The sequence below is a fragment of the Opisthocomus hoazin genome, chromosome 21 (genome assembly GCF_030867145.1).
Source record: "Opisthocomus hoazin isolate bOpiHoa1 chromosome 21, bOpiHoa1.hap1, whole genome shotgun sequence".
NCBI classification, from domain to species: Eukaryota; Metazoa; Chordata; class Aves; order Opisthocomiformes; family Opisthocomidae; genus Opisthocomus; species Opisthocomus hoazin.
The window spans coordinates 12,786,955-13,064,794 of NC_134434.1; the positions used below are offsets into that span (position 1 = coordinate 12,786,955).

At 47.1% G+C, this 277,840-nt stretch overlaps 8 protein-coding genes and 4 non-coding genes across 27 annotated transcripts; 5 read left to right on the forward strand and 7 right to left on the reverse strand.

Moving 5' to 3' along the window:
* Nucleotides 1-2,212: 2,212 nt before the first annotated feature.
* OGFOD3 (2-oxoglutarate and iron dependent oxygenase domain containing 3) lies at nucleotides 2,213-48,860 on the reverse strand. 2 transcript variants are annotated; one of them, XM_075440755.1, is made up of 9 exons: nucleotides 48,722-48,860; nucleotides 48,231-48,448; nucleotides 40,843-40,918; nucleotides 39,901-39,943; nucleotides 34,482-34,546; nucleotides 33,877-33,933; nucleotides 25,948-26,101; nucleotides 17,921-18,044; nucleotides 2,213-4,859 (listed from the first exon to the last, which is right to left on the reverse strand). In XM_075440755.1, the coding sequence occupies exons 1-9, from the start codon at nucleotides 48,781-48,783 to the stop codon at nucleotides 4,723-4,725; spliced, it is 936 nt and encodes a 311-aa protein (XP_075296870.1). In that variant the 5' UTR covers nucleotides 48,784-48,860; the 3' UTR covers nucleotides 2,213-4,722. The 2 variants fall into 2 exon arrangements, with proteins under 2 accessions (XP_075296870.1, XP_075296871.1); XM_075440756.1 differs by lacking the exons at nucleotides 33,877-33,933; nucleotides 34,482-34,546; nucleotides 39,901-39,943.
* A 112-nt stretch (nucleotides 48,861-48,972) lies between these two features.
* Nucleotides 48,973-58,688, forward strand: HEXD (hexosaminidase D). 4 transcript variants are annotated; one of them, XM_075440752.1, is made up of 12 exons: nucleotides 48,973-49,194; nucleotides 49,263-49,372; nucleotides 49,442-49,529; nucleotides 49,897-50,061; nucleotides 51,225-51,408; nucleotides 52,804-52,875; nucleotides 53,691-53,886; nucleotides 54,570-54,652; nucleotides 55,416-55,494; nucleotides 55,572-55,673; nucleotides 56,115-56,301; nucleotides 57,942-58,688. In XM_075440752.1, exons 1-12 carry the CDS (start codon nucleotides 49,111-49,113, stop codon nucleotides 58,041-58,043), a joined length of 1,452 nt encoding a protein of 483 aa, XP_075296867.1. In that variant the 5' UTR covers nucleotides 48,973-49,110; the 3' UTR covers nucleotides 58,044-58,688. The 4 variants fall into 4 exon arrangements, with proteins under 4 accessions (XP_075296867.1, XP_075296869.1, XP_075296866.1 ...); XM_075440754.1 differs by having other exon boundaries at nucleotides 56,212-56,301; nucleotides 57,942-58,686; XM_075440751.1 differs by having other exon boundaries at nucleotides 57,094-58,035.
* Nucleotides 58,689-58,983: 295 nt separating this feature from the next.
* Nucleotides 58,984-70,948, reverse strand: CYBC1 (cytochrome b-245 chaperone 1). 2 transcript variants are annotated; one of them, XM_075440757.1, is made up of 7 exons: nucleotides 70,863-70,948; nucleotides 68,559-68,685; nucleotides 67,385-67,426; nucleotides 66,044-66,117; nucleotides 64,960-65,056; nucleotides 63,599-63,743; nucleotides 58,984-63,023 (listed from the first exon to the last, which is right to left on the reverse strand). In XM_075440757.1, the coding sequence occupies exons 2-7, from the start codon at nucleotides 68,641-68,643 to the stop codon at nucleotides 62,894-62,896; spliced, it is 573 nt and encodes a 190-aa protein (XP_075296872.1). In that variant the 5' UTR covers nucleotides 68,644-68,685; nucleotides 70,863-70,948; the 3' UTR covers nucleotides 58,984-62,893. The 2 variants fall into 2 exon arrangements, with proteins under 2 accessions (XP_075296872.1, XP_075296874.1); XM_075440759.1 differs by lacking the exon at nucleotides 70,863-70,948 and adding an exon at nucleotides 69,510-70,578.
* A 138-nt stretch (nucleotides 70,949-71,086) lies between these two features.
* Nucleotides 71,087-97,880, forward strand: NARF (nuclear prelamin A recognition factor). Of its 6 annotated transcripts, none has more exons than XM_075441257.1 (12): nucleotides 71,087-75,980; nucleotides 76,856-76,944; nucleotides 77,183-77,263; nucleotides 78,365-78,508; nucleotides 80,197-80,329; nucleotides 81,501-81,635; nucleotides 87,328-87,446; nucleotides 88,350-88,479; nucleotides 89,159-89,231; nucleotides 91,826-91,963; nucleotides 93,437-93,594; nucleotides 94,177-97,880. In XM_075441257.1, the coding sequence occupies exons 2-12, from the start codon at nucleotides 76,918-76,920 to the stop codon at nucleotides 94,416-94,418; spliced, it is 1,380 nt and encodes a 459-aa protein (XP_075297372.1). In that variant the 5' UTR covers nucleotides 71,087-75,980; nucleotides 76,856-76,917; the 3' UTR covers nucleotides 94,419-97,880. The 6 variants fall into 6 exon arrangements, with proteins under 6 accessions (XP_075297372.1, XP_075297374.1, XP_075297375.1 ...); XM_075441259.1 differs by having other exon boundaries at nucleotides 71,100-71,178; XM_075441260.1 differs by lacking the exon at nucleotides 71,087-75,980 and adding an exon at nucleotides 76,382-76,400.
* Nucleotides 97,881-99,147: 1,267 nt separating this feature from the next.
* On the reverse strand, nucleotides 99,148-99,219 carry TRNAQ-UUG (transfer RNA glutamine (anticodon UUG)). The gene has a single exon. It is a non-coding gene; the product is annotated as a tRNA-Gln (tRNA).
* A 641-nt stretch (nucleotides 99,220-99,860) lies between these two features.
* On the reverse strand, nucleotides 99,861-99,932 carry TRNAQ-CUG (transfer RNA glutamine (anticodon CUG)). The gene has a single exon. It is a non-coding gene; the product is annotated as a tRNA-Gln (tRNA).
* A 1,226-nt stretch (nucleotides 99,933-101,158) lies between these two features.
* TRNAM-CAU (transfer RNA methionine (anticodon CAU)) lies at nucleotides 101,159-101,230 on the reverse strand. Its single transcript has one exon. It is a non-coding gene; the product is annotated as a tRNA-Met (tRNA).
* An 894-nt stretch (nucleotides 101,231-102,124) lies between these two features.
* Nucleotides 102,125-102,231, forward strand: LOC142363907 (U6 spliceosomal RNA). The gene has a single exon (XR_012766034.1). It is a non-coding gene; the product is annotated as a U6 spliceosomal RNA (small nuclear RNA).
* Nucleotides 102,232-108,305: 6,074 nt separating this feature from the next.
* LOC142363837 (zinc finger protein 692-like) lies at nucleotides 108,306-126,057 on the forward strand. Of its 6 annotated transcripts, XR_012765997.1 has the most exons (7): nucleotides 108,306-108,621; nucleotides 108,710-108,835; nucleotides 109,120-109,245; nucleotides 109,332-109,599; nucleotides 109,705-109,812; nucleotides 109,939-110,010; nucleotides 110,103-110,120. XR_012765997.1 is itself a non-coding variant. In XM_075440867.1 (4 exons), the coding sequence occupies exons 1-4, from the start codon at nucleotides 108,425-108,427 to the stop codon at nucleotides 124,534-124,536; spliced, it is 528 nt and encodes a 175-aa protein (XP_075296982.1). In that variant the 5' UTR covers nucleotides 108,306-108,424; the 3' UTR covers nucleotides 124,537-126,057. The 6 variants fall into 6 exon arrangements, 1 of the variants encoding a protein (XP_075296982.1); XR_012765999.1 differs by lacking the exons at nucleotides 109,332-109,599; nucleotides 109,705-109,812 and adding an exon at nucleotides 113,080-113,295 and having other exon boundaries at nucleotides 110,103-110,301; XR_012766000.1 differs by lacking the exons at nucleotides 109,332-109,599; nucleotides 109,705-109,812 and adding an exon at nucleotides 113,080-113,295 and having other exon boundaries at nucleotides 110,106-110,301.
* Nucleotides 126,058-127,422: 1,365 nt separating this feature from the next.
* Nucleotides 127,423-175,818, forward strand: FOXK2 (forkhead box K2). Its single transcript, XM_075440865.1, has 9 exons — nucleotides 127,423-127,957; nucleotides 161,047-161,241; nucleotides 164,001-164,148; nucleotides 164,584-164,730; nucleotides 167,675-167,868; nucleotides 168,690-168,865; nucleotides 169,890-170,186; nucleotides 170,423-170,632; nucleotides 173,627-175,818. The coding sequence occupies exons 1-9, from the start codon at nucleotides 127,605-127,607 to the stop codon at nucleotides 173,821-173,823; spliced, it is 1,917 nt and encodes a 638-aa protein (XP_075296980.1). The 5' UTR covers nucleotides 127,423-127,604; the 3' UTR covers nucleotides 173,824-175,818.
* Nucleotides 175,819-180,408: 4,590 nt separating this feature from the next.
* On the reverse strand, nucleotides 180,409-196,282 carry WDR45B (WD repeat domain 45B). Its single transcript, XM_075440866.1, has 10 exons — nucleotides 196,135-196,282; nucleotides 192,159-192,233; nucleotides 189,215-189,316; nucleotides 188,501-188,588; nucleotides 187,841-187,935; nucleotides 185,918-186,108; nucleotides 183,859-183,944; nucleotides 182,950-183,051; nucleotides 182,305-182,426; nucleotides 180,409-181,997 (listed from the first exon to the last, which is right to left on the reverse strand). Exons 1-10 carry the CDS (start codon nucleotides 196,199-196,201, stop codon nucleotides 181,891-181,893), a joined length of 1,035 nt encoding a protein of 344 aa, XP_075296981.1. The 5' UTR covers nucleotides 196,202-196,282; the 3' UTR covers nucleotides 180,409-181,890.
* Nucleotides 196,283-197,656: 1,374 nt separating this feature from the next.
* On the reverse strand, nucleotides 197,657-224,925 carry RAB40B (RAB40B, member RAS oncogene family). The gene is made up of 6 exons (XM_075441079.1): nucleotides 224,688-224,925; nucleotides 202,833-202,893; nucleotides 200,852-200,912; nucleotides 199,892-199,969; nucleotides 199,182-199,404; nucleotides 197,657-198,768 (listed from the first exon to the last, which is right to left on the reverse strand). Exons 1-6 carry the CDS (start codon nucleotides 224,827-224,829, stop codon nucleotides 198,497-198,499), a joined length of 837 nt encoding a protein of 278 aa, XP_075297194.1. The 5' UTR covers nucleotides 224,830-224,925; the 3' UTR covers nucleotides 197,657-198,496.
* Between the last annotated feature and the right edge of the window lie 52,915 nt (nucleotides 224,926-277,840).

Sequence of the window (277,840 nt, forward strand, 5' to 3'; positions counted from 1 at the left end):
TACTACAAGCCACCAACACTCATATGGAAGATAAAAAGTGCCTACACAGACACTTCAGAGATAAATGGATGATCATTAAAAGAGAGCTGACTGGCAGGTTTCAGCAAACATGATGGAAAATTAGCTTTCAGCTTCCTAAGAAGGTTTGCAAAAACAGAGGTAAGGCAGAGTATGCTACAGCTCTTCACGCTATTTTACAAAGCGCAGTAGACACTCACTAGAGAATTACCCACCACTTTACGATGGCTGTCTTTGCTGGATTTCCTGAGCAGACTGCCTTTCTGACCGAGGCCTCGAGGATCGATGCATGCCAGAGCCATCTGCGGTTCGGGAAGGAAATAACTCTTCTGCTGTTCTTGGACTGTTGGGGTGGATTTCCGCACAAGAGACTCAGAGAGGAGAGACAGGAGTGGGGATTCTTTTTTTGTTTTTCTTTCTTTCGTGGGGGAGGGAAGAGGAGAAGGGTAGTTGGGGTTCCCCCCTCCAAAGAGCCCTAACCTTCAGCAACAATTTCTAGGTTTATTCCTAGAATTTAGACGAGACAAATATTGCAGAAAGCCACACCTGGGCACATTAGAGAGATCCAGTTCCTGTGTAAACACTGTGTAAGGATATCTGGGTGTAGAAGAAATGTGAGGAGCTCTATATTAAAAACAAAGCCATCTTTATTTACTGGGGAAAGGAAAGCTACAAAGGAGAAATTCAACTGTACTAAGAATTGGAACTGAAGAAGAAACAAAAACAGGTTTTCTTGACAGCACAGTTGCTGTGCATCCCATTTCAGCTACACTTTTATTTCAGTGTGCCCATCACTATGTCCTACAGCCTCAGAAAGTACCCCATTGAGACGCTGACCATATAAATACAAACAAATGAGCCCTGAAGCTAAATTTCTGCTGTAAATCCACATTAAAATCTTTTTTGTAAATAGAGTATCCCGGTAAACATTTCTGGAACTGAAATTAATTAAAATGAAGCTTAGAATGTTTCAGCTGGACAATACATATTTGGGAGAGTCTCAACACAAGTGTACCTTTGCACAGGTCCTTTCCTCTACACATGAGAAATGCCAAGAAATCCACTCCGAGTACCTAGAATCACGTTAGATGGGATAAAAAATTAAAATGAAATGCATGCCACAGGATGGAAAGCTAGGTTTACACTAAAAACCTAATCTGATCGTATACCTGCTAATTTTACAAAAGTTCCTGATGCTACCCAAAACCTTGGCAGGGAAAGAGAGTTTTAACAGGAGGCCAACTGCACCGGAGTGCTCGGGAAGCTTCACTCGAGCTCATAGAAGGGATTCAGGCTCTGGCTTGCTCTCCTGCCTTATTTTCTCTTTCACCCTGGAACTTATCACACAAGCAGGCTTTAACTTTCCTTACAAACATTGTTCTTTCATAATACAAATCAACATTCCCAAGTACTTGTTACAAGCCTGCTTTCAGGTACAAGGCTTTAAATTTAACGTTGGGGCTTGGCCCCAGTTCACGCTGAACATGCACTGACCTTTCTTCACTTTGTTTGAACCACGAGGGCTCTTCACAAAGGTTCTCATGCAACTGGGAAACATCAAACCAAATTCTGCTGTCACCGCGTGTTCAGCTAAGAGCACTTGTCTGCAGCAGCTGGCATCAGATTTATGCTACTTTAACAGAACAAATCCTGTCCTCGGTGCAATCAGAGTTCTAAGAAACAGAGCACTGGATTTCCCAGTAGCCACAGGCCAGCTGAACCTGAAAGAGGACAGACAGTAATTAAAGTGCTTCAAATTCATAAGTCAAGAACTGGGAAGAGATACCCTTAATAAATACACTGAATAACTTTTTAAGTGGACTAAAATAAATTAAGCCAAGTTTATTTCTAATGATCAGTGAATTCTGCAAATTCCCCTCAGCCTCAGGAACATCAGCCCTCCTGCAATTACTGTTTTCCTGCTGGAGGCTACGTTCAGAATCTTTTAGATGGCTCTGTACCTCCTCATTTGCCATTTAACTTCTTTGTAGATCTAGATATTGCTTTGAGTCATCCGCATATCGAAGCTTCAAACAGAAAAATCTTGGCTGGTACTGAAACATACAGCATATTGAATTATTATACTTCTCGCAAAAGATGAATTCTTTTACCAGGTACAGCGCACATGTTTTTCCACAAATTATAGTTCACAGGTTTGGTCACCGTATTGAACACATTACTGAAGCTTAAGAACTCCAGAAGACAAATATCAACTCGATTTTATTTCTGAATGACATTCAGTTCATAGCATGAGACACACCATGCTCAGGAGGAACTACAATACAGAGGATCTTCAAAAGATGAAAATCCGAGAGGAGATGAGCTGAGGTTTCCCCCAAAGTCTAACACGGTCTCGTTGAGCAGTATTTTATAGAGGGCAGCTCTGCAAGTGCCCTTTTCATTCAGTGCAACTCAAAGACCCCATGACAGATGCAAGTAACTAGCAAACACTCTTAAAAAGTGGCAAAGCAATTTATATGACAGGGATGCAGAGCAGTAACAGGACTTCTGGTGAAGCTCAGAATTTTGGAACAACGGACATCAACCTGGAGAATCCCAACCCAAACCCACACAGGTCCATTCAGATTTAGATTCCACTGCTATCAGGTATGTTTATGGAAAAGGCCCTGCATTTAAATCTCAAGGTGACATTAGGAATCAAGTTTTACGCCAGGAAGGCAGTTGCTGGTGATCTTGGTCTGCCCTCATAGACTTACTACTTGGGTGTAATGCAAATTTCTTGGAATTAAACAGGCTTTGAGACAAGTATTTAGGTATGGAACCCAACTGACTTTATTATTTCCTAACAATTCTTCCTTGTTAGCATAGAGAAGGAAGCCTTTTTCAGGTTTGAGAACAAAGAAATGAAATTATGGGAGACTAATTTTGCTGGTGTGCCAAACAAGAACACTCACAGTAGAACAAGTTCAAGTGTCCTGTTGTCATTCCTCTTTATATTGATCTCCAGTATAATCCCACCACCACTTATTATTTACATAAAAGGGCAGATTAAAACAAATATGAAAACTGTAGGCATAAAATAAAAAATTTTTTAAAAAAATCAAAGCACATTTTCAGATTTTCAAAGTGTTTCACAGAAATTGTATTGACTATTAATAAAACAAATCAACATCTTTGCTTCAGAATTTGATTAAGAATTAGGTTTTCCTACCATTTACTTAATGCACTGAACCATAAAAATCTGATTGTAATAAGAAAGCCAAGTTGGCAAGATTACGCATTTGTTTGTTACTTTATCTGTACTGCAGTGCAATCACCCCCTCTTCTCTGAAGTCCTTGCAATTTATTATTCAAGGAACACCACAGACTAATTGTCCTAGTTAACAGGAAAAAAAAAGTCTTCATACTGAACTGAAAAAGAGAAATCCAAAAACAGATATTAAGAAACTTTCTGAAACAGATAAAACATTGTTTTGGACAAGACAAAACACAGTATTTCACACCACAAGATTTGTAGTTGTGTTAACAATTAAAAAAACAAGCTTCCTTCAACTTGGTCTTAAGATTACATTGAAAGCACATATTCACTGGGCCTAAAAGTGTTTTATTATCAAGCTCCAGCTCAAGACCATGCCATTTCAAAATGCAGGTGCACACCAGTTTCCCTCAGACCCCACATACCACAGTCCCCTGGTCCATGCGGTTTTGTTAGCCCCCCTTCCAGCAGCAGGCCAAGATTTACAGGATGCAGCATAAGGAGGCCAGAACTGACAAACTGAAACCCACAACAAAACTAGCTTTTTTCTCAGCTGTTCCCCTCCCAAATCACATATCGATGAGTGCTCAGATGAATCCAGAGCACTGTCCAATTACCTCTGCCCAGCTCTCCTTCTTAGTATTTACTTAACATACAGGGTTACATGGCCAAGCCCTCTGCGTAAGGAGCTCTTGCTAACCTTACCCCTGGGCTTCCAAGAGGAAGCCTGATCATTGGCTTTACGACTCAGAAGAAATGAGAAGAGCTGGGAATGCTGCATGCTGATCAGAGGGATCTCATGCCATGACATCTTCTAGCACAGCAAAGCATTTGGAATCCAAAAGTGCTGTTTTCTGGCTAACCAGAGAATTGTATTTCTGACTTTGTATTAACTAGTCCCAGTTTGTAGCAGAAAATATCTGTAGTAATTCAATAAAAAGAAGTTCAAGTAAGTCCCAATAGTCAAACCACAGGTGTGTTGCCCACTGATGCCCATGCTAAGGAGAATACATTCCTCTCAGCAGAAGGTATGTTCAAAAGAGTAACACTCATCTTGCTCCATTAACTTATGTCAAGCTTTCTACATCCCATTAGTAACCAAAGAGACTAATTACACAACAGGTCACAGCAGCATGAGGAGTCATATGAAGACATGGTCCCAAAGATTGTTTGTCTATTTTAAACTGGAGAATTGAAAAAAATAATTAAGAGCCCACTCCAGGACTCTTCCTTTAGGAAGAAGAATCCCTTTAGGACAAGAAGACAAACCATTTTCAGAATGCACCAAATTTAAGATGGTCTTTAAGGCACTGTTCGCAACATTTATGGAAAAGGACATGTGAAAACAAAATGTAATTACAAAATATTAATACAGCTGGGAAATTGTAACTGAGTGTGAGGTTACAAGAGATGTCATGTCCCTCTTTCCTCTCCTCTTGCAGGGCTTCTCTCATTCCATTTGACCTCATGTTTCATCCCTGGAGGAATTACGTCAAGACTGGATCCCCAATGCCATGGTCTGGGTTGCAAGTGAAGGAGATGGTAATGGCATAGCGAGTGCCCCAGTGAACCTTTTCCACGTGGTGAAGGTTCTCTGATCCAGAGGTGAAAAAGGAAACCCGGCCTGTAAAGACAAAGTATTTAATCAGTGACACGGAGTTTGCCACTCAGCTGTCAGCTCTCTACCCAGTTCTGCGTTGTCTCAGCCCAGCCGTTCCCTAGCTACCCGAGAGCCCATAGGTCATCACTGACAAACTGTTTATGAGCTTAGGCTGCGCTCTGACAGCTTTATGTACTGTTTAAAACATATGTTAATCCTTTGTGCTACAAAGCTGGAGAAGTAATTCCACCATATCTCTTAGTTTATAAAAGGCAGGAGGCAGCCAAAATCATCTGCAGCCAACTCTTAGTTGCCTCAAAAAAAAAAAGAATTAAAAAAAGCAAGCAACTGGTGACTGTCAGCAAAGTGTATTGATTTCCTCCCTGCTCCCCTTTTAGCCTGGGCTCTAATTTTAGACCAAAGAAGGTGGAAGTACTACAAAGGTGGCAAAAAATCTTCAGTGAAAAATTGTTCAGCAGGTTCACAAGCAGCTGCAGCAGCTTCTCAGCATTGTACCAAGTATTTGCTATAGCTTTTTGTGCACAGTCTGATCACTTGCTGTTCTGCCAGCTTGAAAAGTTATGTATCAGTCACATACAAATTAATTTTCCTTAGAAAGAGCCACTCCCTGAGTGCATTGGCTTAGAAATTGGTTTATAGATGCAAGTGCTTACTCCTATCGTTCATCCTGTCCAAGCTTCAACCACCACCTTGGGGTTCTCCAGGCCTGAAGCGGCATCAAGGTGAATTGATAACGACAGCAGAGGTATATTAGCATCCCACTTCACAAAACAGCAGAATGGAGCCCTCTGCACTTGGACATTATTAAATCGTTCTGAGGACACAAAAGTTTGATGTTTAGCAAGCGACTCAGAACTGACCACTCTGTAGGACAGCTCAAGTTCTCCTGAAAAAGCTAGTAATACTCCCGTGCAATATCCCAACAGCATGTGGTTTTCCTGCTCTGGCTTTTTTTCCACTGTTCAAATTAAAGTTTGTTAAAAAGCTTATCATAGGGAACTCACATTGACAATCTAACTCTACCTAGGACTCATTCACAATCAGGCAAAATGAAACACTTCCATGCCTACTTAAAATTTGCAGAAGATTAACTATTCCAACCATTATACAATCTCCACTGCAGAAATGGGCACCAGACAACATCGCTGGTTTTCTCTTCTAACTGGAAGTAATCCAAGAGATCCAGAAGTTATTTTGCTTGCATACTCCTAAACAGCACACATGGGAGATTTGAACAAAACTGGACTGGCCTCATGGAACTCTGTTTACCCGCTAATATCTGAAGGTTGAGTAGCCCCTGTGTCCCTCACATATTCAGTTGCAGTTCACATTTAATCTTTTATAGTTCACAGTCTTTCATAACTGCCAGGCAGAAGCCTAATCATACTCTTCTCGGCCTGTGGCTGCACATCAATAATTGGTAAAGCTATAAATATATATATGAAATACTCATTCATATGCACAGCTCATTTACACCTCATTTACACCTCGGTGTCCTGCTTTTCTGGATGAAAGACTAAATGCAGGCAATGCACTCCTGTGAGTGTTGCACTAAGCAGTGCTACCCGCAAGGATTTCATACAAAGTCCCTGTGTCATTTTCTTTTAAATTTTATTTCAACATCATTCATGTACTTTATTATCGGTCCTTCACCTACTTACCCAAAGCTTTGCCTTAAACTGATTTTCAAGCTTTTTTATTTGATTTCTTATTAGAAGTAGTAGTAATTCCGAGTTAGACAAGTTTCTGTGTATTGTTTAAGCCAGTTAAACTGGATTTTTTTGTTACACATAATGTCTTTTGATTTCTTTCTTTAATAAATATGTCTTCGTATATATGGTATCATATAGCTCCTTGTGCATCTGGTCCCATATCTGTCAACTGAGGTCTCAGTCACTGAACAATCTTACAGTCAGTTTTCAAAGATACTTTTTCCTCACCTGAGAAGAATTTCTTTTAAGCTAGCTGCCATTGCAAAATTTTGAAGCAAAACCCACGCTCTCCCCATAGTACACTATTTCTAGTAGTATAAACGTTCAAGAAGAGGGTAAAAACTGTCAATTCCCATCCCATCTGACACAGCCTCCAAGGAATGCATGGCCCAGAGAAGCTGTGGCTGCCCCCTCCCTGGCAGTGCTCAAGGCCAGGCTGGACGAGGCTTTCAGCAGCCGGGTCTAGTGGAAGGAGTCCCTGCCCGTGGCAGGGGGGTTGGACCTGCATGATCTGCTAGGTCCTTTCCAACCCAAATGATTCTGAGATTCTATAAATATATGGCAATATCATTATCCAGAGACTCCCGGGGAAAGACAAAAGATAAAAATAAAGCTGTACCATTACCGGATAGAATAACTTCTAGGACTTTCAAGCACACTGAGACTGGACCTTTCATAATCTTCCTTCAATACACCATACACGGAAACCACTTCAAAAATTAAATCACTACACGAAAGCAGGCTGGGACTAAGCAACTTCCTTAAAGTGTGAACCTACTCCTAGGTTATAAGCTGTCCTTGTTCTAGATATTTTTTTTATCAATTTTGAGTTAAGATTTTAAACCTCAAAGTTCCAGACTAGGAACCACATTAGCAAGTTAGTAGGATCCCATGCCATACAGGTCTGTTTTTAGCTGTAACGCTGCATTCAAAGTGTTTGAAGTGCACTCTTTTTTTTTGTCTCCAGGCTATGCAATATTGATAGAGCAAACGCTGAGCTTCATAAGAGATTAATGTTGTACTACAAACGCTAAAGAATAGTTATGCAACTATTCATTGCAGATAAAAGTACTTAAAATTTCCCGACAAAACATTTTTTGAGTGACAAAAGCTCAGGAGAAAGTGTGTAAAATTCTAATCCCATTTCCTTTGTCCTTTTCTTTCAGTATTTCACAATGGCCTCAAGTCGCTCTTTTCATTTTTTTCTCCCCTCTGACCTGCTTGCGCAGATTTCTTTCCAACATGCTTTTCTGCTCCAATAAAGAAATCTTGACTACTACCTTCTGGCACATAACTTCAGTTTAATTTATGAACACTTACTGTTAAAAGTGAAAGCTTTTGAGATCACAAGCTACTACTCAATACAATTTTATAGTATATTATCTAACCGAAAAAGAGAAAGTGTTTAATCCCTGGTCCTTAAGGGATGAACTTTTGTAGGGGAAGAAACAGCAAACGGATCATCTCTTGTTTTGAGGTCCATGCTTCTAAGCTTTCAGAAAGAGGCCAGTCTCTGAGCTATGTTCTGAAGAATGAAGATTGGAATGGAGGTGTCCTGGACTTAGAAGTGATGCCAAGGATAAAAGCCAAAGGACTTTTTTTTTTTCCACCGAGATAAATCTCTAGTTTGAAAAGTATTTAATCCTGACTGTGAACATTGGATTCATTTTCCCCAATCACTGCAAGATGCCAAAAACGTCATTGCTTCTTTAGTTTCATGGTGCTTTGACCAGTACCTCAACCTCAAGCAAGCATTTTAGATCCCCAAGTTAGGAGCCGTGGGCTGCCCTCTCACATCTACTATCTATCATCTACTCACCTCCACTTTCCATTCCACCAGAAGTCAATCAGGCAGAGCATACCACAGCAATTAGTGCAGCACACCAGAACATTTAGTGCTTTTAACACTTGGACATACAGCCCCCCCCGTATTAGATAAAAACACATTTTGTAGGCACTTCTGTCCATGCTCTTTCTTCTTTTCTGCCCACAAACACCTACAATTTCTTCATAGCTGCTCCCGAAAGGCTTCAAGATTTCCATCAGGCTGTCTAATAATAGAGGAGTGAGCTGTACTCCAGCCTAGTTCCCATGGAAGAGTCTAACAATGGACTGGAGGAAGTTCCTCCCATACAAACGCACTTGTTCTCACCCTTATTAGAAGGGCAAAAACCCAAAGAATTGGAAAGATTTGTGGTAACCTCCAAGACCTGCTGGAGCCTGTTTCTAAACGATTAGCTTGCCTGCATATGTCTACAGGAACAGAAATAATCAATCCTTGCCTTTGATCTCTATTTGACAACAACACCTGAACCTACAGCTTGTTTTCTCTTTCTTTCCATGCTTTGTCTAAGTGCCAGAAAGTGTGTTTCAAGATGGAATTTGGTCCAATAAACGCTTAGCTGATGAACTTCTGTTCCTTGCAAATTGCAGAAAGTTTTATTGTGATGCAGTCGCTCCCCTTCTTCGTTCACAGATCTGCCTCCAGCTCCGCTTCTGCACCAAGATTAGTCAAGAGTTTCACCCATGGGTGGAGCTGCTTCTCAGTCGCTTCTCTCTGTGGTGCTTAAGCATCCACACAAGTTTTAAAAACTTAAAAGAGTAAGCGAAAGGTAGATTGTATTGGGGATGAAAGAACTAATGTCATGCAAAACTCAGGTGCAGACTCATTTAAATACACCACTCACACTTTGGACAAGGAACTGCTAACAAGCTCAGCACCACAGCATCCATCAAAACTGAGCCTGGTCTTTGGTGTCACTCACACAAGTCAAGCTCTTAAATGCTGTCAGGCTGAGAAAAGCTTGTGATGCTAAAAAAAGGAAAGGTCTTGCTCCCTGTAAGAGGAGCAAGACCTTGATCGTACTAGAGGCAAGCACTTACTGTCCTGAATTTCTGAGAATTAATTTTCGCCCTGATCCACAGGAATCATTATTTATGAAGGCATACAAGTGTCAGTCACAAGCTCCACTGCTATGACTTCTATGTGATCCTAATTTAGATGAAGCAACACTTATTTTCAGGAATACTTAACAAGCAGCAAAAGCAATGAATATTTCACCATGTAGCAATTCTGTCCCATTTAATTACTCAAACAAAACCACTAGAAGAATATATGTATTTACTACGAGCTTTTGCTTTTCCCCTGCCTTTGCTTTTCCAGGTTTTAATCACGTTCATAATTGCCCCTTAGCAATAAATTCTTTAGATGTACTCAGAAAATCTAGCCACTGCAAACAGCAGCATACAGGTCAGAAAGAATTATGTATTCAGCTATGTATCACAGTAAAAACTAAGTATTCCCATTAGGCTTGCTCTCAGATTTTATCCATGTTCAATTTTAACATTCGGTTGCACTTCCATAAACAAGAGCTGCCTACAATGTGCTGCCTAACCTCTCTACAGTGAGGTAATACAGGTTGGAGGAATATATAAAGGAAACAATTTTCCATGACAACTATGCCCTTGACATGTAAGTGACTTCAATCAGACCACTTACTCTCTCATTTGTTTCCTTGTCTCTAAAATGAAACCAGTACTGGCCTATTTTAACAGGGTTACTGTGAAAATTAATTAGTAAGCACCATTACAATACTTCGCAGTTAACATATGTTCTGCTTTACAAGTATTCTAAAAAAAATAAAATCCTCTGTTCTTCTGGCAAGAGAAAAAGTAGTAAGGCATGGCAGATTAAATTATAACAAGATGTAGGGAATGTATCAAAAGTCTCCGAGAACCATACAAATATTAACATACCACAATGCTCGTAAGAAAAAATGCTACACGATTATTATGCCTTTAGTATTATAAATTCATTGCATAACTTAGGTTGGAAGAGACTTTGGGAGGTCATCTGGTCCAATTCCCTCTCCAAAATCAAGGCCAACTTCTAAATTATATCCAAATTCTGAGTTACATCAGGCTGCTCAGGTTCACATCATTAGCACGTGCCAGTGCAGGACTCTGATACCGATAGTTCCCAGCTATGTCTCAGGCACACATATTTTGCTGGCCCCATGGCTTCCAGCTTGATTTGGGAGCAGGAGGCATAGAGTAGATGCTCTCCAGAGGTCCCTTCCAAGCTCAATTATTCTGATTACACATGGGACAAGCCATTCACATTAACATCAGCTTTGGCAATCACTTTCTATCTGCAGCATGCCTGTTTTGCCTCGGGATTCCAAGCCCCTTCATGCACCCAGTCCTTCACATGGGACTACCACTTCTGCTTTCTTAGCAGCATCCTTCTGGCCCTTCTAGTTTCATTCCCTGACAAATTTCCTTGTAAACTCCTTGGGTCATGAAAACATCAAGGATAAACTGCAAATTACATGATAGATTGTCTCAGCCAACACTCAGTCAAGCAAGTAAGGGAATGATGACTGTCCCCTCACTCTCCTCCTTGGTCTGCTTAAGCCAGGGCTGGAGGCCAGGGAAGGGCAGAGGCTGTCCCTGCCTAGTGCCAGGGACAGGGTAGGGATGCAGAGCAGGGCTGGGGGAACATGAGAGGTCTCACCTCCATCCACAGCAGCTGGTTGGGGGCACTGGAAAGACCGAGCTGCTGCTCAGAAGGAAATGAAGCATCTGCCTGATTAAAGGGAAGCAGGAACAGTTTATTTGGCACTACAGATCTATTCAGCATCTTTCATCTCATGCACTGACAGCTTTGACTGCCTGCTTAACATTTACCAGCTCTAAATGTTACTAGGGAAAGAAGGAAAAACTGCATCTCATCTGCTGAATGACACCAAGACGGAAGCACTGCCAGGGAAACTGCACAAACACAATTATGTTCTTATCCTTGTCATCTGTTTAGGATTAATTGCTAATTTAGTCTCATGTAAAGTGTCCAAGAAAAAACACCGTATCATTAGGCAAATAACCTGATAGTAATATCTTCTGTAATCACACAACAAAACTTATTTAACTGATATACTTATTTAATTACTTATAAATGTTGAATGCAGAGGGCTTTAAGCAAGTCCTTACCTGAACTCCACAAAAGTAACATAGAATGACAGCATCTGCGAGTGCCCTGATCTGGGGTGAAGACAGGACGCCAGCAGAGAGGCCATCAGCTTTTCTAAACAATTTCGCTATATATATATGCCAAGCACAGAAGTATAAAGAAGCCTATGGCCCCAAGAAAAACCCACTGTGCAACAGGTATCTAATGAAGCCTAGTTACAAACCTGTCCCAAATTTATTTACTAGACAGAAATTACTTGCTGTTATAAATTAAATCACTGATTCACACAGCAAACTCCCACAGCCAGCTTGTAATTTGTACAAGTATTATTAAAGCCTTTTAAAGTACTTGCTTCTATTTTAAATTCAGAAGCACCTGGACAGAAAGCTTCCAAATTACAGTTTTTAAAGAATATAAGTGAACTTAATTATTTCCTACTAAAAGTACCTGAGCATTTTTAGACTTCAACAGAATCCCTGCCTGCTTCTCTCCGATCAGCACAGCTGGTCGCTCAAAGTAACAGGAGTTTCCGCTCTGTACATTACGTCTGAGGGTGTGACAAACTAGTGAAGTATTTAGAAGTGAAAACTGCATAACTGTGCGCTCTCCAAATCAGTTGCCGAGTCTCACCAAGGCCTCTTGGCTCCATTTCTTCTCCCTACAGCCACGAGAAGGACAGGGATGTCACCTCTGCTCTGCCTTCCAGTTCTCAACCCGACCCAGCTCATCCACACTGCCCAGGCTGCTCTGTGCTCCCGTGTCAGAGCACTCTGGGCAGCTGCAGGAGGTTTCTAAATGGGACTCTTACCAAGAGAAGCCTCTAAGAACAAAGTGTTGCAATTTCAATCACATTAAATACCTCCAGATCATCTATTTTACTTTTCTTGACTTTGCCAAACATTGCATGTTTAGTAGAGCTGTGGTCAAATCACATGGATGCTAGAGTTCTAGGTTTTGGATTTCTGATAGAGAAAGAATTCATCCTTACATTTAGTAAATCACTAAAACATAAACACAAGGGTAACTTGTGCTGCTTATTTCTTAGGAAAAAAAAAAAGTGGCCTTTAAACAAAAAGAATTCATGACAGCACCTATGGTGTGTGATATCACAAAGCTTCGGAACCCAGAAATGGAATATCATTACTGAACTGTATGGTGTAACATAGCTGACCCTGCAGTTCATTTGGTATTTTGTTTTACTTTGTTACATTACCTGAATTTCATCAAGTAATTCGTTGAAGCTGATTTCCTCTGTTCCCTCTTTGTGCCTTTGGCTTTGCTGCGTATTTGTCTAGCAGAATCAAATCAATTTCATGAAGTATTGCCTTGCATATACATTATATAAAAAGAGTCCTGTGCAGCAAGCAATGGAAACCACATAAGGTGCATGCTACATGTGTTCATTTATAGCCAAGGATTTTAAACCAAGGAAAAAAAGCTTTGGAGACCAGATGTCAATACTGACAGTGCTTGGTGAGGCTCTGTGGAGCACTGCAACACAAGCCACCTGCTTAGCTCCCCCTGGCCCCAAGACTCCTCAGTCCTTTCAGTGGTCCAGCTAGTGCAGAGTGATCATCACTATCCTCAATAACAGAGGCCAAGACAATAACAAGACAGTGTGTTTTATAGGGAGTAATTCATATAAGCGCCATGTTAAGTGCAGGTCTGACCTGCACCTCCCAGGTACCTATTGCTTTATGGGCACAATAAAAAGATTATTTCATTTAATGCCGTCATAAGCCTATTATCAAGCACCACTGGAATGCAAAACCAGAGTCTGGAAGAGAGTTATCCTTCTCCATAGAAAACAAAACAGAAAGCAAAAGAAAATCTTCAGAGTTTTACAAAGAAATGAAGAGCTATTGAGCTATTGTCCACATGTTTCTGTCACAATTGCCACAGGTCCTCCTCTTTCTACCATTTCTCTCTGCAATCATCTTACCAGTCCCAGATGCAACTTGTGATTAATCACTAAGAACTGCTCTCCTACAACCCACCAACTCTGCAGAGCTGGCTATTACTGCAGCTGCTACTGCCGGCTCCATTTCTTCTCTAGGACTGATTTTCAAAAAACCCACAGAAGTAGCTGTCATTCTCAGCTTCAAGTTGTTACTCATTTAACATCAAGATGTGCTCCAGTTTTACTGATTGGAGCAAAACTAAAGCTAGGAATGCTAGAAGATCATCATGAGCTAGACTGAATCTGGATGATGCAGAACGAATGTAGAGAAAGATCAGACTACCTACACTCAGTGGGGAAAAATAAATAATCCGCTATTCCATAATATAAGATGGATTGTTAAATATGCACTTTAAACACAGTTTTCACACCTCGTCTTAATGTTGTTGTGGGACTTCTGAATCGGGAAATCTTACTTTTCATGTCATTGCACTTTGTCACTCTGCTGCATTCCCTCAGCCTTTAGCAGTGAATTCCTCCAAACTGATTTTTTTTTTAAGAGCACAATAAAACAAAGATATGAGACATTCCACCACTTAACTTGGAGTACTGCACTTATTCTCATGACTACAGGATCTGACAGTCATGCAATACCTAACCACTGCAATAAAGCTACACTTACCTCAGTGAAAGCACACCCAGAGACACCCTGAAGCCCACCCCTGCCCTGTGAGAAACCTGCATACACGTTCTTAAGCATATGCTTTTCCTTACCCGAGCAGAAAAAAATAACGGCTCAGGCTTTGAGCATACACTTTTTTCCATTCTAAATGAAGAATAATCCAACTTCAAACTCCCAAATAGCTCATACTTTCATCTCAAATATTTTCATACTTTCAGAAACACACTTCTAGAAGCTATGAAAATATGCTAAGTTTGATATTCAAGGAAGAGTCACATTTCACTCTCCAATGCACAGAATTCATTTTGCACCATAGATTTTCTTCCAAACACACAGAAGTGATGGCAACCCTTCCTTCTATCCCTATATAATAAACAACTTGCATGAAGAACAAACTCCCTTGTGAGCTGAAAATAAGTGCAAAGCTGACCTTAAAACCAAGAAATGTACATGCAAATAAGGAACACATAATTAGTACTGAGACTTCAATCCAGCTGCAGGGTTTCATCTACACTTTATCCTCAAGTGAAGTCTGTGACCTGCCTAATATTGCCAGTCCCCAAATTCACCCAAGACTCTCCAAAATTATGAAATTTTAAATACGCTTTATGCTGCTAAATTGAGCAGCAGCAGAAAATATACAACCTTTACCATTAAAAAAGGAATGCCTTGATGTCTGCCATTTATTCTTAATCCTCCTGTATCTATTGAGGATTACTGAAACAGGTCTCAGGCCAGCAAAGGAAAGTTAATGTTGAAAAGGCTGTAGACTTTGTTTTGAAAACCCTCATTCTAGCTGTTGCTCTGTTTCATTTCATCTCTTGGACAGAGCTACACCTGGTACAAAGGATGAAAACAAAATGCTAATACCTCAACTTTGGAAATACAATTAATGTAGCCATTTAAAAGCAACAGATACTACTTTAGTACTGTTTCTTTGCCAAAAAAACACAAACCCTATTTTCCTTTCAAAGGATTTTACTTGGCACCAAGAATTCTTACTCATGGTACAGTGAGTTTCTTGCAGCAGACAGAGGTCCTGACTTAAGACACATATATACTTCTGAAGGCCATCAGGACACATTCCTTAATGCCACAAGTGGTTATGAATTAGCCAGAGGTCTCTACGTGTGAAGTGGCACCACAGTGGTGACTTGTTCATGTCCATCAAAAAAAAAAAAATCTCAAGAGCCTCTAGGTCAATAAATTATAATTCCTTCTTAAAGCTAGAGATGTTTGCTCATAATTAGACCAGATAATATTATAGACCATGCTACAAATTATATTGAGAGTCCTTCATTCAAATAGGTGAGAATCAGGCTTACAGACTTCTTATACAATCTGCCAGTGATACATACTTAGAGAAGTGACAAATGTTTTAAAATTAGGCTCTACTTATAACAGTTTTCCCTGTCCCTAACTGCCTGGCTAAGACTGATCCATAAATGGTAAGTGCTGTGAAAGCATTTGCAGCAGCAGCGGGACTTGCCTAGGCAGCACTCCAGAATAGAGGAAATCCCAGTGTTTTAATTGTCTTTTTTTGTATTTCCAATTACTGCTTTTCTTCTCTGCTGCATCAGTAACAACGCCCTTCTGTCCCCTACTGCAAAGCCTGACGCTAACAAATTGCTGCTCACAGAAAAAGGAATGTGCTCATTTTGGCACACAGCACCAGGTTCCAAGAATGCAGCCTAACTTTGAGACAACAAGAAGTGCCAGGTTTTGGAACTGAAATGGCATTAGCAATACAGAGAGGGTAAATTAGCTGCCATGCACTAAGACCGAACCAGCAATTATGACAGTCACCTCAAAAAAAAGCCCGAATCTCCCAAATGAGAAGCATAAAAGATTACCAACACATGGTTTTAAAAGTGGGATTGAAGTGACAGGAGAAGCACTAAGGATCAAAAGAAGCATAAAACAAACGAAAAAAAAAACAAACCAAAAAGCAAAGAGAAAAAACACCACAAAAGAACATTCTGACCACAAAAAATACATCAACTGGTACCAGCAACAGCAATACCCTGGGGTCATCCTCTCTGCATTTGCTCACAAACTGCATTTTATCAGCAAAAGGAAAACTAAGCGCAGTTGCCTTCACCTTGTGCTTCCCCCCTCTGAAGCTTTTCTCCCTTTCCTCACTGGATGTTGGCAGTTACCTCGACTGCATCATAGGTAGCGACACAATCACGGGACCCCCGACAACTGTGTTTCGACAGATGAGTGTGTTAGAAAGGTGCAACTGGCATTAAATTTAATTTTCTGTTGTGTACATGTAGCACACCTGATATTTCAGGAAAGGCCATTCCCTCCAAGCTTTGCCTTGCTTTGTTTCAGAAAGGCGTGCCTGACCAGGTCTGGGGCACACACACTGCCAAGACAAGAGCCTGTGAAAGGGAATGCCCAAAGCCAGGGGCTGTTCGCAATCTTTCTGTACTTCATCTGCCCCCCCTTCCTCCCCAAAAACGACATAAAGAGCAAACACCTTGCAGCAGAGCCTGAAAATTAACCGGATGGGGCTGAATGGAAGCAATTTCACAGCTGCAGACGTTTTGAAATGAAGTCAGGGGCACGTTGCATGCAGCAACTGGACTGAGTGCCCCTGTACTGCGCCAGGAGACAGCTGGCCTCCCAGCTACCTAGAATTCAGCTATGATTTCTACAGCTATAAAAACGTGTTAATCTTAAAATTGCATCTGGAAATGAAATAGTTTACTATGTTCCCGTTCAAAATACTGGTGGCAGCATTTTGCAAGAGATCAAACATACAGTTCTTGATACCAAACCCAGAATGCAGATAATCTCAGAGTTCATCCAAGCCAGCATTACTGTTAGTGAGTGAATCGCCAGGATCCATAAGTCAAAAAAACCCTACAGCCATCCCCATTTGCAGGCAGTGATAGTCAGAAGTCAGTTCTGCTTGGGGTAATGCCTGTCAGCAGACAATTACTGAGGCTGTCTTTAAATGAGTAAATTTCCATCTTTTCTCTCAAAAAAAAAAAAAACCAGACAGAACACAGCAGGAATATTAAGGTGTCCTTGATTTTTTTTTTTTCCTGCAAAAGTGTGACTGGTCTTGCATCATAAAAGGTTACATTGCTGTAAGCTCAGTACTCACCTGCCAGACAGACGAGTTGAAGTTGAGCTCTTTCTTCCTAGGCATATTGCCCCAAAGTAATTCCAATTTCAAGTGATGCACTTAGAAAAATCTTAAACCAGCCTTAAAAAAAGGCTTTTTCTTTTTAAATATATAACTGACACCCATCAGAACGCTCATCCCTGTCAGATCTACTGAAAGCAGGTATGGACTTATAACCAAGTTATCATGGTTCATCATGTTACCACAGGTTAGCAGAGCTGTGGTAATCCATCATCTTCTTACCCAGCCCACGGAAATTACAGGGTATTAAGCCCTATCTTTAACAGCAAAGGAATTTCAGGTCAGACAGTCTGAAATAAATTGCTTTATTCTGGATTTGCTGTAGTCACAGTTATCTTTGCACTTGACGCACGGTGACCTGCTAAGCTCTCGTAACTGGACTGCAGTTCTAAGCCCTACAGCTTTCAAGGAAGTCACTTGGTGCATCTTAACTCCAGACGTTTCAAACTGTGGCCACATTTTAACCTTTTTTAATCTTTACTTTTTATGTAATCAATCTGAAGACAAAATGCTACGTTATTCCACAGTTACTACTAACACAAATTGTTTATTTGTTAATAAACAATTAATTACTGTTAATTAACAGTTAATAAAATGGCACAGTCTGGCCTGCGTCATTGCAGGCAAAGCAAGACTCTTACCTGCTCGGGGCTCTATTGTCTTGTTAGAACCTGCATCCATAAACACAAACCGTCCACCACCGAAGTCTTCAGCGTAGTTGGAGAGATAGAGCAGTGAAGTATAGTCAAAAGAGCCGTAAGTTACCTAGGAGTAAGTCAACATTACCAAAAATTACCAAATTCTACTCTCATCTCTGCAGAGCAGAAATTAAGCAGATGGATCTAATGGGTTTTTTTAATTTTCCATTTTTCACATATTTAATAAAGGGGTCTCCAAAAGCTGAGAACATTCTTTTCTAGAAGCAATATATATTTATTAGTCTATTCTATTCTGTTTACACACACACTACATACAAGACTGGCACGTTATGTTTATTATTTCTATTATTACTGTTTCCATAATTAAAGAAGTGCTCTTATTGATTTCTATCATCCTAAGTCTAAACAGACAGCAAAAAACATAGTGTCAGAAATTACACTTCTGCACTGTAACAAAAATACAGAAGAGCTCAGACCTTTTTATACCACTTCAAGATAAAATTTCGTCATAAGGTTAATGAGACCCAAGAACAGCCTCTGACTAGTTAATTCCACCCATTATCTAATCATGGTTCTAGGTTTCTGGAAACTGGACCTTTTACTCTTTTACCAGCTACCATGCAGGAGCTTCATGGTAATGGTGGATCAGACCTTCCAAGGCAACACACATTTGTTGGAGGAACTTCTACCCTTCCGTACAGTTTTAGTTTCAAAATCTTCAAACGTGACTTTCAAAGCCTCTGCTTCTTCTCAGCCTACAGACCAAACACTCCATTTTTAAGTATAACAAGGTGATTTCCCTTCCTTTTAAAGTATTATTTTTGCTTGATATGTACGTTGAAGATAGAGAAAAGAAATACCATGTATTAATGCTCAGAGTAAAGCTATCTAAATATTTAACACTAAGTTTAGCTGATTCTGAAAATATTTCTTTTTTGTACCTACATTTCACCAACAATTAAAATATACTTAAGATCAATCACTGTATTCTCCAATTTCTTTACAGTACATAACAGCTCAATCAAGTTCTGCTTTACACTGCCGAACAGTGAAATGTGCAGCACAGTAGCACTGTATAAATACACAGCACTCGCAGAGTGTTTTGGCTGACCTGGTGACTGTTAGAGGTAGGTGCTACTTCCAAACTTAGAAGTTTCCCAAATATTTTCAATTTTGTTTTAAGTTACATTCATTAGTGCCAGTTAAATTTTGGCTCAACAGTAGTTGTACATATTATTCTGTAAGGGCAATGACTAAAGAGAACACAGCAGCAGATGGAATAGGAAGACATTTTCATTCTTACTCATTTCATTATTTTGACCATAAGGGCTTAAAGGAAAAAAGCCAGATCTGGGGATATGCTGCACTATGCAGTCTGAATCACAAGAATGAGAAAAATGGTTTAGTGATCCCCTTCTTCCCATATTCGCCCTAACCTTAGTAGCAATGCAAGGCAATAAATGTGAATTAATGAGCACGAGGTGCTACAGTACCACAAGAGAGCCATTCTACAGCGCTCCTCATGCAGTCAGCTTTGCAAAGCTGTTTTCACTGTCATTGATTTGATAAGGCTTCCAGTCACTTTAAGGAAGTCTTCTGGCCACTGAAGGCATTAGCATAGTAAGAAGTTCAAAGAGAAGTTCAACTCATACTTCCAAGTCTGATGCATTAAAATTGTTTTTATGAACTCTTCAGTGGTGCAGCAATCTGTGCTCCATCAGTGCACTCTCCATCCTCTCCAAGGTGGCTCTACCAATTCTGAACTTCTAAGAGCTGGCTACAAACCATTTTAGCCTAATCAAACACATCTGATTTCTATAAATGATTAATCTGTATGCAATGGAATATGGCTTTTTCTGTTACTATTCTTGTTCATTACTAAGTCTCAGAAGTGAGTCAGGCCTGAGAAATGCAACACTATGGAAAGGAGACACTCAATTATACTCAGTTATTTTGGATGCTAGAAGTCCCCCGTGTATATCAAACGTATTCATTCCCCAGGTAATAATTTCCAATACTAGAAAGATTAGCAACTGAACCAGAAGTTCAAACTAAGTGAGAAAAGCTGTCATTAAAACCCAGCGATAAGCCACACAGGCCCACTGCAGCAAGTCAAATTTCTACAGCTCCTTATAAACACTTCAATAGAAAAGATGCAGGCATTCCCATTCAGCCTGGTACTTCATACAGTCAGTGTGCTCTTTTTGAGTACCCTTTACCCAAATAGGTCACAGAATCCCAGCATGGCAGGGGTTGGAAGGGACCTCTGGGGATCATCCAGTCCAACCCCCCTGCCCAAGCAGGGTCACCCAGAGCAGGCTGCACAGGACCACGTCCAGGCAGGTCTTGAATATCTCCAGAGAAGGAGACTCCACAACCTCCCTGGGCAGCCTGGGCCAGGGCGCCATCAACCTCAGAGGGAAGAAGTTCTTCCTCACGTTCAGACGGAACTTCCTCTGCTTCAGTTTGTGCCCGTTGCCCCTTGTCCTGTCGCTGGGCACCACTGAACAGAGTCTGGTCCCGTCCTCCTGACACCCACCCTGCAGATATTTGTAAGTATATATTAGGTCCCCTCGCAGCCTTCTCTTCTTCAGGCTGAACAAGCCCAGCAAACATAAGCCAGGTCAAACACAGCTAATATGTGATAGAATCATAGAAAGTTTTGGGTTGGAAGGGACCCCTAGAGGTCATCTAGTCTGACCCCCCTGCAGCGAGCAGGGACACCACTAACTAGAACAGGTTGCTCAGAGCCCTGCCCAACCTGGTCTGGAATGTTTCCAGGGATGGGGCCTCCACTACCTCTCTGGGCAACCCGTTCCAGTGTTGACAACCTGTTTGTATTTAACGGTAGATTATCATAATGATATTTATATGATACACCTTTAAAGGCTATTATTATAAATACAACTAATTGTCAGAATTAGCCAGCCACATTTGGCAGTGTGGCACCCTTGGGTTTGAGGGACACACATTTATATGCAACTAAACAGCTGTGGGAACATGCAATAGGCCTGCAGTTACTACGGAAGATACACAGAACAGCATCCTCTGCTTTCCACTGCAGAAGAAAATACATATTCACTTTCCAATCAGCATACGTCTAGCATGGTATCTTGCAGAAATAAGAGTCAAACCCACTCTTTTCTTGTAAGCCTCTACCTATCTCTTCGTGCAGATAATCAGAAGTGGCCTTGACAGCTATTTCCAATGCTTTCTATATTGCTAGTATCTATTTAGTAGACAATGTAAGACACCAAATAGCACGTCTCTGAGTTACAACAGGCTATAGGCGAGCTGAGGCAACAGGTTTGAACAGACACAAGAATAAACTTCCTCGGATTTCAAAGACAATGCTGTCCTAAGTCAGAAGTAAGGTCTTTTGATATATTTCATTAAATGTCTAACACTATGAGGGGAAGAAAAAGAAGAGTGAAAAGTCTGCTAGAACAGATAGTAGCTGCTATCAGTGACAGCTTCAACAGCCACGAGAGGGCTGCTAGGAGGGTTCGGAAGATAGAGAGCATATCGTGGGTAAGGAGACCTGAAGGTTTGGCTTCTTCAGCTTACAGAAAGGCAGGCTGAAAAGGGATATGATTGCTGCCTATAAATACATGGGGGGGGGAATATCTATCAACTGATCATGAACAAGTTCAGTGCAAACTTTCCTGATTTTTTTTTTGTAGCCAGAAGTCCTAGAATAGCTCCAACAGAAGAAATTCAAGGAAAACAAACCAAAACTAATCTTATGGCAGAGCCTGACAATTCTGTGAAAGATGACAGGATCCTCACCCAGGCAGGGGACTGCAGAAATCTTCAAGTCCCACACCGCTTCTATTAGAAAACACTGTAAGACTATTCTGCTGTCAGAGTTGAGCAGGCAACAGTAATTCCACTGTAAATCAGACATTTGATGTTTGAAAGGCTTAGCTCCAAACAAATTCCATCCAAGATGAAACTCCACATCTTCAGCCAACACTCTCTTTATTTGATTTAGCTGCTTATAAATTCAACAAGATTAAATGAGTCATTTGGGTGATTTCAGGGTTTCCATTCCTGTGTAACTAGACACCAAATAAGTTTTTAAAAAAACGACAAAGCCTCATACAGACACAATAGATCTGTGCTACTCCATTATGCAGTTAAAATCCTCCAAACCAAGGGTATTCAGACTGAGAAATATAACTGCAATAGACTCAGCAGTATAGGGGAAAAGGCAAGAGGGGTATTTGTGTGCTCCAGGAAGCCTACATCTTTGACCCAACAGTGTCAGACTTTGAAAAAAAAAAAAAAAAAAGAAAGTGTGTCAGATTCATTTTTCAAAGGCTTGATTTTGCTTTTCTTTTGGAAAGAGGCAGGGAAAAAAAAACCTAAAGTCTTCTAGGAGCAACCTTCACCATTTAATTACTATGCAGAAATACTTCAAGTGATTTGTCCTATTCCAAAGGGAAAGCATAATGATACAACACAAAAGCATCCAACAAACTGGCATAGTTTAACATGCTGAGTTTTATTGATCTTTCTTCAACTCCCTAGTATTCACACTTATTTGAAGCCACACAACTTGTCTAGCCTATTTAGCCTACTCTGAAATATCTTCTGACCTACTGACCTTCTTAACTCAGTCTCCTGCACAGTCTGATCACCTATAAACATTTTTTTACTTCTTTCTAAACACATAACAGATACATATACACATACTGTACACCTATAATAGGCGAAAATCATATGCAGACGTATCTTCTACACATACTGTAACGTTTTCTGTAAGCTGTGATCTGGCAAACACATATATGAATGCTACATCCACACAGGCAGCTCTGTTCCAGTTGCACTTAAGGGGAAAATAATACCAGACATTTGGACACAAACAGAAGTATGAGAGGAAAGAGGAATTAGAGGCTTGTTTGTGCAGCAAGGAAAGGATTCAAATTAATCTTTTAATGCCAATTCAAGTGAATGATGTACCAGAAGTGAAGGTGGCCAGTGTCCAGAAGCAATGATACATGATGATATAATTTGGACTTTCACAATGGACATGAAATGAACAGGATCAAGGCTGTATCTCTACCGGACCCTATTTAAGGCATCATTAGCCTAGTTCAAACTCTGAATTTTCAACCAGGCAATGCAAACTGCTATTATTTAAACCACAGAAGTAACTGTATTATCTGGCAATAGTTGGAGTCCTTTATCCTAGAGAAGGGACGAACCACTGAGCTGCGCCAGCTTCCACAAGCATGACTGCAGCCCATAGTGGCTTGTCCATCTCTCCAACACCCTCTGCACTGGCAACACCATTTGCTCCACGAGAAGCCCATGGATTGAGAAATGGACTTACAAGAAGTCTGCTCTAGGTCTCTATTCCACACCAGCCATGAAGCCCCTTCACTCTGGCTGGGGGCCAGGGAAGTTCTGTTCCCTTGTGCTCCCCCCAGAAATGGAAGCAAGGCTCCCAGCTCCGTATGCAGTGCTGCCGTCACGACAGCACAGACAGTGGCCCAACTTTGGCCTATTCACATGCAATCCTTAGCGTGAGAATGCTCTTGAACAAGAATGAAAATAACCACATTAAAATATACTTGATCAAACCTGGAACATAAGCTAAAGGCACACATAAAAAGCAATTCTACAGTCTGAATGCTTTAGCTTTCTCAATACAGCCTCCTTACTGCAGAAGTCAGCTGCTACAGAAGCGAAAAATGTTCAAACTGCTTATATAGAGTTAACAGGACAAGCTACAGTGTTAACTGCCAGTGTTATCCAAACAATACTTCTCTCAGAAAATACCTTGAAATTCAGCATAAGTCACATTTTCATATTTTACAGCAGGTATGCTACTGGCAGGGGGAGGCAAAGTGTAGAGGATTATGAACAAGGTGTTCGGTAACTGCCCCAGCTGGGATGATCAGCTCTGCACTGCTGTCAGATCAGACTACTCAATTATTCAGTATAGAAACTATTAAAGTTGAGGTTATGTATAGCAAGTTGAAGAGACCCCATTTTGTGTTTGCTTTGTTTTTTTGAAGCTAGGGTTAGGTTAGAAAATGCCAAGGCCTATCAGCTGGTGTATCCGCTCCCTGAACAGCCAGCCTGCGAGATAATAAACAAAATGTGGACAAGACAGATGGATAAAAACAGCAAAACATCTAGCCTGTTGTCCATCACGTACAGGTACTGTCAGGATGCCATAACAGAGAAGCAGCTTCCACAAAGGAAATAAATTCTCTTCATGGAAACAGATTTGCTTCTAAATGACAAATAACTTGTACGTTATAGGAGAGATTTAGGTAGAAAGACTTGTAAGGTTATCCAACCACCTTATTCATTTACCAATGCAAAACACATGCAGAAATGACTAAATAGAATACTGGCAAGTCTAATGCTTGTGCAGACACAAATCTCATTATAGTAATAAATCAAAGTCTGAAATTGTAAAATACACTTTTTTGGGCTGAAAGAAAAAAGTAGAGAAAATAGCCATCAGCTATTAATATTTACTCATTTCTCTTCCCTTGTGGCAGTCAAATATGATTCTGTGAAAGTGTGGTAAAACTATGAAGAACCTATGAATCTACTGCTCTTCACACAACCAGAATCTCTAGTTTATTTGGTGTCTCTTGGAAATGAGTGCAACATAGAATGGATTCTCATGAACCCCACCAGCACAATTTGCTCCCTAGAGCCAGTTCCTATCAGCACTGGTCAAAATAATCACCTCCCAGTCATCCCTACCACCTCTGATCCTAGGGCCACTCCTGTTCAATGGTCACATCACCGCTTTTTGAACGAGAAGCATCCAAAAGCTGATCTCGTCTTTGTTATATCAGTGACTGCAAATTCCACCCTACATTACTTCCTTCTTTTGAACCACGGCTGTACCAGGTATCATCACTGCCACCACGTTTTCTAAATTCGAGCTGCTTCTGCCTACATGACAAGAAAGGGCACAGGAGCTCACGCTAATGCTGTGAGCAGCAACAGACAGCATGCTTCCCTCAGACTGACTTTTTCCAGGAAATATTTTTGAGGCAATGAATATTTCTGTTTGATTTTTCATCTTAGATGTTTTAGTTCATAGACTTCAAGGTACACTGCCCACAGACTTCAGCACTGAGGCATAACTTATATTGTGATGGGATAAGTTTTATTTGGTTCCATCTTCAGTGATCACTGACTCCAATTTTTAAATCCTGAAGACATGAAATGTGGGTATTCTAGTAGAGGGGTTATTTGTTTGGGTTTGGTGTTTTAGTGGGGGTTTTTTTTTTGTATTCTTCCATTGTCAAGTTTGTTTGTATGCGACTCAGAACCTTCGAACTCAGTTAAATCCAGAAACAAACTCAATACTCAGAACCTTTGAACTCCGTTAAATCCAGAAATAAACTCAATACCAATCCCAAATCATTTAAGCCCACTGAAAAATGCTGAGTATTAAGCTATGAGCTTACAGATGGAACACTATGCAGTTAAAAGAAAGTCACAATATTCCCATTCTAAAAACAACAAAACATTGAATTACTGAAAGAGAGTACCATATCCCCACAGAATAACATGCAGTAAAAAAAGCCCCAATTCACCCGAAATATGTGTTAACCATTTATCAAGAGGCTCAGATTGACTAACAACAGTGACCGGTTGACCACTTTGAAATAGCTCCTGCCAGACCTGGCTGAAAGAGTGATACCCTAACTGGAAACGCAAGTTTGATGAAATGGAAACACTTTGTAGGTGCAGGTCCAGTTAATCAATGTTTCTGACAAGAGAGATTCCCGAGTAGTCATTCACACAATTTATTAATTCTAGAAGAAGTAGAGAAAATGAAAGAAAAAGGAATGTAATCGCTTATGTTTCTAAAACTCACTTATCCTTTCCATTAGGTTCATCCCCTGCAGGATTTCTACAAGCACCAGTTTTCAAACATGTCTGACTGACTGTTTAACGCAAAATGACTTCAAAGTGATTTAATAATAACAGGAAACATTCACATCCTATCTCAGCCTCCTACTCACCTTGTCAACGTGTGGGTGCCAGTATTCATCGTGTGTTGTCTTGGCTTCCGTGTTGTTTATTCTCGAGAAGAACGTTGGCTTAGTCAGGTACATGGAAGCAGAGCTGATACCAAACGCCTGAGCAATCCTTTGTTGAATTCTCTGTCTCACATCACTGCAAAGAACACAACACAGCATGCTAAGCGACACGCTTCTCTCCCGCTGCTTCTGTTTTCTCCATCGTTCATTATTATTGCTTCTTTAGGGCTAAGCTTCTTCCTCAGCTGATAAATCACAGGGAACATACACCCATACTTTTTACTTATTTTGCCTTAAAGGGGATCTACTGCATGAAAAAAGAGACACTCCCCTAGTGTTTTGGGGTGGGGTTTATTGTTTTGTTTATTTTTTTTCAGAATATCAAGAAAAAGAAACTATTTGTCTCCTGTGGCCTAGGTTAAGGTTTATGTAAGCAGTCTGTTTTCCTGAAAAATTCCATCTATATCTCACTGCTTATTAACTACTGAAAAGATTAAAGTCTTTCACATATATTTTTAATCCAAAGCAGATAAATAGAAAGTTGTATCTTCATAAAGGGTTGCCTCTGAAGAACCTTCAACTATTTTTACACTAATTTTAAACCAACCGATGAAGTCCCCTGCAGCATGAAACTCAGGGCTCTCACTCAGCCTATGTATTGGCGTCTTAACCAGATTTTCCTTCATAATGAATGCAAGATGTCTTTCCCAAGTATTTTCAAAGATTCAAACAAACTATTCCTACCATGGCTACTCCTGTGTTTCTTGGGAGACAGGAAGAATAGAACAGGATTCTTATTTTTGTTTTTAAGGTTATGAAAATACAAGACAATCTCACACGCATTACTATACAGAACTGCTTGTACAGCAGCACCCGTCTTTCAGGACGGGCATCGCTGCATGCAGGGCTAGAACAGGGACATCTAGAATGGCCAGCCTTAGTTCACTCAAGAGCACTTTTAAAGAGAAGAGATCTGTGATAAATGAGGAATACCACTGGCACATTCCACCAGTGAGCACGTACAGCCAATATGTATTTAACTTTGAGGTAATTTAAAAACCAGCAACGAATGCAATAACACAATGAGATTAAATGAAAACATCAGGATTTGTTAAAGATGTAATCCTCTATGCTTCTTAAAATCCTTATCTTGTTTTCCCCCAATTGTAACACATTCTTAGCCATTGTATTAGTCTTCCTCTTCTTAAGTGCTTCAAAAGCAGCATACAAACAAGATACTCTGAGTAAACACACTTCTGAAGTTGTGCATGGAATTACATTAGTTGTTTTGCATCTTTTCTCCATCAGACATTTCTCTGCTGGGTAGTACTGAATTTCAGCATAATTTTCCAGAAAGTTTTTCCCCAAGTATTTCTCCAGGGAGTTTAAACAGTGACTAGAAAGAAGTGACAGAACTAAAACCAGACCTACAGTGTTAGTTTTTAAGAGGTGACTTTCACAGCCTATACCCACAAGTACTAAAAAATCCTAAATATCCATTCTGTTCATGTCTTGTCCCTCAAAAATAAACACACAGATTTTATTTTTAATGGGTCTCACTTTAAATTTTTAGGGGTCTAAGCTGTAACGGTCACTTCAAGCTACTGTAGATGTGAAATATCAAAACCATTAAATGAAGTCAGAGCTGAGATTTTCAGGTTTTTACATGGCTGCATGAACTGAGGTTTCAAGTTGAGAGGTATACAGTGGCAGAGTTTGTAAAACTGACATCCGGAAAGGATCTACAGGTCCCTCCTCTCCTGCCTGTGGAAGCCTCATCTTTCTGTCCGTTCTCTTTCCAAGAAGTAAGACTACAGCAGAGGCTGCCTTGCGTTTCCCAAAAAGCATTAAATGTAATTACTCATTTCACTTCATCATGAATTGAGGACAGCTGGCACTTTGAACTACCCAACACAAGAATTAATAGCCTAAGCCACAAATCCTAAAGCAGCTTATTGCCTGGCTCTGGCACCAGGTGGCCGGTTGCAGCAGCCAGCTGGACTAGATCTGCTCTGAAGGAGTTCGGCCTGAGTCTTGACATAACCTTAAATCTCCAGTAACTGTATTGCTCTCTAAGCAGTACCGCTTCCTCTTTCAGGCTGATTCCTTCTCCACTTTTAAAAGTTTTCTATTAAGATTTGCCGTCTGGTGTTTGTTTATAAGGCTCTGTTAAAGCTTCACTCCTGAGATTTACGTGCCACGGCCCTAGGCAAGACTGCATGTTTACAAACCGAGCAGGAAACAAAGCTCTACTCAACTCCTCCTGATGGACAAAATCAGCAACCAAAAGTCTGCCTGGTTTGGACCAGCCAATGGGTTGTCAAAAGAAAAGGAAAATAAACTCAACAGTTTAAGTATGCTGTAAAGAGAAACTAAGCATATTTTTCAGAAGATAAGTTTGGTTTTTCCCTGTTTACAAATCCAGTAGGTAGGGGAAGCAGTGAAACGGAAGACAGAGTAATGAAGCAGCTGAGGTGACAGGTCTGAAAGTGACTTTAGGTGCCATCTTGGTCTCACGGAAGCAGCTGCCTTTGGCTGACCCAGGTAGCTGGCTTTTGGGTGTGGAAGCATACTGCTGGCCTCTTATTTCCCTGTGTGCATTGACTTCAGGTAATACTTTTAATCACAGTAGCTGCTTCAAGTGCACAAGATGACAAGAGGTGCCAGTCTTGCACTTCTTCAGTTGACTTGTGTGCTCCTGCCTTTTGCTCCCCTGTGAGCTGTCATCCTACATATCACAGCATCACTCAAATGACTACTCAAGACAATCATGGCATATATAGCAGACTAACATGAATTTTACACACATCAGTAATTTGCCATTCAACAAAAGTTACGAACTATCAAAAAGTCCCACTGATTGTAATTTATCTTGGACTAGGCTTCAAAGAAACAGGTATTTACCCTTGGCACTTAGAGCTGTTCTACACGTAACATACACACCATGATTCCGCATGGCCAGGGAGCAAGTTTCTCACGTCAACAGCCTTCCCTCAAGCAAGAGGTCAACAGGCAAAAGAACACCGACTACTCACATCAGAGCTCAATGAGCAAAAGGGGTTAACTTGCCTAAAATAAAAAGTTAAGAATAACAGAAGTACCTTTGCTTCATGTGCAGACTGCAAAGTCATAAAAAAATAAAATCTCATGGGAGAGGACACTTAATCTTCTAGTTTGCCTTTTGCCTTCAGTGCTCTTAGCCATATTTGTGAGAACTGGGGAACTAGCAATTTACGTTTTTTAGGGCCTAATCCAGGCCCTGCTGAAGTCAGTAGAAAGGCATTCATTAATTTCAATGCACTCCAAACCTAACATTGGAAAAAACAAGCAAAAGCAACCCAAGCTAATGTAGTGACCACTGGAAGCAAGACCCCTTTAGAGTAAGCTGCTCATAAGAAAAGCCCTTCACAGGATGATCTTTCTAAAGAGAAGTGGTAGGCACAGAAAGGAATATTCAAGACTGGATTTCTTCCTTCTCCGGTGTACAGAAAAAGTGACAAAAAAATACGCTTACATGTAATCTACATTGCTGTAAACTGGGCATTACCAAAATTCAGGCTTGAATTCAAGAGGTACAACACAGAACTGTGTAACACATGATGGAGCAGAGTGACAGGCCATCTCAGCCTCCCTATTTCTTCACACCCTGTGGATGATGCTCTGAAATTTTTCAGCATGAAATGCTATCATGCTACACAAAGTGTCATCAGATACACCTCCAACAAATGCCCAAGCAATTTATATTTAATACAAACTATTACACTGGAAAAACTGTGCCTACAAATGTGCACAACATTTAATGCGCTGTAATGCAGTCCAATAAATCTCAATTATAGAGAATCAACAAGAAAAAAAAGCACAGTCATGAATAAACTGCAGATTTCCACTGATGTTTGAACAAATAACCCATATGGCAAAGATCTGCTGCAAATAAGCTCTAAAGAACAATACCTTTGAGTGCCTAAATGCTTTTCCTTACTTGAGTATGTACCACACTGCTCAAAACCTACAGAAATTCCTAGCTGAGTCAGCACGTAGATACTATTTCTACACACAGACAGTGGTCAATACTTTCTAATAATGTGGCATCAGTCAAGTCAAACATGGAGGCACTGTAACCTAGAGAAGAAACTGGAAAATATGCAAGGGAAGACTGTTTCTCAATGCATGTGAATAACAACCAGGACCTCTCACTTTGTCATATGTAAGTGGCTGCAGTTCAAAACACGTTTAAGCAAGGCACAGAAAGTATAAAAGAACTTAATGCTTAATGTAGCAGGTGGGGCAGACTTCAATGCAGAATACTGATCTTACTAGAAAACATTACATTGCACTATTTTAACTAACGACAAGGAGATCTTAGCTTGTAGCTGATGTAGAATGTGTAAAAAACCACCCATTTACAAGTTCGGTGCCAAAGGCAAAGATAACTGTGCGCTGCAGGGGGGTGCTTAGTGATGACCTTGGTTGCCCTTCCTTCCACATAGTCACCTTTACCCCACTGCAGGAGTCAGCAGGTTGGCAAACTTGTCAGTGCAAACATGAACCCTGCTTCAAACTCTAAGGTATTTCATGCCCCTCTTTGCAATAGCAAATTAAACACTATACATGGGAATCAAATGTTTACCTTGCAGTAGCAGCAAAGGCATGACTTCTTTCACAGATCAAAGTGTTCCCTGGAATCCTACAGAGCACAGATCTGAACACATGCATCTGTCTAATTCAGTTCATTCTGTGCCCAGCATATGCCAAATACAGCACGTACCTGCTTTCAAAAATAGTATAAAGTCACTTTTTAGCTTCTAAAAGCTCCTCTGTACAGCCTGCTTTCCACTGACCTGGCCATTTCAACATTTATCAATATCATGACGAAGTTTTTCTTTCCATTCCCTTCCCTGCTATTCCAGGCAGCGTATTAGTCTGTTGGTAAAATACTTAATGACAAATGCATTGTACTTGTGTAAATCACATGACAAGATAAGCCAAATTTCAGCTTCGAAAGTGCTATCAAGGAAGCAATGAATGAGCCCAGAAGTTCTGGGTACCTTGGATGCAGTACAGTAAGAGCCACGTTGTTCCGTCAGCCACGTCTCATACGCACCCAGAAGAAGCAGGATCCTCCCCTCCCTTCTTGATCCTGGCCCACTCATTCTTCATACTTTTTACTCCATGTCCCTCATATATCAAAAACTGTTGGGAGAGCTCTGGTGTGCTACAGCTACAAAGAAAATACTTCTTCATGCTGTAGAATGTAAGCATTCATTTTCATGAACACAGCAACTGTTCTATCATTCAGACTGTTTGGGGTGTACCCTGGCTCTGACCAGATGCACTAAGCAGAGCTCTGCTACAGCAATAAATATACACAAGTGCAGCACCCAGTCAACAACAGAAGTAACAAATGAATCCCTCCCAGAATTTGTCAGCAGCAGTCCTTGCACCTTTGCACTGAGCCACTTGCACTGAGCCACTGGACTATCAAAATGCACAGGCCAGACTCAGGGAAAGGCAGAACAGAGCATAGGACCTTCTATAAAACGAGTTACTGAAATGTTAGTCAGGGCAATAAGGAAGAAAAAAAAGCCAGTAAAGTAGCTAGAAGTCTAAGGAACATACAACTTAGGAGAAAGGATGTTCACTAGATTGTAAAGGTGCCAGCTGAATGTATCAGCAGCAGCATTAAGGACTTGTCAAAGAACTAAAAGTGCCACAGAAAAGTTTCTCTAAGATACAAGCTCTGCCAGATCAGCACAGAAATGCACTGTTAGGAGTCACTGCAAAGCATGATTCAGGCACGGTGACAGGAACACTCAAAGCTTTGCAAACTACACAACTCCTCCAGCCCCCATGCCAGCATCTCTGCTCTGTTCCCAGGGAAAAGCAGCGAAGGCAGCAGCAGACAAAGCAATGCTCCTCTGCAGCCAGAAAGCTTGTGCAGAAATCACACGTGCAGAATGAAAAAAGGAGGAAAGCACACTATGAGCTCTCCCTCTGCTCGTTCTTTGTCTCTACCTTAAGTTGCAAGATTTTTGGAACAAATCTCTGATGGTGCCATTTTCAGCTGAAGTTGCAACCCTTTAAACCAAGCATCCAGATCTAAAGGTCTCTTCTGGATAAAGATGCATCTATTATGTGAAACGAGGAATTGCTGTAATATGCTTGGCAGGCAGTGGTTAAAGCATCAGCCTTAACCATAATCGATTCTGAAGCAACATAATTTTGACAGAGACAGTTTAGAAACCAGCCTCCTGGCTCAGAATGCCTACTCAGATTTGTTATTGTTGCAATCAGTAATACTTAGATGTGAATTACATTTAGTTATTTCTCTCAAGAGTGTCTTTTTAAACTGACCTTGGTAGGTAACTGAAAGTAATGAAAATAAATGCTCCCAAGAACAGCATAAGATCACTCATTAAGGACATAAGGTACTACAGTTCATGTTAAAGCACTGCCATTAATACGAACAGAAGCATTTAATAATTTTATATTAGATTTGTATCCAGCAGACTGAAACATCCTCTACATTGGCATGAAATACCAATAGAGTATTGATAATCCCTAGCAGCTGTCTCGGCTCAGTGTAAGGATCAGAAATTAATAAAAATTATTGAAAACCTGAATGTTTCTGTTCGTGTAAAGCCAGTATTCTTTACTTGGACATCCCCTCCATACACTCATGTTATTTCTACAGATCCTTTGCTCTACTAAAGAATGGAAGGCAAAACAAAGACTATTTTCAGAATATTCTCCACTATCTTGGTGAGGTAGAGACTATACATCATCTTTATACAGTCAAAGTTCAGTAATAATCAAGGAAGTGTCTCATTTTTGTGATTTTGGGGCAGCAGTAAACACCTTTTAAAAGAAGTTCATCTATGAAGACAACAGTATCTAAAAACAGTTGTTGAATAGAAATAAGCTTTAAGTGCTTAATATTTTAAGACAAATAAAATTACTATAATAATAAAACTAATAAACTTATTTGGCTATTTAACACTACTTCCACCACTAGAGGGAGGTCATATTCCTCCACAAAGGCAAAAGAAAAGACAGAGTTAAAAGTATTCAAGCCACGTACATTTTAAATTATGAGAAAGCAACTGAAACGCATAACTAAAGATTTATTGTGTCTAGTCAACAAAGAATGCTTGTTCCTAAGCTTTGGCCACACACACCTTCACAGACACATGGAACTCGTTACGTTTGTTGTCTTCGTTAAGTATATGAGCAGGTCTACAGGAAAGCTAGAATCATCAGATGCCAAAACTATTACATTTTAGCACTATTTCATATTCTGGCTTCTTAAGGGGAAAGTATGCTCTGCTTCTCTAGCCAGAACATTACTAATTTGAAGTTCTTCCACTTCCTGCTTTACCATTTTCAATATTTTGCTACACTTCACCCAAAAAACCTCGTTCGTAATGTAATAATACGATAGGATCATCTTCATCATCTAACACAATCCCTCTTGGATAACATGTTAGGTAGGAGTTAACGCTAAAGGATTTTACATTCCAGCTACAGTGTTCTGGAAAATAACCACAAAATCCAGGCAAAGCAGCTCTCCTTGCTCGCAGGTCTGTAGCGCTGGCATCAACCCCCTATGCAGAAAGGGAAGCGTGTGGTGCTGCCATCATCCCAATCACACTTACACCATCAATGCTGCCTTGACATCGGTAACGCAGGTAAGTTCAAAGCAGCAGATGTTATTTATCAGGTAGTCACCAAAAAGTCCTTTTACTTATTTTCCTCCAGGCATCTTAATTCTCACAGAGATTACCATTTTGAGTTGCAAATTCAATTGTGTGTCTGAATCCAAAATGACAATTCCCTCCCAACCTGCACTGTATAAAAAAAAACCCCAAAAAGTCATGTTCTGTGGTTCATTCAGCAGTTACTGAAAATCTTTACCGATATAATGCAAAATCCTCTTCCGTAAAGATGTCTTGAACTTTGTCCCCAAAGTACCTGAAAAATTAAACAACAGTCTAAGAGGAGTTGCTGAATCTGACTGCCATCTGTGTTTTACCCACAATCTCCAAGTGAAAACACTACACAAAGAAATCCTACAAATGCTTTTGAGCATGATGTTACCAAAGCATTGCTCAAGGATTAAGTGTTAAAAGATTAAAGGATCAAGACGCAGCAACTGATACTGGAATTCCCCAGGCATCAAAAGAGTACCCTCCCACATCATGAAATAAGCACATGGATTAAAGTTTAAGAGTTCAGACTACTTGATTTCTTACACTGCTGACAAACTAGACTATAACTGAAAAAGTACTACTATTTACTGGTGCAAGAACTCTGAAAATAAGGGTAACAGCAGCTTTCAAAGAGCCCAGTTCAACAAAAGATCGGTTTTCATGCTGCGGAAGCTTTTTTAACTGGTCATGGAAGCTGTGGTGAATCTAACCAACTTCTACAGTTTGTCATCACTAACCCCAGACCAGAGGGCTTGCGAAGTTTGAAAAGGCAGTGAGCACTGAAGCGTAGGATAACAAGTCCCATTTTACCTGTACAGATTTACAAAATGCTTCCCCAGTGAAAGAGCTCCAGAGTGCAAGTCCAAAATTGATGCCTGGGAAAGGAAACAAAAGAGTAGGAAAGTAAGCATGAAAAGGTTTTATCATTATTTAACTATGACCATTAATAACAGTCCCAAGTTGGCTCCTACTTTCCACAGCCTCCCAAGTGAAAATGGGAGTTTCTAGCATCCAGGTTCACAATACTAATGCTTACTTTACAGCTACAAGCTTCCCTCAGTTGGCTGTATAGATGCACAAAAGATTAAGGTACTATGAATAAAGCACAACACCGCTGTTCCCCAGATTCCAATCTGACGCACAGAACTGCCAGTCTTCCTCCATGGGCTAGGGGTAAGACACTGCGTTCCTGGATCCCTTCTTGAAGACGTTTCCCTTCCACACACAGATGACTAATTTTCCAATATTTGTGAAGCTCTCAAATAGCAGCACTAATATTTATCTTGCCCAACATTTGTTATTAAAACTTCTCCTTCACTATGAGTCCCTGTGTACTTCTCATATTTAATACGGCCATAAAAAGTCTGTTTTAGACAATTATAATTCTAAGGCTTACTAGAGCCAAACTTTCTTTTCCCTAATTTCTAAACCACTGTAAGAGAAAACCAAAGACTGAAAAGTTTTTACATATGAAAATTCAATCCATTTCTTCATCCGATTCAAGCCAAACACTTCTGCTGAGCTCCAGACCAAGCTAAAAAGATTAGCATTCAGATTTGCCAGGATAAAGAGCTACCTCTCAGGACTCTAAATTATTTCTCTAAATTGAATAAAGTACACTTTTGTATGTCCCTTGCTGTCCACAAAATACATGTTTGTTTTACATCAGTTAGAGTATTTAAAAATATGACTAAACTGGAAATATCAAGTAGCAACAGTTAATTAACCTGACTGGCACCCAAGTAATGACATCTTTGATATACAACATCCAGGCAAAAGAACTCATCTTGCAGTCTGGCGTTTCCTGATGCACCACATACCATCCACATTATTCTAAAAAAATCCAAACAATAATAATACCACTAGGTGAGCTGCCTGGAAAGAATGATAGCTTCCGTCTCACCGGCACCAAGAATTTCTGGGCATGGTTGGAAGAGAACTGTTTGAAGCCACTTTACCCAGATGCAGACAGGCTGGTGAATGCACAGCGCAAACCATCAGCACACAGACGTGGCAGAGCTGCAGTGCCAGGCTAGCAATACAGCTTCACCTTCAGCCCTGGTCTCAAAGCCCTTTTCTCCCTCCTCCTCCGGATCGTGTTGGAGGAAGGCACCCACGACAATCTCTCAGCAAAAGAAAACTGCTGCAGGCTGAACTGCTCTGAGCTTCAGAGCTGAATCAGGGGAACGCCAATGAAGTCTCCTTTTAAAAGGGATAGTAACAACCTTCTTTTACAAACCTACCCAAGTCATTTCATTTACCCCTGAACAAAGCTTTAAAAACATATAAAGTAATGAGCTTTCAAGTGGACATAGCATGAGCTTTTCAGACCTCCTGCTCCCACAGAAGTTCTCCAAAAGCTTCAGAGGACTGTTACGGAAACAAGTAATCTCACATGCATGCAAGAGCAGCTCTCATAACAAGCTTTACTCAAGCTTCAGAAGGAAAATATTTTCATTTATTGGTTTCTGGTTCTCTACAGTAATCTAAGCTACAGCTAGAAGCAGTAAAACAGCTCCTGTGTAACTTTAGCATGACACAAGCATATTTCTGAAGTAGTTTATAAGGAGAAGTAGCAGGACACATCTGAAAAGATGAATTTGATTTAAAAACAAATTGTCTTTCAAATACTTTCAACATGCTTTCCAAACATACACACTTCTCACTCCTCAAGCTCCAGATGATTACAGTTGGGAAGATCCTAAATGACCAAATGAACCAACAAAAGTCACCCCAAGAACTGTAGGTATTCATAGTTGAAAAGGTAATGGCTACGATATAAAGCCTAGAAAAGCCAGCTGCAGAAGTCTTGAAATGGGAATCTGAAAAAGAAAGAATATTCTTCAGGGTTGTTTCAGACAGAGGAAGGCAACTTAATGCCAAACATAGACAGGGACTTGATTACACATGAGCACAGAACTATTTGTTTAACAGCTACCTTGGAAAGAAACTGAAACACGTTTATTTTGGCCTCTGCCATTTCAGAACATTAAACAGTTTCAGCATCATTTCCTACACTGAGAACATCACCTTGGTGGAAGCTTGTGTCAACACCATGACTTCAAGTTCAGCCATCTGATCAAGGGTCTGTCTGCAATTCAGGCCAGTGTTCCCAGGCTGAAAGCTCTACAAAGTTTATCTAAAGATGGCAGGAACACTGCAGACACACACACTCACACACCTATTTCCGAGAGATTGTTTAAGAGAACTACCTCAATATCCTGGTGTACAGAACTTCTACAGAAAGGAAACTGCACTTCCTTTAAAAAAAAATTAAAGCACAAATACATGTTCTTTTAGACCTTCAGTATTATTAGTCCCACATTCTCCACCCTCTCACTGCCAAAAAGATTCAAAAAGAACATGCAAGTAAACCTCCATTTCTCAGCACACGGGCTCAGTTTCCCCCTCTTGCAAAGCACGACAGGCCCTGCCTTTGATCCCGACAGCTGCCTGGCTGCCTGCACCAAGGGATTTGTTTTCTGGGGCTTCTAAATAAATGCCAGGAGATCTGATAGTAAATGAGTCCTTTCATTTACACTAGAGAGATGTTATGACGACAGCACCTACAAAGACGTGAATGAATGAGTCATGACTAAAGCAGTAACGCAAGCAGGGATAGCGTGCAAGAAAATATTAGTTAGGGAAGAAAGGGAAACGTCATTATCTTTATAAAGAAGAAAAACCTAAGCTGAGGCAAACATCAAGAAAACTAATGCAATTCACATTCTGTGAATAAGGAACAGAGTATAAAACCATTTTATAGAGGCGTACAAAGGAAAGCAGCACACTGGTGGAAAAGATCCTCCTGTTCAGATTCTGTTGGAAGTTACACTAGAAGATTACAGTGGCATCTTCTAGCCTTACGCTGTGTGTGTAAACAAACATAAACCTAGAAAAAATTACAAAAGAAGCTAAGAAAGAAAGCTCAGCATGACAACTGGGGCATGACTCCTGAGAGATTCCAATAATTCGGATGCTTGCCAGGACTTTCAACAGAAAAGGATGGAAAGGGAAACAAGTTTTTGTGCTCTGCTTCAGCGTGCCAAGGAAGCAGAAAGGGGAGCAAACAAAGGAAGGAGAGAATTGACAGAGTCACAAACTTGAAGTTTGAGTCTTTAAATTACCGAGTTATACCCAGACACAGACACAAATCCACTTCTGTGAATTCAAAATATAAGAAGTATGACAGACACAGACAAAAAAAAAAATCTAGAGATGTTGCTTAAAAAGGGTTTAAGAGGAAATCAGAGAGAATGAAAATGTAGTCTGCATCCCAGTAGAAATCTGAAGAAGTTTTATTTGGAGTAGTGGAGAGATCAAAATGGCTAAAGAATTAAAAAAGCTAAACAGAAACAAGGAGTCATTTAAGGAATTTTAAAGGTAAAAGTTAGTCTTAGAACCACAGACATAATTGGACAGAATTATCCAGACACTCTAAATCCTAAGAAATTTAAAGAAACAAGCCAGACCTAACCGAACAGCTTGACGCCCGAGAGCCATACAGGAGAAGGAGCTAGATGAAGTAAGACTTGAAACATTTTGTATGCTATCTAGATAAGAGATTTAAAAAGAGGATAAAAGGCTCAAATTAAGAAAGACAGTTTTATCTATACATCATCACCACACATCCCATCAGTATTTAATAATATCTGGGAGCCACGGTAGCACAATTGGGAAAAGATTCACTCCCTGACATGGAATACAAGCATGCACATCGAAAAGGAGGAAAATGACAGAACAGGGGAGAAAGAGGCGTAAAAAACTCGGTAAAGAGACTGTATTTAAAGGCTTCTCCTAAACACAATCTCCCAGAAACACTGGTCAGCTCTTGGTTTTAGCATCTTTCAGGGTTTATGCACTCTTTTGGATAAGGCCTCAACGCAGTACTACAAAACTTGCTTCCTGCACCTTTCCCTAAGGAGTAGCAGCACGCAGTAACTTTCTCACATTTACAGATTATGATATGTGAGAAGGCTTGCATCAGAGCCCAGAATTCTCAAAGGACATCAGATTTCTTAATAGACTTATTTTATTGCAACAGTAGAATCTTCCCCCCTCCTCTTCCCCCCCTTTAAAAAAAACACCTCACAGTCACGCTTCCAAAATGATGTGATGATGGATTTATATTGTCTGATGCTCTGGCTTGCTGTCCAAGCCAGCCAGCTCAGGACCCCTGCCCAGCTCTCCACATCAGGCAGCAGGTTCACCTCCCCTCATGTCTCTTCCAAGCTTTCCCTGTCCCAGTTTCTCCAGTTCCCTGACCCCCAGCTCGACATTAGCATTCTGCAGTCCAAATCCATGAATCCATCTGTGTTATACATTGCCCTTCTAATCCCTCTTTGTGGGAGTCCAATTAAAAAAAAAAAAAAAATCACACATAGGTGCCAGAAGAACAGGACAGGAAGAAACCCACTTGACAGCACTAATGGCAGGAGCTAAGCTGTAGGTCCCAACAGGCAGGCAGAGCAATCTATGCAAAGTGGCAAATTATGCAGCCACAGAACTGAAACAAATCCAAGGGATCCTGACAGAACTGAACAGAGAATGATAAATCTTATATATGTTGTTTCAGATGGGCAGCACTGCTGAAATTTCTTGGGTTATACTTTTTGCAGGTCTTTCTCAGCAATGACAAGGACAGTAAGGTCTTATTTGTTCATTGAAACCTTTCTCTCTTTCTGCCAATATATACCCTAATTCAGCAGAGGCCTAAGTGGTTGTGTTTACAAATACTCCAGAAGCAGTCTGTTAGACAAAACCATCCTGAGAACAAAGATGGGGGGGGGGGGTCAAAATAAACAAGCGTGTTAGAGAGAAGTGGTTTTGTTTTAATTTTTAAGGAATATTATTCAAAGGTCTATGTTGTCACTACACAAACCCAGTCTTTACATGATGCTGTGAACCACTGTGATTTTGTTTCAGAAGTCAAACTTGTGCAGCTCTGCTCTAGTAGCAGAGAAGACACAATCAGTTCAAGATGGAGAAGACACAATCAGCTCAAGAGAGGCACTAGAAATAACTAAACCAAAAAATATCAACTGTATTGCAGAAGTCACAAATTATACTGCTAGTAGAAATACTAATGGGAGATAAAATAACTTTCCAAGCAATTTTTTTCCAAGTCTGTATGGAAGGAAAAATTCTCCACCTCCTCTCGCCCCAGCAATGCATTTATAATCTTGCCTTGGCAGTAAAAGAACGTGAAAAGTAACAGGACACTGCTCACCCCTCCATCAGATCCTCCCAAGGACAGTCCCCTCTCTGCTATTCTGCAGGCAAAACAATAACCTCAGATGAGAACTGAAGTCTGATTACTTTCTGCTTTAATGTCATTATTTATAACATATAACTTTTCAGTAAGTGTTATTTGATGCATCAGATTAACTCAGTTGCGTTGAGAAGCTGCCAATTAGTTGAAACGATCTTGCAGCTTGTCATGAAAATAAGTATCTGTGGTGCAGAACATTTCTGAGCTTGTAGGCCCCTTCCATAAATCCCAAAATACTCCCAAAAAACACTGTCTTTTAAATACATTCTAGTCAAGTAATATCAAACAAAAAACAGATCTTGATTCCTAGGGGCAGTACAAATAAATCTGTGCAATGCAGAAACGCAGTATCAAAATCAGGAGCCCAACGGAGTGTGAAATCACAGACTGAGTGGCCCAACTAGCGAACAAAGCGCGCAAGCTGCGCATCGCTTTGAGCATTACCGTGATGTTCCCCACTCACATGATTATCAAATGCAAATGGCACTCAAAGAGGCTGATAACTTCTAACTGGTAAGTTGACAGTGCCCCCCACTTAGTGTGCAGCACAAGCTCATAGTTACCCAGAAAGAGACTCTGCTGAAAGGCGGCTTATGTTGTTTTGTCCGAGTTTTAAAGGCCAAATGGAGCAGAAGGCCAAGTGAAAATCCTTTAAAACTTAATTAACTCATTTTCCTTTCTCTGCAACGCTCACGCCCCACAGAGCTAGGCAGACTCTGTATGAAAGAGAGCTGCCTCCACTGCAGCAAAAATGGAAAGTGGCTTTTAAAGAAGGTTTAATATTTTAACCAGTTTAGCGCATTCTCCTTCAGCTAAGGAGCTTTGTGCTACACCTTAAACACTGGCACACTGTCATTACAGTAAGTCCTCACAAAAGCTTAGAGCTAAAAGAAACATTACCTACGGATTCTTTCAGCTTCCTCCTTTGTGATCACTGCATCTGTCACACCTCTTCCACACTTTCTAGGAGTGCATCCTGGAACAGAACGAGGAAGAGAAAAAAAAAGATCACCTTTCAAAAAAGGTTCAAAATAAGTCTCTATTCATGTTCTCCTACTCTCCTTGCCAATATCCTTTCTGAATGATGTGAATCTCAGAATATTTTAGATCACTTAAACTACAGGAAAGTTATGCCTCCATTTTGATGTGTTTTGCATCACAGTCAGAGAAGACAAGCCAGCCAATGTCACCGGCGCTTCTGCACCACTTCGAGTCCCAGGGCTCATCTACGCTACGTTACTTTCCCCGATACGTCGGGTTGGTGTAATTCAGGGGAATCTGAGTCTTCAGCTCAAAGGTCCAGTACACACCACCCGTGGGTACAACACGCAGCATGAAGAGTTCTGTCCCAAAACCAAACAGTCTCAACAGGATAAAGAAACTCAATTGTCCCAGCGAAAAATGAGACGCAGAAGACAAGTTGGATGCAGACTGCAGTGGATGTACCACCAGAGCACCACCCTGCTAATAACAGAAAAGAGAGAATGGCACTCAGACAGGAGCGAAATCACCACTACACAGAAGAAAAACTAAAAAAATTGGTTAGAACACAAACAGCTCAAGCCATGAAGATGATACTACTAACAAGGGTTCCTGAACAGATATAGGATCTTCATGTAGTATCAATACACGCTAGTTTATGTATTAACACAAAGAACTGAATTTAACTTCAGTTATATTTTGGTATTCGACCCTAAATCATGCAGTTTGTTAACAGATTCCTGTAGTCAGGCACTGAGAACCGTTGCATTTGTCCACTGGAAAAGCAATGGTAACGTAAAAAAGCAGTGAATTTGCACACTCCAACTGTGCTGCCAGGAAAATAAAAGCAGCATATTTTGGATTTTCTCAACCTCCTCCCCACCCAACAGAAGTCGTCAAATGGAATAACATTCTGTATGGAGTGTCTATAGGAACATACCTTGAAAGGCAGCTTTTTGTATAAAACTTCGCACAAAAGTGTCTTGAAGCACACAGCTTGGACGTGTATGATAAAAAAAGTCTTTTAACATTCACTGTTAAGAAATCAAACATTAAATTTTAGAAGCTAATGGAAAGAAGCCAGCAGTAAGAGTTCCAGGTGAAGAATATATGAAAGTTCTTATGAAATTACAAGTCTGGTCCACAATGGTCTTCAGGCAAGAAGAACAAATTACATCAATTCTGAGCCACCAGAGGCCTTGGGATGTCACACTTGGCACTTTACTGGGCGAGATCCATATGTAGATGTCCAGCCACAGAAAAGTTGGGATGAGTGTGTTTTCTGACATCTGCCAATACACTTAATGTTGGTGAACTGAGCTCCTCTTCAAGGATTATTTGCTCATCAGAACATGAGGTGGGGGGAAACAACAACCCCTGGAAAGAAATCAATCAACCCACCCCTGCAAGTCGAAAGCATCCATCAGGTCTGATCAAAAGCAACTAATGACAAGGGTGACCACAGACTGACAGGAAGAAATTTTGCCACAGCACAAGTGCATTGTAGGAATTTCCACCCCATCTTACTGGATATGCCCTGGCTACGTCTCAGGTGCGCTGCAAAGCCCTCCAATTACACCAGCATTTCAAGAAGAGAACGACACAATGAGAAAGAGATGCGGGGGTGAACAGGCTGACAACAACACACCAAGTTAGACACGCTGTTTCCTTGCTTGGGAAAAGAAAAGTCCCTTGTTTAACGTGTGTTTAAATTGAAGTCAAAGGCACCCACACCAAGCAGACTGTATAGACACAGATCAAGGTCAGGAAACCAGCTGGAGTACAACCCAGATAATTCATTGCATTTTCTGTCTACCCAGCAACAATTCACTGAACTCGCCTCAAGATTCAGATTCCAGGAAGCGCACACTAAGTTAATTGAAGATGACCTCGGAAACTACCAGTCTAAAATAACGCTAGAGATTACATTTTTAAGCATCCATTTATCAATGCCACCACAGAACTCAGCACTAGCAAGAATGAACCAGAACCACTGCTCCCCCAGATCACTTCTCTCCTCTTGACCTGTGAGCTAAAGAAATGCGCAGAATCAAAACATACCACTCATCAGAAATCGTAGAGCCATGACATAAAAGGCACCAAAAAATTTAAAAATTCTGGCAGCAACCCAAAGGCACTTTGCTTATCAAAGAAAGCACTCTGCAATACAGTACCAGCCCCAAAGGTACAGAATTCAAACCCACAAGGGCTTTATAGGTGGAAAGTTGTTCCAAATTACAAATTTGGGAGGGGAGGGAATGGAGGAAGGGGGAGCTTCTGTGCCATGTTTCAAGCACATTGTAAATACCCCCTCAGCAACGAAAAAGGCTAGGCACAGTTATTGTGCAAATTCTTGCATTTTTCCATCTCAATTCTAGAAGCCAACAATTTACAAGTTAAACACCACAGATTTCAGAATAAAAAATGCAAGCATTGCAAATGCTGCATTCCTTTGTAGCACATAACCTAGCAGTTCTGAAGAGCAACAAGTAGTAGACAACAAATGCTGCAAACTTTCTTGTCTGCCCTAACAAAAATGTACACATTTGATGTTGCTGTGCCTTAAAGGCTCCATCGCACATTCAGCAGTGGCAGACTAAGATCAGTTACTCACTTCTGAATGCCAGGCTGAAGAGCAGCTTGGAAGCCAACTGACAGAGATGAGACATCTCTGCCTCCAAGCTAGCAGATACCCAAGGAGTGAGACAGATGGCTGAGGCAGTAACAGCTTCTAGCACCCAATTTTAAACTCAGATGCATGTAAAAAAGACAGCCAAAGAGGAATGGATTTGGGTTCCCAGAACTGAAAAAGACTTACCAAACATTTACTTAGTAACCATAAGATCCACTGAAAGATTTGCAGAATAATCATCAATTACAAATCATATAGAATATATTCTACACAGTACCCAACATTCTGTTGGGTCTAAAGACGTCAACAATTTTATGAAGCATAAGTTTGGATATTGGCAGTACGCTTTTTTATAGACCTGTTGCAAAACAAGGCAGAAAGACTGAGGTAACAGGCTGATAAAAAAAGCAATTTTAAGGGGCTGGGGACAAAACTGAACACAAAAAAACCAATGAAGCTCTCCTGGCTAATAGAGACAAGAAAAGAGGAACAACTTTCCTTCTGCTATTGAAAAGGTCTCTTCAATGCCTGAAAGGCAAAGAAAATTGTCTTAGAGATGAAGGAAAGCTGATGTTCAGGGAAAGAAGAGGTGGGAAAGAGTAAATTCAAAGGAGAATTTCAATACTCCAGGACAAACCTGTGTAAGTAGAATTTTCGTTGTACCACATTCTGCAGAAAGGACACTAGCAAAGACTTCTGAAATCAGAAGAGATTCGTGCTCTCTATTTCCAGTTGCAAACAGCAGCACAGATCTTACCCTTCTGGAAAGGCTGGTACTGGACAGTCCAGATTTTGCAAAACTACAATTGTTACATGTCCAGGGCTTCTGACAGAGAACTGGCAAAGACAGCACTGGAAGCAGGAGGCAACAGCAGCAGCTTTTCCAGACTGAGAAGAAAAACAAGCAAAAGATAGTCCAGAGTAAAGTCAGTCAGGTACCAACAGTAAGGCACAAACACAAGATGAAAGCTAAGGAAAAATCAGAACAGTCTGTCTGAAAACAATTTTAGTATTAAGAAATGTGTCATCTTTGTCTAAAAGACCATGGTACTCCCAGAGCACTGAAGCATTAAAAGAACACTTTGAGAACCTGCACTCAGGAGAAATTCAGTTTAGTATTACAAAGCACCCACTAGCTTCCACAAATTTGTGCCTACTAGACACAAAATCGTTCACCTATTAGACGAGGCACTCAGCGTTGGATCCAAGAGTTGTATTTTTTCAGTCAAGGTAAAAGAGGAACACACCAAAACATGCAAAGCCACACCTACTCCCTATAGCCCCATTTCAGTGCACAGAAAAGAGAATGTAACATAGGGGTCCAAGTGCCTAAACTGCAGCTTTGTGTTCTACTTAGACTGGTAATTGGCCAACAATCACACGCTGCCGAGACCGGGATGATTCTCAAGAGAAAAAAGCCCCATCACGGTGCTCCCCTAATGCAATCCATCTCAAAGCAGGAAAAGAGGAGGCAGAGATTTATCAGATGCCATGCCCATAACCACACCATCAGTCTAGGTGCTGGACCTCTTCCTCCACTGCTTACAGACTTCTCTGCTTTCCACATCCACTGATCTAGTCTCTGCAAAAGAATCTTAAAGCTGTCTCCTGGGCAGCGATCATGGATGCTTTGTACACTGACACAGTATGTCAACACGCCTAAGAGACTATACAGGAGTTTCGTCAGACACAGTAGCAGCCACAGCAGTTTTAAGTAGCTAACCATGTCTCAAGACAGTAGAAAAAGCCAAGGTCTGGCCGCAGGGTTCAGAACGCAGCTGAGACTGTGCTCACAGAACACCCCATCTTCAGCAAATAAGCTAAGTGCTTAGCCTCTGCAAAATAATGCATTTTATTTCTGTATAAAGCAGGTTTACTGGCAGGCAGTGCTATGGAAATAAAGCTCCTGCTCTGTGACACCAACTACCATATCACTTGAAGCAAACTAGCAGCTCAGTTGCACTAGTTCAGTTTGAAGCAGCGACAGGTGCGCAAACAAAAAGCTCCTCTTCGCTGTGGAAACCTCGCGGCTGAGCATCAGACACCAAGAGACGACAGGAATGTGCTTCCTTCTGACAGAGCCGGCAGCTGTGGATGTCAAGCCAGAGTAAAGACAGAGAATGAACAGCTATGCAGAGACAGAAAGCTGTTTCCTGAAGCTCCGGAGCTGAATCCTGTCTGACTGGGAACCGTACCCGCACTTACAGCCTCGCTCAGCGCCCAGTGCCGCCCAGGGGGAGCCAGGAGCTCGGCTCTGCCGGGAGCAGGCGGCTCGGCAGCTCACCACCGCCCTCTGGCGGGCACCGAGCAGGACACACGGGACAAAGAGCGGGAGCAAAGCGCATTGTCCCAGCACGGCTTCATCGACCACTTCACAGAACAGATGTTCACACATTCTTAATGCCACTGATCTCTTCCTGAAAGCAGAAGAGAGGGGCACGCATGTGAAAACATCTGCTGAAACCCCAAATCAATGGCATAAGAATCGGCAGCAAGCAAACACCCGGTTAGACAGCCGGAACTCACACTCACACAGGATGAGTCCCCATTGCTCCTCCCGGGTTGATGCCAGCCACGTCAATCATTCCCGTACAAAGCCACGCGAGGTGCAGGAGACTGCAGAGCTCGCTCCCCACAACACCACAAGAACAGAGAACACATTCATTCCTCTTCCCGGGCAGAGATAGCCTTGTAGCTCCTGCCTTGCTTATGATGGAAAGAATAACTGATGGGCACCAAGACCACAAGTCCACAGCTCAGAAGCTTTCTCCTGCAAACCAGGGAAGGCAAAATAAGGTGGTGTTGGCTTGGGGGACTTCTTTTGATAAGCAAAAGCCCTAGTAGCAGAACGCAGACAGTTTTAGCCTTAGTTTGGTCACAACTGCCAAATCTGTGGCAACACTGGCTGCACAATTTTCTCCGACCTCAACACTACACAAATAAAGCCAGAAGCAGTTTCTCCTTGTAGTAACTACAAAAAGTTTAAACAGAACATACGTTTTCATGTGCTCAGCCAAAAAATCCCCCTACTGAGGAAGTTCGCTTGCTGGTAGCAGTTTTCTTGGCCTCAGTAACACTTGGGATGAATCCTCCAAACCAGATGATTCAGTAGCAGCACTGAGGAAAAACCATCTGACCACAGACTACACAAAGTTTCGGGTTTTGTTAGAAGCCTTTCAACCAACAGCATCGGAACCAGCCACCTGAAGAGGGCAGAGGAAATTAATTCCACAGCTTTGGGGCACCATATCCAGGCTGCAGTCTCATTAACACTTTCTACCAGGATTGGCACCAGAAGAAAGTTAGAAATCATAGAATCGTGGAACAGCCCAGGTTGGAAGGGATCTCAGATCACCCGGTCCAACCTTTCATGGGAAAGGGAGCCTAGGTGAGATTAGTCAACCCCCATCCCCATCCAATCGCATCTCGAAAACCTCCAGTCATAGAGGCTCCACTACATCCCTGGGGAGGTTGTTCCAGTCATTGAATGTTCTCTCTAAAAAAAAATTCTTTCTCCTGCCAAGACGAAACCTTGCCCAGTACAACTTGTATCCACTGGCCCTTGTCTTCTTGTGAAGGCAGAGCCTCCACCCTCTCCACAGTCACCCTTTATGTACTGGAATACTGTGATGTGGTCCTCCCTGAGCCTTCTCCCAGAAAAATGGACCCAACTCCTTCAGTCTTTCCTCCCAGGGCAGGTTCTCCAGCCCTTTGATGGTCTTTGGTCTTTCTCAGCTCCAAGCAACTTCTTCCAGCCTCCACACTGCCTCCAGCTTTGTGTCAGCAAGTGTTTTGTCAGCCACATAAACCAGATAAGACAGCTGAAAACTAATTTTTTTACTAAAAACATAATTGGTTTTTTTTAGATGCAATAGCTTGTCAGCCAACACACAGCTAGACATACAGGTAGGCTGACAAAACGCAAGAGCAGAGCTGCTCTCCAGCAGCAGTACCAGCTCAAAACATTCATCCACACAAACTCTGCAGATCTGAAAAGGGAGACCAGTACAGCTCATCCACATAAACCGCAAGTTAGACTCTCACTGCTCTTCATCAAGAGAAGATGAAAATCTTCCGTTTCTCTAAAAGCATCAACACTCCAAAGAAATAAGCGCTAGGGAAGACAAATGCCAATTTGACAGAAAACAGACTCAGCTTACAGACATAAAAGACAGAAGAGAAGTGCTTTGCGGCCTGCATCAAAAGCTGCCAGCAATCCCCCCCCACCCCCAAAACAAGTCTATGGGAAGCTGGCATTTGTGCCATTACTGCATGCTAGTGGCACAGACAATATCCTAAACCAGTTACATTCTACACTGTCTGTGGTATTTACCAGTAACAAACTCCACCACGAGCCTGTTACAAGAATCATCAGAGTATGAAAAGACACTAGACACGGATTTAGCAGAAGGTTTATTTCACGCAGCCCTAAGCAAAGCTGTTTCAGAAGAGAACTCTGGAGGAATGCCAGAAAAATCTCTCACAAGCAACAACTTCTGGGCTGGCCCAAGAGACGTGCAGGTTTGGGTATGTAAGCAATGCAGGCAGTGACCAGGTGCTTGCTGGGAGCGCAGGGGTTTCGCAGCACACCTCTGGTTTAACAGACTGAGCAGGCGGCCTGCTGTGCTCCGCTGAAGTCTGCTCCCCCCCACTCCGGACAACCCCCCCCAAATACCTTCAAATCTTCTGTGGCTGTTGTAGTCCTCGGAGCAGGGGACCTCAAAGAACTTGTCCGGCAGGCTCTCGCGGTGATGAGCCAGCACCTCGGTGACCCCATCCTCGGCGCTGAGGAGGCTCCAGCTCAGGAGGCCACCGGCGGCGGCTGAGGAGAGGAGGAAGGCCGCCTGCAGCCACCTCCACCGCGGCTCTCGCTGCCCTCTGCTCTTCCTCGCGCTACGAAGGGAGCACAGCGACAGCCCCGCGCGCTGCGAGCCGGGGGGCACCGCTCCGGCCGCCGCCCCGGCCGACCCCTCGTCCCCCGCACAGACTGATCACCCAACGCCGGTTTCATCCCCGCTTCGCGCCCGGGGCCTGCAGGCCACCTCCCCCCCCTCGCAGCTCCCACCGGCGCCGCCGCTGGCCGCTCCCCTCAGCCCGCCGGGCCTGGCCACCGCCACCCCAGGGGGCAGCGGCCGCCGCAGCTGCTGAGCCCGGCCCCGCCGGTACCTGCTGTGGCGGCGGCCCCCGCGCTCCGGCCCGCCCGCCGCCGCCCGCCGCTGCGCAGCCATCCCGCCCGCCGCCACGGAGCGACGCGCTCGGCCCGCCGCGCCCGCCTGTCAGGGGAAAGCAATCGGCGGCCGAGCATAAAGGCGACAGACAAGGGGGCGGAAGGCCGTTACAGCGGCGGGGCCTGACGGGAGCGGGGAAACGGCGGCCGGACAGCACCGAGACGCGGGAACCAGAGTGGAAGGACGGGGTCAAGCGCTTCATGCCGGTGTAAGGCGGCGGCGGCAGCGGCAGGCAGAAGCAATCGACGCGGACCGGCGGCGCCGCGTCCTGCCCCGAGGGCGCGCAGTCGTGAGCAATCGAGGGCGGAGCGGCGGCATGCGGCCGGCATGGAGGCGGCGGGCGGGCCGCGGCGGCGCCTCGTGCACCTGGACCTGAAGGGCGCCCCGCCGCGCGCGCGCTACCTGGCTGAGGTAAGGGGGGGAGGGGGGGAGCGATCCCGTCCCGCCCCGGTCCCAGCCGCCCCCTCCTTGCCCCGCAGGTGCTGCCGCTGCTCCGCGCCCTGGGCGCCACCGGGCTGCTGCTGGAGTACGAGGATGCCTTCCCGTACGCGGGGCCGCTGGAGCTGGTGCGGGCCCCGCACGCCTACAGGTACCGCTCGGGGTGGGGGGGGTGCCGCGCCGCCGGGACGGGCCCTGACGACTCGCTCTGCCCCCGCAGCGCCGGGGAGGTGAGGGCGGTGCTGAGGCAAGCCCGGGCGCAGGGCCTGGAGGTGGTGCCGCTGGTGCAGAGCTTCGGGCACATGGAGGTGAGCGGGGGGAGGGGCGGGGGGGGGCTCTGCTGGGAAATCCCCGTCAGAACTCCCGGTGCTCCCGCTGTCAGCTCCCGTCAGCTGCGCGCCCCGGACCCGGGAGCTGCGGCCGTGCTCCTCCTGCCACCGCCCCCAGCACCGGGCAGCTGCGGCCGTGCCCCTCCTGCCACCCCCCCCCAGCACCGGGCAGCTGCGGCCGTGCCCCTCCTCCCCGCGCCACCCCTGGCAGGAGGCCTCATACTGTCCCCTGTCCCCACACAGCCAAAATTGCGGGATGACTGTCCGCAGAGCCCTGGTGACACAGGAGGACACTGCTGTCCCCCTCGGTTGGCGGCTGTTCCCCCAGCTCTCCCTTCTCTTGCAGTTCGTGCTGAAGCACAAGGAGTTTGCTCATCTCCGGGAGGTGAAGGTGTTTCCCAACGCCCTCAACCCACACAAGGAGGAGTCGCGGGCACTGGTCAAAGCCATGATTGACCAGGTCATGGCACTGCATGAAGACGTAACATGGTTTCACATCGGATGTGACGAGGTGGGACTTCTCTTGACCTAGGAATATTTTTTTTGTGAGGAGTGAAGGTAAGGGCTGAGGTTTCTGCATTTCAGTGGTACCCAGGCCACATCTGGGTAGGATTTTGCAGACCAAATCCAACGATTCAAGCCAGTGCAGAACAGTCATTTTGACAATAAATTATTCCAGTAGCATGGGGTGGCATTTCTATTGATCGGAGCGTAATATCAAAAGTACTGAAAGCAGTTTCTTAAAGCTAACTCAGCATTTGGGTTTAAGTCAAATGAGTTTAAAGTGAGATATCAATTGGAGGTATTCATTAAGAATCACATGAGTTTGGATGTGAGATGTTGGCTCATTGTTCTGGCCACCTTGTTCAAAGTAAGCCCTTTTGTGGTGGGAAGTGCTGGGGTTTTTTTCCCTTGGTAGTTTGTCTCCTTGAGGTGGAGAACCTGAAGTTTTCTTCTTTCTCAGAGTTTCTTAAAACCATCCCTATGGCACGCAGATCCCTGAAATTCGTTGTGACCACCTTAATTGTATTGATATCAGTTTCGCCTTTTGTATCCTGTTGTATGGGAACAAAGGGCAAAGTTAGATAGGGACCTGCAAGCTTTTATAAAGCAAAATACTATTTATGTAGAATAAACAAGTTTTTGATAAAACTTGCTCTAAAACAGCAAAGAGTTTAAATGCATGTCCAGCTGAACAGGCACAAATCCACTCTCTGCATAGAACCGAGCATGCTGGGGCCACCCTTGGACATGCTTCCAGGTCACTTCTAGATTCATGTACAAATGATCTCCTTCCCCAAGACAGGAGACTCATTTTAGATAATTCAGGACCTGATGGGTTGCTGGGCTTGAACTGGGTAAAACCGGTGAGAGCTGCTTCCAGGGACAAACCTCCCAAAGACAAATACAGCGTGCTTAAATTACTCTTCAGATTTTTCAGTTTCTGTAGGAAAATTCCCTTACGTGATACATTTGGTCATGGTGACAGCCTCCCACAGACTGATAGAAATGCTTACAGTGTATTCAGCACTGAGAGCTGCTTTTAAATATGTCCACTCAGTGTGTCAGGTCTGTGCAATAGGTGTTGAATATTGTATGATTTCATGACACTGCGTCAAACTCGCTCCCCCGTTCCTATAAAAGATGTTCAGGGTTATTGGTTTGATGTCCCAGGTCTACTACCTCGGCGAAGGAGAGGAGTCAAAGCAGTGGCTGCAGCAACAAGACAACACTCTGGAGAAGCTGTGCTTATCCCACATAAAAGCGGTTGCAAGTTGTGTGGTCTCGTCCTACCCGACGGTGACGCCCATCGTGTGGGATGACATGCTCCGAGGGATAAGTGAGGAGACGTTGGCAGGTGTGTGACCAGTGATGGGGTGAGTCTTGTTTTTTACCATACAAAAAAGTTTACGTAACCAGTTAAAACAGATTTGTTGGCAGATGAAAATAATGAAAACAAGAAATCTAAGAATAGTGGAGATACGGACCATGAGAGTAGACACACTGAGTCCTTGGGTGTGCCACAGACTTTCTGTGTGACTGTGGGCAGGTCTCAACACCCACACACTTCAGTTTTCCAGCTGGTAATACACAATGACAAGCAAAACAGTCATCATGCAGTGGTTGCCATGAATTCTACTTTCTTTATGCATTACAAAAAAAGCCTATTAGCATTTGTGGTCTCGGCCTAAATTTCTATGCCCTTCACCACCTTTTAATGTCAGTTGTTGCTCTGTGCAGCATCTGGTTCCAGTGGTGCAGATGCACATGGAGAAGCTGCGACTCTGTGAGCATCTTTGATGGTGTAGGTGATCACAGTGCACATCAAGAGGAACTCTGAGACTGACTTGTGGAATAGCACCGAGACCTTGATGTCACGAGTCTTGTTTGTTGAAAAGTGTGAAGCCACTGCTACAATGTGAGTAGTCCTGGCATAGACGGAGTTCTGGCATTTTCAGAGCCACCTTAACCTGTCTGCTCTGAACAGATTTAGACAATACCATGAAGAGCTCCTCAGCAGTGACTGACCTAGTTGTGGCTTTAATAATGGGAAATCATCAAAAAAAAACCCCCGATAGGACCCATGCAGTTTCCACACAAGCAGCACAGCATCTAGCTAAGTGCAGTGTACTGCCACAGGGAATCACAGACTGAACAAATTAGAATGGGATGCAGTTAAAATACTGAACTTCTGTATAATTTACTGCAGTTTCTCTAGGGGTTGGTTTCTCAGGTCTAAAACTAGTCAGGGAGTTGATTATAAAGGGATTTGAAACCAAACCTATATCTTTATTTGTACTTTAAAGGCATCTTGAAAAGTGGAGTTCTACACAAACACAGCTCAGACAACCTCTAACTTACAGGGTGAATATTTCCATTGAATTTAGCTGAAATCTTGTTGTGTACAGTTTGCAGCTTCACCAGTTCAACCCAGCAGGTATACTGATGGATTCAAGGGACTAAGAATGAGATGGGCTTGGGATGAGCAGAATCTCTGGTATCAGAGTTGTCACTGCTGATCCACATGAGTGGTTTCAAGATGTCTGAGGACTTCGTGGCCCCTGGCGTGTGAACCCGCCTGTCCAAAGCCATGGCCAGGCTGAAAATGCCCCTGGGCGCTTCAGCTGGAAGTGAAGACTTCTAGGGACAAGCCGTAGTTAGTTCTGGTCACGTGTTACTGCACCAATAAAACGTACTTAGTTCTCACTAACTGGCTGTTCTCCATTACTTAGAAGAGCTCTATTCTTTCCAGAGTCTGGGGTCCCGCAGCTGGTGCAGCCAATGATCTGGGACTATGCAGCAGACCTCGACGTGGAGGGCAAAGGTTTGTACTTCTCTGATGAGCTGCGCAGAAGCAAAGAGCTCTATTACCTTTAAGCAAAATAGCCAAACCAAAATAGTGTGACTAAGACATAACCTTAGTTAGACACCGAAAAAATTCCATTTTTGTTAAATTGCTTTTTATTGCTTTAATAGCATAAACATAGCCCTTGTTTGATCTCACGTAATAGTTGCTATTGCGTATTTTCTTTTCCTATTTATGCTTCTCCTAGTAAGGACTTGCATTGTCTGCTGCTTAATTCTTTTCAGTAGGGCTATGGAATCACTGACAGGAGATTGAAACGTTTTTCGCAAGCACTGTTGCATTTACTCTCCTTGCTTTAACACCAGTGGGAGCAGATAGCTCTGTATTGAACAGCTCTGCAAAAGAACCTTCAAGGCTTCATAGATCTGTATAATTCAAAGGAAAAACTCCTAAAGGCTCCCATAGGGGGATCGATCAGGCATCGAACATGCGTACAGACAATTTCTTTGTTGAAAGAAGAATCAGTTGTCAGATGTTGCGCATGCTCATTTCATTTCATATCCTCAGTTCTCAGCACTGAAGCACGTTAGCAATGCAAGGGAATGGAACAGAGTAACTGGGCACATGAGAACAGGAGGGCAGTCAAATGCTGCAACAGGTTGCTTGGAGAGCGTGTCAGATCTCCCGTCCTTGCTGATGCTCGAGGCTTGACAAGACAAGGCTCAACAGCCTGTTGTAATTGGACCTGGGTTCCTGTTAATCGGAGCACTACAGTCAAGGCTAAAATTGGAGAAAAACTTGTCCTATAAATGTTCTTCTCTGTCTTATTTCAGTTCATCTCATAGAGAAGTATCGTAGATGTGGCTTCTCCAAGGTGTGGTTTGCTAGTGCTTTTAAAGGAGCTACAGGAGTGAATCAGTCTCTAACGCTTATTGGACACCATTTAAAAAACCATCTTCGATGGCTGCAAGTGGCAAGCAGCAGCCCCGCTGATGTCCTTGAAGGTATCGCGCTGACCGGCTGGCAGAGGTAAGGAACATCTTTTTAAATGGTTCCAAGGGTCACATGGAAGGCAGCTTCCACCCAAAAGCTCCCTAAGAGGTATGAGGAGCTGGGGAGTTAGAAGGAAACTTTGCAACCCCGCAGTCCTTCCTGCTGGTTACTGCTGGACCTCGCCCAGCTGACTGTGAAGGGTGGGTTTCGGAGCTCCAGTCAACGGCTATAGCGTTAATCAGCAGCAGCAATTCTTCTGGCAGACACCAGCAGCAGCAGATTGGATTTGAAGGTTTTGAATGTTACATTGTGCCACCTCAGACTGCTTATAGACCACGTAGTTAACAGAATGCGTGGTGTGTATGTGAATGTCTGATGTGAATTCAAAGAGAATGAAGTTGCACAAGATAGAAGAGTTTGTTAGTGTAATAATGAGGGAGTAAAAGGTTTTTGTGCAACAGTCAGGAGGTCTAAGGGAATACCAGAGAGCTGAATTCCAATTTCTGACCCTACTTGGCTGGAGCAAGTCATTTGATTGGTTATCTGTTCTCTTCAGTAAAACAGGAATACTTAGCATTTCAGAGATAGAAGGTCCCTTCTCTGAGACAGAAACTGGAGTTTCTGAAGCTCTTTGATTTGTAGTGATTGAAACATTAACACTCCCCACTGTTCTGGTATGTTCTGACACTAAAATGTCTGATGCCTATTTTCTTATTTAGGTATGATCACTTCTCTGTTTTGTGTGAGCTTCTCCCTGTGGCAATTCCATCGTTGGCTGTATGTCTGCAGGCACTAAAGAATGGTACAATGACAGCTTTATTCTCTCTCAGCTAATGCCTAGCACAAGAGTGACGTGACCTTGCCCTAAGGTTGGCACAGGCTTATTATATTCTGAGGTGGTTTGGCTATCTGATCGTGGTCTGAATTACGAGCAATAAATTATACATAGCGCATGTTTGTGATAGGAACAGAGAGGCTTCTTGGCCTATGTATTTAAAAATCGCCATAGTATACTAATAAATTATTACCTTTTAACCTGCAAATGGTCCCAAGCTTCTTCATGCTTATACTAAAAAAAAATGAAGAAGCTGAATTGCTTTTGAAACTGATTTGAAACACTATGGGTATATAAGTGAGACTAATTTCGTTTAGATTTAGATCTTGTTTACATGTAAATGTTGTTTTAACTGATCAACTGGGAAGTACACTGTTCTTCCTGTAGTTTCTGGTTTCTTTACAGGCATTTGGCAACAGAATTTTTCTTTTTGTCTTTCTGCTTTTCGTATTTTCAAAATAAAAACCCCACAACCTACTTGTTTTTAACTAAGGCGCTAAAAGTACTCAGCACGCTGAATGGAAAGCCCATAGCTACGAAGTGCTTTACCTAGCACAAGACAATCGTGTGAAGGACAATGTACTCCTGCCACCCCCGAGTTTTTTTCCTCCTTCTATTTCCATTTCACCTTTTAAAAAAATCTTCATCCCAGAACTAGTAAGCCAATGCAGAGTACTCCAGGAAAACCCTCTTTTATGAACTTTGACTTACTTCCACTGTCTTCTGCCAGGTGGCTATTCTGAAAAGATTAAAGAAAATGTGGAAAAGCTCCTGGGAATGTCCAACCTGGAAACCGATACTTTCATGAGGTAAAATTCCAGCTGTGGGATCCCGATGTTTCTCACTGCGTGGTAAGTTCAGAAGCTAACGGACCCTCTTTGGACAGCACGAGTCTGGGGACCTTTCCCGGGAGCAATATCCTTACGCTTGTGACGCAAGTTAGTTTCTACCTCAAGTCATCAGTGGATGAACTTCTTGAAAGGAACAGGTAACGAGGTTTGCGTTGATCCTCGGGCTGTCTGCAGGAGCGCAGGAGCTGTGTCAGCTCAAAATGGGGCACCGCTCCAGCAAAGCGATTTAAACGTCAAGCTCCGCATTCCAGGCATCGCATCCCTGTATGTTGACACCTCAGCAGAATCTAATACTTAGCTGCAAATTTAAAGTATTTCAGCAGAATTCCTAATAAACACTATGAACTGCCTTATTTCAAGAATCAAGTTCTTGCCTGAATTAAATCTTTCTGCTATTTAAAGTTAAAATGGATTTGTTTAATGGGATGGTTACTAAAAGAAAAGGAGCTTGAAATGAAATTTAAATCGCAACAGATGATCAGTTATTCTCATTTGCCAGGAACAGTCTTCTACAAGTTAGTTCCAAAGATAGGTAGACTTAAATTTACTTACTCCTTAAGCGTTGTCTATTTGTGCAGGAGAAGCTCAGCTGAAGCCCTATCGCCTCCCTGTCAGCCTACAACCACACATGTCACTGCTGTTTCAAAAACTGCTCGTGCTAACATTCATTTTCAGATATGTCACAGGCTGGTTCAGCCCCTACCACAGAAAAAGGAAGATTCTTCATCCTATAATCGTGCATCACTTCCAGCCAGATGCACTCAGGTAACACCACTTAGTTTGCATTGCAGGGAAATAGAGTCTGTCGTGTTTGGGGCACTCGAGTACATACAGTTTTGAGTCCTTGCCTCTTTCTAAAATTATTTCAGAAGCGTCAGTGGAAATCAAACAATATGAATTATTCATAGTACGGTTTTAAACAGAAAAGCATGTTTATCTTTGTCTGCCTTCTGTTCAAGTTCTTTGAATACAAGCAGAAAATTGGTCTCCGGAAAACTCTTCCTTCTGTATGGAGTTACTCCGCTGTAGACCTGCTGCATCTTACGGCAGCTGTTAGCCTCGGGTCGGAGCTCCCCGGGGCCAGGTTCCAGGCAGGCCCTGGAATAAAACCAGACCCCTTTCGCCCGCTCCCTGGGTGTTCTTTTCAGAGCTTGTCCTGAAGAGGATGCTGGTTCATGCTAAATGGCTAATTTATACTTTTTCTGCTGTGATGAGGTGAATATCCAACTGCATCTACACTTCCTGACAAAAACCAGAATTAAATTCCCAACAGGTCTCGCAGTGGGTTTCAGTTACACTTAAAATGCATGTAGTGGTTTTTTTGAGCTCACATTTTGATACTTTAAAAGTCATTGCATAAGAAAAGTGCTAAGATTAATGGTACTTAAACACAAACAGCATCAGCCTTTTCCATCTGCGCAAAATCAAGTCCTTTGAGCTCTTGTAATAAACTCTTCTTTTCCTGTAAAGTCGTTTTAAGGCCCAGTGAGCTCACCTTCCCCTGAGGCAGAGCTCAGCTGCAAATGTGATTGTTTCTTCCTTCTGATTTCTGCTTAGTCTTCTCGCCAAGTGGAATGCTGTGGTGCAGGACCTCCAGGCAGCCATGGAGCAAGTTTTCCACGAGTGTACTGTAGAGGAGTGGATGGAGGAAAACGTCCACCCCAGCCTACAGAAGCTGCAGCAAGTGGTGGATGATTTAGATAAAGCAATAAAAGCACAAAATTAGGGGCATTTCAATTAGGCTGTCTTATTCTATGGGAAAACGTGGCTAGTGGAAATCTGCAACTAGTCATGAAGTTTGCCATCTTGAGAGCTGAAGCAACAACTGTTCTTAAATAAAAGTGACCTGAAGGCATAAAGGAATTTATTAGCTAATAGGTTTCAACTCCATTTCAATTTTCCTGTCCTAACACATTACTAAGCCTTAAATCACCTGCCCTCTTAAGTCAGATTTGCTCCCCTTGAGTAACAGAAGGCAGGAGTGAGTCACAACTCAGCTGTATTACAAGGCAGGAGAAAAAAAACTCTTTCTTCCAAGTTTGGTATTTGTAGTAATAGACTTTCATACAAAACAATGACTTGGAAAAGTTCCACAAGTTCTACTCCAGTCAGTAGCCAACCTGTCCTCCCTTGCCAATTTCCGTAAGGTGACAGCTTTAGGGTACTTCAGACACGCTTGAGGTGCTTTTGGGCTGTACTGTGACTCATTCCTCTTTCGGGTACATTGAGAGGTGTGTCCTACCATTCCATCCTGACGAGTGCTTTCACAGCACACAGCAGCTGATGTGTTCCAGATACTGTTTTGGACTTTTTCAGTCTTTGAAATACATAAAACCTTTGGTCTTAAATCCAGCTTTGATTAGCTGGAGATCAGGAATTAACACCCGGCTTTTTGCTCGTGTCAGAACAAGGAACTGCTGTCGAGATGCTGGCTGGGTTACAGCAGATGCGTGGGAGAACGCGAACCACCGCAGCATGGAGCAGGGGAACTTCAGAGAAGGAGCTGAGTGCCAAGAGCAAAGGTGGCTTTTGGACTTTGAGGGAAAACTGCCTTAACGTATTGGGCTTCTTGACTTTTTGCTAGGGCTTCATCTAAGCTAAGCAGTTTCATCCCCCCAGGAAAGCACCATCCCAGTCACTTTAAAGCATCTACTTAGCTATGTAAAACCTGACTCAGACTGCAGGTTCGTCCAAAGTTGAAGCATGACTCAAGTCTACTGAATAGGAGGGAAAAATGCTAAGTTTTACTCTGCTTTGATGTTGAACTTTTAACAATGTATAGCAATATATTTTGTGGATTTAAATGGAGCATTAAGATAATCACAAGGGAAAATAATTCAAAAGTCTGGTAATTAAGTACACTACCATGAATATTCTTGTTTGCTTCATTCATTGCTTTCTCAGAAATCTTATTTTGGAAGCACAGGTATTGAAGTTTTCTTGGAACAATTTATTATAAAGATTACAGCTCTAGATACAGGAAGTACAAGAAGTACAGCGTAGGACAATTCTAACAGACTTCATGCGAGCTACAGGAGTTAGGCCCGCATGTTTGATTTTTGCCTGTAAAGAATCAATTGCTATGTATACCTTAATTACAAAAGTCACATACCATGAGCTAAACAAGATCTTAATTTATTTTACTTTAATAAATCCTTTGATACTCAAAAAGTTTATAGAAGCTTGCCTTTGTTTTGCATGTTGGTTTGGTTTAAAGGGGGGCGAATGGAGAGTTGGTTCTGTCAGCCAGTATGAAATGGAAAGCTGGAGTGCAGGAAAAGAACGAAAGCAGGGTCAGTAAGGAGCCAGGTATTTGGGCTTCCTCTGCCCTGTCCTCCCCCCATTAACTCCTTCAGTCAGTCTCTTGTCAAGTGGCAATTCAGACAGCCAGTAGTATTTTAATACATTTTAATTAAAGCAAATAAAAAAGACTACAATGACACAAAACAAGTTATCAAAGTTGACTTTATCAATGGACTTTTTAAAAAAAAAGACAATATACAAGGCCTTGCTGAAATTCTACTTGCAATTTTAAAGTAGAAAAGCAATTTCTAAACATTCTCCAGAAGTATTTTTGCCTCTCGGTAACCTACTTCAGTGTCAGAACTAGCACTCCATTTCCTGTGTAAGCCAGCTTAGTTTTTCTTATCTGTGTAACTTCATAAATACAGCACAGGAGTCACTGTCTCAGCTATACAGTAGAAATACGGGGATTTTCTTTGAGACTTGCACAATGGATCCTAGTTACTGGAATATCTCATTTTGTGAAATAGCAGTGTTAGATTACATCTTCGATTACGCGGCTTTCTCCCTCTGTACAACGTGCAGGGTGGCTCTCGTTCAGTGCGACAGCTGAGGCCACGATCCCATCCAACCTCACACAAGTAACTTCACATACGTGGCTCCAGTGGCAGCTGAAGGATCTCCCCAGTGGCCCTTCCGACACGGTTCTGTTAAAGGACGTACTAGAGAGCGTTGGCTTTACGGAGCAGGGGGTACCTCTAACTCAAGAGCTTTTATGCAGGTTTTCAAATCATTTGTAAGTCAAACTACAGCTGTCTAGTCTCAAGTTACTAGACAGCCCGAGATGCAAAAACCTGAACAAATGCATCTGTAATACTCCCCTGGGAGTACCTGATCTCCGAACCGAGTCTTTCACGCCATGCCTCTTAGTACAAGCCACTTGACACAGGGCACACGAGGCTACGTGTGCTGGCCCTGTCACTGCGCTCGGCCCAAGAGAAGCGAGGAAAACCATCCAAAACCTTCAGCAAAATGGTGAAAAGTGGCAAGAAAAAGAGGATCGGAGAAAGGACTAATGGAAAGAGAAGAGCAGAACCCGCCCTGAGCTAGCACCTGCTGCTCTAAACACATCCTCCGAGCTGCATCCCGCTGCCAAGGAGCCCACAGACGCTGCCATAACCAGATCCATGTCAACAGCAGTTTGCAAGTTAATTTTCCAACGTGAGACAACAAGCCCCCAGCTGTGTGCACCAGCCAGCAGTGCCCAATGCATGGCCTGCGGGCAGCACCCACCACATCCGGAGAAGTTACTCAGTCCCCCTTCACATCAGCTCCATGTACGGAACTCAGGTTCTCATCTGAGACTTGACTAGTTCCTGTGGTGATAGAGCTGCCAAATGCGCAAGGGCACGGTACCAGAGAGGATTGCAGCAGCTCATCAAAAGGCTGAGGAGTCACAACGCTCCTCCTACACACACAGCAGTCAGTCCTCTCCAGCCTACCACCAGTAGGAAACCGAGGGGCGAGGGGCACGCTGCAGAACATCGTTGAAGAGACGATCATTGGACATCAACTCAAAATGCAACTTAATCCGCAGAACATATTTCAAGCTATGTTCTATCTTCCTAAAGGTCATTCCCCTTTCTAGGGATTCTGAGTTTCCCTTCCTTTGTTTCAGGCTTTGCACAATGATATTGCATACTCCATAACTATATACATTACCAACACCAACAGCGTGCAGCAAGCTAGACGCACAAAAGAGCTCAGCAGATGCAGGGCACAGGATGCAGCGCAGGGTTAGATCAAGAGACCTACCTTTCTCAAGCTGATTTTTAACTGGAAAACCACAGCGTGGTTTGTATCTTCCATGGTGTGTGACCTCTCATGGAAAGACAGAAGAAACCCAATATAGCTAAGATTAAAAGCAGGCAGGTTGGTCTGTTTCATCCATGGTCAAATCTGTGGGCTCAGAATATTCAGTGCAATGCACATCCACGTCGCGTACTCCCTCGGAATATCCCTGCTACAAAGCAGCAGTTACCTGCAGGTTGAGCTCTTTTGCTTACATTATACCATTAAATACACTAATTTCTTCAGTATTTCTTACTGGCAGTCCTCAGAACACTTGACAATCTCATTTTACGTGGGGGGGGGACACACCAGAAAACAAACAGCCTTCTCCAAATTCCCAATCTCACTCTCCCCAACATGAGCATTACCTAGCATATATATTAGAGTGGATTTAAATGAAGATCTTTCCATAGTGTTACATCCTGCAGTATTTGTTTTTCTTTCAACAGGCTTGATAATTATTTAGCTTACAGCTGTGCTTCAGAATAAAGATCAAATTTAGCTAATTGCCTGCAACCTAATTTTCCCACATTGATAGCCAGGAACTTCCCAAACCCAGCGATGTGGGGTGGAGACTGAAAGCCACACAACTATCCCACCAGCTCAGAGGACTTCACACACATGCCTACTGGCAGAGGTCTGCTTTGGTACCTGATGTGATCACAAGTTTCTTTTCTTATTTAACAGAAACAGATGCACTTCTGTGCTGCAGTCCAGCTGCACCGACAGCTATCTCCCTGTTAGAGCTGGAGCACCCTCCCAAACCGACAGCAGGAGCCTCGCTGTCTCACAGCTCACGTACCAGGTCCTAATGAAGTGAAATCCTGGTACAGCCTGCGCTGTGGTCAGATAAGCAGGTGCCTAATTTCAGATATAGCTGGAACTCACAACAGGATGCAGCTTCTGCTGGCATCCGTTCCTGGCTTTCTCTTCTGTAGAGGTAGAGTGTTTTGAAACAAGAACACAGGTTCTTTCAAGTCCTGAAGAAACTGCTGCCAGAAGACATTTGCTGCTGGCCAAATGTGAGCGCAGACCACAGTCACCTGGTACCCTGTTCAGATCTCCTAGACGTTAACTGTGCAAGTATTTTCTAATGCAGGTCTTAACACCACACAATTCCTACGTAAAACCTAGTGAGCTTTAATACAAGCACTTTTAGCATGTTGAAGGAACTTTCAGCTCTTTACAACATTTTTCTTGGACTGACATGTTGATATAGGCACGACAAAGTTTTAGTTCTAGACAGAACTTGTTGACTAACAGAGGTAGCTTTCATACACCTTGGAGTAAAACACGGGTGCAAGTCAAACATTGGATCTATCCCAGCTATCTTAAAAATAAAATTATTATTTAGCACTTCGGTATCATTTCAAGTGAGGAAATACTAAACAAATCTAGGCTACCATGTTGTGTGACACCAGTTTTCTCTTCCTTTCTAAATACACAGTTAAAATAGTAAACGTTGAGATCTAGAAAAATGCTATTCTATCTTGGGGTAGTCTACGCCCAGAAGTTAAGCAGAATAGGATTAAGCTAGAACATCCCAAAGATGCTGAATCATCAACATGATCATTTTCTTGCTTACTATTTATGGCTCCTTGGCAAGTCCAAGAGAAGCAAGACAATGTAGCAAGTTGATCAACCTGATGTGTCTAATTCCAAGACAGTCATTCAAACTTTAATTTCCACTGGTACCTAATGAAAAGTCAGTAGTAGAGAATAAAAAAGCGCCACTATCCTAATCGCATATATTAAGCTGCTTCAAAACAATTTAGCAATATATTCAGTCATTTACAACATTTCAAGAAAAACCTCAAAGCACTGTGTTACGAGTTACAAGTTCAGCTCTTCTGCATTTCACATACTGTACCTGCAGCAGATGTTTGCAGTAAGTGGAAGTTCACATCCGTATCTCCACTTCATTAATGGGCAAGCAATAACTGATTTCAAACCAATTCATTAATAAATATCTAACAAGTTTGATGAGCTGACAAAGTTCAAAAGCCAGCAGTGTCCACATGCAGGAACTAAGGCAAGGGAGCAAATAAAACAATTTGCTTTGGACATGACAACGGCAATACTGGGAGTATGGGTCCTGAAGCCGTTTAGCACTAAAAAAGGTGCCCTAGGACAGATTCCTCCCTTTGTAAATGCACGTGTAGAGAAATGCCCAGGTCAAGGCTGTGAGGGATTTCTTTTTCTGAAGAACAATCAGTTTTCCAGATGTTGGAAAGCCTCTGCTTTCTTCAGCTCATGATGACTATTAATATTTATCCTGTGGTTCATCTGCATCACTAGCCTCTGTTTCGCTGCTCTGAGAGAGATCTTCTTGGCTCTCTACTCTGTCCAGTTCCAGAAAACTTGTAATGAGTTTGGCAACTGCTTCCACATCACTGGAAAGGAAAAAACAAGGTAAGAGTCAGCGGAACTGTGGTGTTGACAAGACAAGAACAGGCTCACTAATTCTAGAGACCTGTCTGAAGAGCCAGTCAACACACGGCACAGAGTATCCCCGACAGCATCTCACTCATGCAGGCGTATCAAGCCAAGCCATCAATTCCACATCAGAACAAATCAATCCTTTTCCCACAGTCCCCGCTGCAAGATTCCTTATGATCGATGCTTAAAACAAATCTGCTGTTAACTGATAAATACGCTGAATGTTTGCAAAATAAAATGAAACCCCTCTGCCACTGCACCGCTGAGCTAGCGAAGGTAACTACAGCAGACAGGCAGCACTAAAGGGATCTTGGGTATCTAAATACAATGAGTACTCTAATGAGAGATGCCCTAACGCTTTCAGTTGCAGATATTTAAGGGTTTAAAAAAGTTAAACTGAATAACACAAGGTCATATCAGCAAGTATGAAAATGGAGCTAAGATGAGTCTCAATAGTTGGCAATTACTGACCCATGTGATTGGTATTTCCCACCTCATACATTCCAATTAAAAAACGTCCACACTGCACCTTCTACAGCCCAACACTGCACTCTGAGTCAGCGGGTGTGAAAATCCAGTGACGAATCGCAGCACGACCAGGTAACCCTTCCCGAAATACCGCACCGTCTCCCCCTCCACGTTCACGTCTCGGATCTCATTGAGCAGAGCCACTACTGTGAACAGACGTGGAAAGCAAAGCAGTCTGTTAGCGTTACAGCAAGCTCTCGGCACTGCCGCTAGTGACTGCCAGGCCCGGGGCTCTCTGCTTGTGAGTACTATTGCTCTGATCCCGTACAACCCAGGCACTCCTTCCTGCAAGAGCAAACAGTCGCTGAGCTGAACAGGCAAAACAACCGAGGAGATCTTACCACACCCCTATTAGCGGTACAGACCCTGAGGAACAAGATACACTGCCTCCCAGGAACTGAGCACCACTCGTTTATTACTTGTGTTTCCCACTTTAGTGACAGTTTTAACTACTTATCTGTACAGAGCAGGTAAACAGGTGTTAAGGTTACTGAGAAGGAACAAACACTGAAAGATTTCACTATTCCAAGCATCTGCTGATCTCTGCATCCCCACGCTAATGGTACTTGAAACATATTACCAAATAACCTCTCGGGAAGAGATGTGCTCAGCTCCTCAACATACAAACATAACCTAAAGAAAAGATCAGAAACATTAAAAGTCCTTCTCTCCACATCTCTTATCTTCCATCTCCAAAACGAGCTGTTTAAAAACCAACTCAGCCGAAGGGCATTCCAAATTTTTTCAGTTTTCTAAGCACACTGAGAGTTGGTTTGATTTTGACTAGCAAGCAGAATAAAAATTCTGACATTAAAGAGGATCCTACTTCAGTTTGTGATGGAGCTCCTGCCTCGCAGTGACTGAGCCAAGTCACGTACCATACTTCAACTACAGAATACGCTGGTTTAAATGCATATTATATATCTGCAGGATACAACATGCCTGCTTGTGTATCATATCTAAAGATTTGCCTGCCACCAAAACCAGATTAGATTACAGAAATCTCCACTCCTGGATCCAAAATTCAAGTTTTTCACCAGTCCCACCCGCAAAGCAGGCTAGCCAAGGGCAATACAAACCGTTAACATCCCAAAGGAACAGCTAGGACTATAATGGAAAAAACCACGTACGCCTAGCTATCTTGGATGAAAACAACTAAGCAGATGCATTCAGCTCCCTGACCTGAAAAAGCATTTGGGTCCTGAGAGGCAGATTATTGCATCTGCTGCTTGGGAACAAAGCACATCTGAAAGCAGATGTGACTAATCTGAGCACAGAACTCCAGAGAGGTTTATTAAATGGGTATGCATGCATTTCTTCCGTCTGCTCACTCACACTCACTAACAGACACTGCTTTCTCACCTTGTTCATTGCCTCCTTTTGAGAAGGTCAGTATTTTTTTGTAAAGATTGAATGTTTTTAGGCAGACTGTTCCCTTGTTCTTATCAAATACAGCTTCCTGTAAAATTGAAAAATAAAAATCAAGATTTTCTTAAAAGCACCATCAGTAGCTATGCTTCAAAGTAAAATAGTTACTTTGGGAAAATGGGAAAATAATCTGGGTAACACAGAAAAATACACAGCTATTTTAAAGACATTCCTCTATTATTAGACTGAAAATCACAAACTTGCTCTTGGCTTTAACAGAGACTCTACCACGTCTCCCGTGTTACTTCCAGAAGGAAGTCAAAGCTGATTTCACTCCCTCTCTTGCCACATTCCTTATGTAATAAAAACTTTGCCTGGAATCAGATTTGAACACTAACTTGGAGCTCCTGCAATTTTCACTTTTGGTGTATGCATTTGGCCTGCAGTGAACGTAAGTTCTCGTTACACATTTCACTAACACAGTCACTAACTCCACCAAAATTCCAGTGTTGGGCTATACAGGCCAGGCTTACACCAGACTTAAAATACCCCTGAGAGCTGATGAAAAGAGGATGTCTCTTACGTCGCAAGGTGACACACCTACATAATGGGTTATTGCTCTCAGTCCGACTCCCAGCAAACCAACGCCCACAGGATTATAAAAACACCACTCCCTTCCCAGTGGGAAATGGCCAAGTAGCCTGGAAGGTGAGAGCTACCCTATTTAATGGTCATTCCGTCATTAGCTGGGACGGTAAGTAAGAAATCATGTTGCAGCAGCTGGACGTGCTATTCTTTCTCCCTCTTATACATACAAGGAAGAAAGGCCACAGAACAGTCTGGGGTAAGTCTCCCCTTAAAAAACACTCTTATGTTTAGCTTCACATATTCATGCTTGTGTAGTGAAAGAATTACTCCCCTAATTCTAGTCGTAGTCTACCAACCCCGCAGGGTTTCCCCAAAGCCAGCAGCCTAACCTGTCTGTTGCGACCGAGCAAGTGCGTGGGGCTGCTGGAATTCACATCTGCTGACTGCTTCTAAGCCAGCACGACCTCATTTCCCGAGTTCAGCATCTTACCTCCCACTGCTCCAGATTCTGAGCTGCCACAAAGAAACACCCGGCCATATAGAAAAGCTTCCATGCCAAGCTGTCTGAACAATGCAAAAAATCCACAAAGTTAGGCGTTTTTTCCTTCTTCAGTAATCAAACAGTTTTAAAAGCAACACGCTCCCTTTAAAGGCAACAAAAGCAAAAAAGGTTTCTCTGATGCAACACTTTCGCCTTTAGTTGTAATGCAAGCTACTGTACAGCTCCCTCCCAGCATAAAAACACAGAAACTCTTCACATATTTTTCAAAGACTCCATGCACACCAGGCTCCAAACCATGCAGGATTGTAAGTGTATGCGTTATTGGCAAGGCTGTAACGTCACTACACATCTTTCTCTTCTCTAAGAGCAAAGGCATTCACAAAACTCTCAACCTGCTGTCAACCACCAAGTATCTATGCTGCAGAGGACAGGGGTAAGCGACAACAGAAATCACCGCAGCCATCACGCTTCTTCACAAAAGGAAGCAGTTGGCCCTCTTGGCAAACACACACTTGCATTTTGTCTCCTGGAGATGTTTACATCTAGCAGCCTAAGCAATTTGCTTGCTCAGGCTGTTACTGAGGGCAGAGCAGAACAGTGCTCAGTATCATTTCAGAAAACTTTGTTGCAATGTCTTAAGAAAAAAGGCTGATATAGCTGGTGTCTCAGGCAGCTTTCACTGGACTTTGCCCTTAAAATAAAAATACGTTAATTATATTGGTAGCATATTCCTACACACTATTAACTTTTAAAATTTCATGTTAAGAAGATGCAGCAAGAGAATCACCAGACAGCCTGCAGGATAAATTCCAGCGACAGAAGGATGGCTGGCATTTGGTGCAGCCAGCTCTGTTGCAGCGGGCAGGAAGCAGCAGCAGCTGTCTGCTCTCTAAAGGGGTTTATAAGAGTAATCTCTGCTAGTGATGATTTAACAGCTTCCAGAGAAGCAGAGCACTTCCATCAAAGGCAAGGTAATCATTTCATTACGGTGGCAAACAATCACTCTGTGTCTTCCCAGGAGAGCTGTGAGGACCAGCTAATCACATTTATAAAACACACTGAAAGTACAAAATGCCAAAGTACTAAACATCATGATTAAAAATACTCTTGCAAATGGAAAGGGAGGCTGAGTAAGAAATAGAGCATTAAAGCACAGTACGTCACACACGGGCAACGATTATTATTGGATTTTAATGTTCAGGCCCCAAAGCGTGGTAAGTACCTACACGGCCTCTGTGAGGCCAGCCAGGAGCTGCAGAGAGGAGCCATCAGCACGAGAAACCGATCAACAGCAAATAAACAATTCTTCAAAAAAAGATAGGCCATTACCTGCGCTATAATAAGCGGCGGCCAAACCTATGGAGGCTATTCCTAGGATGAGAGAGCAGAGAATTAGGACAAACACAGGAAATATTCACAAGTTCATCACTTCTCAAACAAGGGACAAATGTGATTGCAACACTGATCACCATATGAAACAGTCGGTTATTTTTTCGCTGAACTCAGCATAAAAAAACCCTCTCGTTCTGCAAAGACACCAAAAGCACAGGGGCCGAGGTCAGAAACAAAAGGTCGTGAGAGAATCGGGAACAGAACGTCAACCTAACCGTGAGGCCACGCTTCCCCTCGAGCACAGCACGACGCTGAGTGCGTGACACAAACAGGAGAACAGCTCTTCTCCCCTCCAAGCGCTCTGTGGAGCCAGAAGCAAGCTCCTGTAACAAAGCTGGGTCAGAAGCTGCCAGCTCCTTTCTCCCACCGAGGAGGAAGCAGCAGGAGAGGGCCCCAAGCCCCGCCGGGCTGCTGCAACCCCAACGCTCTCGTCTCAGCGAGAGCCTGAGCAGACGACGTCGCTGAAAGCAATGACCACGTTGCAGCGTCACTGCCATGGGATCTGCTCAGCTGCAAAGCAGGACACACCACATTTTTCCCCACCAGCTCTCTCAGTGTGGTCCCGAGTACCACCACTCCATTTTTCTCTGCATATTTAGTGTTTAAAAAGAGCTGCCTTTCAGAACATCCTGTGTGACTTCCTATTTCACACACAAAGTGCCGTTAAGTGTTCACAGTCAATCACACGCAAGATCTAACCCCAGCATTGCTCCACAGTGGATTTTTCCGTTTCTGCAAACCTAGATGTTTGTCAGTGTAAGTACGCATCCCCTTCACAAGTTTCACGTTTATACTGCCACATGGCATATAATAAACTTTCTTCTCTTGATCTTTCAGGACTCCCTTAAAATTCTGTCCAGGAGCCTCCGAGGTTCTGCAAGTCACAGACTGAAAAGTTATCAGTCTCCTGGTGAAACTACCACACTGAGGAGACTTCGGACTCATTTAGTGGCTATGCGAAAGAAGTTCAAAGCATGACGATTCCTTTCCCTGAAAGAAAAATGCCTGAAAGACAGGCATGTCTTGTTAGAGGCTCTTTCAGAAATTTATTCTGTGACCCCCTTCCCCTAAAGCAAGCTCTGAAATAAACTGAGGAATATTATGGTCTTACCGACAAAGACAGACCACGCTCGGATGCCAGGTGACCTCTTCAGATGAAGATGGGAGCTTGTGCGGTCTTCAACCAACATGTACATCTTCAGCAGAAACTCCCAACAGCCCAGCCTGACTCATGAAACCTCATCGGGAAAAAAAAAAAAATATAAGGAAGAATTTAAAATCATTGCCGACTCCAGCTTCTAGCATTTGCTAGAATTGCTGACCATGCTTCCTAGCATTTGCCAGGACTTATCAAGTCTTAATCTAGACTACAAAAGATGTCCAGGGGAAGAACACCGCCTTCTTCTCATACGAAGAGCAAAATACACACTTGAAAAAACTGCAGCGAAAAACTGTCATGGGGAGACTTGCATAACAACAACAGGAATCTACACTCTGAGGAACTTCTCATTTTGGGGTAAAAGTCCCTTCCTTTCTGTCACAACCAGGTTCCAGAAGAAAATGTGCAAAGAACAATGTGGAACAACGTAGCTGCTAATTCACACGGCCCTTCTTCAAACAGAAACAAGAGCAAGAGCAACGCGAAGTGCTTTGACAGCGTTTCTCCCGCTAGCGGCAAAGGCTGCCGGGAGGACCAGCCTGGCAGCCGCAGCAGGACAACGCAGCCTCCTGCGGCACGGACGCCGTCCCCCGTCCCATAACCCTGGCAGAGCAGCCCGGCAGCGCCAGCCTCGCACAGCGCAGCGCACGGCGTTCCCGTCTTGCAAGCCAGCTCCAGAATAAAGCCAGGAGTTTCCAGTACGTACGCTTGCTCTCACCAGCAGGACCACACCTTCAACTCAGACCGCAACTAACAGCAGAGAATACAAAGACAGGCACTAACCAAAAACAGTGAGAGCTGGGCGATCCCGTGCAGCATTTTCAGGAAGATTTTACTATTTGCAGTATGAAATTGTTTGGATTCTGGCACGATTTTGAGCTCCAGCGCAAAACCCAATCTTACCCTTGCACGATCAGCACCAGCACAAAGACCGACTCGCCCGAGATGCAAGAGCCACGCGAGGACCCAGCCGACCCGTTCGGGACCGTCCCAGAGCAAGGCCGGGCTGCTCACTGCTCCTCTGGCGCAACCCGGCAGAGATGCCGGTTACTGTCGCGAAGACCACGCTCCGGTGAACGTACATAGGAAATGAAAGCACGTGCTCGGCGTTGTATTGTAACATTAGCAGGGCATGCGCTGGCCTTAATCACGGATTTCTTCTGCTTTGCTCTTCCGCGTTACAACCTTCAGACCAGTTCAGGGAGCGGGTTTTAAGCAGACCGCCTCAGGAGGGGTTTCTAAACAGGCTATCCACGTTTCCCATCGGTGCGATGAAGCTCGCTGCCTGCGGAGCATCCTGGGGACTGCAGAGGCATCGCACAGCTCCTGCACTGGTGCGGGCGGTGGACACCAACTCCTTCCGCCGACGCGGGGCTGTCACCGCTCCGTAGCCGACTCCTCTGCCCACAGAACCAGTTCGCGGGAGGCTGGCACTCAGCTGTCAACAGCCACCCAGGATAACGGGCTTCCAGCGTTCAACGGGTTTTTGAATAACCGTGAAAAGCACTTCAGAGAGCAGGCCCGCGCACGTCCAGGCTCTCACAGCAGGAAAGCGTGGGATTTTTAGTCACCTTGCTGTTCTTCGATGCTACACTGCACCCCCGCAACCCTGCACCGACTGGCTAGCTCAGACAGCAGGCGCCCGGGGATTTGTTTGTTCCATTCAATAACACAGGTATAGCCAAGCCTTTCCAGTTAAATAAAAGGCACAAACGGTTTTGATTTTAATCTCTTGGCAACACACCAGAGAGAACCTGAAACTGGAAGAGACAAAACCACTCCCGCGTCAGGCACGCGGCGTCTCCGCCGGACGCCAAGCGTCAAAACTTCGGTTTTCAGAGGACTCCTGCGAGCTGCTCTCCATCCACCAGAGCGCCTTTCCGCGGGCACCAGCTCTGCTCCCGCCCGCGACCCGGCAGACAGCAGCCAGGCGCGCGGGAGGTCCCGCAGCAAACACCCGCCAAGTCGGGACCGCCGGGCCGGGCCGGGCCTCCCCCTCCCCCCCGAGACCAGGCACCGGGCCGCTCCCCCCCGAGACCAGGCACCGGGCCGCTCCCCCCCTCCCCGAGCACCCGGCCAGAGCGAGGAACCGCAGCGCGCTGCCAGCGCCGGAGCAAACCCCGGTGGGGAACACCAGGCCTCCGGCGGCGACTCGCCCGCGGCGGCCCCCGCCGCTCCCCTCCCGCCACATCCCCCCGGCAGACGGAGCGGCTCCGCTCCCCTCAGCGCCCCGCCAGCCGCCCCCCGCGGCGGTACCTGCCCGGCGCGCTCCGCCCCGCCGCACGGCCGCGCTCTGAATGGGACGCCCGGGCGCCTCCGCTTCCTGCGGCCCCTCCGCCCCCAACCATAGAGCGCGGCCAGAGCGGCCGCTGGGACGCGCCGGCGCCACGCCCGGCTGAAGGAGGCTCGGACGCGCCGGCGGCCATTTTGAGTGAGGGCAAAGAAGCGGGTGAATAAAGCTGCCCGCCCCGCAGCCCCTGCGGCTTTGTGAGGGGAAAGGGAGAGCGTCGCTCAAGATGGCGGCTTCCTGCCCGCCTTCAAGATGGATGGTGGCTAGGCCTGCGCTGCCTGAGTAAGAGTGTTGATGTTTCCTTAGGCTGCGTGGCTTTAAATGTGTTAGAAAAAGAGGAGAAAAGCTTATGTGTTGGTAGAGGAGGGAGGTGAAACGCTGTAGGGGAGGCTGGGTGTGGGGAAGAGCTTTACTGGGCACAGTTGGTGGCTTGCTAGACCCGCTGTGGGTGAGGTGGACGCGGCCCCTTGCCCGAGGCCTGTGGGGCCGACTGCTGCTCCGGGCTGGGGGGCGAGGGAGGGCGGGGAGAGCCCCTCTCTGTGACGGGGAGCCCCTCCCGGCTGTCCCCTGTGCCTGGGCAGCCCCAGTGCCTGTGGCTGCCATGGAGGGCAATGTGCGTCTGGGCCCTCGATGGCAGCCGGTGTGAGCCTGGCCCTTGGGGTGGCAGCTGGTGCACGGGTTCGTAAGGGCTTTCTCAGCATCGCAGACCACTCTCGGGACGGCTGCCCAGGGAGGACGCGCTGCGGGGACCTCGATTCCCAGCAGCAGCTAAAAGTCCTCGGCTTTCCGTGCAGGGGTGTCTCTGTTGGTGTGTACCCCTGGGAGTGACTGCACGCATGTAAGCGGAGAGCTGACTGCTTCGTTTTAAGTTTTCCATTCTTCCAGATGTGACTTCTGATACTTGCGAGGGGTTTGGCTGCTGTTGGGGGTTTTTTTGCCAATAGTAAATTAGATCAGCATTGCCAGTTGATGTTGTTTTATCACAAGTTTTGAATACTTGGTATTTTTTAAGCTTCAGCTTTCAGTATCGATAGCTACAGTGGTTATAATAATTGAATGCAATGTATTTGTGGATAGCTGTTACAACTGTAAACAAAATCCTGAAAAAAAATTAATGCCATTGTTCAAAAACTGGGAGTGGGAATTGCGAAAGTGAAATAAGTGATAATCTTATGGGTTTAACACTGATGTCATGACTTCTTGTGAATCTTACTCAGCTGAAGGCTTGGATTTGGAAAGTCTGTTGTTTGGGAAGGAGAGTTCTTATTGGCTTGAAATACTGGGTGACGTTGCTGTTGTGGACAGTAGGCTACGTCTGAAAAATCCTTTGTGTTTCTAGTTCAGTTAAACATTCACCCATGAAAGCTGTTGCCATTCAACGCATTAGAGCGACTGCTCATGTCAGCTTTGGGACAGAATGGGTAAAGCTCGGACATCTGCAGTTTAGCTTAACTTCTTAAATTCCCTTTATGTAACCTGATGTATAACTTCATCTATAAACAATATTTGGTCCTCTCTCAGTTGCACAGGATTGTGGTCCTTCCTGAATGACATACTCAGTTTTTGGCTTTTTTCCTAATATGAATCCCAATACTGCAGAGAGTTTGCTCAAGGTCATGACATGGTAGAAGTTTGTTCAGCTGTTCCTGAACATCGCTGTTGGTGAACAGTAACTGAGTTTTTGATCAGACAGCGTTTTTCGTAACAGTCCAGCATAAACTATTTGAAGAGGGGGGGAAAAAAACCTCAAGAGTCCATGGTATAAACTTAACTAACTGTATGCAGTAGAAAATACAAACTGATCTGCAATTTTTGGGTGGAACTGTCTTAATGGGAGAAGGCCATGAGAAACTGCAAGGATGAACTGGCATGCTTGTGAGTCATGAGGTACCAGCTGCTGGATTTGGATGAAAAATAGGAAGTAATAAGTATCACGTGTTCTCAACCCAAACAAGCAGCTGACTGAGTCTTCTGGGAAGAAATTTATGTATAAGCGGTTGTCAGTCAGCTTTTATAAGCAACCAGTTTCTCTGGAAACCAAATCTTAAGCCATTTTGAGTGATACAAGACAAAAGAATTCTTGTGTCTAGAGTAAAGTGAAAGAAGAAACTGTCCCCTCCACTCAACATGAACCACACAGCATATTGCTCTGTTTTATTCTTATAGTGCTATCTGCAAAAATATTAGCAACTGTATGCTACTTCAGTTCTGCCAAGAGCACAGTAGGATAACCTGATAGGACTTAATTTAATTGTGAAGTTAAAGAGAAATTATTTCAACTACGGGAAGTACCAGACACACACTCAAGCACTTGTCCAAACTGGAATATGGCAAGGATCCTTGTAAGCTTCTAGTATTAATTAACGATTCTTACAACATTTTTTTCTCCAATCATCTGGGGATTTTACACCAGCACTTTGAAGTAGGTAAGTGGCGTTACGCCTACCAATAAAGAAAGGAAGAAGAGACACATTTTTAAAAGCCGGATCTTGGACTTAAAGAGCAGCATGAATTCCAAAACATGTTGCTGCAGAAACAAAAGCTATTTGGCAGAAGAAACATTCAGAAATATCTAATTGATTGTCATAGACTCCTTGCTGGATAATACAAAAATAGATTAGTGAATACGCTTGTAACTTTCAAGTCATTCATCTGAAACCAAGAACATGCAGATATAACAGCACTGGCCTGCATTTTGCATTAGTTTGACACTAGCTCTACTTCAGTTCCCTTTTCCTAATTTCAGACCATTTTCCTAAATAGTCTTTTCTAGCTCCTTATAGCCCTCCCCCCCAGCCCGAGGTCTTAAACATACAAATTCAGCTATGCAATAAGCATGTGATCCTACTAGGAATTTTATCCTGGCATGTTAGTGTGCTTGATTTTAAACAGCTGGTTGGGAACAGTTGCCAAAGCAGTGGTATTTTGTGGCTGGGCAGGAAGCCCCCGTTACAATAAATGAGATCAACTCTATGGGTACTTTGGGTGTGAAGCCTGGGGAGTAGGAATTTCATGGAATACATGTTTTCCAGCTGTAACAAAGATGCATTGCCACATTCTGACAGCTGCTGAGTGGCATGGGCTGTCACTAACTTGAGGAGGCATTTGCAGCGCCGCGTGGGACTGATGCAGAACCTTTAAAGCTTCCTGAAGTTGTTTGCAGTATGCTGTTTTCACAGAGAAATGTTTAGTTTTCTGTTTCATTCTTGGTGTAAATGCTTTAGGCGCAGGTATAAATGTTAAATGTAGCAATGGAGGCCAAATACATCCAAAGAGGCCATAAAAGCAAGTAACGCTGGTAAGTGCTGCCTACTGTTGACATGGGAAAGCTTTTACATTGGGAGGTGTTTTGGAAGCAGCCTTTGCGGCGTTGCTGAGGTGGGAACTGTTACCTCCCCCGGGGCAGATTGTGACAGGATGGGGCTTTCTTTTCTCAGGTTGTCAGGCACGGGGCTGGTGGTAATGGATCTGCTGGTCTGGGGGAAAAGGGCCTAAACAGCAAACGGAAAGCAGAAATTGCTCTTGGTGATAAAATAAATGGGACATCTAAGTATCTGATGATTACACAAGTATAATCTGATACTGTGCATTGAAACATTGTTTCCTGCACGCTCTTCAGTTTGTTCGAGTTTTTGCTCTTTTTTTTTGTTTTCTTAAATTGAAATTAATTCTGTCTGGGTATTCCTAAACCAGAGGATGAAGTAGGTAAACATAAGATGCATACCAAAGATGTCCTTAATGTTTCAGTGTTTCTGCAAATGTTTCAATTTTCATGTAGTTATCTGTTTTTCATGGTGAATATAAAGAAATATGGGGGGAAATAGAAAATATTTTAAATGTGATCTGTGCAGAGTTACAGAAATATCCAAAACTGTCATGTCTGTTGAAGAATCACTGCATCAAATTTGGATAATAAATGTAAGCATAATCATCAAAGTGTGAAACAGAAGGATTTTAGCTCTGCCTTGAAGTGCAAATCTCAACACGTTCCTAATTTAGAGCTTTCATCTGTGCTATCGCTGTATTTGTCAATGCGACTGTGGCCGTTGTATCCCTGTGGAATAACCCGTGAGACTGGCACAGCTTTCCAGCGGGAAATACTGATCCCAAGGAGCAGGGAACAGGATGTCAGCTAACGCTGCATCCCGGCAGTTCTGTGGGAGATGCAAATTCTGAAGTTGCATAGACATTGCTCTGGAGTGATCGTAGTGCTTTTAAAGAAATTGTGTTAATATGAAATGTGAAAGTGTTTTGAATGAAGATAGCATAGGAAATGATTCCCAAAGCTATTACAATTTTTACCTCAAGCTACCATTAGTGGTGTTTTTTCAGGGTGTGTGTAAAGCCGGATCAGCTTATTTTTGTTTAAATGGGCAGTAAGAAAGTGTTTGTTTGCTGTCATGACGGTAAAGCTAAGGAATTCCTGATTTCCTTTACCCCAGTGATAACTCACCTATAGTCTATAAACTGAAAAATGGAAAAACAGGCATTATTTTTACATTCTGCTCTGGGATTATCCCTAAAACACTAATTAATTTGATTGTGAAATCTTTAACAGCCTAACCCACAAACATTTGCTTCCCTGGACACAAGCCTGCGGAGTCCTGTCCTCGGGGGACAGAGCCGCACCGGCCGTGCTGGGGACTGAAGCGTGGCACCGTGCTGGTGGCAGCGGGGGATTCGCCCGGCGCGCTCGGTGAAGGAAAGCTGCGGTTTGGGCAGGCGGCCGCATCTTTGTTGGAAGTTCTGCGGTCTGATTTCCCAAACGTCATTTTTCTGCTTGCCAAACTTCTCTGCGCCGCCGTGGGCGTGTGCTGACAGGTCTGGTCAAACGGGCGGCGGGCTGAGAGAGGAGCGGGGCGCCGATTCAGCCGCTCCGCTTCGACGCTGCAGCCCGGGGTTGGGAGAGACAGCCGCTCCGGCCCGAGCTGCCGGCGGCTTGGGGCCTGCGGAGCTGCGGGAGGCCGGCGCCGGTGTGCGGGAGGGCCGGGGGTACCCCCTGGGGACGGGGTCACCCGCGCTTGGGTGCTGTGACAGCGGGAGGTCGCGGCACGTCGGTTCAGCAGAACGGCAGTGATGCGCAGGTAGTGCCTTCCACGGGGTCGTTTCACTTAAGAAGGGACTGGCAGAGAGCAAAAACGAGGGGGGAAAAATCATGCCGTGCTGTAACCGCAGAGCGCGCGTTATAAGACGGGCGAAGGCGCTCGAGGGAACCGGGAAAGGCGGGGAGGCGAGGGGGCACGACTCGGGGGCCGCCGAGCACCGCCCGTTCTCCTGCCCCGGTCGGGTTTAACGGCCCGGGGGCGGGGACGCGGGCCCGCCCCTCGCCCCGCCCCGCGGCGGCGCGCTGCCGGCGGCGGCTACGTGCGGGCGCTCAGGTCCGCAATGAGCCCCGCCGCGCGGGGGGCGGGGTCCTGCCGGCGGGGGCTGAGGCGCTGCCCGGCCCCGCCCCCCGCTGCTGCCCGCCCCCAGGCGCCGGGGAGGCAGCTGACGGCGGCGGCGAGGTGCGGTGGCGCGCCCCGCGTCCTCCCGCCCCTCCGCTTTGGGTTGTTTTCCGTGTTTTTTTCCTTTTAATGTGGGTTTTTTTTTTATCTCTCGCTCCGTGGAGCTGCTGAGCTGCAGCTCGTGGGCACCCGCGCTCCCGCCGCCCCTGTCTCCCGGCCGGTTCCCCCCCCCCCCCCCCCCCCCGCCCCGGGTCTGTCCCCAGGCAGCGCGCGGTGCCCCCTCGCGCCGAATAACGGGCCGGGCGGCGCCCGCCGGTTAATTACAGCCCGGTAAATTGCGGAGCACGTGAGGGGCGCGGCGGGGCCGCCCCCGCCCCAGGGACCGCGTTGGCGGCGGGGGCGACGAGCGGGGCGGGAGGCGGGCAGGGTAACAAAGGGCGGGCGGGAGGCCGGGGAGGCGGGCTGGCGGCGGGGGGGGGCTCACCGGCCCGCCCCGCTCTCCCCCTGTGCTGCAGCCCCGGCGGCGAGGAGCGCTCGGCAGCCGCGCCAGGGCCGGGGTGCGCCGGCGGGACCGCAAATGAAGTGCGAGAACTGCACCAAAAAGGTGAGTGCGGCGGCGGGGCCCTGCCCCCCCCCATCCCTCCCCGAGGCGTCACCTCCAAGCTGACCGGCCCCGGGAGCGCGGCCCCTGCCCCTCACCGCGGGGCGTTGGAAACAAAGCGCTGCCTGGCGAGGCGGAGCAGCCGGGTTGGTGGGTGCCGACCCCGGCAGCGGGGTGAAGGGGGTCTCACGGGGCGGCCAGCGGGTTCCGCGTCACGCCTGGGGCTTGTGCTTTGTTTCAGGAATGCAGTAAGAAACAGAAAAACGATGATGCGCAGAGTACGTCTGTTGGTGCGCTGAGTTCGGGTGATGGCTTTGAAGAGGTACCGTTCCTTCTGAAAATTGTAGCGTCTCTTACTTGTGTGCTGGTTTGGTTGCGTCCCCCGAAGGAGGTTGTAAGTGGAGAACTTCCAAGTACTAGATAGGACACTAACCAACAAGGAGTTGTAAGCAATTATGTGAGCGCTTCCAGACATCTCATAACATGAGAATCAAGAATTTTTGAAAAAGATAAATATAAATATAAAAATAAAATATGTATTTTATACCTATAATATAAATATATAAATATAAATATAAATAAATAAATAAAATTTGAAAAAACCCTGACTATGGAAACACAAAACAGAAGTGGAAGTTCTAAAAAAATTCATTCTGAGTGTCAAAAATCTTGCATCAAGTCTTCAAAACAGAGACAGAGCTTGTAAGGAGAAAATAGAGGTTTTGACATTACAAGTGCGCAAAATGTCTTTGTAATTTTTGTATCAGACAAGCTTAGAGATGCTGTGCTCTTCTTCAACAGAAGACTCTTTCCCTGGGAGTGGCTTCTTCATTGAGGGATTTTTGTTTGATTTTTTTTCCAAGTAGTCTGGTTGTGTTGCACTGCTATCCAAGTATTCCTTCTTCCCGCAGATGAGCTGCCAACAGTATTGTAAGGAGAAGCATGAAACTCTTGATCTTACATATATGTTCAGTGTAATTGTGCGACTGCGTTCTGTTTGCTTTACCTCGTGGTAAAAAGCCAAAGCCATCTTGCTGCTAGAGAGGCACCTGGCTGTTATAAGAGGTTTGGTAGTTCAAGTAAAAGTTTTCTTAGTTGCTTGGTAAGTTGATGGGGATTGCCAGCTCTGAAATGCAATGTAAATCAAGTTACTAGAGCATGGACTACAGGACTAAATTTAGATCTATGTTTATGCTTAAGCATTTTGCAGTTTCACAGTAATAATAGGAGCAGAGCCATGAAGAATGATGGAACAAAGTATTTTAATTACTTCTAAACAATCTTGCATGTTGTGCAGGTGTCACGGGTTGCCTTGTTCTAAACAAAACAGCGAGAGCATGTTTGCTCTTCAGCTGGGTCATTGCAGAGGTCTTAAAAGTTGATTGATCATTACTAAGTACTTGTTTACCTGTTTTCCCCCTAGAAAAATGAGTTTCATACATTGGCTAGTGCTAAAGTACTCCTTAGCGACTGCCTAGCTTGTGACAATTGCATGACATCAGAAGAAGGAGCCAGAGTTTTCCAGCAGAATCAGAAGGAGCTCTTTCGTATTCTTAACCTTAATAAGGTAAGGTGACAAAAATCATAACACACTGTTTTCTGTGAGGAGGAGGAGAGGACAGAATGACTAAGCAGCTTGGTTTCCCAAGGCAGATAACGTGAAGATTTGTCAGGATATACTTTGTCCAAAGGGGAAGTGAAAACTTCAGGCAAGACTGAACACTGAAGTACTGAAAATAATTTTGCGCTAGAGGTGCAAGATCACAACACTTAACCTAAATGCTATAGGAAAGTTACTGCACCTGTGAAAGTAACATTTTTGGAAAACGTAACTACCTCATAACTGTAATAACAAAGTAGTCCGTGGTTTGGTGTTTGTAGATACTCATATCTTCATTACTAGGGCTGTTCTAGGTGTTTCTGGTGCCAATGCATCCACGTAATACAAAGTTAGCAAGGTAAGGTTTTGCAAGTAGAATTTTTTTAATATTTATTTGATCTGACTATAGTTGGAACAGAATTTTTTGTCCAAATTCTTATTAAAACTTAAAAAGTCATTCCTTTGCCATTGTATTTTCTGTTGAGATCTGGATTTCCTGGAAGCTGGTTGCTATGTGTGGTGCTCAGATCTTCGGATCTTGCTACTTAATTAGTTATTTTAGTTCTGCTCTGGACTTCTATGTCCTTCCTTGGTATGCAAAAGCTGCCAGAACTGATGCTTTTTCTTAATCTGCATGTATGTGTCATAAGTAAGAGGATTCATTACATAGTGATTCAGTTTTCTTAGAACTAGTTTAACTCTCCATACAGTATGATATTGTTGTACAGGAGAAAAAGAGAAGGGGAAAAAAATATTTTGGGTCACACGGGTCCTATTAAGAGAGCCTGAAGGCTGCAGTAGAGGCAGGTAGGTCGCTTGATCAGAACTTCAAGGGTCCAAAAGAGGACGGTGAGCAAGGGAGATGCTTTCCAGGCAGTCACGAGCTCTACTTGAAGGGTCATTGTACAGCATTCAGGGTGTCTGAGTACAAACCATGGTCTCCAGCCTTTTGGGATGAGACTTGTCTGTGGCATAGACCTGGTTTGGCTTCCAGAGGTTCCACGGGTGTGGAAAAGGTCCCAGCTAAAACACAAGATTCATCTTCTTGTGAATGTCAGTCGTCAGAGCTTCACAATCGTTCACCACCGTGGGTATTTTCAAAGGGTTCTTCAGTGCCTACAAACACTGGTTTGTTGAGGGTCCTGTCTTGCTGGTTTCCCTCAACAAGTTCAGTAATAGAGACACAGGAGCCTTAACAGAGGATCAGATCTGTGATTTGCTGGGTTGGATTTGTAGCTTCAAATGCCCATGCTCTTGTAAAGGTTAGTTTATCTATTTATTAATGTTTAAACGTACAGCTTTTTTAATATTTGCTGGAATGTTTCATATTGCTAGAACGTATAGGTGCTGGATGTCTCTTAACTCTTCTTATGCCGTTGTGAGACCAACCAGAGAACTGCCCTGGGAGGGATGGATTTCCCTCAGTTAGATCAAAGAAACATCTACAAGTGATGAGTGATGAACACTGGCAGGATCAGGGAAAGATGCTGTCCTGCCCTCAGGAAACTTAGTAGCTGTCTCGTAGGGGTGTTAATGATATGGCCCGCTGAAGCATCGGACACTGTGGAACAACGTGGAAAAGGGAGGGAAAGTAGGGACCCTCACCCTGTTGTAATTACTTACCTTACTTCCTGTGTTTTTGTTTTGTTCACCAGAAATGTGATACCTCAAAACACAAGGTGTTGGCAGTATCTATATGCCCTCAGTCATTGCCTTATTTTGCTGCTAAATTCAATCTCTCTGTGAATGATGCAGCCAAGAGACTCTGTGGTTTCCTCAAAAGTCTTGGTAAGTTTGTCTTTGTTATGATGGTGGAGCAGAAAGGGGAGATTAATTTAGGTTTTTGCTTCCTCAGCAGAATTGTGGGTTATACAGTCATAAAGTGCCATTGCACAATCTAGTTTAGAGTTCGAAACACGCACTCTGTGATACTAATGACAGTGCACCAGTATGACGTACACCAGTTTCAGAAATGGATTTGAGGCCCTACCATGTTGATAGTAAAGGTCACGGAATAGAAGGACATTATGGAGCTGTCTTTGAAACCTTCACTACCAAGAAATCATGGAGGATTTGGTCATGAGTTTCAAGAAGATTTCGCCTTATTTTGTAACTTGAGGGAGGAAGGAATTCTTACCCTAAATGCCTTCCAGTCTTTTTGACACGTTATATCTCTAAAAGATACTCAGTTCTGGGGTTTTTTTTCTGTAGTTAGAAATTACATGCAAAAACGGTTGTATATGCATATTTTATGTTAAAGCAGTATTTTATTTGCTCTTTATACTATATATACAAAGTTTTATTTTAAAAAAACAATTTGCCTATAGGTTTGGAGTTTATGTGCTTGAGGAAGACGGTAATAAACCTGTACCCAGTATATTTTCTTAATCTAAAAGGAATGCTAAATTCTAGTGAGCCCACTTTTCTTAGAATGCGTGAGTTATCTGTGCCTCACTTGCTGCTGAACAGGCAGGCAGGAGGTCTCTGCTGTGTTGGTGATATGCTCGCGTACCTTTGCAGCAGCGTCAGCACTGGAAGATACACCTCTTCGCTGGACGTAGGTTTTGTGAATGATGATACGTGACTTCAGCATGTCTTGAAAAGAATACTCCTTTTCAAGAGTCACAGCATATAGCCCAGAAGTCACGAAATGCCATTCAATTAAACAAAACGCAAATATGTGCTGAGCAGCAAGCTTCTTGTAAGGAAGCAGACAACTGTTTGAAGTGTTGCTAGTCAGCGTTAGCAAGTTGTTGGTCCTTTTAAATCCATGGCATAGAAGATAGCTTTTCAGTGTATTGCTTTTATTTTTGACCCTACTATTTGTGACATTTTGGAGAGGGGAAGGAATATACCTGTTTATCCTCCAAGTTTTTCTGTAGACCTGGAACTTGGAAAGAAGCCTGTGAGATGGAAAACGTTCTAATAATTCACATTTCCTTACTGCTTTCTTTCGTAGGGGTGCATTATGTATTTGACACCACTATAGCTGCTGATTTCAGTATCCTGGAGAGCCAGAGGGAGTTTGTGCAGCGGTATCAGCGGAGGAACCAGGAGGAGCATGCCTTACCGATGTTTGCCTCTGCTTGCCCTGGTGAGAACTGATGTCTCCAACCTTCCCATGCTTCAGCCTAGTGTCACTGGAGCTACCAAGGAGCGAAGGAGAGGGAGGTTTCGTTTGGGAGTCTTACAGAACTTACAGCATTTTAGCTTGGCTTTTGAGAGATACCAGATATCACATGTGGTACTTGATACCAGTAGTGCTGGTTGTCCTCAGTGCATTGCTGGATGGGCCTGGTTCCCATGGGCTGTTGGGAGGGCAGAATTTGTTTCCAACAAGCATCATCAGCTTTCCCCTACATAAGCGAGGTACCACAGCCATAGATGTGAACCGTGCAAAGCACAGCGTGGTCGTGCTGGATACGGCTCATTCTACAACTACCTGAAAGGAGGTTGTGGTGAGGCAGGTGTTGGTCTCCCAGGTAGCCAGCGATAGGACAAGAGGCAATGGCCTCAAGTTGCATCAGGGGAGGTTGAGATTAGATATTAGGAAAAGTTTCTTCACTGAAAGAGTGGTCAGGCATTGGAGCAGGCTGCCCAAGGAGGTGGTGGAGTCACCATCCCTGGAGGTGTTTAAAAAACATGTAGATGTGGCACTTCGGGATATGGTTTAGTAGGAATGGTGGTGTTGGGTGGATGGTTGGACTTGATGGTCTGAGAGGTCTTTTCCAGCCTATGATTCATTCAGTGTAGGGTCTTACGCAGTCAGGTGCAAAGGTTGCAATAAATTCCCTGTCTGCATCTTGCAGTTGTCTTCTGTTGGAGCTCTGTAAAAGGTGAGGAGTGTAAATTCTGTTGTTGCTCTTCAAAAGAACCTTGCTGTAGTCCACAGCCTCTGGCAATACGGAGAACCTGAACTACTGATTTCCTGTGCTAGTGTTTGTATGTGGTGTTTATTAGTCAGATGTATTTCCCGTCATTTCTGTAACAGAAGCATATATTGCACATGAATCTGTGGATAATGAAACTGAGGTACCGAAGCACCGAGGTTTTTAGTGCTTTGTGTAAGACTTTAGGAGAAATTAATTGGAACTGGAATTGAGGAGTTAGTGGCTGCTGCTCGTGTGTCCAGACCACAAAGTTTCACGTGGCATTTCCTTATTGAAAAGAACCTTCAAGGAACTTTACTAACTGGTGTAATTAAACCACAACCTCTGTTATCTTAAGCAAAGTTTTGAACTTGCCACTTAAGCCTAGGGGAAAGTAGCAAGTGACATTAATCTTAATGACTGTGAGATGGTTTTGTGTAACACTGAACAAAAAATTCCCACTTGAAATGTCACAGACTTGACTCACTACATGTCCCGTTTCTAAGAATTTTGCACCTGAGAACTTGTTTTGTTATGAACATAATCTGCACTCATCACAACTGAAAAGATGTAGCACATTCAGTCATTGTTGACTTTCTGCATTTGTTATCAGACCATCATTTCAAGTATGGTAAGTCAGTTTCCTAAGAAATATCAACAAGGGGGTAAGCGTAATCCCTTCACCTAACTCCCCCCACTGAACTCCACCCTATTAAATTCGTGGTGTTGCTTTTCAAAAACCTGATAAAGATACAGAAATATTTCTTTCTAGCTTTGAAAGGGCTTGCAGTCTTTAAAGAACTGTTACAGTTACAAGAGAGTGAATTAGAGTGTGAGTTTGGTGATCACCAGAATCTGTTGTTGTCATCGATTTAAAGTTTCAATACTGCAATTTAAGTTGTACTTTTGTTGGTTCTGTGCATTCTGTAGTGGAAGTATCTGGGTTATGCTTTAGGAGCTATATATATGTATCAAGAGGAAAAGTCTCTTCTTCTGTTACTGTTATCTTAGTGTTACCTTCTATCTTCAGGGGCAGACGTACTATACATTGCTTTTTTTTAATGTAAAACCTGTGAAGTTGAAACAACCCCCTATTACTTAGCTTTGTTTTGTTGTACATAGTTTATTTAAATTTCAAACCTTGAGGATTTCTTTTAGAACTTCGTCTGAGATAATTTAATTTTTCTTCTTCTAGAAACAGAGCTCAGATTATCTGCTGCTCTTGTTGGAAATATTTTAAAATAGTTAACAGAGCACTTCTTGTCTATTCTGCAAAAGATTGTGTCTGTGTTCAGTGCTAGTTATGGTCCTAACATCTACACCACAGCAGATAGCTAGCAGAAGCACGGGTGGTTTCTGTTTCTGGAAAACTGAACTGAAATACCACTGTAAACCCATTCTGAAAGCATATGGTATTTCATTCCTGTTGACAGTAATTACAGTAAAAAAAAAAATCATGATCACTCATCTTTAAAGTCAGGTTGTTCACTGTTTTGTGACTTTAGTTGTCTGGGTGCATTTTCTGTTCCTCGTTCTCCTTCCTCTCTCTCTGCTCCCAGATTACAGAAATTTGTCCCAGAAATGTTGTTTACTGGGTCTGTTTATTGCCAAATGTTTTTTATGTAGCTCTGTAGATATAAGGTCAATGTGAACTCAAGTACAACTGCTTTAACCTCACTTATCTTTGGGTGTAACTTCCCACAGAAATGCCACCCTCTGCAGGAGTGGTCTGTGGTGTAAAATCTACCATGAGGAGAAGAGCATAGCCCCTGTGGTCCCAGAACCTGATAAAACAGAGACAACAAAAGGCCCTTTTAATTGTTCTTATGTCCTCCCGCTGCTCTCTTAAAAGAAAGTGAGACAATTTTTTTAGCTTTTGTTTCCTGTTGAAAGTACAGCAATGTAACTACTGACTGTACATGTACTATCTCCGAAGGAGTCACTTCGCTTCCTTAATTTACCAGACTGGTAAGCAATGTGAAACATGTGCTCTGGAAAGCGATCAGCATTTTTAATGCATCGCCAGCCTCTGTGACTGCTAGCACAGGGCAGTGGGGCAGGCTTACAGTGTAAGTAGGAAGCGCATGACTTGAGGATTCAAATGCTTTTGTCCCTGTCAACTAAACTAATTTCCTTTTACAGGAATGGGGTTCTAAAGTAGCGAAAGTTTTCTTAGTTCTGCGCTTCATACTGATGCCTAGATATTTGTAGCACGCGTCTTTGTGATCTACTCACAATAAACCACTGAAAATAACATGTTCTGAAGTACACCTGCAGGAATTCATGCAGTGATTTGTAGGGGTTTCTTGGTGTTCTTTGCGGCTGACACAAGCCATCGAAAGGCCAAGGGTCTGAATGAGTTCGTGCAGGGTGTGGGTCTGTATGGGCACAGATGTACAGTGATAGGAGAGCTGGGTATCTGAGCCTTCCTGTAACTGCGGCTCTGGAATTCAGCCCCGTTGATAAGGAGGCAGAAACAGCTAGTGGGGATGTGAAGTGCAGATAAATGCCGCGTTGTTGCTCATTCACCGAGGCTGCTTGTATAATTAAGCAGTGACTAATGGTCGTTGTGGAGCTGGAACTACTAGACACTTGTTCCGTCTACTGCAAGGGAAGAAACAATTTAAGAAATTGCTTTGGGCGATACCTGCCAGAAGCCTCTTGGGATTTAGTGAAATTTCCGTACAGTTTGTGACTATGGTATCTAAAATATTCCAGTTCTGAAAACTAACCTCAGAGCAGCAGTGCTGTGGTAACAGTAATCATAGTTGCAGTAGAATGGAAGGACCTTCCAGAAATGCTGCTAAAGTGTGAGGCAGAATGTTTTTAAATACTGTCCATATTTTGTTTGAAGCAGGTTTTTTTCTGTTTTGACAGCACTTGAGACCAAAGCCCTGTAAGAAATAGGATATACCTATTATGCAGAATATGCTAATACAGCCTTTGTATCAAGCACTAATAAATTAAGTCCTTTGTTGCAGATAATATCGCGAAGTCGTGGATGAGGTTGGCTATTAAGCAAACTTCCTGTTCAGAGTCTAGCAGTCCAGCACAGTCCTGACCTGTAAATCTGTAGTCCCTAGCTTTTTCTACAACAGAAACGAATGCTTCTTGAAAACAATGTACACCTTTGATGAGATTTTCCATGGAGACCAGTATCTGTTAATCTTGAAGTCTGTACTTTAAGAAGAATTGGGAATGTTAAACAGCTGGAGCATCCTCATGTTTCCCTGATACTTGAGCTTTCTCATTTTCATCAATAAAATTTTACTACGCTGGGACAGCCACTTCTCTGCCATAGAGAGACAAACCGTCTGAACACCTCCTGGATTCCAGTTTTGTGCTGCTGTTAACCTGTGTGGCAGCATTCTGACATGTATAAACACCTGGTAGTGTTTGAATTTCAAGCTTAAGGATTAACCTACAGGTTTTACCTTTCCTGGGCAGCATGTACTTCACAGAAATCTTCGTCTTTTATGTAAACACTAATCTGTTTGAAGATAAAAGACTTCAGAGTGGTATTTTTCACTATTTCTTAGCACCAAAGGCAATACACTTCCCTAGAAGGCTGAGCCTAGCACTTGTGCACAGTTTAGGTGTCTGGTTCTTGGTTCAGGTAGCTGAAGCAAAAAGTTCTGAATTCTTGCTGAGAAAGATGCTGGGCTGTGGTTTTCTGTAAGAGTTACTGTGCCTAAGAAAGAATTGCACACCCTTGATGTCTTAATCTGCTCATTCGTCAGTTCCTGTTCTGGAAGGTGGGGAATAACAGAACTGCTCTGGGTAATGGGGCTGGTGTGAATGTACACAGCCTGTCACAGCCGAAATGCTGAAGGGGTCTGGTGAGAGGGAGGGGGACTCTAGAGTAACTCAGAATGTTGTATACAGAGAGATTTCAGCTAATTATTCTGTGTGTGGTTGTGTGTGTGTAGGGGGTTGTTTCTAAAGAAGGTATGGCTACTCCAACAATAGTAAAAGAAACCATTTTTTTCCAGGCTTAATCCGTGTGCATCTTGTGATAATGCTTTCATGTGACTCTTCTGTTGCAGAGGAGGCAAGCTGGGTGCGTGATGTTAAATCTCGGGAAACAGAAGGTTACAGTTAAGCAGCTGAACAGAGTGCATTTGTTGTATCTGGTGATCCGAGGGCTGAGGTCTAGAAAGTCAACTTACTCTTTGTTAGCTGGGGGTCCCGTTCTTTCTGCTTTGTTAAATCTGTGCATTAGAAAGGGTGTAATAGGTCATGATGTTCACAGTCGCTTATAGGTCTGGAATCAGTGGCACACTGAATTATTGATAGCCAGCTGTAAAGTGTTATTAACAGAGCCTTGAGGTTTCCTACCGTTACAGAATCATAGAATGGTTTGGGTTGGAAGGGACCCTAGTTCCAACCCCCTTGCCATGAGCAGGGACATCTTCCACCAGCCCAGGGTGCTCGGAGCTCCATCCAACCTGGCCTTGAACCCTGCCAGGGAGGGGGCAGCCACAGCTTCTCTGGGCAGCCTGGGCCAGGGCCTCACCACCCTCATGGTGAAGAATTTCTTCCTAATATCTAATCTAACTCTGCCCTCTTTTAGCTTAGAGCCGTTCCCCCTTGTCCTATCACTACACACCCTTGTGAAAAGCCCCTCTCCAGCCTTCCTGTTGGCCCCTCCAGGCACTGGAAAGCTGCTCTAAGGTCACCCCGGAGCCTTCTCTTCTCCAGGCTGAACAGCCCCAGCTCCCTCAGCTTGTCCTCATAGGAGAGGTGCTCCAGTCCTGGGATCATCTTCGTGGCCTCCTCTGGGGCTTCCAGCCTACACAGCGAGGTCCCACCTACTGTGGTGGTATCTTCATTTTTAGGAGCTGTTCTACAACTGCTGCGACTGCCATGCTTATGTGCCACTTCGCTGTCTAACTGTGGTTTTCTGTGGTGTTCTAGGTTGGATCCGGTACGCGGAAAGGGTACTGACCAATCTTGTGACCTCTCACATTTGCACTGCAAAGTCTCCACAGCAGATCATGGGCTCCCTGGTGAAGGGCTACTTTGCCAGGCAGCAAGTAAGTAATTCTGATTTATTTTTACCATTATACTCTTCTAAAAAGATGGGCTAGTAAGTTTTAATACCAAAATATAGATCTTGGCATATTACAGAGTGATAAAGTGTATTCCAGAGTTGTTTGTCCTTTACTTGAAGAATAAATGTTGCTCTGCTGCTATACAGGTGCCCATGGTAAGAAGGATGTCCAAAGAACCTTATTTCATGTAGTGCAGTGTGAGCTGGGAGCAATCCTTGCGCTCCCAGTGCAACATGGATTTAGATACTTATGGATAAAATTAAATTCAGGGTAGCTAAAGAGATTCTTGTTAAAAGCTGGCTGTGCAGTTCTATAGCACAGCCAAAACAGGAGCCAAGGGGAATAATGTAGAAATTGCCCCGTTATTTGGGATCAATAAAAGCACTATATCCTAGAAACTAACCTTTCTATCTTCTCAGTTTTGCGTATTGAGAAAGTTGCTGTTCTTTCTATGTATCATACTTAAATTTAGCTGCATCCACATGATACAGGAAAGTATTGCTATCTCCACATAGATGGAGAAGTATTGATGGACTTGCTGGGGATCAAAGTGCGTGAGTGCGCGAGTGACAGCTAGAAAACAGAATTCTGAAGTCCTGACTTGCATTCACTGTCTGAGGCAACCAGAAACTGCACAAAATGTGGTCTGAGGGAGTAAGTTAAAGTTTCAGCCAGAAGACTTGACTTTTTATATTTATTGCTGATGTTTTCCGACTTCTGGTGAATCACTTCATCTGTGTGCAGCAGTCTTTAAATGTAACTGCTAGGGGTTGATTACTGGTGTTGCCTGCACAGAGTTTATGATGCTGTCTGTGTCCTTGTCATCCTTCAAGCTGTCTTTTGCTCATCATGGAGTTCTTGTGTGCTCTCTTCTGTGTTCCACAGAATTTGTCTCCTGACAAAATTTTCCACGTGATTGTGGCGCCTTGTTATGACAAAAAGCTGGAAGCCTTGCGGGAAGATTTCTACACTGCCTTGTACAATTCGCAAGAAGTTGATTGTGTTCTGACGTCAGGTTAAATCTTCTTTAAACTTACTATTTATAAAGATACAAGTGAATCACCATTGTCAGAATAGCCTTTATGCCAGGCTTCGCTTTTTTCAAGTCTGCTCTAGTTGTAAGGTTGGCTTTTTTTCTGCTTTAAAAATAAGTACAGGTTTTCGTGCTACTGGTAGTACAGGTATTGCATAGGGAAGGCAAAGCAAAAAGTACTTTCCATCCATGTTGGTACTCATCTGATAACAAAATCCAGGTATTTGTTTTTTGCCAGCCTCTTGAGAAGGGTAAGTGTTGTGCAAGTCCATGCTAAAAACCTTTGCCTTGTTTGTCTGTGGTCATTATTTAATCGCCACTGGCAATTCCGTAACATTCCAAATGCGTGGCACCAGTGGCTTTTTGGTGTGGCTCTGCTCTTTAGGCTTAATGGCCAAACTACGCATCCTGCTTTTTCCCCTGCAGCATTGAAATGTCTTCAAAACTTTATCTAACAGAAAGGCTAAGGACAGCATTATGCAAAGTTTGGAGGGAGCTGAAGGCTGTCAGGCTTCTCAGTTACTGGAGGGAAGTGACTCTAGTAAGAGCTGGCGGTGTGACTGTAAGCACAGTAGGCGTTGGGATGGTGGTCTCTTGAACGAAGCACAGCATGCGCATTTTGCTTTGTGTTGAAAGTAAAATGTCGTACATTTTCCTACAGGTGAAATTGTCCAAATAATGGAACAGAAAAATGTGTCTATGAAAGATGTGACTGAAGTAGCTGTAGATAGTTTGTAAGTAGGTTTTTTTTTTGTGTGTGTGGATCACTTCCTTATTTTGATGACAAATGACAAAACCTTTGAGCACATTCAACATAAATGTAAAACTTCTCAAAATAATGTTTTTTCTTTTTAAAGAAAAAAAAAAAAAGTTGTATCAAAAGCCGAGTGGCTAAAAACCCCAGAAGTATTCTCTTAGATGTTCATTGCTATATATAAAATGCTTGCAAAAGAGATAACATAAAACTGTGTATACTGTCTAGATACAAAGCTGGTAATTTGCGGTAGTGACTCCTGTCTGGCGACTCCTTTAAATTTTAGGATTTTTAAGATGTGTAGCTCCTTACGTATATTTTAATGCAATAATACGAGTAATATCGACTATAGCAAGTTCCCAACTTGCTAGTCAGTGTGATTGTCTCAGGGTGTTGACCCGCTTCCGAGCTCTCCTATGCTTAAGCTTTTATATCGCTGAAGAGTCTGATCTGTGCCCCCCTGGCGCTCTGGCCTCACACAGAGATGCCGGGCGGCAGTCCTGGGGCTGACCATCTGTGCTGTGCTCCCCCGCATTCAGAGCAGCGTCTTGATGGTACATGTGCGCCTCCCCTAACGTGTTCATGGAGAATTGCTAGAAGTAGCACCCTTTCAAGAAATGCTAATTAACTTTTTTACCCTGAACAGAGCAGTTTTCAAGATTAGGTAGAACTGAAACACGCCTTAGGTGAAGTGTAGTGGATGCAAATCACACAAAGCATTGAAGGGATTTTGTTTACTCGCCGTGTGACTGGCTCAGAAAGCAGCACGCATGTTGTTTTCATTCAGGGCTTAGTTACAAAGGCTGCGCTCGCTGCTCGCTGATCTTTGTTCAGGAGTGACAGATGTTAGTTGGTAGCTTTCCAAAGTGGCGGTGGTGGAGCGATAAACATGCTTTCTTGCACAAAATAGAAAGCTCTGGTAATTTTTAAAAATCCTTTTCGCTCTCAGTTAGTATCCTGCTTGGACCTTCTCTAGGCTGGAGAAATTTAAGTGGTACAGTGGTAACAGTTTCAGAGCTGGTTTTCTAGTGTAGCTTCTATGATTACTTCTACCAGAGATAGCTACGCAGAATGAGAATTGCATAAATACAGCTCTTAGACGTCTTCACATAAAGATGGTAATTTATTTCTAAATCAGCCTGTCCAATGAAAGAATAAGCCCTTTTTCAGAATATACCTGTTTTATTGGATCAATTTATGTCAGAAAATGTTAATTTTTAAAAGGACTAATCTGATAATACTGGTTCAAGCTGTGAGACCTGATAATGTAATTTTTTCCTCTTCTGGGGTCCTAAAACTAGTTTTTGCAGATAATTTATATAACTTGAAGTCATTCTTTTAAAACAAGTCCCAGCATGGCCACAGTTTGTGGTAAAGTGGTTGGTATTAACGTAGCATGAACAAAGTAACTCACATTTGAGTTCTCAACTCGCTTTTGTAGCTAGAAATGCTAACAAATAGAAGTTGGCTAAAATTAGGAGACATAATGAAACAAAATCATCCAAGGTTATTAAAAAACCCACAAAAGGTGCAGTAGTTCTTAAGTAGATGCAATGGCACGGCATAGAGGGGACAGACACACTAAATTTGTAAATGACAGCTCTTTGGTGATTAAAATATTTCTGTCATCCTTACAACTTCAGCGATTTTTTTAGGAAGGTGTTTGCTGTAGTAATTTTCACTTTGGTTTTGTGGTTGAGTGCTCTGCTTGGGCTGCTGCTCAGGCGAGAGCTAGCGGTATAGGCCAGGAAAGGTCACGTCTGGGTGTTCTGGGAAGACGGTAACGAGAGTGTATCTTACGTGTAAGAACAAAGGACATAACCTGTCTGTTTGCTCATCTGGAGACAAACACCTCTTCCTGAAAGTAGCATAACTGCACCTCCCTATCGATTTCTCCTTGGCTGGAAAGGAACATGAGCTCGATGAGCCTGTGGAGCTGCAGGCTTCGGTGCCCACCAGCACAGCTCGCACTGCAGCCCTGCGTGCCCGTCAGTGCTCTGCTCTTAGCTGGGCACAGGTGAACCAAGGGGTGAATGCCGTGCCCTTTGGGTACCATCTCACTAATTCTCCTGCCTGAACTGTAGCGTAGCACTCACCTTAAAGCTACAGCATTCCAGCCTGACGCGGTGTTACTTTGGTGGCACGGTGTTACAGATTCCGCAAACAGTTACTGGAGCAGGAGAATTGTGAGCAAAGGCTGGTAACTTCTGAAGTACTTCTACATTCTCACTTGCTAAAAATGATTTTTTTTTTTTCTCCAAAAAATGTCTCCTGAGCAGTGAATGGCTGTTAACTAAGTCTTTAAGCTGTGCTGAATATGAATTCTTATAAATTCCTGTTGCTCGAGGTTTCTGAACATGGAAAGCCCTGCATCTTTTTTTTTTTTGCCCCACCTGTCATCTTACTGCTGTCCTGAACAGGTGTTTTTTTGAAGTTGTAATAAATAAAAATGTTTAATATGTTCTTACTGCTATAAAACTTTTTGGTGGGGGAGACACAGAGGAGGAAAAATGTACTACCTTACTGAGATGGAGTGAAATTTTGGAGTTGATCCTTCGTTCTGTTTTTTCTAAGGTTTGATGAAATAAAGGAGGGAGATGTAGTAAGGCATGATGGGAAGCGATCCGATGGTTACCTGGAGCACATTTTTAAACATGCTGCAAAGGAGCTTTTTGGCATGGATGTCAAGGAAATCACCTACAAAGCATTAAAGTAAGTTAGAGTTTTGTATCCTTGTTGTGTAGGATGGACTAGTTGGAATAAAGTGTTTTCAGCTGGAAGGGACCTTCAATGATCATCTCATCCAACTGCCTGACCACTTCGGGGCTGACCGAGTTCCAGTGGGTTGTTAAAGTCATTGTCCAAATGCCTCTTAAACACTGACAGGCTCGGGGCATTGATCCCCTTTCTAGGAAGCCTCTGCCGGTGTTTGACCACCCTCTCGGTAGAGAAATGGTTCCCAACGACCTGTCGAAAGCTCCCCTGGTTTAGTTGGTGCTACAGTGAACCCTGATGCAGCTACTGCTAACCTGGCTCTTCCACTGATAGGCAGTTGCATGTTACAAACCTGTAAATTTGTTGCTGTAAAGTGGCTCCTGCTAGCTTTAATTTTATTAATAATCATAGAATGGGTTGGGAGGGACCTGAAAGATCATCCAGTTCCAACCCCTCCGCCACGGGCAGGGACCCCTTCCACTACACCCAGCTGCTCAAAGCCTCGTCCAGCCTGGCTTTGAGCACTGCCAGGGAGGGGGCAGCCACAGCTTCTCTGGGCAGCCTGGGCCAGGGCCTCACCACCCTCAGAATAAAGAATTTCTTTCTTATATCTAGTCTAAATCTCCCCTCTTTCAGTCTGAAGCCATTACCCCTTGTCCTATACCTACATGCCCTTGTAAAAAGCCCTTTTCCAGCTCTCTTGTTGGCCCATTCAGGTACTGGAAGGCTGCAGTGAGGTCTCCCCGCAGCCTTCTCTTCTCCAGGCTGACCAGCCCCAGCTCTTCCAGCAGAGGGGTTCCAGCCCCCGGATCATTGCTGGGGCCTCCTCTGGCCCCGCTCCCACAGCTCCAGCTCTGTCCTGTGCTGAGGGCTCCAGAGCTGGACGCAGGACTCCCGGGGAGGGTCTCAGCAGAGAGGGGCAGAGGGGCAGAATCCCCTCCCTCACCCTGTGCCCACGCTGCTGGGGATGCAGCCCAGGGCACGCTGGCCTTATGGGCTGCCAGCGCATGCTGCCACGTGTCCAGCTTTTCATTCACCAGCACCCCCAGGTCCTTCTTGGCAGGGCTGCGCTCAAGCCGTTCTCTACCCAGCCTGGATTTGTGCTTGGCATTGCTCCGACCCATGCGCAGGACCTTGCCCTTGTTGAACCTCACGAGATTCCACAGGCCCACCTCTCAAGCCTACCCAGGTCCCTCTGGACGGCATCCCTTCCCTCCAGCGTGTCAACCACACCACACAGCTCGCTGTTGTCGACAAACTTGCCCTCCCTTAAAACTGAAGCATAATTCTGTCCTGAAAATTAAACCCCAGCTTCTTCTTAACTCCCATTTAGAAACTGGAAGAGTTCACCTTAGTCTCACTGTTACGCTTGTGCTGTTCTCTTCCAGACTATCGGAATACAAACTGGCACAGTGGGATCATCCCTGTGGTAATGCAGGGGTTTAAAATGTTCTCTGTGTATCTTTACAGGAACAAGGACTTTCAGGAAGTTACCCTTGAAAAGGATGGTGAGACAGTGCTGCGTTTTGCAGCAGCTTATGGCTTTAGAAATATCCAAAACCTGGTTCTGAAGTTGAAAAAAGGAAAGTTTTTGTACCATTTTGTAGAAGTCCTTGCCTGCCCAGGAGGTAAGAATAACTGCGGGTCCACAGTCGTTCTGCACGCACATCTTGTGTCTCAAAGGGAAGTTGTCTTACAGGCAGCGCTTCATTTAATTCCCTCTTAATTCTTTTCTTAATAATCTAAAATGCTTACTATTTAATGAACGGTCCAGAACACCAATTACATGTGCAGGGTTGGCTCAGAAATTGATTAGGTTTTCTAAAATTAATGACAATGTTATTGGCTCTCTTCTGACCTATAAGTGAGAGCGTGCCTCAGGGTTATTTCAGACCTCAGAGGAAATGCACTGAAGTGGTGGTTGTCAAGGGCAAGAAAAGATGAGGAACGTAGTTAAGATCATAAAACCATGGAGAAGGCAGAGAAAGATTGTTGATATGGAAACCTCATTTACATGAAGATGATGTTGATACTGGAGTCGCTTTAAGTAAATAGAAATGCTAACAGCAGGGGGGGGGTGAAGCGTGTGTAAAAAGTCAATTCTTTTCTTTAGACAAGTAAGAAAAAAGAGTTCCAAGTGAACATAAACTTTCTCTTCATATCAAATCTCCATCACCCTTGCAGCTTTTGTCTTTTTTTGTTCTCCTAAGGGTGCCTAAATGGAAAAGGGCAGGCACAAACTGAAGATGGAAAACCGGACAAAGCACTGCTCAGCCAGATGGAAGAAGTGTACGCTGCGATACCTGTGAGACTGCCAGAAACCAACGTGCTCGTACAGAAGATGTACCAGGACTGGCTGGATGGCGTGGACTCTAAGAAGGTCCAGGAAACCCTGCACACCAAATACAGTGCAGTAAATCAAACAGCAAGCAATCTGGATATCAAATGGTAATAAATCAAACCTGTAAAAGATTTGCTTAGGTTAGGTACAGATTCATCACTGGAAACATTCTATGCAATCGCAGATGCTATGCACTAGCCGAGCGTGTGGGTGAGACGCTTCCTAACTCTGGATTAGTATTTGTGAGGAACCATTGCTTTGTAAAAACAGAAAGAGAAGTCTCCACGAGCCCTGGTTCCTGCCACTGTCATTTAACTTCTGCTGTGTGTAATCTCCTGTGTGTAATGGATTTCTGGATTCAAAAACGTGATCTTGCAAGGTATGTAAGCACTTTCTGCCAGAGGCAGGGAGTGTCATTCTGGGTGAAGTTACTCCCTGAAGTGAAGGGCTCCCTTCGCTTCACCAGATGGGCTCCCCACAGGCGCCCAGGTTGTTTCACTCCTGCTCCTAGGTACGCAGTCCCTTGCATCGGGGAAGCAGTCATGATGAATTTCAGTATTGTTGCAGTTGTTGTGAAGTAGCTTGGGATTTACTTGCCTTGTTAACAAAAAACCCCTTTACAGGGACAAGTGTGTATATGGAGAAGCGTAATGAATTTATGTATGTTTTCTATCCATATTTTAACAAAAACTACTCAGTTCCAAACTAGTCACTGTTCCTTACTGGTGTAATACTTTTTGAGGAACAAGATGCTTCATATAAACTGGGAAAACTTGGGTAACTGATGCTAAGTGGTTCTAATGCAATCCTTCCTTAAAAACACTTCCAGATAGGCTGGTTGGTACAAAAAGAGAACGCTTCTTTCCTTGTAAGCTTTCTTAGAAACTTGCAGCTTGGAAGAGTGGTGCTGCTTACTTTGTCTGGCTTCTTGAGGAGACCGAAACATGCACATGTGCTGTCACGTGAGCCCGTGCATGCTACAGCTGCGCTAGGTTTGCTGAGCCAGACTTAACAGCGCTCTTATTCTCTCATGTTTTGGTACGCAGAATACCAGGTGGTTCTTTATCTCCATGTTGACAGACTTCTGTAAAAATAACTTTATGGAGTGCCTCTGAAAAAAATACTTAGCAATGCTTGTGAGCTCATCAAAGTCACTACACATTGGCATCATGAATTTTGGTGCACTTACGTTACGGATGCTGTAGAGGTTTCATTGAACAGACATCTGAAAGGGGTATTTGCATGCAGGCTTTTCTGCAACTTCATGGGTTGCCAGAGGGCTATTCAAGAATACAATGGACAAAAAATGAAACTACTGCCAAATGTCTTCAGATTTTCCTATTAACATCAAATTAGTTCATGACTGATGGCTGTTTGAAGCTAGCAAAGTTTCAGCTTTCCTTTTCCAGTCTGGAAGTGTGGGTGGGCTTTTTTTAATCACCTCGGGCAGTATGAATGAATCTGCTTGTAGATTCCTTAATGTTAAAACCGCTGGTAGGGGTAAGATCTAAAACTGCAAAAACCTGTGCGTATTTGAAAGTCGCATTGAACTTGAACGCAGTGGACGGGATAAAGGCAGCAGTGAAGTCAGTGCAAGCTCCTGCACTGGGCAAACAACAGAGGCTCAGGAGAGGGACAGACTGGCGTGTGTTACCCTGATGACAGGAGATAGTTCTCATAACGTGGAGCTGTGAATACAGTTACAGCTTTCAACTGGACCTCCACCTGAATCACAAAACACTGCGCTTTGAGGGATGTTTTCTTCAGAGTGCAAGTGAATTTGGTTACTGTGCTACCTGAGTGCACACAATGAGATTATACCCATAAATTAGCCTTTGCAAGTTGTTCCTTGCTGTAGTAAACCCATTATACTTACATGGTGCAATATCAGAACACCTACAGCAATCTACCTCTGTACAGGGAGTCCGGAAATTGTGGGAAGACCTGTGTATAGCCGAAACTTTAATAGATACCTGCTAAAGAAAAGTGGTGGTTTTGCATGGAATTTCTGAACAGATGACTTCTAGAAGCAACATCCAGCTCCTGTGGTCTGATTTTTCTTTCTCTGCCATGATTTCCTCCAAAAACTTCAACAGAATTAGCTTGTAATAAAGTGGTCTTGTTCTGTTTGTATAGGCATATGTTTCTCTGTATATATGGTTTATAGCTCGGTGGCATGTTTAAATTATATTGCTGCAGTTCTTTGTACAGTACGCCTGTTTTTTTTTAATGTGCATATACTGGATGAAATGGTATGAAGAAGTTGTTTGCTTTTCTGATGAAATCTTCACTAAACTACACACCCGCTGCCTTGCTGTTCTGAAAGGGTACCCCTGAACTGTTTGTACAGCTTGAAAAACACTCGTCTGGCGTAGGTGGCCCTGCCGCACGCACCTTCTGCCTGGGGCACTGCAGAGCCTCCCTGCCCGTGCTGCTGGGAGACCCGGGGAGTGGGCCGGGAGGTGAGGCAGAACGTGTCTACAGCGCACCGTGCTGTGCTCCCACGGCCAGGGAGCGGGGTGGCTCAGTGCAGAAAACACGCTTTTTCAGTTGAATCCACCATTTCTTCCATCTGCTCCAGTGTGTTAACCTGTGGAGACAGTCGCAGTGTAAACATCTCGTAGATTATTTATCCCACGGTGTTCTTTGTAAAGACGAGGAAGGCATCAACCTGGGCAGCTTTTAGTGGGTACGTAGTGGAATGTATGTATCATAACTAGTGACTGATACTTGTCTTTTTTTTGGTCAGCTTTGGTTTTATAACACTTTTTAGAGTAAAACTGATTTCATGTTTTTAAAACCCTTTTCTTTAAAGTGCCAGTTCGAAAGAAAAAAGTTTTCCCTTAACTGTAATAATTCTTTCCCCCTCCACCTTCTTTCACTGAAAATTTATCATATATCAGAAAACCTTGTTGCATCTTCATATATAGTGAAATACTTGCCCAAGATTTGAGTCTGGCTTTTAAGTCTACAGCTGGGAATTCTGTTGTTGTTGGCAGTACGTCTTCCTAGCCACACTTTCTGAAGCTCCAGCATTATTTAGTTCCCTGATACCATTTTGGCAACTAATAATTTTCATTGCTACTGCCTTTTCAGCAACGGAAGAGTTCCTAGTGTGGTCACAGCCGTAGTGCTTTACTTCTCAGCTGAATGTTGTGCTGAGACAACCTTGTCTCTAGACGCTTTCTAGGAAAGACTAGATGGGAGGGATTGCGGGAAGGTGACTGGAAATGTTCAATCAATTTGGAACTTGTCTCGGGGTGTGACCACCATGTGCATATCAAGTGGTCGATGCCTTGGGTGTAGTACTTCATTCTGAGACCGCTGCAGCAAGGGGTGCGCGCTGTCAGGTACTGTTGCTGTGCCCTCTCCAGTGGGTCTGCCTGCGCCACAGCACCTTCTGTCCGTCAGCGGGGCAGGCATGGCTGTGCTTTCACCGGAGCAGCAGCTGTATCTGTACGCAGCGGTCTCAGCTGGGTTTATTTGGATGCTGTTCAGTTGCCCAAGTTTTGGTGCTTTGTGTTCAAATGGAGCATGACCATGAATTGTCCTAAATAAATCTTGATACTGAAATACGTACTGGTTCTGTCTCGTTCCATGTAAAAGCTTGCAGTCTCACCTGTACTTTGTTGTAACGTGTGTGCTGGTCTGGTGAGTTTAGCTTGAACGCTTGGTGAGCCTCTAACAGTAATGCTCCCTCAGCTATTTATGCGTATTCCGGATTACAGCCACCCTGCAGCCTGTGAGAAGGGGAGAGCTGCTGGGTAGCAGCAGGGAGCGGTCGTTTGCTCTCTAGAATTGTAAAATAGTCCATTGAATCGTTGCAAGGCAGAGAAGCACCTTGTGGCTCTAAAGTTCTCTTATCTGGGAAGAATGACGTTGCTGGATGAAGCCAGTCACTAGCTGGGCTGAAGTTGGCTATAGATGGTTAATTAAAAATGGTGCACGAGGAAGAGGTAAGACAGGTGTCTGTGTGTAGCCCGATACTTAAAAGCAGAGTTGGAGGAAAGGATGAAAATGAGCCCCGACATAGACGAGGGCGACACTTGTTCAGCAATAGGTTGCACAAAAATCTGCTTGATGAGTTTCGCAAACATTTCCGTAGACTCCCTTGAGCAGTTGGGACCCTGCCTCCCCAGAGCAGTACCCAGGCCTGCGCTTCGTCCAGGGGCGGGGAGGGGGAGGAGGAGGAGCGCATCCTCGCCTTGGCCCTGAGCAGAGGTGTTCCAGTGCTGTGCGGAGAAATGACTCGAAGGACGGGCTTTGGCGAGGGGAGCCCAGATGTTAGGATGGCCGTAGCTACTCTTGAGATGAAAAATAAATACTGAGGATTTGTGTCAGCAACGCAGAGGTAATACCCCCTGAAACTGCAGAGCTGGATCTGTGAGATCCCACCCACCCTGAAATTGCCACGTTTCTGTCCCTGGCTTCCAAGGGAGCAGCTGGGTGCGCCTGAAGAGTCAGGTCCAAATCCTGCACGTTTATCTGCTGAAAACTGTGATTTTCCTCAGTGTGAATCACTTATTTTTTTCTCACAAAAAAGATAACATGTAAGACAACGGTAAAGTATAATGAAGGATGTAATTAAACCGTAGTAAAAACTATTTGAGGTTATATTTGATCTCCTTGCTACATGTGTAGCTGTCCATTCGGCTGAAGGAAACCAGGAGCAGCGCAACACGGTCCCGGCCCAGGCAAACCCTGGGCGGTCCGGCTCCTCGGGCCTTGCCCGGGCCGGGCCGCGCCGTTGCGGACCGGTTTCTGCCCGCCGGGCCGGGCCGGGCCGCTCTCCCGGGGCCTCGTTGCGCGGGGCTAAAACAAAATCCGTGTGTCGCGGTGTAGGTTCTACCGAGATTTGAACTCGGATCGCTGGATTCAAAGTCCAGAGTGCTAACCATTACACCATAGAACCGCGCGGTGGCACGCGCCGCCGCCGGGCCCCACAGCGAGCCCAACCCGGCCGGGGCCGGGGCCGGGGCCGGGGCCGGGGCCGGGGCCGGGGCCGGGGCCGGGGCCGCGGCCCGCCCGCGGCGGCCGCTGCCCTGGCGGTGCGCCGGGCGGTACAACGTGACCCCCCCGCGAAGCTGCAGCGGCAGAGGGAGCCGGGCGGGGCCCGGTGCCGCCGTCCCGGCCGGGCTCCGGCGGTGCCTCCGCACCGCAGCCATCCCGGGGCCGCGCTGCGGGCCGCTTCCGGAGAGGCACCCCGAGCCCTCCGGCTCGGCCGCCCGACGCGGGGCTGGCTCCGCACGGGGTGTCCGCGGGGCAGACACACAAGGAGTTCCTGGCGCTTCGGCGTCCTACGGCACGTCTGAGATTTTTCAGGCGGTTTGTGTAGGAATGCACTAACCTCGCCGCAATGAATAATAAATGCAGAGGGGGGGAAATCCTACGGTTTCTTTCTCCTTCTCTCTTACTTGAATGCCGTTTCGCACGTAGCCCAGCGTCTCGGTAGGTTACGGCATTCCAACAGCCCGTGAAATGCACCCAGTCTCCCCCAAACTGGTTTTCCGTGACGGTGGGCAGTAAAGAAACCTGTCCGCGGGCAAAACTGTCAGGTTCCACCGAGATTTGAACTCGGATCGCTGGATTCAGAGTCCAGAGTGCTAACCATTACACCATGGAACCGCCTATTGGTTATCCCGAGCTGCTGCTGTTGAGGGAATCCCACAGAAAAAAAGGACAAAGCCGCCGTCTCCATCAGCTCGTACGCCAGGCTTTCGGTGTGCTGCTCTCCCGCGCACTCGGCGCGTCTCACAGCTCCGCTGGTCGCTAATCGCCACGTTTTACAGCACTGAAAATAACGCACGCTTCGCAGCACCTCAGCACCAAACCGGATTGCCGAGCCCTTTCCCAGATCACGCCGGTTACAGCCGGAGTGTGACTGTCAGCACCGTGGGCGCTGGCTTGCGCGTCACGTTTGGATGCTCGTTTTGCTTCCGTGCACTTCGGGCTGAGTGTTCACTTGCTACACGTGCGAAGCAGCAGGGACCACTGTCCCAACTACTGTCTGAGTTTGCCCAGGCCTTTTCTTCACCCGGCGCTGACTGACTGGGGCACAGGGAGCGGAACGTTTCATCTCCACGGGCCAGACAGGGAAAAGCTACAAACGTATGCAACGAGCTTTTTGTGCGTGGCTAAAGACCTGGAGCTGCTGGAGCGGGGCCAGAGGAGGCCACGACCACGGTCTGAGGGCTGGAACCCCTCTGCTGGGGGGACCGGCTGGGAGAGCTGGGGCTGGTCAGCCTGGGGAAGAGACAGCTGCGGGGAGATCTCCTTGCGGCATTTCAGTGCTTCAAGGGGGCGTACAGGAAGTGTGGGGACGGGCTTTTTAGCAGGGCCTGTTGCGTTAGGACAAGGGGGAATGGTTTCAAACTGAAAGAGGGGACATTTAGACTGGGTAAAAGGAAGAAATTTGTTATGATGAGGGTGGTGAGGCCCTGGCATAGGTTGCCCAGAGAGGTGGTCGATGCCCCATCCCTGGAAACACTCAAGGCCAGGTTGGACGGGGCTCAGAGCAACCTGATCCGGTTGGAGATGTCCCTGCGTGTGGCAGGGGGTTGGGCTGGATGGCATTAAAGGTCCCTCCCAGCCGAAACCCTTCTGTGACCTGTGATACCATCAAATTGCACTGCAAGCAGAGGCTGCAGGCATCACACCGCGGCATTGTCTGTCTGTCTGTCTTTTACTCGCTCCCACCGCACTACACCTTGTCAAGATGGTTTAGGAAAAAAAACTGTGCGCTGTGACCACCCCCCGGCCCCACGCCCGCAACCTGACCCCGGTGCAGGGGCCGATGCCCGTAGCGGTGCCGCGTGACACGCGACCGCCCGGGACCCGAAGAAAACTGGAGCTAGCAGAGGATGGTTTCGATCCATCGACCTCTGGGTTATGGGCCCAGCACGCTTCCGCTGCGCCACTCTGCTATTGCTGTCAAGTGCTTCTCCGGCCTGGCCTTAGAATGTACTGCGCCCCCTGCCGCCGCCCCGCCGCCGCCGTGCGGGGAGCGACGCGACCGCTCCCCGCGTCCCCTGCGGCTAACGGGGTCCCGTGGGCTCAACGGACGCTCGAAACAGCAGCGAACGATTTAACCTACCAGCACGGTGCCACCGATAGCCGACATTAAACTCACCCGGGGAAAGACTACCGACATGGGGCCAGACTCTTTCCAGTGGTGCCCAGCGACAGGACAAGGGGCAATGGGCACAAACTGAAGCAGAGGAAGTTCCGTCTGAACATGAGGAAGAACTTCTTCCCTCTGAGGGTGACGGAGCCCTGGCCCAGGCTGCCCAGGGAGGCTGTGGAGTCTCCTTCTCTGGAGATATTCCAGCCCCGCCTGGACGCGGTGCTGTGCAGCCTGCTCTGGGTGACCCTGCTTCGGCAGGGCGTTGGGCTGGGTGACCCGCAGAGGTGCCTGCCAACCCCGACCATGCTGGGATTCTGTGATTCTGTGATTCTGTGACACGCTACCCCGGAACACAGCAACGGAACCGCCTGCGAGGGGCCCCCCCCACCGTCAGGCCCTGGAACCGAACCCCTGGCCCTGCCACGCACCCCCGCGCCAGCGCAAGTGAGCGCCGGGAGCCGCCCCCGCCCCACAGTGCTTTGCGCGTATTTGCATAGAGCCGGGACGTGTGATGCGGCGTTCGCAACCCCCCTTCCCCGTTCCCCGCCGCCCCCCGGCACCGGCGGCACGGCGGGAAGCACCGTGAGGGTCCCGCGCGAACGGGGAGCCGCGCTGCCCGTACCGCGGGGTCACCCTGTGCTGAGAGATCCCGCAACACCGGGCCACAAATACCCAAGGAGCGGCAGTAGTGTTCGTGCTCGCTTCGGCAGCACATATACTAAAATTGGAACGATACAGAGAAGATTAGCATGGCCCCTGCGCAAGGATGACACGCAAATTCGTGAAGCGTTCCATATTTTTTCTTTTCCCCCTCCCCTCTCCGCAGAGAGGAAGGCCCCCACGCAAGGTCTCAGCCCTTCCACGCTCCAAGCCCGTCCCGGTGCCCCCCGGCCCCGAAGTGACCGGGACGGGGAGCCCCTGGCTCAGCCTCTCCCGCGCTCCCTCCCGAGGGTCAGGGTCACAGCGTCACAGAGCCGTTACGGTTGGTAAAGACCTCCAAGCTCCTCCAGTCCAGCCGCCACCCCAACATCACCCCGCCTGCTGAACCCTGTCCCCAGTGCCGCACCCACACGTTTTTCAAACACGGCAGCTGGCTCCAGAAACTTCCCTCAGCACGTGCGCTGACCGCAGCACGACTTCTCAGATTTACTATGGCTGCAGCGGAGAAACAACTCACAAAGCCAATCTGTCGCCAGCTTTTCGGCTCGCCAGGGACTGGCCTCAGGACTCAGCTCAGCGCTGCCCCTGGCCAGTAACTTTTTGTGTTTTCTCAAGCTCCCCACACTTCATCTGCTCCCCTCGCTCTCGCTTTCCCTGGATGCGGTGTGGTGCGGGTTCTGGTGCTGCAGGGGCTCTCCTCACCCTCGCATGTCACGCGTTGAAGTGACGAGCGTTCTCTGTTTCCCACTCCCTCCGTCATTTCGGTCCGCCGGATTCGGTTCTGACTCGGCTCATGCTGTCAAGGAGAAAAACCGCGGCACTCTCCGCGTCAAGCTTGGGCGCGTGCTCTGCTGTATTTCTCGTATTGCTCTTTGTAAGTGACTGCAGGCCCCTTCCCACCTGCCTCCCGAGCGAACTCGGACACGGAGCAGGCGCACAGCGCTGCGCCCTCGGAGAGTGGGGCCCTGCGGGACCGATCCGCCCCGGGGACGGACCCCGCTGCCCACCGGGCACCGAGCAGCCCCCGGGGCAGGGCCCGTCCCGGGACCTGCGCCCACCTCGGCTCCCTCCGGCGAGCGGCCCCTCGCGCCTCAGACAGCGGCTGCGCGGGAGCAGCTTTGTGGGGTCGTCAGCCTCGCGCCTGCTCCCAGGCCACGTGGCGGGGCGGCCTTTCCCCGGGACGGAGGGAAGCGCTGCGCTGCCGCCGTCCCGTCCCATCAGGTCCCTTCGGTAGGAGGCTCGGGGCTCCCCTCGCCGGGCTGCGGGTGGGGGCCGCAGGGCCTGGGCAGCGGGGCTGCGGCCTGCAGGGCCTGGGGGGCTCGAGCGGCGGAGCTGCGGCCTCCTGCGGCCCCGCTGAGCGGCCTTGTGGGGTTTTCTCCCCGAACCGCTTTTTTTTCCGCACAGGTCTTCTGCAGCAAAGCCTTCCTGCCTCCAGTTTTTCACCAGAAGTGGTGGCTCGGTGACACGTGGGGTAGATTTCTGGCTAACGTTACCCGCAGAGCTAACCAAGTCACCTCTGCTCGTGTGCTGACATCAGCGGGATTCTGCTCTGTCGAACTCGCCGTGTGTCGGCATTAAAACGTGGAAGTGTTGTGCTGGTGCAGCGATCAGTGCTTTTACATTTAGTCAGAACTGTCAGAAAAGCAGCAAAAAAGCGTGCTTGGGCTGCGTGCGGAGAGGAGAGCTGAGGGCGCTCGCCCACGCTGAGGATTCCTTGGACCCCGGCTGCCCCCATGGCCAGGGCCCTGGCAGCTCCTGGTCGTCGTGACAGAGCTGCTTCAGAGGCTGCTGTGCTGCTGGGTCAGCAGCGCCCGTCAGCTGCAGCCTCCCAGGGAGGGTGCGCAGCCGCGAAGAGCGGTGCCGCGGGTGCTGCTGGCTCCCGGGGGGCTCCTGGAGCCAGGGTTTTCCTAGAGAAACACTGATCCATCTGAGCATTGCTAAGGTGGCTTCCATGACTGGACGGAGTAGTGCTTTCTCTTGCTGAAGAACTCTGAAAGCGGCTGAAATTCTTGTGTGTTGTGCTCTTTCTCCACGCTGCGGTATCCCACTTGGGGGACTCTTTTGGCTACCAAAAGAACAGAGGAAGATTTGGCAAAAATGGCAGCACGGAAGGCAGAGGGACAATCCAGAGGTACTGACGGCCAAAAATCTCAGCTTCCTTTGTAAAGACCACATGTGTAGCAAAGCACTGAGTCAATATGGACTGCTGCTCTCAGAGATCTAAAATTATTGTACGAAAAATCAGAGTTATTTTTAGAAGGCCTCTTATGAATAGGTAGTACTTTTTTTTTTTTTTGCTTTGGCATTGGGAATTTTGCTTCTATTCAGTCTGAATTCTGTGATGTGGTGAGTGAAGCTAAGCGAGGTGGATGCTTTTTGGAAGAAAAACCAGAACAGAAGCAGATGGTGAGGGGGAGAAAGTAAAAATAGGAAACATGAAGCAAATGTATTGTTTGAGATGCTGTTTTTCTCCAGTGAAAATGTGCTAGCTTATTGGTTTGATTACTCTGCTTGTTGTTTCAGCTTTTTTTACTTCATGTTTTCTGCATGAAAGTTTTCACTGCATGTTAGGTACTACACAGCATAATTTAATTGCTTTTTAATACAAAAAATTAGTTATTAACTCTTTGCAGACATGACAGTGGTAACTTAGCTGCAGGACTGACAATACGAAGCTCATGAAAGAGTTGAAATGCGATGAATCACCCTCAGCAGTGATCGGTAAAACGTAAGAAATTCTACTTTTGTATTACTTAGTTTACACGGATCAAGATGCAATGAGACTGCAGATATTGCTAGACTTCTGTACAGCTAATTTTTAAAAATCTCTTAGAATACAGTAGTTCCTGTTTTGTATCATGAAGGCCCAAATGACTGGGAGCTCGATTCTGAAAATGAGCACGCTTTCTGAAAGCCTGCGCCTTAAACCTTTGTGTCGATCTGTCTTTTGTGGCCTGTTCTTAATAAATTGGGTTGTTCTGACAGCATTAACGATTGTAACACAAGCAAAGACTCTTGCTGGAGTGAAGTGTGGGGTGATAATCCCTGTGGTTTTCAACTTTATTCTTAGTTCTCTTTATTATATCAAACAGTTGCCACTGATTCTGTTTCAGGTTAGAAACGAAACAGACTGGTCAAGTTGTTGATGAGAGAGTTGGTCTTTGAGGGGGGGGCTAATTAATATCACTGCTGTGCTGTATTTTTTAATGGGGTATCAGTATTGCACTGCAACATGGAAGTATGACTTTGTGCTAGTGTGATAAGTCACTTTTTGTCTAGGAATAACACTTTTGTAAGAAATGGCTCAAAAAGCAAAGTGATTAATCCCTGCAGTAGGATATGACGAAGGCCCAAATATTAAGTAGTGTCTGAAAGGGATTCCGTTCCTGGAGCGTAGGTCTTTCCATGCCTGCTTAACGTAACGGTTCGGATTCACCCGCTTGCCTCCAAAGTCCTTAAATCGCTGATAGCTGGAAACTGGGAGAATACACCAGGCGAAGGATCAGGCATCCCCGTGCATTCTGGAAACAGGCTACTTAGCTAGATTACCTTGGTCTCTGCATGGTTTTTATTCTATTACGTAGATGAATTACTTACTATATTAAGAAGTTTGCATTAGCATTTCCAGGGAGCAGTTTCTCAATCCTGTCTCACAAGTATGTATAAAACAGTAAATAAACAGGGTATTTAAACATATTGCTGAGTTTACCGATTGCTCTTGTAGCAACGTAGGGCATTTTATGTTGAAAATTACACGCTTCAGGAGACAGCGGGCTTCATAGGTTTGTAAAGTACATTAGAGCTGTATTTCTGTGCTTACATTTGGAAGCTAAATATGCAGGAGCTCAAAGAGAAGACGTTTGCTCTGGAAACTAATCAAGCATAGTGAAATATTTATCAGCAGAAAGGTGATAGTCTGGCCAGGATTTTCAGTGAGAGGTTGATGGTAAGAGGAGAGAGTGAGTTGAAGTAACGTAGCGGAGAGACTGCTATGAGCTATATAAACCTCTGACATTCTTTCCTGCGCGGCTGCGGTTGCGGTTCAGGAGGCGGCAGTGTGCTGCACCTGGTGCGTCAGATACATTTCTCTGCATTGCTGCGGAGGAAAGTGAACCTTAACCTTTGCTGAGCCTGGGGTATTGCCTTTGAAATTTCATTCCGAAGTGGCAGCTGCTGCTGCTCTGCAGCATACACTTCATTGTACTAGGAATGCACGCTCAGTAAAGGACTTGGGTGAAACAGCTCAGGGGCAAAATAGTAAGCTTACTGACGTGGACATCCAAGTGGTAAAATCAACATTAATATAAATATTGGTGGGATTAAAAGCATTCCTTTGCAGTGTCTGTCACACAGCCACAATCAGCTGAAGCATGAGAAACTAATGCTGGCTAGCAGACTGCCGTAACGAGAGAAACAGAAAAAAACCACAAATATTGCAAGCTACATTTACCTAAAAGCTTTGATTTTTTTCTTACCTATTAATTCCTTATTGAGAACACAGACACGCACCTTTATTTTGAAATGCTGTTTTTAACTTTACCAGCATGCATAACAGCTGTAGCTTGTTTAACTTACTAACAGCATACAAGGTGAGTTGCTGCGTGTTTGTTTGCTTTTGTTTCCAAACCACTTGGTAGCAGTAAATGTTGTCGGTACCCCCTTGCTTCCCCCGGCAGCTTTGTAGATAAAGGTAAGCGGGAACTCATACGCACACAACGGCTTTTAGTGGTTACCACACTGCCATTATTTGCAATGTGAATCTGTTTATACAGACCAGACAGTAACTGTATTTCTGAAGGTGATCAGAAGAAAGAAGTATGAAAAGCCTCTTAAATCGTCAGATGTACTTGGAAACAGTATCACCAAGTATGTATTTTACAGAAGGAATAACAACAGAGGAGGAATTACCTCATACTTTATATGAAAAGGGTAAAGTACAAGGGCTTATCTGTATATACATGTATCACTGAGACTTTGTGCTACTTTGAGAGAACCTGTTATTATGCTATGATAATTTTTTAAAAACTTGCTATTAACTCGCACACTCGCTCACATACTGTTGCTGTAAATGATAAAAGGCAGTGAAATATATTTCAGGATGTGGTGGCTTTTTTTTCTTAAGTTCTTTACTTTGAAGTTATGTAAATGATGGACAAAAAACAAAAGATTTTGTTTCGGTCAAGTTATTCAGCTGCTTCAGCAGGTGCAAATAAATGTTTCTGTAAGTCATCTACTAGTTCTGGAGCTAACTTGTTTGACTTGTTACTGTGAGTCTACCAAAACTGACAGAAATAATAAAAAAAAAATTGGCAGGTATGGTTGTCCCTCTCGCTGTTTAGGCAAAATTGCCCATCAGTATTGCTACCTGACTTGGTCTGCCTTTGCGGTGATTTATTTGAGCAAGCAGCGTGTGCGGGCCGCAGCGCGTGGCAGCTGGTGGCACGCAGGCTGTGCGCGGTGCCGTCGTCACAGCGCGGAGTGACAGCGCGGGTTCCAAACCCGCGGTTCGTTTTCTCTGTCCTCGTGCCCCTGATTTAGTATCTCCCTCCCAACAGGCAACCCGAATTTCAAACGGCTCCTGCCCTGCAGGGGAAGGTTCTCGTTTTGTCTCTGAGCCTGGCCTTTTGGGGGGTAAAATGGTAAAGGCTGATAAACCAAACGGTGAAATCGCTATTTCTGCAGTTCATACTGGGAGTTGTTGTGGGAAAAGTGTATTTTTTATTGTTTGTATCACGTTTACTTCCGCTGTTAAATGAGTATTAAAAATATCTACCGCGTTACCTGCGTCCGCTGGGCCTCAGCACCGCGCGGAGCGCAGAGTTACCTCAGAGTCCCTAGCGCCCTTCCGGCAGGCGCCACCGGCGCGGGCGAACCGCCTGTTCTACCGCTCAGAAAGCGCTTTCCAGCGGGTTCCTCAGCAGCTGTAACGCCCCGGGACGGGGCCGCGCTCCGCGCCCCGGGGAGGACCCGGCGGGACGGTGCCTCCCGGCGCTGGCGACGTGAGATGTACGTCATCAGCGCGCGCCGGTCACGTGCGCCGTGTTTACCTCAGCCGCTGCCGGTGGCGGCGGGGCCGCGGCGACCGCCTGCCCGCCCCGGGGAGCGAGGGTGCGGCGGGGCGCTGCCGCGGCGGGGGCCCGGGGCCTGTCGCCCGACCGGGGCCTGTCGCCCGACCGGGGCCTGTCGCCGGCCCGGGGCCGGCCGCGCTCCCAGGCGCCGCGCTGCTGCGGGCCGCTGCCGTTGGCTGAGGGCCTTGCCCCCCTCCCCCGGGAGCAGGCGGCCGGCCGCCGGCTCCTGCCGAGGCGCAGCCCGGCCCGTGCTTTGCAGGCTCGCGATGTCGCCGCCGCCGAAGAGGTGCGGGAGGCCCCCGGTGCTGTCCTTCCTGGAAAAGAAGAAGAGGAAGCAAAGCCTGGACAGAAGGAGGGGGAAAACGAGGATTTACGTGGGAAGCCACATCGACCGGTGGCTGACGCTTAAGGAGAAGCTGGATTTCAGGAACGATGCGGAAGTCGCAGGGTTTCTACTGGACTTGTGAGTAGACCGTCGCAACGCTCCTCTGTTTCCTCATGCCGAGTAAATAATTGTTGGCGTTAATACCGGCTGTGTGTTTCCTTTCGAGGTATGACAGCTGCGACCCAGTGTCCCAAGCTCCGGTCCGCTCCCTCCCCGAGGGCGTGAGAAGAATTACTGTGAGAGAAGAGCGGGCGTTGGCAGGCAGCACCTCTTTGATCGCAGCGGATGGAACGTGAGGAGCATGCTCTCTTTGTTGGTGAAGGGCGGATGGAATGCTATTCTGGATAGCACTTAAAAGACCATAGCTGACACTTAAAAAAAAATGGAGTGGAAGTTGTATAAGAAAGAGGAAAGTACACGGCTAATTTTATTAAAATGGGAGATTTTTGGATATCCTTTGTAGAATAACTTGTGTGCTTGTATTGTTGAGTACGTAGTACTAGCCTAGACGAAACAGAAACAAAGCTTTTCTGCAGAAAAAAATGTTTCACTGACCAGTTTGGGTTGTACTTGCAGGTATGACACTGGTGACCAGTTGTCTAAAGAATCTGCCTGTCCTGAGCTTGGAGATGTGAGAATTGTAACTGTGAAAGAAGAGAGAGAGATGCCGCATGACTGCTTGTTGACAGACACAGATGAGACGTTAGTGATACTATGATTTTTTGCACGTTTCACACTTGAAAGTATTTTGCATTGATTTTATTATCACTTTTAATTTTGTTTATTAGAAACTCATGCCATTCATACTCTGATTCATTATCTAAATACATCTTGGTGCATAATGGTTGGTCCAGTCCTTCTGAGACGAGAGTCTGAGAGACATTTTGGAAGAGTTGCGAGACCCTTAGAGTACACACAGCAAACCGACTTGTTCAGCGACTGCCTTCCGTAATTGTGTACGAGGTTCACAAGTGGAACAAGGAAATAGCTAGTACCTTACATGTACCCTAGTCACTTCAGCAAGCAGTTAGATTTTTACAGTAGTACAGTCTCCAGGCAAGTGGAATTGCATGTACTTTAACTTTTCTCAAAAGAAAAATGTTTCGTTGTTGACCAAGTGATGTTACATACAAAGTGATATGTTAACCTATCTAAAAATAGTGCCGTGCTCAACGAGGCAACCACACCATCAGTCGACTGCTGATTTCTGTTACTGCAGTATCATCAGTAGCTGAGGCATTCACAGTTGATCAGAGGAGCCTCCAATAGGTACGCTTGTCCATTACTCTTTGTTTAGGCTTCAGTTATCCGCAACAGTGTTACTGAATAATTGTAATTTCTTCCCTGTTGTAGTTCTATGGCTTTTTAAAAAAATGTATCTTTTAATGTGTGCAGGGGGACACAGAGAACCTAGGACAGTACACTGGCATTGCATGGTGTGTCCAAACCCCGCGCTAATACGGTGAAGTACGTAACGCATGCAGCACGTTTGTCTGAATCTCATTTTCCACTGTGGTTTTGCTTGTGACTTTCCTAATTCTTCTTACTTCTGATTTTAGTAGGTGAACAAGTTGGGGTTCTGAAAGCAATTCTGTGGCACAGAAGAATTCTTGGAAGCTAGGTCAGGAGAAAATAAATACCAGTGCTGATGAAGCTGACAAATGCCAGTGCATTCTTCAAAATCACATTTTTCTCTGGCAATATAATTTTAGTTTGGAGTGCAGCAATAATTGAATTCCTGGGATTGATGTGATGCAGGTGAGACAGAGGGTTTGTTCTGAATTGATTGCTTATTTCAGTCCTCTGAGATGTGAGAAATATTGTGAAAAGTTGATTGGTATGAGAACAACTTTCTGTTACCTTAAAAGGTAAGGCGTATCATGCTTTGTTACAGTCTCAGGATATCTCTGTGAAGGTGCTGGACAAAGGATCAGCATCTATGTGGTGGTAATTGTACAAAGCTAAGAAATGGCAGCTGTCTTAAGAATACAGAGATTAAAAAATACGAGGTGTTTTGTGGGACAGACATCCTAGGGCATACTGTGTTATTCTAGGGAATATTTACCTACCGGGAGTACTTGTGTAGCCTCTCTGTGAGGAAGATAACGGCACACCACATCGCTGGTAATGCTTTCGGGTTTGGTTTTCTTTCCCAGTATAGCAGTGAGGTAGAGGGATGGTGTTACTGAGGGATGCTCACTGGCTGTGGGATATCCGTACAGTGGTCAAGTGATTTGCCCAAAGTCATGTTGGTAGGTGAACTTGGGTCTGAAAAGTATGACTAAACTCAATTACTAACTCAATGTTTTCAGATGGGTGGGCAAAATTCTTAATAGTTGTAGAAAATGGTGGTTTTCCTTTGAAAGAGAATGGTGGTTCTGTTAATGTATACTTTTTTTTTTTTTCTTCTTGTTTTTAAAGGTGTGGTACTGCACTTCCTATTGAAGGGTGGAGGTGAAGGCAGGTATTTCCTGCTTTCCAGGCATTTGGGTGTCGTGTTTTCCTGTTGCTGTTATTGTTTTGGGCTTTACGGAGTATGTCTTTTCATTCTATGCTGCTGTATAAGGGCCAGGAAAAGAACAAGGTAGTGGAAGGGGCTTTATTAACAAATTCTGAGTGAATAGTTATAGAGCAGCTGTTGTGTTCTAGGCCTTTTACTATCTAGTCTAGTTTTAGGTTGGCTAAATGCTAACTGTTAAGGAACTCAAAATATCAAAGATAATGGAGCAAGAACATGTGAACTCACCTGCTTCATCAGTGGCTTTAATGTTTGGTTTCTGTCTCGTTCATGGAGTCTTGCCTGATGATGCTAGCTTTCAGAGGTTGCTCTAGAGAATGAAGTTAATGGAGAAACAGTGAGGGAGTCAAGCAGCAGGGATTTCAAGGTTTTTGCCAGGTGAAATGGTATGTCTTTTTGAGTTTTGGCTTTTATGAAGAGTTGGAATGTTGAAATAGCACAGGAAGAAAAGAATGTACAGAAACCTGATGTAAAGAATTACTAGCAGGGCATAGCCAAGGGAGGCGTTACTGAACCGTGTCCGGTTAGGTTCCTGAATACATTGAGTTCTTCTCTAATGCTACTTCTGTTGTTGACTTCCGACTTTAGCATTTAGAGTACGAATGAACTAGATTCAAATTACTTTTCTGGTTTACATGTAACAGTTGCAAAACTGTCAGAGCAGATAATAAATGATTTACTGTTTTTTCTTTAATGTTATTTACTCTGGCGTTAAGGTTGAAAACTGATGAGTCAAAGTAGTTGGATAGGGTTTTTCAAGGAAGCTTTGGGGGATTTGAGATTCTCTTATTTCTGCAGCCTTTGAGTGATAGAGATTCAAAAACTCCTTTACCTTTAATGAGACACATTGTCATGATAGAACTGAATTTCCTGGGATTTGATTATGGAATGTATCTTTTTTTTTTTTACCTTGATTGACTAAGAAATGAAACAGAATATGGATATAAAATAAATACTCAAAAGTGTCACAGCAGTTTGGTGAGGAAGACTGAAACTGGTAGGATGAGTTGGTGTCAGTCATTACTAAATCATTAGCTGGGAAGCCCCTATTTTGAAGGTAGACTTCAGCTTCAGTTCCTGTCTCTCCTAAAATGGTAGTGGCAGATCCTTTTATAACTATTTTTGCTGCATAACGTCTCTCACAATCATGGGATCTTGCAAGAGTCTGTGTTGCAGAACTTCTCTTTATCTTAACTAATCGGTTGTCTGAAGAGTTGGACGATTACTGTCCAGACAAGGCAGTTGTAAAGTATAATTCCCTCACTTGGAAAGAAAATAAACAGTCTCGAGGAAATGTCCAGCAAGCTGTTAATGCTGAAGACTTACCGTGACACCAGTGTGAACAGCTGGGGAGTTTCTTAGCAAGCAGGAAAGTAACACTAAAATTCCATTTAAAAGAAAAAAAAAAAAGATAAAATAATGTACTTAGTAGGACAGCTTCCTGTGTTCTGCCAACAAACTGATTTTTCATTGCTGAGTTTTGACTAGTCTGCATTCAGACTCTCTAAGTCTTGCCAAAGTATAAAATAACAATTCTTAATTGAACTAAAAGACTCTGCATGTATTAGTTTTGGTCTTTAGTGCTCACAGTTTGTTTTTAATGGAAAAAAATAAACCCCCCTACCTTCCCCCCCAACAAACCACTATCTGGGGTTATTTCACTAAGGTAACTTGAAAGTGAATGCGTAACGCTGCTTTTCCTTGCAGAAAATTTCGTGGTTAGTCTAAGACACTTAATTAAATAATTTACTTAATTGTAATGCTAAATGTTTATCTGTATTTCACTAGTGAAACCTATATATACACGAGAAAAACGTAAGAAGTTGATCTGATCACATACGTTGCCCATATAAAAGCACAAATGGAGTTATTGTAAAATATTTTCCATTATTTCAAAGTTAGAAGGTTATATTAAGGGAAAGTACTTGCCTAGACATACTTTGTGAAGCAACGCAAACATATGGTATTTAGGTGTTTGCATGTCACATTGTAACTATTATCATTGTGTTACTTTTCAGGGTGACCAGCAAGAAGAAAATCAAGCTCTTGCCTAACAATACTGGGGTGGTTTTTGGTCCATTTTGATTTTGCTGTGAGGGGTATTGTGAACTATAAACAATTACTGTAAGTTGTAGTATGGAATTCTGTGTTACCTGTTGAACAGCACATTAAACTTCATTACCTAAAGTTCTGTTGTGTTACGTTAGCATTAATAAAGTGCGTGGAGCGGATTATTTCACTGTGAGAGTCTGTACATGGTTCTCAGAAGGGCAACAAGAAACAACAAGCCAAAATGCTAAGAAGTATTGCTCAAGTTTACTCAGAATTTATTAATTTTTCTGTAGGTCGTGTTAATGAAAAAGTTCCTCCCATATTTAAAACTCAAAGGGCTAAAATAAAACCAACATTCCAGTAACAGTTGCAGCACCAAGCACGCTTCCGTCCTGACTGCGTTTCTTGGAATGCTTTTTCTTGGGGAATGAATTTAACATACCCCCCATACTGGAAGGTGGTTTTGCACTTAAAAATCATGGGTAAAAACGCTGGGCTGTATAGTGCATGGTGTTCGTGCCATCTAAACAATGAGTAATCAAGATCAGACAGTGTGTTGTTCATCTAAATATGTTTCATTACTGAATAATTTGATCTCTTCCTTTGGCTTTTGATACTACTTAAGCTGATAAATGCTGCCTCTTAATTATTTTCTTAACAAAGATGAAAGAAGTGTGGAGTACTTTCAATAACTGAAGTTCAACAGAATAGCGTTGGCAGTTCTGAATTTGTTTTGTAGTTACTAAGTATGAGTAATCCTGGGACGTTTTTAACGGAGAAACGGTGAAATTAGTATGGCTGTATTCAGTACATGTTTGTCAGAAGGACAGATCACAGTCTTCTGATTGGGTTTTTTTTCTTTAACCGCACACTTTCATAAGTGTTTAGGTCTTGATTTTACAGTGTTCAAGCCAGCTGGGTTTTCCCATTAACTTACGTTAGAACAGCCTCTCTCTATGGAGAAATTCCCCTAATTAGACCATTACACTCAACATTCAGTTTTTAAAATGAGCTACTTCACATGCTGTAAGAAACTGCTGCTCTTAAATATTCTTCTCTTGAAGTATAAAAATTCAATGTTACCTTATTAACAATGTATCTTTTGCCAAATGTTGCAAAGATGGCTTTTTTTTTGAGTCAGAGAAGATAATTTGTTGAAGCTTTCTCAAAATGAAAAGGCCACTTCCCATGTCTTTCTACATTCTCTTTGCTCTGTACGTTTCAAATTTTTCTTTGACTGCCAAGCAGTCATTCATAGAAGTGACTCAGTCTGGCTCACAGAAGCATGACTAGTGACACTAGTTCTCCGTGAAGTGTCTTTCAGCGCGCTCTGAATTTTTGTTGTTGTCCATGTCATCACAGCGAAAAGGGAAGAGGACTCAGCCTTCTGTAATCAGTTACATTTTCCTCCAGAGCCTACAAGATCAGCAGAAGAATCTGCAACTGCAGTAGCCCCTTTCAGTAAGGAGCTCTGCCCTTCTGTGGCGTTGGAGCACCGTCTTGTCAGCCTGTTCAGCCTCGTTCTTGTGCCTTTATAAATGCACTCTAACAAATATTTTATTCTTTAACGACTTGTGGAAGTAAACTAATAGTGCAAACGTGTGATGTTTTGAGGTGCTCTCGCTGCATAAAATTACTGGTATAATGATTATTCTGGTGCACAGTACTTCAGTATAGTACAGTTCAGCGCATACCATGTTTCCCCCAAACCCTCCCACTAGACTAGCACTTCACGCTGAAGAAAAGTCAAGAGAAAAGTAGACTTTAAAATTTCCTTTTGTAATGTTATAATATCCATGGATGATATATTTTGGGTTGTTATATCAACATGTACTTTTGAATATCTGACTTCTGTAGAGCAGGATCTTGTCATGAATATTGTCCAGTAAATTTTGCAGAATAGTGAATGGTAATGACTCTGAAACATGGTTCTTGCTTCTGCCAAGAATGTGACAGGAGCAACGGCTATGCTTTTGTCAGAACAGCTGAGTAAGCTTTTCTGCAAATTCTGTGGGAATTGATGAACTTGAATATGTTCAAAGGTCAGAACTAAATCTGTAAAAATTGTTTACATTGCTATTCCAATAGACACATGATTTAAGAGTGTAACAGGGATGCAGGAATCTGGTTTTATTCTGAATTCTTCATGCCTAGTAGATCATCTTTTTCAAGGTGCTTCCCTTTCCTCTTTTTTATTTGTGGTAAAATAGGAGTAAATTCCAAGTGTAACTTTTATAAGGCACGATCGCGTCTGATTTAATAGTATAAAATGCTATCATAAATGTGAGGATACTTGTCATTACTTTTTCAAGAGATGTTCATGTCCTGTGTCTGCTGTTAGTGACATGTCTGTTGGGCTTCTAAGTCAAGGCACCCCAAACGAGTTTCGACAGTGCATCATGTTAAGCACATTCTCATGAGTCACTGCTGAAAATACCAACCAGTGGATGGCAGAAGGGAAAACTCATCAAAGGAGGAATTCCGAAGGTAGGAGTAGTGGAGTTTCAGTTTGAGATGTGTAAATGTAATGTGGGTTAGAGAGGAATGGTGAACCTGAATGTATTTTGTGGTTTGAGTGGTTACCTGTGCCGATACAAGCCTGCTTCCTCTCTTTTCTGATGTCTCAGCAGAAGCTATTAATATTTCATCCCTTTGTAATTCCAGAGAGATTCCTCACCACTGCAGGAGTCAGAGTTCTGGGTAGTGAGGACTGTGTTTTCATGAAGCTGAGGATTCAACAGATAAATTGGACGCTTCTGAGATCAGATAGAGCTGATAAATGTGAGAAGTCTTATATCTTTGCTACCTTATTTAGGTCATAAAGCAAGACTTTCTTCTGTACTTCTTGTGTATAAATGTAAAATTAATGTGCATGTAAGAGATCAAAATCACTCTACCACTCGGTGGTGTTTGCAGTCTTGCTTTCCATGCAGTATTCAGTGTAGTTTTATCTATAGACTGCCTAGGGTATCTAGAAAAATAAAAAAGGGGTGACTCTGATACTTCTCGCACTGTTTTTAATCCCAAATTAGATAAAACTACTTGTGGATAATAGAGTGCAACATATCTGATATATCCCAATGATTTGTCTTGTCTTTTCCAAAAAGGCAGCTGAAAGTACCAGTTGCAGTAGATGATTCTCGTAGGTGAAAATGTTTTTAGTCTTTTAACATCCTGAAATTTCTCATCAGTATGTTAGTGTGGTCTGCCAGCTGTGAGCCTGGACACAATTTGAGCACAAATACCTCGACAGATTGCACTTTGGTTGTGAACTTTGATGTACATTAAGAGAGCTGTGGAGGTAGCAGTCAGGTGTGCGTTTAAGTACGTGTAGAAAATGTAACTGTTCTGTAATTCATGTAGCTGTTGTCTACCTGTATCTAAAGTAGTCCTAAATCAGCATTTTTTAAAAATCTGGTCATAAGATAAAGATTTGCGTAACTATTTCTGATGTATAGTCTGATGGGTGTTTGTAGGGGGAGGCCGGGACTGGCGTTCAGCAGCACCGCTGACGCAGCCGCTGTGCTCCCCGTCCCTGCCCGGGCCTTCATTCTGGTCTCGCCATGGCCTCTCCCTCTGAGAGCGCACGCTGCGTGCGAGTCCGTGTGGTAAACCTGGAGACGGGAACTCATCTGGCTACAAATACTCGCCCTCAGAATGGTGGTGTCATTTTTTTTCATTCCTGTCATTTCCTTAATCTGGTTTGTCGCTTAGCCACACAAACATCTGCTGGCACCACGGGAGGTGCCGTGAGGATGGGAAGTAGCGGCGAGCGCAGGAAATGACACTGCTATTGAAAGCTTGCCACTGAACTGCCGGCTACGTACTCATCTGTGATGTGAAACACCTCTTAACCTTGTAGTCATTCATAAAAGCGTTGAGAATAAAAGCTGATCCAGTTACTTAAACTATTATGTCAAATTATTCCGGGATTTTAGGCAAATAATGTCTACTTTCAGTGACAAAGTAAAAAACCTATTGAGCATTAGAAATAGGATAACTTAAATTATGAGCTTCCAGAATGCTGCTGTTAAGAGCTTTTTCCTTTATTTGCCCACTTTGCCTCATCCCTTCCTAGAAAAACCCCAACAAACTGGAATGAGGAGGGGAAATAAAAGTTTGTGAGGATGATTAGTAGATGTTTTAAATTCAGTTATTTCAAATTCTGATTACTTTTTTATATCAGATCTTTTTTGTTGTGTAAAATGGCAAAGTTGGGTTCTAAAATGCAATGCAGTGTTAATGCATTTAATGATGTAGTGAAACCATGAGTTTTTAAAGTGGGTAAGTTTTCTATTTAAAATTCTGTATCGGGAATTGGGGGGAAAAAAAAATAGATAAAAATGTGTTCCTGTTTTGGATGTCCAGTGATTCTTTCTCCTCTCCTGCTTATCTCCATTCTAATCTTGTTTTATTCGGTTACAGTTTCTGGGTGATGAATAGTACACTGTATGCATCTCTATCATGGTACATGTTTTTCTTCCCCTCTTGTGTACTAAAACTCTGGCTTAGGAATTATTGTAACTCTTATATTGGAAATAATAGCCTTTCAGTCTTTTCTTACAAAGGAAGAAAATTAATGGAGTGAGATTTTCTGCTGTATTTACATTTTTAGGTTTGTATAAAGATGGACAGAATCACAGATGTCTGATTTTCAGAAAAAGTCGAAAAGCTGTGAATGGAAAATGGTATCTCTAGAAGTAACTGAAGACTGCTGCTGGTGTTAATTATAGGAAGAACATTCTTATATGTATTTGTTTGCATTTTTGTTTAATCAAAATAGGGGAGAAATGAAAGAATGAGAATGTATACATCACATGACATTACAGAAATGTGCTTTGGTTGTACAGGGGCTATTAAAGTAAGTGCAGTACTTGGGTATCGTCATACTAACGCAAACTAAATTCATAATGCTGCCTTCAAAGCTTGTCCAACCTGAGAGTGGGCCAAAGCTCCCCCTTTTGAAATGAAAAAAAGATGCTTTTCTATTGATCAACATTTCTATTTAAAGCTAGAGGAGGTACAACACAAAAAAAACCCACCCAAAGGTCGATGAGATGGGAGGACCATCACTGACCCCAAACTTGCAAATAAATTCATTACTGGAGAGCTCCGTGACAGTATATGACAAGGGAAGTGCATGGAGTTACTTGTCACAGGTCAGTTGGCATAATTGTGCTTACGTCAGTAATCGATTTGATTCCTGCAGACAGCTTCTTACCAAGTGTTTTCTAGGGAGCAAATAAAAAAAGCTTTATTAAGGAAAATAAAGGCAACTTGAATGAAAATGCTGTTAGGGATGTGATGGGTGGAAAATACAAGTAGTCCCTTGAAACTGATTAGAAGGAAGCTAAAAATTCAGTTGAAACCATGGAGCCTGCCAAGACACTAGTGAAACCATGGAGCTGCTGGCTTTGTGTTAGCTGAACTGTTCAAGTCCTCTTCCAGCACTGACCAGCCCCCAGGAAATGCAAGCAGTCGGCAGTGCAGGATTTGTGTAGCAGTTCTATTTACAGTCAAGTTCTAAAATTTAATATTCTTATGGGGAGAAGTGTTTTGCAAAAATATTTTGAATTAGAAAAGTTATTGGTTATGTGTGAAAGTTAACTGATTTCAACTTGAAGTTTGTGCCATCAGGGGAAAGGGAAATACGTATACTTTAGCTGCAGCCTACGAATATTTGAACTCTACTTCTACTCACGGTTTTTAGTTTTGTTTATATCTTAGGATCCTGATAGAAAATGGCTAGATTTTTTTTTCACCATATTCAGGTTTTATGGTTGCTATATTAGCATCTTGTATATTCAGTAGTAAACTGCAAAGCTTTTGTACTCAGCAAGTTTCAGGTTGCATAACCAGCTTATGGTAAGACCAAAAAGTCCCTTAGCTGATGCTGCGGTGTATGCTGTGCTATGTAGCTGATGCGTGCTACAGTTTTTTCTCTAGTGCTATAGTCAGAAAAGCTTTAAATGTATTTTCATAGTATTTATTATTGTGTGTATATATGTTACATGTATGTAAATGCTTCTGTTTGTGTTAGCTTTCCATGACTACTGCTGAGAAGGCTTTTCTCTTCTATTTTTTTTTTCCTGAGCAACGTGTTCATTTTTCCTTGACCTATCTTTGCATCTTACTCAGTTCTTTAATAACAACCGATGAAGAGTATGTTGCTAACTGAAAAGAGTATGTTGCTAACTGAAAAGAGTATGTTGCTAACTGAAGCAACTGTAAAAATTGTAAGTGAATTGTTTCACATTCTTCTTCGGTTCAGTGCTGTCATGATCCAAACAGGCAGTTCCTGTTGGCAACAGGGCTGCCTCACAAAATGCTGTGTAGTACACGACACTCAGGAACATGGGTAAGAAACTCCAGATCCTAGTCACGAGGGGGAGTGTTTATTTGCTGATTTGAATATAGTCTGTTGCATCGTTCTTTTTCTGAGCATGACATGCAAATAGAAGAGCATCATCTCAAAATAACAACAGACCAATTCAATTAGCAAAATAAACTGTGGTAGAGCAGGAGATGAGCTCTGAAGAACCTGGGTCCTCAGGGGAGAGGTTTAGTCCTCTGCCTGTTGGACATCTGTCAGTAATTACTGTCTCTCAGCATCAGTGGCTTTCTGATCACAGGCGTGCTGGCTGGCTGGTCTCTAACGCACCGCCTGTAGCGGTCCTTCTGACTGCCGAGACTCATCTTCAGTCTTCTGCTCCTGATCTTGGTATTTCAGTGGCTCTGTGTTGGTATTCTGAATATCTGTGGAAGGGAACCATATTCCTCGTGTTCTGTTCTGTTTTTCCCTGAGGGACTGACATTTAGAGTGGTGACTATGTATGACCCATGTGAAAATGTAGAAGTAAGTGACATCTTTCTGCCTTAACATTCGCTTCTATTTGTAGTAGATGTAAATTGCTTTTCATTGATGTTTTTTCTTGTTCCCAGCGTCAAAAGGATTTTGGTATTGCTATTTTGACATCTCCTTAAAGAAAAAAAAGTAATCTCCGACCAGTCTGTGCTGTCCTTTATGTATTGCTAGACATGTGAAGATGACTCTGAATCTTGAAAAGACTCCTCTCTGTCCTGTCAGAAATGTTTGTGGTTCTCGCCCCGCTTCTGGAGGGTGGTTGAACACCTCGTGACTTGCACAGGGCTCAGTCAGTCCAGTGCAGCATTTCTTTGCATTTGTTTCTAAATTGTTTTAAATTTATTTTTGTTGTTGTTCAGATCATTTATGTAGTCTTTTAGTTTTACTCTCATCATCCAGTTTGGAAGAAAATAATCAGTTAATTACACCACATCCAGATTTCTGTAGATCTGTTTTCTTTCTCTGGCTGCCCACAGAGAAACTGGTTTACAAGAAGAAACTGTTGAAGTGTTCCCCTCCCCAAAAGAAGTTAATAGTGTGACTTTCTCTCTCCCTTCTATCAATCTTTAAATGCTTTGATTTACGCTTTGAAGATTAGGTGTAAACTTACTTAAGTTTCACAGAAAAAGCAATTAAATACAACAACCTTTCTGAATATTTTGAGATTTATTAGGAACGTAAGAAAAATCTCTTGGGCCAGACCCGAGGCTTATGTACTTCTGTATCTTGTTTCTGTGTTCAGGAAAAGGAGTCTCGCAAGCAGCTCCGTCTTGTGTCAGTGTTACAAACGCAACTGCGGGCAAGACCAATTCTTTTGGTTTTGTGTAAACAGAGAAAAGAGTGGCCCTTGTATTGTAGGGCTTCTAGTAGGGACAGAAAATTTACTATTTTCAGTTGTTCAGGCTTTGGCTATGCAATTAAAAATAATAATGCTAACTACGTTGTATGGATGTGAAAAATACTGCTGCTATCATCATATTCCTTATAGGATCCTTCTTTGTGTGCTTTGAATTCAGCCGATTTTCTGTCTTACAGGAATCTTACAATATCTGTTTATGGAACATGAGGTTGTTCTCACTGTGCTTTTGCCTTGCATGATTTCGGTAACATTTGTCTCTTCTCTATGGAAAACAATTGCAACTTCTTAACCTTTGTGTAATAGTGTTTTCATAACCTCATCATCTCAGCAACTCTTCCCTGAACTTTGCTTAGTTCTGTAGTTACCCTTTTGGACGGAGTAAGAAGTATTTCTGAGAAGACAGACTTAAAGAAAAATACATCTCTGTTTTTCATGGTTCTGTTCTTTTGGGCTTTCTGTTGGCTGAGGGAATGGCATTGATTTTAAAAAACAAACAAAAAAGCAAACAAAAACCAAACTGATTTTGATAAAAGCTTCATTTCATTCCTCCTGAAATGACAAACCTAAATTAGAATGCTCTGTCACGAAAACAGTATTTTCAAGTACATTTTTCTTGTTGATGCTTATTCGTTTACACTTGGTATTGGTTTTAATTTGCCTTTGGTTATCTGTTTCATTTAGCTTATTCACATTTCTAGAATTCCTGTCTGGTTTTGATTAATGTAAATCACTTTATCATTTACTCATTTGCCTACTCTATCTTACACTCTCCACTCCCACTCGCCTGCTTTTTTCTGCCACCCAAACTACAGCTTCTATGACTGTTTCTGTACAACTTGCATCTGCCATGTGTAGTGGTATCGCTGCAGTTACCTCCTTCGGATGCCTGAAACGTCTCTTCCAGATAAGGTGGACCTTGGCTGCTTAATCTGCTTTTTTTTTTTTTTGCAAGGTTTAGTTTGTTTATGATACCGTATTGTAAAGGTATGTGATGTGGAAGTGCTAAAAGGAGACAGGAAAAGAATTCGGCTCAAAATTAAGGAAGAGTAAAAATTCTTCTGTCGTGGTGAATAGACTCGATCTGTTCTAGCGGGGCTGTTCCTCTGCAAGAGCAGTGCCAGCCTTTCTGTGCTTTCATGGAAGGCTACGTCATTTTATTCCAATACGTACAGCTGTGTATGCATAAGAAGTATGCTATACAGTCTGAGCTCGCAAAGAATTAAAAAGCCACAAAGATGCTTCCCACAGTGCTGTTGCAGGACTGACCTATTCTGACAGCAAAAATGGAAAAGTTGTCGGTTTGGTCTCGGGTGTGTTTTACCAGGTACTTCTAAGTGTTTACTTCAAACACGAGTTGTTGTGCATCTCTTGATCAAGCGATGAGATAGGATGAACATACAATGGTAAAAAATGGCAAGTTAACTTGAAAAATCTTACGGTAGAATTCTGCTTAAATGGGGTCATAACTAATAGCAGTAACTAATGATTAACATTAAATAGAGCTAAGTGTTACAACTGATGAGGTTCGGTTTCTCTGTGCTTCGAGACTTCATAGTGGTAGAACTCTGTCCTTTAGAAGAGGGTAAGGAAACATTAAAAATGCTTTGGAATCATCAGGTCCAGTTTTCTCTGAGGTGTTAAAAAAAATGAAGTGTGAAGATGAATTAGCTACTGATTCGGCGAAGATCGTACCTCACGCAAGGCAGAGCCAGGGGGGTTCGCGTTTCCAGTTCACCGCGTGCCGCTGCGGCTCTGAGACACCCCTCTGCGGTGCCGGGATGCGGAGCTGCCCTGCGAGCCATCGCCCTCCGAGGCTGGGCGGGACGCGCTCGGTTTCAGGCGTTCATCGGAATTTTCGTCCGCTGCCGTCGCTCGGAGCCAGCCGAGGCGTCGGGGCTCGGCGCTTTCGCCTTCTGGTCACTAACCGAGCCTGCGCGCCTCCCGCAGCCGCTCGCGGGTGAAGGTCTCGCCTCACGAAACCGCTTTTACAGCCCGAAAAGACGCGCTTCAACCCCCGCCGCTTTTCCTCACAGGAGACACCGGGGCCGCGCTCCCGGCCCCGCCCACGGCCCCGCAGTGTTTACAAACACGCGTCACCGGCGAGCGCAGCTCCGCTCCGCCCGCATCCCGGCGCCGCCGCGGCAGCAGGCACCGGCGCAGCCCTCCGCGCTGGGCCGCGCTCCCTCAGCGCGCGGGGCGCCGCCGCCGCCGTGGGGGCGCGGGGCACGCTGGGTAGCAGGGCGGGAAGCGCGCGGCGCGCTGAGGGGAGCGGGGGTTTCCTGTCAGGCGGGGCGGCCGTCGTCTGCGCCGCGGGTCCCGGCCCCGTTTGCACCGGTGAAACCCCCGAGATTTGGCTTGTACAGCGCTGTCTTCCTTGCGCTCCGAGGTCAGCAGTGCACTGACAAGCGGCTGGTCGAGGTGAAATGGCTTTTTTCCGTCCTCCTCCCCATTCCCGCTCCAAAAAGAGCCTGTTCCTCTGGATATCTTGGATGTTTTTTGAAAGTATTACGTTTCCCAGTCTGTGTTACTTCAAGAGATCTGAAAGACATCGATAAAGGAAAAAAGAGCCTGTAAAAAATAACTTCAGAGGTATAGCTGTTTATTTTCTATTCAAGTCACTTCAGGAATTGGTTGGGTATGTAGCCAGGGAGCTTCACACCATCCCAATCATTCACTGTTTCTAATATTTTGTGGTAATTACATGATGCTTTTTTAACATGTTACCCTTGACCAAAATGTGTTTGTGAGAAAATGACTAAATCACAGCATGAGTCCTATCAAGTTTTACACACGTCGTTAAATTTAAGCATATAAAGAGCTCCAGTATGGGTATTGGGATTACCTAAAAACGTGGTTCTATATGGCAGCGGTTTTGAGGCTGTGTGTTGGAGGAAATTGTTACTGCTTACAAGGAGCTTCTCACTTAGTAAACAGGAGAAAAAAGTGCTTGTCAGAATGTCAGTTATGTGAAAGATTTCTTAATTGAGTTGTGCAGGTTTTGGTATTTGAAGTGCTGATCTTGTTAAATCACATATGAGCGATACTGAGAAGTGGTTTTGCAATTTAACTTTGTACGGTTTGGTTTAACAAAAATCAAATCTCACTGGAAGCTTGTGACACTTGTAATAAAAAAGATTATGAATAGCTCCTAATGGCTTTTAAAAGCTGCTTAATGCTGGTTGTGTCAAAGTTAGCAGTTAGGGTCACTTAATCTACTTGATTATTCATCAAGTTCCTCTAGTAGTATTCCATGCTTTTGGATCTGTGGAAATACACGTCTTGAGAAGGCTGCTTCACCTCTCCTTAGCCTTCAGTACATAGCACATGTATGTAATGAGAAAAATGAAGAAAGAAAACTTGATTATGTGACAGTTTACTAGATCAAAGCACAGGCAGACTGTAGATGAATGCCCTTGTGTTGCTATAGCATGAGCTTCAATAAGAAAAGAGCATGTCTGAAAACAGGCAGTCGTTTAAGGGAAGTTGGGTCAAATGAAATAGTATTAATGGGTTAGACCTTACACAGTACTTACACATTTCTGTTAAACTTAGGTCAGATTGTTTTAAGGTTAGATGAGCAGGTAAGGTCTGCTGATCCTTAATTTCTGTGATGCAAACAGGTGCTGCCGCATAATTCGAGGTGAACTGGACAGCTTTGGGCTACTTGGCTCAACGGCCAGCAGCGGAGAAGTGCAGTGAGTTTTTTCAGACTTTGTTTAGTTTCAGTGGCAACTGCAGCAACTTGGTGCCACAGAAGATTAAATTTTGGTCAGTAACTTGGAGCCCTAGCTCTGTCCTGAATACTTAAAGTGGATGCGAAGCAGACAGAGAAAAAGAATGTATTTTGCTTACCATCAACTGGCTGGGAAAAAAAGTGTGTGGAATAGCACGTATCTGCCATGCAGCTCCAACATCAGGACCAAGTTATGTTCAAGGAGTGGATTTCTGGGGAACCCAGACACCCAGAACAGCACTGGAGAATTACGTGTAAGCATGAGTCGTTCCACCGCATCTAGCTGCTCCGTTTCCCGCTTCATACAGTGGAGAACAGAACTGCAAGTGGGCAGGTTGGAGTGACCTGTAACTCTGCAATTTGTGTGGTCACAAAGAAAGTGACTCAGTCTGCACCGATTTAGAAAAACATGGGCAGAAAGATCTCAGCTGTCCTCTTAAAAGGAATATAGCTTCTGACAATGGAATTTGTTGTTTGCTCAGCAATGTTGGTAATAGAAAAGTAAACAGACTTTCTGCTGGTGGTCAGTCACTTTTTGCAGAGTAGCATACTGATCATTGGACGCTTGAGGAGTAATTTCAGCGTATGTTACAAAACTGTTCAGCATTCTAGGTCAATAGCCGTGTTCTCTGTGCTGTTCCATTATGAAAAGAACAGGAAGGTATATCAGCTTTGTGACTTTAGTACTGGATGTTATTAATAAAATAATACAAATGAACAAAGTTGTGATTCACATAGTGAAGAATGTTAAAGTAGCATTAGTGCCTTTAACTGTTGCAAACTGAGCAACCATAAGAGCGGTGGAAAGTGCTGCTGGCCTGATGGGAATTCACCTGGCTGCTCTCCCAGTCTGCCCGTTGTCTGTCTCTCTCTCTGCAGGTGTGGGGGTGTGTTAGGAGATGGAAATCCACTGGTAATTTTCAGCCAGCGTACCCCTCAGGATGCCTAACCGATTGTTAGCAGAGCAGGCACAACATTTCTACAGTCGCAGCAGAGCCAAGGGATATAAAAAAAAAGCTGAGAATCAGGGAGTCATAACTGGCTCTCTGATGCTCCACATTTTCTGTGCCAAACATATGTTGGTATAGAAGAAAGTCTGATTCTAAATACCAAAGTGTGGGCAAGATTTAACAAAAGTTTTCTGTAAAAGAAACCAAAGCTCTAAACTGTTGCTATATTTTGCTGCATTTGATGAGCATATGCGATCGTATAAATGGACTTCACCAGTATGGAATGGCATTGTAGCTGCTTATACCAAGTGCTGATACAATCCCAAGGGTAAGAATGAGGTTTGCCGTAACTCCGCAGGTAGCAGGCACTGTGTTCTGTTCCTAAGCATACATAAAATATTTCGACAGGTAAAGCTCTGTTGACTCAAATGTGCAAAAGCAGAAGTTTGAATTTCAAATTTACTACTAGGTGTTTGTTAGTGAGTTGATTGATTTTGTCCGGAGCATATTTAAAGGTTATTTTAAATTCCCGCAGAGCATGTGTGTATGACTGAAGAAAGTATTTGAATGTCTTTTGAATGAACAGTAACAGTGAACCTCAGTACTGTAAAAAAGCCCAAATAAACAACAAAAAAACCCTTCTGAACAAAACATCCTTGAAAATACGGTAAGGCTATCTGGGCTGTTACAATGCAGTGTTTGTGTTTATATATAGACCTAAATATGCTTTAGCACTGGCCTCACGGTTTATAGCCAAAAGTGTTTTTTGCTTGTGTGCTCCTCCGTCCTGACAGCGTGCTGGGGCCTGCGAGGGTCAGAGGAGCACGCACCCATCTCTGGAAGACTTTGCTTGGGGAAATCAGTGCAGATGCTGCGTTTGGCAAACCGAGCACAATGATTGTCGTGTTTTTGGTAGCCGGTATTATTTTGAGGTCAAAGCCCCTGGTGCAGGTTCTTGGTCAGGTTTCCCCGTGCTGTTACCTGTGACATTTTTTGCTCCCCGTGCTGCGACCCTCGGGGTGGAGGGACGGACTGCTGCAGCAGTTGGGGGTCTAACCCTGGCCTGTCCTGTGTTTGCTTACAGTTTGTGCCTTAGTTCCTAGGAGAAAACTAGGACTAAGCTGAGCACGAATACACAGGCTGACTTACCTGGAAGTTTTAAATTTGAAGCACTGCGCTTGTTTTACCTGGATGTTACAAAACTCCAGGACGGGGAGTTACCTCTAGCTTTCGCCTAACCCTTAACAGGCCGTCAGGTGCGTCCGATGTGTCAACCCCATGCTTTGTTTTTCCCTGTGGTCTTTTGAGGCTACGCGTGAGGAGTCAGAAGCCGCTGTCCCGGTGGCAGCCCCCCCTCCAGCCCTGCTCGGGTGCTCGCGTTTGTTACTGCTGATGACCCCCCCGCGCCTCAGGCCGTGCCTGCCGGCGGCGGGGCGCTACCCGCCGGGGGAACAGCACGGCCCCGGGAGCTGCCGGCGGCCTGGCTCAGGGCACAGAGGGGCCCCGAGCAGGGTGGCGGCAGCCCGGCCTCCCGCAGGTGCCAGAGGCCCCGGGCCCCGCCGCCGCCCCGGTCCCGGAGAGGAAAGGGGCTACGGACAGGAAGATGGCAGGCCGGGCTGAGCCAGCACGCTCCGCGCCGCCCTGCCCTGCCTCGCCTCGCCTTCCGGCCGGGCGGGCAGGGGCCGCCCCGCCGCTCCCTGGGGCCGCCCGCCCGCGGCAGGGGCCGGGGCCCGGCGCAGCCCTCCTCCCGCCGCCGCCGGGGGGACGACGGTCGCTCCGCTCCCCCGCGCGCGGATCTGCTCCGCGTTTTCCGGGCCTTTCCCGTGTTCTCGGGCCCCGACACTCGAACGTGCTGCGCGGCGCTGGCCTCGGCGCCGCTCGCCATTGGCCGCGCCGCCATAGCCCCATGGGCGTGCGGGCCGCGCATTGGCCCGGCGCCGCCGTCCATCAGGCAGCGGCGGACTGCGTCAGGTTCGGTTGAGCGGCGTCCCCTTCCCTGCCTGTGTCTGGCGGCGGCTGCGGCTGCGGGGCCGGTGCGGGCGGAGGGGCGCAGCGGAGGGCGGCCCGCTCCCTCGCTCGCTAAGATGGCGGCGGCGGCGGCGGCGGCCGTGGCGCGGCTGGAGGGCCGGGAGTTCGAGTACCTCATGAAGAAGCGCTCGGTGACCATCGGCCGCAACTCGTCGCAGGGCTCGGTGGACGTGAGCATGGGCCACTCCAGCTTCATCTCCCGGCGCCACCTGGAGATCTTCACCGCCGCTCCCCCGCCGCCGCCACCGGCCGGCGCGGACGGGCCGCCGCCTCCGCCTCAAGGGGACCCCGCAGTTGCCGCCGGCGGCGGCGGAGGGGACTTCTACCTGCGCTGCCTCGGCAAGAACGGCGTCTTCGTGGACGGCGTGTTCCAGAGGCGGGGGGCGCCGCCGCTGCAGCTGCCCCGAGTGTGAGTAACGCGGAGCCGGGCCTGCCGTCCTCGCCCGTCACACCGGGGCCCGCCGGGCCGGGCCGCGCCGGGCTGCCCCGTGCTCCCCGGGAGGACTGGCTGACGCGGCGGGGGTGGTGCTGCTGCTCCTCCGCGCTGGTTGTCCCCGGTGCCGCTTGGCTGGCACACGGTGCCTGACAGGCGGGGAACCGACCCCGTCCTGGCGACACGCGCCGGCGGTGCTCTAGGCCTCCTTCTCCCCGGCACCACCCGGGCACCCGCGCCTCCGCCCCCTGCCCTCGGATGTGCCCTTCCTCCGGGGGTCCGGGCCCCGCCGGCATGTCCGCCTCCCGCTCCGGCCCCTCCGGCAGCCGGTGGCGCAGGTGGGAAGCGTGAGACCCCGGCGGTGCCGGTGCGAGCGGTTGAAAAAGGGTCACCCTCCTCCCGTGCTGGGTCTTGCACGTAGCAGTGGCTGTTGTGAGTTTGGGAGCAGATCCGTCTGCAGCCGTGCTTGGAGGTATTGTAATTAGCAAATGGAATCGGATACACCCTGGAGTATTGTTTACGTGCTTCAAAGGAAGCCGGTCGAGTGGTTATCCACATATCTGGGATTTCTGAATTTAAGATCAGTGCTGAGTAAATCTCGTAACACCCTTGGTGCTTTTGCAGAACGTAGAGAGATTGTTTTGTGCCTGTGTTTGCCTTCTGATTTAGTGGCACTTTCTGTCTAATTGCGACGTTTATCGGTAAACTGAATCATACACGTGAAGTACTTCTGCTAGTCTTAGTGTTTTAAGATGTGTTTCCTTACGGGACAACGAATGTATGAAGATTTTTTTATAATACATTCTTTTACCATTACCAAATATTAACTGTCTTTGCAAAATAATTTTCTAGGGGAGCGTGCGAGGCCTACCTACTACGTTTAAGGATACATTGGACAGTAAATAAGTTATCTGTGTTTTGAGGACTCACATGTAGGGAAAGTGAAAGTGTTTTTGTTTAGTATATTTCAGATGCCTTGAGTAAGAAATACCTAAAAGGTTATGAGTGCTTTACCTTTATAAAACACATGCCATCAGTGACACAGTCTGGCTTAATGCCTTGCAAGGTTTTAAACAGTGTTTAGGACGTTGACGGCGTATATTTTCCACTTTGACATCTTAATGTTAGTTTCCCCACCCAGTTCCTCTGTGAAAATCGAATTGTCTTACCTTTCTGCTTTCCAGGAAATGCTCATTCTAAAAGTGTTTAACAGTGCCAGTATGTGTAGAGTTGTATAATCATGAATACAGTTGGATGACTTGTTTGACCTTTAACTGTAACTTCTATTTTTGCTTTCTGCTTTTTAATATTAATAATCATTTGGCATGTGGTTAATCTATATTTTAATCTAACACATTTATGAAATATACATCAAATACTGTTGGTTTTTTTTTTTGTAAGCAGTTTGGTATAATGTACTAATTGCAAGCAAGTCATTGTGCATTATGTATGTTGATTGCAAACAGTCTAGAATTAGTTTGAGTAATTTAGGCAGTAGCATTCTGTTAAATGCTGAAGACCTCAGGAAAAAAAAAAGTACTGCTTCTTCATGCTGTCCGTGTCATTACTGACTTGTAATTTATTTTAGTTCTTTCTATCAGTGTTACTTTCTAAGTAGAAAGGAAATTCTGAAGCATTTTTTGTGTGTCACTTTTTTATTGAACGATGATGAAAACTTCTGTGCAGTTAAAATTTCTTCACGAGTTTATGTGGGTGGTGTTACAGAAACTAGCATTTGCTTGAAACTGACTGTTCAGTGATTACACCATTTCTTAGACTGCACACCAGTACCCTTCAGTTTCAAGGTCTGTAAGCTGGTTGTAGTAGTTACCTCCTGGTTACAAAATGTAGGTGTGATCTTCCATGAAGTCTTGTAAATAAAAGGTGGCATACCTTCAGTCCTGGCTGGAAACAGTGGAGCAGTGTTCAGCTGGGTGAACTAGGATTTCTTTAGTCAACAGGCATAGTAGGGATGAGTTGTATCTTGAAGGGCAGGCAAAATCTACAGGGTCATAGCTAGATTGGTGATTAAGATCAAATGCTGCCTTACTGCTTTTTTAAAAAAATAAATCTGTTTATAAAAGGAAAGTCTTACTGGAGTTTTATAGGGAAATAGTATAACGAAATAGTAGTTTCATTATTTGCAAAGATTTCTTTTTTTTTTTTTTTTAAGCACTGGAGTCTTCAGGCAAGTTCAAAGCAGGCGTTATCTGCTTATAGCAAGTCATTACGGTGAATTAATGATGACTAATATTGTTTGTAGCTGTGTTCTTGAGTTTCATTGTAGGTTTAACTGGTCACACTGAAGATGATCTCCTGGATTTTAAGAATCAAACTTAGTTCCTTCAGTATAATGTAAACATTAATTAACAGTTGAAACATAATTTGAAAGAAAGTAGTTTTGGTGTGAGTTCCAAGATTGATGATTGCTAACCTCCAGCTCAAGTAATCACTAGATCTATTTTTGTTGTTGTTTAATCCTACTATGTTGCCAGGAATATGCTTTGCCTATGACTACACAATCATTTGATTTCTTTTTTTAATGGCAGGTGAAGTTTAAAGAAATCAGGGTGGCCTGTTCCTTCTGTTTGTTTTTAAGTGATCTTGGAAAACAAGAATGGAGTGTCCATCTCTGCTTTTTGTAATTAATAGTGAACTTACAGATAACTCCAAGTAAAATATTGTTACAGACTTGAAATGTCTTACTTATTTAATTGTCACTAGTAATTGTATGTAATTCCAGTGTCCTTGGCCTTTTTAAAATTTCAGCACAGCATTTAAAAATGATTGCATTAATAATCTTATTGAATTTCCTGTTTTTGGAAGGGAAAAACAGAAATACAACTTTGTAGTCTCCTGTAAAACACTCATTTTTAACATCTGGAGAATTTAAATTATTAATGTTAGAGTATACCTTTACCTATAATAAAGGCATCTTTCTTTCTACAGATATAAATGCCATGAAACGTGGAATTACTGTGCATGAAGATAACTGTTCTGGTAGCTATTTTTAATGCTTCCCTGGAAGCCTTGCTTACAATTCAAATATTTAAGCTATCAAGCAGGAGGTAATAGCAGTGGGAAGTATGTTTTTGTTTTTCTAGTTCTTGACAGACTCGTACCTACTTGTGTATGTACAAACCAGCTGTCATCTTGTTAGATTAATAAAATGGGGGCTGGGGCAAAATACCAATTTCTTTGTTCATGTCCAGTAATTAGCTCTCCTGTCTCTGTCATAACAGAGGCATGGGATGAAAAAGGTTGTAGAGTCTCCTGTTAAACACACACAAATCAAAGCAGTTTGGTTAGTCTTTTACACTTGCCTTTAAGATGCATGGACTACCACTCTCCAGTTCATAAAGTTCCTGTTTTTTAATTGGTTTCATTTGATGCTTGTCAAATTTCCCCTGACTTCAGTGAAAGCATTGTTAAGATATATTGCTAGGTAAATAACAACATTAATATTCGAATTTTGAGGTTTGTGCTGGGCACAGTGGCAGTTGTTGACAGAGCTCTTGTACATGGCTTTTGTAGAGGCAGGGTTCCAGACAGATGTAACTGATACAGCTGGAAAAAGCAGACTGACTTCTGGGTACAGCTTAGCTCTGAAGAAGTTTTGTTTTGTTTTTATTTTTGGGTTTGTTGGATGTGCTTTGTACATTAGCATTTGAATTCGCAAAGACCCTGACATTTTGAGCTTGACTGTTCGAAGACAATGTCTTGTTCGTTTTGACAAAACCATGTATTTTGTATTTCAGTGATCACTTTTGGTTTTGTGGAAATAGATTTGTGAATCATAAGATACCATTAACATAGGAACAGCATTTCTGAGTTCATACCAAAGATACATCTAGTCCTGCCTCCAAGAGTAGTCAGTAGCAGGTGCCTAGGCAGGAGCATAGAAATGGATGTGTTTCGCTTGTTTATTCTTTTGGATCCCAAAGGCAGAGTTTTGGTTTTTTTTTGGTTTTTTTTTGAGTTCAAACCATTTATTATTTCCATTTTTTTCTCTCTCTTAAAAAATTTTTTTTTTTTGAAACCCTGTAAACATCTTGTATCCACAGCATCCTTGGGCACTGAGTTCTGCAATGTAATTGGAGCCCATGTTGGGAAAAATACCTCTTTTTGATGAGTTTTTTGAACCTGATACCTGGTAATTTCATTTGATGCAACTGAATTTAGTTCTTGTATAATAAGAGACAGTATGTTCTCATGCTTTTCCTCCTAGTGTACAGAGGGCCGAATCAATATTTTTAGTTTGGCTTTGTGGTCTGGATCTACAAAGAGGAGTTATTACTGCCTTTTAAGTAGTAGAAGCTTTCTTGCCAGCGAAAGCCAGTAGATTCTGAACAAGGATCAAGTATATCCACTGAGTAAATTCCTTGGAAAAGTTTATTCTGTTCAGTGTTACCAGAGAAGGAAATAGCACAGCAGATTGTAGAGAACCTGTTAAGATGTCAGTGCACTTTTTTTCTATCATCTTGTTGCAGTTACTGAAATCGTATGCAAAGATGTGATTGCTGTACGAGTCAGAGCTGTGGCTGCAAGCATGCTCAGTGAAAATTTCTCACTGGAAACGACTCAGGTTTGGCTTAACAGTTGGGGTGAATGGATCGTAACATCTCCTTAGGTAATGTTACTCGCTAGGTTAGGAAGAATGTTCTTTGCTTGTTTTTTTGGCTTATGGTTTTTGTTTTAAAGATTTTCTTTATGAATAGAAGTATTAAGATACTTTAAGAAATCAAACAAAACACTTTTTTTCGATTAATATATTTGTAAGTATAGATAAATTACCTCAGGCTGGATTGGCACCTGCTTTTTCCTTTTCTTGACAACACTTCTGATAGATACAGTTGCTTGTAAGGAAGACAGCTGGCTGAAATGTTTTTGAGACCTTATGATTGTTTTGTGTTCAGACAAGTATGTTGGAATTCCATACTGGTTGTATTAAAACTGAATTACTTAAAAATTACCTCTAACCATAAAACTAAGAAATGTTGGCCTTGACTGTGGCTTACGAATCAGACTCCAGAAACTTTTATTTACTTTCTTTAGCAGACTCTGTGTCCCATACGTAATGACCAATAAGATTAACTGGGCTATGTTTATGGGTGGTTGTTTGTCTACTTTAAAATAGGATTTGCAAATGTCAGGTTCACTAGCAGTAGTATTGTCACATAAGCAGATCTGGTTGAAAAGGAACATGGGAGGAAGAAGGTAGAGTGCATATTATTTGAAATGAAAATAGAGAGATGAGCGTGAAGTTTCTATAGTCATAATTTCTGTTACAGTTGTTTGTCGTCTCATTTTCTTCGTATTTCCCTCTCAATTGTGCACACCTTATGAGTGAATTTTTTTTTTGTTGCTGAAACAGTGTTGCAAATTGTCATATACCAATACAGTATACTTAAAACAGTTTTGTATTTGGATTAATTTGCACTTGCCTTGCTTTTTCTGTTGATATGATTGATACGTACATGAAACTTCCTTACCAGATTCTACAGTTTTACTGATCTTACAAGTGCTCATTCATCTGCAGTTAGCTATAGGAGTAAGTACATTCTTTGTGTAGCTATATGAAATACTGTAAACTGAGAAATCATCTTAAAAATTAATGGTTTCTTTATCGTCTGTTAAATTCCAGTTCTATGATAGAAGCAAGATTAGTGTTGGTTTAAAGATGCAAAGTCACTATTAAAACTCTCTGTTCCAAGAATCTATAGTTGAAAGAGAGTTTTGAGATTCTTACCTTCAGTTATAATAATGAGGTAAGAGATATGTAAATTAAATCATTCGTTGCTTTGCGTTGATTAAATCAAAATACAATACTGGTATTTGGTTGTGAAATGCACTGTGTTTGGGTAGGAAGAGACAATTTCTGCTATCGGAGAAGTGTAAGTTAAACAAGTTAATAAAAAAAATGTTCATCTTTCACCCTTGCTTTTCAAAATAAATGTGTGTGATTAATTTGCTTATAATCAGGAAATGGTATTGTCTTGTAAATACTAGTCCTTCCTGAAGCTTGGTGTGTTTTAGAGAATAATTCTGCTGTGGAGGAATTCTGCTGTTGGTTTTAGTGTTTGTTGGTCGTGGTGTTGGTTTTTTTTTGAGCATGTGCAATTCTTATGCACAGAGCAAAAGACTTTTTCACATAGTCATGCCTAATCTATTTAAAATAAGATAATTGTGCATCTGATTTACTGTATTTTTCAGTAAATACAGCAGTGCCTTCAAGACCTCTCAAGTCCCATTGCATTGTGTAAAACACTGGGAAAAAATATATTTTCAAAGAAAATTACAAATTTGTCATGTGGTAGTGTGAGGCCATCTCTTTTGTACCCGATGATGAGTTTTCACAACAGTTGTGTTTACTGATAAGCTGGTGTCTTTCATGGAACATCATACTGAAAGATTGGGAAGGTGGTAGTTTTATCTACTGTCTTGCCTGTTTTCATGATAAAAAGTTGATGTGTAGTGACATTTGTTTCCCGTGACTTCCTGCCTTTAAGGAGTTTTTTGACCTAGATAAAGCAGTCAGAGGGGAGGAACAATATTTATTCTGCAGCTATTCCACATTGGATGGCATAGAAAATAAATGTTATATTCTTCAGTTCAGATTTCATTCTTACTGTTGTATCACAGAAGGGTGCTGAGGCTTTGGTAGGTTACTTGAAGAGCTGGTGCAAATCTTTGTTATTTTGTAGTACATCATGTTTTACAGGGCTAAAGAAGGTCTATACATGTTTTTGGTCTTTGTTTATTCGCATTTGTTTGCTTGTTTCTGTTGCAGCTACTGCATGTGCTTCTGTGCTGTTCTTTCTGTGCTGTTCTTTCTCATTAGTAATGTGAATCATAAACTTTTATAAAACATCATCTTCATGTATGCCATACAATTGAGTATTTGTGGGAGTAAAATTTTCAATATTGAAAATTTCAGAATGTCTTAATATTTATATAAACATATCACATTTTTGTTTGTCCACATGTGCCAAATAAAATGCAAAACATGAGCAGATTAACAAACAGTTATGTCCATGCTAAACTCGAAACCTTCCTGTCGACTTGAGCAAGGTGGAATGAGCATTTGTAGAATCAGAGCTGTAAAGTAAAAAAGCCAGCGACATGTCATTATCATAGCTTTATGAAGCGTAACAAAATGACTGTAGAGTTGACTGGAATGAATTTTAATTCAGTGTTAATTTCAGGTTTTACATTAAGAATTATGGAAGAGACCTCCAGCCAAACTCCTACTAAAAGCAGAAATTACTTCAACGTTAGATCAGACTGCTCAGCACCTTGTCCATTTGAATTTTCAGTATCTCCAGGGATGGAGAAGTGTTAACTAGAAAATGCTTCATGTAACTACAACCCCATATTGAAAAAAATATTATCTGTGTTTCCAGCAGCAGAATTTTGGGAATACACAGGCTGCTTAGCTTGATGTACTGCTTAGCGCTAAATAATGAAAAAAATACCTCATCATTACTTTATATTGCTACTTGATACTGTTGGTGATCTCAAGTAAATGCAATTGCTAATAAATATGTACAGATGATATCTATATTGGTAAACATTCTCCTCACAAATAAAGAGGACAAAAAATGGACTTGGTCAATACATATTTAAAAAAAAAAAAGGCATTTCATGAGGTATGCAGGCCAGATGTACAGGGTAGGAGACTGTTCTGAATAGAAGTAGAGTGCGTTTGAGGGTCGTGACTGTAGAGAAATTGTTAGATGCCTGCACTGAGATGATGTGTCAAAGCAGAGGGCTGTGATGATTGTGTGGAAATACAGGAGCTGTGTCAGGGAGTACCAAAAGGTTCTGGAACTTCATGTGGTTCTAGAATCAAAATTTATGTTAAATCTTGCAAAGGTGCAAGAGTTTTGAGGGGGTGATTGCTAAAAAGATTTGAAGGCTGGAGGAAATCCCAAATAGTGAGGCACTCAAGGAGTTCCATATGTTTGTCTTATCAAAAAGGAGTGCAAGATGGCTGGCTTCTTTTATGGGGATAAATTAGGGTACTGAAAGGCTTGCTAATGCATCACGCACAGGTATAAAAACCCAGAGCCTGTGAGCACAGCTCTCAAGGTTTGAACTAAGCACATATTTTTAGCAGCATTGGAACAGCTTACGAAGAAGAATGGTGGTACCTCCATTTCACCATCTTCTGCTGATCAAAAATAGATACCTTTTTGGAAAAGGTGGTTTAAAACAAAAAATAAACCTTGCTGTAGTCAGACCTGGTGATTAGGTGCAGTATAGGTATGGTTGCATGAAATTTCATGGCTAGAAGAAATACAAGTAGGTGAAACTTCTTAGCTTTTCAGCCTCCTTTTCCTCTGCAAGTACTTTTTTAGTAAACTCCCATTGGGTTATGGCAAGAGACCTTTTCATTAAATGTTTTAACAAGAAGTCAGTGCTTGGCTTGGTTTTTAATTAAAATTGCTTCTAAAGCACCAGACATCTAGTTGAGCATTTATTTATTTACACTTGCCAGCAGTGTTCTTGCATGCAAATGATTTTGATGCTTTTGTTCATTATCATCTTAGTCCTCATATTGGTACACCATGAAGTTTCAGAGATAATTTTCTTATAATATACAGTGATTCTTTGAGAATCATTCTTCTTCAAATAAGTCTTAGAGATACCTCATGAGGCATAAGCCTCTTAGTTCTCATGTTGGTAAGAAGTCAGGTTAGCATGTCATATAGAAAAAGTGTTTACACCTTGTACTGAAATTAAATTCAGGTTTTCAAAATCACTTAGAGATGAAGATGAATGTGTGTTTTTGGTTTAGAGATGGTATTAATGTGCTGATAGAAGTTGCTTTTAAATTCTGATTTTTACTGACATTGCAGTAGGGTAGCAGGTGATTTCCTTACCCATTTCCTTACTTTTTCCTTTTTTTTCTTCGTTTTTTTCCTGTCACAGCTGGGAAAAAATAGTTTCACTTCCATTGAAGCATCAATTTCCTCAAAAAATGTGTATGTGAAATGTTAGTGTCTTAGCACAGTATATGATACATTGTTGCACTACATGTAAGGTAGAAGGCTGATTTATTCATGAAGATACAGACACATAATTATCTGTTTCTGTGGGATTTTTTTGTTGTGATGGTGGGTTTTTTTGTTTTTTTTTAAGACTGAGAATATGTGAAAAATATCTTTCATCACATTGTATTGTCCTGTGTGCCTATTTGAGGTGTTCTAGGCAGAATATAATTTGAGCAGACAAGGCATATACACACAGTTTATATTCTTTAGTAGCAGACAGACTTGATGGTTACAGTATCAGTGCAGCAAATGCATAAGGGAAGTAGTTGGAAAGTATAAATGATGGAAGCTTTCTCTTAAAGAAAATACTTTCCCTCCTTCAGTGATACTGCTGTCTTCTGGTGTTTGTAGATGGGTGAAGAACGCCTGTGGAACAGTGAGGGGAGATAGAGACTTAATAAGGTTAAGAAGAGTAAGACTTAGACAAGAGAAGTGTGAATGTACTCATGCAAAATTCTGTGTGGGGATAAGTTCAGATTTGAACTAGAACAAGCCGATTATTTAGGTAAGCAAAAAAACTGTAAGAACAATGGTAAAGAGGATGATTTTAGTATCATGCCATATACAGATAAGAGAAATGGAAGAGGAGAATGCAGTCACTACGTGGGAAAGATGAGGACATAGGGCAATGTGTTTTGCTTTAGGATATGAACAGGGTATTAGCGGGGTTTGTAGTTATGCAAGGAGAAGTGAAAACATTTGCTGGAAGGCTTGAAAAAAGATGGGAAAACGTTGAAAATCACCTCAAGTTTGAGAGTTGAGACTGAGAAGTAATATAATTGTTATTACAGAATGTAAGGGGCTCTAACTTTATTTTGGGAAATACTAAAATTTTTGTAGAAGAATTAAGAAATATTAGGAACTAAGACAAATGTTAATAATTAAGAAATATTAAAATGGAATATTTTAAATATTAAAATATTTAAATAGTCTTCTTAAGTCTTATTCAGAAGAATCTGGGATCTCACTTTTTAGAAGCACAGGCTGTGCTTTCATTAGCATCTAAGTGTTTCACTGCTGCTGAAATGGAGCATGGGAGGGGAAGGTCTTGTTTTCTGCAGTGCTCCTGACAGCAGGTTGTGCTGGCCTTGAAGCTTGTCAGATGTTTCATAAGCCACTGATGTCTGATTTTTTTGCTTTTTTTTGGGTGGTTTTCTGTAGCATTGAAGTGGCTCACCGAGAGGTCTGGCAAGCAGTGGAACTGGCACGGAGTATGTGGTGGGCCTGCACAGACTTTCGGCAACAGTCGGCTTGCTGTGTCTTGTGGAATCATACATTAAGGAATTGCAGTTATAAGAGCTGTTATGCTCTATGAAATAAAAATGGAAGGGAAAGGAAAGATCCAAAACAGTAGAAGACCAAAAACAATTTGATGTATTAAGAAAGCACTTGCAACGTGATATAAAAATGTTTAAATCCTGAAAGCTCTTGAGACAGCATGCTTTTAATAATGCTAAGAATTTGTTTTAAATTAAAAAATAATTTTTTAAAAAGTAAATATAGGGAGAGTGGATGCTGAGATGACTCCATTGTCATACCTTTGGTTAATATGTGCTTTCTGGCCCCCTTTTTTTTTTTTTGTCTCTGCATGAATGTGAATACACAGAGAAAATGGCTAGAGAAAAAGGGGTTCGTGTTCCTTGGCTGTAGATCATCTCATAGCAGAGGACAGAGTTAATTCCATACCCTAAATCATTGTATGTCCTGCTGTGAAAGGTAGACTTTGCTCCCTAGGTCATTAGTCCAGTTGATGGTTCAAGTATATTGTAGTCACAAGCTCGAGATAAAACTGAACATTAAGGGTACAGTGGAGGTAGATGGCCCTTTTAAAAAATTTTCTGTGTTGTTCTTGTTTGTCGTAGTGTCCCCCTGTGCCCCCCAGCCCTTTTATCTCAGAAAAGTAGGCTTCTCTACCTGTAATAGTGACTGGCTAGAGTTTGTGCAGCATTCTGTCATTTGTCTGGAAGAGAAGATTATTTTGAATAAAATTGTAAAAACATTTCTGTTTCTTACATGTCCTTTTTGCAGGGGTGGTGTATATCCTTAGTATTTCTTCAGGAAATAAGTGAATCTGCTGAAGCTTTTTCTTTGCCTTCTTTATGTGGCATAGTAAAACCAGGCTGCCACTTAAGGCAAACGTGTGAGTAGTCAAGAGACAAGTTTAGTTGATCCAGCCTTTCAAAACTGCTTAGGTAGGAGGCTTGAAAGTAGCTGCGCATTTTCTCCCTGTTCTGATATAGCTGTCTTCTTGCTGTCAGTCTGAAGCTTCCTTCAGAGGGCATGAGGTGAAAAATTTAAGAAAAGCAATCATTTGGAGGAGGATCAGATTATGACAAAAAATGCCCTTCATTTCGAGTGCAATATTCAGTGGACTTGGATGCTGACACAAGTTAGTAGGAGTGAAGTACATAAACTATCATCAATCAAAATCCTGTTTATAACTTCCACAGATGCAAGCATTAAAGAACGTATTAAGCAAAGATGTGTTAAAGCAAGCAAGTTATTTCCTTTCCTTACATGTGTGAATATTCTGGGTGTGGCTGGGTTAGGTTCAGATAAGATTTCTACTAGGTATTCTGCCTGATCTGGTCATCGGTTGATACACTTGTTTTGGGGTCACCAACTGAAGCACTTTGTGTGTGTGTGGAGATCTGACCCAGGACGTTTTGTCGGGAGGAGGGGGTTGATGGCTTTCGTTCTTTCTGCACTTTCATCTTACTAAGCGTCTTCGCTTTTTAGTAGCATTAGGAGTTACAAGCTAAACGGTGAACTGTTACACTGTTAAAATTATATAAAAACTTTGCTTTGAAGAGTGTGCAATCTATTCTTAAGTAACTATTAAAATGACTAGATTGTGTAAGAAGATTCTCACAGAATGATGAAATTCATCCTCATGCAGTCCGACTTCCAATGATACTATGAAGAGTTAGAGTACAGTCTTTTTCCTGGCAGCAATTCTGTAGCTACATCACTGAGTTGAAGAACAAATGCAGTAGTTTAAGGTGGTTACCCTCTGCTATGAATGTGGGTTCTGAAATGAATGCAGAACTGAATTCTGAGTTTAGGGTGGGCTCCACAGTTTGTGGTTTATTGTAGTATTATTCATTCAGCTTTCTAGATATTGATAATCGCTACAAACATTTTTGGACCTGGAAACCGCAAATGTGTATGTCAGTTGAAATGTTCAGATGACAGGCACATTAAGCAACACAGGAAAGAGATGCAATAGGTAAAAACCACAGTAGAACTTCAGTTGTTTATCCTCTTGAATTGACATTCATGCCTTTGTTTTTAAAACCTTTTCCTGGTATTGGTCTGTCCATAAAGCTGAGAAATGCAGCTAGTCTGTATTATCAGCAAATTCCAGAACCGTTTAACAGTGCGCAAATACCTTGTGAACCCTGGCAAGACAAAATAACCTTCTGCAGTGAAGGGTACAAAGCTGTAGCATTTCTTGCCTGTTTCATTACTTAGTTCTCGACTAGCTGCATCCCTTCTCTTTTTTCTTCTCTCCTGAAAGACTGCTGGCCTGGGAGGAGTGCTGCTGTTAGAGCAGAATACACAGAGTGACTTCAGAAGTTCCTGTGAGCTGATTGAGCTGTACAACTTCTTGCGAGGGGTTAAGCAGAGGAATGGGGTGAGATGGAGGGAACAGCGAGCAGCAAGCTGACAACAAAACAGGCTTTTCTGGAAGTGTTTCATTTTTACGTGTTGTCTTTGCTTGAATATCCAATTCTGTGAATGTCCAGGCTTTATGTAACAAAACTTTCTTCATTAGAACTGAGGTTCTGCCGAAATTCTGTTAGAACTTTAAAAAAATTTAATTTTCTTAGCTGTTTTCTGTGGGGTGAGATGCTGTTTTCTAATATAGCCATTTTTCCTTAACTGCATCATAGGACATAGGGAATATTACCTATTTCAGATATAAAAAAAAGTCGGTAATTAAATGTTAAAGAAACTTACCTGAAAATGAAATGGGAAACCTCATTCACAGTTGGGAGAAGAATTCAGATCCTTCCACCTGCCTCTGTTTTAAAGATGCAAGTTAAATTCTGACAGCAATTTGTGATCGAGATTTTAAATTGCCTTCATGAGTTTTGGCCTGTTGTGAATAGCTTTTACTGTCTGCTGCAGTACAGGCAGCTGGAGCAATCATCTGCAAGCACACCCTAGTACACAAATGTTTACTTTTCTGTCAGTAGTGAAATAACCCTGCTTGTTTTATGGTGTGGTGGTTCTGAGGTTGGAAGATTGTTGAGCCTGGAAGAGATCACTAACCCCAGCTTGCTACTTAGCTATAAATAAGTTTGGTCTGCTGTGGGCTAGTAAGTACCCAAGATTCTTATGTGAGGTTATTCACGATTATCTAAGGTTATCAGCAAAATGACTGTTCTTAAGCCTTTAAAGAAAAGAGGCATGCAAACCATGCCAAAAAAAAAAAAAAAAAGTATGTGAATGTAAATAATTCAGCCCTCAATCGTAAGGATAAAAGAAAATTCTATAAAAGTTTTCAGTTTGGAGTTAATGTTCTAAAGTTACTTTGGCTTAGTAGTAGCTGAAGAGAACTTCACTTACGTTTTTGAAGAAAACATTACTCTCATTTGTGTATGCGTGTTCTTTGTGTTAGCTGGAATGTAGCTGAGTAGTGTGTCATAAAATAGTTGAACTTCATCTGAAAAGCGTGAAAGCGTGGTTATATAGAATTACAAAGTAACCATAGTGTAAGAGTGTGATTTTGACTTCTTGGAGAAATAATAGGATCGTGGACAGGGAGAAGAGACCAAGGGAGGTATTTGAGGAATCAAATTTAGTAGTTTAATCAGAAACGTTGGTTGTAAAAATTAGGCTTTTCTACACTTTTTGAAGTTAAGAAAAAAACCCTGCAGTTGTGGAAATAGACATGGGAGATGGCAACATGGACGTGTGTTGCCCAAGTCTCTGTTTGTCTGGGGAGACTTGGGAAGACAGGATGTGTTTTTAGTAACTTTCCTAATACATACTTGGATTCCATTCTTGTACTGGAGTGTGTTTACGTGCGGTATCTCCAAGGTAAACTATTGTGTCTGCAACTTTTTCTTTGTGCAACAGCATTTGATATTAGTAGGGTTAGGTGGCTTTCTTGTTCTTCCAGTTAGATTTCTTATCTTGAAGGTCTGAGTAGTTTAGTGTTAATTACTTTCAGACAAATATAGGTAAGTACCAGGGGGGTTGGGTGCCTGTTGCAGTGACATTGCATTTCAACTTGGAGATCCCTGGGCTCTGATTAAGGAAGTGTTGGTTACTGGATGTGTTACACTAATGCAATTTTGTCCTACTTAGGACTGTTTTGTCTTTGCGGTAGCTGCTTGTTCAAACTTTCCCCAAGAAATTTGAAGAAAAGAATATATATGACTGCCCTGTGTTTTTATAGGGACGTTTTGTGGTAAATAAATCGCTGACTGAGAACATACTGACAGTGTCTGATACAGAGAGAGCAAGAAGTTGGGCTGATAAAGTTCTTCGCTGAGTGAAGGAGACTTTTATTTCTAAGTCTGAAAGGTTCTTAGATACTTGTATTGTGATGGTTCACACCTTCTTTAAGTCATTAGAATAACCCTCTTAAAGATGTTCTAAATGGAGACAGGATTTGACTTGTGCAGGTAATGATTTAATAGAAAAATACAAAGGAAAGAAAAATTGCTCTGGGGGTTTTCAAATTAAAATACTACAGGATGGGTATTTAAAAGGAAGTAAATAGATCTAATCATAGCCACTGGTTTGAATGCAGAAGGGGTTGATATGGTCAGAAATTAGCATACAGTAGTGAGGGATAATCCTTTCTCAAATGATTTGCATGTCAGCACTAGAAGCAACTTTCTTGGTATAACTTTCACAGAAGTGGAAGTGACTGTGGAGTGTGGAGGCAGAGCTGGCTGTTACAGAAAGCAGCTTTTTGAAATTGCATATTTGAACTTCAACTGAGTTTGTGTTTTCACCTATGTTTTGAAGTCTTAAGACTACACCATTGCATTTAATGGTCAGGTGGGCAATGGGCTGCATCATAGCATATATTGCTATGTTTAGGACTGTGAATGCATAAAGTTGTGCACAACTTCGAAGAGTGTTGCCGTAAGCGCATGCACGTATGATCCGTAGCATGGATCTGAGCATAAAGCTGCCTCTAAGAATGGCAGATACTGCAATAGTCCTTGTATATGATCTTACATAAACTGAGTCTACTGGATTTAAAAATTGCTTCACACTATGACTGGCTATATTTGATACAAGCTTTTCAAATGAGTTGGTGCCAAGCAAAGCATTGTTTGGAGTATGCAGAAATAACCTGCAAGCCAAAATTAGCATGTATTCACTTTGAGTGGTGTGTGTTTCGTCAGGGCTGCCCAGATCATGTCATCCCTGAAGGCAGCGCATTTCAAATTTAAATGTTTAAGCTATTACAACATGGCACATGCTGGTGAATGGTGCCAATAACATACGCTGAACATATGACCAGCACATGCCTCCTCTTCAGCACAGGCCATGAATGATTTAGTATGTGTTCCAAGCTGTTTATGTTTGGGAGTTTTTTCCCCTCTGTCAGTGTCAAGCACTGAGTCTTTTGTTTGTTTTGTTTTTTTTCCCCCCCTTCTTTTCTACTGTTGCTATTGATTCTGTATTTCTAATTTTTTTTCTGCTGCGTTTACCCCCCGTCCTTTTGTGCTAGCTCTTTCAGAAGATGGTCCTTGGTATCTTGTGTGGTAGTGTCATTGAAACTGTGGAGACTAGTCTGATTGTTTACAACCTGAGAGATAAAATGGCCTTCTACTAAATCTTTTGGGACTTGGTACGTATTCATTAGTTAGCTGTGATACCTCTTCTTTGTGTAAATTTTTTACCTTTATGTTTAACATTTGTGAAATGGCAGGTTTTTTGCCTCACCCCTTGTCATCTTTGGTTAGATCAATGGTGTTAAGCATACACTCCATAGGCCTGTTCTGATCTTTAAAACCATTTTTGATGACAGCTCAAACTCACAGACTGCTTGTGCCTCTTCACTTGCAGCAAGCTTGTGCTGTGAATTCTGGTACAAAACATCCGAGTGAGCACTGACGCAGACTGACAGTCTGGGGAGTACTGGGGAACAGCAGTAAATAAAATTTTAGTGGACATACAAATATATTGCATCTTTGCAGTGCGTTTTGTAACATTTTAGGGAGTATTACCTGTTGGGGTCAGGCTTGACACAAAATTAATTTGACTTGATGAGCTTTTCAGAATGCATCATCTCAGAATTATTTGTGTGTGCTGTAGGTAACAGGTTTAACATTGCATGCTTCTTTATATAGATTATTCTCTTTAAATTCAGTTTTCTCCTGAGATAGTGTATTGAGTTAAAGGATACACTGTTACAGAAGACTTCTGCTTCTCATGTTAAGTATTTGGTAACTTTATTTTCAAAGCATTTGCAGTAATTGAAAGTATCTTTCTCATTGTTCCTGTTCTTAAAAGAGATTTTTTTTTTTTAATCTTCACATTAGATTTGTACAGTAGTACAGTTTTACTAAAACATGAACAGCACTTTCATCTCCTTGTTTTAAGCATGCCTGTATGTAAAAATCGGGCTGTGAAGATAAACTGTAACTCTTTGGTTTCAAGGTTAGTTAAAACAAGGGAATTGGGAGTTAGAGCATGAAGAACCGTCCTGTTCTGTCCTGTCTGTTAGCTCTGGTGTTCACATTGTGTACTCAAGTCAGATTAGTTTACTGTTAGGCCTGAAAAACAATCCTTTAGAAGAGGAGGAGAGAGGCAGGCTCAGGATTAGTTTTCTGTCAAGTCAGAAGTGCAGTTTTTTCCATTACCAGATGGGAAGAAATTAATAAGGTTGATAAAAGTGTCTTCACAGTATCTTACATAGCAGTTTTATCAGCATTTGAGCTGATCTAAAGGTTCCCTGCTCTTGAAAGGTTTAAGGCATTCTTTCTAATTCCTGATCCTGGCTCAGAGTCCAGCCGCCCCCTTACACTGGCTCTGGCACTGCTAGGTCCCTTGTTAGCCGGTTCTCTCACTAGCTGCAGAGAATACCACTTTCCTCTTAAAAATTTTGTTCTGCTGGGTTAGTTGGTGCTGCATTAGTGACTGGAGTCAGCATGCTGACTGAGCCTGACAAGCCATACACTTAGCAGAGAAGGCCCTGGCCTCGTACTCCACAGGCAAAAGACCTACATAATGTTTCTGGACACCGCTCCTACAAGGAGCAAAAGTTCAGAGTCAAAGATGCACATAACTCAGAAGAAGAAAAAAATAAAGTAAAAGGTAACCACTGTGGACAATGAAGTTGGACTGGAAAAGCAGTGTGTTTGTACTATTTCTAGTAGTTTCCAAAATGTTCATAAGATTGATGGTCCTCATTTTGCACTTCACCTCTGAAATATCTTCGAACACAGATATTTGATAAGTGGTTTCTGGTAGTCTCTGTTAAGCTTTGCGTTTTGTTTTTTCAGCAATGACGAAGAGTTTAAGGGTTTCATATTGCGTTTCAAACTTTCTGCATCAGGTGATGGTGTCCTGTCTCATTGCCTTAACAATTTTTATGGAAAAGTCACTGATTCTTGTGACACTTTCATATAAACTGACGGTTGCTTTCTCAGGAGAGGGAGCAAAACTGATTATGAGATATAATTTCGTAACTGAACTAATTAGTACTCTTAAGGTCTTCGTGATGTGATACTTTAAAAATACCTGGTGAACCTTTTTGACTCTTTCTAAAAACCGTGACAAACTTGTGCATTGAAGTTAAGATTTAATGAAAAACTTGTAACGTGGGGGGAGGGGGAAAAAAATCTTGATTCTTTCTTTTTTTGGGGAAGTTTTATATAGATTGTTTTTGATCATCTAAGGTGTCTGTTATCTTAGTTTTTAGCTTTTCTGATATAAAGCCTTTACATTGTTCTCTATATACTGGAAAAGTGTACATGTTATTAGAGTACAGGATAAAGGTATGGTTATGCCCCCCAGAATTGTTAAAATGTCTCTTAGATCTTCAGATTTTAACCTTTCTTCTCTTCTCCATTCTTGATTTGATTTTTTTTTTAAATAGAATTTGAACCCAGAAAAAGTCTTTTACTTTTCCAGAGGAGTATTCCTCAGGCCATGAAATAGTTTGTTGTATGGGTTAAAAAATTAGGGGAATGAGCTCCAAATACGCAGTAGTATTTGTTGCTACTTCTGTATTTATGATGACTTTAACTTAGGGGTCACCTTGGACGTTGTGGTAAATGCCACATTTTTTTACGGTGCTTGCTGTACTAACATACGGATTTTAAAAAAAATATATTTGCAGGGTAAAAGTTTTTTTGTCATTATTGAAGGAAGTATGGTACAATGCCTTACACATGTGGAAATTAGGAAATGCTTTCTGTATCTGGGGATTAACATTTCATTTCAATGTAATATATCTTTGCGAAAATCTGAATCTGTCAAATATTAGTTGGTTTTCAAGTCTAAATTGAAACATGTTAATTTAAGTACTGCGAAAATTAGTGTTTGCTGTTCTTTTTTTATGCAGTAGTGTATGCATGGAACTCATTTGCACCTTTTCAGTTTTTCCGTACAAGTGGATTCTGCAGTGGAATTTTGAAGAGATCACATGACTGATGAAATTGTTCTTAAATATGCAATCCTATATTCAAATTTTGCTACAGAAATTTATTATTTTATAGCAATCAATATTTGTGCATGACAGAAATGAGATGGCAACAGCAAATGGTCATCTGATATAGGGAAGGTCCAGCAGATAGATATGCTTTTCCAACCTGTGATTTTATGTGGGGAATTTTTAATTGATAATTTGGAGGTTTTTTTATGTGACAGTTTTGACAGCCCCATTCGGGGAAGAATGATGCTCGGTTGATAAGCTGGGGAAGCCTGACTTGAACAATCACTTTGCTTTTGAGGGGTGTGAAAGGAGGACATGTTACTCTATCTGTCTGTCTATCTATCTATCTAGGAAGGCTTTGCAAATTTCTGCTCTTCGAGGGAAGTTTAATTGTTCGAGCAGTTGAGCAGGATGTTCCTCTGTGTAGCTGTACTGAGAACCTCTTTGGAACTGATTGCAGCTTGCTTTTTTTCCCAGCATTTCAAAGCATTTTATAAACTTAACTATGTCAGTTTGGCTGCACAAGAGGAAGAGAAGACTGGACTCAACATTTATTTTTGTTCTGGAAGACTAACTATTATTTTGTCAGTTAATACCTACAGAGCTGGTTTGGCTCTAACATAGCTCAAAGAAGGACCAGAGTTTAAAGCAGAGTGATGCGTAGTGAAATAGTGCATTATTTACTGGGATCGTTTTTTTTCCATCTGTGTTTTTAGAAAATTTAATGGTCTGGGAAAGCAAAATCGCAGAATAATAATTAAAAAAGGTCTGGAATTTGAAGTAAACCAAAAGAAGCCCCTCTCAAGACATGCTTGTTTTAGTGCAAGAAAACCTCAGATTGGGTTTGGTTTACACAACCAAACCATATACTTTTTGTAGTTACCCTCCCATAGAGTATTCTTTGTTGTGTGGGATCGATCCAGGTATTGTGAACTCTGCCGCCTGTCTGTAGCAATGCAGTCAAAGTGAAACATTTCAATAGTGTACAGCAGTGCTCTTTGTTTAAATAGGACAAGAAATGAAAAGTGAAGGTGCTACTTGCCATATACTTCCCTGTCCAAAACAGCTCAGTTATTGCAAAAAAAAAAATAGTAATCTGACTTTTTTTTTGTCAGTGAAAGTTTTTGCAATTTCATTGCATTGGTTGTGGGGCAGGGTAGGAGTATGGTTAGTTAAAAATAGCAGATATAACATAGATAAACAAAATTCAAGTCCTTCAGTATTGCAAATGGGTAGGACTTTTACTTTTCAGCACCTCCAGCTGTGTGTTGCTGGGACATTTGCATGTTGTGCTTCGCTGTTAGAAGTAAGAGACATGAATGAGTAACAGTTCTAGTAGCTTGACAACTATTCATCATCTTGAATGAGGACCTCTTGTTCATTACTAAAGCTTATGCAAAGGAAAGCAAGTCAGAAGTCCTTTTCCCCCAGATATTTTTCGATATTTAGGATACAAGTTTTAGCTTTTTTCTGCCCCCCTTTTTCTTTAATTACTTGAAATACTGCTGTTTTTTTTTTCTGTTTGGTAATGGAAAAAAAATCCTGCTTCTAACAGATAAAGAAGAAACGTCTGGGTAGCTTGACATCTTCAAATTCTTCAGTATGTAACTGTATAGATTTTGATTAGAATATAGGCATTTAATGTGCAGTTTTCATGGTGTAATGGTAAAGGACTAGTGAAATGAAAATTCCTCTAGCTCTGTTTGGGTGGACATGATATATTGCTTAAGATGATGTGCAGGTTTTGCTTTTTGCCGTGTAGGCTTCACAGTAGCTACTTTTTTGCTCTTTAAGCAGTTGCTCCTATGCAACAAACCGATTGAAATACCTCAATCTGATTTAATTAAATAATCTCCTGTGTACTGAATATGTGTGTTTACCTGGTGTTCTTCCTTTTAAAGCGGTTGTAGGAGACAGACTTAAGGGGGGTGATCCAGTGGTTTAAACAAAGATTGGGTGTTGGGGGAAAAATATGTTCTGTTTTCAGCACTGTTGCACACTTGCCAGAATGGCTTGGCCAAGTCACAAATCTGTTTAATCTGTTTTTAAAAATGGGGATAATACTTCGTGGGCAGAGGCAGGGGAGATGATGAAATTTCAGTGCTCTTTTCTAGCACTTTTTATCAAGAGCTATGCTTTGCCTTTTAAAATTGATTCCTTGAGGTTTGAAGTGACTTAACCTTGTCTGCAGTGCAGACACCCTGGTTCTCTCCCTTTCCCACTTGCCTCCCCTCTCCCTGTTTTTGAGGACTATTGATTCTGGTTTTGCCAGTGCTCCAGACTTTCTTACATACACTGTTCCTGCGTGAATGCTACTACCCTTAAACTTTGTGTGCCTGGGACTGAAAGAACACTGTATCTAATCTGTTATGCTGATGTGTGTTCGATACTTCAGTGCTTTCTGATGAAAGACGTTACAGAAATGCAGAGCAGTGTGTTTATTCAATTATAGTTGAGACCTTGAAAATATACGGGAACATGTAAATTTCTTAGTTATTTACTAATACGTGATACATAATTGCCATTACGCCAACAAGTTTTATTCCTAGTGTAGTTTCTGGTACATTTACATCTTTAGAGTGGTAGAAATTTTGTGAGGAATTCTTGACTTAAGTGGTCGTAATCCATTCTGTTAACAGTATCTGCAGTCAAAATACTGACTTATTTGGTCAAGCTAAAAGGTCCCAAGTTAACCAAACTTTATTCTGTTGAAAAGCATTGAATATGCACGCTTGTTTACAAACAGAGTTCTGCACTTCCTTTTATGACTAGCAACTTCTGGAAGCTTACTTTTCTGTAGAAGTTCAAATTTCAACTTTTCAAAGAGAATGATTAGAACAGTTGCATAATGAAATGTTTTCTTACGCAGTAAGTACCATAAGGCTTTTAAATTAAGGTGTCATGATGCTTTTACTTTACCTTTTTGAAGAGAGGTGAGACTGTGAGATGACCTGAAGTTACTAAAGCATCAGCAAACTTCTATATTCATCTAGAGGAGTCTTCTGCTGGGTTAGTAAATTAGCTGGAGATAGGAGCGGCTCCTGGTAGCAGGTAAGGGGAGTAATTGTGTGGCTAGAAATAGAACTGGTACAAGAGGTGGGGAAGAGCATTCGCCATTTGGCAGTGCTTGAGCTGTTACATTGCTTTATCGCATGAAACCATCCCCAAGATCAACCTTTTATTCCTAAGAGCCTGGTGGGTACCTATGCTTCAGGAATCTTGGCTTATATGTTTCGTTACTGGGTGTTGTTCAGGGTGGCTTTCATTTTGCTTAATACTGGGGATGTGTGTGAGTGAAAGTGTATGTGTGTGTCTGCACCTGGACTCCCTTTAAATTTAGTGAAAAACAGGCATCCCTAGACTCGATTTCTCCAAACCAGTGTGGGCTTTCCCTTTCTGTGGGATGTACACCATTACGTGTCTGTTAATTTTCACTCACTGTAGAGACAAATGACTAACCCAGGTACAGGTTTATGCTTGGAGAAGTTAATCCCATGCTTCATGCTTGCTACACTGTTTCCTTCTCTGTAGTGTTGTTCACCAGTACAGTGACAATAGTTAACATGTATTCTGATGAAGACTTATTTAGCCTATTTTTTAACTCCTGGACAGATTTCCACTTGCATGACTATCTGACTTGTTAAATCATGTCTGTTATTTTTTATTCATTTTGGTTCTTCTGCACTTTCCTGCTGCCCCTTACAACAGCCCATGATTTGAGAACTTGGCATGACCTCAGAAAAGTAGCTCAGGAGGAGTGCTTCTTGAAGAATATTTTCCAATAATGATGTGTTTGTTGTGGATTAAATAGTTGCTTTACTTTGTGGCCTTTCGGAGTCTTTGGATTGGTTCTTGAGTGCCCACACAAGTGATTAAGGAAAGTAAGTTTGTGTATGCTGTGGAGCAGTCCATGCACATAAGATTTCTAGAGGGTCTGCACCTTCACTAGAAAAGTTTAAGGATTTGCAAATAGCGGAAAAACTGAAAACTGGTTTGAACAAACATTCTGCAGAGTACAGCGGGTTAAAGAACTGATCTCGCAATATATTATAAAATCTTGATTTCTGAGATACCTAGCCCAGCAGTATCACCCAATTGAAGGAAGTATGGCCCTTGGACATGAAAGATCTTTAGGTAGGTAATTGTGAAATTTAGTTAATGCCCACAGCTTTCTGAGGGGAGTCTGAAAAATAAGTCTGTTCTTTGACCAGACAGGCAGATTTAAGGGGGAAATTAAACACTTCTGTCTACTGAAAATCAGAGTTGGTAGGAAGTGGTTTTTGTCATTCTTCGATGGCCTGAGTTAGTCATGGATTTCTGTGTGAAATAAAGGACTGTTCTGCTCTTGGAAGCAGAGTTCTGCCTTGAAAAGCTTGTCTAAAATAAACTTTGCTTCCTTGATTCAAGGATAATCTTTTCTTCTGTGCAGCATGCTTCTGTGGGTAGCTGTTCTTTTGGTGATGATTAGGGAGTTTTGGCATAATTTTGCAATAGAATGCAGGTCTCTGAGGTAATAAATGAAGTCTTTTGTTACTGAAGTAGTGTGTGAGTCATAAGTGCTTTTTTAATGATTATGCTTGCGTCAAAACACATCATGACAGCACTTGTTCACTGTACTTCCCCCTACTGTTTTATTTGTAAGGAATAGTAAAATGCCAAGTGCTGTGTGATTGGCTCTAAGCAGTTGTGTTTAGTTTGCTGGTAACTTTTTATTTAGCACTGAATGATATTCTTGTAACTTCAGTGTTTCCGTATGAACTTTTGCATCCCCACGAGTGCCCTACAGCTGAGGGTGAGATGCCAGGCACCTCCCTCTGTAACTAGCTAACTTGGTAGTAAAGGGTAGAGTGGTTTTGGTTTGTCTACTTCAGCTCAGCTGTGATGGTAAATCATATGCTTTATGAAAAGTTTTTGAATGGTATTTATTGCCATGAAAGTTTGAGCTTGGATATTTGGTAGTAGGAAACCATTGTTAAATGCAGTTATCTGGAAGGAAGAAGAAATGATGATTGGTTTTTACTTTCCTGTTGCAAGCGTTTTGTTTCTGTTTTTTAAACAGGAAACTATTGTATTTTAGAGTTACGTATGCTCTGTTGGGACTCGAAGTAGCTACTTGAAATTTGGCAAAGATAGAGCCACACAATCTTTTGGACAAGTTTTAATTTGTTTTTATAGTTTATAGCAAAATTTAGGGATAGAGACCACACAACCTGACTCTGCATACGGCTTTTGTGTACAGAGATGCTAAATACCCGAAAATGCAGTGTTTCCATAGGCGGAGTTTCTTTTGTATTCACAGGCTGGGGAGCCTCAAATTCCAGAGGCATTACATGAGCAGTTTTAATGAATTAGTGTCTGGTTTTCCTGCAGCAGATGTGACAAGCAGCTTTATAAGCTGCTTCCCATCGATCGCTGTTTTCCAGCTCTTTTGTGTCTTTCTTTTGCTTAGAGAAAAGCAACGAAGAACTTGGTTTCTACAGTAACTGCTGCCTACATTCTTGCCTGCAGGCCAATTTCTTTCTCAGTTCCTGCAGCTTGTGCAGGGCTACTGTATTGAATTTCTTTAGGTTTTGGGGCTTGAGTGTGTGTGTGTGTGTGTCCCCCCCCCTTCTTGCTGGTTTAAATATTTTACGCTTTAAGAGGAGAATGCAGTGGGAATTTGTAATTATGAGATACGTATTTTTAATTAACCATAGCACATTTCCATGGCTGTAGGATAACCTATATGTTTTTACTGCCGATCAATACCAATGTTTGTGTGATTGGTATATGAAGAAAATGAGATGTCTGACTGCTAAAGCAAGAACCTCTGCAAGTTTGTAGTAGCACTTTCGTTAATGCTTGTTTCTGTAGTGTGATAATGCAGGGGAGGGGTGAGATCAGCTTGCAGTTGTTAATAGAATCATTTACATGTGCAGCAAAATTTGCTGTAGTTGAACAACTTCAGGACATGTCTTTTTCAGTCTCTACTTTTAAATGCCCTTAGAGAAATTGTTGTGAACGTAGGGTTAAAAATGTGTTGTTTCTTATGAAGTTAGCTTTCTGAGTGGGAAAGAATTGAACACCATTCTGAACAAGAACTTGTGTTTATTACTGAGTTTGTATTTGCTGCTAGTGATTCAGGAATGTTCCTGTTGTCGTCATCCATATTCTGTTGTCATAGGATCATTTTTTGACGCAGACAGGCTTGTTCCAGATCCTTCTGAAAGCGGGTTAGCACCATTCCTTTAATGAATACCAACAACTTTACGTACTTCTTACGCACTTGCTAAAATGTGAGTAGGGAAGTATGTAACTTAGGTTTCCTGTGGGGGAGCCATTCGTTTACAACTAGATCATATTTCCAGCCTTTGCTTAGGATTTGGTAGAAGTATTTTGTTGACCAACTTGAATTAGCGTGAGGCTACAGCAATATTTCATCACTTCTGATAATGCATGGGTCTTTGCTTTTGAATCTTAAGACATTTGAATGTATAAATAGATAGATCAGTGATATTTTTTTTTTCTTTAGGGTATTTTTTCATAGTGCTTTATGTCACTCTGTGGACAGTGATTACACACCTGAAAAACACACAGATACTTGTGAGAAGTGTGCCCACTGCTTAGACAAAAAGTCTTAATTGCCGGTTTAAAAATCCGAGGGTGTGTTGTTCCTTGTGATACTGAAGGTCGAGCTTGCTATAGAGCCCTCACATTTCCTGTTTGTGGGGGACGTGCTTTGCGACTATTGATCTTTGGTCAACAGTAATCAATTGCAAAGGATACAAAGAATTAAGGGGAACACACGCGAGGTCATGATTCACTCCCCAGAGGAGAAAGCTGCCACTTTTTAAAGGGCAGTTGCTTTTGGGGTAACCTCTAGAAGCATCCTGACTAGTAATGGCCAAACATAATTCAATGTAAATTTATCGTAAATTAGCCAAATGAAGACTTAGTTTAAAACCGTGGAGGCAGGGAGGAGGAGGAATCCATCCTAGCACTATGTGTATGTGTACATGTACTTGTAGGAAGTGATGCTGTGTTCCTCCTGGGGTAGTTTCTCACATTGCTGCACAGGGTGTGGTCAACTGCAAGCAGAAGAGGATTAAAAACTTCCTTTTTAGAAAGCTAGTGGAGGAGTAGGACTTTATGTTTCTTTACTATAAATTTTAGAGGCAAGTTTTTTAAAAATTCTTTTCCTTAAAAATTGATAGAGAAAAACAGATACTCCTTTTGTCTATTACCAACAATGTAGAAAGTTTCACAAGTGTAATGTTAAAGCTAATATTTCTGATAGGAGCACTAGGTTGTACCTCATGTAGATGAACAAGCAGCTACATAAAAATTGCCCATTTAGAAAGTTCTCTCTGTTTCAGACATAAGAAAATAATTATGATCTGATTAGTGTTATAATGTACTGGGTCATCCTTTTTTCAGTGTATCCACTGTAAAATTTCCTATACTCTCAGCATTTTTCTTATTATGAGTAAGTTTGCAGCAGCACTTCTTTATGTAATCCTAGAAAAGACTTTGTAGAACAAATCTGAGTTTTGAAAGTGTCTAAAGAGTCAAGGAAATACTCCAAAAAATAGTGAATTTTTTTTTTAATATCCTATACTTTATTAGTAATCATTCAGTGCTGGGAGTTTTCAGGCAGGTATTTAATTTTGTGACTATTTGGATGGATTTATATGTCTGCCTTCATTGTTAGTTTGGAAACCTGGATTTTTAACTGCTGGGTACTTTAAGGTTACGTTAGAATTTTGACCCTGCTTGGGAGCAGCTCAGTTCAGTTTGTCTTTGTAATGCGTTTTGGTTTTGTTGATTCTGTTTAGGTCTAAAGATGATGATTGTGTTCTGGGAATGGACTGCAGTATTGACTTCCAGTTCAATGAAACACAGCCCAAAGTTTTAAAAATAAGTTCTGAATGGGAGTAATTTAGTAATGCCTGCTCTTGGTGTTGAAGAATCAGAAACCTTTTGGTATAAAATTCAGAAGATGAGGAAGTTACTAAATGTAATTACGTTTCCCTTGGAAAAGGATAGGCTGAGCGAAGCAGTCACTTTCTCCTTGGTATGGGAATCATTGCTTTTCTCCAACCTAACAAAAGTTACTTCTTTCAGGTATCTCCAAGATGGAGTTGCATCTCTTTGTACAGGTTTCCTAGTCTGTGCGTGTGTCAGCTTGATTTGTGCGAGGAACCGAGCTCAGCTCTTTCTTCAGAGATGCACCTTTTTCTCAGGACATGAAGGCACAATACACAGACTTTACAAAGACTGAAATTACTGAAATGTAATTGGACTTCAAATTTTTGAGCTTTTTTTAACCTCTATGGTATTTCTAGTTGTTTTTATAAAGACTCATCTTTTAAGCCTTACTTATTTGAAAATCTGTTAAAAAATAATAGCTAGATCTAGTGCAATTTAGAATTAATGTGAATAATCCATTGTGATGAAATCAATAATAAATGAAGCAGCAAACGGAGAAAAGATGAAGTTGTGGTCCTTGTTCTTGCCTACTGAAATGTACCTATTAGCAGGAAGTCGTACAAATTGTAATTTCCAAGTACCATGTTCCTGTGGACTCCTGAATGCCACCTGGTTTTGATGTGCTGGTCTTACATTTCGGTTACAGATGTTACGTAGAACGGTGTGGAGGAAGTGGTGCCCTTGTGTGGCTTTCCAACCTTGTAGCATTGGGGTCAGGGCTGTAACTTGCCAGTGACCTGGGATATGGGACAGGAGGACCCATTGCAGGTCACAGAGAATGCCAGACTGGGTGTGGGGAACGGTTAATATGCTGGAGGGCAGGGTTGTGTCGAGAGGGACACTGACAAGCTGGAGGAACGCACTGAAGGGAACCCTGTCAAGTTCAGCAAAGACAAATGTAAAATCCTGCCTTTGGGGTTGAGACTGGGAGAGGCTGGGAGTGACTGACTGGGGAGCGGCTCTGCAGAGGCGGACTGGGCATCCTGGGGGAGAGGAGGTTGTACGTGTTTCAGCAGTGCACCCTTGTGATGGTGGAGGCTGGTTTTGTACTGGGCGGTAATGGTGTCTGGTTTTGGGTGCCCCATACAAACAAAACTGGTGACAAGCTGGAGAGGTGAGGGGAGGACTGCTGAGATGCTAAGGGAACTGGCACATACAGTGTATGAGGAGAAGTTAAATGACCTCAATTTCCACACACACACACACCCCCACCGCCCGCAGGAGCCCAGTGGTGGATCTTATTGCAGTCTTTCCCTGCCTAAAGGGTGGTTATAGAAAAAATGAAGCCAGGCTATGCTGAGAGGCTCACAGTTTGAGGACGCTTACAGAATCATAGATTGGTTTGGGTTGGAAGGGACCTTGAAGGTCATCACAGTCCGATCCCCCTGCCATGGGCAGGGACACCTTCTGCTAGACCAGGGGGCTCAAAGCCCCATGCAACCTGGCCTTGTTGATGAGCAGCTGTAGCAAGTTGCAGCTAAGAAATTATACCTGGACAAATGAGAACCTCTTCACTGTTAAGTGGCTAATTGCAGTAATGAATTGCCCACCTGGGTTCTTGGAAGGCTTCAGAATTTAATTACACAACGCCCTGATCAACCTGGTCTAACTTGGAAGTTAGCCCTGTTTTGAGCAGGAGATTGGGCTAGAGATCTTCAGAGGTCTCTTCCAAACTCAGTTTCTCTGTGGTTCTATCTGAATAATGTGAAAAAACAGTTTTTGTTTGACTTTTAAAATACGGTTGAATCAAAAGTGGGCCTGGAAATGTGCACTGCAGTATTTTACTTGTGACTTAAGCTTCAAAGTGTGCGTATCTTCTGTCAGAAGTATAAATAAATTTATTGGCTGTGAGGATCATTTTTACTAGATTGATGGGGAAAGACCATAAGTAGGTAGGTAAGAGGAACTGGAAGAGGGATTAGTTTCAAGTCTCCCTTCCGTGGGAGGGAGGACATTGCTAGAGGTACAGTGATTTCCATGGTTTTTTGTTAGTTCACTGATCAAGATAGGGGAGGAGAAGGAAATACGAGTGGCAGCATCTTGGCCTACTGTACTGTCAAAGAAAACTAAGTTGCAGAAGGTCTGTTTAGTGGTCCAGGTGTTGTTAATTACCTCAGTTTCTCACTGAGGTGAATTACACTGTTGCCCATGCTTGTGTTAAAAGTACCTGAAGTCCAGAATTGACAGAAGCCATCTCCCAGATGCTGACTCAGTTCTTTTTTGTGGGTCTTACCTTTTTACTGTAAAAAGTTGAAGCTCTATCAGTGAATCAACAAGAGTGTTTGAAAAATCTCACCTTGCTATTCTTTTAGATCTGTTTAAAATATAAGAGGATCCTTCAGTTAACTGGTTTTCAGTGTCATAGTCCATGTAAAAGAATTGAACTATGCAGTTGTAACTGCTATGACTTAGGAGGTTGTTAGTGCCGAACCCCTATAATCTATTCGAATGTAGAATCTGGAGGTGCTGATAAAAGAACAGTAGGACGGCAGATTCTGTCCAATTTCTGTCCTGGTTCCTAAAAGACAATTAAAACTGAATAATTCAAAGGGCACTGAGGCACTGAGTGTTACAGCAGGGTTTATGTCAAGGGAGGAAATTGAATTCCTACTTCTGTGTTTTGACTCCCCAGATGGAGACAGGACGGAATTCCTTGTTTTCAATGAGGTGGTGTTTTCGTATAGGCAGAATTACAAGTGTATAAATAGCTTTTCCCTGCAGTACAAACAGAACTGCTGAGAGGAGGTGAGAAAATATTAGAAGTACAGATATGACAAAACTGGACTTTGCATTTTCCACCAGACACTTACCTGGCACCCGACAAAGTTGCTGAACTCTTTAGAGGTAGTCCCTAGATCGGTACCTCTCCGTTTTGCTGGGAGCTGTAGAGACAGTAAGAGTTTTCTAGTGAATAGTTCGAAATGCGTTGATGCTTCTTGTCTGTTTCCCAATAGTCAACCCAGAATGAACTTTTAAAAAGAGACTAATTGGGATCATGAGTTGCATTTTGGTTGTGAGACGTGCTGCAGTTCCCTAGATCACACGCTGTCTGTCCTCCTGTGTGATGCTCTGTAGAAAGCACAATGCAAGTACACATCATAATCAACAAACACACAAAATTATTGAAGTGTGGATACTGTGAATAGCTGTTTGAAATACATAAGATACAATACTGGCACATCAGCAAAATTGTGCTGTTTGTTTTCATCACTGAGATACCTAACACACTTTTCATCATATGTAAACGTTTGTTTTTAGGAATCTGTTGGATCAGTGTTGGTGGCTCTGTGCGATTTCCTACTCCAAATGGCATCACCCCAGAAACGAAGAATGGTAGTTGAGTAGATGAGGTGTAGAGTGGCAGCTTGCAAAACTACTCTTTTTTCTTTCGTTTTTTTCCTATTTTAAGTGGGTTGTATACGTGAGTTTCTTCTATAGCAACCGTCCTGTGGTAGCACATCGTGAAACTATTGTAAACACTTTAAACAGTGAGTAAAATAAAATTCAGCTTGTTGTAGACTAAATGTTTGATCAGCTCTCTCCCTCTGGGTGTGCTGTGGTTTTTGTTTAGTTCATTGTATAACTAAAGAATAAGCGAAAAACAACTTGATTCTAATCAAACTCGAACATGTTTCTTACTTTGATTTTGGAAGTAGACATAATATATTTGCATTAAAGCAGTTTATTCAGAAAATCTGTTATTATACACTCTTTTATGCTTTTTGGATGAATTCCAGCTATAAAAAGTGTGCTTCTATTAAAAAAACCCCTCCGTTTACAAATACGAATCAATTGACAGATGTGGTCTTTTGATAATATTCAGGTGTTTGCATGTTCCAACCAGACAGTGATTTGTAAGTATATTGTGTCTCCATTAATAACACAATCCTTGCAAGCTCAGCGTGTGAAATGTTGTAAACTGTAACAGTAACACCTTTAGGTTTTAATACAGTTCCTGACTGTAAGTTCCAAGTTTATCTGGCACGTGTATAACCTATACAGTACCTTTGATGAGTCAAAGCTCCTGGTTTTGGGGATGTCTTCTGTTTTTTTTCCAAACTTGAGTGACATTTCAGAGTACCATGTCTCTGCTATAATTTGAAGTCTGTGCTTTAGTCTTATCCGAGTAAGCTGCACTTACTTTTTTTGCAAAAAGATGCCCACAGGGCTGAGAATGCCTTAAGGTAGTGCAATATTGTAATAAGGGACATGTTTTAATATGCGTACTTACATGGAATATTGGAGGAATTGTCGAGGATGCATTATATGTGTTTCCGTATTTCTGGTACTTGTGTTGAAGTTGTGAAGATCTACCTCCTCCCCATCCTTACCCCACCCCTGCACTGTAGGACTCTGGTTGCTCATGATTATGTACTGGTGTTTTTTTACTAGGTAATAAGAAATCTAACCAGTGAACGAGCATCTAAAGCTGTGTCCGGTTGTTCCCATGTTTTTCTTAAGTAGAAATAAGTTTTGTCTGAAAAGCATGAAGTTAAATTTGCGGATACGGAATAGCCTTATAAAGTACATAGAGCAGGTGACTAAAATTTAAACCTGTCTCTATCTCTATGTCAAACAGATGTTGTTCACTTTCTCACAGGGATTTTTATTTAGTCTTTAGCAAAAAGGATGCCTTTGGCTACCCTCTTTGCATACACTTGAGGAGTAGTGTTGTCAGCATTATTGCTGATGAACTGAAATGCTTAGAAAAAATTTTTATTAGCAAAACAGCTGGGACCTCTTTCAGTTGTCACTAAAACAATATAAGTAAAAAATACTTCCTACTGGAAAAAGCAAAGAAATTAGTTGTTACTGAAGATATTTTTAAAAAACCCTCCAAAAACCACCTAACCCAGAAACTGGTCCATTTAACTTTCTTGCTGAAATACATGTGCAGGTTTTTGGCATAGATTCTGTTCCTAATTTAGTACATTGAGCATGTTTCAGAAATAGGTCGTCTGTTAAATTCGGACATGGTCCATACCGAGAAGTAAGACTTGAGAGAAAAGGAAGGTCATTGTTGATTCTTTCTCTTTTTCCTGGTTCTTGGGTGTGGACTGTAGGAAAAAAGAATCACTGCGGTGTGTGTGGCAAGAAACAGTGAAAATCAAATGCTGCCTTTGCTCTATAAACATCCTTAGATTAATTTTAAGAAATAAAAACCAAAACACGTGAGAGTCGGTGTTTTTAAGGCTACTCCACAGCTGAGTGTTCCTTCCAATTCTTACATCACTTTTATGTGTAACATACTTTTCCTGAAAAATGATCATTTTTGTTTACCATCTGTATCTTGCATTCATAGCTATGTTTCTTTGGCCTGTTCTGGCATGCTGTTGTTTCCTTTCTTTATAAAACTAGATCTACCTAGAATCACTTAAAAAAAAAAAAAAAAAAATCTTTTTTCTAAGGTTTGTTTCTGGGTATTATGTCGTTGGAAATTTCTTTTCATCATGTGGAAGAGGTGTGTAAATACAATTGTGGGCTTGGTGCCAAGTATAGTCTAACAGCTTAGGAAAGAGGAGATAGTAAAGTTATGTGAACTGTATTTTTATGGATGCTTTTGTTGAGAGAAAATTAAGTTCCTTGTTTGCTCAATCTGTTTATTTACTGAGACATTATAAATAGCCTGTTCTGTGTATTGGATTAACTTCTAAATGCTATATACAGAGATGTAGAAAGAAAATACTCAAAGGTGCATGCTTTGTATTTTACTTTCCAAATTTTTAAACAATTGCACATTGTTAATTTGTCAATGAGTCTTTAAATTTGGGCATGCAATCTTTGGTAATGCACAAAAACGGGCAATTTATTGAAATCAGCTCATATATTCAGCTCTGAAAAAAGATGTTTGAATGTAGTACTACAACAGCAATATCCTCTAAATGGTCAGAATTAGGATTGATATGTGTTTAATAAGTATTTGAAGAGAAAAAGAAACCAAATATTTTTGTTAGGCCAGTCTGTGAAACTGAGTAGACATCAAATTTGCCAGCGTTTATGCTCTTGATTAGTTTTGATATCATGGACCTACTTGCTTATTTGCCAAAGCTGCTCTTTGGCATTATAAAATAATAGCCTTTTGTCTTCAAAATAGTACTTCTTTTAGGGATGCTTGCAAGATCAGGATGAGCCTCAAGAAGTTTAGAGACAACACATAAACTGCCCTTGTTACAAAGAATTGCGTTTGCTTGTATTTCTTTCCAAATTTTAAAATTGCTCACTTGGGGATCTCTTTCTGGTCACATTGCTCTTTCTGTATGATCTGTGAAACGAAGGTGGTTGCAGGTAATTACATCAGATACTGTATCTTTTCATTTTTAAATAAGATTAGGTGATACATACAAGTGATGCAGAAAGTCTTACATTCTGTAAATAAGTGGCTTATATATTTGTTTTTTATTTTTCAGCTGTACTTTCAGGTTTCCCAGCACAAACATCAAGATAACATTCACAGCTCTGTCCAATGAAAAGAGAGAAAAACAGGAGGCCCCGGAGTCCCCAGTGAAGCCTGTGCAACCGCAGATCTCTCCCTTAACAATAAACATTCCAGACAACATGGCTCACCTGATCAGCCCTCTCCCTTCTCCCACAGGAACTATCAGGTATTTAAACCCTGCGGATTGGATATAGGGCAATGTATGGTTACAGACTGGAGACAACTTTCTCATTCGTTTTAAGTGTTGTGCTTTTGTGGTGAAAGTTTAATTGAAGCTCGGGTTTACCTGCCTTGGACGAAACCACCATTCTGCTAACTAATAAGACAGGTGCATGAACAGCCTTTAATATTCAAATTTAATACATTAAATGTGTAACAGTTTGCTCAGGAGCCTGGCATTCTTAGAACAGCAAAGGAGCATATCTTTTTTTCTTGCGTTCCAGATGATTCAGATTGCTTTTTACTCTTGCATGCCTGTGGCAACACTTTAAATGAGATAAGTCTAAATCATACCATTTTTAAGCATTCGGATAGTCACTGTCCCCCTGAAGTTTATCTTCAACGTTTTTTGGTTATCATTAGTGTGGAAATATCTCCTTACCCCAGAAGATTTGTTATTGATTTGTCATTGCTGGAAGTAAACAGACATTTTACTTAAAATGTGGTGTAAGATGCAGAGTTTAGTGTAGGGAAGTCTTCTGCGGGGGAGGTTAATCTGTGTGTTTTACTTGCGCTAGTTAATTCAGTAACTGTAGCCACTGTCTGACTTGGTATTTGGGGCCAAACTCAATTAAACGTAAGCGAGCTGTCTTCACAAACAGGTAAAACTAGTTTAGATACAATTTTTAAGATTTGTGGAAAGTTCAGGAGCACAAATTTCATTTAAAGGCACTGAAAGTTGTGTTTCAAAGTCACATACAGGCTTTTGAAAGTTTTTTTTCTTCCCCTCTTCAGTCCTGTATCTTCACTTGACTGAAGGACTGTTAATCCTCGATTTTTAAAAATGTAGACCTTGTTAATGAAATTTGAATGTAAGGATAATTGACTTCTTTCATGCTTGCCAAGATCTTGATCTCAGTATTGTGGTGTTTAATGAGATCTATATAAATGGTGGAAGTAGAGGGAAAAGAGATCTAGACTTGACTGTATAACAGGTTTGCTTTCTTATTAAAATTCAGGGAAAACATATCTTGCCCAAGAAATGAAAGAAGAGCTCATAAATATTTCAGATAATATCACATATCTCACCGCAGTCTTTGCCTCACTATGAATTTTTGTAATTCTCTTCAGGGCTTGCATGCACCTGTTGAATATAGTTTATTACACAAAAGACAAAAAAGACGACAGTTTTTAGTCTATTTTGAGAGCAACGCTTGACAGTTTCTTTTCAAATCATCCTGTTTTGTAGAAGACTTGTAAACTTGCTTTGATTATACCATATGTGTCGCTTTGTCAATATATGCTAAAGTGAGCACAGTAGAGGGATGTTGTCAGTTGATATGTAAAAACATAGAACAGCAGTGACCTATATTTAAAAACATAAATTAGTTACACGTTTTGGCTCTAATCAAAGATTCTTCCATACAACACTTAAAAAATCCAATCTCCCTTGTATAGTATATCGCTAGTAGCAAATTGTTGGTGGATTTCTTGTGATGTGAAACTTGAAGAATATTTTTTTTATAAATATTGCCCAGTCTACAATGCCTGCCTTGTTTCTGTACATAAAAAGAGAGGCAGCAACAATCTTGAGAGGCCAGGCAGACACACAAAACTTGGCAGATGTAAATTTATTAAAGCTTTATTGTATTAATCTAAATAACATTCTTTAGCTTTATTTGTTACTCGATAATTTGAACTGCAGATTCAAGTTAGGCTAAAGATTGTCTTTGGAGATAAGGCCGGTTCTAGGGGCACAGCAGGCTTTGTCATTCTAATTTTTAGTTAACTTTTTTGGAATTTCTGAGGACTCTGCTGCAGTCAGTCACACTATGAACTGCTGAGAAGTATACGTCCTTGTAGAGAACTGACAAAATTTTTTGGGGGAAGGGGGCAGACATCACCCACTGACCGTCTCTTTCCTGTTGGCTAAATGGAAATTGTAGAAGAAAACTGGCTTTGTGCAGCCGTGGTTCCTGTGGACTGTGCAAGGCAGGGGGACAACCGTCAGAAAGATGTTACAGTGAAATTGTGTGTGATTTTATCTGTGTTTTTCTGTGATGGATAGCAAAATGTGAGGTATCAACAGCCACTTCTTGCATTTGTTAGGCACTATCGTTTGCTTTGTAGCAGTGCATCTGCTCTGTTGGCCTGACACTGCATTGGATTAGATGATTGAGTGCTGATGCATCCCATTTATAGATAAATTTATGATTCTTACATATATGTGTGTAGGCATGTGCGCATACCTATAAACACTTAAAATAATGTTTGTTTAGATTTAAATGAGAATCAAAACTTTTTTCACTCACTGCTCACTATATTTTCTCAAATGTGCAAAAAGCAGTTGATATTTTTTGAGCAGACTGAACACAAGCATAAGGCAGAAATTTCGTGTAAGATGTATTTCTTCTTTTAAGTGAGCGTCTTAAAATTTGTGGTTGCTTACATAGTTAAAGTGGACTTTTCTGTTGGTAAATCTTACACAAATACAATACAACCTAATAAATCAGTTAATCCTTTTTCCTTTGAGGAGGAAAGCCTGAGCTTCATTTGACAGGTTTCTTCCTGCAGTGATTTTAATTCCCATGGAGGAGTTAGAAAGGCTTGAAAGATGGGATTTATAATGGAAATACTGACAGACCCTGAACTGCAGTCTAGAAGCTCTGGTAGCGGCCTTTTCTGCAGTAAGAGCTTTTTGACTAGACGTAATGTGGTGATATACTGTATAACAAAATAGTAGGATCTTCTTTTTATGTTCTACAGTGCTGCAAATTCCTGCCCATCTAGCCCCCGTGGTGCAGGCTCTTCAGGGTACAAAATGAGTCGTGTAATACCGTCTGACCTACATTTAATGGCTGACAATTCACAGTCAGAAAATGACAAGGAAGCATCAGGTGGAGATAGCCCAAAGGTAAACATGGTTTGAAATCAAACCCATAAATTACATCTTAAGTGAATGTAAGACTTCTGAAATTTTGTTTGCTAAAGTGTATGTGCTAAGTCATAATGTAACATTACAGACTTTAAAAACAATTTGTAGGATTTTGTGATTAGATGTGAGATTTATTTTGACCTCTCTTCCCTTTGGGGAAGCGTCTGTATGTATTTTTAGTTATATTTCTGTTCATAGGCTGTTGACAATTCTTTACTGTTGTTTCTCCGAATTTTTAATGTTATCTTAAAATCTGCTAATCAGAAAAGCAAAATTGTCTTAGTTTTTTTTCTGCTTCAAGGTTTTGTCGTCCAAAAGTGTCTTAAGTTAATTGTGTTTTGTAACTTTTAATTTAGAAAGGGCTGTGTGTATCTTTAAAGTTTGCTGATGCAGACTTTTCTTTTTCTTGTACAGGACGACTCTAAGCCACCTTACTCCTATGCACAGTTAATAGTACAAGCAATTACAATGGCACCTGATAAGCAGCTTACACTAAATGGAATTTATACGCACATAACTAAAAATTATCCATACTACAGGACAGCAGACAAGGGCTGGCAGGTAAATTTGATTTCTGGAATGCTTTTTTTTTTAGGTGTGAGTAATACTGGCAGCTATAAATGGTTGTGAGAAGTCAATTGGTGAGCCTAACAGCCCTGCATAAATAGAATTTGTCAAATGAGCGTGGTATCTTTTTCCAGATTGTAAGTTCTCCAACAAAGTAGGCAATTTACATTATTCTGTATTTGAAACATTGCTTTATTCATGGAATAGTATTCTCTAAGCCTCTAGGAGGGATACATACAGACATTGGGAGAAGAGAAGTACAATTGGCACTGTGTATTTAAATATACACATGCTATCTAGAAGTGTAGTTGTGTTCTGTAACTTACAACTGTGTAAACATCTGTATTGTTATATTGAGATAAAATTAAGACAGTAGATGTTACAAGTTCAGTTTTATTTCAGAACTATGATCTTGACCATGCAAATATGGTGAAGGAACAAGTGTGTGTTATCTGTCATTATCTTGCACTATTATGTGTCCTCTTTTATTTGTGCAACATAGTATATTTATGAAATTAGTCATTTCTGTACCGAGTTAGACCAAACCCTTCAATTCTATAGAATTGATTTCTGCTTTCTTCTCATTTTTAAAGACCAGAGCCTCAGCAGTTGCCAGGATGACTAACCGAGTGTGAATCAGTCTGGCATAGTCTCTCCAGATACGCATAAGGGGTCAATGCCTTTGCTGCTGTTTTTAGTTTCAGCAAAGGACAGAGGAGCACAATTAGCAGGACTGGCCAGTTTGCCCGTGTAACATTCAGACTGCACTGTCGAGCACGGAGTATCAGTTTCACTGTGTTGCTGCTTAGCACAGCCATGATCTGCAACAGAGGCATGCCCTGAAGTTATTTTCAGGGAAGTAGAATTTGGAGAGACTGGGGGAGGGGAAAAGTAAGGCAATGTTAATACTCTACTTGTGGTACAAGTAGAATACTAAAGAACATGTGCCTTCTCAGTAGAGGAATAGATTTTTAAATATTAATCACATACTTGTCATAGGGCCTATATGAAAGTTGAATTGCTGTTAAAGGAATTCCAAGGTTAGTGGGGAATGTGACTGTTCCTAACTTTTTGCTATGGTTTGTCTAGTAAAGGGCTTAGCTGTTGTTGTGGCTGGGAAGTCTCTAAGAATTTTGTTTCCCTTTCACACATGAGCGGTGCAGAATCCTGGCTGCAGTCGTACTAACAGATCTGTTCTAGCAACAAGATTCTGTTTATAAAATGTTGGTGGGCTTTTTGCTTCCTATTCTGAAATACCTTGAATATCTGTGTGTGTAATGCTTCTTTATGCAAGCATCGTGGAACCAAACATGCGCATGCATTGTAATGCGTGGTTAAAGAATTCTGCCTTAGAACAGTGTGTGTATTTAGATGTATAATGCTTCACAAAACCAAGGTGGTAGACACAGCAGACATAGTATGTTCTGGAGTAATTAATTGGCACCTATTCATAAAAAAAAAATTAGAAAAGCTGAAAATTAGATGCTATTCAGTCACTGGTCATATAAGGCACTGCTGTAAGACGAACAGGTGTAACTCATGTATGAATAGCTCTGCTCGCTTTATCCATCAGGTGTTAGATTACAGTTAGGATGACTTATATGATAGATGTTTTATATACTATTTGAGGCTATAGATGTGCATATTATTCAAAAGATAGAGTACATACATGTGTATAGTATCCAAATCCTATACCTTAATAAGTAGTGTTGAGGTATTCATATCCTTTATTATATAAGAGTCTCATTTTGTTGAGGACTGGAAGACTACTCTTTGTGAACGTATTTTAGCAGGTACTTTTGGATCTACTCTTTTATTCTAGCATATGGAGAAATAAATACAATTTATAAACATGTTCTTGGCATCTTCCTAGTTCTGTTTCAATTTTTGGCAGGAAAAACCATTTCTGGTTTCATCAGTTTGCATTTAAGAAACCATACATGGTTATAATTGTTTTAAGTTTTCCAAACTTACCATCAAGGTCGTGAACTCAGACATTGGAGCAGGATTTGCATTTGATTTTGCAAATTTTAAAAAGTTTTTGTTAGCATAAAGCTTTTTCTCCGTTTTTCCCCTCTTCCCTGACAAGTGTTCCAGTATGTATGTTTATTTTCTTCTTGTTTGGTGATAATATTTGGAGAGATTTTGGGTTTATATCTTAAAAAAAGAGAGGGACATTTGCAAAGCCAAGCGTAGATACATCCACTTCCGGGTGTTAGCAGTTTTCTGTATCTCTCTGATTGAAGACTTATGTGTGTTATAGCAAAGTGAGGATAAAGGAGTGTGCAAATGAGAGTGCAGTAATGAAGATCTTGCTGAAGAGCTGTTTTAGGACCTACTGCCATTTGTTGTTTTTCTAGACACACTAAATCCTTGGCTCCTTTGTTGAGACAGACTGGACTGTGGATGAACTTCCAACAATCTAGCTGCATTTGGAATTTGTGTAATTTAACCTTTTCTTTCTGTATTGTAGAAGAGTAACAGGATTACCATATAAGATCAGAATCAGTATATGCTATATTTTACTGGCCTTCCTAGGATGAACTGACATTTTCTTTGACACCTGGGGAAGGGTGGTATATGAAGACTGATAATTTTTCTTTTTTTTTTTTTTTTTTTTTTTGACACTGCATTAAGCACAAGTATTTGTAGTGTGCTAACAGTTTGTTGCAATCACCGTGTTTCTCATTACAGAATTAAATGGGTTTCCTGTTATTGCCGCATTAACATACTGTTTTTTTAATTGTTGGGAAAGATCTGAAAAAATGCAAGAGTCCTTTCAGGTGTATGGCACTGCCTTTGTAGTGCTCCAAGTTCTGTTGAATTAAGGAATTTAAGAGCTGAACCCCGAGTCTCCTATAGCACAAACTGCTGCAGTAGGCAACATTCTGACTTGGAAAAGTTACATGAATTCTACATATTTTTTTATGTTCCATAGAATTCAATACGTCACAATCTCTCTCTGAATCGTTATTTCATCAAAGTACCACGTTCCCAGGAAGAACCAGGCAAAGGCTCATTCTGGAGGATAGACCCTGCCTCTGAAAGCAAATTAATAGAGCAGGCTTTTAGGAAAAGGCGGCCTAGGGGAGTACCTTGCTTTAGAACCCCTCTGGGACCACTCTCTTCTAGGTAAGGAAAAACAGATGAACAAAGACTATGGCTGTTGTTTAATCTTCAGGCTGATACAGACTTGATAGTTTTGGATACAGTCACAAGTTCAGTAATTTAATTTCATCCCAACTCAGTGTTTGAATTCTGTATGATTTACTAGGAGGCTGCCACATACCACTAGGCTTGTTTTTATTGCTTGTTTTTAGTGTTTAAAGAACTGACTCAGTTTGCATAATTAACTATCAGATTGTTAATGTAAGCAAGCCTTGCTGTATATTTGGGGTTTTATTGCAGAATTATACTTTTAATTTCTAACTGCCATCTACTGCATTTTAAAACTGTTTGCAAAGAAAATTATTGAATACCAGCTATGATGTTATTGAACTTAGAGATGACAATTATGCATTTAGCTTGATAATGTTCAAGCACAATTCATGATGGGGAAATCCGGGGGTTTAAATTATTCCCGCTGTAAAGTTATGGCCTTTCTGCTGGTGCCGATCCTGTATTACTTGCCCTGTAAGCTGAGATTTGCTCATCATTCTTCTCCACCAGAAGAAATGTTTATGTTTCACAGATTGTTTAGAGAGGCTCCCTGAGAAGGCGTCCAGCCACCACTTCTCCCTTAATTATACCTGAAGTTTACTTTAAATTCTGTTCCTGTATAACAGAAGCTCTATAAGATCACCAGAACTGCTTTGGGTGGTAACTGTCCTTGCCAGCAGGCAGAGGTGCCCTCCTGTGGGCAGCGTGTGTTATGGTCTCTTTAGAGGAAGGCCACTGTCTTTGCAGTACAGAAGTTAAAACACACCAGCTGCTGCTTTCATTTTTAAATACAGAAGTGCCCCAGCTTCACCTAATCACTCTGGAGTGTTGTCCGCGCACTCCAGTGGAGTCCAGACCCCCGAGAGTCTGTCCAGGGAAGGATCTCCAGTCCCGATGGAACCTGAGCCTAGTGCTATCCAGCCAAAACTAGCGGTAATACAAGAAGCGCGATTTGCACAGAGTGCCCCAGGTGAGGAATCCTGCAATGAGCATTTGGGGGTTGGAGGTGGGAGAGGGCTAATATATAAATATTACCAAGACTTCACATGTACACCAAAAACCCAGTAAATATTTAACCCTTTTAACATTTATAGCAAATCTTTGATAAACACGTAGACATGCCACGCACATTCTGTTTGCGTGCGTGCGGACTGTTATCTGTGTGCTGTTCCAGCACCCTTGATCACTGCGTTACTGAGCAGAGGTGGTGCTGCTGTTCTGTATAGGACTGTACTGTCTTGTAACAGTTGTCACTTCCTTTCAAAATATATTCTTTCTGGTTTAGAAAAAAACCCCAGAACTTCAGGTTACATGGGGTACAGAAATAAGCAAATGTCCTGCATGCAGCTGTGGTCGTGTCATCCTTTCAAAGGTGGGCATAAGAAGAATTGGAAGGATAAAGAGAGAGAGAGTAAATTTGCGTGATCAGAATTTTCCTATTTGGAAAAAAAAGGAAGAGCATAAGGCATGATGGGATAAGGGTGCATTTGCTTAATAACTTTAGCTTATACACTTTTGCCATCCATTTTCTTTGTGATTTTCTGCTACTACGGAAGTGCCAGTGACCGTTCTGTGGCAAAGGCAAGCAAGCAGAGACACCAGGTTTTCCCTAGGCTAGGAAGCTGAGAGTTTTGCCAATGGAGACATGTTCCACACAACACCTACAGCACATAGATGCTCCCCTCTATGGAAAGGAGTTTTACTAAAGGAGTATTACATATAGCTTTGATAGTATAGCTGCATTTGAGGGGAGTTGGGGGGCTTTTGCCCAAATGGTGTATGGATCTTACGGAGCTAATACAGAACTTGCCTTGAATAAGTGGCTTGAAATAGCCATCTGTCATAATCTTCGTTGTCCGGTTTTATCTTTTGGATCTTTCAGGCATTAGTGAAGGAGGTCGTTAATCCTCTGAGGCTTTAGTGTTAAGTTAAAAAGAACTGGCTTAAAAGAAATAATTAAAGTTGGCGTCTAATTTTTATCTCTTTCTTGGTAGGATCACCTCTATCTAGCCAACCAGTTTTAATTACTGTACAACGGCAGCTACCACAAACTATTAAACCTGTCACCTACACTGTTGCAACTCCTGTGACAACATCAACATCCCAGCAGCCTGTAGTTCAGACAGTGCATGTTGTCCACCAGATACCAGCTGTGTCTGTCACAAATGTGACTGGATTAGCACCAGCAAACACTTACACTGTAGCTGGACAGGCGGTAGTCACGCAAGCTGCGATGGTAACCCAGCCCAAGGTAGAACCTCAAGAGAATGGAGACCACAAGGAAGTAAAAGGTGAGAATCTGTGGGGTTAGTTGTTTTGCTAGCTCTTTTCTACAGGAGGAAACTTACTTCCAGATGAATGCTTGAAATGTTTGGCTGAAACTGAAGATTTTTGCATCACAATGTCTCAGATATGTCAGAGCGAGTAATAAAATGGTATACTTTTTCATTGATGGTTGATTGAGTGAAAACAAATGGTTCTTTAACACTTGCTTGTTTTTAACAATGTTTTATCTTCTGTTTTTCAGTTAAAGTGGAGCCTATACCTGCTATTAGTCATGCTACAATCGGAGCTGCTAGTCGTATCATTCAGACATCTCAGACCACACCCTTACAGACAGTTACTATAGTGCAACAGGCACCTCTAGGTCAACACCAGCTACCAATAAAAACTGTAACGCAGAACGGAACGCACATAGTACCTATCACCACTGCGATACAAGGACAGGGCAACGCTGGTACGTGTTGTGTCAAGATGTTCTGTTGTTTGTACGTGTTAAAACCTAAAAATGACCAGTTCTGAATTTTTTAATTGTGTTCTCGTGTCTTTTGTAGTTATACTGAAAACCACGTTCTAGAAAAGATTTAGATTACAGCCTTGTTAAGGGGTTGTTCCTCCCTGCTGTTAAGAACCAGTGTTTCTCTTCACTGATGATTACCTGAACAGCTATTTTTTCTCTTTGTGGTCATTATAGGGATGTATTTAGTGGTGACAACCTGTCTTCCCTCCTCATTAAACCCAGGATATTAACAAGTTTTAAAAGAAGTTCCTGTAAAACAGTGCCATCAAAATGGTAACTTCTCCCCAGATGATTTGTCAAGAGCTAACTAACAGGAAAACAAGACAGAACTTGTTTGTGGGTTGGCATTTTGAACTGTTACTTTTTATTCTGCTTTTATTGAACTTGTACTAAAAATGACAAAAATTCTGTAAGATTTTGAGATTCTTCTTGTCTGAAAACCATTTTTCCCCTCTCGGACTCAGTGCTCTGAGTGGGTAGCAGCACTTTTTCATAATTTTCGTATATTCACACTGGTTCACAGAACATTCAGTTTTGGTTTGCTTTGCAGGTGCGTACAGCTTGTTCATACAGTTTCACTTTGAGATGTTATCTGATGCTGAGATAATTCACTGGAAAGACTTCAGAGCAGAAATGCATGTAAATAAGTTGATATAACGATAGCCTAAAACTATTCCGTAAACATATTTTATGACAAAAGAAGCTATCTGCTTTGTTTCCTTTTTACTCTTTTTCCATTACTGACATTTATAGGTCATTGTTGTGTCTGCTTCCACTTCATTTCCAGCATAAGTAAAGCAAAAACAATCACTGTCAGATTTCATATGCACTTTTTTTTTTGTCAGAAGGGGAGTATGAATTGAGCCACGAGTCACATGAAATATACTGAAAAGTATATTTTAAGAAATGGATCTGAACATAGGAGTACAATTGTGGTGCTTCTCATGATTTCACTGTGTGTGATAGGGGTGCACTTACAGTGATGGGAGTTTTCACTCTGAGGTTCCTGGGCTTAAAATATCTCATGAGCTGTTCACTTTTTAAACAGCGAATGAGGTGTATTCCAGGTCCTGGTCTCTCTGTTACAGTAGCTCCTCAACCAGCAAGAAAGCAAGTAATTCTCAGGCAAAGCATCTAAAGGGGGAACTAGGCCTGCAGAAATACAGATCTGTTTGTATGTGTCTACGAATACGTCCGCGTTCACAGGCATACATCTACGTATGGCTGTGTTCACATGCATATGTGTGTGTATGTGTTTGTCTTTGAAGAAAGAAGATCTATGCAATCTGAAAGCTAAGAAATCCAGAGCAACTACTCTTCTTCTAACATTTTCTGTTTGTAGTAAGAAGGTGCTTTCAGATCTTACTCTCAACAAAACAGCTTGGCAGCACTTTTTACTACCTGTCAGTCTAACTGAAAGCTGTGAAGTCCAAAATAAGCTCAGGTCTCTTACTGCAGAAAAAAATCATGTAACTAGAGATTCTTTATTTTTATTTTAGTGTAGATTTCAGGCATCATTGTTCTTCTGTGTATTTCATGCTTCCACATATCAGTTGTGGCTGCAGCCGGCAAGTCTCTTTCTACTAAACAGACCCCAGAGTGAATAATGCAGTAACAGTCTTAATGCATGTTTGAAGAAGAGGGTTTTATGTAAGCAACAATAAATTTGCAGTAAGGCATTTTATTTAGAAGTAACTGTCTTTATGGCATCTATTCAGAAATTGGAATGGCTTTTCTAACAGAACGTGAACTGTTTGAGGACTGTTGAGATACAGGGACTATTTATTTTGAGATACAGGAATTATTTATTTTACAGTTGCAGTGAAGCTTTTTGCATCAGGTTAGTATTTTCTGAAGTATTTTTTCCACCAGTAAACACTAAGTTTGGTTACATGCAGAGGTGATATTCCAGGTATTCTCTAGGATAGCTTACCAAGAACAAATATAACAAGTTTAGCAAATACGAATTCCTTATGGACTTCATGTTTAATCTTCACTAGCAGGGAATGCTGTAGTAACGTCAGCAAAGTGGGGGTGCTGAAGACAGGGAGCTTTGTGTGTGGAAAAAGCAGGTGATAATGTTGGTAATGTTTAGATAAATGTTCACAGAATGCAATGAACATGTTGGTTTAATGAAGTCAGGGTTGATACTGAGAAACAGACTGCTAACAAGTAGAGGGAAGGAACCTCTGGATGGCTTGGGAGGTTTGAAGGACTGTACTCGCTCATTAACGGTGACTTGTACTATCTCTTCCATGGAATGAGAAAGATCAAAATCTTGTATGGGATGTTTGAACTATATACGCTTTTGTTGATCTAATTCAGTTGTGCACTTCAATCGAATACATCATTTCTTAATACTACTACTTGTTAAAGCACTGCCTTTTCTGTACATTGTGGGTCAATGCCTCATTATCTGTCAAAGAGGAATTGTTCCTTGAGTCGTCTGCATCTCATGGCTGGGTGAATTGCGTAGCTTTTCTTAAATAAGTTAGGGCCACAGGTGAATATGTCATGGCGCTGCTCTCCTTCTAGGCCAAGTAATGCATTCTGCAGTGATCTGGAGACACGGCCAGAACCTGCTGAAAAGGGATTTTGAATTCGCTTCCCAGTTCTGTCACAAACTACGGTGTAAATTGGCTTTAAGTCACTTAACTTTTCTCTGATTCAGCTCCCCATTGACAAAATGGAGATGCTTCCCTTCTCTCCCACCTTTGTCCAAATCTGCATGAGTTTTGAGTGATTTGAGAAAATGTCTTTCAGGTTTGTACAAAGATTAAACAATTGGAGCTGAATCTCAGCTGGGATCGCTAATACTCCCTGTAGTACAAATAAAAGAATTCATCAATTTCATGAAAATGGAAGTTTTCTTTCAGTATCATCTGTTTTGACAAGGATTAGGGTGCTGAAGTTCTTCTTATCTTTTCACAGCTGCTGCGAGTCCTTTGCATATGTTAGCAACCCATGCATCTGCATCGGCATCTCTTCCAACAAAGCGCCAGAACGGAGACCAGTCAGAACAGCAGGAACTCAAACGTATCAAAACAGAAGATGGAGAGAGCATAGTCATAGCTGTTAACGTGGACACCCCGTCTGTGGCAGTGAGTGATAAAGGCAGCCAGAACTAGAAACTTAGGGGAGTTTTCTTTTCTTTCTTTTTTTTAAAAATAAACTCCATGGTGCCAAAAGGAGACACTTAAACATAACACCTAAAATGTTGGAACATGTTCTCACGCAGTGGGGAAAGGGGCCCTGTGATCAGACTTCAACTTTCAGCACTGAAAACAAAACCAACACAGGTGGCCTTAAAACTTGGTAATTTAAAGTCAAACTGCAAAACATCTTGTTCCAGAGGCTGTGACCCCCGCTCCTCCCTGCCCCCTACTGAACTGTGTACACTGAGAAGTACAGTGTTGGGGAGGGCTGCAGCTTTAAAAAAATCTTTATCAGATTATTTTAAGGACTGAGTATCTCAGTGTAACGGCAGCATGATAAGCGCTTAGTGTGAACTGGTTTCAAACGATTGTATATCCTTAAAGGGAACAGAGGCAAGGAGCCATTTCCTACATCTTGGCAGCTAGCCTTTCATAATGACCTACCCGATGCAGTTGTTGGTAGATATGCAGTATTTTGTTGTTCACATGTGGAATTAGAAATTTTTGAGGTGTATTTTCATTTCTTTGCAAAATAATGGGGTCTTTGACATTTCAAATCACTCCATTTCTACTCCGGAAACTTTGGAATCACACAATACTTTTCATGTGAAATTTTGTTTGGTAAAAAACTGAATGTAGGGTTTTTTTAACCAACGGAATGATTTACTTTTGTCTGTCCTGTTAAAGTTCAGATAAAGCTACTTTATTACATCTGCAAATTTTCATATTTTAGCAGTTGCCTGATAAATTTAATCAAATTTTATTACCATGTGTAGTGATCAAATGCTTCTTTGGGCTTGCATGTAACTGATTAGAAATTACAATGTAAATGAGCCGTTAACTGACGTAAAGAACTGCTATGAATTTGACCAGAGCTGCACTTATCTGTTTCTCTTTCTGCTACCTTTTGCTGTTTGTTACTTTGTGTTGACTTTGACTGTCCCTGGCATATTTTTCCAGTCTAAAGTAAAACAAGAGTCTCGCTTAATATTGTGTATGTTTAAGATAACAGACTGTTCTTCATTTAGAAAGATAAAATTCTTTATCACAAGTCCTTTTAAAAAGAGAGTAAAATTATCTTGTCAGAGGTATATTCAATATTTTTAAGCTTAAACACCCATCAGTAGAAATTAATCTGACCAGTTTCTCCGTAACACTTTTGATGTCATACACTGACCTTTTGGGGTCTCCATTCAGAGCAGCTGTTGTGGTTTTCTAACAGTGGCTACCATATTATTATAATAATTTTGTTTTCAGTGTGTGTTCTGCAGTTGAACATTTTAAAATGTATTGGTAATTTCTCACTTTAATTGTGGTAATAGATTCCACTTTACATTTCAAAATTAAATTTAAACGTAAGGCTGCTGTTCAGTCTTTAATTCACAGTAATGTCTTATTTCCTCATGCGGTAAGGTGAGTGGAAGCTAGATAGTTGGCTTAATTTGAATCTGATTTTTGTCATTTGCTGTAATAATGATGCATTATTTATATTTCCTTTTCCACTATGAAAGGAAAAACTGTATTTTCATGATGGACTGAACAGTTTGGAGTGGTTCATTTAGGCAGCTTTTGGGAACTATTTACCTAAAGACCAAATACGAGAAATCTGTACAAGTTTTGTGTTCATCCACAAAATGGAACTGTTACAATGTCTCTGCAGATAATACATATTAAAAAAGTATGAAAAAAAAAACTCCACACAAGCTGAATTTATAACAGGCATTTTAAAAAAAAGCATAACCTGAAAAGAAACATTTCTGTAAAATTGCAACGTTTTCTTTAGAGGTTTTAAAAATAAAAAAAGTAAAGTTTTAACATACTTTTTTAAAGAAAAAAAAATCCAGTACTAGTAATTTAATTTGGTGTTGAATGAATTGACTAGAATGTGGTTTATTTTCAGAAGTGAGAATCTGTTCACAGCTAGGGCTAGGTGAATAATAGTGTATAAGATTTTTTTAAATAAAATTAAATTTTATTCAGCAAATTAAGTTGAAATTACTCAACAAGTGTGTTTGAAATACTGATGTATATTTTGGGGTGATTAATCCAATTTATGTTGGCAGCGCCAAAGGAAGCGGTATCAGCCCAAGCAGGCCAGGGTGATCCTTGCTGTCAGTTGATGGTAGGCAAGCTGTACGTGCTGTCCTCCTGGGCAGAAGGGAAGGCCAGGATACGGTCTGGGTCCCGACTCTGTGACGTGGTGCTGCTTCATACTTGTTGGTGCATGTGGAATTTGGCGCAAGAACGTGCCTGCGTTCAGAGGGATAAACCCTTCGGAAAAGCTGTGCTCTGTGAGAAAACTGCGTATGTTCCTACACAAAAATAACAGATGCTTGTCCGTACGTTTGGTGATGCTGAAGAATGCTCGTACGGGATAATCTCCAGTGCCTTTAACTAATGCAGACTTCTCCGTCTTATGTGTTAGGTCTTACTAAATTGAGTCATGGGGTTGTTGAAACAAAATTGTTCCCTGGTGTGTCTATGCATTTATGTGCTTCCCACTGTTAATACAGCAATGGTTACCGTGTAATAGCAAAGGCTGAAGGACACTCCTGTCACGCTGCTGCCTCTGAAGTGATGCTCGTGACCTTTCTTAAATTGGTCTTAAGTGCTGATCATCCTGGACTCCCACAGTCAATATGATCTTTCTTTTGCAAGTGGAAAATTCCTTCTGGTGATTCATGTACGTAGGGATCTGACCTCTCTTTAGGAATTGAAGTAACCTTCCCAGGTACCTCTTGTGTTTTATGATGCATGGTATTATTTCCTTTTGTGCTCCTCTAGGCTGCCTGTTCAGCATGCTTTCTGTTAAGAGTCAGCTTTTGCGCAATCGTTAAAGTTACTTTGAGAAAGACTCAGAATTCTAACATCCGGCAGCCCTAAGCGCGAGTCTGCTTCTAGTGACAGCAGTGTTCATCTCGGTGGCCGGCGTGTTCTGTCCCTTGCATGCAGTGCCCCTCGCCACCCCGCCCAGCGCTGGTTTGATCCTGCTGCACGTGGCCCTGCCCCGCGTCCCGGCAGCGTTGGGCGGGCGGCAGCACGTTCTCCTGGCAGTGGGGTGTTCGTGCCTTTGGACACGGCAGCTCTGCCTTCGTGCTGGCCCCTGTATTGGCAGCCGCAGGGAACCGCATGACCCAGCCAAGCGACACTGAGCCTTCAAAACAGAGAGGGGACTGTGGCTGGAGTGGCGTGGAAGACGACTGCTTTCTGATGGGTGTGGTTAGTCTCAGTTCTGAGCTGCTGCCTCGCCTCTGCCTGCGTGGCAGTGCATTTACCACAGTGGTAGCAGTCATTATTGTGCCATTTTTAATTTTGCTAATTTTGGTAAATACCTGTACCATGCTAATTCCAAAAGATACCTGCAAAGGCACTTCTGCTTCATAAACCACTTCACAGTACAGATTGCTGCACAGGAGGCAAAACTGGGAAGACTTTGCCTTTCCTGGCATGGTTGTTACAACACGGGTTCATTTTAAAATGTTGGGGTTTATGACTTAAATACAAAAGTGGAACTTTCGGTTTCAGCAATCTGCGTTCAGATCTGTGCTTCGTATCTTGATTTAATTTCCCCCAAAAGGTAAATTTTGAGTGGCTGGTAGTCATTAATACAAGTTGAGTTGTCATTTTATATAGCATGTGATTTTATGTATGTATATGTGTGTGTGATATCGATCTAAAAATATTTATATATATCTTTTACACTACATTAAGTGCTGCTTTCTACTAACCTGATTGACCCCTTTCCATATGCGTGCCTTAACTATATAGTTTAACCTTCTTACTAAGAATCCTACATTGTGTCTGACACAAAGTCAATTGATAAAGGCAATGTCTGAAGTTAGTAAGTGCATAGGTTGCGTTTAGCCATCAGGCTCTTCTTGATCAAACTTTCCTCCTGCCTCTGCTTCTACTTTTTTTTTTTCCCCCTAACTGTTAATCAAGCCAGACTTTGAATTAAGAATTATTTTTTGTATCAAAGTGTCTCATTGTTCTAGAAGTTTTGTTAGCTTGTGGGGCTGATTTCAGGTACGCAGCTGGGGATTTGCAGTAGTTCAGTGATTTGACTTTAAAAAAATGTTGGCCACAAATGTCTTGATTTAGCACAGACTGCCATACTAAAAGAGTTTATTATTATAAACTTATTGTTTTAAATAAGTTTAATGAGATGGGCACTTTCTGGAATAATTTTCATTAATGTTGGTTTGGTTTCTGATCCTCTTTTTCTAGATTAGTTATGTTCTTTTTTGTTTCTCATCAGAGTTGGAGAAATACTTTTGTCTAAAGTACCAGAAAAACTTACTGGAATGCTGGGTCTGGTTTTCATGCCAATACTTTCAAGAAGTGATGGGGAGAGGTCAAAGGAGGGCTATGAAACTACTGTGAAGGGCTGCGATATTTGAAGCTGAAAGAGCATAACGTATTCCTTTAACACTAAGAATGGAGTATTGTGTGCAGTGCCACAGGATCTCTTAAAGCCCAGCCCAGAGTCAGTGGCTTGTTTAAACGAATGCAACCTTTTGGGAAGAAGGAAACGAACAAACCCCGCAGTAAAATGGGAGCACTGAAATGGCTTAATAAGAGAGAGGTAGATGCGCTAGCGTGCGAGCCCACACCGAGACTGTCTGAGGCACACGGTGTTCTGTCAGCTTTGCGTTTAGGTCAGCGCTGATGGCACAGCCCTTGGCCTACATGGGTAAGAACCAGTCTTGTGGCTCGCAGTTTCTAACATTACTGGTTAATCTTGTGTTTTCTACTTTAACGTGAATACTTAAAGGTTCTGAAAGAAATACTCAGTATTCCGTGGCTCCTGCTGGCAAATACCTGGAATTACTGCTGAATTTATTGCACTGGCTAATATTTGAGTTTTCCTTTCAGGATTTTGAACGGTGACACCGGTGCTGCAGAAAGACAGTGAAATAGGGAGAGAGAAGCCATTTAGTTACTTTTCTATAGAAAAGAAATTAATAATCCATATACTTAAATAGGTGATGCTGGTGGAAAGACATTGTTTTGTAGCAATAGTTGTGTTCTAGACTTACTGTGCAAATTCATGCAGTCTGCACCGCTGGCTTGTTTCCCTTTCAGTCAGCGGGGCTCGCTGCAGAGCAGGGCTGTCTCCCAAAGCCACAGGTTTCTAGCTAAGAGTTAAAACAACTGTACTTAAAGGAATAAATGGTGTTGGACCTCTGGACTATAATACTCGCCTCAAGCTAACAACGCAACTTTAAAAAATCTGTTTAATTCTCTTGTGACATAAAGTAGCCTTCTGACAGCTGCAGCCTCACGTAGAGCTGGGGTATGTTCGAAAGGCGACTGGTGGCTTATTCTGGTCTTTTCAAACTTGCCTGTGTTCAGTGCGTGCCCCGCTCTGAGGAAAACGATTCCTTAACGTCCTGCCCAGGAAGAGCGAGTCTTTGTGCAAGGCCTGAGCCACTGGCGAGTGCTACTGCCGTGTCCCACAGCGCAGGTGAGGATGCTGTTGCCAGTCTTATTCCTGAGCGTCACGGTGTGACTGGGCACTTCAGCCACGCAGTATCATGAATAAATCGACACAGTGGATACGTGGTCTGTCTGATACCTAAATACTTACTTTCAAAAAAAGTGACTAACTGAAATGCTGTTCCGTTTGATTGTAGAGGTACGTTTATCCACTATCCCACTTAAAGCAGATTTTGATTAGAATTACCTAGCTGATGCTGTACAACAGACAGTGATGTGATGAAGTACTGGCAGAGCAGCCTGGAGCCAGCACCAGGTGGGAAGACTCGCTCTTTTACCTGATTTTTGATCCATGTAAAATGGCCTGCATACTTCATAAGGATTTGCAAGTAGTACAAGGAGGAGGAATTTGAGATGAAATCAGTCTAGGTACGTGTGAAGGGCGACCGTCATTAGCACAGCCCTGGTGTCTGCATCAGCAGTTAGGGTTATTTTCATTCTTACCGTCACATTAGAACAGATGTTCAGGGGTTTTCCAAATGCAGTGGAGTTTTCATCAACTAAGACAGACGCCCGTACTCTCTCGGGTCACCTGAAGGGTAACTTCAATGGGAGGACAGGGGGCTGGTGCTGCAGCAGGTTAAGATCTGCAAAACCTTCGAAGCACTCTGCAGAAAGCTTAATGTTTTAGTTAAAGTTGTTTCCTTGCTATTTCAAGTGAGCGCAGCTGACTGGATCAGGAACAGCTTACAACTGCACCAGAGTGAGAGGATTTAAGTCATCCTTGGGGAGTGGTTTCTGCTGCGTCCTTCTCCAGGGAGACAGCAGGTTCCAGCTGGCCGTTCTGCTGATACAGCTTTTCAAAGGTAAGAAGTTCCTGAACAGCAGCTGCGGTAAACAGTGCTGAACAAGAACTGGTTTGCACTGGAAGTGGGACTTGTTTTGGTATAAACACCAATGCACGCATCCCAGGCAGTAATTCGTGTACTCACTGTGTTTACGTGGCACGGGCAACACAATTCAGCTGCTGCCCTTCAGCAACCACCGCTGGTTCCTCAGTTACATGTTTATTCCCCAGAACCTCTGGCAATAGGAATGCTGGCTGTGATCATCAGTGAATACAGCAAAATTAGTCACTTTTATTTAAAAGAAATAACATATTACAAATAAGTGTGCAAAACAATTTCTGTGGTTAAATACACATAAAAGCAACATGCAACCCTGACATCAAAATCTGCGTAGAAGTTAGTCCTTAGTATGTTACGTGACGCTAAAAGAAACTTGTCAAATTTAAGAGTTTGCAGCTAAGCAATCTGAAGTGAACTGGCATGTCAGGTTTGAAGCGTCTGTGAAATCAAGTTTCAGAAGAGCAAGACGTCCCTCCCCCAGGTACCGAGTGCTATGAGCGGAGCGCTTGTGTCTATTTCAGTTTCTAGCTCAGCATCTTGTGCCTTAGTTCAGCAGTAAATATTAATTGCTGTGTTACAATTTTGGGAAAGAGTTTACAAGTCAGTTGGTTTAGTCTAACCTAACTGTCCCTAGGCCAACAGCATTTAGTATGCAACTTCTCAGATGAAAAAACAAAAGTTTACAAGTTTAAAGCCGCTGCAGAGATGTACACCTGCTGCCACCTCGTTCACTCATTGTGCTGGATGTGCCCGTGGCCTGTCCCTCCTCCGGCTGAAGCACAGCAACTGTGGGAGCAGCCAGCACAGCCGTCACGCCAGTACCGAGGGCGGGTTTTAAACCTGGAATGGCTGTTCTGTTACAGAAGGAATCACCGCTGCGGCGTCAGGAGCTCCAGGCGCCCGAGTGCGCTGGGTGCTTGCTCCATGCCCCGAGGAGCGGTCAGCTGGCTCAGCCAGTGCCTAAGCGTGCCTTTGGCTACTCTGTACAGTTTGGCACCTGAGACAGGTAGTGCCGAGCGCTCAACGTAACCAACATTGGCAGGCGTACAGGAGCAGCAGCCTGCGGCCATGGGACCATCACCCAGCCCCACGCACCAGCTCGGAGGACAAGCGTGGCTCAAGCTACAGTTGGCTACGGCTCCACGCTTGTCATCTCTTCTGCTCTGTCACTGCGAGCTGGGCTCGGGGAGGGGGAAGGCAGCACGCCTGCTCCTAGCTGAGCTGGCAGAGGTTTATCTGAGCATGATCCATAGGACTGCCCCCACTCCCAGCCCTTCAGGGGAAGTAAAGCAATGCCTAAAACCTTCTGTTTTCACATCCCTTTTTCTAAGGCTACTTGTACCTGCGTACAGCCCCCTGCAGATCGTGTAGCACGGCAGGCACTCGTGTTTCATCTAAAGTCATTTCACAGTTTAGATTGAGAAACCCAATAGGCACAAGCTTGTTGAAAGCCACATCTTGAGAACTTGAGTCGATGACAGTAACCCAAAGAGATTTTAATGATGAATACTTGCAGAAATGAGAATAAACATACGTAGTCCACTACTTCAGAGCTTGTTCTGATCGTGTTGGGCCAGGCTTCTCAGTGCGGTCTGCTAAACTTCTGGATCAGTACTGGACATTCATATACTGTCCTTCCAAAGATGTGGAATAGCCAAGGCAGTGCTTTGACCCACGTGCTCCCTCAGCTCAGTCAAAGCTTGTCATCCGTCATTTCTAGAAACTGCGCATAGACATCCCTTGAGCATTCCCCTTTTTGGTTGAATAAGAACTTGTAGTAGCTGCCGTCCGCACATATTGCTGAAACAAAACCAAAGTCCTGTTAAGTTCGGCTGTTGAGAGGCACCATTCTGCTCCTCCAGCAGCAGCTTGGGCTGACCTCCCACGCCACCGGGACACGGGGTGGTGTGGGGCACCCGATGGCAGTCAGCCCTCGGGCGCTGTCAGCCCAGCATCGCGCCCACCCCACGCACCGACCGATCCCGCTCCCTCGCAGGGCAGCTCCTGTTCTCGGCTGACAGGGACATGCAACATCATCTCATCGTGGCGTTCCCTCCAGCTCGGAGCCAGTGTAGGTGGGAGACCTGGGGAAGCCCCCAGTACTCACCTATAACAGCGTTTGGCTCTGTTCCAAAGGCACAAATGCACGGAGAGCCTGAGGGAACCTGAAATTTGGAAAAACTCCATTTGGAACTGAAGTATTTGGGGAGAAAGCTGGCAGAGGCCAAACTGAAAGAGAGAGAAAAAAAAGGTATAACAACTTGGTAAGGTGTTGACCAGCCTTGATGTAGAACTGCTGGTGTTTGAACAAGTCGCAGGGTTCACACTAACTGCTATTTTCAGTTGGCTTTTTATTTTCTTCTATGGAGTACTGGGTAATACATATAATTCCCCTTCTAGGAAAGAGCGGCCCTACAATTACCTTTCTGGCTCTATGTTTTTAAGCAACTGCAAAAACTGCCACAAGGATTGATTTTAGTGGAGATTGCTTTATGTGAAATGTCCACAAAGTATGTCTATGCGAAGTGACAGCCACTAAAAACCCACCCGAACCCCCTGGAACGCTACAGCTCGCCCAAGGACAGTGGAACCCTGGCAGCTGCTGTACAGTCCTAAATCTGCAGCTCTCCTCACGTGCAGCAGATGACTCTTGCTACCGCCAGCACCGCAGGTATTGGCTGCTGCTTGGCAGGCCCAGTGCTGAGGGCACCCGCCCCAGGCCCCCCACGGGCTGCCGACAGGCTCACCCTACCTTGACTGCTTATTTCTCTTAGGGTCTTCTGCAGCAAAAATATGTACTGTGCCATGGTCGCTGGATACACAGATGAGGGAAGCATCCTGATTGAAGTTAATACTGTAGGGAACACAGACAGGTGCTGTAGTTCTACCGGAACGTACCCACAGCTTCTGCTATGCCTGGCTCTGCTCCCGCAGCTGCCCTGAGCTCCTCTCCTACGACCACTCCAGTTCAGCGCCGCTTGGCTGGCGGGATGAACAGCCCCTTTGGGCTCGCACAGAGGGCCTGAGCCATGCCGGGGGCTGCCCCGACACAGACACGAGCAGTGCGGGCAATTCTACCACTTCTACTGGAAGAAAATGCACGGCCTCTGCCCCGAGGAGGGGGCAGGTGTTGGATAAAACGTGCAACGCTCCTTCCCCAAAGCGGTGCCAAGCAGAGGGATGAAGTCTCCCCCGTGCTTCCAGCAACGGATCCGTCAAACTCCTGCCGTGGGCTCCTGCATGCGCAGCAGTGCTGCATTGCACTGAACGCCCCTGGCCCCCGGGCGCTCATCCCGGTCCCTTGGGGAAGCGTCGGCCTGCATCGCTGCACTCCCCGTGTTTCAGTGGGACGTCCGCGCAGCCCCCCAGCCACAGCTACTCCACACAGAGAAGCGGGACTGTCAGTGTAGGCGGTTTTGTCCCAACCCCTGTAACCTGTGTCGGGCTTCACCCAGCTGCTGCTCTCTCCTCACCGTCGCCAGCAGAGGAAGCAGCGCAGGCCCTGTGCAGCCTGGGGAGCTCTGGCTGCCAAGAGTTCTGCCTTGCGCCTGCGGCAGCGTAACTCTCCTTTGCCTTCTGAAGGGGACTCGGGTGCTGTTTGCCAGGCTGCCTCAGCACCGCGCTCCCCACAAGATGCCAAAGCGGAAGCAATTAAACATACCAGTATATATTGGCTGCCTGTGATCCTCTTCGTAGCTCCTGGATTAAATGCCCTGATGAAGTATCAAATATTCTTATGAGGGTCCCCTTGAAAAGGAATCAAGCATTGTATTAGGAAAGACAGGACTCCATTTATGTCTGTGAATGCCTCCCAAAATTCTGTCTGACCAGCATCCCCCTACATGCACCACTGGATTTTTCATCTTGTTAGATCTGAAAGAACCTCTCAATGTTAATTTGTGAGACAAATACCGATTTCACACCACACCCATCACCACAGCGCTGTAATGCTTTGGTGTACGGTCTTACAACTCTGCTACTCAGCTAAGTTTGTTTCACCTCACTTATACTGTAAGGCACCAGTGCAGCCCTGGCATTAGCTGGCCAGCATGAGAGCAGACTTGCATACAGGCTTTTGTGCCCAGGCTCTGCGAAGCAGTTCGGTCTTGTGCCTCAGTCAGTGCTCTGTTCTGGTTGCTCCTGTGCCGTGGGTTTTGCACATACGTGTACCAGGCTGCGGCTGGTCTTGCCTTACAGTTAGTTCAGCTGAAGTAATCCAGAAGAATGAGTTCCCTGTCACTTGCTCGTTATCTGTACTGCTCCCCCTCTGAGACACCCCGTAGCGGAGCCAGGTTACAGAATGCTGCATTAGGAAACTGTACTTCATTAAGAGCAAACTAAGCATGACACCAGAGAAGCAAAACAAGTCTGTGTGTCCCAGATGAAGTGGTGGACAGTTCACGAGTACTTTCATCTGATGAAGAGTGGGTATACGTTGTCACCTACAACTCATGGTATACACTTGGTTAACAACTGCATCTCTCCCACTGCACACCAGTAAACAGCAGAACCCAGAGAGATTCAGGTAAATGCCAGCTTAGTTTTCCTTTAAGAAAGGAAACATCTTGAGATGTTTGCTTACAGTATGGCAGGATGGCACTTTGCCCATACTCCTGTTTCAGTTTGAAAATGCTGTTCAAACTTTTTCTCTATGCAAAAAAAGCAATGTCTCAATAGAAATTCAGCAGATTATTATTCTTTTTAGCAATGGAGGTAGCAGTTTTAAAGCTTTGTTTATAAGACGTATGATAATTATGATTAGTTGAGAGAGACTATAGCTGCATTTTCTTTTTTTAAGCTTTTTGAGCTATAGGCTGTGCAGTAGAAACTATTCTAAACAGAGACTTGCCAGACGCATTGAGCTTGTCTTTGAGAAGCTCATTTCAGTTGAGTGGAAGAAGCGGGCGAGTACTCAGCTTGCCTCACCCCTGTCTCCCTGATGTCCCTCTGATGCCTGGGGCCCGGTCACCCCGGGGGAGGTGACGGTCCCTGGCAGAGGTCACCGACGTCCCAGGGAGCAGGCAGGTCTGGGACTTGCTTTGCAGCCTTTCTGCCTCCCGCAGCATCAGCCCAGGCCAGAGGGGTCTGTGCTGTGCAGTGACGTCAGGCCTTTGTCAGCGTATTGCGGTTCTTTAGCCCTAGGTAACGTACGACCGCGTGCAATTTGGTAGATAGCCCAAGAATCATTTTATCATTCACACTCTGTGTGAAAACATCTGCAGTGTGTGTATGAGAAAAACAGCAGCCGTGCACCTCCCTGCCCGTCTGTAAGGGGCGAAAACCCAGCGCAGAACTAAGTCCTGCAGTGTGACAGACCTACTCACAAGTATTTCTTTAGCCAGTGGTTTTAAAGGGAACTGAAGCAGAAAACAATAAAGGTGAAAGAATGCAAGTAAGGTTACCCCCTGCCCCCTTCATTTTTAAAATTAACAGTATTCATTGAGGAGCACATGAAACACGTGAACAGCATGCACCAGATCTCATCCTAATGTCACTGAAGTGTCACTGCTGCAGGCAGCTAAACCAGCAACACTGCCTAGGGCGCAGCACCTGGATGGCTGTCTCGGGGTCCTGACGAAGGCTGAGAATGCATATTGCAATGACAGCTTTTCCAGTCAGTTATTTCTGTGTCTCTCCTACAGCTGGATGCGACTTGCCGTTTTAGAAGGACTTACAGTAGAACGCACAGCAAATGAGAGGTAGGAAGAGATTATTCTTACTTTTTCTGATGCTGTCGCAATTCTTGTTCCCTGCAGGTTTAAAGCTATACAGCTCAAGACTCCTTCGTGAGCCGGTATGTCTACAGGAGGCTTTTCTGTGTTAGCGAGGTCGACTATCTGCACGTGCCCAGTATGTGTTCCAGGAAACGCGAGAAGAGAATTATTACTATTTGGACACAGGACACAGAGACCTAAAAGACAAAAAAAAAGAAAAAAAAAAGAGAGTAACTGTGTAGTTTCCATCCCTTAATAAAGTTTTCAAACATAAGTTTCTAAAATATTGGTAATTTCAGAATAAACAAACATACATGTAGTAAATCAGAATTTCATTTTAACAGCTGTTGCAGTATCCAAATACACGATCTGCCTGTAAGTGCAGAGCACAGAGAAGTAGGGGGGTAGCATAATTTTAACTTGCTCTCTCATCACTTTATTTCAAAATAATCTAGTTGTGGTTATCCAAAATCTGGATGTTTTCAGAGATCAGCTTCATCAGCCTGTTCCAGCAAAGTTATTTAAAAAAAAAAAAAAAAAGTCTCCTTAGCAGCTTGGAAAGGGTAAGAATTTTAATTTCTCCTATGTCAGTAAAACTGGTTATTATTAATTCATGTTTGAACTTGGTTCTTACGGTACTTGCACTTCTTTTTCTTTGTAACTTTTTGCAGACCATGTAAGGTAAATCCCGCCTCTCCCAGGAGTTCTGCTGATACCAAGTCAATTCCTGCGCACTCGGTGCGCAGCTGGCGGGGCGATGGGCGGCATCACAGGAAACACCACGCGTGTCCTGCATCTTCCACCGTACGCCTACCAGGCTGTAAGCCAGGACGCCGGATCCGCAGTTAGGCCGTGTGGCCCCACGTGCAGCCAGCAAATCTGCTTTCGCTTCCAGCAGGCATGACGACCTCCAAAGACAGGGCCTGCAAGCCCAAGTAACCTCCTGGTGCAGAGAACATCTTGCTGACGGACAAGCCGGTCCTCCAAGATACCAAGCATGGCCAGCACCCTTTATTCCACTGCCTGGCGCTGTCAAGAAGAGTTTGGCTCTGTCGTTCTGTAACTGTCCTTCAAGCAGCTGTAAGCCACCGGCTGCAGATCGCCATTCCCAGTCTCCTCTCTACGTGAGGAAACAGGCCCAGCTCCCTCGGCCACAGGCTTTGGGACCCCGACCCCCCTCACAGCAGGACACGGTGGTGCCGGAGGCAGATGCTGACACGGCTGCCATCACACCCTCCGGTTGGAGACCTTCACGTGCACAGCCAGCCTGAAGCGCGCGACTGACGTGGGCGTACACTCATCTCCACTCTCCCGGCTCTCCTTCCAGCCCTTACCCACCTTTTCCAGTAACACCCACTGCAACTCCACCGTCTCCTTCAGCCAGGCCCAGGCCCTGCCCCTCCCGCACCTCCCAGAGCCGAGAGCTGCCGCCACACATGGACAGCACCTGGCCTGTGGCACTGACGCCCGGCTCGCTGCAGCACACCACAAAGCCGTACCTTGCTACTCAAAAAAAACACCATCAGTTTGCTAATTAGGCTCTTTCTGAGACTGTAGAGACCAGTTTGCTAGACACTTCTAGCTCTATTAGAAAAGACAAATGATGAACTTGAGTCGTGGCTGTGTTCATAGTTAAGCTTTCAGCGCAAAATACATCAAGTTTACAGGTTCTTTACAGAAGAAAGCGTATAGCTGTTACAGAAATCAAACCTATAACATAACAGGAATACATGAAAAAGCTTTTATGTGCCAAAGTATTAATAAATTTTAATAACCATTTTATAAACAGAAATCATCTCCAAAGGGCATGACAATAGCACAGTAAGTCAGCTGTTTAATGACTTACTAAATGAGACAGATTCAGGCAGCTAAAGATAAACAGCACAGCAAGAACAGAACAAAGATGCTTCCATTCCCCCCCCAACTCACCTTTAGGGTTGTAGCAGGTTTCAAAGACATGCAGCTGGTGGGGATTGTGTGTGAATGTGAAAACTTTAATCATCGAGTCCAAGACTACCACAATTCTGAAACAGACAAGAAGTTCCTATGGCTTGGGGTGGGTAAAACAGGGACGTACGTATCAGTTCAGACCTGCAAAGGTTTTCAGCTGATTTAACAGTTGTATTCTTCCCCCCCCCCCCACCAGACTTACAGCCTTGCTAAACCCCGTGCAGTTATGAGGCTGCAAAACACTTTTATCCAAAGCTGTGACAGCAGAACCCCTCTGCCCACACCTACACAGCCTCCAGCTGCTAACAGATGCGCTCGCTCTAGAGAGCCGCTTGAATTCCCTTCACACTCGTCCAGACCCAGACTGACAGTCAGCAGTCGCCACGCAAGAACATTCCCCTACACAAAGGGACCAGAAAGTCTTACAGGCTTTTCACCGAGGTTTCAGACACCAGTATACTTGAGCTGCGATCTGTTCACACCTAATGCTCACCCCCAAAGCCTGATCTACCTTTAATGGCTGGTGCTGTTTACCTAGGTGTTAAAGCAGGACTGTTTTATTTCCACAAACAGCTGGACATGAGTAAGAACAGCGCATGAAGCCAAGGTGTGCCTTTGGAACACGTCTGGTGTACGTACCTGTCTCTTCGCAGCTTAACTGCTTTGACTTCTGTAGAAAACTCTATCTCAATGACGGTCTTCTTCTTCAGGTCATCCCAGATCATTACTAGAACAGTGCAGAGATTGCACAGGTCACCAAGGCACATCCGAAGATCCACATCGTCTCCCTTACAACAACTTCTAGTTTCTGAGAACACCAACCGAGAGGTGCGTCCAGGAGCTAAGCAGGTACGGACTGGCATCCCGCTAACCAGGTGGTTTATCAACCCAGTCTTTCCTGCTACGACTGCTGCAGGTAGCAGCTGGTAAACTCTAGCCACAAAAGCTGACAACAAAACCACATTTTTCTAAAGACAATCGGCTTTTTTGTTTTGAGGGTTATCAAAGAAATAAGGCTGCAGTCAAAAACGTAGTGCATTTTCCTACAAAGCCTGCCGACCAGGCACCCCTTCCCCCTGAGGCTGCCGAGCCAGAGTCCCTCTGCGGAGTTAACTGTGAGGAGTGCAGGCGCTGTCAGCCGGCCTGGCAACCGCTCACGGCAGGTAACTGCCTGTTAGCACCGCAGCCGTGGGGACGCAACTTGCTTCACCACATTTACTTAAACCTGCGGCACCGTCCCCTGCGGCCGACCTTCAGAATGCCAGTCCCCAGCTGGAGGCATTTGCTCTGGGAGCTCTGTGGGCAGCTTCACACAGACAGCAAGGCAGACAAGATCTGCTCCTCCAGACTCACCTTTGTTCGGTGGGTACTTCGGTTTTTTTCCTCCACCTACTAGTGCTAAATAGTTGCAACGAAACAACATTTCGACATGGCCAACACCACCCTCTAGAAATTCTGAAAGACAAATGTATTTTATTTAAAAGTGTCAGAATCTGTTAAAATGCCATCTAATTTTTACCACTGTTACCAGAAAAGCTCACGTTATCTTGCACTTCTCTGAGGCACCCAAGAACAGCAGTATCTTCCTACCCTGGCTGACCTTAAAAACCAGAAAATCCCCTCAGAATAGGGGTGACAGACAAGAAATCCTAAAAGGATGGATTTTGAGGTTTTTTTTTGTTTAAAAGTTATATTAAAACATGCTGTATGAGAGGAGATCAAGCAGTATCATCACGGCAGCTTCTGTTGTCCAGTGGGTTTGTACAGATGCTTAGACAGCCTGTCCAGCTAGCTCAGATTCACTCCCCTCACACAGACACCTCTCCAGCCTGGTGTTGCTCTGTGATGCTAACGCCACGCGTTTAGAAAAACACCCATTATATTCATCAGTCGCGAACCTTTCTATCTGCAAGGGGATTTGTGTTTGTAGACTCAGTGGGTTTGAGGAAAAGGCAAAACACACACACACGTAACTGAACCAGAATCTCCAGCGCTGTTCTCTGGAGCCTGCCCGTAGCTGCCAGAAGAGGCAAGAAGCACAGCCCGGCTCCAGCCAGCCTCCGCTCCGGGAGACGCAGGGAAAGCAAGATCGATCAGCTGGGGCAGGCAGCTTCTGATTTATGGTGCGAGGAAAGCAGAACAAGATGCCATGCTTATGGTGGAAGTGGGGGAACAAAATATCAACCAGGGGATTTTATAATAAAAGCATTTTTCTATTTGATGACATTTGAGTGGGGCCTTGGCTTTGTTTATGTAGCTTAGAGGGATGCTTGGCATTTCTCTGGGGAGAGAGAACTGAACTGTCAGGAGGAGAGGCTGTAACTGCGGCTTTCAAGGCAGATGAGCAGAGTTAAAACCAAGCTTCTCCTTTAAAAGACTGTCTGATACCTCCACAGACTGGCAGGTTGCGGCAGGCAAGGTGGACCAAACTAGTAAACCATTTCAAAGTGAAAGGAAGAGTTGAAATTTCATGAGGACTCAAGCAAGACCCACTGTGAGATAGAGGGATGGGAGAAAACAGCAAAAATGCCTGCGGAGCTGGAGGAAGCGCTGCCATGGAAGAGGCAGCCGTATGCACGAAGGACAGGACAAGGGAGGGTCAGTGGGACATGAAGCAGCACCGCAGTACATCTGGCTGAGGAATCTACGCTGGGACTTGAGCACACAGCGCTGAAGGTGCCTGCCTGGAAAGACAGTCACATGGGAGCAACAAAGACTTGGATTTCATACAAGTCCCCGTGGTTTCCTCAACAGCACTTCTGACTGCCGAGTTTCCTTCCTGGCCAGCTGTGTTTGGACTCTACCCCCTTCTGCACCAGAGCTGCCTCCTAACTCCATTAAAGCGTGTAAAGCATGACAGCACATTGTGTTATGAAGAGGTATTACCACCACGACAAAAAGTTGTAAAATATTTACGAATGAGAACCTGAGACAATTTAACAATTTGCAACGTGTTCTGAATCCATCTTAGAACAGGCACCTTAATCATTATCGTTACAGTTCTGACATGTGACGCTTGGACGGGGAACTTCATGGAACTCCTGGATATGAGAGAGACAAGCCAGCGTGTAACTGTCAAGACTTGGTTTCATGCTGGGTGACAGAAATCAGTCAGACAAGCTCCAACTGGGCCTATCTCCGGTAGGTTTAAGCACACCTGAAAGATGACCAAGATTTCTCCGTGTCCCTATGCACCGGCACGGTCTGACCCCTCAGAGCCCGCGGGGGAAAGGCAACCTGACATTTCACCACAGGAGTCCTGGAAGCACGTCCCGAGCTACTGGCAGGGAGAGCGAGACATGAAACTCAGCAGGACTTCACCCTCAACTGCGATCCTTTTAGCACACTGTCACAGACGACAGCCCCAAGACATGGTGCTTATGGAAGAGTTTGCTATTAATAACAGAAAAGAGTTTGTCAGCTTTGGCCATATGAACAGTGCCCGAAATCTCTTACAGCACTAGAAAGTGAAAGCATGCCTGGTTTCATAGGAACTGCTATTTTAAATACATTTTTCCTCTTATTAAATACTTTCCATCACCACAGGCTGGAAGCGCTGGGAAACCTGTTTAGAGTGGCAGCTTTCCTCCTGTATTCAGGGTTAGAATCACACGGCTAGGTCTCATTTTCCCTTATTTTGATTCTGTTACGATTGCTTTCTGCTAAGAAGTCCCACTGCCTGTTAACAGAGCTCATCTAGTCATTTCTGTTGGGACACAACAGTAGGTTTACCACCCTGAGATCCTCCCAGATGTTTCAAGCATACAGAGAACATGAAATTTAGTTTAAGAGAAGGCTGAGCTCACAGCGCTCTTGGAAGCAATACTCTAAGCAAGTACGCGCAGCGCTAGGTTCGGTTCCCCAGTAAGACAGCAGTGGTTTTATTGCTGCACTAGATCATCCAGATTACTGCCTGAGAACAGAACAACTTCTCTTGGTGGTACACAATACTGCTGCAGCGAGCAACTCTCCTCCCACTTGCGAACACCCAGGCAACTTATCTCCTATTCAGGGCTACAAACACGGGCGACAGTTAACACAGTTCAGCCTCTGCAAGAAGGTGAGGCAAATTCATCGTCAGCCAGCTTTATGCAAATGAACAGCATAAAAAGGTCTGCCCAGGCAGCGGCAGAAGTGACAGTCCCTGTGGGACCGGCACGGACTTCCTTTCTGGAGGCTTTATTCGAAGCTTTCCAGTGATGGCATAGCCAAAGCTAAGCAAGAATCTTACAGAAAAACACCGGCAGGCTGAGCTTCCAATACAGAATTAGCACGGTATAATAAGTAAGCGTTTTACCTTGTTTCTCTTTTTCTTTGAGTGGATCTGCATTATAAACTCGGAATCCGTTTTCCATTCCACATGCAAAGCATCCTGTAGTAAAAAGCACACACATATACACATATATAGTAACGGCGAGATACACTTAAGAACTAAGCAAGAGCCAGAGGGTTAAGAGAGCGTTACTCGATAAATGCATTGTTAAATTCAAGCTGAAGACTATTTGCAGGCTTTGTTAGTCTTTGCAAGTGAAAACTGCTTAAAGAAGGTGTCCTTTATGCTGGCCTCTACTGCAAGTGGAATGTTCTCAGTATTCTTTGTAGAGAGGCGAGAACACAACAGAAGGAAAGGAGAGCGGTTCCCAACCCATCTGCACCCTACGCCAGGCACCACAGCGGGGAGGAAACCTGCACTTCAGCTTTTACGGTCCAACAGTCATTACGAAGCAAACCCCCTCCTTTCGCATTAGATCCGAATTTACACCATGATTACGACTGCGTGAGGTATGATCCATCGTTCACGCTCCCACAGAAGAGAGCTGCTCAAACACAGTTTTTAAGAACGTTCTAAGGAGAGCCTGCTACTGTCAGATGCCAATAATTAATGCACCTGAACCAGGGAATGATTTGAAGCCAGACGAAAATACTCTGGAAAATTATTTTAGTTATATTTATGTACACAATTACACACATGCCTTTACAGTGGAACCCATCAGACTGCCAGTATCCTGCCCTGCTGTTTTAATCACTAATGCATGAATGTAGTTACTAGTATAAAGAAATGCCAGTGTGACGTTAGAGCAGTTACAAGTCATTAAGAAGCAGCTGCCGTCGCTAGAGGCAGACTGACAGCGGGTTAGTTGCTACACAATTTATACGCGCTGTTTCAAAAATCCAGTTAAGATCTTCAAGGTAGCTGAACCGAGGTACTCAAATTGGTCTGGTTTTATTCTTATGCACTGCAATGACTGCAACGATTTGAGCCCCCCAACTAGAAATGGAGGAGCTACGTCTAAACGCACCCCCTCCCCAAATGCAACACCCAAAAGTCACAGGGTGGGTGGGGGAAGGAAGTCTCTCAGCGTAAGCTCTCCAAGCCATTTGCTCATAGCCAGGTGACCCCAAAACCCCAACCAACCAAATCCAGCAGCAACAAACAGAAGGCATCACACATCCCCTGCCTCACAGACCAGTATCTGATGCGGTGTGGAGGCGTGCGTACGTTTGGCAGTGTTCTTAGGGTTCCTGTTCACTCTCCTCACACATGCAAAGGAAAAATTACTACAAGATCCATCTCTGCAGCCTTCAACGTAGAAAGGAAACAAGCTGACCCTCTTGTTTTACCGCCAGTCACTCGCAGCAGAGTCACAGACCCAATATGCCGGACTGTTCTAACAGTACCACCGTTAGCTAAACAGTGAAGAAAACAATGCACACAACTACCCTGCTCCCCCAACCCCAAAGACTCACAGGCACAACTTCACCCTGTACAACATTTTGTCATTAATTAAGTGCAAAAAGTTATTGTTTACATACATAAACACACATAGAGAGCGGTTAACAAGAATATAATCATTATAGAAAGATTAGTAACCATATGGAAGCAGATGCTTTTCAATTAACTACATTCATTTCACCTCCTCCCTTCTCAGTGCATCGTTCTTCAGTTCGCTCTGTGGCTGAATAGAGAGAAACTGTGGCACGGCTGAGCTGCTGCCCGGGGCAGGGTGCTGCACTGGGGTAACCAGAAAGCAGGTGACAATGGAAACACTTTGTCTAAAGCCACAAGAGCAAGCACAGAATCCCACCAACGTTTACGGGCTCCTATAGCTAAGCATTCCAGTCCGCGCCTTTAGAAGAGATCCAGTGAAGAAGCCGTTTTCAACAGCAAAACGAGCCCACACCTCCATTTTCAAACCAGCCTTACACCACAACAGTGACAAAGGAGAAACCTGTCAGCAATGCACGCAGACGCGTAATTTATTATGATGTTTTGTCTGGTCATTTCTGTAAAGCACTTCAGTGTCCTTCTGAAGGCATTAGAAAAGCACCTGAAGTCAGGAGTGTACCAGCTTGAAATTAAAAACCTAAAGTCAGAATATTCTGTTTCAAAACAACTGAGAACACCTTGCAATATGGGCCTTCCATTTTTTTTTGGTCACATTACTTCTTTATTTTTTAATTTAAAAACAAAAAGTAGCAAAGGCCCCCAATATAAGAATACAGGATCACTCCACACAGAGCAAGGGGAGCACGTTTCAGACAAACGGCAGATGCCAGCTCTATCACTTGCCAGCCAGGGAGGTTGCGACTTGCCGAGACTTACTAGCTCACTCCTCCCGCCTTCCATCATTATGGGATGGGCTAGTCTTAAATTACTAAGAAATTAGGTTATTGTGACAATATATGCAGACACCCACACTAGTAAGCTTCAGCACTCAAGTGACTCACATTTCTACTTTTGGTAGAAGCCACGAGGAAGAAGTGAGCTTTGCCTCTTCTCTGCTCCTCTTGGAGCAGCCAAAGAATTGCCTTTCCTTTAACGCTTTAAAAAGGCCCTAAACTAGCAAAAAGTTAGCACGCTCCCTACAGCTCAAAAGCCATCATTCCTAAATGGGAAGAGCTCCAGGAGCCCGCAAATGAAAGCCAAACATGTTTTTTCTTCAGGTTTTCTGTTGTTACTCATCTGGCTGGCCAGGCTGGGTAGGACAGGACTTCAACACCGTCAGCTCACCGATTCCCAAGGCAAATTCCTAAACGTACTTTGGATGTGACATTATTCAAAAAAAGTTTATTTTGCGTTTCCTGCTATGGAATTTAAGGAAGCCTTTGCAACAAAGAACAAGTTTTACACACTAAAATGACGTTCCACAGGCACTCTGCAGTCAGAGAGAGCCTCACCTCCTCACACAGTTCTCTCCACAGCCCGGCCCCATCACGGGCCGAGCACCCAACACCGCCGCTTCCTCACAGACCCCTGCAGATCTGAGGCGCAGCTCATCCTCGCAGGTCTTTTTCCATCTCTGTTGCAAAGGCAAGATGAAAACGAGTGCAGAGTTGCTGCAAACCAGACTATTCTGTCATTTTCAAGTCAACAGGATAGCGCGGAGAGCTACCAAGCAGCTCGCTTCATTAACAGCTTGCGATACGACTGACAAAACGCCATCAGAGACGTCAGACTAGACTCAACAGAATAATTTGTGTTTCCACACGACGACTTCAACAGCATCAGCGACAGGCATGGGAGCTGCAGCCTACGACGCCAGCAGCTGCAAGCCTGCCTTCGGCAAGAGTTATCACTGGTCAGGACAAAAGGATGTTACAAAATGGTGACCTCCTACTCCTTGTTCCACAAAAATGACACTGACTCATAAGACTGGTGCTATTTTTATATCATAAATGCCCGACGAGGCGTACGCACCCCCTTTCCAGAAAAGGCCTTCCCCTTTCTAACACAGGGAAAAACCCCACACCAAGCAGACAGCGAAGCCTGCCAAGAGGCCCACGTACCGTATCCGTGCGTGCCTTCTGCGTGAGCAGCGGTTTTAGCCGCCGCTTTTACAGTACAAATCCGGGAAAAACACCAGAAGCTGCCCCCCTCGCTCTGAACGCGGAGCGCCCACAGGGAGCAGGGGCGTTCAGCGCTCCCTGCCCCAGCAGCAGACCCCTGTCCGCGGGGAACCAGCCCCGGCAGCCCGGCCCCGGGGGCCCGCGCAGCTCCCGGCCGGGGCCGGGGGGCTCGGGCCCGCCCGGTGAGCGCGGCGGTTCCCCCCCCCCCCCCAGCTCCCTCCTCCGCGCCGCGGGCCAGGGCCAGGCCCGCTCAGCCCGCCCGCCGCCGCCGAGGCCTCCCGCGCCGGGCCGCGGCCGCTCAGCGCAGCCAGAGCCGCGGCAGCCCCAGGCCCAGACCGCGGACCGGCTGCCCAGGGCCGGGCCCGGCGGAGAGAAGCCCCCGCCCCGCCCGCTCCCCTCCGGGCGGCCCGGCCCCGTCGCCTCACCGTGGTCCTGGTTGAAGCCGGCGTAGAGCAGCCCGTTGCCGTGCGGGTTGGCCGGGAGCAGGTTCATGGCTCCTGCTCGTCTGCGGCCGCCCCAGCGCCGCCGCGGGAGCCCGCCCGAGCCGAGCCGGGCCGGGCTGGGCCGGGCCGGGCCGAGCCGAGCCGAGCCGAGCCGAGCCGGGCCGCGCCGGACAGGCCGGCCACTGCTTCCGACCCCGCCAGGTAGCGCCGCCGAGCGCGGAGGTCATCCACCCGCCAGGCGGGGGAGCGCCGAGCGATCGAGCGGCGCGGAGCCCCGCCCCGGTATAGCGGTGGGTGCGGGTGGCTGGGCGGGCGGGGACCGGCCCTTGCGGGAGGGGCACGGCGCTGCCCTGAGGGAGGGATCTGAGCCCTGGCGCGGGCTCCTGCCCGGGCCCGGCCGCAGGGAGCGGGGCTGCGTGACCCTGCGCGCACCCACACACGGGTGTGAAAACCCCCAGACCCGCGCCGCATCCCGACCAGACTTCGTCTCCTGAGGCGGTCAGAGCCTCGGTGCGTGAAATAACGAGCCCGCCACTTTTATTAAGTCTTCCTCATGGCGAGGCCGGGCTGGGGCAGTGCCCGCTCTGCGGAGGCCAGGCCGCAGGCACTGCTGCGGCCTCCCCTCCTGGCCTGCAGTGGGCTGGCCGGAGGACAGGCCCTGACCCCGAGGACACGCACCCGCAGCCACGCACACCCACGCCGCGGGGATCGAAGGGGCCAGGCTCGTCACTGGGAAGAGCTTTCGAACAGCGTGGCCGTGCGCGTGGAAGAGAAGGGCCTGTCCTGCACACGGCCGCCGGCCAGCACAACCAGACTGCTCCCGGAGCCTGGGTGTCTCCACGCTGGTTTAACCTCCCAGAGCTGTAGGCAGCTCCGCGCTTTTTCTCACGATTTCTTCGGCGGAACAGCTCCGTCACGACGCTGCAGTGTTTACCCGCAGCTCCCCCCCCACGGGCAGAGCGGGAGCTGCTCGTCACCGAGGGAGCAAGCCAACAGGAACTCCTCCCGTCACCATTTAGTCTTCAGCCATGAGAAGACTTGTTCGCGACTGCGCTTCTCTAAGTGGTGGGTGTGCACTGATGGCTCCAGGTCCCGGCCTGACTCTGGCAGTTTGCTGGCTCGAGTGCCCCTGCTCTCCCAGAGAGGCTGTGGACACCTGTGCTGATCCAGCAGGGACACTGCAGATACAGAACTTGACAGCATCTCACAAGAGTGAGGACGCCTAGAAGAAACCAGGCTGAAGCCACACCATTGCCTCAGAGGACGGTCACTGCTCAGGAGACCGAGCCCCACACTTCCCTCACAAGCAGAAGGAGGACTTGGTGGGGGGCGTTCTTCCCTGTTTCAGGTAACAGTCTTGAAGAGAGATGGTGTCTCAAAAGCACTACATGATGCTTTCAGGCTGACTTCAGGTTCCTGCTGTCTAGTTCAGGTATAGCGCTCTTCAAATTCTTCTAAAGGAAGATAAAGACAACCTCCCCCTTTAAAGAAAAGCATAATAGCATTGATTTTCCAGGAACATTTATTTATTTTTTAAATAGTGTTCTTTCCTTATAAAGCAGCTCTTTAAGTCATGCTCCTTTTCCCACAGTGTCTTTGGCATTCTCCTCCTAGAACTTTCTGGTAGAGTGGTATAAAATGTATTTTTTTTTTTTTTACAGAAAAATAAGTATTTAAACCACAAATTAATTCCCCAAAGTATTAAATAACATACCCAAAACTTTATCAAATCTATTACATACACTAATGGGACAAAACCTTGTTGTGTATGTGCATAATAATTATATATACATTTTTAGCTTAGTTAAGTTAGTGCCTCAAAGTTGTCAAGGAAGCTCCACAAAAAAATCCAGATGCACAACTGCAGTATGACTCGAGTGGCACACTATCTGCAGAATTGAACAATGTATACAATACATTGCGTTTAAAACCCTCTGCCTGAATACGCAAACCGGTGACTCATTTTTATATTTTCGAATGGTTTGCAAAAAGACAGGATTTTACACAATTACACAGTAAGTCACTTCCCAGATTTCGCGGAATTAAGAACTGAGCAGAATGGTAATTATCCCCTACTGTTAAAAACAACGTCACCATGCACGTCAGAAACTAAAACACAGTATGAAAACCCAACAGCAAAGCGTCACATCCTTCCAGTGGCACTGAACATGGCGTTCATGCCAAAGCAGCATTACTGCAGCGAGCGGGCTCTAAAACAAGACTTCTTTTTGCCTGTGTAGTGTGATACATAGGTAAGAGTGTGCTCAACCGTTCAGCAGGGAGTCCTTGTGTCCAGCGCTCCACATCAGGGGATTCCACCCAGGCTCCTTTTGCCACAGAGAGCTTAAGAAATTTTACAGCTGTTCCTCGTGCAGTGTTTTGGTGGGCTCTGTGGCGGGCGGATGATTTTCGCTTTCTTTAAGCTGTTCCTTTTATTGATGTTGCTGGATGTGAGAGAGTACGAGCGCCCATGCATCATCCTGGCGTTAAGGCCGTTGGCCATGGAGAAGGATTTGAGATGGCTTCTTAAGGCAACAGGGAGAGGGAGCTTGTCAACGAGATGCACGGGGGTGCAGGACACTATGGCACGGCAACAAAGGTCTTGCAGACTCAGTACTTAAAAACAGACATAAAACTCGCATTATGATAGCACGCTTTTGTCCGCCACGTGGCAGCAGCACGCCCAGCACTCTGCACTTCCAGGATGAATTCTCATTTCTCCTCCCACACCCTTTCCCACATACACATTATCCAAAGTATCTGCTGCTTCAGTTTCCTAGTTATGTTTTAATACTTAGATGACTGAGCATCTAATTTCTAGGAAAGATACATTATTCCCTACAACAGCAGAACAGGTTGTGCCTGAAGATATGTATTTTCTATTTAGAAAGCCAATTGTACAGGATTCCTGGTTCTTCTTTTTTGATTGTTTTGCATCAGGGTTAAAGATTCTGAAAATTATTTTACATTAGTGAACCATAAACCTTAGCTAGGACTAAATTTACACATTTTCACTGTGCATCGCTTACCCTTGTTCGGCCTCCAGAGCCTGTCCATTCCATGTCTCATCAACACTATTCTTGCTAGCTCAGTAAAGGACTCTGTAATATTGAAATTACAAAGCGGACTGACTTCAAAGAAAGTCATGCCCAGCCTCTCAGCATAGGCTTGTGCTTGGTCAGTCGACACTTGGCGCTTGAAGGCTAAGTGAAGGCGGTTTCCAACCAGGATTTTTGGTACACCGGGGGCATGCTGAGCAAAGAGAAGCAACAAAAAGTTAATAGTTAGGCTTCCATTTTCCCCTTCCCTCAACTAAAACAAACAAAAGTTTTTTAAAGATTTAAAGTCAAAGTGGCAGGCTGGACCAGCTCATCTCTAGAGGTCCCTTCCAGCTGAAGTTGTTCTATGATTCTCTGATCTGAAATACTCCCTTCCTCACAAAAGACAGGCTCACACAGAGGATGTGGCAAATCTATAGCAAGAGTGGGACTACAACTGGAAATCATTGCTCTCTATGTGCTTTCCATCAACACCTTGAAAGAAATGAGATGCTTTAGCTGGTATGTTTCCAACTTTCTAGAATTCTGAACACAGAAAGAAAATTGTAAACTTGGCATCGTGGATACCCCACTCTGTAGTAAGCACTGCCTGCAACTGCCAGTGCAAACAGCAGAAAGTACCACGAGCAGTCGGTCTCAGTCATCTGGTACAGACTAGTGCCACTCGGATTGTGCCTTACCTCATCTATTTCTTTTATCCATCGATCAATTCCATCAAACGACCAACGATTTGTAATATCATACACTAGTATTACTCCCTGTAGTAAAAAAAAAAATTACAGTTGTAAGCTTAGCAGAGGCATAGCACGGAGAACACTACCTGTAAATTCTCCAGTTCTGAAATAATCTTGGAAGATGCTGAGCAGCTTCTCAGTGGAGCAGAGCCTCAGTATCCCGTGAAACCAAGCCCCATCTCTGTGTTGATTACAGATCGGCAAAGGGGCAGAAACCCTGACTCACTTTTGGGGTCTAATGTACTGGAAAATATTTCTTTTTGTATAGCGGACAAGCATAGTTGATCATACGCGCGTCACAAGTCATAAAAGAAATATTTTTGGTTAGGTTTGGTAGCTTGAAGATTCAACGCTCTGTGCGATTCTGGAAGGTAAGAGATGCAACTCTGCAGAACCAAGACATCAGCTATCACGAAACTTTAAAGTCTGAAGCTATAGTGAATTTTTAGTGTGTCTTTTTTTTTTTTTTGTTAAGTAATTTCCTTACAAGTCATTACATTTAATCACATTTTAGATTATCTTTGTATTTTTCACATTACTCTTGACAGCTGTATGTTACCGATTTCTCTTCCTGGGCACACAGTTTTAGAAAGCAGTGTGAGCATAGCTTTCGCGTGACCAGAGTAAGTGAACATGCTTAGGTTATCCAGGTCATCAACAAGACACGCAGGTGTAAGAATTATGTATCACTGTATTTTACCCTCATTCAACTTCAGTCTCACAGATTTCCCCTCCCCAAAAGAAAATCCTGCCTGGTGTTATTTCGCACATTTACGTTACCTTCAGACTACTGAAGCCGCACGCAATCCACGAGTGAGCTACAGACGCCATCACGACGGTTTGCCACCTCCCTCTCATACATCCAACAAGCATTGCTCAGCGCTGAGAAAGCCGCACTTTGCTTACCTGAGCACCTCTTGAATACGACCGAAATATGGTGCAGAATCTCCCTTGCCCTGATGTATCCCTAAAAAAAACCATAAATTATATGTTTTTAAAAGAAGTAGGCGGCCTCCTTTGTTACGCGTTCAGCTAGACTGACTCCTCTGCACTGATCAGCACCAGCTCTTCTTCCACGCGTCCTGCAGCAGCAGCCGCCACGAACGCCTAAGAGCTCTTCTTGCCCTCAGCAGTTTTCCCCACTGGCATTCTGCCCTTGCCTCTGCATTTCTCAGGATAAGAGGACAAGAACTTCAAACTCTACTCTTGTGAGTGCCCTTGGAAAACAAAGGCTGTTACTCAAGGGTATGTATGCCACTAGACCTTGCATTTTCTTCAGCTCGAAGAAAGAGTCTGTTTTCACAGCAAAAGAAAGGTGGGTGGAAACAACAGCTATCACCAAGGAAACCAATGGAAAAGCAATAAATTCTTGATTACAGCAGCAATAGTTCATCAGGAGCCTAGTATGACGAAGGCATCCCTACAGAATCATAGGCAGCACAGGTTTTTAGAAAAGCATGCACAAAGAATTTTTTTAAAAAAATCACTGCATAAAGTGTTTGGAAGCAAAATCAAATTTACAGTGAAGAATGTGATAAAGAAGCAAAATTCCATAAAGACTTTGAGGTAGGTTACGGATCTTCAAATGCAAGGCACGTATTTCTGTATGTGGTCAGCTGTAGAAACATTTCCGATCCGTTATTTTAAAGAGCCCAAAGAACAGCCTTGCCCTTCACAAAAAGAATTAAAACGTCTCCTTCCCGGCTGCTTCTCAGATAAGCCTTAAGCGGTGTTTTTGCTGAGATATATGAAGTGGAAGACAGACGAAGAAAAATAAAGGAGGTGAACAAAATATGAAGTAATCAAGATACCATATGGCAGAGTACTATTATCCATCACTGCATTTAACATTTGAAACATTATTTTGAAAAGCATAAAGGCAAAAAACAACCAATGAAGAATAAATTTAAAGTTACTTAGCTTTGACACACAGGCATTTAACTCCAGTAATAAAAAAAGTTTCAAATAAAAAACAAACACCAAAATTAAAGATGAAATGGCACAGGATTGTCTCTTTCTAGGAAGGGGATCATCATCATCATTCGTTTTCAGCGTCAGCTCTCTACTGTGTGAACACTGCTCGTTCCTAGGACCCGTCTCTCCGATTTATCTGGATTACGGTTCCTCAGAAATCACACTGCATCTCCTTCCCCTGGCCTGTGCTGACCTTACTTCTCCCTCTTTTATTCCGCAAGTTTAGGGAGAGAAGAAAACAAGGTATTTCAGAGGCAGTAATGGCGCTGAGTTTTTCCAGTCGTATCACTTGCTGAGGATTTCTAAAGGAACCTGAAGCTGGCCATCGTCAGGCAACCTTACCACAAAAGCACCCTGAGAGACCAAGTGCTTGACCCTACAGGGAAAACACTTCCTGTAAGATAATTTTATTTGTTCTTGACATGTCTTTGTAAAGATCAGATCACATCAGATTGCATATCAATGAAATTACATGAGCAACTTTCTTTTTTTTGTTGTTCTTTTGGGGTTTTTTGGGTTTTACTTTTTAAATGCTGTGGTTATTTAGTCGACCATTGCTACTAATAAATTGAGCAAAGGGATGTTGCTGCTGTACAATCCCTGCACACTTTCTAAGGGACTTTCATGGTTCTTGTTACCAGTATATTTGACAAATCTTGAAGGCACTTGTAATCTTTTGTGCCTTTCTTTCCACTTATTATCTCTCACGTGGACAAAACTGTAGGGGCCCCCATTTTACATGAAATGGATGCAAAACAGAGGTAAAGAGAAAGCACGACTCACTCAGAGGGCCAGCTGCCTGCCTCCCTCTTCCTCAGCTGACTAAGTGGTGTAGGGGAACCCCTGCCCTGACAAGCTGCATTTTTGTGCCTTTGAAATATAAATTATGAGGCAAGGTGGAGCACACGCTTACCAGAGCTGTAGCTTGATTCGCCGGCCATCCAGAAGAATCGTTGTGGTCTTATAATCTATACCTGCGGGGAAGACAGCCGAGCAGATCTTAGAGCAGCTTGCAGGCGTACGATACACACTCCGGCAGTTACAGGTTTCAAAGCAGCTGACCGTAACAAAAGGCGTTTGTCATCAGCACCCCAGCAGTGCATATGGGTAAGAACAACTTGTCCATACGAAGTTACAAGGACCTTTCACACCACTTCAGCTTGGTCCATTCCGAGCAGATGTCTCAGGCTCCCTTCAGACCAATAAACAGTCTGCTTTATTCCTTATCGTGACAATATATATGCTGAAAGAGTTTTATCTCTTCCAGAAAAGGAACCAGAGCTAGGGTTTTGCCTTTTCTTTCATACATACCTTGCAGACTAAATGCTGTTCCCTTCCTCTAGCCTTACTGCCTCTCTGACATTCTTCCTTCCCTATCACCCCTGCCTCACAGACAGCTCTTACACCAGATACACCTGTCCCCCTCTCCCAGAAAAGCAGCAGATACTGCAAGAGGTGGCTTGCCTTTTGCCTTCCAGCCCTTCCCATTCCCACCGATAACAGCCTTCCCTGCCCACACGACCCACGCAGCCGGTGTCCTGCAAAACATGGGAGCTTCCGTTTCCTCCTCCCCGGAACAGGCCCAGGGCTTGTGGCTGAGCTACAATCTCTCTTTCAGACGAGCTCAAGCAGCACTGCAGTGTTGAAGGGAAGTCTCTGTACATCCTTACTTATACCTGTATACACACACACACAGAACTTCGCTCACGTCTCTACTGTGCCTTTTGGAGTCTTTGGAAGCAACCTTCAGTGCTATATAACATTACCTTTTTACTGCTAACCTGACATGCCCCAAGAAGCAATTAAACTATGTAAAAACAAGCTCAAGTCGAGCATTACTGTTTTCTTGGGCAAAACGGGTGGGTTAGTTTCAGTCAGATTAGGTAAAACTCCTCAGCAGCAGTTGTGTAGCCGCAGGTGACCCCTGAAAATATCCACCACCATGCAAGGGTCAATGGCGTTGAACACTGTGCCGCAGTACTGTGCCCACAAAATGCATAATTATAAACATAAGAGGCTTTTATTTTATTAAATGCTATTTAAAAAGTGTGCATTCAGTATTCCCACTGTGCAGCCAAGCAACACAGTTTCACTGGTAAATGCGTTTTTCTCATGTTTTCTTTGCTGTGTCATAATTAACTTCTTGAACTGAACATTTATTCATAGGGTCCTCCATGTAAAGTTTAAAAGGCGTGGAAACTAGCTCTGAAAAACGGACTGAAATGCAATGAGACTTATACCTTGAAAAAGAGACATCCTTTGTTTTCTGGGCATGAGCAGAACAAGGGGGTGAGAAAAGCACAGTGACATGGAAAAACAAATGCATGCAGAAGGGTGCCCTGATTACTGCTGAAGATCTCAGCACAGCTTTATCAGAGCAACGGGCAGGACAGTGCTGAAGAGGATTCTGTAAGTGCAGGATTCATTCTCACTGGTGGCATCAACGTCCAGAACAAACGAAGCTCATCTATATATCAGTGTCTGCACTGATAAACACAACAAATGCTTACCAATAAGACTGGGGTTTTTTGCTGTATTTAGGGGAAAGAAGATTGAAAGTTGAGTAAGAGAATGCATCAATTACTTCTGTCACGCTCTCAAAGAAGTACAGCATAGCACAGCGCCTGAAGAAATGATGGAGATCTGCCTCAGCTGCAAGCACAGCCCTGGGCAGACGCCGACCGTGCAGGAGATCCACTCCCTCCGCCTGAACGCGCGTTTTGTCCCCAAGCTCACAAAATGCACTCCCTGTTGCTCCTCCGAGTAGAGTAGTGGGAAGTGCTGCTACCAGGTGTTACACAGAGGTCCCCAAAGCAGTCACTGACAGTCAGTTACCTCCACCTTCGCAAGCAAAAAATGTTTAGAACCCTCTGGCATAAGAAGCTGACACAGAAAAGGAAGCCTTAACCCACCTCCCTTTCACCAAGGAAAGGAGTTGGCAAGACTAGGCCTAAATAAAGCACAGCTCTTGAATCACCAAACAGAAGTTACTGCAAGGTAAAAGCTGCCAGCAGAGTCAGCCCCCCGTGGTCACAGGTAAAGGAGAGAGATGGTTTTTTTGTTCTGCTTCTAAGATTTGCACCGCGCTCAGCTGCTCAGTGGCATTTGCCACATGTAAGATGCTATCCGAGGCAAACAAATCTTGAGCCTATTTTATGAGAACAACCAGAAACTCGAATTCACCACGTTACAGTCACAAGATGCTGCTCTCCAAAACGAAGCATGGATGTGCCACCCAGGAAGTGCTCCCCTAGCCACAGACCGGGATGATTTCTTGTCCAGAGATCAGTGCACCTTCACCCAGTGCAGCTATCTCCAGGACTGAGTCCCAGGACCACTCCTTCGTGCACAGCTATCACCCATTTCTCCTCCAGCACAGACACTGGGGGTCTCTGAACGCTTTTACTGCATCGCACAATCGCATTGATTCATTTTTTTGTAGGATCCCTATTGTAACATAGGTACTAAAGCATACAGTGAAACAAGTTCTTTCTCTCTAGCACAAATAGCTTCACTTCTCTAATTTCCTGGCTTCTTGCATGCCATAATTTACAGTCATAGATTAAACATCTAGTAGTCAAAAATTTTCACAGCAATATTAGCAATTTAATTTTACTTCTGTATTGTATCTGCTGCTACTATTAGTCAAGTTAGACCAGCTATAAACCCTGTAAGATGAAACAGATTTAAAAGAACAATTTTTGAAGGATAGTTGCATGGCAGTACTATTAATTAAAAATGTTTTTATCTGTTAATTGATTTGACTTGTTGCATGTTTTATCTCATTTCTAGCAGCAGCAGCAACCGATAAACATCTGCCCAGCTTGAAAGCCAAGAACAACAGAGGAGTGGGAAGTCACCCTGCCATAGCCCTACAGAAATGGGCATTTGCAGTTCCGAGAGCGAGGGCATGTCTTAAGAACAAGAAACAGAAACTGCCTGTTACCGAGCTCCTGGTGAGGACAAAGCTAGCAATGCCCAGAGAGACGACAGAAAGCAAGCTTTCGAAGCAGTCTTGCTGCGATGTGAAGACCAGGTAAGTAAGATCAGGAAGACAGAGGCACTGTGATGGTAGAGCACACATTATTAGCAAACATATTTCAAAGATGCCACTTCATTTCTGTTGCCTGCAGGACAGTTCACTGCAGTCACATCAACACACAGGTTCACTGCTCCCACTTCTACAAACTGATGAATACCTCCTCCTGTCAAGTAGGAGTATATTAGGAAAAAAGTCTCTTGACACAGCTCCTTCTAGTCTGGAAGCAAAGAGAGGGAGCTAAATTCTTCTGATCATTCCAGCTCAACTCGGAGACTGGTTCAGTGCCATGCCAACTTCACAGTTCCCAGAGAAGCACTGAGCTGAAAGGCCAGGGAATCACAGAATCATTAAGGTTGGAAAAGACCTCCAAGATCAAGTCCAACCGTCACCCCAACAGCCCCATGCCTGCTAAACCATGCCCCAAAGTGCCACATCTACACATTTTTGAACACCTCCAGGGATGGGGACTCCACCACTTCCCCAGGCAGCCTGGTCCAATGCCTGACCACTCTTTCAGTAAAGACATTTTTCCCAATATCCAATCTAAACCTCCCCTGACACAACTTGAGGCCATTTCCTCTTGTCCTATCGCTGGTTACCTGGGAGCAGAGACCAACCCCCCCTCACTACACCCTCCTGGCAGGGAGCTGTAGAGAGCGATAAGGTCTCCCTTCAGCCTCCTCTTCTCCAGACTGAACAGCCCCCCTCCCTCAGCCGCTCCTCATCAGACTTGCTAGGGACAGCAATAATGAGCATTTCAAGCTTTCAGCTCACTGCAGAAGTGCGAGTTGAAGCCTCTTCTGCCTTCAGTTCAGGCTCTGCTCTATATATTTGGAAAGATACACACACAAAATCCCCAATGTATTACCCCCAGTTCTGGGAGACTTATTTTCATTTATTGGCCAAAGTGTTCCAGTTCTCCAGCAGTATTAGGAAACAGCCAAATCTACAAACCAGAAGTTAAAATAAGAAACAACAATAATAATAATTTTTAAAAAAATAAAATCAAACCTATAGACAAAGTCTTGGGACACTGAACAGATTAGGGCATTGAAATTGTCTGCGCACTGAAAAACCAAGTTTCATCATTTCAGAAATTCCTGACAACATCAAACATGCAGATCAAACCCTGCGTAACACTACATCACCCCTTCCAGCATCCTGTGCTACCGCTGATATTTCCCGCAGGGTGAAATACCTCCACTAGTTTATCTGCAGTTAACGAAGAGGCACAGACCACATTTAGCAAACACCGACACATCCCACATGGGGAACGGACATCCATCACCCTGTTAAAAGACATACCAAGCATCGAAAATTAGTACTGCGGGGCTAGAGGACAGACAGCTGAGTAAACCTGGCGCTGTGCTTTGCACCGCAGACCATTACTGCTGCAAGTCGCTCATGTTTAGCCACGCACATAATGCAAAATGTTACTTTTTTTTTTTTTACACGCACAAGACAAGTCAGAAAAATATACTATTGCCAGCTGCTGTTTATGAAAGCACCTTATGGGTTTCTCAAAAGATTTTTGAAGAGATGTATTCAGGAACCTCCTCATTCTTCAGCTGTTACACAGATAGAAGCAGTTGATAATATAACCTGAACATTGGTGCAATTAGCATTTGCCACCAATTAAGAATGAAAACAAAAAGCCTTTTGCCATGAATCATCAGGAACAGCACGAAACCGTAACAATGAGACCAACAGATGTGGATTGTGCTGTTGCAGAAATCAAATGTCCTTCCAGAACATTATTCACTAATTTAGTAAGACAGAATAGCTTTGTTTGGGAATGCAACTGAAACGGATCTCCACACAAGAAAGGGAAGACAAAGGCTGCTAAATCAAAAGAACAAGAACAAAACAAACAAAATACCCTCACAACATTGACATGAACCAGAAAAACCTCCCAGGGCTTAATAATTTCACAGGGATGTTTTTTATAAAAATTATTTACCTAAAGTCATAAATTGAAATGAAAGAACCTGAAACAAGCCACTGTCCTTGCTGAAGGGTTTGGATTTCTTAAATCTAACTGATTTATAATATAATTTTTTTCTTTTCAAACACAAAATCAACAGACAGGAAACCAAAAGAAGTATTATTGGACCCACGAATGTAGTAAGATTCACAAAAAAAAGCGCGCATTCAGCTGCTTGGTAACAACCGCGGTGCATGGGAAGCCACCCTCTCCGCACCGAGGCTTTGCAGCCATTGCCACACTATCACTGACGCTCCACCGACCGCACCGCGTTCGTGCCAACACTAATTTAAGGCTTCCTGTGAATTTCGCTTCTCTTGAAGCTTACAGCAGCTATCAGAATATCTGGGGCTTGTGATGGGTCTCTAGGGCAGAATCCTTCAGTCACTCAAGTTGCTCGTTTTGTGTTCCACCAAAGGCATCACTATTTACACCAAAAATCTTTTCTCTGTGGTCTCATAATTGAGCTTTGACAAGCTGCAGTGTGACTAACAGCCAACCATGCAGCTTCGCAGCAGCGAAACACACAGTGACTCACCTGAACGAAAGCTGCAGCAATGGATCCCAGGCCAGCCATCGGTCATACCTTGATAATCTAGCATAGAGTAAAATCCAGATTTGTCCCTCAAAATTTTTCATAGGAATTGGATGTTAGCCAAGTATTTTAATGGTTTGGAGCTTGTTTTGCATTTGCTTCGGACCTGTGTTTCAACTTAGGTAACTTATAGGAGAGAGGAGAAAGAAAAATGGGGAAAAAAACAAGAACTTTTAAGATGAGATTCTTCAGAGCTGTGCTTCACCGATTCAACGTGGAAAGATTTTATTCAGTAGCACATTTGTCTTAGAAATGCTCCGAAAAACAACCCTTTTTATACCTGCGAAAGTACAGAACACATGACTGTATCTCTGAACCTGGTACACTATTACATTTTAGCTCAGAAATACTACAAGAACTGGTTTCATTGTTTTTCCTATTCCTCTTGACATGTCCTTTCTTTAAAGTTTAAGGCACATTGTTCCTTGTAGATAATTTATGTCAAATTAGCAGCTTTCAGATTTAATTAAAACAGAATCTAACTACTTCAAAACAATAACAATAAATAATAGTTAATAATAATAATGATTCCAACTCCCCATCTCCATGGCCTGACTGCCTTCCAGAGATTTCAGCCTTAAACACCTTCTCCGACAATCCTTCACCCCACCACTTTGTCCAAATGCACCATTTGATGACAGCCGTCTCAGGCACACACTCATGTCTCCTCCCCGCTGTCTGTTCCTATGCCAATAATTAGGTGTCTACAAATCAAAAAATGCATATTCAGTTAAACACAGGCCCAGAACCCCACTAAGTCCTTCAGTTCAAAGACTGTTGGCTGCACTCGGAAAACAGAGTTTCGGTTTTCAGAGAGTGCCTAAAACCATTTTCTCGTAGGCATGATGAGAATCCAGTGCTCCCATCACTTCCCATTTTCAGCTTCCTCAGCTATCTAGCTTTCCACATACACAGTAAAATTAAGGTCTAATGTTTCTCTTCAGAAACGTTTGTAACTGTTTCAACTATATCTGACAAGTGACACGACTTCCAGCTCCAGTCGTTTATCATCCCAAGCAAATGGACACACAGCATGCCCTTGATTCAAAACCCAGCTAAGCTTTCAACACGATGCTGCAGAGATATAAACTCTCTGCAGTAAAACTGGACTATATCTTTTGATCTGGAAGCACAAAGGTCAGGTTATACCATAGTCATATTTGCCTTCTGCTTGCCGTTTCAGAATAATCATAATTTTCCAAATTCCAGTCTTTTCCACCACAGTTAATTACTGACTAACAGCCATCTGTTGGAACAGCACAGATTGCCTATTCAGATTGAAATAGAGACACTAACATTTTAGATCTAGACTGTACTCTTCACCTCATTAATCAAGCCACAAACCACAATTACAAAGTCTCACAGATAATCCACTCATTTCAACGATGTGACAATTTTCCCATTTTTTAAAAGAAGCTGTTTGTATCAGAAAGCTCAGCTTTTATTTAGCTTTGTTTATGGTCACAGACACATGCCAATATCACAATCTGTTCTTCAGTACACCGGTTTTCTTTTAAACATTTAAAGGAATTAAGTTCACAAGAAAGCTACCCATAGAAGAATGAAAAGAGCTCTTTAAAAATTACACAGAAGTTTTTAACAGTCTCAGATTTTTAGGGCACCGGGTTAAAATCTGCAGACTTCTGAGCACTTCTAGTCGGCTCGAGTCCAGACTGCTGTCCTTACAGCCAAAGCAAGCGGTACGGCAGTAAGACGTTTGACGCTTGAGGCATCTCTCCAATACTAACCTGAAAACCAAATTAACCACTGAAAGTCCAAAATCTATACAAGCCCCCCAAAATTGATTAGTCAGACTGCTAATTTCCAGAACAGTAACTGGGTAAGTTCCTGTTCATACTCTTACTATCAGGATTAGTAAGCAAGCAAGCCAGTATTTTGCATATTAAATTCACACCCTTCCCCAAAACAACATGCAAACAACTTGTTAAGTACATGTGGTTTTCAGTCATGCCTTAGCTTGCAGTATTTCTGCTAAGACAACTAAATGCAAACTAAACATTCAAGGCAGAGGACTGTTTGGAAAGAAGGGAAAACTATTTGACATCAGACAATAACCAACTTTTAACCAAACCTAGCAAACGGTCCATTTCCATTCACATTAAGGGGAAAGCAAATAAAATCCTGACATCACATTTCATTCTCCTCTGTCTTAACGTTCACTTGTCAACAGCAGAACAGTCTCTTTACAATCTAAGGCCTTAGAAATTTATTTTACAAGAAAGTGTTCCCATTCCCGGGTCAGGAAGCAGCAGCAACGATGCGCTTCGGTTCATCACTTCCGTTCTCCCAGTCCAAAAGAAAAGGCTATCGGCGGCGTGTGGTAAGCTTGTCAACTCTAATGTTTACTACCAGTTGCAGCCAACATCCTCAGATGAAAACTGCCACATGTACACATGTTATTGTTTATAAATAGTAGCACTGCAGGAAAAGGGGATGTTATTATTAGCATTACTGACAAAAAAGTTCTTCCTTTATTGCAGCACAGTTTATTAATGAATATGAAATATATTGGGAAAAGATTAATATATCCATTCCAGCAATCTTGTCAATGATTTTTTTTCCCCCTTGACCCTTTTTCCCACCGATGTGAAAGACTGAAGTGAAACAAGCAGCCCAGAGTGATCAGTGACCACAGAACACCTCTGGTGCCTTGCAGAGCTGTGTTCTCCTGCATCTAGATCCAACTGCCCATGCACAGCACTGCAAGTCACGCTTCGGACTAGAAAATTCACCTTAAAAGACAAGATCCCCAAAACTACTGGCAGCTCTGGAGTTGGATTGAAATAGGATTGTTATTGACTGGTAGCGATTATTAGCCAAAGGGTTTTTTATAGTTATTTAAAGCCACTAACATCAGATCATGAGTGGAGTCGGCGTGGATCACTCGGTTCCCTACACCGGGAAAGGAACACACCCTTGGCAGCAGACAACAACCATTAGCTTTACGATGTCCCTGCTTGTCTCTCCAAATTCTCTGCAACAGAACTCAACATAAAAAATGTAACACCAAGAAGTTCCCAGTCTATAGTCATTGTTATAAAACAGCAACAGTATTTCAAAACAGCTCTTTTCTGCTTAAGATTTAGATTTTATAAAGAGAACTGCCCTCAACTGTTAGTCCATTTAATATCAAAGTAAAGATGATCATGAGCTAGCACCAGTGAATTCGATTTAGAAATTAACCTCTACACTAGGGTAGGGGAGGTGGGCTGTGGAAATTTTTCTATGATACCATCTTCTCACTGCCGCTGTTCCTCAGCTCCTCTAAGTAAGAGCTGGATTGCAAGCAGAGTCCCGTTGTGTACGTCAGGTCTGTTGTTAACAAGCATCCCATCTTCTTAAAAAACTCCGTTACACGATCTTCAAAGAGCACCAGCTCTGAGGGGCAGCCTCTCATTCACAATCCCACCTCTACACTCCTTGCAATTAAATAAAATTTCAAACATGATTCTTTGTTTCATCACCTTAGAGATACACGTGTAGCCCAAGCAACAGCTATGACGCGGTGCTCTGCATCCCCATGGAAAGGACAGTGCAAGGAGGCTTGGCCAGGCCGAGACAACTGACCCCAAAAAAGTGGAATAAGTTTAATATTAGAGTTGATTGCCCAATCTTTTCAGTGCTTGTAGGTATCTCCGTGGTGTAATTATTCTTTACCATAAAGCTTAACAGTGGGGGTCAAATCACCCTGCTGCATGAGGAAGAGCATGGAAGGCAGGGTACGTATCTTTTACAAATTCTACGAACCAAGACAGGAACGGGACGCAGCCAGGCAGAACTCGCCCCTACTTGTATCTTCAACACCGGGCTTGAAATACAGCCAGAATCTGGACGGGAGAATAGCTTCAAACCTCACATAAAATATTAAAACCAGATGCAATATTTCACACTTTACAATATTTTTCCAAAAGAAATCAGTGACCTTTTATGTCCTGACACTTCATTAGCAGTAAACCAGTTCAAAAATACTTGGCATGAGAAGAACAGCAGGAAAATCCAGCCACCGTTCTTCTGAGCTGTAGGCTCTAAAGCTCACCGAGAACAGCTGCAAACCTCGCCAAAACTTCCCTAGGCTTTAAAATCAAGCCTCAAAGAAATGGTTCTAAAGAATTAAACCACCACTTCCAATTAAGCATTTCAATATATCATATTGAAAATCAGAATTGTTTCATAAGTATATTCCTGTATATTATGAAATTGTAAGTAATACTTATGATAAATGACAATATATAACCAAGGTTTACAAAAAACAACCCAAAAAGCCTACTCCAGGATGCCATCAATACTCCCAGAAGTCACGGCAGTATTTGTCACCAAGTGTACTAAACGAAGGAAAAAAAGCAGGTATTTCTTTGCACCCCAAAGCACTGCTTGTTAAAAGAGGAAAAAAGGTCATTTGAAAAATAATTCTTTGAGCTGAACAAGTAACGAATTCTGTTATTACGATGAACTGAAGATCAAAGTAGGAATTCACAACAAGTAGGTGTTAAGTGCAGTAATTTTGCTTTTAAGATGCCAGAGAGCAAAATCTGTATAATTACTGAAAAATTACTGTGGCTTAAAAGCTATCATCTCGAAAACATGACGCCATCGTTCCCAAGGCACAGATCCTTGAAAAGGAAGGGCTTTCAAACTAATCTCCAAACCAAGCAACAGAAGACCAACTGCCCTTTTTAAGTTTGGAATTGCAAGCGAAACACATGCTGCAGTGAAATGGGCTTTACAGACAACGTTACCATTAACTCCAGGAATTCCCAAGTCACAAGATATCTTCAGAACATACACTTCCATTAGAAAAATGAAGGAAATGAAGTCTGACTTGGATTATGCTTCCACTGCTCCTCTCTCCTCCTCCCCAGGTATTCCAGCAGAAGAGTTGTCAAAGTTACAACTGTACTGCTTTTCCAGGACAAAAAATTAACACTCAATGCTAGCAAAAAAATCTTTGTTAGGATTTAAAAGAGAAAGACTGACTATACATTGCTGACACAAAGCTTTTGTTCCAGTCATCATTTAGCTGGTTTCAGTTTTCCAATAAATTAAAACAAACCGATTTCAGGTGGATAAGATCAAAGGCAATTTCAGGTTAGAGCAATCTCGAGGTCATCTGGATCAACCTCCTGCTCAACGCAGGATCAGCTACGAGGTCTGGAGACTGCATAACCTCTCCAGGCAACCTGGTTCTACCGTCTGATTGTCTTCATGGTAAAAAAGTTTTTCCCCTTACCCATCCTGAACCTCTTGTTTCAACTTACACCAGTTGTCTCTTAACCTCCCACCGTGTACAGAGCCTCACACTGTCCTCTTGATGACCTCCTCGTGGGTACTGGGCACCTGCTCTTTGGTTACCCCCTCAAAGGTCTCTTTCCCAGAGAGGTGACTCGTTAGTCTGTGGCTGAACTTCCTTTCAGTTGTTAGAACTGCAGACTTTTCTTCACTTAAAAACTACGTCATTCCTGTTGGTGTAATCTTCTGCACTGAGCTAGCCTGTCTTGCAGATGTCGCAGACAAATGCAGTGTAGATTGGTTGGTGAGTCTGCCTACAAAACTACAGTTCTCAAACAGTACTGCATTAAACTCCTGTTTGGAGACAAAACCTAGAATTCATATAAAAAAGTTAATATACCAATTCTTCACCATGAGGGTGGTGAAACACTGGCCCAGGTTGCCCAGAGAAGCTGTGGCTGCCCCCTCCCTGGCAGCGTTCAAGGCCAGGGATGGAGCTCTGAGCAATCTGGGCTGGTGGAAGATGGCCCTGCTCATGGCAGCGGGGCTGGAACCAGATGGTCTTCAAGGTCCCTTCCAACCCAAACCATTCTATGATTATATTGTTGGACTCTCGAATCTTCTTGCTCCAAGACTAACATAACTCTAAAATGAACTGTGTTTCTTGTCTGAACTGAAGAAGAAAACAATTGTAAAAGTTTAGAGGCTATGAACTTGTTTAAAATTCCATTTATCGCGCTTCTAGTTTATAAAGTACCCGTTCAAGTTAAACCACAATCTACTAATGCAGAAGTGGTTTGAAAAATCAAGGTTGTGCTTCACACCAACTTCACTTAGCATATTTACCGAAGCAAACACACAGAAAGATTAGAACAGAACCCTGACTGGTTGAGACCGTGCACTGTGTATCGGGATTGTTCAAGCAACTGGAAAAGGAACATATGTATTCAGATATCCATGCTAGAGATTTTCCACCACACAACTCTCCTTAGACTGACTCAACCATTCCACTGAATGCGTCAGCTACGTGAGCCTCCTTTCCTCACTGGAGTCTTGAGAGAGCATTAAAGAGGCTGCCAGACCTGCTGGGTCTCTTCTGGGTTTTCCAGCTGGCAGCTTCATATTTCGTGCACTTAAATATCCCATTTTATGGCACTGCATAAAGCCAGCTTGCAAACAAAGTATAAGGGCACAGGAGAGACATTAACATGATTGTCCCTAAAACTCTGAAGGGATGAGTTCTTATGATTTGTAATGTACAGACTAAAATCCCCCTCCTCCTTTCTTTCTTTTAATTAAACTGTGGGGTTTTAAAATAGTTTCTGTTTCATTCCAACATCTATAATGGCTCGTTCTCTATACAAATGGGCAAATTAAACATAAAATCCTCAAACACAACTATGGCTGCTCCTTCAATATATTCTTTCAGAGGCCATAAGCATTCTTTGTTCTTTCAGCTTTGCTGGTGTGGGATTCCAAGGAAGCGTACGTTGGGAAGGGCAGGGCAGAGCTCTTTGCTCTCATTTTTCCTCTGGGTTACAACTGCACGCAACAGCAGGAGTGTCACAGGGAGTGACTAACTGCCAAGTTCCGCTCAACATACTTAATATAAAAACAGGGGGAAAATAAAGAGGTATAATCTGAATCATAAGCCTGGAACACATCACACAGTAAACAAATTATGGTTCTTCAATACAAGTGGTTGAACTGCAGTTGGAAGTGTGAAAGATCAGCTGCAATTCGTCTAGGGCAAGCGCATCACTGCCGGGACAGCAGCTCGCTTCTAAACATTGTCACATACTCAGTGTCGTCTACATTTACATCTGCGCACACACACAGGACTTTAACTAGCCATATATTAATAATAACTGGAACTTTTTAAAGAAATAGGTTACCTTCTCATCCAAGAATTAAAGTATTTTTACAAAAAGCATTTCTTCAGAGTTTTGTGTACTGAAGTATGCTTAAAGAATGCGCGCTATTTTAACAAACACAATTAAAATCGGTATTTATGGCATTGGGAGTTTATGTTACAAGAACATGAAGCTGAGACCCAAAAATAATTTATTGGGGGAAACTCTAGATAGTTGATTTTGCATCAGTCAACATCTTATGTATCTGGGGGGGGTGGGGGTGGGCGGGTGGAAGGCTCACAGCAGTCCAGAAGTGTCTCCACACCACTCATTACTGAATGTTTCAGAGGAAGTCACGGAATCCCACTCACTCCAGTGTAAGATAAAAGAACTGCACAGCAAAATGGTTTCTTTATATCAATTAGTAAAAAGCCATAGAGAGTTGCAACTACAATGATTAAAAAAAAAATACACAGATTACCCATTTTCATAAATGCTTACAAATATCTGAAGGGTGGGTGTCAGGAGGATGGGGCCAGACTCTTTCCAGTGGTGCCCAGCAACAGGACAAGGGGCAATGGGCACAAACTGAAGCAGAGGAAGTTCCGTCTGAACATGAGGAAGAACTTCACTCTGAGGGTGATGGAGCCCTGGCCCAGGCTGCCCAGGGAGGTTGTGGAGTCTCCTTCTCTGGAGATATTCAAGACCTGCCTGGACAAGGTCCTGTGCAGCCTGCTCTGGGTGACCCTGCTTGGGCAGGGGGGTTGGACTAGATGACCCACAGAGGTCCCTTCCAACCCCTGCCATTCTGTGATTAATGAAGTACTCGCAAAGCATTCTAAATCTCCAAGCATTGGATTAGGAAGGTTGGAAGGCACATGAGGAAAGCAGACCTCAGAAAGCAGCCAGGTTCACATGGTCTTCCTCAGCTGGATCTCTTACCATTTTTAACAGTGTTAGGCTAAATGAGTTCAAGAGGACACATCTTAACTTAGAAGCAAGTTGCTTTTTAAAACACATGGAAATCTCCATTCCAGCAATTCTCATCATAGTCACTCCACCTCTGCATGTTAAACTACCAGTTTCTACTTTGAAATCCAACGTTCCACAAATAATTTTAATGTCCAAGATATCTCCAGAGTAACAGCCTTGGCTCTTCCAGCTTCCTCGTGCTCCCCAGCTATCGCTTAATAACCTCCACCTTCTGGCACCACTTCTTCCTTTTACCAATATGTAGTCTGAGTAACAGTCTAATTAACACATCAAACGAGAATGTAATTATACCAAAAGCAGGTATGTGCTACATTAAAGCCTCAAGGCAGCTGGTCTCCAACACACTTCATCACTTGGCACAGCTGATTATTGATGACACTTTCTCTTTTCTGCTTATCCCACCCAGCTGAAGAGGATACTCTCTCAGATGCTACAAACTACCGTAAAGATGTGGGCAAGGGTAGTTTCTGCACCTTTAAACCCCCTCCATTGCTGGGCAGAAAGGACATCCTAACTTAGTGGTAATTAGCTTTCTAACTTTCCACAGATTTGAGTGACAATTTAGCAAATTTGACCAACAATAAACAGCTGTTGTGAACACCAACATTTTTGTGGACTTTGCCCTGGAGTAGATACTAAATCACAGTCGACACTGACAGATGATTTCATCTTACTTTTCTGAAAGACTGGACATTAAATATACAGTATATGTCGATAAACCTGTGTTTGATCTGCAACAGCTTCACTCATCTGATGAGCTCGCAGCTCCAACTGGAGGATTTGACTGCTTCGCTTGCCCAGCTCATACTTCCATATTACAACACGTCACGACACAAAAGAAGGGAACAGTTATTTGTACGGATGTGTTCCTCTATACCAACAGATTGAGAGGCAGATAAAAAAGCACAGCAAGCTCAAACCAGGCTTGCTTGGTGTATTACATTTGAGATGATCCTTAAACAAAACCAGCACGACAAACACTAGCCCGTGTTGAGTATTTTGTGTAATTATTGCATTAGTTTCATATTTTCAGTCTCATATTAAACAAAATTCATAAGAGCTGAATAAAACGGGATACAAGCAAAACTTTTAGAGTTAGCCAATTTTCATTCTTAATCCCATTTTTCATTCTTGTTTAGCTCCCGGAACAAAAACAAATCTACAGCAATATATAGATGTAATTTAACCAACGTATTGGATAAAACTTAATCCTGGCACAGGCAAACACAATTTTGGTTAGGCCAAAGCAGCTTAAAAGGACTCAATTACCTTGATGTCTGACCACTTTTCAAAATAACTTGGAGTTTGTCTTTCATGTTGCACACCTGTCTGGGAGCCTCACAGAAATTTTGTTTTTACAGTCACTTTCCCACACCTTCATATCTATGAAAAAAAATGGGGGGGAAAGACACCAGTAGCCCAAGGGAAACCGAGACAGGCAGCACATGGTGCTACTGAGTGAATACACGTAAGCAAGACAAAGAAGAAAGTAAATTACTGCTGCAGTCTCTGTTGCCACAACAATCTGAAGTACTACTCGTAGCAATAGCAGATATCAAATTCAGACAAGTGTGTGCAGGTTGGTTTTAGGCAGGAACCTGAAAACCATTTGCATGATGTTAAGATTTCAAGACTTCTTAACTCTGAAACCATACAATACAATAATACGCTTGACATGAACTAGGCGTTTTCTTTGTTTGGTCTGTTGTTGTTGAATAAGCCTTCTTGAGAAACATTAAGGCTGGTTACCAGAAAATACCAAGGCAAACAAATACCTGGTTTGAATACGTGCATGCACACACAGTTTTGATTTCCACCCATAAATGGCTGGGTGAGGAGAGAGGAAGAGAAATAATTTAAGCCTAATGATAAAGCAGAACCTCACTGTGAGATGACCCAGCTTCTGACCTTCATGAAATTATGAGACAGTAACACTTTTTGTCCACGAGATGGATATGAGTACATGACACCTGAGTTGCTAAGCAATATTAAACCGAAGAAATATTATTATTAATATATTAAACCAAAGAAAAATGGCTGAGTAGAAGACAGTGTGCAATAAAGCAAAACTAGTCTTATGAAAGGTTCGAAGAAACATATGCAAGCCCATACACTGCCAAGCAGGCCTAGGATTTCTACTGCTCCATTAAATCAAGCAAGGTGATTATTCATTGTTTCAACAGTGTTGATGTTGATGTGCAAGATCAGCTAACAAAACCAAGCCCCAGCACTGACCGGCTGACCTGACAGGAAATGCTACAGTGTCCTTTGCCACCCTGGTTATGAAGAACAGGGAAAAAGAGGCAAAAAGGTGTCACTCAGTTATGCTGCCTGTAACAGGGCAGAAAACATGACACACTGGTCTCATGAGGCGGGCAACTCTTAGCACGACAAATTAACAGAAGAGTTAGCGTAAGGCTCCAAACTTGAGATTTGGGGATGGGTGAAAGGCAGACGAATGGAACCAGAGAACAAAACCAATATGAATTAGATCATGAGCATTCTTTTTTTTAATTTTGTTTTATTTTTTATTTCAGAATTGAAAGTATCCGTCATAAATAAGGCAAGAATAAAGGGAATGGGGTCAAACCAGGATCCCATTTTCAGCTAACATATGCCTCTGACAATTGACTGCCTATTAAGAAGAATTGCTACTCCACAGTGCTATCACCTGGAAGAGACAAAATGCAGTAGAAAAGGGGGATATTATTTTCATTTTCCTCTTTTAAAAAAACATAGTGAAAGAGGCAGAGCAAGTACCGAGTAGGTAGCGATTTCTGTTTACTGAACTTTCTTCACATGCACAGCTCTTGTAAGATAACACATTAAAGGGGTAGTCATAACTAACTTAGAGTAGGATCTATTCCTGCTTTATGGACTGATCCCAAAACAGGTTAGATGCCTTATTTGAAGCAACTGTTTCTTTCTACCAATGCCATGGAACCTGAAACTTGGCATATAAAAAAAAAAAAAAAAAATCAACTTCATCTTCTTTTCCTTGTACAAGAACACAGTTTAAATCCTTTTAAACTGATATCAGTGGGCGTACAACTGGATTTTAACTAAATTCAAGGGGGAAAAAAATCCATGCCTGTTCAACCTTTTACAAAAAGTTACTTCGTGACAGCTAAGAGTGATCAATTTTTGCTCTCCTTGTGTTGTGAAATAAAGTTCAGTCAATTTCTAGGCAAGCACAATTAACCTCAAAAGGTGTTTATTTACTCAGAGACACTACTGCTCAGCAACTTTAAATAACTCTTCTGCCAGAAAAATCCTGATAGAATGGCCTGAAGATTGTCCCTAAAAGCTGGTGCTAGGTGCCAAATACAGAAATTTAATGATATTGCCATTAGCTTTTATAGCAACCTTTAGATCATGTTGTAGTTAGGCAAATGTAATGGCTTCAAAGTAACTCTGCAATAAGCAACCCATCCTATTCAGCACTATACTGGCAGGAAAACAAAACAATTCTATTTCCCCTTCCTTTCAGCCAAGTAACATTTTCAAAAACACAGTTTTACAAACACAGAACAGAAAATTCACATCAAATCTTTGTGGTAAGGCTTTTACCTCCACTAGTTCTGCATTTGGTCTTGTTGGGGGTGCGGGGAGGAAACCGCAGTCAGCTCACAAGTCTCTTAATTTCTCAAGTTACCAATACGCCTTTTGTTTCCTTATCTTAGTTCGGGCCCATTCCCTCCTCTTCACACCAAAGAGTGGCCTTGATCTGTGCATTAAGTCATCAGGAAGAGCCACCGTGAGCTCTGTCTGCGAGCAGCTGCCAGCGACCCATCCTAAACGCTCCCTGCGGAGACAGGCAATCCAGCTCTCCCCGTAGGCGCTGCTTGAGGCTGGGCCAGCCAAGCTCCAGGCCTGCGTTTGAACCACCTGGCGACCAGGACAACCACAACTATCACACAGCAGGGTCTTTCCAAGCATTCAGGTAACACAACCAATAACCCCAGTGAAGTTCTCAATCCAAGGACAGAGAGTTGTTGGGAAGACAAACAATGGCGATACGAACTTCAGAGAATATGAAAAGGTTGCTAGGTGAGAAAGGATGAGACACAATTTGTCAGCTTAAACCTGATGTTCCTGCAAGCAAAGGAGTAGGAATACGCAGGTTTGAACAATCATTCCCTTCAGTCCCCGTGTCAAGCAATCACAGCGCAAGTATATTTTAGTATGAAAGCAAAATTAAAATCCAGCTGAATAAAAATCTGTCAATGCAAAGCCTCAAAATATTTGTCTGCCTAGTGACAGCATGTCTAAGGTCTTATGTTCTACTCTAGAGCAGTTATTTCCTCTGAATGTGGTCTCATGAGACATGAACAATGCCTAAAAGCAAAGTTTCTGCAGTTCTCTAAGCCCATTTTTGTGCACTTGTTCTTACCAGGTTAGAGACCAAGTGTGTCCAATCTCTTGTAATTTCAGTGTTGACCAAGACATGAGAGAATTGTAAAGGCAGGTTACCCAGACAGCTAACCTTACTGCCTACCTGCCAGGATAACTGCTTTCTAAATTATCTCTGCAAATCATGTCCACCACTGCATCTTCTATGGCACTCCATATTTTGTTATGTTACTAAAGCTTTCTCCTTTCTTCTTTCCAACCCAGAGCCCTTTGGTCATTAAGAAAAATCTGGAGACCAAGAGACTGTACTCCTCCTTAACAGCTGAACTATGCCAAATGCTTTCAAACCACGGCTTGTGGATCAGCAGCAGCTTGCAGGGACTCGACTGATCACACGATGCTGGCTTTCCTTCCCATCTCCAGATTTCATATCATTTCTGTGTACTGACAAAGAATAGCAAGACATACAACTGTGTATTCTCCTGGGGATGAGAAAGATGGCAGATTTATTTTTGAATAGTTAAGAAACTGCCTGCGAAAAATTAATTTGTGGTTTATACAGTTAAAGTTTGAGCCCACAGAGTTGAGATGAGACAGTTCTAGAGCTGCACAGAAAGCCTTCGGAATCTTATGGCTAAAAAAAACCACCCCAAAACAAACCAACCAAAAAGCCCCACCAGCCTCCAAGCAAACCAACCAAAAAGCCCCCTCCCAAGCCCCCCCCTCCCCGTTCTAGTCAACTCCAGGTTTTCTTTTACCTTCGTTCTCATCTGCTTAACTGTCTTTGACGTTGCTGGAAACAACAACCAACCAAAAGCCCCTCAATCCTCCTTTGCTGAGGAGTCTGTCGTCACTCAGCCTTTCTTCTACCTCTCCTAACATCCCATGGGGTTCATTTAGATTCTCCTCCTTCCCAAAGGGGGGGTCACATTCTGTTCAACACCCTGTCCTTCCCCGCACTTCCTTTCCAGACATCCTGTCTCTGCTTCTCGGAGCACTGTAGTGCATCTCCGGAATGCCTCCAGTTGTTTAGCGCAAGAGCCCTATACCAAAGCTAAATTCTAACTTTTCTTCCTTGACTCTAGGGCACTGCTCTCCTTTCTGAAACCCAGCCCAGTGACTTCAGGGTCATCCTTCCATTTTATCCACAGAATTGGTAAGCTCTCCGAGCAGCTGGTCTTATTCAAGGCCTCATCTGTCCATCATCCTGTAGCTTGTTCCTTCCAAACTTCTCAACATTCATACTCCCACCTTCAATATACCAAGTTTCAGCAGCGGAAGTAACCTCTTTCCCGTTGCAGTAAACATCAAATTCTGTCTCTCTTGCACATACAAATTTAAACAACTACTCAAATCCCCGTGCTTCATCCCATAAACTCATTTGTTCTCATTTTCAAGGCCCTTCAGTGCTCTTCCTCTTTCTCCTCAATTGCTCTTGTCTTTCACCACATCAATTCTCCTCTTCCACCGCCATCTCAAAGCTGTTCCCTTTCATCACGCTCCACAACAAAGTTCTGTCATTTCTAAGCTTATACACATGGCACATTTTGGGAGGATCTCTCATACCACTACACTTTCTCTTCCGAATTCAGAGACCCAGCTGACACTGTGAAAAGTGGCAGATCCTAACAGTAATTGAGGACTTGAAAATGGTGAAAAAGCCAGTGTTTATCAAGCTTTTTAATCAAGACAAATTAGAATATGAGTCATAATACCAACAGGATGTTTAGCTCTATCCCTCTCCCTGCATCTCTGTTTTTCACAGTCAGATTCCTCACAGCTGCATCCCACGCAGCCACGCTCGAGTGATGCGGGAAAGGCCGAGGGGACGCAGGCAGAGAAAGGACATCAGATACAGACCACCAAAGAAACGGCGCAGCTTACACGCAGTGCTCAGAAGTATTTCACATTTGATACACTGAAGAACATTATAAACTGAAGAGCTAGAAAATATTTTTTATGAACTTTCACAGTTAAAGTCCTTCCTTAAGTGAGACTAGGGAGTAAATTGTGCTTGTGTAAACACTGAGGCTCAGTAGGTATAAAAATTCTTAAGACGCTAGTTGCACAATATTAAAAATCAGATTATATTCCTTCCGCATCTTACTACCATACCTTCTATCTGCCCTCCCCTCGTAACTTGCATCCCTCCCTTCAGACATGCCCATCTTCTCGGGGCTAAGAACTTCTTACAGTCTCTGAAACAGCGACCTTTGCATGGCAGAGTCTGTGAGGTCCTGAATGACTGTATTTGCCTAACCTTGTATAGTTCAGGTTGATAAATACCCTGGTGGAGAGACTACAGTCCACCAAAGAGTGCACAAAACTTACAACCCTGTATGTAAACATTTTGAAGTTATTAGCAGCGATGAAGAATTTCCAAGCTGCATGTTAAGTATTTATAAAATAATTCAAAATAATATTTGTATTCCTTGCCTGTCAAGAAATCTATCCAGAGAGTTATAGCATTAGCCATACAATTTAAATATTTTTAAAGAGCAAACCCACAAGCATCGCAAGGTTTACATGTAAAAGACTGAAACAAGACTGAGGAGCTGGGAGCTGCTCAAACATTCTCTCTCCATTACGTCAAGCCACATTGGAGACTAACGCGCTCCTTCAGTGCAGGAATTCATAAACTAGATTGCGTGTGCAGAACAGAGCCGGGCTGGGCACGCTCCCCCAAGCCTTCTGCCCTTTCTCTCCAAGCACCTGAAGAGCATGAAGAGTAAACGCACTGCAGTACTCCAAGGAGTGATTTAGCAAAGCTATTCAGCAAACATCTTAAAAGTACATTGGTGCCTGCAAGGTGCAGCCTGACTCGTAAGCAAGGGTACGGAGAACTCTCCTCGCTCCCTCCAGTTCTTTGCTGTCAATCCATACGATGAACTCAACATCACAACAGATCCTAAGCCAATGCAAAGCCTTCCAGTGAATTAACTAGCCACAGACTTAAACTGGCAGTAAATTAAAGCAATGGGTAATTTGACAAGATAATTTGCTTTTTAATATGACACATCATAGGTTTGCATGAGGGGAAAAAAAGAAGTGAAACTACAGTACGTTCTAGGCAAACAAGATTGGGAGAGTGAAAACAGGGGAAAGGGAGGGAAGGAAAAGAGAAATCCCCTTTTGCCTGAGCCGTTAGCTGGGCTTTAAATCAGTCCACAGTGTTCGCAAGCCCTTATTCTGCAGGCAGAACATCTGGCCGGGATGAGGCCCTTTAAAAAGCTTAAGTTAAAGAACACACTACAAACATGAACCTTGATCTTAAAGGGCTACTCTTCTGAGACTGAGAGCATGACAGCGGGGGAAAAAAAGGGGGAAAAAAGAAATCTCCTTTTCCGCTCTCTCGGTGGCGGCAGCTTCACAGCGAGCACCTGCGGTGCCTAACCAAGGCCCTTCACCAGAACAGCGTTTTCGTGAGTGCCTCCCCGTTCTCACTGAGGGCAACCGAACCGCAGCCGCGCAGGAAGGCGCAGCCGGGCCATGGCGCTCCGCGCTCCTCTCCAGCCCCCAGCAGCTCCGCGCCGCCGCCCGCCCGCCCGGGCCCAGGCCCCTCAGCGGCCCCAGCTCCGCTCGGAGCAGCGCGGCCGGCACAGCAGCACCCGGCGCGGCCCCGCCCGCGCCCTCCTCCCCCCCGGTGCCGCCCGGGGCTCCCCGCGCCGGCCGGACCCTGCGGCCCCGTCCCGGCCGCTCACCGGTGTGGTAGCCGTAGGGCGACTCGGCGGCCCCGTCCTGCAGGCTGGCCAGGATCTCCCCCTTGCCTACGTCGCTGTCGCCCACCAGCAGGAATTTCAGCAGGAAATCGTAGGCTCTCGCCGGGCTTCCCGCCTGGCTCATCCTCCGGCCGCCGCCACCGCTCAGCTCCCGCGGCCCATGCCGGGGCCCGGGGGGGGCGGCTCGGCGCGGGCGGGCAGCGGCATGCCCGGCGCTGGCGGAGGGGCGGCGGGAAGCGGCGGCGCCGTCCCGTCACGGCAGCGCCCGCCGCGCCATCGCTCGCCCGGCCGGAGCAGGGGGGCTCTCGGGGCGCGACTCCCGCGGCGACGGCAGGCTCAGCGGCGGGGGACGGCGGCAGCGCGCGCCATGTCGCGACAGAACGGAGGTGACCGTCTCTTCTGGCGGAGGGCCAGACCTTCTCGGCGCGGCCCGGGGAGGCGAAGGGGTCGCGGAGGCTCCGTCCCGCTCCTCCGCCCCGGCAGCCGCCTGCCACCGCCTCACGCCGCAAGCTCTGACAGACCACCGAGCCCCGCCCCGCCCCGCCCCCGAACCTCACTATTGGGCGGTTAGTTCCCGCCCCCCGTTCTCCTCAGCGCTCATTGGCATGCCCAAATAGCAGCCCCGCCCCGCCCCGCTTCGCCGAGCGAGCCGCCCCCGCCCCGGCCTATTGGTGCCCCCAAAAAACGACTAGCCCCGCCTTCCTCGGCTTCCACTGGGGGAATGCAAACCTCGTCCGCCTCCTTCCTCGTGTTCCCAGCGGGACACAGCAGCTCAGTTGCTAGGCGGCTCTAAAGCGGCCATTGGCTCTTGCCCCCATCAATCGCACCTAGTCGCTCCTCCCCGCTGGAGGGGAGCGTTTTGCTCGGAGCGGAGTTTGGGGGACCGGGGTTCGAGCCCCCGCCCCTCCGACAGGGGCCGCGACGCAGCCCTCGGCGGCTGCGGGCTCCTCTCCCGGGCTTGCGGCAGCGTACGCGGGGACACGGCAGGAGGAGGCCGCTGCGAAGCAGCAGCACTTTCTGGGTAAGGAACACGTCCGGACTTGGCACCAGCCCCAACCGGGGAACCCTGCCTTGGCCACAGCCACGGACCTCGCAAGACACTCACCCTGCACACCTCAGTATGGCTTTTAGCATAACCACAGCTGGAAGAGATACGCTCTTTTCTCATTGTATCCCCACCAGCGATGGCTGGCTTTGCCCCCTCACTATCCCCACCCGAATTGTTGTTGTCCTGGGGGCTCTGTTGGTGTCGTGGGGGCTCTGTTGGTGTCCTGGAGGCTTCCCTGGCGTCCTGGGGGTCTTCGCTGGTGTGTTGGGGGCTTCGCTGTGTCCTGGGGGCTCTGTTGGGGTCTGGGGCCTTCTCTGGGTTCCTGGGGGCTCCGTTGGGATCGTGGGGGCTCCACTGGCGTCCAGGGGGCTTTGCTGGGTTCCTGGGAGCTCCGCTGGTGTCCTGGGGGTTTCCCTGGTGTCCTGGGGGTTTCCCTGGTGTCCTGGGGTCTCTGTTGGGTTCCTGGGGTCTCTGTTGGGTTCCTGGGGGCTCTGCTGGGGTCCTGGGGGCTCTGCTGGGGTCCTAGGGGGCTCTGCTGGGGTCCGGGGGCTCTGCTGGGGTCCTGGGAGCTCTGCTGGGGTCCTGGGGGTTCTGTTGAAGTCCTGGGGGCTCTTTTGGTGTTCTGGGGGATTCGCTGCGATCCTGGGGGCTTTGTTGGGGTTCTGGGGGTTCTGTTGGCGTCCTGGGGTCTCCGCTGATTTCTTGGGGGCTTCGCTGGGGTCCTGGGGGCTTCCCTGGCATGCTGGAGGCTTCCCTGGCCTCCTGGGGGCTCTGTTGGCCTCCTGGGGGCTCTGTTGGGGTCTTGGGGGCTCTGTTGGGTTTGGGGGCTCTGTTGGGGTGCTAGGGGCTTCACTGGGGTCCTGGGGGATTTGCTGTGCTCCTGGGGGCTCTGCTGGGGTCCTGGGGGTCTGTTAATATCTTGGGGGCTTCCACGGCGTCCTGGGTGCTCTGTTGGAGTCCTGGGGGCTTTGCTGGGGTCTTGGGGGCTTCGCTGTGGTCCTGGGGGCTCTGTTGGTGTCCTGGGTTCTGTGCTGGCATCCTGGGGCCTCCGCTGGGGTTCTGGGGGTTCCGTTGATGTCCTGGGGTCCCTGTTGGGGCCTTGGGGGCTCTGTTGGTGTTGGGTGCTCTGTTGGGGTGCTGGGGGCTTCGCTGGGGTCCTGGGGGCTCATTTGCTGAGTTCTTGGGGGCTCTGTTGCGGTGCTGAAAGCTTTGCTGGTGTCCTGGGGGCTCTGTTGGGGTCTGGGGCTTTGGCTGGGGTCCTGGGGGCTCTGTTGGTGTCCTGGGGGCTCTGTTGGTGTCCTGGGGGCTCTGTTGGGTTTCCGGGGTGCTTCCCTGTGGTCCTGGGGGCTCTGTTGGGGTTTTGGGGGCTCTGCTGGGGTCCTGGGGGCTCTGCTGGGGTCCTGAAAGCTCTGCTGGGGTCCTGGGGGTTCTGTTGGTGTCCTAGGGTCTCTTCTGGTGTTCTGGGTGATTCGCTGCGATCCTGGGGGCTTTGTTGGGGTTCTGGGGGTTCTGTTGGTGTCCTGGGGGCTTGCTGAGGTCCTGGGGGCTCTGTTGGTGTCCTGGGGGCTCTGTTGGTGTCCTGGGGGCTCTGTTGGGGTCCTGGGGGTTTAGCTGGGGTCCTGGAAGCTTCGCTGGTGTCCTGGGGTCTCTGTTGGTGTCTTGGGGTCTCTGTTGGTGTCCTGGGGGCTCTCTTGGGGTTGTGGGGGCCTCGGTTGGTCCAGGGGTCTTCGCTGGTGTTCTGGGGTCTTCGCTGGGCTCCTGGGGTCTTTGCTGTGCTCTTGGGTGCTCTGTTGGTGTCCTGGGGTCTCTGTTGGGGTCCTGGGGTCTTCGCTGGGGTCTTGGGGGCTCTGTTGGGGTCCTGGGGACTCTGTTGGTCTCCTGGGGCCTTCGCTGGTTTCCTGGGGGCTCTGTTGGTGTCCTGGGGGCTCTGTTGGTGTCCTGGGGGTCCGCTGTGGTTTTGGGGGCTCTGTTAATGTCTTGGGGGCTTCCCTGGGGTCCTGGGGGCTGTGTTTGAGTCCTGGGGACTCTTTTGGTGTCCTGGGGGATTCGCTGGTCTCCTGGGGGCTTTGTTGGTGTTCTGGGGTCTCTGTTGGGGTCCTGGGGTCTTCGCTGGTGTCGTGGGTGCTCTGTTGGTGTCCTGGGAGGTCCGCTGGGTTGTTGGGGTCTTCGCTGTTGTCCTGGGGTCTTCGCTGGTGTCCTGGGGTCTTCGCTGGTGTCGTGGAGGCTTCCCTGGCGTTCTGGGAGTCTTCGCTGGCATCCTGGGGGCTTTGTTGGGGTCCTGGGGTCTCTGTTTTGGTCCTGGGGGCTCTGTTGGGTTTCCGGGGTGCTTCCCTGTGGTCCTGGGGGCTCTGCTGGGGTCCTGGGGGTTCTGCTGGGGTCCTGGGGGCTCTTCTGGTGTTATGGGTGATTCGCTGCGATCCTGGGGGTTTTGTTGGGGTTCTGGGGGTTCTGTTGGTGTCCTGGGGGCTGTGTTAGGATCCTGGGGGCTTCGCTGGTGTCCTGGGGGTCTGTTGGTGTCCTGGGGGCTCCGCTGATTTCTTGGGGGCTTTGCTGTGGTCCTGGGGGCTCTCTTGCTGAGGTCCTGGGGGCTCTGTTGGGGTCCTGGGGGCTCTGTTGGTGTCCTGGGGGCTCTGTTTGGGTCCTGGGGGTTTAGTTGGGGTACTGGAAGCTTCGCTGGTGTCCTGGGGTCTCTGTTGGTGTCCTGGGGTATCTGTTGGTGTCCTGGGGGCTCTGTTGGGGTTGTGGGGGCCTCTGTTGGTCCAGGGGTCTTCGCTGGTGTTGTGGGGTCTTCGCTGGGCTCCTGGGGTCTTCGCTGTGCTCCTGGGTGCTCTGTTGGTGTCCTGGGGGCTGTGTTTGGGTCCTGGGGTCTTCGCTGTGCTCCTGGAGGCTCTGTTGGTGTCCTGGGGTCTCTGTTGGGGTCCTGGGGTCTTCGCTGGGGTCTTGGGGGCTCTGTTGGTGTCCTGGGGACTCTGTTGATCTCCTGGGGCGTTCGCTGGTTTCCTGGCGGCTTCGTTGGCGTCCAGGGGGCTCTGCTGGGGTCCTGTGGGCTCTGTTGGTGTCCTGGGGCCTTCGCTGGTGTCCTGGGGGCTCTGTTGGTGTCCTGGGGGCTCTGTTGGTGTCCTGGGGGTCCGCTGTGGTTTTGGGGGCTCTGTTAATGTCTTGGGGGCTTCCCTGGGGTCCTGGGGGCTGTGTTTGAGTCCTGGGGACTCTTTTGGTGTCCTGGGGGATTCGCTGGTCTCCTGGGGGCTTTGTTGGTGTTCTGGGGTCTCTGTTGGGGTCCTGGGGTCTTCGCTGGTGTCGTGGGTGCTCTGTTGGTGTCCTGGGAGGTCCGCTGGGTTCTTGGGGGCTTCGCTGGTGTCCTGGGGGCTCTGTTGGTGTCCTGGGTGCTCTGCTGGCATCCTGGGGCCTCCGCTGGGGTTCTGGGGGCTCCGTTGAATTCATGGTGTCCCTTTTGGGGTCTTGGGGGCTCTGTTGGTGTTGGGTGCTCTGTTGGGGTGCTGGGGGCTTCGCTGGGGTCCTGGGGGCTCATTTGCTGAGTTCTTGGGGGCTCTGTTGGGGTGCTGGAAGCTTTACTCGTGTTCTGGGGGCTCTGTTGGGGTCTGGGGCTTTGGCTGGGGTCCTGGGGGCTCTGTTGGTGTCCTGCGGGCTCTGTTGGTGTCCTGCAGGCTCTGTTGGGTTTCCGGGGTGCTTCCCTGTGGTTCTGCGGGCTCTTTGGGTTTCCTGCGGGCTCTGTTGGTGTCCTGGGGGCTCTGTTGGGTTTCTGGGGTGCTTCCCTGTGGTCCTGGGGGCTCTGCTGGGGTCCTGGGGGTCTGCTGGTGTCCTTGGGGCTCTGCTGGGGTCCTGGGGGTTCTGCTGGTGTCCTGGGGTCTCTTCTGGTGTTCTGGGTGATTCGCTGCGATCCTGGGGGTTTTGTTGGGGTTCTGGGGGTTCTGTTGTTGTCCTGGGGGCTGTGTTAGGGTCCTGGGGGCTTCGCAGGTGTCCTGGGGGTCTCTTGGTGTCCTGGGGGCTCCGCTGATTTCTTGGGGGCTTTGCTGGGGTCCTGGGGACTCTCTTGCTGAGGTCCTGGGGGCTCTGTTGGTGTCCTGGGGGCTCTGTTGGTGTCCTGGGGGTCCGCTGTGGTTTTGGGGGCTCTGTTAATGTCTTGGGGGCTTCCCTGGGGTCCTGGGGGCTGTGTTTGAGTCCTGGGGACTCTTTTTGGTGTCCTGGGGGATTCGCTGGTCTCCTGGGGGCTTTGTTGGTGTTCTGGGGTCTCTGTTGGGGTCCTGGGGTCTTCGCTGGTGTCGTGGGTGCTCTATTGGTGTCCTGGGAGGTCCGCTGGGTTCTTGGGGGCTTCTCTGGTGTCCTGGGGTCTTCGCTGGTGTCCTGGGGTCTTCGCTGATTTCTTGGGGGCTTCGCTGGGGTCCTGGGGGCTCTGTTGCTGAGGTCTTTGGGGCTCTGTTTTGGTCCTGGGGGTTCTGTTGGGGTGCTGGAAGCTTCGCTGGTGTCCTGGGGGCTCTGTTTGGGCCCTGGGGGTTTAGTTGGGGTGCTGGAAGGTTCTCTGGTGTCCTGGGGTCTCTGTTGGTGTCCTGGGGGCTCTGTTGGGGTTGTGGGGGCCTCTGTTGGTCCACGGGTCTTCGCTGGTGTTGTGGGGTCTTCGCTGGGCTCCTGGGGTCTTCGCTGGGCTCCTGGGGTCTTCGCTGTGCTCCTGGGTGCTCTGTTGGTGTCCTGGGGGCTGTGTTGGTGTCCTGGGGTCTTCGCTGTGCTCCTGGAGGCTCTGTTGGTGTCCTGGGGTCTCTGTAGGGGTCCTGGGGTCTTCGCTGGGGTCTTGGGGGCTCTGTTGGGGTCCTGGGGACTCTGTTGGTCTCCTGGGGCCTTCGCTGGTTTCCTGGCGGCTTCGTTGGCGTCCAGGGGGCTCTGCTGGGGTCCTGTGGGCTCTGTTGGTGTCCTGGGGCCTTCGCTGGTGTCCTGGGGGCTCTGTTGGTGTCCTGGGGACTCTTTTGGTGTCCTGGGGGATTCGCTGGTCTTTTGGGGGCTGTGTTGGTGTTCTGGGGTCTCTGTTGGGGTCCTGGGGTCTTCGCTGGTGTCGTGGGTGCTCTGTTGGTGTCCTGGGAGGTCCGCTGGGTTCTTGGGGGCTTCGCTGGTGTCCTGGGGGCTCTGTTGGTGTCCTGGGTGCTCTGTTGGTGTCCTGGGGGCTCTGTTGGTGTCCTGGGGGCTCTGTTTGGGTCCTGGGGGTTTAGTTGGCGTGCTGGAAGCTTCGCTGGTGTCCTGGGGTCTCTGTTGGTGTCCTGGGGTCTCTGTTGGTGTCCTGGGGGCTCTGTTGGGTTTGTGGGGGCCTCTGTTTGTCCAGGGGTCTTCGCTGGTGTTCTGGGGTCTTCGCTGGGCTCCTGGGGTCTTCGCTGTGCTCCTGGGTGCTCTGTTGGTGTCCTGGGGTCTCTGTTGGTGTCCTAAGGGCTTCGCTGTTCTCCTGGAGGCTCTGTTGGTGTCCTGGGGTCTCTGTTGGGGTCCTGGGGTCTTCGCTGGGGTCTTGGGGGCTCTGTTGGGGTCCTGGGGACTCTGTTGGTCTCCTGGGGCCTTCGCTGGTTTCCTGGCGGCTTCGTTGGCGTCCAGGGGGCTCTGCTGGTGTCCTGGGGGCTCTGTTGGTGTTCTGGGTGCTCTGTTGGTGTCCTGGGGGTCCGCTGTGGTTTTGGGGGCTCTGTTAATGTCTTGGGGGCTTCCCTGGGGTCCTGGGGGCTGTGTTTGAGTCCTGGGGACTCATTTGGTGTCCTGGGGGAGTCGCTGGTCTCCTGGGGGCTTTGTTGGTGTTCTGGGGTCTCTGTTGGGGTCCTGGGGTCTTCGCTGGTGTCGTGGGTGCTCTATTGGTGTCCTGGGAGGTCCGCTGGGTTCTTGGGGGCTTCGCTGTGGTCCTGGGGTCTTCGCTGGTGTCCTGGGGTCTTCGCTGATTTCTTGGGGGCTTCGCTGGGGTCCTGGGTGTCTCTTGGTGTCCTGGGGGCTCCGCTGATTGCTTGAGGGCTTCGCTGGTGTCCTGGGGACTCTCTTGCTGAGGTCCTGGGGGCTCTGTTGGTGTCCTGGGGTCTTCGCTGGTGTCCTGGTCTCTTCGCTGGTGTCCTGGGGGCTTCGCTGGTGTCCTGGAGGCTTCCCTGGCGTTCTGGGAGTCTTCGCTGGCATCCTGGGGGCTTTGTTGGGGTCCTGTGGGCTCTGTTTTGGTCCTGGGGGCTCTGTTGGGTTTCCGGGGTGCTTCCCTGTGGTCCTGGGGGCTCTGCTGGGGTCCTGGGGGCTCTGCTGGGGTCCTGGGGGCTCTTCTGGTGTTCTGGGTGATTCGCTGCGATCCTGGGGGTTTTGTTGGGGTTGTGGGGGTTCTGTTGGTGTCCTGGGGACTGTGTTAGGATCCTGGGGGTCTCTCGGTGTCCTGGGGGTCTCTTGGTGTCCTGGGGTCTCCGCTGATTTCTTGGGGCCTTCGCTGTGGTCCTGGGGGCTGTCTTGCTGAGGTCCTGGGGGCTCTGTTGGTGTCCTGGGGGCTCTGTTGGTGTCCTGGGGGCTCTGTTTGGGTCCTGGGGGTTTAGTTGGGGTGCTGGAAGCTTCTCTGGTGTCCTGGGGTCTCTGTTGGTGTCCTGGGGTCTCTGTTGGTGTCCTGGGGCCTCTGTTGGGGTTGTGGCGGCCTCTGTTGGTCCAGGGGTCTTCGCTGGTGTTCTGGGGTCTTTGCTGGGCTCCTGGGGTCTTTGCTGTGCTCCTGGGTGCTCTGTTGGTGTCCTGGGGGCTGTGTTGGGGTCCTAAGGGCTTCGCTGTGCTCCTGGAGGCTCTGTTGGTGTCCTGGGGTCTCTGTTGGGGTCCTGGGGTCTTCGCTGGGGTCTTGGGGGCTTCCCTGGGGTCCTGGGGTCTGTGTTTGAGTCCTGGGGACTCTTTTGGTGTCCTGGGGGATTCGCTGAGCTCCTGGGGGCTTTGTTGGTGTTCTGGGGTCTCTGTTGGGGTCCTGGGGTCTTCGCTGTTGTCCTGGGGGCTCTGTTGGTGTCCTGGGGGCTCTGTTGGTGTCCTGGGGGCTCTGTTGGTGTCCTGGGGGTTTAGTTGGCGTGCTGGAAGCTTCGCTGGTGTCCTGGGGTCTCTGTTGTTGTTTTGGGGTCTCTGTTGGTGTCCTGGGGGCCTCTGTTGGGTTTGTGGAGGCCTCTGTTGGTCCAGGGGTCTTCGCTGGTGTTCTGGGGTCTTCGCTGGGCTCCTGGGGTCTTCGCTGTGCTCCTGGGTGCTCTGTTGGTGTCTTGGGGTCTCTGTTGGTGTCCTAAGGGCTTCGCTGTGCTCCTGGAGGCTCTGTTGGTGTCCTGGGGTCTCTGTTGGGGTCCTGGGGTCTTCGCTGGGGTCTTGGGGGCTCTGTTGGGGTCCTGGGGACTCTGTTGGTCTCCTGGGGCGTTCGCTGGTTTCCTGGCGGCTTCGTTGGCGTCCAGGGGACTCTGCTGGGGTCCTGTGGGCTCTGTTGGTGTCCTGGGGCCTTCGCTGGTGTCCTGGGGGCTCTGTTGGTGTCCTGGGGGTCCGCTGTGGTTTTGGGGGCTCTGTTAATGTCTTGGGGGCTTCCCTGGGGTCCTGGGGTCTGTGTTTGAGTCCTGGGGACTCTTTTGGTGTCCTGGGGGATTCGCTGAGCTCCTGGGGGCTTTGTTGGTGTTCTGGGGTCTCTGTTGGGGTCCTGGGGTCTTCGCTGGTGTCGTGGGTGCTCTGTTGGTGTCCTGGGAGGTCCGCTGGGTTCTTGGGGCCTTCGCTGTTGTCCTGGGGTCTTCGCTGATTTCTTGGGGGCTTCACTGGGGTCCTGGGGGCTCTCTTGCCGAGGTCTTTGGGGCTCTGTTTTGGTCCTGGGGGTTCTGTTGGGGTACTGGAATCTTCGCTGGTGTCTTGGGGGCTCTGTTGGTGTCCTGGGGGCTCTGTTTGGGTCCTGGGGGTTTAGTTGGGGTGCTGGAAGCTTCGCTGGTGTCCTGGGGTCTCTGTTGGTGTCCTGGGGTTTCTGTTGGTGTCCTGGGGGCTCTGTTGGTGTCCTGGGGGCTCTGTTGGGGTTGTGGGGGCCTCTGTTGGTCCAGGGGTCTTCGCTGGTGTTCTGGGGTCTTCGCTGGGCTCCTGGGGTCTTCGCTGTGCTCCTGGGTGCTCTGTTGGTGTCCTGGGGTCTCTGTTGGGGTCCTGGGGTCTTCGCTGGGGTCTTGGGGGCTCTGTTGGCGTCCTGGGGACTCTGTTGGTCTCCTGGGGCCTTCGCTGGTTTCCTGGCGGCTTCGTTGGCGTCCAGGGGGCTCTGCTGGGGTCCTGTGGGCTCTGTTGGTGTCCTGGGGCCTTCGCTGGGGTCCTGGGGGCTCTGTTGGTGTCCTGGGGGCTCTGTTGGTGTCCTGGGGGTCCGCTGTGGTTTTGGGGGCTCTGTTAATGTCTTGGGGGCTTCCCTGGGGTCCTGGGGGCTGTGTTTGAGTCCTGGGGACTCTTTTTGGTGTCCTGGGGGATTCGCTGGTCTCCTGGGGGCTTTGTTGGTGTTCTGGGGTCTCTGTTGGGGTCCTGGGGTCTTCGCTGGTGTCGTGGGTGCTCTATTGGTGTCCTGGGAGGTCCGCTGGGTTCTTGGGGGCTTCTCTGGTGTCCTGGGGTCTTCGCTGGTGTCCTGGGGTCTTCGCTGATTTCTTGGGGGCTTCGCTGGGGTCCTGGGGGCTCTGTTGCTGAGGTCTTTGGGGCTCTGTTTTGGTCCTGGGGGTTCTGTTGGGGTGCTGGAAGCTTCGCTGGTGTCCTGGGGACTCTGTTTGGGCCCTGGGGGTTTAGTTGGGGTGCTGGAAGGTTCTCTGGTGTCCTGGGGTCTCTGTTGGTGTCCTGGGGGCTCTGTTGGGGTTGTGGGGGCCTCTGTTGGTCCATGGGTCTTCGCTGGTGTTGTGGGGTCTTCGCTGGGCTCCTGGGGTCTTCGCTGGGCTCCTGGGGTCTTCGCTGTGCTCCTGGGTGCTCTGTTGGTGTCCTGGGGGCTGTGTTGGTGTCCTGGGGTCTTCGCTGTGCTCCTGGAGGCTCTGTTGGTGTCCTGGGGTCTCTGTAGGGGTCCTGGGGTCTTCGCTGGGGTCTTGGGGGCTCTGTTGGGGTCCTGGGGACTCTGTTGGTCTCCTGGGGCCTTCGCTGGTTTCCTGGCGGCTTCGTTGGCGTCCAGGGGGCTCTGCTGGGGTCCTGTGGGCTCTGTTGGTGTCCTGGGGCCTTCGCTGGTGTCCTGGGGGCTCTGTTGGTGTCCTGGGGACTCTTTTGGTGTCCTGGGGGATTCGCTGGTCTTTTGGGGGCTGTGTTGGTGTTCTGGGGTCTCTGTTGGGGTCCTGGGGTCTTCGCTGGTGTCGTGGGTGCTCTGTTGGTGTCCTGGGAGGTCCGCTGGGTTCTTGGGGGCTTCGCTGGTGTCCTGGGGGCTCTGTTGGTGTCCTGGGTGCTCTGTTGGTGTCCTGGGGGCTCTGTTGGTGTCCTGGGGGCTCTGTTGGTGTCCTGGGGGCTCTGTTTGGGTCCTGGGGGTTTAGTTGGCGTGCTGGAAGCTTCGCTGGTGTCCTGGGGTCTCTGTTGGTGTCCTGGGGTCTCTGTTGGTGTCCTGGGGGCTCTGTTGGGTTTGTGGGGGCCTCTGTTTGTCCAGGGGTCTTCGCTGGTGTTCTGGGGTCTTCGCTGGGCTCCTGGGGTCTTCGCTGTGCTCCTGGGTGCTCTGTTGGTGTCCTGGGGTCTCTGTTGGTGTCCTAAGGGCTTCGCTGTGCTCCTGGAGGCTCTGTTGGTGTCCTGGGGTCTCTGTTGGGGTCCTGGGGTCTTCGCTGGGGTCTTGGGGGCTCTGTTGGGGTCCTGGGGACTCTGTTGGTCTCCTGGGGCCTTCGCTGGTTTCCTGGCGGCTTCGTTGGCGTCCAGGGGGCTCTGCTGGTGTCCTGGGGGCTCTGTTGGTGTTCTGGGTGCTCTGTTGGTGTCCTGGGGGTCCGCTGTGGTTTTGGGGGCTCTGTTAATGTCTTGGGGGCTTCCCTGGGGTCCTGGGGGCTGTGTTTGAGTCCTGGGGACTCATTTGGTGTCCTGGGGGAGTCGCTGGTCTCCTGGGGTCTTTGTTGGTGTTCTGGGGTCTCTGTTGGGGTCCTGGGGTCTTCGCTGGTGTCGTGGGTGCTCTATTGGTGTCCTGGGAGGTCCGCTGGGTTCTTGGGGGCTTCGCTGTGGTCCTGGGGTCTTCGCTGGTGTCCTGGGGTCTTCGCTGATTTCTTGGGGGCTTCGCTGGGGTCCTGGGTGTCTCTTGGTGTCCTGGGGGCTCTGTTGGTGTCCTGGGGTCTTCGCTGGTGTCCTGGTCTCTTCGCTGGTGTCCTGGGGGCTTCGCTGGTGTCCTGGAGGCTTCCCTGGCGTTCTGGGAGTCTTCGCTGGCATCCTGGGGGCTTTGTTGGGGTCCTGGGGGCTCTGTTTTGGTCCTGGGGGCTCTGTTGGGTTTTTGGGGTGCTTCCCTGTGGTCCTGGGGGCTCTGCTGGGGTCCTGGGGGCTCTGCTGGGGTCCTGGGGGCTCTTCTGGTGTTCTGGGTGATTCGCTGCGATCCTGGGGGTTTTGTTGGGGTTCTGGGGGTTCTGTTGGTGTCCTGGGGACTGTGTTAGGATCCTGGGGGTCTCTCGGTGTCCTGGGGGTCTCTTGGTGTCCTGGGGTCTCCGCTGATTTCTTGGGGCCTTCGCTGTGGTCCTGGGGGCTCTCTTGCTGAGGTCCTGGGGGCTCTGTTGGTGTCCTGGGGGCTCTGTTGGTGTCCTGGGGGCTCTGTTTGGGTCCTGGGGGTTTAGTTGGGGTGCTGGAAGCTTCTCTGGTGTCCTGGGGTCTCTGTTGGTGTCCTGGGGTCTCTGTTGGTGTCCTGGGGCCTCTGTTGGGGTTGTGGCGGCCTCTGTTGGTCCAGGGGTCTTCGCTGGTGTTCTGGGGTCTTTGCTGGGCTCCTGGGGTCTTTGCTGTGCTCCTGGGTGCTCTGTTGGTGTCCTGGGGGCTGTGTTGGGGTCCTAAGGGCTTCGCTGTGCTCCTGGAGGCTCTGTTGGTGTCCTGGGGTCTCTGTTGGGGTCCTGGGGTCTTCGCTGGGGTCTTGGGGGCTTCCCTGGGGTCCTGGGGTCTGTGTTTGAGTCCTGGGGACTCTTTTGGTGTCCTGGGGGATTCGCTGAGCTCCTGGGGGCTTTGTTGGTGTTCTGGGGTCTCTGTTGGGGTCCTGGGGTCTTCGCTGGTGTCGTGGGTGCTCTGTTGGTGTCCTGGGAGGTCCGCTGGGTTCTTGGGGGCTTCGCTGTTGTCCTGGGGGCTCTGTTGGTGTCCTGGGGGCTCTGTTGGTGTCCTGGGGGCTCTGTTGGTGTCCTGGGGTCTCTGTTGGTGTCCTGGGGGTTTAGTTGGCGTGCTGGAAGCTTCGCTGGTGTCCTGGGGTCTCTGTTGTTGTTTTGGGGTCTCTGTTGGTGTCCTGGGGGCCTCTGTTGGGTTTGTGGAGGCCTCTGTTGGTCCAGGGGTCTTCGCTGGTGTTGTGGGGTCTTCGCTGGGCTCCTGGGGTCTTCGCTGTGCTCCTGGGTGCTCTGTTGGTGTCTTGGGGTCTCTGTTGGTGTCCTAAGGGCTTCGCTGTGCTCCTGGAGGCTCTGTTGGTGTCCTGGGGTCTCTGTTGGGGTCCTGGGGTCTTCGCTGGGGTCTTGGGGGCTCTGTTGGGGTCCTGGGGACTCTGTTGGTCTCCTGGGGCGTTCGCTGGTTTCCTGGCGGCTTCGTTGGCGTCCAGGGGACTCTGCTGGGGTCCTGTGGGCTCTGTTGGTGTCCTGGGGCCTTCGCTGGTGTCCTGGGGGCTCTGTTGGTGTCCTGGGGGTCCGCTGTGGTTTTGGGGGCTCTGTTAATGTCTTGGGGGCTTCCCTGGGGTCCTGGGGTCTGTGTTTGAGTCCTGGGGACTCTTTTGGTGTCCTGGGGGATTCGCTGAGCTCCTGGGGGCTTTGTTGGTGTTCTGGGGTCTCTGTTGGGGTCCTGGGGTCTTCGCTGGTGTCGTGGGTGCTCTGTTGGTGTCCTGGGAGGTCCGCTGGGTTCTTGGGGCCTTCGCTGTTGTCCTGGGGTCTTCGCTGATTTCTTGGGGGCTTCACTGGGGTCCTGGGGGCTCTCTTGCCGAGGTCTTTGGGGCTCTGTTTTGGTCCTGGGGGTTCTGTTGGGGTACTGGAATCTTCGCTGGTGTCTTGGGGGCTCTGTTGGTGTCCTGGGGGCTCTGTTTGGGTCCTGGGGGTTTAGTTGGGGTGCTGGAAGCTTCGCTGGTGTCCTGGGGTCTCTGTTGGTGTCCTGGGGTTTCTGTTGGTGTCCTGGGGGCTCTGTTGGTGTCCTGGGGTCTCTGTTGGGGTTGTGGGGGCCTCTGTTGGTCCAGGGGTCTTCGCTGGTGTTCTGGGGTCTTCGCTGGGCTCCTGGGGTCTTCGCTGTGCTCCTGGGTGCTCTGTTGGTGTCCTGGGGTCTCTGTTGGGGTCCTGGGGTCTTCGCTGGGGTCTTGGGTGCTCTGTTGGCGTCCTGGGGACTCTGTTGGTCTCCTGGGGCCTTCGCTGGTTTCCTGGCGGCTTCGTTGGCGTCCAGGGGGCTCTGCTGGGGTCCTGTGGGCTCTGTTGGTGTCCTGGGGCCTTTGCTGGGGTCCTGGGGGCTCTGTTGGTGTCCTGGGGGCTCTGTTGGTGTCCTGGGGGTCCGCTGTGGTTTTGGGGGCTCTGTTAATGTCTTGGGGGCTTCCCTGGGGTCCTGGGGGCTGTGTTTGAGTCCTGGGGACTCTTTTGGTGTCCTGGGGGATTCGCTGGTCTCCTGGGGGCTTTGTTGGTGTTCTGGGGTCTCTGTTGGGGTCCTGGGGTCTTCGCTGGTGTCGTGGGTGCTCTGTTGGTGTCCTGGGAGGTCCGCTGGGTTCTTGGGGGCTTTGCTGGTGTCGTGGTGTCTTCGCTGGTGTCCTGGGGGCTCTGTTTGTGTCCTGGGGGCTTCGCTGGTGTCCTGGAGGCTTCCCTGGCGTTCTGGGAGTCTTCACTGGCATCCTGGGGGCTTTGTTGGGGTCCTGGGGGCTCTGTTTTGGTCCTGGGGGCTCTGTTGGGTTTCCGGGGTGCTTCCCTGTGGTCCTGGGGGCTCTGCTGGGGTCCTGGGGGCTCTGCTGGGGTCCTGGGGGCTCTGCTGGTGTTCTGGGTGATTCGCTGCGATCCTGGGGGTTTTGTTGGGGTTCTGGGGGTTCTGTTGGTGTCCTGGGGACTGTGTTAGGATCCTGGGGGTCTCTTGGTGTCCTGGGGGTCTCTTGGTGTCCTGGGGTCTCCGCTGATTTCTTGGGGGCTTCGCTGTGGTCCTGGGGGCTGTCTTGCTGAGGTCCTGGGGGCTCTGTTGGTGTCCTGGGGGCTCTGTTGGGGCCCTGGGGGTTTAGTTGGGGTGCTGGAATCTTCGCTGGTGTCCTGGGGTCTCTGTTGGTGTCCTGGGGTCTCTGTTGGTGTCCTGGGGGCTCTGTAGGGGTCCTGGGGGTTTAGTTGGGGTGCTGGAATCTTCGCTGGTGTCCTGGGGTCTCTGTTGGTGTCCTGAGGTCTCTGTTGGGGTCCTGGGGTCTTCGCTGGGGTCTTGGGGGCTTCCCTGGGGTCCTGGGGTCTGTGTTTGAGTCCTGGGGACTCTTTTGGTGTCCTGGGGGATTCGCTGAGCTCCTGGGGGCTTTGTTGGTGTTCTGGGGTCTCTGTTGGGGTCCTGGGGTCTTCTCTGGTGTCGTGGGTGCTCTGTTGGTGTCCTGGGAGGTCCGCTAGGTTCTTGGGGGCTTCGCTGTTGTCCTGGGGGCTCTGTTGGTGTCCTGGGGGCTCTGTTGGTGTCCTGGGGGCTCTGTTTGGCTCCTGGGGGTTTAGTTGGCGTGCTGGAAGCTTCGCTGGTGTCCTGGGGTCTCTGTTGGTGTCCTGGGGTCTCTGTTGGTGTCCTGGGGGCCTCTGTTGGGTTTGTGGAGGCCTCTGTTGGTCCAGGGGTCTTCGCTGGTGTTGTGGGGTCTTCGCTGGGCTCCTGGGGTCTTCGCTGTGCTCCTGGGTGCTCTGTTGGTGTCTTGGGGTCTCTGTTGGTGTCCTAAGGGCTTCGCTGTGCTCCTGGAGGCTCTGTTGGTGTCCTGGGGTCTCTGTTGGGGTCCTGGGGTCTTCGCTGGGGTCTTGGGGGCTCTGTTGGGGTCCTGGGGACTCTGTTGGTCTCCTGGGGCGTTCGCTGGTTTCCTGGCGGCTTCGTTGGCGTCCAGGGGACTCTGCTGGGGTCCTGTGGGCTCTGTTGGTGTCCTGGGGCCTTCGCTGGTGTCCTGGGGGCTCTGTTGGTGTCCTGGGGGCTCTGTTGGTGTCCTGGGGGTCCGCTGTGATTTTGGGGGTTCTGTTAATGTCTTGGGGGCTTCCCTGGGGTCCTGGGGGCTGTGTTTGAGTCCTGGGGACTCTTTTGGTGTCCTGGGGGATTCGCTGGTCTCCTGGGGTCTTTGTTGGTGTTCTGGGGTCTCTGTTGGGGTCCTGGGGTCTTCGCTGGTGTCGTGGGTGCTCTATTGGTGTCCTGGGAGGTCCGCTGGGTTCTTGGGGGCTTCGCTGTGGTTCTGGGGTCTTCGCTGGTGTCCTGGGGTCTTCGCTGGTGTCCTGGGGGCTCTCTTGCTGAGGTCTTTGGGGCTCTGTTGGGGTCCTGGGGGTTCTGTTGGGGTACTGGAAGCTTCGCTGTGCTCCTGGGGGCTCTGTTGGTGTCCTGGGGGCTCTGTTTGGGTCCTGGGGGTTTAGTTGGCGTGCTGGAAGCTTCGCTGCTGTCCTGGGGTCTCTGTTGGTGTCCTGGGGTCTCTGTTGGTGTCCTGGGGGCTCTGTTGGGGTTGTGGCGGCCTCTGTTGGTCCAGGGGTCATCGCTGGTGTTGTGGGGTCTTCGCTGGGCTCCTGGGGTCTTCGCTGTGCTCCTGGGGTCTTCGCTGTGCTCCTGGGTGCTCTGTTGGTGTCCTGGGGGCTGTGTTGGTGTCCTGGGGTCTTCGCTGTGCTCCTGGAGGCTCTGTTGGTGTCCTGGGGTCTCTGTAGGGGTCCTGGGGTCTTCGCTGGGGTCTTGGGGGCTCTGTTGGGGTCCTGGGGACTCTGTTGGTCTCCTGGGGCCTTCGCTGGTTTCCTGGCGGCTTCGTTGGCGTCCAGGGGGCTCTGCTGGGGTCCTGTGGGCTCTGTTGGTGTCCTGGGGCCTTCGCTGGTGTCCTGGGGGCTCTGTTGGTGTCCTGGGGACTCTTTTGGTGTCCTGGGGGATTCGCTGGTCTCCTGGGGGCTTTGTTGGTGTTCTGGGGTCTCTGTTGGGGTCCTGGGGTCTTCGCTGGTGTCGTGGGTGCTCTGTTGGTGTCCTGGGAGGTCCGCTGGGTTGTTGGGGGCTTCGCTGGTGTCCTGGGGGCTCTGTTGGTGTCCTGGGTGCTCTGTTGGTGTCCTGGGGGCTCTGTTTGGGTCCTGGGGGTTTAGTTGGCGTGCTGGAAGCTTCGCTGGTGTCCTGGGGTCTCTGTTGGTGTCCTGGGGTCTCTGTTGGTGTCCTGGGGGCTCTGTTGGGTTTGTGGGGGCCTCTGTTTGTCCAGGGGTCTTCGCTGGTGTTCTGGGGTCTTCGCTGGGCTCCTGGGGTCTTCGCTGTGCTCCTGGGTGCTCTGTTGGTGTCCTGGGGTCTCTGTTGGTGTCCTAAGGGCTTCGCTGTGCTCCTGGAGGCTCTGTTGGTGTCCTGGGGTCTCTGTTGGTGTCCTGGGGTCTTCGCTGGGGTCTTGGGGGCTCTGTTGGGGTCCTGGGGACTCTGTTGGTCTCCTGGGGCCTTCGCTGGTTTCCTGGCGGCTTCGTTGGCGTCCAGGGGGCTCTGCTGGTGTCCTGGGGGCTCTGTTGGTGTTCTGGGTGCTCTGTTGGTGTCCTGGGGGTCCGCTGTGGTTTTGGGGGCTCTGTTAATGTCTTGGGGGCTTCCCTGGGGTCCTGGGGGCTGTGTTTGAGTCCTGGGGACTCATTTGGTGTCCTGGGGGAGTCGCTGGTGTCCTGGGGGCTTTGTTGGTGTTCTGGGGTCTCTGTTGGGGTCCTGGGGTCTTCGCTGGTGTCGTGGGTGCTCTATTGGTGTCCTGGGAGGTCCGCTGGGTTCTTGGGGGCTTCGCTGTGGTCCTGGGGTCTTCGCTGGTGTCCTGGGGTCTTCGCTGATTTCTTGGGGGCTTCGCTGGGGTCCTGGGTGTCTCTTGGTGTCCTGGGGGCTCCGCTGATTGCTTGAGGGCTTCGCTGGTGTCCTGGGGACTCTCTTGCTGAGGTCCTGGGGGCTCTGTTGGTGTCCTGGGGTCTTCGCTGGTGTCCTGGTCTCTTCGCTTGTGTCCTGGGGGCTTCGCTGGTGTCCTGGAGGCTTCCCTGGCGTTCTGGGAGTCTTCGCTGGCATCCTGGGGGCTTTGTTGGGGTCCTGGGGGCTCTGTTTTGGTCCTGGGGGCTCTGTTGGGTTTCCGGGGTGCTTCCCTGTGGTCCTGGGGTCTCTGTTGGGGTCTTCGCTCTGCTGGGGTCCTGGGGGCTCTTCTGGTGTTCTGGGTGATTCGCTGCGATCCTGGGGGTTTTGTTGGGGTTCTGGGGGTTCTGTTGGTGTCCTGGGGACTGTGTTAGGATCCTGGGGGTCTCTCGGTGTCCTGGGGGTCTCTTGGTGTCCTGGGGTCTCCGCTGATTTCTTGGGGCCTTCGCTGTGGTCCTGGGGGCTCTCTTGCTGAGGTCCTGGGGGCTCTGTTGGTGTCCTGGGGGCTCTGTTGGTGTCCTGGGGTCTCTGTTGGTGTCCTGGGGTCTCTGTTGGTGTCCTGGGGTCTCTGTTGGGGTTGTGGGGGCCTCTGTTGGTCCAGGGGTCTTCGCTGGTGTTCTGGGGTCTTCGCTGGGCTCCTGGGGTCTTTGCTGTGCTCCTGGGTGCTCTGTTGGTGTCCTGGGGGCTGTGTTGAGGTCCTAAGGGCTTCGCTGTGCTCCTGGAGGCTCTGTTGGTGTCCTGGGGTCTCTGTTGGGGTCCTGGGGTCTTCGCTGGGGTCTTGGGGGCTTCCCTGGGGTCCTGGGGTCTGTGTTTGAGTCCTGGGGACTCTTTTGGTGTCCTGGGGGATTCGCTGAGCTCCTGGGGGCTTTGTTGGTGTTCTGGGGTCTCTGTTGGGGTCCTGGGGTCTTCGCTGGTGTCGTGGGTGCTCTGTTGGTGTCCTGGGAGGTCCGCTGGGTTCTTGGGGGCTTCGCTGTTGTCCTGGGGGCTCTGTTGGTGTCCTGGGGGCTCTGTTGGTGTCCTGGGGGCTCTGTTGGTGTCCTGGGGGCTCTGTTTGGGTCCTGGGGGTTTAGTTTGCGTGCTGGAAGCTTCGCTGGTGTCCTGGGGTCTCTGTTGTTGTTTTGGGGTCTCTGTTGGTGTCCTGGGGGCCTCTGTTGGGTTTGTGGAGGCCTCTGTTGGTCCAGGGGTCTTCGCTGGTGTTCTGGGGTCTTCGCTGGGCTCCTGGGGTCTTCGCTGTGCTCCTGGGTGCTCTGTTGGTGTCTTGGGGTCTCTGTTGGTGTCCTAAGGGCTTCGCTGTGCTCCTGGAGGCTCTGTTGGTGTCCTGGGGTCTCTGTTGGTGTCCTGGGGTCTTCGCTGGGGTCTTGGGGGCTCTGTTGGGGTCCTGGGGACTCTGTTGGTCTCCTGGGGCGTTCGCTGGTTTCCTGGCGGCTTCGTTGGCGTCCAGGGGACTCTGCTGGGGTCCTGTGGGCTCTGTTGGTGTCCTGGGGCCTTCGCTGGGGTCCTGGGGGCTCTGTTGGTGTCCTGGGGGTCCGCTGTGGTTTTGGGGGCTCTGTTAATGTCTTGGGGGCTTCCCTGGGGTCCTGGGGTCTGTGTTTGAGTTCTGGGGACTCTTTTGGTGTCCTGGGGGATTCGCTGAGCTCCTGGGGGCTTTGTTGGTGTTCTGGGGTCTCTGTTGGGGTCCTGGGGTCTTCGCTGGTGTCGTGGGTGCTCTGTTGGTGTCCTGGGAGGTCCGCTGGGTTCTTGGGGCCTTCGCTGTTGTCCTGGGGTCTTCGCTGATTTCTTGGGGGCTTCACTGGGGTCCTGGGGGCTCTCTTGCCGAGGTCTTTGGGGCTCTGTTTTGGTCCTGGGGGTTCTGTTGGGGTACTGGAATCTTCGCTGGTGTCTTGGGGTCTCTGTTGGTGTCCTGGGGTCTCTGTTGGTGTCCTGGGGGCTCTGTTGGGGTTGTGGGGGCCTCTGTTGGTCCAGGGGTCTTCGCTGGTGTTCTGGGGTCTTTGCTGGGCTCCTGGGGTCTTTGCTGTGCTCCTGGGTGCTCTGTTGGTGTCCTGGGGGCTGTGTTGGTGTCCTAAGGGCTTCGCTGTGCTCCTGGAGGCTCTGTTGGTGTCCTGGGGTCTCTGTTGGGGTCCTGGGGTCTTCGCTGGGGTCTTGGGGGCTTCCCTGGGGTCCTGGGGTCTGTGTTTGAGTCCTGGGGACTCTTTTGGTGTCCTGGGGGATTCGCTGAGCTCCTGGGGGCTTTGTTGGTGTTCTGGGGTCTCTGTTGGGGTCCTGGGGTCTTCGCTGGTGTCGTGGGTGCTCTGTTGGTGTCCTGGGAGGTCCGCTGGGTTCTTGGGGGCTTCGCTGTTGTCCTGGGGGCTCTGTTGGTGTCCTGGGGGCTCTGTTGGTGTCCTGGGGGCTCTGTTTGGGTCCTGGGGGTTTAGTTTGCGTGCTGGAAGCTTCGCTGGTGTCCTGGGGTCTCTGTTGTTGTTTTGGGGTCTCTGTTGGTGTCCTGGGGGCCTCTGTTGGGTTTGTGGAGGCCTCTGTTGGTCCAGGGGTCTTCGCTGGTGTTCTGGGGTCTTCGCTGGGCTCCTGGGGTCTTCGCTGTGCTCCTGGGTGCTCTGTTGGTGTCTTGGGGTCTCTGTTGGTGTCCTAAGGGCTTCGCTGTGCTCCTGGAGGCTCTGTTGGTGTCCTGGGGTCTCTGTTGGGGTCCTGGGGTCTTCGCTGGGGTCTTGGGGGCTCTGTTGGGGTCCTGGGGACTCTGTTGGTCTCCTGGGGCGTTCGCTGGTTTCCTGGCGGCTTCGTTGGCGTCCAGGGGACTCTGCTGGGGTCCTGTGGGCTCTGTTGGTGTCCTGGGGCCTTCGCTGGTGTCCTGGGGGCTCTGTTGGTGTCCTGGGGGTCCGCTGTGGTTTTGGGGGCTCTGTTAATGTCTTGGGGGCTTCCCTGGGGTCCTGGGGTCTGTGTTTGAGTCCTGGGGACTCTTTTGGTGTCCTGGGGGATTCGCTGAGCTCCTGGGGGCTTTGTTGGTGTTCTGGGGTCTCTGTTGGGGTCCTGGGGTCTTCGCTGGTGTCGTGGGTGCTCTGTTGGTGTCCTGGGAGGTCCGCTGGGTTCTTGGGGGCTTCGCTGTTGTCCTGGGGTCTTCGCTGATTTCTTGGGGGCTTCACTGGGGTCCTGGGGGCTCTCTTGCCGAGGTCTTTGGGGCTCTGTTTTGGTCCTGGGGGTTCTGTTGGGGTACTGGAATCTTCGCTGGTGTCTTGGGGGCTCTGTTGGTGTCCTGGGGGCTCTGTTTGGGTCCTGGGGGTTTAGTTGGGGTGCTGGAAGCTTCGCTGGTGTCCTGGGGTCTCTGTTGGTGTCCTGGGGTTTCTGTTGGTGTCCTGGGGGCTCTGTTGGTGTCCTGGGGTCTCTGTTGGGGTTGTGGGGGCCTCTGTTGGTCCAGGGGTCTTCGCTGGTGTTCTGGGGTCTTCGCTGGGCTCCTGGGGTCTTCGCTGGGCTCCTGGGTGCTCTGTTGGTGTCCTGGGGTCTCTGTTGGGGTCCTGGGGTCTTCGCTGGGGTCTTGGGTGCTCTGTTGGCGTCCTGGGGACTCTGTTGGTCTCCTGGGGCCTTCGCTGGTTTCCTGGCGGCTTCGTTGGCGTCCAGGGGGCTCTGCTGGGGTCCTGTGGGCTCTGTTGGTGTCCTGGGGCCTTCGCTGGGGTCCTGGGGGCTCTGTTGGTGTCCTGGGGGCTCTGTTGGTGTCCTGGGGGTCCGCTGTGGTTTTGGGGGCTCTGTTAATGTCTTGGGGGCTTCCCTGGGGTCCTGGGGGCTGTGTTTGAGTCCTGGGGACTCTTTTGGTGTCCTGGGGGATTCGCTGGTCTCCTGGGGTCTTTGTTGGTGTTCTGGGGTCTCTGTTGGGGTCCTGGGGTCTTCGCTGGTGTCGTGGGTGCTCTGTTGGTGTCCTGGGAGGTCCGCTGGGTTCTTGGGGGCTTTGCTGGTGTCGTGGTGTCTTCGCTGGTGTCCTGGGGGCTCTGTTTGTGTCCTGGGGGCTTCGCTGGTGTCCTGGAGGCTTCCCTGGCGTTCTGGGAGTCTTCACTGGCATCCTGGGGGCTTTGTTGGGGTCCTGGGGGCTCTGTTTTGGTCCTGGGGGCTCTGTTGGGTTTCCGGGGTGCTTCCCTGTGGTCCTGGGGGCTCTGCTGGGGTCCTGGGGGCTCTGCTGGGGTCCTGGGGTCTCTGCTGGTGTTCTGGGTGATTCGCTGCGATCCTGGGGGTTTTGTTGGGGTTCTGGGGGTTCTGTTGGTGTCCTGGGGACTGTGTTAGGATCCTGGGGGTCTCTTGGTGTCCTGGGGGTCTCTTGGTGTCCTGGGGTCTCCGCTGATTTCTTGGGGGCTTCGCTGTGGTCCTGGGGGCTGTCTTGCTGAGGTCCTGGGGGCTCTGTTGGTGTCCTGGGGGCTCTGTTGGGGCCCTGGGGGTTTAGTTGGGGTGCTGGAATCTTCGCTGGTGTCCTGGGGTCTCTGTTGGTGTCCTGGGGTCTCTGTTGGTGTCCTGGGGGCTCTGTAGGGGTCCTGGGGGTTTAGTTGGGGTGCTGGAATCTTCGCTGGTGTCCTGGGGTCTCTGTTGGTGTCCTGAGGTCTCTGTTGGGGTCCTGGGGTCTTCGCTGGGGTCTTGGGGGCTTCCCTGGGGTCCTGGGGTCTGTGTTTGAGTCCTGGGGACTCTTTTGGTGTCCTGGGGGATTCGCTGAGCTCCTGGGGGCTTTGTTGGTGTTCTGGGGTCTCTGTTGGGGTCCTGGGGTCTTCGCTGGTGTCGTGGGTGCTCTGTTGGTGTCCTGGGAGGTCCGCTGGGTTCTTGGGGCCTTCGCTGTTGTCCTGGGGTCTTCGCTGATTTCTTGGGGGCTTCACTGGGGTCCTGGGGGCTCTCTTGCTGAGGTCTTTGGGGCTCTGTTTTGGTCCTGGGGGTTCTGTTGGGGTACTGGAATCTTCGCTGGTGTCTTGGGGTCTCTGTTGGTGTCCTGGGGTCTCTGTTGGTGTCCTGGGGGCTCTGTTGGGGTTGTGGGGGCCTCTGTTGGTCCAGGGGTCTTCGCTGGTGTTCTGGGGTCTTTGCTGGGCTCCTGGGGTCTTTGCTGTGCTCCTGGGTGCTCTGTTGGTGTCCTGGGGGCTGTGTTGGGGTCCTAAGGGCTTCGCTGTGCTCCTGGAGGCTCTGTTGGTGTCCTGGGGTCTCTGTTGGGGTCCTGGGGTCTTCGCTGGGGTCTTGGGGGCTTCCCTGGGGTCCTGGGGTCTGTGTTTGAGTCCTGGGGACTCTTTTGGTGTCCTGGGGGATTCGCTGAGCTCCTGGGGGCTTTGTTGGTGTTCTGGGGTCTCTGTTGGGGTCCTGGGGTCTTCGCTGGTGTCGTGGGTGCTCTGTTGGTGTCCTGGGAGGTCCGCTGGGTTCTTGGGGGCTTCGCTGTTGTCCTGGGGGCTCTGTTGGTGTCCTGGGGGCTCTGTTGGTGTCCTGGGGGCTCTGTTGGTGTCCTGGGGGCTCTGTTTGGGTCCTGGGGGTTTAGTTTGCGTGCTGGAAGCTTCGCTGGTGTCCTGGGGTCTCTGTTGTTGTTTTGGGGTCTCTGTTGGTGTCCTGGGGGCCTCTGTTGGGTTTGTGGAGGCCTCTGTTGGTCCAGGGGTCTTCGCTGGTGTTCTGGGGTCTTCGCTGGGCTCCTGGGGTCTTCGCTGTGCTCCTGGGTGCTCTGTTGGTGTCTTGGGGTCTCTGTTGGTGTCCTAAGGGCTTCGCTGTGCTCCTGGAGGCTCTGTTGGTGTCCTGGGGTCTCTGTTGGGGTCCTGGGGTCTTCGCTGGGGTCTTGGGGGCTCTGTTGGGGTCCTGGGGACTCTGTTGGTCTCCTGGGGCGTTCGCTGGTTTCCTGGCGGCTTCGTTGGCGTCCAGGGGACTCTGCTGGGGTCCTGTGGGCTCTGTTGGTGTCCTGGGGCCTTCGCTGGTGTCCTGGGGGCTCTGTTGGTGTCCTGGGGGTCCGCTGTGGTTTTGGGGGCTCTGTTAATGTCTTGGGGGCTTCCCTGGGGTCCTGGGGTCTGTGTTTGAGTCCTGGGGACTCTTTTGGTGTCCTGGGGGATTCGCTGAGCTCCTGGGGGCTTTGTTGGTGTTCTGGGGTCTCTGTTGGGGTCCTGGGGTCTTCGCTGGTGTCGTGGGTGCTCTGTTGGTGTCCTGGGAGGTCCGCTGGGTTCTTGGGGGCTTCGCTGTTGTCCTGGGGTCTTCGCTGATTTCTTGGGGGCTTCACTGGGGTCCTGGGGGCTCTCTTGCCGAGGTCTTTGGGGCTCTGTTTTGGTCCTGGGGGTTCTGTTGGGGTACTGGAATCTTCGCTGGTGTCTTGGGGGCTCTGTTGGTGTCCTGGGGGCTCTGTTTGGGTCCTGGGGGTTTAGTTGGGGTGCTGGAAGCTTCGCTGGTGTCCTGGGGTCTCTGTTGGTGTCCTGGGGTTTCTGTTGGTGTCCTGGGGGCTCTGTTGGTGTCCTGGGGGCTCTGTTGGGGTTGTGGGGGCCTCTGTTGGTCCAGGGGTCTTCGCTGGTGTTCTGGGGTCTTCGCTGGGCTCCTGGGGTCTTTGCTGTGCTCCTGGGTGCTCTGTTGGTGTCCTGGGGTCTCTGTTGGGGTCCTGGGGTCTTCGCTGGGGTCTTGGGTGCTCTGTTGGCGTCCTGGGGACTCTGTTGGTCTCCTGGGGCCTTCGCTGGTTTCCTGGCGGCTTCGTTGGCGTCCAGGGGGCTCTGCTGGGGTCCTGTGGGCTCTGTTGGTGTCCTGGGGCCTTCGCTGGTGTCCTGGGGGCTCTGTTGGTGTCCTGGGGGCTCTGTTGGTGTCCTGGGGGTCCGCTGTGGTTTTGGGGGCTCTGTTAATGTCTTGGGGGCTTCCCTGGGGTCCTGGGGGCTGTGTTTGAGTCCTGGGGACTCTTTTGGTGTCCTGGGGGATTCGCTGGTCTCCTGGGGGCTTTGTTGGTGTTCTGGGGTCTCTGTTGGGGTCCTGGGGTCTTCGCTGGTGTCGTGGGTGCTCTGTTGGTGTCCTGGGAGGTCCGCTGGGTTCTTGGGGGCTTTGCTGGTGTCGTGGTGTCTTCGCTGGTGTCCTGGGGGCTCTGTTTGTGTCCTGGGGGCTTCGCTGGTGTCCTGGAGGCTTCCCTGGCGTTCTGGGAGTCTTCACTGGCATCCTGGGGGCTTTGTTGGGGTCCTGGGGGCTCTGTTTTGGTCCTGGGGGCTCTGTTGGGTTTCCGGGGTGCTTCCCTGTGGTCCTGGGGGCTCTGCTGGGGTCCTGGGGGCTCTGCTGGGGTCCTGGGGGCTCTGCTGGTGTTCTGGGTGATTCGCTGCGATCCTGGGGGTTTTGTTGGGGTTCTGGGGGTTCTGTTGGTGTCCTGGGGACTGTGTTAGGATCCTGGGGGTCTCTTGGTGTCCTGGGGGTCTCTTGGTGTCCTGGGGTCTCCGCTGATTTCTTGGGGGCTTCGCTGTGGTCCTGGGGGCTGTCTTGCTGAGGTCCTGGGGGCTCTGTTGGTGTCCTGGGGGCTCTGTTGGGGCCCTGGGGGTTTAGTTGGGGTGCTGGAATCTTCGCTGGTGTCCTGGGGTCTCTGTTGGTGTCCTGGGGTCTCTGTTGGTGTCCTGGGGGCTCTGTAGGGGTCCTGGGGGTTTAGTTGGGGTGCTGGAATCTTCGCTGGTGTCCTGGGGTCTCTGTTGGTGTCCTGAGGTCTCTGTTGGGGTCCTGGGGTCTTCGCTGGGGTCTTGGGGGCTTCCCTGGGGTCCTGGGGTCTGTGTTTGAGTCCTGGGGACTCTTTTGGTGTCCTGGGGGATTCGCTGAGCTCCTGGGGGCTTTGTTGGTGTTCTGGGGTCTCTGTTGGGGTCCTGGGGTCTTCTCTGGTGTCGTGGGTGCTCTGTTGGTGTCCTGGGAGGTCCGCTAGGTTCTTGGGGGCTTCGCTGTTGTCCTGGGGGCTCTGTTGGTGTCCTGGGGGCTCTGTTGGTGTCCTGGGGGCTCTGTTTGGCTCCTGGGGGTTTAGTTGGCGTGCTGGAAGCTTCGCTGGTGTCCTGGGGTCTCTGTTGGTGTCCTGGGGTCTCTGTTGGTGTCCTGGGGGCCTCTGTTGGGTTTGTGGAGGCCTCTGTTGGTCCAGGGGTCTTCGCTGGTGTTGTGGGGTCTTCGCTGGGCTCCTGGGGTCTTCGCTGTGCTCCTGGGTGCTCTGTTGGTGTCTTGGGGTCTCTGTTGGTGTCCTAAGGGCTTCGCTGTGCTCCTGGAGGCTCTGTTGGTGTCCTGGGGTCTCTGTTGGGGTCCTGGGGTCTTCGCTGGGGTCTTGGGGGCTCTGTTGGGGTCCTGGGGACTCTGTTGGTCTCCTGGGGCGTTCGCTGGTTTCCTGGCGGCTTCGTTGGCGTCCAGGGGACTCTGCTGGGGTCCTGTGGGCTCTGTTGGTGTCCTGGGGCCTTCGCTGGTGTCCTGGGGGCTCTGTTGGTGTCCTGGGGGCTCTGTTGGTGTCCTGGGGGTCCGCTGTGGTTTTGGGGGCTCTGTTAATGTCTTGGGGGCTTCCCTGGGGTCCTGGGGTCTGTGTTTGAGTCCTGGGGACTCTTTTGGTGTCCTGGGGGATTCGCTGGTCTCCTGGGGTCTTTGTTGGTGTTCTGGGGTCTCTGTTGGGGTCCTGGGGTCTTCGCTGGTGTCGTGGGTGCTCTATTGGTGTCCTGGGAGGTCCGCTGGGTTCTTGGGGGCTTCGCTGTGGTTCTGGGGTCTTCGCTGGTGTCCTGGGGTCTTCGCTGGTGTCCTGGGGTCTTCGCTGATTTCTTGGGGGCTTCACTGGGGTCCTGGGGGCTCTCTTGCTGAGGTCTTTGGGGCTCTGTTGGGGTCCTGGGGGTTCTGTTGGGGTACTGGAAGCTTCGCTGGTGTCCTGGGGGCTCTGTTTGTGTCCTGGGGGCTCTGTTTGGGTCCTGGGGGTTTAGTTGGCGTGCTGGAAGCTTCGCTGCTGTCCTGGGGTCTCTGTTGGTGTCCTGGGGTCTCTGTTGGTGTCCTGGGGGCTCTGTTGGGGTTGTGGCGGCCTCTGTTGGTCCAGGGGTCATCGCTGGTGTTGTGGGGTCTTCGCTGGGCTCCTGGGGTCTTCGCTGTGCTCCTGGGTGCTCTGTTGGTGTCCTGGGGTCTCTGTTGGTGTCCTAAGGGCTTCGCTGTGCTCCTGGAGGCTCTGTTGGGGTCCTGGGGTCTCTGTTGGGGTCCTGGGGTCTTCGCTGGGGTCTTGGGGGCTCTGTTGGGGTCCTGGGGACTCTGTTGGTCTCCTGGGGCCTTCGCTGGTTTCCTGGCGGCTTCGTTGGCGTCCAGGGGGCTCTGTTGGCGTCCTGTGGGCTCTGTTGGTGTCCTGGGGGCTCTGTTGGTGTCCTGGGGGTCCGCTGTGGTTTTGGGGGCTCTGTTAATGTCTTGGGGGCTTCCCTGGGGTCCTGGGGGCTGTGTTTGAGTCCTGGGGACTCTTTTGGTGTCCTGGGGGATTCGCTGAGCTCCTGGGGGCTTTGTTGGTGTTCTGGGGTCTCTGTTGGGGTCCTGGGGTCTTCGCTGGTGTCGTGGGTGCTCTGTTGGTGTCCTGGGAGGTCCGCTGGGTTGTTGGGGTCTTCGCTGGTGTCCTGGGGTCTTCGCTGGTGTCCTGGGGGCTCTGTTTGTGTCCTGGGGTCTTCGCTGGTGTCCTGGAGGCTTCCCTGGCGTTCTGGGAGACTTCGCTGGCATCCTGGGGGCTCTGCTGGCGTCCTGGGGGCTCTTCTGGTGTTCTGGGTGATTCGCTGCAATCCTGGGGGTTTTGTTGGGGTTCTGGGGGTTCTGTAGGTGTCCTGGGGACTGTGTTAGGATCCTGGGGGCTTCGCTGGTGTCCTGGGGGTCTCTTGGTGTCCTGGGGTCTCCGCTGATTTCTTGGGGGCTTCGCTGTGGTCCTGGGGGCTGTCTTGCTGAGGTCCTGGGGGCTCTGTTGGTGTCCTGGGGGCTCTGTTGGTGTCCTGGGGGCTCTGTTGGTGTCCTGGGGGTCCGCTGTGATTTTGGGGGTTCTGTTAATATCTTGGGGGCTTCCCTGGGGTACTGGGGGCTGTGTTTGAGTCCTGGGGACTCTTTTGGTGTCCTGGGGGATTCGCTGGTCTCCTGGGGGCTTTGTTGGTGTTCTGGGGTCTCTGTTGGGGTCCTGGGGGCTTCGCAGGTGTCCTGGGGGTCTCTTGGTGTGCTGGGGGCTCCGCTGATTGCTTGAGGGCTTCGCTGGGGTCCTGGGGACTCTCTTGCTGAGGTCCTGGGGGCTCTGTTGGTGTCCTGGGGGCTCTGTTGGTGTCCTGGGGGCTCTGTTTGGGTCCTGGGGGTTTAGTTGGGGTGCTGGAAGCTTCTCTGGTGTCCTGGGGTCTCTGTTGGTGTCCTGGGGTCTCTGTTGGTGTCCTGGGGTCTCTGTTGGGGTTGTGGGGGCCTCTATTGGTCCAGGGGTCTTCGCTGGTGTTGTGGGGTCTTCGCTGGGTCCTGGGGTCTTCGCTGTGCTCCTGGGTGCTCTGTTGGTGTCCTGGGGTCTCTGTTGGTGTCCTAAGGGCTTCGCTGTGCTCCTGGAGGCTCTGTTGGTGTCCTGGGGTCTCTGTTGGGGTCCTGGGGTCTTCGCTGGGGTCTTGGGGGCTCTGTTGGTGTCCTGGGGACTCTGTTGGTCTTCTGGGGCCTTCGCTGGTTTCCTGGCGGCTTCGTTGGCGTCCAGGGGGCTCTGCTGGGGTCCTGTGGGCTCTGTTGGTGTCCTGGGGCCTTCGCTGGTGTCCTGGGGGCTCTGTTGGTGTCCTTGGGGGCTCTGTTGGTGTCCTGGGGGTCCGCTGTGGTTTTGGGGGCTCTGTTAATGTCTTGGGGGCTTCCCTGGGGTCCTGGGGGCTGTGTTTGAGTCCTGGGGACTCTTTTGGTGTCCTGGGGGATTCGCTGGTCTCCTGGGGGCTTTGTTGGTGTTCTGGGGTCTCTGTTGGGGTCCTGGGGTCTTCGCTGGTGTCGTGGGTGCTCTGTTGGTGTCCTGGTAGGTCCGCTAGGTTCTTGGGGGCTTCTCTGGTGTCCTGGGGTCTTCGCTGGTGTCCTGGGGTCTTCGCTGATTTCTTGGGGGCTTCGCTGGGGTCCTGGGGGCTCTCTTGCTGAGGTCTTGGGGGCTCTGTTTTGGTCCTGGGGGTTCTGTTGGGGTGCTGGAAGCTTCGCTGGTGTCCTGGGGGCTCTGTTTGGGCCCTGGGGGTTTAGTTGGGGTGCTGGAAGGTTCTCTGGTGTCCTGGGGTCTCTGTTGGTGTCCTGGGGTCTCTGTTGGTGTCCTGGGGGCTCTGTTGGGGTTGTGGCGGCCTCTGTTGGTCCACGGGTCTTCGCTGGTGTTGTGGGGTCTTCGCTGGGCTCCTGGGGTCTTCGCTGTGCTCCTGAGTGCTCTGTTGGTGTCCTGGGGTCTCTGTTGGTGTCCTAAGGGCTTCACTGTGCTCCTGGAGGCTCTGTTGGTGTCCTGGGGTCTCTGTTGGGGTCCTGGGGTCTTCGCTGGGGTCTTGGGGGCTCTGTTGGTCTCCTGGGGCCTTCGCTGGTTTCCTGGCGGCTTCGTTGGCGTCCAGGGGGCTCTGCTGGGGTCCTGTGGGCTCTGTTGGTGTCCTGGGGCCTTCGCTGGTGTCCTGGGGGCTCTGTTGGTGTCCTGGGGGCTCTGTTGGTGTCCTGGGGGTCCGCTGTGGTTTTGGGGGCTCTGTTAATGTCTTGGGGGCTTCCCTGGGGTCCTGGGGGCTGTGTTTGAGTCCTGGGGACTCTTTTGGTGTCCTGGGGGATTCGCTGGTCTCCTGGGGGCTTTGTTGGTGTTCTGGGGTCTCTGTTTTGGTCCTGGGGGCTCTGTTGGGTTTCCGGGGTGCTTCCCTGTGGTCCTGGGGGCTCTGCTGGGGTCCTGGGGGCTCTGTTGGTGTTCTGGGTGATTCGCTGCGATCCTGGGGGTTTTGTTGGGGTTCTGGGGGTTCTGTTGGTGTCCTGGGGACTGTGTTAGGATCCTGGGGGTCTCTTGGTGTCCTGGGGGTCTCTTGGTGTCCTGGGGTCTCCGCTGATTTCTTGGGGGCTTCGCTGTGGTCCTGGGGGCTGTCTTGCTGAGGTCCTGGGGGCTCTGTTGGTGTCCTGGGGGCTCTGTTGGGGCCCTGGGGGTTTAGTTGGGGTGCTGGAAGCTTCGCTGGTGTCCTGGGGTCTCTGTTGGTGTCCTGGGGTCTCTGTTGGTGTCCTGGGGGCTCTGTTGGGGTCCTGGGGGTTTAGTTGGGGTGCTGGAATCTTCGCTGGTGTCCTGGGGTCTCTGTTGGTGTCCTGAGGTCTCTGTTGGGGTCCTGGGGTCTTCGCTGGGGTCTTGGGGGCTTCCCTGGGGTCCTGGGGTCTGTGTTTGAGTCCTGGGGACTCTTTTGGTGTCCTGGGGGATTCGCTGAGCTCCTGGGGGCTTTGTTGGTGTTCTGGGGTCTCTGTTGGGGTCCTGGGGTCTTCGCTGGTGTCGTGGGTGCTCTGTTGGTGTCCTGGTAGGTTTGCTGGCTTCTTGGGGGCTTCGCTGTTGTCCTGGGGGCTCTGTTGGTGTCCTGGGGGCTCTGTTGGTGTCCTGGGGGCTCTGTTTGGGTCCTGGGGGTTTAGTTTGCGTGCTGGAAGCTTCGCTGGTGTCCTGGGGTCTCTGTTGGTGTCCTGGGGTCTCTGTTGGTGTCCTGGGGGCCTCTGTTGGGTTTGTGGAGGCCTCTGTTGGTCCAGGGGTCTTCGCTGGTGTTGTGGGGTCTTCGCTGGGCTCCTGGGGTCTTCGCTGTGCTCCTGGGTGCTCTGTTGGTGTCTTGGGGTCTCTGTTGGTGTCCTAAGAACTTCGCTGTGCTCCTGGAGGCTCTGTTGGTGTCCTGGGGTCTCTGTTGGGGTCCTGGGGTCTTCGCTGGGGTCTTGGGGGCTCTGTTGGGGTCCTGGGGACTCTGTTGGTCTCCTGGGGCGTTCGCTGGTTTCCTGGCGGCTTCGTTGGCGTCCAGGGGACTCTGCTGGGGTCCTGTGGACTCTGTTGGTGTCCTGGGGCCTTCGCTGGTGTCCTGGGGGCTCTGTTGGTGTCCTGGGGGCTCTGTTGGTGTCCTGGGGGTCCGCTGTGGTGTTGGGGGCTCTGTTAATGTCTTGGGGGCTTCCCTGGGGTCCTGGGGTCTGTGTTTGAGTCCTGGGGACTCTTTTGGTGTCCTGGGGGATTCGCTGAGCTCCTGGGGGCTTTGTTGGTGTTCTGGGGTCTCTGTTGGGGTCCTGGGGTCTTCGCTGGTGTCGTGGGTGCTCTGTTGGTGTCCTGGGAGGTCCGCTGGGTTCTTGGGGGCTTCGCCGTTGTCCTGGGGGCTCTGTTGGTGTCCTGGGGGCTCTGTTGGTGTCCTGGGGGGTCTGTTTGGCTCCTGGGGGTTTAGGTGGCGTGCTGGAAGCTTCGCTGGTGTCCTGGGGTCTCTGTTGGTGTCCTGGGGTCTCTGTTGGTGTCCTGGGGGCCTCTGTTGGGTTTGTGGAGGCCTCTGTTTGTCCAGGGGTCTTCGCTGGTGTTCTGGGGTCTTCGCTGGGCTCCTGGGGTCTTCGCTGTGCTCCTGGGTGCTCTGTTGGTGTCTTGGGGTCTCTGTTGGTGTCCTAAGGGCTTCGCTGTGCTCCTGGAGGCTCTGTTGGTGTCCTGGGGTCTCTGTTGGGGTCCTGGGGTCTTCGCTGGGGTCTTGGGGGCTCTGTTGGGGTCCTGGGGACTCTGTTGGTCTCCTGGGGCGTTCGCTGGTTTCCTGGCGGCTTCGTTGGCGTCCAGGGGACTCTGCTGGGGTCCTGTGGGCTCTGTTGGTGTCCTGGGGCCTTCGCTGGTGTCCTGGGGGCTCTGTTGGTGTCCTGGGGGCTCTGTTGGTGTCCTGGGGGTCCGCTGTGGTTTTGGGGGCTCTGTTAATGTCTTGGGGGCTTCCCTGGGGTCCTGGGGTCTGTGTTTGAGTCCTGGGGACTCTTTTGGTGTCCTGGGGGATTCGCTGGTCTCCTGGGGGCTTTGTTGGTGTTCTGGGGTCTCTGTTGGGGTCCTGGGGTCTTCGCTGGTGTCGTGGGTGCTCTATTGGTGTCCTGGGAGGTCCGCTGGGTTGTTGGGGTCTTCGCCGTTGTCCTGGGGTCTTCGCTGGTGTCCTGGGGTCTTCGCTGATTTCTTGGGGGCTTCACTGGGGTCATGGGGGCTCTCTTGCTGAGGTCTTTGGGGCTCTGTTGGGGTCCTGGGGGTTCTGTTTGGGTACTGGAAGCTTCGCTGGTGTCCTGGGGGCTCTGTTGGTGTCCTGGGGGCTCTGTTTGGGCCCTGGGGGTTTAGTTGGGGTGCTGGAAGGTTCTCTGGTGTCCTGGGGTCTCTGTTGGTGTCCTGGGGTCTCTGTTGGTGTCCTGGGGGCTCTGTTGGGGTTGTGGGGGCCTCTGTTGGTCCAGGGGTCATCGCTGGTGTTGTGGGGTCTTCGCTGGGCTCCTGGGGTCTTCGCTGTGCTCCTGGGTGCTCTGTTGGTGTCCTGGGGTCTCTGTTGGTGTCCTAAGGGCTTCGCTGTGCTCCTGGAGGCTCTGTTGGTGTCCTGGGGTCTCTGTTGGGGTCCTGGGGTCTTCGCTGGGGTCTTGGGGGCTCTGTTGGGGTCCTGGGGACTCTGTTGGTCTCCTGGGGCCTTCGCTGGTTTCCTGGCGGCTTCGTTGGCGTCCAGGGGGCTCTGTTGGCGTCCTGGGGGCTCTGTTGGTGTCCTGGGGGCTCTGTTGGTGTCCTGGGGGTCCGCTGTGGTTTTGGGGGCTCTGTTAATGTCTTGGGGGCTTCCCTGGGGTTCTGGGGGCTGTGTTTGAGTCCTGGGGACTCTTTTTGGTGTCCTGGGGGATTCGCTGGTCTCCTGGGGGCTTTGTTGGTGTTCTGGGGTCTCTGTTGGGGTCCTGGGGTCTTCGCTGGTGTCGTGGGTGCTCTGTTGGTGTCCTGGGAGGTCCGCTGGGTTGTTGGGGTCTTCGCGGGTGTCCTGGGGTCTTCGCTGGTGTCCTGGGGGCTCTGTTTGGGTCCTGGGGTCTTCGCTGGTGTCCTGGAGGCTTCCCTGGCGTTCTGGGAGACTTCGCTGGCATCCTGGGGGCTTTGTTGGGGTCCTGGGGGCTCTGTTTTGGTCCTGGGGGCTCTGTTGGGTTTCCGGGGTGCTTCCCTGTGGTCCTGGGGGCTCTGCTGGGGTCCTGGGGGCTCTTCTGGTGTTCTGGGTGATTCGCTGCGATCCTGGGGGTTTTGTTGGGATTCTGGGGGTTCTGTTGGTGTCCTGGGGACTGTGTTAGGATCCTGGGGGCTTCGCTGGTGTCCTGGGGGTCTCTTGGTGTCCTGGGGTCTCCGCTGATTTCTTGGGGGCTTCGCTGTGGTCCTGGGGGCTGTCTTGCTGAGGTCCTGGGGGCTCTGTTGGTGTCCTGGGGGCTCTGTTGGTGTCCTGGGGGCTCTGTTGGGGTCCTGGGGGTTTAGTTGGGGTGCTGGAAGCTTCGCTGGTGTCCTGGGGTCTCTGTTGGTGTCCTGGGGTCTCTGTTGGTGTCCTAAGGGCTTCGCTGTGCTCCTGGAGGCTCTGTTGGTGTCCTGGGGTCTCTGTTGGGGTCCTGGGGTCTTCGCTGGGGTCTTGGGGGCTCTGTTGGGGTCCTGGGGACTCTGTTGGTCTCCTGGGGCGTTCGCTGGTTTCCTGGCGGCTTCGTTGGCGTCCAGGGGGCTCTGCTTGGGTCCTGTGGGCTCTGTTGGTGTCCTGGGGCCTTCGCTGGTGTCCTGGGGGCTCTGTTGGTGTCCTGGGGGCTCTGTTGGTGTCCTGGGGGTCCGCTGTGATTTTGGGGGTTCTGTTAATGTCTTGGGGGCTTCCCTGGGGTCCTGGGGGCTGTGTTTGAGTCCTGGGGACTCTTTTGGTGTCCTGGGGGATTCGCTGGTCTCCTGGGGGCTTTGTTGGTGTTCTGGGGTCTCTGTTGGGGTCCTGGGGTCTTCGCTGGTGTCGTGGGTGCTCTGTTGGTGTCCTGGTAGGTCCGCTAGGTTCTTGGGGGCTTCGCTGTTGTCCTGGGGGCTCTGTTGGTGTCCTGGGGGCTCTGTTTGGGTCCTGGGGGTTTAGTTGGCGTGCTGGAAGCTTCGCTGGTGTCCTGGGGTCTCTGTTGGTGTCCTGGGGTCTCTGTTGGTGTCCTGGGGCCTCTGTTGGGGTTGTGGGGGCCTCTGTTGGTCCAGGGGTCTTCGCTGGTGTTCTGGGGTCTTCGCTGGGCTCCTGGGGTCTTCGCTGTGCTCCTGGGTGCTCTGTTGGTGTCCTGGGGTCTCTGTTGTTGTCCTAAGGGCTTCGCTGTGCTCCTGGAGGCTCTGTTGGTGTCCTGGGGTCTCTGTTGGTGTCCTGGGGTCTTCGCTGGGGTCTTGGGGGCTCTGTTGGGGTCCTGGGGACTCTGTTGGTCTCCTGGGGCCTTCGCTGGTTTCCTGGCGGCTTCGTTGGCGTCCAGGGGGCTCTGCTGGGGTACTGTGGGCTCTGTTGGTGTCCTGGGGCCTTCGCTGGTGTCCTGGGGCCTTCGCTGGTGTCCTGGGGGCTCTGTTGGTGTCCTGGGGGCTCTGTTGGTGTCCTGGGGGTCCGCTGTGGTTTTGGGGGCTCTGCTAATGTCTTGGGGGCTTCCCTGAGGTCCTGGGGGCTGTGTTTGAGTCCTGGGGACTCTTTTGGTGTCCTGGGGGATTCGCTGGTCTCCTGGGGGCTTTGTTGGTGTTCTGGGGTCTCTGTTGGGGTCCTGGGGTCTTCGCTGGTGTCGTGGGTGCTCTATTGGTGTCCTGGGAGGTCCGCTGGGTTCTTGGGGGCTTCTCTGGTGTCCTGGGGTCTTCGCTGGTGTCCTGGGGTCTTCGCTGATTTCTTGGGGGCTTCGTTGGGGTCCTGGGGGCTCTCTTGCTGAGGTCTTGGGGGCTCTGTTTTGGTCCTGGGGGTTCTGTTGGGGTGCTGGAAGCTTCGCTGGTGTCCTGGGGGCTCTGTTTGGGCCCTGGGGGTTTAGTTGGGGTGCTGGAAGCTTCGCTGGTGTCCTGGGGTCTCTGTTGGTGTCCTGGGGTCTCTGTTGGTGTCCTGGGGGCTCTGTTGGGGTTGTGGGGGCCTCTGTTGGTCCACGGGTCTTCGCTGGTGTTGTGGGGTCTTCGCTGGGCTCCTGGGGTCTTCGCTGGGCTCCTGGGGTCTTCGCTGTGCTCCTGGGTGCTCTGTTGGTGTCCTGGGGGCTATGTTGGTGTCCTGGGGTCTTCGCTGTGCTCCTGGAGGCTCTGTTGGGGTCCTGGGGACTCTGTCGGTCTCCTGGGGCCTTCGCTGGTTTCCTGGCGGCTTCGTTGGCGTCCAGGGGGCTCTGCTTGGGTCCTGTGGGCTCTGTTGGTGTCCTGGGGCCTTCCCTGGGGTCCTGGGGGCTGTGTTTGAGTCCTGGGGACTCTTTTGGTGTCCTGGGGGATTCGCTGGTCTCCTGGGGGCTTTGTTGGTGTTCTGGGGTCTCTGTTGGGGTCCTGGGGTCTTCGCTGGTGTCGTGGGTGCTCTATTGGTGTCCTGGGAGGTCCGCTGGGTTCTTGGGGGCTTCTCTGGTGTCCTGGGGTCTTTGCTGGTGTCCTGGGGTCTTCGCTGATTTCTTGGGGGCTTCGCTGGGGTCCTGGGGGCTCTCTTGCTGAGGTCTTGGGGGCTCTGTTTTGGTCCTGGGGGTTCTGTTGGGGTGCTGGAAGCTTCGCTGGTGTCCTGGGGGCTCTGTTTGGGCCCTGGGGGTTTAGTTGGGGTGCTGGAAGGTTCTCTGGTGTCCTGGGGTCTCTGTTGGTGTCCTGGGGTCTCTGTTGGTGTCCTGGGGGCTCTGTTGGGGTTGTGGCGGCCTCTGTTGGTCCACGGGTCTTCGCTGGTGTTGTGGGGTCTTCGCTGGGCTCCTGGGGTCTTCGCTGTGCTCCTGAGTGCTCTGTTGGTGTCCTGGGGTCTCTGTTGGTGTCCTAAGGGCTTCACTGTGCTCCTGGAGGCTCTGTTGGTGTCCTGGGGTCTCTGTTGGGGTCCTGGGGTCTTCGCTGGGGTCTTGGGGGCTCTGTTGGTCTCCTGGGGCCTTCGCTGGTTTCCTGGCGGCTTCGTTGGCGTCCAGGGGGCTCTGCTGGGGTCCTGTGGGCTCTGTTGGTGTCCTGGGGCCTTCGCTGGTGTCCTGGGGGCTCTGTTGGTGTCCTGGGGGCTCTGTTGGTGTCCTGGGGGTCCGCTGTGGTTTTGGGGGCTCTGTTAATGTCTTGGGGGCTTCCCTGGGGTCCTGGGGGCTGTGTTTGAGTCCTGGGGACTCTTTTGGTGTCCTGGGGGATTCGCTGGTCTCCTGGGGGCTTTGTTGGTGTTCTGGGGTCTCTGTTTTGGTCCTGGGGGCTCTGTTGGGTTTCCGGGGTGCTTCCCTGTGGTCCTGGGGGCTCTGCTGGGGTCCTGGGGGCTCTGTTGGTGTTCTGGGTGATTCGCTGCGATCCTGGGGGTTTTGTTGGGGTTCTGGGGGTTCTGTTGGTGTCCTGGGGACTGTGTTAGGATCCTGGGGGTCTCTTGGTGTCCTGGGGGTCTCTTGGTGTCCTGGGGTCTCCGCTGATTTCTTGGGGGCTTCGCTGTGGTCCTGGGGGCTGTCTTGCTGAGGTCCTGGGGGCTCTGTTGGTGTCCTGGGGGCTCTGTTGGGGCCCTGGGGGTTTAGTTGGGGTGCTGGAAGCTTCGCTGGTGTCCTGGGGTCTCTGTTGGTGTCCTGGGGTCTCTGTTGGTGTCCTGGGGGCTCTGTTGGGGTCCTGGGGGTTTAGTTGGGGTGCTGGAATCTTCGCTGGTGTCCTGGGGTCTCTGTTGGTGTCCTGAGGTCTCTGTTGGGGTCCTGGGGTCTTCGCTGGGGTCTTGGGGGCTTCCCTGGGGTCCTGGGGTCTGTGTTTGAGTCCTGGGGACTCTTTTGGTGTCCTGGGGGATTCGCTGAGCTCCTGGGGGCTTTGTTGGTGTTCTGGGGTCTCTGTTGGGGTCCTGGGGTCTTCGCTGGTGTCGTGGGTGCTCTGTTGGTGTCCTGGTAGGTTTGCTGGCTTCTTGGGGGCTTCGCTGTTGTCCTGGGGGCTCTGTTGGTGTCCTGGGGGCTCTGTTGGTGTCCTGGGGGCTCTGTTTGGGTCCTGGGGGTTTAGTTGGCGTGCTGGAAGCTTCGCTGGTGTCCTGGGGTCTCTGTTGGTGTCCTGGGGTCTCTGTTGGTGTCCTGGGGGCCTCTGTTGGGTTTGTGGAGGCCTCTGTTGGTCCAGGGGTCTTCGCTGGTGTTGTGGGGTCTTCGCTGGGCTCCTGGGGTCTTCGCTGTGCTCCTGGGTGCTCTGTTGGTGTCTTGGGGTCTCTGTTGGTGTCCTAAGAACTTCGCTGTGCTCCTGGAGGCTCTGTTGGTGTCCTGGGGTCTCTGTTGGGGTCCTGGGGTCTTCGCTGGGGTCTTGGGGGCTCTGTTGGGGTCCTGGGGACTCTGTTGGTCTCCTGGGGCGTTCGCTGGTTTCCTGGCGGCTTCGTTGGCGTCCAGGGGACTCTGCTGGGGTCCTGTGGACTCTGTTGGTGTCCTGGGGCCTTCGCTGGTGTCCTGGGGGCTCTGTTGGTGTCCTGGGGGCTCTGTTGGTGTCCTGGGGGTCCGCTGTGGTGTTGGGGGCTCTGTTAATGTCTTGGGGGCTTCCCTGGGGTCCTGGGGTCTGTGTTTGAGTCCTGGGGACTCTTTTGGTGTCCTGGGGGATTCGCTGAGCTCCTGGGGGCTTTGTTGGTGTTCTGGGGTCTCTGTTGGGGTCCTGGGGTCTTCGCTGGTGTCGTGGGTGCTCTGTTGGTGTCCTGGGAGGTCCGCTGGGTTCTTGGGGGCTTCGCCGTTGTCCTGGGGGCTCTGTTGGTGTCCTGGGGGCTCTGTTGGTGTCCTGGGGGGTCTGTTTGGCTCCTGGGGGTTTAGGTGGCGTGCTGGAAGCTTCGCTGGTGTCCTGGGGTCTCTGTTGGTGTCCTGGGGTCTCTGTTGGTGTCCTGGGGGCCTCTGTTGGGTTTGTGGAGGCCTCTGTTTGTCCAGGGGTCTTCGCTGGTGTTCTGGGGTCTTCGCTGGGCTCCTGGGGTCTTCGCTGTGCTCCTGGGTGCTCTGTTGGTGTCTTGGGGTCTCTGTTGGTGTCCTAAGGGCTTCGCTGTGCTCCTGGAGGCTCTGTTGGTGTCCTGGGGTCTCTGTTGGGGTCCTGGGGTCTTCGCTGGGGTCTTGGGGGCTCTGTTGGGGTCCTGGGGACTCTGTTGGTCTCCTGGGGCGTTCGCTGGTTTCCTGGCGGCTTCGTTGGCGTCCAGGGGACTCTGCTGGGGTCCTGTGGGCTCTGTTGGTGTCCTGGGGCCTTCGCTGGTGTCCTGGGGGCTCTGTTGGTGTCCTGGGGGCTCTGTTGGTGTCCTGGGGGTCCGCTGTGGTTTTGGGGGCTCTGTTAATGTCTTGGGGGCTTCCCTGGGGTCCTGGGGTCTGTGTTTGAGTCCTGGGGACTCTTTTGGTGTCCTGGGGGATTCGCTGGTCTCCTGGGGGCTTTGTTGGTGTTCTGGGGTCTCTGTTGGGGTCCTGGGGTCTTCGCTGGTGTCGTGGGTGCTCTATTGGTGTCCTGGGAGGTCCGCTGGGTTGTTGGGGTCTTCGCCGTTGTCCTGGGGTCTTCGCTGGTGTCCTGGGGTCTTCGCTGATTTCTTGGGGGCTTCACTGGGGTCCTGGGGGCTCTCTTGCTGAGGTCTTTGGGGCTCTGTTGGGGTCCTGGGGGTTCTGTTTGGGTACTGGAAGCTTCGCTGGTGTCCTGGGGGCTCTGTTGGTGTCCTGGGGGCTCTGTTTGGGCCCTGGGGGTTTAGTTGGGGTGCTGGAAGGTTCTCTGGTGTCCTGGGGTCTCTGTTGGTGTCCTGGGGTCTCTGTTGGTGTCCTGGGGGCTCTGTTGGGGTTGTGGGGGCCTCTGTTGGTCCAGGGGTCATCGCTGGTGTTGTGGGGTCTTCGCTGGGCTCCTGGGGTCTTCGCTGTGCTCCTGGGTGCTCTGTTGGTGTCCTGGGGTCTCTGTTGGTGTCCTAAGGGCTTCGCTGTGCTCCTGGAGGCTCTGTTGGTGTCCTGGGGTCTCTGTTGGGGTCCTGGGGTCTTCGCTGGGGTCTTGGGGGCTCTGTTGGGGTCCTGGGGACTCTGTTGGTCTCCTGGGGCCTTCGCTGGTTTCCTGGCGGCTTCGTTGGCGTCCAGGGGGCTCTGTTGGCGTCCTGGGGGCTCTGTTGGTGTCCTGGGGGCTCTGTTGGTGTCCTGGGGGTCCGCTGTGGTTTTGGGGGCTCTGTTAATGTCTTGGGGGCTTCCCTGGGGTCCTGGGGGCTGTGTTTGAGTCCTGGGGACTCTTTTTGGTGTCCTGGGGGATTCGCTGGTCTCCTGGGGGCTTTGTTGGTGTTCTGGGGTCTCTGTTGGGGTCCTGGGGTCTTCGCTGGTGTCGTGGGTGCTCTGTTGGTGTCCTGGGAGGTCCGCTGGGTTGTTGGGGTCTTCGCGGGTGTCCTGGGGTCTTCGCTGGTGTCCTGGGGGCTCTGTTTGGGTCCTGGGGTCTTCGCTGGTGTCCTGGAGGCTTCCCTGGCGTTCTGGGAGACTTCGCTGGCATCCTGGGGGCTTTGTTGGGGTCCTGGGGGCTCTGTTTTGGTCCTGGGGGCTCTGTTGGGTTTCCGGGGTGCTTCCCTGTGGTCCTGGGGGCTCTGCTGGGGTCCTGGGGGCTCTTCTGGTGTTCTGGGTGATTCGCTGCGATCCTGGGGGTTTTGTTGGGATTCTGGGGGTTCTGTTGGTGTCCTGGGGACTGTGTTAGGATCCTGGGGGCTTCGCTGGTGTCCTGGGGGTCTCTTGGTGTCCTGGGGTCTCCGCTGATTTCTTGGGGGCTTCGCTGTGGTCCTGGGGGCTGTCTTGCTGAGGTCCTGGGGGCTCTGTTGGTGTCCTGGGGGCTCTGTTGGTGTCCTGGGGGCTCTGTTGGGGTCCTGGGGGTTTAGTTGGGGTGCTGGAAGCTTCGCTGGTGTCCTGGGGTCTCTGTTGGTGTCCTGGGGTCTCTGTTGGTGTCCTAAGGGCTTCGCTGTGCTCCTGGAGGCTCTGTTGGTGTCCTGGGGTCTCTGTTGGGGTCCTGGGGTCTTCGCTGGGGTCTTGGGGGCTCTGTTGGGGTCCTGGGGACTCTGTTGGTCTCCTGGGGCGTTCGCTGGTTTCCTGGCGGCTTCGTTGGCGTCCAGGGGGCTCTGCTTGGGTCCTGTGGGCTCTGTTGGTGTCCTGGGGCCTTCGCTGGTGTCCTGGGGGCTCTGTTGGTGTCCTGGGGGCTCTGTTGGTGTCCTGGGGGTCCGCTGTGATTTTGGGGGTTCTGTTAATGTCTTGGGGGCTTCCCTGGGGTCCTGGGGGCTGTGTTTGAGTCCTGGGGACTCTTTTGGTGTCCTGGGGGATTCGCTGGTCTCCTGGGGGCTTTGTTGGTGTTCTGGGGTCTCTGTTGGGGTCCTGGGGTCTTCGCTGGTGTCGTGGGTGCTCTGTTGGTGTCCTGGTAGGTCCGCTAGGTTCTTGGGGGCTTCGCTGTTGTCCTGGGGGCTCTGTTGGTGTCCTGGGGGCTCTGTTTGGGTCCTGGGGGTTTAGTTGGCGTGCTGGAAGCTTCGCTGGTGTCCTGGGGTCTCTGTTGGTGTCCTGGGGTCTCTGTTGGTGTCCTGGGGCCTCTGTTGGGGTTGTGGGGGCCTCTGTTGGTCCAGGGGTCTTCGCTGGTGTTCTGGGGTCTTCGCTGGGCTCCTGGGGTCTTCGCTGTGCTCCTGGGTGCTCTGTTGGTGTCCTGGGGTCTCTGTTGTTGTCCTAAGGGCTTCGCTGTGCTCCTGGAGGCTCTGTTGGTGTCCTGGGGTCTCTGTTGGTGTCCTGGGGTCTTCGCTGGGGTCTTGGGGGCTCTGTTGGGGTCCTGGGGACTCTGTTGGTCTCCTGGGGCCTTCGCTGGTTTCCTGGCGGCTTCGTTGGCGTCCAGGGGGCTCTGCTGGGGTACTGTGGGCTCTGTTGGTGTCCTGGGGCCTTCGCTGGTGTCCTGGGGCCTTCGCTGGTGTCCTGGGGGCTCTGTTGGTGTCCTGGGGGCTCTGTTGGTGTCCTGGGGGTCCGCTGTGGTTTTGGGGGCTCTGTTAATGTCTTGGGGGCTTCCCTGAGGTCCTGGGGGCTGTGTTTGAGTCCTGGGGACTCTTTTGGTGTCCTGGGGGATTCGCTGGTCTCCTGGGGGCTTTGTTGGTGTTCTGGGGTCTCTGTTGGGGTCCTGGGGTCTTCGCTGGTGTCGTGGGTGCTCTATTGGTGTCCTGGGAGGTCCGCTGGGTTCTTGGGGGCTTCTCTGGTGTCCTGGGGTCTTCGCTGGTGTCCTGGGGTCTTCGCTGATTTCTTGGGGGCTTCGTTGGGGTCCTGGGGGCTCTCTTGCTGAGGTCTTGGGGGCTCTGTTTTGGTCCTGGGGGTTCTGTTGGGGTGCTGGAAGCTTCGCTGGTGTCCTGGGGGCTCTGTTTGGGCCCTGGGGGTTTAGTTGGGGTGCTGGAAGCTTCGCTGGTGTCCTGGGGTCTCTGTTGGTGTCCTGGGGTCTCTGTTGGTGTCCTGGGGGCTCTGTTGGGGTTGTGGGGGCCTCTGTTGGTCCACGGGTCTTCGCTGGTGTTGTGGGGTCTTCGCTGGGCTCCTGGGGTCTTCGCTGGGCTCCTGGGGTCTTCGCTGTGCTCCTGGGTGCTCTGTTGGTGTCCTGGGGGCTATGTTGGTGTCCTGGGGTCTTCGCTGTGCTCCTGGAGGCTCTGTTGGGGTCCTGGGGACTCTGTCGGTCTCCTGGGGCCTTCGCTGGTTTCCTGGCGGCTTCGTTGGCGTCCAGGGGGCTCTGCTTGGGTCCTGTGGGCTCTGTTGGTGTCCTGGGGCCTTCCCTGGGGTCCTGGGGGCTGTGTTTGAGTCCTGGGGACTCTTTTGGTGTCCTGGGGGATTCGCTGGTCTCCTGGGGGCTTTGTTGGTGTTCTGGGGTCTCTGTTGGGGTCCTGGGGTCTTCGCTGGTGTCCTGGGGTCTTCGCTGATTTCTTGGGGGCTTCGTTGGGGTCCTGGGGGCTCTCTTGCTGAGGTCTTGGGGGCTCTGTTTTGGTCCTGGGGGTTCTGTTGGGGTGCTGGAAGCTTCGCTGGTGTCCTGGGGGCTCTGTTTGGGCCCTGGGGGTTTAGTTGGGGTGCTGGAAGGTTCTCTGGTGTCCTGGGGTCTCTGTTGGTGTCCTGGGGTCTCTGTTGGTGTCCTGGGGGCACTGTTGGGGTTGTGGCGGCCTCTGTTGGTCCACGGGTCTTCGCTGATGTTGTGGGGTCTTCGCTGGGCTCCTGGGGTCTTCGCTGGGCTCCTGGGGTCTTCGCTGTGCTCCTGGGTGCTCTGTTGGTGTCCTGGGGGCTATGTTGGTGTCCTGGGGTCTTCGCTGTGCTCCTGGAGGCTCTGTTGGGGTCCTGGGGACTCTGTTGGTCTCCTGGGGCCTTCGCTGGTTTCCTGGCGGCTTCGTTGGCGTCCAGGGGGCTCTGCTTGGGTCCTGTGGGCTCTGTTGGTGTCCTGGGGCCTTCCCTGGGGTCCTGGGGGCTGTGTTTGAGTCCTGGGGACTCTTTTGGTGTCCTGGGGGATTCGCTGGTCTCCTGGGGGCTTTGTTGGTGTTCTGGGGTCTCTGTTGGGGTCCTGGGGTCTTCGCTGGTGTCGTGGGTGCTCTATTGGTGTCCTGGGAGGTCCGCTGGGTTCTTGGGGGCTTCTCTGGTGTCCTGGGGTCTTCGCTGGTGTCCTGGGGTCTTCGCAGATTTCTTGGGGGCTTCGCTGGGGTCCTGGGGGCTCTCTTGCTGAGGTCTTGGGGGCTCTGTTGGGGTCCTGGGGGTTCTGTTGGGGTGCTGGAAGCTTCGCTGGTGTCCTGGGGGCTCTGTTTGGGCCCTGGGGGTTTAGTTGGGGTGCTGGAAGGTTCTCTGGTGTCCTGGGGTCTCTGTTGGTGTCCTGGGGTCTCTGTTGGTGTCCTGGGGGCTCTGTTGGGGTTGTGGCGGCCTCTGTTGGTCCACGGGTCTTCGCTGGTGTTGTGGGGTCTTCGCTGGGCTCCTGGGGTCTTCGCTGTGCTCCTGGGTGCTCTGTTGGTGTCCTGGGGTCTCTGTTGGTGTCCTAAGGGCTTCGCTGTGCTCCTGGAGGCTCTGTTGGTGTCCTGGGGTCTCTGTTGGGGTCCTGGGGTCTTCGCTGGGGTCTTGGGGGCTCTGTTGGTCTCCTGGGGCCTTCGCTGGTTTCCTGGCGGCTTCGTTGGCGTCCAGGGGGCTCTGCTGGGGTCCTGTGGGCTCTGTTGGTGTCCTGGGGCCTTCGCTGGTGTCCTGGGGGCTCTGTTGGTGTCCTGGGGGCTCTGTTGGTGTCCTGGGGGTCCGCTGTGGTTTTGGGGGCTCTGTTAATGTCTTGGGGGCTTCCCTGGGGTCCTGGGGGCTGTGTTTGAGTCCTGGGGACTCTTTTGGTGTCCTGGGGGATTCGCTGGTCTCCTGGGGGCTTTGTTGGTGTTCTGGTGTCTCTGTTTTGGTCCTGGGGGCTCTGTTGGGTTTCCGGGGTGCTTCCCTGTGGTCCTGGGGGCTCTGCTGGGGTCCTGGGGGCTCTTCTGGTGTTCTGGGTGATTCGCTGCGATCCTGGGGGTTTTGTTGGGGTTCTGGGGGTTCTGTTGGTGTCCTGGGGACTGTGTTAGGATCCTGGGGGTCTCTTGGTGTCCTGGGGGTCTCTTGGTGTCCTGGGGTCTCCGCTGATTTCTTGGGGGCTTCGCTGTGGTCCTGGGGGCTGTCTTGCTGAGGTCCTGGGGGCTCTGTTGGTGTCCTGGGGGCTCTGTTGGTGCCCTGGGGGTTTAGTTGGGGTGCGGGAAGCTTCGCTGGTGTCCTGGGGTCTCTGTTGGGGTCCTGGGGTCTCTGTTGGGGTCCTGGGGGCTCTGTTGGGGTCCTGGGGGTTTAGTTGGGGTGCTGGAATCTTCGCTGTTGTCCTCGGGTCTCTGTTGGTGTCCTGAGGTCTCTGTTGGGGTCCTGGGGTCTTCGCTGGGGTCTTGGGGGCTTCCCTGGGGTCCTGCGGTCTGTGTTTGAGTCCTGGGGACTCTTTTGGTGTCCTGGGGGATTCGCTGAGCTCCTGGGGGCTTTGTTGGTGTTCTGGGGTCTCTGTTGGGGTCCTGGGGTCTTCGCTGGTGTCGTGGGTGCTCTGTTGGTGTCCTGGGAGGTCCGCTGGCTTCTTGGGGGCTTCGCTGTTGTCCTGGGGGCTCTGTTGGTGTCCTGGGGGCTCTGTTGGTGTCCTGGGGGCTCTGTTTGGGTCCTGGGTGTTTAGTTGGCGTGCTGGAAGCTTCGCTGGTGTCCTGGGGTCTCTGTTGGTGTCCTGGGGTCTCTGTTGGTGTCCTGGGGTCTCTGTTGGTGTCCTGGGGGCCTCTGTTGGGTTTGTGGAGGCCTCTGTTGGTCCAGGGGTCTTCGCTGGTGTTGTGGGGTCTTCGCTGGGCTCCTGGGGTCTTCGCTGTGCTCCTGGGTGCTCTGTTGGTGTCTTGGGGTCTCTGTTGGTGTCCTAAGGGCTTCGCTGTGCTCCTGGAGGCTCTGTTGGTGTCCTGGGTTCTCTGTTGGGGTCCTGGGTCTTCGCTGGGGTCTTGGGGGCTCTGTTGGGGTCCTGGGGACTCTGTTGGTCTCCTGGGGCCTTCGCTGGTTTCCTGGCGGCTTCGTTGGCGTCCAGGGGACTCTGCTGGGGTCCTGTGGGCTCTGTTGGTGTCCTGGGGCCTTCGCTGGGGTCCTGGGGGCTCTGTTGGTGTCCTGGGGGCTCTGTTGGTGTCCTGGGGGTCCGCTGTGGTTTTGGGGGCTCTGTTAATGTCTTGGGGGCTTCCCTGGGGTCCTGGGGTCTGTGTTTGAGTCCTGGGGACTCTTTTGGTGTCCTGGGGGATTCGCTGAGCTCCTGGGGGCTTTGTTGGTGTTCTGGGGTCTCTGTTGGGGTCCTGGGGTCTTCGCTGGTGTCGTGGGTGCTCTGTTGGTGTCCTGGGAGGTCCGCTGGGTTCTTGGGGGCTTCGCTGTTGTCCTGGGTGCTCTATTGGTGTCCTGGGAAGTCCGCTGGGTTCTTGGGGGCTTCGTTGGTGTCCTGGGGTCTTCGCTGGTGTCCTGGGGTCTTCGCTGATTTCTTGGGGGCTTCACTGGGGTCCTGGGGGCTCTCTTGCTGAGGTCTTTGGGGCTCTGTTGGGGTCCTGGGGGTTCTGTTGGGGTACTGGAAGCTTCGCTGGTGTCCTGGGGGCTCTGTTGGTGTCCTGGGGGCTCTGTTTGGGTCCTGGGGGTTTAGTTGGGGTGCTGGAAGGTTCTCTGGTGTCCTGGGGTCTCTGTTGGTGTCCTGGGGTCTCTGTTGGTGTCCTGGGGGCTCTGTTGGGGTTGTGGGGGCCTCTGTTGGTCCAGGGGTCTTTGCTGGTGTTCTGGGGTCTTCGCTGGGCTCCTGGGGTCTTCGCTGTGCTCCTGGGTGCTCTGTTGGTGTCCTGGGGTCTCTGTTGGTGTCCTAAGGGCTTCGCTGTGCTCCTGGAGGCTCTGTTGGTGTCCTGGGGTCTCTGTTGGGGTCCTGGGGTCTTCGCTGGGGTCTTGGGGGCTCTGTTGGTGTCCTGGGGACTCTGTTGGTCTCCTGGGGCGTTCGCTGGTTTCCTGGCGGCTTCGTTGGCGTCCAGGGGGCTCTGCTGGGGTCCTGTGGGCTCTGTTGGTGTCCTGGGGCCTTCGCTGGTGTCCTGGGGGCTCTGTTGGTGTCCTGGGGGCTCTGTTGGTGTCCTGGGGGTCCGCTGTGGTTTTGGGGGCTCTGTTAATGTCTTGGGGGCTTCCCTGGGGTCCTGGGGGCTGTGTTTGAGTCCTGGGGACTCTTTTGGTGTCCTGGGGGATTCGCTGGTCTCCTGGGGGCTTTGTTGGTGTTCTGGGGTCTCTGTTGGGGTCCTGGGGTCTTCGCTGGTGTCGTGGGTGCTCTATTGGTGTCCTGGGAGGTCCGCTGGGTTCTTGGGGGCTTCTCTGGTGTCCTGGGGTCTTCGCTGGTGTCCTGGGGTCTTCGCAGATTTCTTGGGGGCTTCGCTGGGGTCCTGGGGGCTCTCTTGCTGAGGTCTTGGGGGCTCTGTTGGGGTCCTGGGGGTTCTGTTGGGGTGCTGGAAGCTTCGCTGGTGTCCTGGGGGCTCTGTTTGGGCCCTGGGGGTTTAGTTGGGGTGCTGGAAGGTTCTCTGGTGTCCTGGGGTCTCTGTTGGTGTCCTGGGGTCTCTGTTGGTGTCCTGGGGGCTCTGTTGGGGTTGTGGCGGCCTCTGTTGGTCCACGGGTCTTCGCTGGTGTTGTGGGGTCTTCGCTGGGCTCCTGGGGTCTTCGCTGTGCTCCTGGGTGCTCTGTTGGTGTCCTGGGGTCTCTGTTGGTGTCCTAAGGGCTTCGCTGTGCTCCTGGAGGCTCTGTTGGTGTCCTGGGGTCTCTGTTGGGGTCCTGGGGTCTTCGCTGGGGTCTTGGGGGCTCTGTTGGTCTCCTGGGGCCTTCGCTGGTTTCCTGGCGGCTTCGTTGGCGTCCAGGGGGCTCTGCTGGGGTCCTGTGGGCTCTGTTGGTGTCCTGGGGCCTTCGCTGGTGTCCTGGGGGCTCTGTTGGTGTCCTGGGGGCTCTGTTGGTGTCCTGGGGGTCCGCTGTGGTTTTGGGGGCTCTGTTAATGTCTTGGGGGCTTCCCTGGGGTCCTGGGGGCTGTGTTTGAGTCCTGGGGACTCTTTTGGTGTCCTGGGGGATTCGCTGGTCTCCTGGGGGCTTTGTTGGTGTTCTGGTGTCTCTGTTTTGGTCCTGGGGGCTCTGTTGGGTTTCCGGGGTGCTTCCCTGTGGTCCTGGGGGCTCTGCTGGGGTCCTGGGGGCTCTTCTGGTGTTCTGGGTGATTCGCTGCGATCCTGGGGGTTTTGTTGGGGTTCTGGGGGTTCTGTTGGTGTCCTGGGGACTGTGTTAGGATCCTGGGGGTCTCTTGGTGTCCTGGGGGTCTCTTGGTGTCCTGGGGTCTCCGCTGATTTCTTGGGGGCTTCGCTGTGGTCCTGGGGGCTGTCTTGCTGAGGTCCTGGGGGCTCTGTTGGTGTCCTGGGGGCTCTGTTGGTGCCCTGGGGGTTTAGTTGGGGTGCGGGAAGCTTCGCTGGTGTCCTGGGGTCTCTGTTGGGGTCCTGGGGTCTCTGTTGGGGTCCTGGGGGCTCTGTTGGGGTCCTGGGGGTTTAGTTGGGGTGCTGGAATCTTCGCTGGTGTCCTCGGGTCTCTGTTGGTGTCCTGAGGTCTCTGTTGGGGTCCTGGGGTCTTCGCTGGGGTCTTGGGGGCTTCCCTGGGGTCCTGCGGTCTGTGTTTGAGTCCTGGGGACTCTTTTGGTGTCCTGGGGGATTCGCTGAGCTCCTGGGGGCTTTGTTGGTGTTCTGGGGTCTCTGTTGGGGTCCTGGGGTCTTCGCTGGTGTCGTGGGTGCTCTGTTGGTGTCCTGGGAGGTCCGCTGGCTTCTTGGGGGCTTCGCTGTTGTCCTGGGGGCTCTGTTGGTGTCCTGGGGGCTCTGTTGGTGTCCTGGGGGCTCTGTTTGGGTCCTGGGTGTTTAGTTGGCGTGCTGGAAGCTTCGCTGGTGTCCTGGGGTCTCTGTTGGTGTCCTGGGGTCTCTGTTGGTGTCCTGGGGTCTCTGTTGGTGTCCTGGGGGCCTCTGTTGGGTTTGTGGAGGCCTCTGTTGGTCCAGGGGTCTTCGCTGGTGTTGTGGGGTCTTCGCTGGGCTCCTGGGGTCTTCGCTGTGCTCCTGGGTGCTCTGTTGGTGTCTTGGGGTCTCTGTTGGTGTCCTAAGGGCTTCGCTGTGCTCCTGGAGGCTCTGTTGGTGTCCTGGGTTCTCTGTTGGGGTCCTGGGTCTTCGCTGGGGTCTTGGGGGCTCTGTTGGGGTCCTGGGGACTCTGTTGGTCTCCTGGGGCCTTCGCTGGTTTCCTGGCGGCTTCGTTGGCGTCCAGGGGACTCTGCTGGGGTCCTGTGGGCTCTGTTGGTGTCCTGGGGCCTTCGCTGGGGTCCTGGGGGCTCTGTTGGTGTCCTGGGGGCTCTGTTGGTGTCCTGGGGGTCCGCTGTGGTTTTGGGGGCTCTGTTAATGTCTTGGGGGCTTCCCTGGGGTCCTGGGGTCTGTGTTTGAGTCCTGGGGACTCTTTTGGTGTCCTGGGGGATTCGCTGAGCTCCTGGGGGCTTTGTTGGTGTTCTGGGGTCTCTGTTGGGGTCCTGGGGTCTTCGCTGGTGTCGTGGGTGCTCTGTTGGTGTCCTGGGAGGTCCGCTGGGTTCTTGGGGGCTTCGCTGTTGTCCTGGGTGCTCTATTGGTGTCCTGGGAAGTCCGCTGGGTTCTTGGGGGCTTCGTTGGTGTCCTGGGGTCTTCGCTGGTGTCCTGGGGTCTTCGCTGATTTCTTGGGGGCTTCACTGGGGTCCTGGGGGCTCTCTTGCTGAGGTCTTTGGGGCTCTGTTGGGGTCCTGGGGGTTCTGTTGGGGTACTGGAAGCTTCGCTGGTGTCCTGGGGGCTCTGTTGGTGTCCTGGGGGCTCTGTTTGGGTCCTGGGGGTTTAGTTGGGGTGCTGGAAGGTTCTCTGGTGTCCTGGGGTCTCTGTTGGTGTCCTGGGGTCTCTGTTGGTGTCCTGGGGGCTCTGTTGGGGTTGTGGGGGCCTCTGTTGGTCCAGGGGTCTTTGCTGGTGTTCTGGGGTCTTCGCTGGGCTCCTGGGGTCTTCGCTGTGCTCCTGGGTGCTCTGTTGGTGTCCTGGGGTCTCTGTTGGTGTCCTAAGGGCTTCGCTGTGCTCCTGGAGGCTCTGTTGGTGTCCTGGGGTCTCTGTTGGGGTCCTGGGGTCTTCGCTGGGGTCTTGGGGGCTCTGTTGGTGTCCTGGGGACTCTGTTGGTCTCCTGGGGCGTTCGCTGGTTTCCTGGCGGCTTCGTTGGCGTCCAGGGGGCTCTGCTGGGGTCCTGTGGGCTCTGTTGGTGTCCTGGGGCCTTCGCTGGTGTCCTGGGGGCTCTGTTGGTGTCCTGGGGGTCCGCTGTGGTTTTGGGGGCTCTGTTAATGTCTTGGGGGCTTCCCTGGGGTCCTGGGGGCTGTGTTTGAGTCCTGGGGACTCTTTTGGTGTCCTGGGGGATTCGCTGGTCTCCTGGGGGCTTTGTTGGTGTTCTGGGGTCTCTGTTGGGGTCCTGGGGTCTTCGCTGGTGTCGTGGGTGCTCTATTGGTGTCCTGGGAGGTCCGCTGGGTTCTTGGGGGCTTCTCTGGTGTCCTGGGGTCTTCGCTGGTGTCCTGGGGTCTTCGCTGATTTCTTGGGGGCTTCGTTGGGGTCCTGGGGGCTCTCTTGCTGAGGTCTTGGGGGCTCTGTTTTGGTCCTGGGGGTTCTGTTGGGGTGCTGGAAGCTTCGCTGGTGTCCCGGGGGCTCTGTTTGGGCCCTGGGGGTTTAGTTGGGGTGCTGGAAGGTTCTCTGGTGTCCTGGGGTCTCTGTTGGTGTCCTGGGGTCTCTGTTGGTGTCCTGGGGGCTCTGTTGGGGTTGTGGGGGCCTCTGTTGGTCCACGGGTCTTCGCTGGTGTTGTGGGGTCTTCGCTGGGCTCCTGGGGTCTTCGCTGTGCTCCTGGGGTCTTCGCTGTGCTCCTGGAGGCTCTGTTGGTGTCCTGGGGGCTGTGTTGGTGTCCTGGGGTCTTCGCTGTGCTCCTGGAGGCTCTGTTGGTGTCCTGGGGTCTCTGTAGGGGTCCTGGGGTCTTCGCTGGGGTCTTGGGGGCTCTGTTGGGGTCCTGGGGACTCTGTTGGTCTCCTGGGGCCTTCGCTGGTTTCCTGGCGGCTTCGTTGGCGTCCAGGGGGCTCTGCTGGGGTCCTGTGGGCTCTGTTGGTGTCCTGGGGCCTTCGCTGGTGTCCTGGGGTCTCTGTTGGTGTCCTGGGGACTCTTTTGGTGTCCTGGGGGATTCGCTGGTCTTTTGGGGGCTGTGTTGGTGTTCTGGGGTCTCTGTTGGGGTCCTGGGGTCTTCGCTGGTGTCGTGGGTGCTCTGTTGGTGTCCTGGGAGGTCCGCTGGGTTCTTGGGGGCTCTGTTGGTGTCCTGGGGGCTCTGTTGGTGTCCTGGGTGCTCTGTTGGTGTCCTGGGGGCTCTGTTTGGGTCCTGGGGGTTTAGTTGGCGTGCTGGAAGCTTCGCTGGTGTCCTGGGGTCTCTGTTGGTGTCCTGGGGTCTCTGTTGGTGTCCTGGGGGCTCTGTTGGGTTTGTGGGGGCCTCTGTTTGTCCAGGGGTCTTCGCTGGTGTTCTGGGGTCTTCGCTGGGCTCCTGGGGTCTTTGCTGTGCTCCTGGGTGCTCTGTTGGTGTCCTGGGGTCTCTGTTGGTGTCCTAAGGGCTTCGCTGTGCTCCTGGAGGCTCTGTTGGTGTCCTGGGGGCTCTGTTGGGGTCCTGGGGACTCTGTTGGTCTCCTGGGGCCTTCGCTGGTTTCCTGTCGGCTTCGTTGGCGTCCAGGGGGCTCTGCTGGGGTCCTGTGGGCTCTGTTGGTGTTCTGGGTGCTCTGTTGGTGTCCTGGGGGTCCACTGTGGTTTTGAGGGCTCTGTTAATGTCTTGGGGGCTTCCCTGGGGTTCTGGGGGCTGTGTTTGAGTCCTGGGGACTCATTTGGTGTCCTGGGGGAGTCGCTGGTCTCCTGGGGGCTTTGTTGGTGTTCTGTGGTCGCTGTTGGGGTCCTGGGGTCTTCGCTGGTGTCGTGGGTGCTCTATTGGTGTCCTGGGAGGTCCGCTGGGTTCTTGGGGGCTTCGCTGTGGTCCTGGGGTCTTCGCTGGTGTCCTGGGGTCTTCGCTGATTTCTTGGGGGCTTCGCTGGGGTCCTGGGGGTCTCTTGGTGTCCTGGGGGCTCCGCTGATTGCTTGAGGGCTTCGCTGGGGTCCTGGGGACTCTCTTGCTGAGGTCCTGGGGGCTCTGTTGGTGTCCTGGGGTCTTCGCTGGTGTCCTGGAGGCTTCCCTGGCGTTCTGGGAGTCTTCGCTGTTCTCCTGGGGGCTTTGTTGGGGTCCTGGGGGCTCTGTTTTGGTCCTGGGGGCTCTGTTGGGTTTCCGGGGTGCTTCCCTGTGGTCCTGGGGGCTCTGCTGGGGTCCTGGGGGCTCTGCTGGGGTCCTGGGGTCTCTTCTGGTGTTCTGGGTGATTCGCTGCGATCCTGGGGGTTTTGTTGGGGTTGTGGGGGTTCTGTTGGTGTCCTGGGGACTGTGTTAGGATCCTGGGGGTCTCTCGGTGTCCTGGGGGTCTCTTGGTGTCCTGGGGTCTCCGCTGATTTCTTGGGGGCTTCGCTGTGGTCCTGGGGGCTCTCTTGCTGAGGTCCTGGGGGCTCTGTTGGTGTCCTGGGGGCTCTGTTGGTGTCCTGGGGGCTCTGTTTGGGTCCTGGGGGTTTAGTTGGGGTGCTGGAAGCTTCTCTGGTGTCCTGGGGTCTCTGTTGGTGTCCTGGGGTCTCTGTTGTTGTCCTGGGGTCTCTGTTGGGGTTGTGGGGGCCTCTGTTGGTCCAGGGGTCTTCGCTGGTGTTCTGGGGTCTTCGCTGGGCTCCTGGGGTCTTTGCTGTGCTCCTGGGTGCTCTGTTGGTGTCCTGGGGGCTGTGTTGGGGTCCTAAGGGCTTCGCTGTGCTCCTGGAGGCTCTGTTGGTGTCCTGGGGTCTCTGTAGGGGTCCTGGGGTCTTCGCTGGGGTCTTGGGGGCTTCCCTGGGGTCCTGGGGTCTGTGTTTGAGTCCTGGGGACTCTTTTGGTGTCCTGGGGGATTCGCTGAGCTCCTGGGGGCTTTGTTGGTGTTCTGGGGTCTCTGTTGGGGTCCTGGGGTCTTCGCTGGTGTCGTGGGTGCTCTGTTGGTGTCCTGGTAGGTTTGCTGGCTTCTTGGGGGCTTCGCTGTTGTCCTGGGGGCTCTGTTGGTGTCCTGGGGGCTCTGTTGGTGTCCTGTGGGCTCTGTTTGGGTCCTGGGGGTTTAGTTGGCGTGCTGGAAGCTTCGCTGGTGTCCTGGGGTGTCTGTTGGTGTCCTGGGTGCTCTGTTGGTGTCCTGGGGTCTCTGTTGGTGTCCTAAGGGCTTCGCTGTGCTCCTGGAGGCTCTGTTGGTGTCCTGGGGGCTCTGTTGGGGTCCTGGGGACTCTGTTGGTCTCCTGGGGCCTTCGCTGGTTTCCTGGCGGCTTCGTTGGCGTCCAGGGGGCTCTGCTGGGGTCCTGTGGGCTCTGTTGGTGTTCTGGGTGCTCTGTTGGTGTCCTGGGGGTCCGCTGTGGTTTTGAGGGCTCTGTTAATGTCTTGGGGGCTTCCCTGGGGTTCTGGGGGCTGTGTTTGAGTCCTGGGGACTCATTTGGTGTCCTGGGGGAGTCGCTGGTCTCCTGGGGGCTTTGTTGGTGTTCTGGGGTCGCTGTTGGGGTCCTGGGGTCTTCGCTGGTGTCGTGGGTGCTCTATTGGTGTCCTGGGAGGTCCGCTGGGTTCTTGGGGGCTTCGCTGTGGTCCTGGGGTCTTCGCTGGTGTCCTGGGGTCTTCGCTGATTTCTTGGGGGCTTCGCTGGGGTCCTGGGGGTCTCTTGGTGTCCTGGGGGCTCCGCTGATTGCTTGAGGGCTTCGCTGGGGTCCTGGGGACTCTCTTGCTGAGGTCCTGGGGGCTCTGTTGGTGTCCTGGGGTCTTCGCTGGTGTCCTGGAGGCTTCCCTGGCGTTCTGGGAGTCTTCGCTGTTCTCCTGGGGGCTTTGTTGGGGTCCTGGGGGCTCTGTTTTGGTCCTGGGGGCTCTGTTGGGTTTCCGGGGTGCTTCCCTGTGGTCCTGGGGGCTCTGCTGGGGTCCTGGGGGCTCTGCTGGGGTCCTGGGGGCTCTTCTGGTGTTCTGGGTGATTCGCTGCGATCCTGGGGGTTTTGTTGGGGTTGTGGGGGTTCTGTTGGTGTCCTGGGGACTGTGTTAGGATCCTGGGGGTCTCTCGGTGTCCTGGGGGTCTCTTGGTGTCCTGGGGTCTCCGCTGATTTCTTGGGGGCTTCGCTGTGGTCCTGGGGGCTGTCTTGCTGAGGTCCTGGGGGCTCTGTTGGTGTCCTGGGGGCTCTGTTGGTGTCCTGGGGGCTCTGTTTGGGTCCTGGGGGTTTAGTTGGGGTGCTGGAAGCTTCTCTGGTGTCCTGGGGTCTCTGTTGGTGTCCTGGGGTCTCTGTTGGTGTCCTGGGGTCTCTGTTGGGGTTGTGGGGGCCTCTGTTGGTCCAGGGGTCTTCGCTGGTGTTCTGGGGTCTTCGCTGGGCTCCTGGGGTCTTTGCTGTGCTCCTGGGTGCTCTGTTGGTGTCCTGGGGGCTGTGTTGGTGTCCTAAGGGCTTCGCTGTGCTCCTGGAGGCTCTGTTGGTGTCCTGGGGTCTCTGTAGGGGTCCTGGGGTCTTCGCTGGGGTCTTGGGGGCTTCCCTGGGGTCCTGGGGTCTGTGTTTGAGTCCTGGGGACTCTTTTGGTGTCCTGGGGGATTCGCTGAGCTCCTGGGGGCTTTGTTGGTGTTCTGGGGTCTCTGTTGGGGTCCTGGGGTCTTCGCTGGTGTCGTGGGTGCTCTGTTGGTGTCCTGGGAGGTGCGCTGGCTTCTTGGGGGCTTCGCTGTTGTCCTGGGGGCTCTGTTGGTGTCCTGGGGGCTCTGTTGGTGTCCTGTGGGCTCTGTTTGGGTCCTGGGGGTTTAGTTGGCGTGCTGGAAGCTTCGCTGGTGTCCTGGGGTGTCTGTTGGTGTCCTGGGTGCTCTGTTGGTGTCCTGGGGTCTCTGTTGGTGTCCTAAGGGCTTCGCTGTGCTCCTGGAGGCTCTGTTGGTGTCCTGGGGGCTCTGTTGGGGTCCTGGGGACTCTGTTGGTCTCCTGGGGCCTTCGCTGGTTTCCTGGCGGCTTCGTTGGCGTCCAGGGGGCTCTGCTGGGGTCCTGTGGGCTCTGTTGGTGTTCTGGGTGCTCTGTTGGTGTCCTGGGGGTCCGCTGTGGTTTTGAGGGCTCTGTTAATGTCTTGGGGGCTTCCCTGGGGTTCTGGGGGCTGTGTTTGAGTCCTGGGGACTCATTTGGTGTCCTGGGGGAGTCGCTGGTCTCCTGGGGGCTTTGTTGGTGTTCTGGGGTCGCTGTTGGGGTCCTGGGGTCTTCGCTGGTGTCGTGGGTGCTCTATTGGTGTCCTGGGAGGTCCGCTGGGTTCTTGGGGGCTTCGCTGTGGTCCTGGGGTCTTCGCTGGTGTCCTGGGGTCTTCGCTGATTTCTTGGGGGCTTCGCTGGGGTCCTGGGGGTCTCTTGGTGTCCTGGGGGCTCCGCTGATTGCTT

What these genes read in the sequence shown, in the direction of transcription:
- WDR45B (XM_075440866.1), bottom strand. Translation starts at nt 196,201, where the DNA reads ATGAACCTGCTCCCGGCCAACCCGCACGGCAACGGGCTGCTCTACGCC. An exon ending in GTTAAGCTGCGAAGAGACAG is followed by an intron (nt 187,936 to 188,500) that starts GTACGTACACCA and finishes TGTCTGTTTCAG; the next exon opens with AATTGTGGTAGTCTTGGACT. An exon ending in AACCTGCTACAACCCTAAAG is followed by an intron (nt 186,109 to 187,840) that starts GTGAGTTGGGGG and finishes TTTGTCTTTTAG; the next exon opens with GTCTCTGTGTCCTGTGTCCA.
- FOXK2 (XM_075440865.1), top strand. Translation starts at nt 127,605, where the DNA reads ATGGCGGCGGCGGCGGCGGCGGCCGTGGCGCGGCTGGAGGGCCGGGAG. An exon ending in CTGGGACCACTCTCTTCTAG is followed by an intron (nt 167,869 to 168,689) that starts GTAAGGAAAAAC and finishes TTTTAAATACAG; the next exon opens with AAGTGCCCCAGCTTCACCTA. An exon ending in ACAAGGACAGGGCAACGCTG is followed by an intron (nt 170,633 to 173,626) that starts GTACGTGTTGTG and finishes ATCTTTTCACAG; the next exon opens with CTGCTGCGAGTCCTTTGCAT.
- OGFOD3 (XM_075440755.1), bottom strand. Translation starts at nt 48,783, where the DNA reads ATGGCTGCGCAGCGGCGGGCGGCGGCGGGCGGGCCGGAGCGCGGGGGC. An exon ending in GGGGGCCGCCGCCACAGCAG is followed by an intron (nt 48,449 to 48,721) that starts GTACCGGCGGGG and finishes CTCCCTTCGTAG; the next exon opens with CGCGAGGAAGAGCAGAGGGC. An exon ending in GGCACCCACACGTTGACAAG is followed by an intron (nt 18,045 to 25,947) that starts GTGAGTAGGAGG and finishes ACTTACTCCTAG; the next exon opens with GTAACTTACGGCTCTTTTGA.
- LOC142363837 (XM_075440867.1), top strand. Translation starts at nt 108,425, where the DNA reads ATGTCGCCGCCGCCGAAGAGGTGCGGGAGGCCCCCGGTGCTGTCCTTC. An exon ending in TTGATCGCAGCGGATGGAAC is followed by an intron (nt 108,836 to 109,119) that starts GTGAGGAGCATG and finishes TTGTACTTGCAG; the next exon opens with GTATGACACTGGTGACCAGT. An exon ending in TTGACAGACACAGATGAGAC is followed by an intron (nt 109,246 to 124,457) that starts GTTAGTGATACT and finishes TGATGCAAACAG; the next exon opens with GTGCTGCCGCATAATTCGAG.
- RAB40B (XM_075441079.1), bottom strand. Translation starts at nt 224,829, where the DNA reads ATGAGCCAGGCGGGAAGCCCGGCGAGAGCCTACGATTTCCTGCTGAAA. An exon ending in CGTATTCAAGAGGTGCTCAG is followed by an intron (nt 199,970 to 200,851) that starts GTAAGCAAAGTG and finishes TTTTTACTACAG; the next exon opens with GGAGTAATACTAGTGTATGA. An exon ending in GGATAAAAGAAATAGATGAG is followed by an intron (nt 199,405 to 199,891) that starts GTAAGGCACAAT and finishes CTCTTTGCTCAG; the next exon opens with CATGCCCCCGGTGTACCAAA.
- HEXD (XM_075440751.1), top strand. Translation starts at nt 49,111, where the DNA reads ATGGAGGCGGCGGGCGGGCCGCGGCGGCGCCTCGTGCACCTGGACCTG. An exon ending in AGAGCTTCGGGCACATGGAG is followed by an intron (nt 49,530 to 49,896) that starts GTGAGCGGGGGG and finishes CTTCTCTTGCAG; the next exon opens with TTCGTGCTGAAGCACAAGGA. An exon ending in GAAACCGATACTTTCATGAG is followed by an intron (nt 55,495 to 55,571) that starts GTAAAATTCCAG and finishes CTCTTTGGACAG; the next exon opens with CACGAGTCTGGGGACCTTTC.
- NARF (XM_075441257.1), top strand. Translation starts at nt 76,918, where the DNA reads ATGAAGTGCGAGAACTGCACCAAAAAG. An exon ending in GCTACTTTGCCAGGCAGCAA is followed by an intron (nt 87,447 to 88,349) that starts GTAAGTAATTCT and finishes TGTGTTCCACAG; the next exon opens with AATTTGTCTCCTGACAAAAT. An exon ending in AGTCCTTGCCTGCCCAGGAG is followed by an intron (nt 93,595 to 94,176) that starts GTAAGAATAACT and finishes TGTTCTCCTAAG; the next exon opens with GGTGCCTAAATGGAAAAGGG.
- CYBC1 (XM_075440757.1), bottom strand. Translation starts at nt 68,643, where the DNA reads ATGTACATGTTGGTTGAAGACCGCACAAGCTCCCATCTTCATCTGAAG. An exon ending in AGCGTGGTCTGTCTTTGTCG is followed by an intron (nt 67,427 to 68,558) that starts GTAAGACCATAA and finishes CTCTCATCCTAG; the next exon opens with GAATAGCCTCCATAGGTTTG. An exon ending in GCAGTGTTGGGCTGTAGAAG is followed by an intron (nt 63,024 to 63,598) that starts GTGCAGTGTGGA and finishes TTTCCTTTCCAG; the next exon opens with TGATGTGGAAGCAGTTGCCA.